Below are 243,301 nucleotides of genomic sequence, written 5' to 3' on the forward strand. Positions count from 1 at the left end.
AAAGAGCTAAGACTTTTTCTATGTACACAAAAGGCCTATTTCTCTCAAATATTGTTCACAAATATGTCTAAATCTGTGTTAGTGAGCACTTCTTTGCCGAGATAATCCATCCACCTCACAGGTGTGGCATATCAAGATGCTGATTAGACAGCATGATTATTGCACAGGTGTGCCTTAGGCTGGCCACAATAAAAGGCACACAGTTTATAAATATTTATTTTAATTATTGTATATTTAATTATTATAATATTTAAGTTTCTTTTCTTATATAGATAAGAACAAAAAATAAAATTAAATGACTAAAAATGCATCCTAGTAATTTAAATAATATAAATTTGTCACATATTGCTTTTCTTTTTTTTTTTTCTTTTTTTCAGCTGTATTGGATTTCCATATCGTTTGATGTTGAGGCCAAATAATTTAATTTTGGTCTCATCTGCTTCAGAATCTTCAGAGTGTGTTTTGGCAAAGCTCAGTCATCACGGCATGTGGCCTTTCTTGAGGAGTCTCTTTTTTTCCTGTAACCCTCCCATACAAGCCGCGTTTGTGGAGAATTTGTGATATTGTTTACTCATGACCACTCTTTGTCATAAATTCCTGCAGCTGTTTCAGAGTTTCTGTGGGCCTCTTGGTCACCTCTCTGACCAGTTTCCTTCAGATTTTTTTTATCAGTTTGAGTGACATCCTGATCCTGGTACCAAACACCTTTCACTTCTTAATTATATACTTAATTGTGCTTCTTAATTGTGCCTTTGAATTTTTTATTTACTTTTTATGTGGATGTAGTCCTTTTTTCAACTCAGAGATTCAGTTTTTTTTCTTCTTTTTTTTAAAACAAAAAAATTTGATTATTTTAAAGGGGCTGATTCTATCTATCTAGAATATATATATATATATATATATATATATATATATATATATATATATATATATATATATATATATATATATATATATATACATACACAATATAGTAATTATATATTCTAAAGATGATTCTAAATGTGTAAATATGTAAATAATAATGTATTTCTAAATGATAAAATTGTATTCTTGCTTTAGCATGATTATGCTGGTCTACCAGCTAAATTAGTAGCAGGCTAAAACCAGAGTGGAATTTTAGCAGGGTTTGTATGCTTTGGTCTGTATTTTATTTTTTTTTCTTTCTCTCATGAATATAATAGTATTTTTTGGCTGTACTGTAAATCCAGTGAATCAAATATAAAAAAGATTGCAGATTTTATTTCACAAATAGATTAAGAAGATTACGGCAGCAATTCATTCCTCTGGCCGCCATGACAGCTTTTTATGTATTTGCTTCACTTTTTACCTGTCTACATCTCTAAATAATTTAGTCACACATTGTCTGCAGTACAAACATGGATAATAAAAGCACTGATATGTTTATATGTGTGTGTTTGTGGTTTAATAGTCACATTAATAAATCTTTACATCCCTGCAGCAGCTGTCAGTATGTCATTGCAGCAGCCAGCTTTTATTACTGCTATGAGACAATGTGTGTCTTGGAACAAGTTTACTTTGTTTTTCTACAGGTTTCAGAAGAGTATTGTGTGTTTGAGTCCTCAGAAGACCCATTGAAGGCTGGTTAAATGTTACACTGTTGGCCCCCAAAAGTTTCATGTTTTTAAAGTGATTATGAAAATAAGGTGAATTTGAAATTGATATTGAGCTCCACTCAATTCCCTCTGAGATTTGCTTTTATTTATCGTTTCCATTGCAGTGGCTGAGGATGTCTGCACCTGCAGAAACTTTCAATAGGCAATGCACAGGTGTCCCAGTTTACATATAAGTTTTTAATATAATATTATATTGTTTACCAGCATTAATAAATTCATAAAAAATAGTACACAAAGTACTTGAAGGAATTTGCACATTGTATTTTAAAGTTAACATGAAAGTCTATAAAATTAATGGATAATATCATGGTGAAAAAATTACATTACAGTACTTTTTTTTCTTTTTATCGCAGAAATAATTTAGAACCTAACATATATTCAAGTAGAAAAAGGGTTATTTTAAATGTTAATCAATATTTCACAATATTACAGTCAAATAAATGCAGTGACCAGAAGAAGCTTCTTTTAGAAACATAAAAGAAATCCTGAAAATATTCCAAACCCTATTCAATTTCAAAATCCTAAATATCCTATATATATATATTTGACTGGCAGTGTATAAATCTCACATTATTTATTTATTGTTTGTTTGTTTGTTTGCTTGTTAATGTAAGATAAGAGGTCTGCCACTAGAGCCAAAACAAAAACTGCCACTAGAGTCTATCTGCATTCACTCATTCACTTATTTTCTCAATTTATCTCTGTAAGTATTTGATTTTAAATATGCCTTTTTTAAGCCAATCACCTGAGCCACAGTGTTGTGCTTGAACGCGTTCATTGAACGATAGTTCATGAACTAGTTCATGTTTTGGGCGAACGTGAACTGAACGTGCTGTATTAATGCCTGATGAACGTTACTGTGAGCTTGTCCATTCTGGTGTCTGTGAACGGCACGCTCTCTCAGGTTAACTTCGTTCAATAGGGTGCCAGATTTCTATAGAGCCTTCCAGGCGAAAATCCGGCTAAAACACACCTTAAACGGGTCTTAATATGTAGCGGAAAAACACCCAATCTGGCAACACCAGCCACCAGTGTCGCACCGCCGTCCGCCGCATGCGTGACGTGTCATAAAAAAAAAACAGCAAACGACAGCAGCATGTAGCAAGAAGGCGTATGATCATTTAAAAGAATTTTATGATGTTTATGACAAGGTCGGTGAGAATGGGAGACAAAGCATTAAAGCAACAATGGGGAAATGCTGTCCCCTCAATGCTTATGTAAACCCTGGTTGGATAAGGATTCAAAATTGGATATGAAGATGAAATCTGACGCATAGCTTCATTGTTAAAACTTATAAAATAATTGCTGTCTGTTATTCTATATGGGCTGTAGCAATAATTTTGAAAAATGATAGCTCGCAGCAACATATGGAAAAAAAGAACTATGAACTAGTTCATTTTTGGAACTGTGAACTTTAGTTCAAAATTTTGTAGTTTGAACTATGAACTGAACTAGTTCATTTTAAAATTTGTGAATTGAACTTTGAACTAGTTCATGTAGAAAGTGAACTTTCCCAACACTGCTGAGCCATACTATTTGGTGGAAAATGATGTCATAACGATGTTGATTGGATGATAGCATCAACAGAATAAAGGGTAAAAATGTGTTTTGGTTTCAAAAAATAGACAGGGGCAGACAAATTTATTCAGTCAGGACGCCTGATTTTGAGTGACGAAAGAAGATATTTGTGTCCAAATGATGTAGTTATGGTATCTGCCAACAAGGCTTAATGAGACACACTATAACCAGCCAAACCTTGACCCCTCGGGGAATCATGTTTTATAATGATCTAGCTCTCAGAAGAAGAGTAGAGAAATGTTGAGTTGACTGAGTCAATCACTGAGTTGACTGATTGTATCCAGACACTAATTGAGATTAATGATGTTTGGGAAGTGGTTTGGAGTTCTTGACTCACTTCATGCTCTAGACTCTTATTCCTTGAAAGATGTTTAGAGCTCTTCTGCCCACCTCTTCCAAACGCCTACAGTAGGAGATGATGGTGGGCCCATTGTGACAGTTATATTTTTTCTGTTAGATATTTTTTTTCTTTTCCATCAGTGAGTGAATTTGGTCCAGGTTTAGTGTTGTACTGTTGCTCAGGGTGGAGTTTAGTTTTCTACCACGGAGGCTCCCATATGACCACTATCCTCACCTTCTTGGAGGCAAATGTCAAATCATTTTATGAGTTTCATAGCATTGTGGAAAGTAGGGAGATTCAATGGCAGAAAATTCCAGTCAGCTCATAAAAACCACTGGAATTGAAATATTTTTGAAGGACATAGAGGTCCAGTTGCATTCGATTAAGCTCTGTTAGATGTTTGAGAATGACCTGGATGTTGGAAAACATGCACAAGTTTGATGTTTTTCCTTGATGTTATAAGACCAGCTGGAAGACAATGTGGCTTTTGTTCTGGTTAAAATGGTTAAAAACACAAAGTAACAACTAATTGTGCTAACTAAAGTGACCATATTTTCTATATTATTATGTGATCCTGGTCTTGTGGTGAGTGATTTATCAGTGCACTAAATGTTTTTCTTATCTTTTATGTTTTCACACTTTCTTTGAAAATCAAATGTTTCCCATCAGATAAAATCAGTTGCACATTTGTGTTTTAGATTAATATCTGCTTTTAGTTGGAAATACATTGCATTACAATATGGTCACATTTCAGCACATTTTTTGTGGGAAAAAAGGACAATTTTATGTTGTCAATAGTGAAGCTCACACGAAATTCACTTTTGAACCATTTAATTTGTGCATTTCATCTGTGCACGTTACATAGAAATGTTTGTCAATCAACCTTTTTTTCCACCAATCTCTGACCATAAACGCTGAATGTTTATTTGTATGGTGTAGTCAGAAATCCATTGCATTAAGTTGAGGTGACATTAGCTTAATTTAAAAAAAGGGTCAGTTTTATATTGTAAATAGTGTAGATCACACAGAAATCACTTGGTCAACAAAACAAATCTGCATCACTAACAATGCGTGACATTTTTTTCCACTCACATTAAACTCCCAATCAGATTTCTATTAAAATGTCAGAAATTTGCCCTTCAAAAGTTTTGCTGGACAATAGAAAATATGACCACACATTTTACCGAAGTAAAATGGATTAAGATGTGAATTATCGTTTCTCATCATTTACTGAAGTGCAATCAATTGTGATGTATTTAATAAATTAATCAGTGTATCATGCAATTCATTATCTTAAAGAATCATAACCTTTGTGTCTGAGCTTAGAATTGCTATCTAATCTAATCTAGGGATAAGTAAAAAGGGTAAGCATGAAAAATATTTCTTTGCAAAATAAGAAGGACTGAGACAGAGACAAGACGGAGCGACCGCCGGAGGTTCTGCTAATGGGCCCCTAAAATATGTTCAAGGACATAAAGATGTCTCTTGCTCAGTCACTCTAACCACTAACAAGGCTCCTATGCACCATCCCCATTGCCTCCACCATGAGTCACTAGCTTCTCTCATGTGGTGCGTCAGCACTCGACTTTTTAACGCTGCTTTACTTGTAAGCGTGTCTCATTGATAAGCAGAGACTAGTTTGATCTTTTATGTAGACTTCTTCTGCCCTTCAGAGATCCTCAGCTCATTTAAGGTCCATAGATCACTTTTTGGGAGTTAACGATGCACAGGTTTTTGTCAGTCCGCTGTTAAACAAAGCCGTGTTGTCTAGTTCCCAGGCTGTTTTGATCACTTTCGAGGAAGAACTTAGTCACTGGAGGTTTGTGTAATTGAAAAGGAATCTTTGGAGGATGTTTAAAAGGAAGTTTCACTCAAAAATGAACATCATGTAATTTTCTCATCATCATGTCGGCTTAAACCTCCATGAATTTATTTCTTGTGTTAAACACAAAGAATATATTCATTTTTGGGGTGGACTATCCCTTTAAGGGTTTGGTTTAACGCACTTGTTCACATTAAAACTTATGGATGATCATATCTGAGCAATTAAAATTTTGAGCCAATCTCAAAAATTTTATTAATATAATAAAATGTTATATTATGTTGCATTTATCTATTACTTAAAAAAAAAAGATTAATTACTATTTTGCATGCCTGTTCCTGGTGGTGTTATTTAGAATTATTTACTGTATATACAGTAATATTTATTTTGGATTAGCTTTTATTCATAGTTTTAATTTTAATTGTAGTTACTTTTTGTGATGTGATGCTTATGTCATTTTTATTAGTTTCTTCGGGTTTTAGTTTTATTAATTTTGGTGCTTAAATACATTTTTATTTCAGTTAAGTCTACATTTCTCATTTTTGTTTTTCAACTAATATTTATTTTTTATTTCAATTAATTAAGTTTTGAAAGCAACACTGGTTCAAACTCTGACCCCTTGGAAGAGTAGTTTTTATCCAGAATAAGAAGCATTGTGGCCGTTATGTTATGCCAGTAATAAATAAGACAGACTACATGAGACTAGAGATGTTGCTGCTCAGAATAACTATGTTTTGAAATCTGTTCAAGACTGAATATTACAAACCATACAGTTTACAGCTGCAGATGGTTAAGTATGACTCATATGTCTCTTAAAAACCTTTATTAATATATTATATTAAGCCTTTTCAGTTGGTTCAAACTTGGTTTTACAAAACAGCAGTCCAGCCATGTTGTCGCCAAAGAGCAAATTTACCAGATGGATTATATTCAGACTTCTGACATTCTTATATGACGTGGCTCCAGTAAATGGGTCCAGAAGGGCTGCATACTTTCTTTTGATGCTTCGTCGTTTAATTGTGAGTATTTCTGATGTGTAAATATTTAAGTCGTCATGGTGCCACTCAATCCAGGCCATAATAAGATCTCTTATTGTTCCGGGAGAATTTTGTCAAGGCTTGAATTTGGCAAAGCTGTTATTCTTAGCTTGGCTGAATTCCCAGGACTGTGTTGGCTCTAGGTGAATCTGGGGAACTATTTTGGCTTGATTTGGTCAGACCCTTTAACTTTATAAATACTCTTTCTCACCTAAAAGACAAGTATGGCAGCAGGTAACGTGTATCTTGTTTTGTCTCTCTCCGACAAAAATCTCCCATATTTTCCCTTACTCTTTCCTATTTTCTTATCCCTCCCTCTATCTCTCTTTTTTTTACCCTTCCTTTGTTCTCCTCACTGCAGTGATCATTGTCTGTGTCCAGATTGTTTAATTTGGATGTCATTTGCCCATTGAAAGCTTGGTTTTTGTCGGTTTGTTTTGTTTGTTTTTGTAATGGTGGTTCATGAGTCCCTTGTTTGTCCTGAACAGTTAAACTGCCCGCTGCCCTTCAGAAAAATTTTCCAGCAATGACTGTATGATTTTGAGATCCATCTTTTTGCACTGAGGACAACTGAGGGACTCATACACAACTATTACAAAAAGTTCAAACTCTCACTGATGCTCCAGAAGGAAACACAATGCATTAAGAGCCAGTGGGTGAAAACCTTTGGACACACACACACACAATGTATATATATTCTCTTGAGATTTCATTAAAATATATTCTGCTCCTATTTTATCTCTTCTGAAGCAGACAGACAGACAGACACAGACAGACAGACAGATAGATAGATAGCAAATGCAGTTTTCTGTGTCTGACAACCAGATCAGCAACAGGTACTGATGAATGGGGATGGCAGGCATTAAAGACCTTCTTGGTTGCACCACCCAAACAAACAGATCAATGCTGAGAGTGCCACAGAGCTAAGGTGTTTACTTTGTTCAAGGGAATCAACATACCAAACAAGTTGTCCAAACAAGTTGTTCGTTGTAGGTTTTGAGTGATTTGTGTTAAATAAAATATCTCCCTTTGAATCAGAGTTTGGAACAAGAGGAGAGAAAGAGCGAGGATTAATATCGGTGTTGCATTTTCTATATGGAGAGAGCTTTGCGACAATCTTCAACTAGAAAGAGATTCCGATCTCGCTTATGTTTTACCCAACAGTTGAGTTGTTTTGATTCATATCTTTACAGAAAACATATGCTATTATAACGATCAACAAGATTAGTATTATGGGGCATGCACGCCAAACGCGGGGCATCGCGTCTCTAGACCCGCGCGAGGACGCGTCTGATCCATAGTTTCCGTCTGACTGATGGCCGTCAGCGGTTGGGTAGAAGACAACAAATCCCATCATTCCACGCTACTTCTTAGCGTCATCAAACCATGCGATTGTTATTGTTTTGGTAGTGCGGCCTCTTGTGGTAGGTCCTACAACCTGTACCTTTAAGTATGAGACTTAATCCCCTAAACACTTCCCCTAATGAAGGGAAAGTGTTTTTCATGGCAGTGACCCAGGTTTTGCCATCAAAAAACTGTTGCCATGGTCATGGTCATTTGTTAATGCAGATAGCGGTGAAAGTTTTCACAAAAAACAATATAGCATGGATAAAGAAAACAAAAAAGAAAACCAAATATGAAAGAGAAGGACCAGATGAGACGGAAACTCAAATTGATAATCTTTGGACAACAAATAAATATCTCTCATCATTTCTGTCCATGTATATGTTTTCAGGTACTAGTGTGAATAAATATATATTTAAATGCAAAGAGAAAAGATAGTCTATGCATGATGTTTTGTTCGTATCCAAAACGGTGTGAACATTAAAGCGCTAAACTCTCATGCAGTGTGTGTTTCATTCATATTCGAAGCGGGAGGGCGCTCTCGCGCTGAAAGCCCAAATCGGATTCATAGAAGTAGCCTTTCTTTAAGCTGAATAAAAAGTAGAAACGTAAACACAATAAACTCACGATTGCAACAACATATGGTTTATGTGTGTTTTTCAAATCATCTCCAGGTAATATGTAGGAAAATACAGGAATAAAATATTATGAAATATAAATTTCACTCACGTTTGAGCTAGTTATGTGCTGTATGTAATTTGATCAATATTTTACGGAAGAGTCAAGTCAAGTCAAGTCATTTTATTTGTATAGCACATTTAACCGAACAACAGTTGACCCAAAGTGCTTTAACAGGGTTAAAACAGGGAAGGCAGAAACAATATGCCTTGACAATACATAAAAATGAGTACAAGACTCCTTGAATACACTTAAATAATTGAATAAAACATAAACATAAATTATAAGGCTATAGAATATATCATATCAAAAACTACTAAAAAAAAAAAAAAAAAAAAAAAAAAAAACTTTTTTAAAGAGAATTAAAAGCAAGAGAGTAAAACTATGTTTTCAGATTTGTCTTAAAACTGGCAATTGTATTACAGGACTTAATATGAAGTGGGAGGGAGTTCCAGAGTTTAGGAGCCATTACAGAAAAAGCTCTGTCCCCTCTGGTTTTAAGACGTGTCTTGGGGATAGCAAGTAGCTGTTGGGTTGTAGATCTGAGTGGTCGGGCGGCAGAGTAAGTAGACAAAAGCTAAGAAATATACAAAGGGGCTTGTCCTTGTAGAGCTTTAAAAACGAAAAGTAAGATTTTAAAATCGATTCTGAATTTCACTGGTAACCAGTGGAGCTCAGCCAAAACTGGGGTTATGTGCTCACACTTTTTGGTGCCTGTGAGGAGTCTTGCAGCAGCATTCTGGACTAACTGAAGTCTATTTAAATTATGTTTGGTTAGACCTGTGTACAGAGAATTACAGTAGTCTAAGCGTGAGGAAACAAAAGCATGAATTACGGTTTCAAGATCTTTCTCGGATAAAAAGTGCTTCAGCTTAGCTACTGTTCTAAGCTGATTAAAACTACCTTTAACAACAGAGCTAACTTGTTTATTAAAATTAAGAGAACTATCAAAAATGACACCTAGATTTCTGACCATATTCTGCAAGTTAGATGACCAAGGGCCAAGGGCATTACTCCAGTGTTTTGAAGTGGTGGGGGATCCAAATAAAATCATCTCTGTTTTCTTGGTGTTCAACTGGAGGAAATTTTCTGCCATCCATGATTTAATGTCTTCCAAGCAGCTAAAAATAGTTTAGATATCTGAAGTACAACCAGGGGAAATGGGTAAATACAATAATGTATCATCGGCATAGCAATGGTATCTTAAGTTGTGCTTTTCAAGAATGGAGCCAAGGGGCAGCATGTATAGGGAGAATAACAGGGGACCAAGAACTGATCCTTGAGGGACACCATATTTAATATCCACTGGATATAAGAGGATTAGGGCCAAGCACGAATAAAAAAAAATAAAACCATCTCGAGATTAAAGTCATTATATTGCGAGATTAAATTCAGAAAATTTCGAGAAAAAAGTCGAAATACAATCTTGAGAATAAACTCATTACATTTCGAGAATAAAGTCGTTGTGCTTCGAGAAAAAAAATCTTTAAATTTCGAGAAAAAAAAAGTCAAATTTATTGTGAGAATGAACTCGTTCAATTTCAAGAAAAAAGTCATTGAGTTTCTAGAAAAAAAAGTCGAAATGAAATGTAGAGAATAACGCATTCGATCAGTGTTCATTGCATAGCCTACTGATAGAGGACAAGGCAGAGTTGGACCACTTAGTCAAGCTATATTTTAGACTTTCTTTCAGTAACAAAGAAATACTATCAACTTTAGCTAATTATGACAGAATAATAATTAGCATACGAACTTTAAAGAGAATTTGTAAGCGGCTAGGTCTTTTTAGAAGAAAAAATCAGTCCAATTTACGCGATGTAGGCTACTTGCTTTTGTCCAACATGAAATGACAACCAGTGGACAAAATGCAAGGTTATCGCTGGCTTCACCCAAATGCACTCTGGCATATGGACAGCTATGATAAATTAAAACCGTACGGTATTGACATTAATGGCGTGTAATGTACTGAGTTTATTCTCAAGATTGTATTTAGTTTTTTTTTCTCTAAATTTAATGACTTTTTTTAATCGAAAAACAACGACTTTATTCTCAATATTTAATGAGTTTATTCTCAAGATTGTATTTCGACTTTTTTTCTTGAAATTTAATGAGTTTAATCTCGAAACACAACGACTTTATTCTCAATATTTAATTCATTTATTCTCAAGATTGTATTTCGACTTTTTTTCTCAAAATTTAACAAGTTTAATCTCGAAACACAACAACTTTATTCTCAATATTTAATGAGTTTATTCTCAAGATTGTATTTCGATTTTTTTTTTTCAAAATTTAATGAGTTTAATCTCGCAATATAATGACTTTAATCTCAATATGGTTTTATTTTTTTTTATTATTGCTTGGCCCTAATCCTCTTACATACAAATGCACTCTGGCATATGGACAGCTATGATAAATTAAAACCGTACAGCATTGCCATCAATGGCGTGTAATTTAATGAGTTTATTCTCAAGATTGTATTTCGACTTTTTTTCTCGAAATTTAATGAGTTTAAGCTCGAAACACAAAGACTTTATTCTCGATATTTAATTTGTTTATTCTAAAGATTGTATTTAGATTTTTTTTTTTTTATTTAACCTCGAGATTTAGTTTTATTTTTTTATTATTGCTTGGCCCTATTATTGCAAGGGTCTAGGATGTTTCAACTAAAGAAACCCTTAGGTAAAATTTAAGGAATATTTTATGCAACACGCTTAAGTGTAAGGGAAACTTAAGGGCGACCTTAAGGGAAAATTAAACTTAAGATGCTTTATGCAATCTTTTCCGTCTTTGTGATTTAAGAGAGAAAGAGAGGTTATGACAACAAAAGCTTGTGTTTTTGATTTGTACCAGATTTTCCACTCATAACAAGTCCCCATTGATAGTCAAAACCTGTGCCAGCAAACTAATTCACAACAATAAATACTTTTTGAATAATTTTTTTTCTTGTTGCATTATATTCATGCTTTGGGATTCAGACTTGGTGGTGCTTGTATCAGGCCTCCACTTTGCTCTATTAGTCAGCGAAAATCTCCTAAAAAAATTCCATTGACCTTTTATCATAAAACTGAACTGTAAAACATTCATTGCTTCATTTCTTGCAGGTTTCGAACTGCTTTACGACTCCATATTCTGCTCTTCCAGGTTTCAGGCATGTTTTTTTGTTTTGTTGTTGTTGTTTTTCTTTATTGCTTATATTCAGTTTTTATTGTCAAGCAACAAAATTACCACTGTTTTTCAAAACCCCTAAACCATTTAGTTAGTGTTATTATTTTAATTTTAGTTATAGAATTTTTATTTTTTATTTTTTTTCTGGCAACTAGCTGAAATTTTAAAGCAAAAGTTGAAGTTTCCTGTGAATAAAACCTCATCCAGCCCTAAAGTCTTTGCTTTATTCCCTATTTAAATTTAAAGCACTTAAATTTCTCCAGGGCATTTTCTCAAAAGAGTGATTTCACCTTTTCTGTGTTTTAGAGATGGCTAAGTGTTTATGACATGTTATGATTACTGCAGCTGAATTTTATCTCCACTTGCACTCAGTCAACTCTCTTGTTTTGTGTTTACAGTGTGAAGCTGTTCATCCACTGAATACATCTGGGTGTGACTGAATGATGTGAACTGTGTAAGAGAGTGAGGGTGGAGGATAACAACCAGATAACATGAGCTGAAGAAAGAGCTGATTGTGTCTTTAATCAGCACTTTCACTCACTCACTGTAATACAAAAAGAGAAACCCAAATAAACATGATCACACCGCCAAACACACATACACCGATGAACATAAAAACACATGGACACAGTCATTAACAAACACACTCCAGATGTAAAAATCCCTGTTTGTTAATGTAGTTCATCAGTTGATGTTTATGTAATGATTAGATAAAGACTGAGATTGATAGAATTAGATGTTGATATAAGAAGCAAGAGTGGCTCTGGAGTATCTGTGACCGCATCAACACTGTCAAACAATCACAGTTTTTTCACCAATATCTTGTTTTCCAATTAAAATATTTTCATTTAAACAAGAACATTTTTAAACGAGCCTCTAAAGGGACACGGTGATGAAAATGTATGTTTTAATGTTTTAACGCTCCCCGAAAAGTATTGCATTTCCCCTTTCTCTCCCAAAACGATTGTGTCCTCTCGCAAACGTCTTGCATTCACCCAGTAAACTTTCCGCCGTCTCACAAAATGTTTGCACTCTCTCACAAAATTATTGAGTTCCCTGAGAAACTTTCAGATGCAAAACATTTATTTCTCTCACAAAACTACAGGTATGCTTGTGCAGTATAAGACAAAATATGTAAATTCCACAAGTTTTAATATCTCTCAAGCATTGCTGCTTCTCAAGTAAATTTCTTGCTTTGGTTTTTATATATTTTTATTGTAAAAAGTCATAAAAGACTATAAATGTAATTTCTGAATTTATAGTCTTTTATGATATATACATAGAGAAAGAGAGAGAGATGTATGTGGATTTTATTCACATATCTTTATTTCTTATTATCTATGTGTTGTTTTTGTTGTTGTCTCTGTGTACTGGAAGCTTCTGTCACCAGAACAAATTTCTTATATGTGCAAACATACTTGGCAATTAAGCTCTGACTGATTTTGATTCTGATTCTGATGTGTTATGCTTAGTACAATGTCAAGCATCATTATCTTAACAACATGCAAAATCCATGCAAAGTCTATCAATTGAGATTATTAAACTCATTTGAACATGTCTTTCCTGAATGACGCGCATTATACAGAACCTGTTTCTCATTAGTCAAATATGTGAAAAAACAAACAAACATGATTTTAAAAATTGGAGGTTTTTTAAAGTCTTTCAGCTGTCGAATATAAAGATTAATTAACACAAATGATTCGTACCTAGAGGAAAAAAGAGGTATAAGACATTTTCTGTTTGCTATAACAGCCGTTTTTCTTGGCGTAGCGGCATAGATTTGCTAAAAAAATGTACTGCACTGATGATCTAAAAGGAAATCCAGCTATCTTTTGTGAGTAAAAATAAAAACATCCTCATATAGAAACTTCCATAACCTCTACTAATCAGTATTTTGTTGTAACCTGCCAAAATAAAGCAATACCACATCCAAGCCATCCATCTTCTTTGAACACTAAGCGGGGATGTGCTACGTCTGTTGTTTGTGGCTCGCCCAAGAAATATAAAAGCCCCTTTGTTGCATTAAAAGTCAATTTGTGTTCAGGGCTGAGTGAATTGAGTTTAAAATTCCAGCAACAATAAACCAGAATCGGCCTGAATGAAACTTATGACAGCAAACGCAGTGTGGTCACATTGACAGCACCATCACAGCTGCATCCAATAGTGTCCTATAGCTACAAGAGGATGAGAGCAGGAGATCTGCTGCGTTCTGCATAACAAGTCTGGGCTAAATAACAGCTGTCGTGAAGAGCAGGTCACCCCATTTGTCCACTCTTATGGAGCATTTTAAGGACACATTCACAACTGCAGGTCTTCATTGATGCTTCGGCCAGTCTAATCAAAACCATAACATATCCTGTCTCCTTTTCCGGCCCTTCTCATGTCCCATTCACATCTGCATGGCTTAAAATCAGTGATCAATTGCTTCGATAAACTCCAGTGACCCCCTGCGCCCACCGTGCAGACCCTGCATGCACAAACATACGATTTTATGCAGTTAATGAATCACGTGTGTTGGGACAGCTGGATGATGAGGCAATAGTGAGATGTTTACTGGTGTCAGAGATTTTGATAAACCCCAGCAGGCAACCCAAAACAACAACTTTAACCTTATTTCACCTGCAATCACGTTTAGGACTGTTTTTCTGACTATTAGTGCTAAATGCACTGATTTAATCAGTATACATTAACATTTGAGGTCAAATATTTTTTAAAGAAGCCTCATATGCTGATCATGGATAATATTGTGAAATAGCATAATAATTTTGTGAAATATTATTTCAATTTAAAAGAACTGTTTTCTATTTGAATATATTTTAAAATGTAGTTTATTTCTGTGATGCAAAGCTGAAATTTCATTATTACTCCAGTCTTCAGTGTCACATGATCCTTCAGAAATCATTCTGATATGCTGATTTGCTGCTCGGGAAATATTTCTGAATATTATTAATGTTGAAAACAGCTTTTTTTGTGGAAACTGATACATCTTTAATGAGTCTTTGAATAGAAAGAACAGAAATCTTCTGTAACATTATAAATGTCTTTATTTTCATTTTTGATCAGTTTAATTAATCTGTCAGGTGACTCCAAGCGAAGGAGCTCGATGGAGAACAATAGAGCAGGTATAGGTAAACGAAAACAGTCTTAGGTAAATAGGCAGGGCTATTTATACTGAACCAACCGATGGACTAATAATATAATAAATGAACACGTGGAAACTAATTAAATAATCAAGCAACAAAGGAAAACTAGGACATATAAAACAGAACATATACGTGAGAGCATCCTTGCTGAATAAAAATATTAATTTAATAATAAAATAAATCTTGCTGACCCCAAACTTTTTTACTTAAGTTTTAAATTGGTTATTATTTTACTGCCAGCCCACATAAATTAGGGTTCAGACATCAAAGGTTTCTATCTGTTTTGTCTTTTTGGTCATTATAATCCTTGCTCTCAAAATTCATATTTAGATTTTGGGTATTGTTTCACAGAACCTGCAAGAATAATGTTGCTTTATTTTGCATATTCTATGAGAAGAATGATTTTGTGCTCATACTGTCAGTAAAATATTAGGACGGGTTGGCAACCACTGGTATGCAAACTAAAAGACAAAATAGATTAATATTATGTTTTTATTTAATTGAGAGGTTTACTTGAGAAATATTGAAGAGATTTACCCAAAAACATTGTCATGCAGCCTTTTTTTATTCAGTGGGAAGAAAAAGGTTATGCATGGTTAAGCTGGAAGCTGCACTTTATTACACAAAATGATTGATGATTGATGGCGTGTCACCGAGCCTCCGGGACACTATAGGGCCGCTGCCTCACGATGAGTCCTGGTGGTGTCCGGATGTCGTGCTGTACCACGTTGGTCCGCCCAGGGAGGGGGGAGAACACATTGGGGAACTGACCGACCAGGTGCTGCAGCTCCGTCTTCTGGGCAGCTGACAGTTGGGGCTCCATGTCCACAACCACGGGAGAGGAGGTGGCAAGGGCGGAGAGCTGGGTCCGGGTTCCAATCCACTTTTTTAACAGGTTGATATGGTACAACTGGCTTTCCATTCTTCGCCCGGGCTGACGCACCCTGTAGGTGACCGGGCCCACCTTCTCGGTCACGGTATACGGCCCCTGCCAGGTGGCCAAGAACTTGCACACCTCTCTTGCGACATCCAAGAGGCCCCGGGGCTGCCACCCAAACAGGAGCTTGAAGGGGGTGAAACCGTTGGACGCCTGCGGGACCTCTCGGATGCCGAAGAGGACGTAGGGCAGCAACTGGTCCCAATCGCGTCTATCTTCAGCGGCCACACGTCTCAGCATTTGTTTGAGGATCTGATTAAACCGTTCGACTAAGCCGTCCTTCTGAGGGTGGTAGACCGTGGTCCGGTGCTGCTTTACCTTGAGGAGCCGACAGAGGTCCGCAATCAGCCGGGACATGAAGGGGGTCCCCTGGTCGGTCAGAATCTCAGCGGGGATGCCGACTCAGCTACAGAGGAGGAACAGCTCCTGGGCAATGGCCTTGGCGGTTGCCTTCTGTACGAGGATAGCCTCCGGGTACTGGGTGGCGTAGTCGACAATCACCAGGATGTGCTCGTGCCCCCGGGCGGACTTCGGCAGTGGCCCCAGGAGATCCATCCCGATCCGCTCGAAGGGCACCTCAATGATGGGTAGTGGAACCAGCGGGCAGAGGGGAGGGGTCCGTGGCGACGTTCGCTGGCAGGTTGGGCACGCCTGACAGAACCTCTTCATCTCGGCGTCCAGGCCGGGCCAGTGGAAGCGATCCCGGATCCGTTGGACGGTATTCTGGACCCTGAGGTGGCCGGCCATGGGATGTGAGTGGGCCAGCTCCATCACAGTCTCCGTCTTCATCCAAGGCACTACCAGCAAGGTTTTTTCCTCCCCCCTTCACGGTGTGACACAATAGAGCAGGCCTTTCCTGACGATGAAGTGTGGGACCGGGTGGGGCCCTGGCCGGACCTTCTTCCCCTTGATGACCTGGACCTGGGCCCAACAGTGCTTCAACCGGTCGTCCTCGTTCTGGGCCTTGCTGAAGTCGCCCTCTCCGGACACCTGCTGGAAGACATTAAGATATAGGTCAGGGACACTTGGGGACTCACCCTCTCTTGCACTGTCGGATGCCAGCAGCATGGGGCGACGTTGGTCCCCCTTCTTCCGGAGGGATCTTCGGCAGCTCCCACAGGGGCTGGCAGGCTGGGTGGCGGTGAGGAGGAGTCGGTCAAATCCAGGCCAGTCCCTCCCCAAGAGCATCGGCACCGGGAGGTCCGTGACGATCCCCACCTCAAGCGACCAAGATCCTTGGGCGGCCGAAATGGTGATGTGCCGTGCTGCCACCTCTTGGGTGTCCCCGTGGACACACGTGATGGCTAGGCGGGCTTTAGACTCCGGGCGGGGGGAAAGAAAGTGGGGTTGACGAGGCTGACCGCGTTCCCGGAGTCTAGGATAGCTTCCAACGGGTGGCCGTTTACCTTCACCTTGGCTCGTGGGGCCCCCCCGGGTGGGGCGTGGTGGACGATGCAGTCTGCCAGCCACATCCGCATGGAAGAGCGGGGTGGTTCGGTGGGCATGGGCTCGTCCTGGGGGGTGGGAGCCGCCGGCCTGCTCATTGGTCGTGAGGTGCCCTCCGGTGTGCGTCGCTCCTGGACCACCCCCCGGGGAAATGGCGGTGCTCGCTCCCCAGCCTCCCGTCGTTGGGCCTAATCCGCCAGTTCGACGGCTTCCACCAGCTCGCCGAGGGTAGTGGGATTCCGCATTCCTGCCGCTTGACGATGGGGCCGGGGTAGTGCACGCCAGAACCAGTCGACGACCACACGCTCCGCCACCTGGCTAGCGGTGGGATCCCCGGCCAGCAGCCAGTGCCGTGCGAGCCGGGAGAGTTCTGTCGCTTGGGCCCGGGGTGGGGACCGTGCGTTGTATTCCCAGTCAAAGAACAGTTGTGCCGCTGCGATGGGTGACAATCCTACCCGAGTCAGGATTTCCCGCTTCAGTTCCTCCTAGCTCTCAATGGCCTCGGGTGGGAGGGAGAAGTAGGTGGGCTGTGCTTCGCCGGTCAGGAGGGGTGCGAGCAGTCGTGCCCATCCCGGGCGTTCCCAACGCTCTCAGATGGCGACGTTCTCAAACATCTGCAGGAACATCTCTACGCCATCATGGGCGGTCATTTTGGGTATCAGCTGCGCGGCCTGGACACGGGGATCAGGCGGCAGAGTATGGCGGCCTGCCTGGAGGGCGGCGAGCTCGTGTTCCGTCTCCCCTTGACGGCTGGCGAGGTGTTCAGCAATTTGTTGCTGGCGGATGCTGATCTCGGTGAGGTGTTTGAGAAGCTCTTCCATGACGAGGGGAGGAGCGTCCACCTGCACGGGGAAAGGGAGAGAAGAAACAGCGGTGAGGGAACAATTTTTTATTTATTTATTTATTTTTTTACGTGAGGGCGGCTGTCGGAGACTCTTCACGCTTCTGCCCGCATTCTCCACCAGTGTCACGGGGTGAAAAATCACACGACAGCGAGGAGTACAAAGTAAGGCCCCGGAGGGTGGATTTATTAGGGTGAGAGAGTTTTTAGTGGTCGGAAGTGGGAAGTGCTGGTGCGCTGGTCGTGGTGGTGTCCCAGGTGTGGCGTGTCCATGCGTGGGGGGGGGGGGGGCGATCGTTCACGAGCTTTCTGCAAGGGAACACGGAGAACAGCGTTAGCATCCAGTCTTCTGGAGTGATCACTCACTTTTGTATAAGTGGCGGCGGCTTATGTTGTATGTGTATAATTATCCAAGTTTAAAAAAGAAAAGAAATGCACACCATGCCAGAGACTTTTATTTTTATTTTATTTATTTTTTTGTCAGTTTTTCATTTCACCACCTACATTAGTGGAGTAGTAAATATTGTTCTACAATTGTGACAAGTGACGAGATTACAAGAAATGCATGTCTGCGGCTTAACTGCAGATTTTATAGAGATTAATGGGACAGTTCAAAATTTCACTATATGTCAAAAAGATTAGCATATTCTGAATGGGGAAACTGAGAGATTGCAATTTTGTCTTGTTTTCTGGTGGTGGCCACCAGCCAATAGCAGCTGGTGAGTCATCAGCTAACAACAGAGTGTGGTTCCTGAAGCGGTCCGAGCTAGAGCGAGTTGGATCTCACATCTGGTTCTGATGTTCTCGTCTACCTCACCCTGCAGACAGAACCGAATCTGGCTCAGGGGATGACAAACAGCCCAAAGAGCTCATTATAATCCTTGCTGAACGCTTAGACTGCAGAACAATGGTCTTTGCTTTCTCCTCTCCCACATCATCTGCTCCAGAAACATGACCTATTGGATGACAAACATTCTCCAGTCCTCACCTCCAGCGCTTTGAGAGTTGGTCTAAAACCTGGTAATGTGCAGGATAAATAGCTGGTTTTCTTACTCATTCCCTCTTTTCTTCACACATCTAGTTCTGTTTTTTCTCTTCTGTCAGTTCCACTTTCTCAGTGAGAGTGTGGCAGCAGATCCAGTCCAGTTCACTAAATAAGATGCAGGGTTTACCCAGAAATATGCTAAGTTATGTAAACTATATAGTGAATTTGCTCCTAAGCATCCTACACTCTTAAGAAAATTCCATGGGAAAACATTTCATATTATATTTGCATTTATATTCTGGGTTCATCTGCTTGCCATACAAAGTATGTATCATCAATAAGGTGTGTAATGAATTTGTTTTATGAAAGTGATTCCAATGGTTCATCGCTATCAGTTAGTAGCGGCAACTTTCTTATTCTCATAGAATTAGAACGATTATTAAACATGTATCATTGTAAGACCCTGGTGGATTTTACAAGAGCGGATGTTGAACCAAATAACATCAGTCCAATTTAAAAAGAACCGTCAAAGATTTCCGATGATTACTGACAAGTGCTGATAGAATGGGTGTTCAAGGTACATACAGTAGAGCCTAACATCTTTTTCGGGAATCCTGTGGGATGGGAAACAAAATCACTATTAATCACGTGATTGTAACAAAACAGGAAAAAAATGTCAGCGGGAGTGGGTGGGACAGGGAATGGTAATAACACTATGATAACCAACTTTATACACAAATATACCTTTTATATAAATAAACTATATATTTGAATTTTGAACTCAATTCTAGTAGCCCTGTTTCTTTAAATCATGATCAAAATGTAGTCTGCAACGACTACTGTTCGGAAATCGGAAAATGATTTGTCATTTGTGCATTTCTGGGCGGTCTGAAGTAACCAAAAATGTTTTCACAAGGAATATTTTTCATAATATGTGCTTATATTTTAAGTGGTTAATTTAAATAATGGAGACTGTTTTATATAGCTTAGAATATCTGTGATGTTTGTGCATCAATGTCTGTATTAGGCCTATTGTATTAGGATAAGTGCAAAACTTTAATGAAGGAAACTTATCCAAGATGCAGATTATTGTAAAAGAACTTCAGAATCGCTTTTGAACCGTTACACTGAAATGCCTGAAAGTACCACTCTGCGGAAATGAATCAATCTTGTTTTATCATTGTAGCATATTACTGTACATTTCACCACAAAACTTTCCCAGAGTTCAACTTAATCAGATGCTATTATGGTGATATGCTTTACAAATGAAATAAATTATACTTTTTGATATAATTATTGCAAGCTAATGTCACTTTACAAAATAAATATGCCAAAATAAACATGGCTTACACTTTTTGAACTACAGACCACTGGTAACACACATACAGTGTACAGCTCACTATATTACACTGAAATGCGAACATGAAATCAACTGAATATACCTCGAAATTTGTTTCACACAATTCTACATTCCTAGTTAGTAATCCGATCAAACTGCTTCTGGTTTGACCCCAGCCCCAAAGCATGATGGGTAGCCAGCAGTGCACAATACGTATTTAAAGGTGATCTAAGAATACGCTCTCTTATGCCTGCTTAATGTGTAACCGACAACTTTATTTCAACCATTTGCAACGTGATTTCACAGAAGAATATGTGAAACAGAATTCAATTTAAACGGGATGTTTGTGCCAAAAGAACACAGACAACATGTGAAAACAAATGACGCAGTTCATTCTTTGTAAATACCCTCCCTCTCATTCCAGCTTTGACATGTATTTTATGTGGAAAGCGGGACAAATCAGAGGTCTATGCAACACTTCCTGTGTGAGCTCTAATGTCATTGGGGAGCTGTAGCAGTTCATATGAAGATGTTATATCTCAGGAGTAAAGGCCCAACACCTCTAACTGTTTATAATGTAACTGTCCAGGCTAGCTGGGTCATAAAAAAAATAAAAACACTTTTACTGAGCACAGGTTTATATGGCGAAACATGATGTTGAAACATATGTCAGCATTGTGTAAAAAAATAAATAAATAAATAAAAAACACACAAAACAGATGGCCAGCGTTTCAAACCATTTCAGTGTTTTTGAGCAAAGACAACACAAATCCCTGTGTAATTTCATCCCTTGGGTATCTTTCTAACTTGTGCAATATTGTCTAAAAAGGATACGTGACGTAAATATTTTGGTTTATAGACGTTCAAATTTTGCCCACTAGCATATATTAATAGTCTACAGACTGACATTCTGAACTTTAATTAGATTGAACCAGATTTCATCACAAATAAATCATGATTATGTAATCTATTGGGAAACCCAAACACTAAAACAACGTACAACGCTATTTGGCTGTAAAAAGACATAACAGCATGACAGACTGTTAATATGTGATGAAAGGATAAACTGTGAATCACCTTGATGAATTACTCATAGGCTCAGCAGATAAAGGATGTGCAAAAGCATCTAAGAAGGACTGAACTTAAACACACAACTCAGTGTGTCCTGAGCACATGTGCTAACCATGGGCCAAAGCATTCATCATCTTTAAATAAACATATGCCACAAAATTAAAAATTTGCCAGTAAAAAGAACCTTTTTATCCATTTATATCTACCACAAGGATTGTCTTGTTAAGCCTTCTCTTTCTACTGAATATCTGTTTATGTTATTTTATTTTATTTTATTGACTCTGTGATGCTGCTGTAAGCTGGAAAAACTTTGACAATACAAATGTACATAATTTTTCATGCCACTTAAGCAAACTAAATGGAAATTAAGAGAGAGAGAGAGAGAGAGAGAGAGAGAGAATAAATCTGCAGATGTGGACAAAACATGAAACAAACAACAAATGAGGTGTCAAATGAGGTGTAAAACAGCTGTGCAAAACACACACACACACACACACACACACACAGCTGGAAATTATAAAGATTAAAGAGAGCGATGATGTAGAATAGTATAGAAATGTACTGAAAATACTAGTAAAAAAAACAGGATTTGTTTAAAATAGAAATCATTTATAACATTTATTGTCACTTTGATCAGTTTAATGCATCAGTGCTGAAAAAAAGTATTATTTTTACCTTACTGATAGCTGCCTTATAAGAATGACTTGTTTTAGCAGAATTCTAAAGTAATATTTCATTTATCTTTCAAAGAGAAGGAAATCCCAGAATGCATTGCAGTAAACCCAGTGAGGAGGAAAATATTGATGAAATTGGAAAATGTAATATGTTCTAATATTTATTACTTTACTAAGTGTATTACACCATTATCTTAGCAGCATGCCAAGAACAAACTCTGCTGACATCAGTTGCAAGTCTAGTCTCCCGTGTTTTCAGTTGTCAACTCTTGTCTTGTGAGTGCAGTAACTGTATGATTTATACATTTTTAATGTTTCTATAGTCTGAGTCTCAGCATGGGGATGTGCTGAGGAGTGTGAAAGGCCAAATTTACTGCATCTCCTTCTGGCAAAGATGAAATGGATTAATAAGTATGTCTTCCTTCCCCAACAGCCAGGGGTGCTGCACAAGATCCCGGGCCCTATGCATGGGCAGTCCTAATGGGCCCCTCCCCCTTGAAAATATATATTCCAGACTTTTCAAGGGCCCTCTCTTCCTTTGGGGCCCTTGTAATCAGTACTGGTTTTACCCCCAGTCCGACGCCCCTGCCAACAGCTGCTTGAGGACGTGAGATTTACGGACTGAGAGAAAGAGACACAAGGAGGAAAATGGCATGAAAAGAGGGAGTCAATGGGAGATAAATAAAAAGTTCAAGTTCACAATAAGAGAAAAGTTAATTATCTCTTTCTTTATCTTCCAGTTCATACATCTTAGCCTACCTGACATCCTACTGTTTACTTTCTTAATCCACTTTTCTGGTCATATTAAGAACTATTCCAAAAAAAAAAAAAAAAAAACCTTTATATTGTGTACCTTTCTCCACTACTGAAAAGGCTTTCCTTTTCAGCCAATGTCACTTTATTCTGGCTTGAAACATCCTCTTTTTAAGGTCAGGTGCCAATCAGGTGCCAAAGAATAAAATCAAATCCCGCCCTGTAATTTTTCTGCATTTAGTTTTATTTCCTTAAGGAAATGTAAATTATATTACCGTAATTAAAATATAACTTTCATTCATATCATTAACAAATATTGTCATCAGATTATTAGTTAACCTTGTAAAGCCTATGAAATAATATTCAGTAATAATAGTTTATTGAACCTAATATTTTTTGTAAGATTATATTTAAATGCTTAGTTTTATGAACAAAGCTCTGAAGTTTTTAAACATATAATGCAATGCAATGATGATTGAGAGTTAAACAAAATTAACTTTTTCTTCTAAAGCCTGATGCATCATATTTGATTTGAATTTTAACATTATTTTTCTATAAAATTATGTATGGAGAATTAAGTAAACCTAGAGTAAGTGGTTTCAATATTACTCATTTTAAAATTTTACTAGCAACATAAAAGTTATTGTTATGTTTATTCGCTAAAAAAGTCTGAACTATCAGTCATGACAGAAGGCATGTATTTTTGAATGTATATACTAATCTGATTATCAGTATAATGTGCGTCTGAAACATTTGCGAGTTATGTCATGTACTTTACGACCCATCTGAAGCTGAACTTCACCATCACATCACTCAAATTCTCAAGGGCCGGATACTTTTTCATTTTACCTAATGGTTAAAAGCTTTACTTACCTCAGAACAGGTGTGTGTATGGGGCAAGCAGGTGTTTGCACGTTATTTTGTGGGTGTGATAAAGACTATGATTTGTGACAGTGGAGACTAGCCTCAGGAGAACAAAATGGGTGAAGAAATTGCAAGAGAAAGCAAGAAACATTGAAATCTGTTCCCATTATTGAATCTTGGGAGACGTTTATATGCATAATTACAACAGCATGTCTTTGTGCCTGTGTATGAGAGACAGATAATCATTACAAGCTTTTTAACAAACTCTATATGAAAAGTGACAAAACAATAGATCAGTTCCTTTGCAAGTGCTCATAAGTGCTTGTACATTCTGTCCTAGGATTTGATTTGTTTATGTCAGAGTTTATGAGGAAACGTTGGCCATCTCATCAGTGGTTTGCACATATGGTAAGTTTCTATTTTACAAGATGTTCTTAGATAGGACAGATCATATCAATGACTCAGAAGAACACATTGCATTTTACGACTCTGGTTACAATCTCTAAAGCTGTCGGTGAGTTTAACTTCATAACCTGCCATTTTTATGATTCGTTCGATTTAAAACAGTAATACTGTGAAAGATTATTATTATTAAATAATGGGTCTCTGTTTGAATATATTTTAAAATATTTTTTTATTTAATCGCCGAATTGTCAGCATCATTACTCCAGTCTCCATTGTCACATGATCCTTTATGAGAATTTATTTGAAATAGCTTTAAAAATTGTGAAACTTCCAGCTGTATATCTTAGTCATATCCCTTTTCCGCATTATGTGAACACACAGGGATATTTTTGACCTTGTGCACCCATTCTGGATAATTAAATAACCAACGCCTGCAGCCACACATCACAGTGATGGATAACTTCTGGGAAAAAACATGAACCTATTGAATGTCTAAGAACCATTTAAATGCTAGTTTCCTCCTTCGTTCTGGTAAGGGTCTCCTGATTTATTGCATTTCCAACTTTTATTGGTGATTTGAATGATGCTTATAGACAGTTTGGCGCTTGTAGATATTATCCACAAAGAGTTTATTATGGGATTTGTGAGAGAAGACTGGAAAAAGAGGTTTATTCCGTCTGTCCGTCCGTCCATCCATCTTTATCTATATATTGTTGCATTTGTCCATCTATATATATTTATCTATCTGTCCATCTATCAGTCATCCATCCATCTATATCTATCCATTTATCCATATATCTATCCATCCATTCATCTGCAATCTATCTATCTATCTATCTATCTATCTATCTATCTATCTATCTATCTATCTATCTATCTATCTATCTATCTATCTATCTATCTATCTATCTATCTATCTATCTATCTATCTATCTATCTATCTATCTATCTGTCCATGCATCATTCATCCATCCATGTCTATCTATTTATCTTTTCATCCATCCATGCATCAGAACTAACTAGATTTTTAGATTTTTTTTTTTACTTTTAACCAACTAATCTAATAAACTTGTTTTGTGAAATATTTTTGAAAACTGTGTTCAAACTAAATGCTTTGATATATTTCTAATGCAATGACACTCATAAACTTTACAATGCTTAAGTGCACAAATATTCTCTGGTCCACTGTGTATTCATTATCCGATTGTAGTTTCCACTGTTCTTACAGTTTTTCTCGATTGGTTTGGCTCATTTCTTGAAACCGAGATGACATTCTCAAAATAACATGGACAAATCTCCAAACCACCTTGCAATTGTTCACAACAGAATGTCATTTTTCGTTGGTTTTATCAAATTGCAAATGCTTTAGTACATGTCTCAAGTGACTCTGTGCTTTTTTTCAAATGATTATGTACAAATAGATCTTGCTGATCTAAGCTGATTAGTTGATTTTTCAGTGAAATGGTTACTCTCTCCAAAACATATCAGCATGGTTTCATTGTGTAAGTCATCATATGCACAATTGTCTGTTCAACTGTCAAAATTAGTCAAAGATATAATACCATGAAATAATTTCTTGGAACATTTGATAAATTTATGACAGTACTTGACAATCAATCAGGTGAAATTAGAACTAACGAAGGAGCAGTTTCCCACATCTCAGATGACCAATCAAACAGTTTGTTTAGTTACCTGACAGGTGTTGTCTATGATTATGACTGCTGCCAAAAGTATATAGACAGAGCTTGGCCCGGGGCCAGTTTCATTTGCAGTCTGAACATGGAAGCACCTCGCCAAGTACAACAGCAACTTCCTGCTCGAGGAAGAGGAGGAAGAAGAGGAAGAGGAGGAGTGAGAATGCGTGGAGGAATAGGGGGAAGAGGCCGAGGAGCACGGAGGCACCATGATGTCCCAGATGAAATCCGGGCCACCCTTATTGACCACGTTATAAACCATCGCCTCACAATGGCAGAGGCAGGTCGCCGAGTGCAGCCTAATGTGCCTCGGTCTACAGTCTCCTCCATCATCCAAACCTTTCGCAGGGAAAACAGGTACAGAACTATTCTATTGAACTATTCAGTGTTGGTGTGTGTGTAGGCCTAGAGTACTGTAATATCTTCATGTGATGTTATATGATACTATAAAAATGACAAAGAAAAAAAAAATGGAGAAAATACTGTGAATAGTATTCCAGTCACTGTGCAGGGCATCACACTTTTAGTACCATAAAACAGCAGTACAATTACATTGGTAACTCATTTTGTAACAAATTTACAGTGTTGACCTTTGACTTCTATGTCTAGGATTGGACGACAGCCTCAAGTGGGTGGCAGAAGAAAACTTCTAAATGAACAACAAGAACGAGAAATATGCAACATGGTCATTGCAAATAATGCCATCACACTGAGACAGATTCGTAATGCAATCCTTCTAGACAATGTAATGTTCCAAAATATAAACTCTATCAGCATCTCCACAATAGACCGGGTATTGAAGAAACATCAGATGACCATGAAACAGATTTACAGGGTACCATTTGAGAGAAACTCTGACCGAGTGAAAGAGCTGCGGTACCAGTATGTGCATGTAAGTCAACTACTGGTTGTCTATCATTGTAACACTATTACAGTAAGACATGGTTACCACTTTTTTTTGTTTTGCTTTATCCTTTTTACTTTCAGAATCCAGCTTTGTGTGACTAGAGCATTTTGCCTAGAAATTGTCTTCAGTTTTTCACTCCCTCTTTTTACAGTACTTTAGATCCTCCCTGCAGTATCTGTCTCTACTTGACTGATTAGATTTATTTTTATTCAATTGTAGAGAATAATGGCATTAGAAGGCAACGAAACCTCTCACATCCTAGTGTTCGTTGATGAAGCTGGCTTCAACCTGGCCAAAGGTCGAAGGCGTGGCCGTAACATCATTGGCCACCGAGCCACTGTGGATGTCCCAGGCCAGCGAGGAGCAAATATAACAATGTGTGCCGCTATATCAGAAAGAGGTGTGGCCACACACATTCCCAGTTTAGGGCCCTACAATACACAAAAGCTCCTCAATTTTTTGGACCACCTTTATACTGATCTGATCCCGGAAAATGAGAGAGGTGAAGAAGGACCTCAGCTACCACATTATGTCATTGTGTGGGATAATGTGAACTTCCACCGTGGCCCACGCATCAGAACCTGGTTCACCACCCATCCCCGGATGCTAATGGAGTTTCTTCCACCTTACTCTCCTTTCCTAAATCCAATTGAGGAGTTTTTTTTCAGCTTGGAGGTGGAGGGTGTATGAGCATCAGGCTCAAGACCAGAGGGCCCTGCTGAATGCAATGGATGCTGCATGTGAGGACATCACAGGGGATCAATGTAGGGGATGGTTGAGACATTCACGCCGTTTCTTCCCTCGCTGCATCGCAAGAGAAAATATCCGTTGCGATGTGGATGAGAATTTATGGCCTAACAGAGAGCAGCGCGTCGATGGCCAGGAGGATGAGGATGGTGGCCAGGAAAGAGAGGGTGACAATGGCGACCACTGAAAATATTACTGTACTATAGTTCTGAAACTTTATTTACAGTATGGTAGGCTAGAGTTTTTTTTGTTTTTTGTTTGTGTTTATAACTGTTCACATTTACAGAAACCTGTATATGTTTTCTTTTCACAGTATGTTCTCAAATGTTAACATTTCTTTGTACGAATAAAAATGTTTACAGTTTCCTTGAGTATGAGTGGTTTATTGGAGGCTGATTTTACTGTAAAATCTTTTAGTTTTATTCATAGTGGTATTCTGTTGCTAGACCTGTGCCTCAGTGACAAAACGTCTAAGCATTTTGACTTGCAGTGCTTAAACAATGCCAAAGGTATAATGCATTTTGGGGGCATTGACTATTTATATGAGAAGGATATTTAGTTTTGACACATGGATAAACTGTTTTGGGAGAGATATGAGCTTTTGCACGGGATCCATGGTGTTGTGCTAAACCATCCAGGTTATTTTGACAAAAGCACTAAATGAATGCACATGTGCCAAGGCAATTGAGAAGGATCTGTGCTATTTTGACTGTACTGACCTTTTATATGGGAAAGGAATCTGCTTTTGAAGCATGGAAGAAGAGTTTGGGGAAAGATATTTGATTTTGCTAGTGAGCTATAATGTTGAGCAGAACTGTAAGACTGTTTGGCCATAATGACCTTATGGTTTTGAGAATGTCATCTCGGTTTCAAGAAATGAGCCAAACCAATCGAGAAAAACTGTAATGTGGCATATTGTTGATTGGTCTCAGAGGAAAGGTGCACTGTAAGGCCAGATGAACGTCAGTGTAAGTCTCTCTATGAAGCTTATTTCTGACACATAATCCTTAAATAATTCAAACTTTGGGATACAAGTGAGATCTTTCTCTGAGGAGTGAGATGAAGTATCTCAGCCATTTTAGGGTGCTCTCCATATCGCTCTTTCCTGCCCAGCTGCTCCAGATGTTCCCCTCCATCAAAGGCCTGCACATCTGCAGCATGAAGAGAAAGACTCCAGCTCTTCAAACAGGCTCAGAGAAATAGTAACTGAGCAGCTGTGGCAGGAGATGTCTGTTCTGGTTATGGAGTTATGGAGACTAATATATCACCGCTGACAATGCAACTGGACAGAGTTATAGATCCATGCACACGCACAGTCAGTGAAGAATAATGCAGGTATTCAAACACTTGATTCAAAGTCAATGTCTCAGAGGGTGAAGTTAGTTTGGAGAAATGCTTGTGCACCATTTAATTGCATATCTATCTATCTATCTATCTATCTATCATTCTGTCTAGCGTTCCATCCATCCTGAAAAATACAATTTAATGATTTTTATTAATTTCAGTTAATTTCCTTTAAAATGTTAATAAAAATGAAACTGAATGCAAATGGAATGATTTTGCATTCACTTTGCAACCACAATTCAAATTTAAAACAAATTCTTACAGTAATTTGGTTATGATTTGCACACAACCACTTGGTTTTGATTTTTGAAATCTTTACGTGTGGCTTAAGTAGCCACTGAATTTGGATGCATACCTTTTGTTGGAGATTAATCAAGCGTGCTTCTTTGATAACCCTCGAGCTGACATATTCGTATCCCTCTGCAGGCTCCCATAATGACATTCTCAGAAAGCAATATGGCTGTGTGCGGAGGAGCTGTGGCTTTTGCCAGATTTGCACTTGGCTTGTCCTGTTTATCAGCAGATTTATAGATGGTGTGGAAAAGCCCCCTCATTCCTACGCAGAAGTCTGTCCAAGGACCATAATACTTTCATCTCACATTACTCCGCCATCAAGTCTACTACCACAGATGCCCACCCGCTGCATAGGCAAGTACACTCACCCGTGTTATTATTAAGCAGAAGGAAAATGACAGTCAATGTGGACACTGCATATTACTTTCAGCATGGACTAATAACTAGCTACCCAAACAGCATTTCTCACTTCCTTCTGAGGCCTTCATCAGTCTGTGTTAACACTGCCGGTCAGCATTAACATTAATGTTTCGTTGAAAATGTCTTGTTTGGCTGTCTCGCAGTGCTTTCTAATGCTACGTTTACAGCAAAATGAGTTTTGCGAACTGAGACGTGATATCAGCATTTTGAGATTTAGAATATTTACATAACTATCATGACTTTCATAACTATACTTTTGAATGACAGCAAAAGTTTTTTTGAGTTTTAAACTGTATAGTTTGCATTATTGCTGCTGGCTCGAATGTTTGCGATTCTGTGAAACCCTACTCCCCCTCGTTTTTTTTTCCTATTGCACACAGACAAACAGCGATATGCTCGTCTGGAATATTCTTCATTGGTCTAATGAGAATCCAACCGACAAGATCCGTAAAGAGTCAGAGGTCGTTGTCTCACGCAGAGAGAAATCCAAACAACAGCTCTGTTTGAAAGAGGGGGAACCGGAGGACATACGCTCAGTGTCCACAACAACAACGCCTGCATCTGTGGTTTTCATGCCTTACTGAAAGATAGTTTTTCTGAAAACATGATCTTGCTGCATAAATAAGTCTTAAAACTCAGAAATCAGTTTACATTTATGCACTTCTGGTTCCATCGTCCTGAAGTCAACGAGTTTTTGAATGGGGTTTTGGTTAAATGTCTAAAATAAGGTATTTTGTTAACATAAGCTCAACATATTTTCACATTTTATACTACAGCTAAAAAAAAATATCAGTAATATGCTAATATATATATATATTAGGGGTGTAACGATACGCGTATTCGTATTGAACCGTTCGGTACGAGGCTTTCGGTTCGGTACGCGGTACGCATTATGGACCGAACGGTTCGTTGGACTAATTAATTATATTTGGAAAATAAAAAAAATTGTGAAATATAATGATATGCGTTCAACAAGGTAGCCCAATAACCCAAACGACGTAACAGGCAACGCCCCTGACACCCCCGAAGAAGAAAAAAACACCAACTTATATGTTTATGTTAGGCTACTCAGTCAGGCGCTCGCTCACTCAGCAATACGCGTTGCAAAATGGCCAATGCGTTTAACAGGGAATCCAAAGTGCACCCAAACACCAGACCTGTTGGTTATTGGAGGATCTTCTATTTCTGGTCTGTTAAACTCATTAGCCATTTTGCAACGAGCCTTCAGCGCGTACTGAGTGAGCGAGTGCCTTACTCTGTGTAGTGGAAAACGTAGGTTTTAAGAACATGCTTAATGTAATTGAGCCCCGTTACAATATTCCTTCACGAGCTCATTTCAGACAGACCGTAATTCCTGCTTTGTTCCAAAAAACAGAAGCCCTATAGAGAACCAATTGAGTAAAAACACACTCAATATAAAGAGTTATTGTCACGGCTTACGCTGCTGGAAGGAACACGGAGCCGAGGGATAAACGAAACAAGGATTTATTAACTCAAACATAGGCTAGGTAAGTAGAAAATAACAGGTGGCAAGTGGCAAGTAACAGGTAACAAGCGGACAAGTTGACAAGTAACAAGTAGACTAGTAGACCCGACAAAACAGAACTGAAAGGACAAGACCTTTATACAAAGGATAATTGGGCAAACACAGGTGGATGGCATGACTTAATTAACAGGGACAAAAACACACAAAATGAGTCCAGGTGTGTGACAGTTATAGAGTTCCATATAAAGTTACATCTTTGTATTTGTTCATAACTAATATAACATTTTCATTTTTTTTTTATAAGGAGCTGTTTTTGTTTTATACAGTATGCTGCTAAGAAAACACCATAGAAGATGGGTAAAGAATAGCTCCATCATAATTCAATGTAAAAAAAAAAAACATACTTTGTTAGTTTTAATAAATAAAACATTTTTATAAAAATCAAGGAAATTTATCTGCTAATTTTTTCTTTTTGCTGTATCTAAAACGTACCGAACCGTACCGAACCGAACCGTGACACCAGTGTATTGTATCAAACCGAACCGTGAATTTTGTGAACCTTTACACCCCTAATATATATATATATATATATATATATATATATATATATATATATATATATATATATATATATTGAAATTGTAACAATAATTGCAAGCAAAATGCTTCTTGAGGTTGTCTGTGAAATTAAATGTCATCACACCGAGCATGAAAACTCATCTACTTATAGTCGCTTTTACGGTCTCGTTGTTTGTAATCATGCTCTTGCAAACTATTCTAATGCATATTTTCCAATTTGTGGATTTTAAATGAAGATTGAAAGAGCTGGAAGATCAGTGTTTGTATGTGACCATGTTGTCATTTGTAAATAGCCTATGTTTAGCTTTTTAGTTTTAGTGACTGCATTTTGGCTTCAAAATGCAAACAATATGTGTTCATTGGTCAATATTATTATTAAACCATGTAGGGATAATAAACATTTGACTTATTTTCTGCAGTAATCCAAAAGCTATTCAAAAGTAATCATGTGTTCTGACATAATTTTACATGTTATTATAGATAATCTAAGCCATGTAAAAATAATAATAATGAGTGTGCTATCATAGCAAATGACATTGTTTTGCTATGATATTTTTTTAAAGTCCAGAGGGCCAAAAGTGTTCATAAATGAAGGAACTATATGTATGGTTAAAGGGTTAGTTCACCCAGATAGCAAAATTATGTAATTAATAACTTACCCTCATGTTGTTTCAAACCCGTAAGACCTCCGTTTATCTTGACTAGGCTCGGTGTTCATCTTCAGTTCTCTCTTCACAGCAGTTCAGTCAGTGTACTGTTTGAGTGCATGCATTACTCCGGGACATTGGTTTGTTTGAACTCAGAGGTAGTGTCAGCCACATTAAAAAAGTTAACAGCTTAAGTCATTTGTGGATTAACGGTATTAGAGATGCGAACCGTTTAAAACGATTCAGTTCAATTTGGTGAACTGAATGATTCGTTCGTGAACCGGATATCCAGACTGCTTTGTTTTGAACTCTCTCTCACAACAGACACGGAAGAGAAGACAAAGCTGAATAAAGTCGTGGTTTTTGCTATTTTTGGACCAAAATGTATTTTCGATGCTTCAAAAAATTCTAACTGACCATCTGATGTCACATGGACTACTTTGATTATGTTTTTCTTACCTTTCTGGACATGGACTGTATACCGTACACACAGCTTCAATGGAGGGACTGAGAGCTCTAGGACTAAATCTAAAATATCATAAACTGTGTTCCAAAGATAAACGGAGGTCTTACGGGTTTGAAACAACATGAGGGTAAGTTATTAATTACATAATTTTGCTATCTGGGTGAACTAACCCTTTAAGAACCAGAGTCCATTGTGTAACAAACCTTGTGATATCTGGACCAAACCCAGGTTTTCGACAACTGGTGCAAAACCTTCTGTAATCCATTAATCAAACATCTCTGATGTGGCATGCACTAGTTTTGAAAGTACAAACCCATTAAACAGTATTCATTGGCCATCCTACAGATCAATTTATCTGTTGGAATATGGCAAAACAGCTGAAGTATTTTTCCGCAGCTCATTTAAGATGCAGTATGTCATTTTTGTCACAAGGAGGCACTCCAGATAGAACAAAGACAGACAGTAGGACTGTTGGTTTCAATTCTCTCAAAATAGCACATGAAGTGCCAGTTCATAGTCTTGGGAAGGGATTGCCTAGCATGAGGAACTGCATTCAAATGGCACAAATGAATAAGTAAAAACACACCGTCAGATTAATTAGCACGTCACATGGTTTGAGGCTGGGTCAGTGGATGACTTGTCCAAGATCGCAGCTTAGCAGAGCGAGCTTTTGTTTGCTTTGTCTTAAAGCATGAGAAGGAGGTGAACTTGAGAAGGAAAGAACTTTCAGCATACCATTTTCTTTCTGAATCATTTTTTTTTCTTTCTGTATCTTCATCTCAATAAAATTTAGGACACACTGACAAAACAATCTTAATTCGACAGTAAGGGAATGCGCTCTCACCTGGGTGAATGTGTACAATACTCATGAACCCGAGCATTTTAACTGCCCTAGACTGTTGAGCACAGGGCTATTAAGCATTTAATCAGATTAGGGGAGATGGGTTAATATCCCTCTCATGGAGTGCTAAATATAGCATATTCAAAGTGCTGCTTAACAAGAGGATAACACACAGCCCAGCCCCCTTTACGTTAGCATGCCCTCAGACCCAATTTATCAGCCAGTTGAACCCAGAGTGCAAGGTAAACTAGTGCACGTATGCCAAAGCGGGAGCTAAACTATTTAGGCTCCTATTAATGTGGGTGTTAGCTATGTTAGCTCCCTTTGCCACATAGCTAATGTAACACTCACTGTTAACTTTAATGCATTATGGCATGAACTTTTATGTGAGTTCCCTGGAAATCAAACTCCATGACCAAGTTGTTGCTTGTGTCACATTGAAGTATTTAAGGTACAATAAAACTGTTAGCAACAGTGAGTTGGGTTACACATATTGGGTCAATGTGTTGGGTTATCTTAAAATTTGTTGGGTAATTTTTTTTTCGTCGTTGGGCTATTTTTAGTTATAACCCAACTGTTGGATTAAATATGTTTCCCGCTTCACTCCTGTTCAAATTTTAATGGTCCAGTCAGAGACCCCATCAGTGGCAGTCTGCCTGATTATGAAGGGTAAGTAACTGTTAATATAATCGTATGATGTAAGTTATATAACTGTCATAACATTAAATAATGTGTCTGATACGTTAATTCTTGTTTTTTTATACGTTAAAAAAGTTTTAATTCCCTTTAGTCCGTTTGTTTCCCCCAGATAATCAGATCAATTGTAAATGAATGCTATTCCTGTTCCTTCGCCAGTATTAATACACTAAAAGATTAGCTGCAAAAAATGTTTAGACAAGTATTACTTAAAGTTTATAAAAATGTTAGAAAAGCCGCACAGACAATTTATCGGATCGGACCAGTGAAAGAAGCTGCTCGAGCTGAGCTCACACAACAGTCATGCGACAGACAGCAGACTCCGCGAGAATCTTTTGAATGAACCTGCAATTTTCTGTTATAAAAGTTCAAAACCCAGATGAAAGAAAAGCGCGCAGTCGTGAGGCAATCCGCTCTTTCAGCAGAAATTTATACCAGTGTCCCAAATTTACATAACGTTATTGTTACTCCTACAACCAACCTTTAAGAGGGGAGCGTAAAACAGAAGCCATATTCGTCTTAGCGCACCAGCACTAATTAATTGTACAGTAATAGTGTTTTTATGGTTTATTCATATTGAATAATGTTATGCATCTATCAGAATACCCTATAATTACAGCAATTTCTCTTATGAAGCCAGATTGATTGACATGTTTTTTTAAATGTGTTGTACTAAATGTGTTTATACTTATTCTTTAGACAATGGACTTTTTCGTGAAGGAAAAATTGCAACAATAGAATTTCTGCCTGTTGACTTCCGGTTGGAACATCGTCCAAGATGGTCGCATAGAGAGAGAGCTCCCGGTTGAGCCAGTGCAATTAGATAAATTCCCCAATACAAAACAAATAAATAATTTCATAGAAAACACAGACAAGGGGACAAGAACCATAACACCACTTAGAGTAATAAAAATCGTCCGAAGACAAGAGGTGAGAAAGAGGGGGCGCAGCAACATTAACGTTAGCAGTAATAGGTTTAAGCTAGCAAACAACGTGGAGAAATGGCCGACTTGGAACTGATTCTGCGAGAACTAAAGGATTTTCGCCAGGAAAATAAAGATCAATTAGAGAAAATAAAAGAAGAAATTGTGAAGGTGAATACCAGACTGGACGAGGCAGAAGGGCGAATTGAGAAAGCAGAGGAGAGGATCCAAAACACAGAGGAAGTCATCACTGCTATGCTAAAGCTACACACCAAGCTGGATGATAAGCTGCTGGATCTGGAAAGTCGCTCCAGACGTGATAACATACAGATGTATGGGGTACCGGAGGGAACAGAAAAAGAATCAACAACGATGGTCTCATTTGTGGAAAATTTACTCCAAGAAGGTCTCGAGTTAACTGATGACATGCCCGGCCTGCATATTGAAAGGGCTCATCGGTCGTTGGGACCGCAGCCACCGACGTATGCGCCGCCACGCTCCATCATAATTAAGTTTTTAAGTTACAAAACAAAGGAGTCATTACTCCGCAAGGCATGGCAGAGGAAGGGGTTTACCTGGCAAGAAAACCATATAAACCTGGACCACGACTATCCACCTCTGATACTCAAACAACGAAGAGAATATTCAGAGATCCGCAAAGTGCTGAAGGAAAATAAAGTTCAGTTCCAGACCCTCTTCCCAGCCAGGCTGCGCGTGAGACACGGCGACGGAACCAAAACCTACGATACTGTAGAGGAGGCTTCAGAGGACCTGCGGAGAAGAGGCTACACGGTAACAACAACCACCAGACCGCCGGAGACACTCATGGAACAGGTGCAACGATTATCCTGGAAAAGAGTAGACAGGCGAGCGAGGAAGGATACAATCAAAGCCGGACGCGATGCAAGCTACAGGGAGAAACTCCGAGCCTTCAGGAGATCATCACCGGCCCCCTCCGGGACCTAAAGGATTTAAGCCAAAGTTCGAGGACAACGGAGTTAATTGTGAAATTTCTTGAACTGTATTGTAAGTAGTGGAGGAGTTATGTGGCAGGATTGACTGGTTCGTTCGGGACTAACTTTTCATCCTTAGACCCCGTTTTTGTTTATTTTTTGTTTATTTTATTGACGTTATTTTTTCTCCATGCGACTGTTACAGGTAAGGGCCTCTCCCTCCGGAATGAGGAGGGGGAACTTTCCCTTCGAGCCACCTTGGGAGGCTCAACAGGGTCAAATTATCAGACCCCTACATAGGGAGTCACACGGACAAATGTTCGGTTTTATGTTTATTAATATGTTAGTCGTTCATTCCCTGCCGGTTCTTGCAGGGAGGGGGAAGCGCACTAAGTTTCTGAGTGAGATGAAGGGGGAATCACATAGATGCAAAATAGGTCTTTAAAGATAGCATCATTTAATATAGATGGGATACTCAATCCAGTTAAGAGAGGGAAAATCTTATCAAAATTAAAGAAGGATAAAATTCAGGTAGCTTTCTTGCAAGAGACACACCTTAATGATACTGAACATGCCAAATTGAATAAATCAGGATTTAAACATATTTACTTCTCTTCCCATGGATCGGGAAAGAGGAGAGGAGTGGCGACTTTGATATCCGGTGCTGTAAATTACGAACACATATCAGAACATAAGGACACCGAAGGCAGATTTGTTATGATTACGGGTAAAATTGAAGGAATTGTGATGAGTCTCCTTAACGTGTATGTTCCTCCGGGCAGTGACTGGTCCTTTTATAAACATATAGTTGATCTAATGACAACAAAAAGTCAAGGGATTTTAATAAGTGGTGGAGATTTTAATATACGATTAAATCCGAAATTTGACTCATCAAATGGGAAATCTGGCGCCAAAAACATTAACAGAAAATTAAATACGTGGTTGCGTGAAGTGGGGATTGTCGACGTGTGGAGAGAGATAAATCCGACGAGCCGAGACTACTCGCATTACTCACCTGCTCACAATGTCTACTCGCGCATAGATTACTTCTTTATGCTTAAAGGAGATCTTTGTAAGGTGAATAATTGTGAAATAAAAGCTAGCACTATTTCAGACCATGGTCCCATTTATATGTCAGTCCATCTGAACAATAAGAAGAAATCAACCCTCTGGAGACTGAACTCAAACATTCTGAATAACCCAGTTATTAAAGATAAATTGAAAAATGAAATTCAGTTGTACTTGGACATTAACGAAAATGAAGAAGTGACCCCACCTATTCTCTGGGATGCATTAAAAGCAGTGATTAGGGGCAAAATAATATCCATATCCTCATATGAGAAAAAAATTAAGGGAGTAAAACTTAAAAAATTGGAAGAGGAATTGAAGACACTACAGAAAGAACATGCAAAGTCTCTCAAAGATGAGAACAAACATAAGATTAAAAAACTAATAAAAGAAATAGATGAAATAAATACTCAAGAAATTCAAAAAAAGCTCCTTTTCACAAAGCAACAATACTATGAGGTAGGTGGGAAATCACTAAAACTTTTATCATATAGGTTAAGAAAACAACAAGCGGATAGAACTATACACAAAATAAGAAACTCTGCAACAAATGAAATAGAAACTAATCTGGAAAAAATCCAGCAGTGCTTCCTAGAATACTATAAAACATTATATTCCCAACCACAGACAAGCAATGACAATCAGATTGATACCTTTCTGGCCCAAATTAATCTCCCACAGATCACTGATGAACAAAATGAAAAATTAATATCTAAAATAACAAAAGAAGAACTTCAATCATCAATCAGGAGAATGAAAGGGGGGAAGTCTCCAGGGACCGATGGTTTTCCCACAGAATGGTACAAAACAATGCAAGATCAACTAATTCCAACATTATTAAAAACGTTTAATTGGGTTTTAGAAAATAAAAATATCCCCCCCTCATGGAGGGAGGCAATGATCTCGGTCATACCTAAAGAGGGGAAGGACCAATCGGACTGTGGGAATTACCGTCCTGTAAGTTTGTTAAATAACGACTACAAACTATTCACCTCCATATTATCTAAAAGAATAGAACTGATATTACCAATATTAATACATAAGGACCAGACTGGCTTTGTCAGACAAAGACAGACCCAAGATAACATCAGGAAAACACTGCACGTTATGAGACAAATCACACAACAAAATCTGGAGACACTGATATTAAGTTTGGATGCAGAAAAAGCTTTCGACTCAGTGAGGTGGTCATTTTTATATAAAGTACTTTCAAAATTTGGTTTCCATACGAGTATAATAGACACATTTGCAGCTCTATATAACAAACCAACGGCTAGAATCAAAATCAACGGGGATCTAACTAGTTCATTCATTCTGGAAAGAGGAACGAGACAAGGGTGTTGTGCGTCGCCGCTCCTCTTTGCCTTGTTTATAGAACCCATGAGTCAACTGATTAGGCAGAGGTCGGACATAAAGGGCGTAATAATGAAATCCGGGGAGCAAAAATTGGCCCTATTCGCTGATGATTTATTGATAAGTATAACACAACCTACTCAGACACTCCCAAAATTGATGAAATTACTAGAGGAATTTGGTTTCATTTCGGGTTATAAAATTAATATCAATAAAACTCAAATATTAAAATTTAATTATGACCCACCATCCTCAATTAAGACCATGTACAATTGGAAATGGCATGCGGAATCCATTAAATATTTGGGTGTTTTATTACCTAAGGACTACTCAAGATTGTATGACATCAATTACGGCCCATTAAATTCAAAGATAAAATCTGATATACATAGATGGAATGTTATTCCCTTTTTAAGTTTAAGCTCCCGGATAGAATCAATCAGGATGAATATTCTTCCACGGTTACTATACCTTTTTCAGTGTCTGCCAGTCAAAATACCATCTAAACAATTCTTAGAATGGGACAGATTGATAGCAAGATATGTGTGGCAAGGGAAAAGGGCCAGAATTAAATTTAAGACACTGCAATTAAGAAAAGAGAAGGGTGGAATGGGCCTTCCTTGCCTACAGGACTACTACCATGCAGCCCAACTGAGACTTTTAGTCTGCCTGTGTTCGCCAACATACACTGCAGCATGGAAAGAAATAGAAAGTACAATGTTAAACAGAATCCCAATAACAGCCCTACTAAGTGATAACAAATTATTAGAAGAACAGGAAATCCCGAACGACTCTATAATAGGCAGCTCTCTGAAGTCCTGGCAGACAATGGTCAAAACTTGCAGATTAGGAGAAGCATCAAAAATTATGAGATGGTGTGCCTATGATTCAGACTTTGCTCCAAACAGAGTCGATGGCAGATTTAAGATATGGATCTCAAAAGGTTTAACTACTTATTATTCATTTATCCACAAAGGGGCATTCCAGAGTTTTGAAACCCTACAAAAAGATTATGGACTGGGAAAAGATGATTTTTTTAGGTACCTGCAAGTGAGACATCATTTTAATGAAAATCTTAAAGGGGTGTTAGGAACAGATGAGTCAGGGTTCCTGGAAGTATTTTTATCATTAATTAAACCCAGACCAAGCAACAAAATTATCTCCAAAATATACAATATCATACAATTATCTAAAAAAGAGAATACGGAGTACATAAAGAAGAAATGGGAAAGGGAATTGAAAGTGATGATCACACAGGAGAGCTGGGGGAAAATATGTCAATTGCAGTGGTTATCAACCGGGTCAAACACATGGCGGGAGTTCTGCTGGAAAAACATTGCAAGATTCTTTATCACACCCATTCAGAAACGATATCAGGGAAGCGGAGATGCCTGTTGGAGACTTTGTGGGTCTAATGGAGCCAACCACTTCCATATATTTTGGGACTGCCAGATAATTAGACCTTATTGGGAAGAGATTCACAAACATATAAACAATGTATTTAATGTAAATATACCATTCAAATGTGAAACTGTTTATTTGGGCAATATAGGGTTCGAAACATGGAATATTAACGATAAAAAATTGCTGGCAATACTATTAGCAGCCAGTAAGAAATCTGTTACGAGGAAATGGTTAAAAGTAGATCCACCCACCATTGATGAATGGATTGGAATTGTATATGAGATTTATGTTATGGAAAAGATATCCTTTTCCCTCAAAGTTGAAAAAGATTTTTTTTTTAAGATTTGGACCAAATGGACTGAGTATGTAAAACCAATCAGATCTGATTTCATTTGACTGTACTTGTGCTTTGTGTAGACCTGCCCTCTTTGTGTTGTTTTAAGTACCTGAAGTGGTGCGCATCCCGGTTCTGTTCTGCTTTGTTATTGTTCCTAACTGAAATAAGTAATGGTCTGTAAAAGGAATACTCAGAAGGGCAATATAGACAACTCATCTAAACTTTCTGAATCCATCCCTGCCTATGTACTTGAATGCCAAAAATTGTAATTAATGTATGTGATGGGATTTTGCCTTTCCAAATAAAAAGATAATATCAAAAAAAAAAAAAAGAATTTCTGCCTGTTAACTGAAACATTTCAAGGTAAGTAACCTATTTCAATTAATGATACATAAGTTTTCAATTTTACTTAGACCTATGACTTCCAAAAATTATGAAAAAAATTAGGTGAAATAAGTGTATTGTTGCATTCCGTCCAACAAAGCTTCCTTTCATTTACAGTGTACTTTTGTTCCTCCCTACAAGTGCAAATTAGTTAAAGGGTAAAGGGTGGGAAAATGTACTCACATTAGCCACAAATATAGCCAAATTTTCTGGAAGGAGTGAAAACGTCTCTAGGTTATGAATGTAACCCTAGTTCCTCGAAGGAACGAGACGCTGCGTCAAGCGCTTTGGGGAAACGCCTTTGGTATGATCAACTCTGAATATTGTGTGCAATCTGTTCAATGGAAGGGCGTGACGTCACGGGCGGGGTGACGTAGCGACCAGAAAGCTATAAAGGCACCTGCCACGCACCTGACTTCAGCTTCGAGTAGGGAAGCAAGCACCGGCAGGAGTGCCGGGAGTATGGCTCTGCGACGCAGCGTCTCGTTCCTTCGAGGAACTAGGGTTACATTCGTAACCTAGAGACGTTCCTCTTCAGGAACTCGAGCTGCGTCAAGCGCTTTGGGGAACGATGTGCCAACGCTGCAAGACTACCAATCCCTTGCCTAGTGTGTATCCGAAGAGCACAGCTAAGGCAAGAGGACAGAAGAGCCTGGAGCGGCTCCCATATCGAGATTGTAAAATCTGGCAAATGTAGAGGGCGTGGACCATCCCACAGCGTTGCAGATGTCCAAGAGGGACACACCTGCTAGAAAGGCCTTAGAGGCAGCCATACCCCGAGTAGAGTGAGCCTTGGCTCCCAAAGGAAGGGGAAGACCAGAGGACTCATAGGAGACGTTGATAGCCTCGACTATCCAACAACTAAGGGTCTGCTTAGAGGCAGGGGAACCCTTCTTAGGAGGGCCGTAGCAAACAAGCAATTGGTCAGATTTTCTCCACAGGGCAGCTCTGTGGACGTATGCAATTTAGCTTCTCCTGGTCTGGCTCCCAAAAGGGAGGAGGGCAGAAGGCCTGCAGTACTATAGGTTGTGGCGTAACAGAGGGAACTTTAGGAACATAACCCGCTCGAGGGTATAAGAATGCTTTGGCTATACCAGGGGCAAAGTCTAAGTAGTTAGGGGCCACCGAGGGGGCCTGAAGATCTCCAACTCTCTTTAGAGAAGTAATAGCCAGTAACAGGGCAGTCTTAAGGGTCATATTTCTATCTGAGATATCTTGTATTGGCTCAAATGGAGCTTTACAAAGAGCCTCTATAACCACAACCAATACGGGACCGTATTCCCGTACCAACAACTTCCACAACTCCGGGCGAGGGTGAATTATTTTGCCCTGCGCCTGAGAGAGTAGATTTGTCCTGATCGGAATCTCCCATGGAGAGCCGTCGAGGAGAGAGATCAGATCTGCGAGCCATACTGGGTCCGGCCAGAACGGGGCTACTAATAGAAGACGGACCCTGTCCCGGCGTACTCTCGCCAGAACTCCCGGGAGCAGAGCGATAGGGGGAAAGGCGTACAGACGGAGCCTCAGCCTGGTCTGTACCATAGCGTCCAGTCCCAGAGGAGCTGGATGAACTAGAGAGAAACAGAGGGGACATTGCGATATCTCTTGAGTCGCAAAGAGGTCCAAAAACTCTCCATATCTACTTCACCACCTCGGGGTGAAGCCCCCCGGGCCTCGGCCCCTGTCTCAACAGTATGTCTGCTCCCACAGTCAATCTCCCAGTAATATACGTACACTGCTCTGAACGAGAAGAGTTTGTCCTGGGACCACAGAAGGATCTGGTGTGCCAGCTTGTACAAGGGGCGCGAATGCAGATCTCTCTGGTGACTGATATAAGAGATCGCCAATGTGTTGTCAGTGTGTCAATGTCAATGTCAATGTCACCTTTATTTATATAGCGCTTTAAACAAAATACATTGCGTCAAAGCAACTGAACAACATTCATTAGGAAAACAGTGTCAATAATGCAAAAATGATAGTTAAAGGCAGTTCATCATTGGATTCAGTTATGTCATCTCTGTTCAGTTAAATAGTGTCTGTGCATTTATTTGCAATCAAGTCAACGATATCGCTGTAGATGAAGTGTCCCCAACTAAGCAAGCCAGAGGCGACAGTGGCAAGGAACCGAAACTCCATCGGTGACAGAATGGAGAAAAAAACCTTGGGAGAAACCAGGCTCAGTTGGGGGGCCAGTTCTCCTCTGACCAGACGAAACCAGTAGTTCAATTCCAGGCTGCAGCAAAGTCAGATTGTGCAGAAGAATCATCTGTTTCCTGTGGTTTTGTCCTGGTGCTCCTCTGAGACAAGGTCTTTACAGGGGATCTGTATCTGGGGCTCTAGTTGTCCTGGTCTCCGCTGTCTTTCAGGGATGTAGAGGTCCTTTCTAGGTGCTGATCCACCATCTGGTCTGGATACGTACTGGATCCGGGTGACTGCAGTGATCCTCTGATCTGAACACAGACTGGATCTGGTGGCCACGGTGACCTCGGAACAAGAGAGAAACAGACAAATATTAGCGTAGATGCCATTCTTCTAATGATGTAGCAAGTACATAGGTTGTTATGGGAAGTGTTTCCGGTTCCGGTTTACCTAATTAATGCAGCCTAAAAATCCTTTAACGGATTTGGATAATAAAAGCATATTAGTATGTTATGTGTATGCCAGGTTAAAGAGATGGGTCTTTAATCTAGATTTAAACTGTGCACCAACACATGGTGACCTCTCAGGTCTGGGAGGAAATATGTCAATGCTCAATGCACAGCTAGCATCTCTAGACAACTGGTATGCCATGTCAGATGGCGACCGCTCCACAGACCGCGGGCAGGGTGGCCACTCATGACCGCACCCCAACCGGAGAGGTACGCGTCTGTCGCTAGCGTTACACGGCGACCAAGAGCTCCCAGCACTGGGCCCTGATTCAAGAACCAAGGTTTCTTCCACATGTCTAAGGCACGAAGGCATCGCCGCGTGACCTTGATAGTTCGTAATGAAAAACCCTTGGTCTTGAGCCACCACTGTAGGGGTCTCATGTGCAGGAGGCCAAAAGGTATCACGTTGGACATAGCTGCCATAAGCCCTAACAGTCTCTGAAACTGCTTGACAGTGAGTGAGTGGCTTTCTCTGACTCTACCTCTTGACTGAGGTAAGGATTGACTCGATCCGAGCAGGAGACATACGTGCCTGCATCGTGGTCGAATCCCACACTACGCCTAGATAGGTGGTTCTCTGAACTGGAGAAAGTACACTCTTCTTGGCGTTCAGTCTCAAACCCAGCTCCCCCATATGTGCGAGAACGACATCTCGATGTCGAACCGCAATCTGCTCTGATTGAGCTAAAATCAACCAATTGTCGATATAGTTCAGAATGCGGATGCCCTGCATATGGAGGGGAACTAGAGCCACATCTACACATTTCATGAATGTGCGGGGTGAGAGTGCAAGGCCAAAGGGAAGTACTCAATATTGGTGGGCTTTGCCCCCGAAAGCGAACCTCAGAAACTTCCTGTGTTGTGGAAGGATGGATATATGGAAGTATGCGTCTTTGAGATCTATTGTGACAAACCAGTCCTCGGATCTGATTTGAGCTACAACCTGTTTGTCAGTGAGCATTTTGAACTTCAGTGACATTACTGAGAGGTTAGATGACGTAAGTCTAAGATCGGACGCAACCCCCCATCCTTCTTTGGAACTATGAAATACCGGCTGTAAAACCCGGACTCCCTGTCTAGAGGAGGAACCACCTCGATAGCCGCCTTCCTTAATATGGTATTCACATCTTGTTCCATCACCAGAGCCTGCTGGGGGCCGACTGCTGTCGGTGTAACCCCATTGAATGTCGGCGGTGGATGGCCGACGATAACCTCTTTCTATTGTGTGCAGGACCCATTGAGATACATTTGGCAGTAGTTTCCACGCTGCTAACTAATGTACTAAGGGAATCAGTCTCTCGATACTGACCTCTGGCGTAAGAGGTCCCCGAAGGGGCGGTGAGCATCTCAGCTCCGCTACGCTCACGGGCGGAAATAACTGAGAGCAGTGCTCGCTGGAAGCCGCTGCGCCCTGAAACTCTGGCAGGGTTGGCAGACCCACCTCCTGAGGGCACTGAGGTGAGACGCGCACCGTGTAATGAGGTGGATACCGCTCTACCCCAGTAGGGGCCGCCCTCTGTAGTCATGACCGAAATGCGTCAAGATTTCTTGGCCGTGGACCTCCCAGCCTGAAGTACGGAATAGGCTGGGAAGTCGCTGACCCAGAGCGTTGCTTCAGCCTCTGGTCCCGAAGCGGGGAACACGGTCGACTATGCTCTGTTTGTTAGCGGAGGGGGCTGCTCCCGCCCAGCAGTCTCTCCAGTACATCTAACTTCACGAGTTAAATAACTGTCATTATATTCCTCAGAATTTAATGCAATCAAACGATCAGACAAGTAAACACGGTCTGGATTGTGATACAATACACATTGAAGTTATATATTGAACTTCTCGAAGTTAGATAACGGTCATTAGATTCCTCAGAATTTAAAGCAATCCAACAATTAGACAAGTAAACACGGTCTAGATTGTGATAAAGTACACATTGAAGTGATATATTGACTTTTCAAAGTCATTAAAATTCCTCAGAATTTAAAGCAATCAAACAATCAGACAAGTAAACAAGGTCTGGATTGTAAACAATACACATTGAAGTGATATATAAACTTCTCAAAGTCATTAAATTTCTCAGAATTTAATGTAGTCAAACAATCAGACAAGTAAACACAGTCTAGATTGTGATAAAGTACACACTGAAGTGATAGAACTAACTCCTCCTTATTAAATGGAGTTTAAACAACCAGACAAGCGGTCGGGTATGGAAAAATTCACATCAAAACTGAAAATGATGTAATACACACGTTGCCTCGACAGCGCGCGAATAGCTTAGTCACACAAACAATATTAATCCACTCGGAGATTAAATAGCTGCTCATTAACGCTGCCCGTGTAATGTTAGGCATAACACTGTTTGTTGTATACTGGTGCTTATGCAACTTTATGTTTGTGCAACTACAAGCTCGCCGACGCCCTCCATGTCAATCTCCTCAGAGAAAGAAAAGCAGAGCGTCAAGCCCGATGCTCGGGAGGAAGAACCGAAGCTCGGGCTTCCGAACCCAGGAATCGGCAGATCTGATGGGTAAGGTAGGAGATAAGGACGTGCCCGTCTCCATTCCCTCCATTAGATCGATCTGCGAACCCAACGAATGTCGGCGCCACTCCGCCTCAGCGAAAGCGGGACCGGTATCGAGAGGAACACTGGCGAAAGCTCCCTTCTCAAAGAGAGCCCTCCAGCATCGGCCGGGCAGCTCCCTCGAGAGCCGACTCAGCGTGCTTCGATCCCGGGCAAACCACGCATAGACTGCGTGTATCCCCACCCGTGATGTAGCGTGGGCAGGGAGGAACACACTCTATAGCGCGATCTGGAATCGCCCTTCAAATGTCGTGTCTTTGCTTTGTTTTTTTTTATTATGTTGTTTATTGGGACAGACAACAATAAATAAGACTCACAAGACAGACTTTAGACATGCACACAGAGAGCTCTTGCTGAAAGACGCGAAGCTGAAGTCAGCTGCGTGGCAGGTGCCTTTATAGCTTCTGGTCGCTACGTCACCCCGCCTGTGACGTCGCGCCCTTCCATTGAACAGATTGCACACAATATTCAGAGTTGGTCTTGCCAAAGGCGTTTCCCCAAAGCGCTTGACGCAGCTCGAGTTCCTGAAGAGGAACTGGTTTAGTCTGTCTCTTTGTGCAAATGATAGTAGATCCCCACAAAGACTGTAAAAATGTAAACTGTAAGCTTAGCTTTTTTTGTACTTGTCTGTAAAATCTCTGTACTTTTGTCATTTAAAGGCCTTCGTGCAGAAATTGTCTTTAAAACCCTTCCTGCTATCTGCACCATACCACACTAATGGAAAAATGGTGTGCACATCATACACGGAACTGAAGCGGTCCTTCATTGACATTCAGCCTGTAAGTAAAAGCAACACTTAAAATTACAGGGCCCTGTGTAATCAAGTCACCTTTATTTATTTTGTATAAGACACACGTTGTACAATACAAATAGTTCCAAGAAGATATTTTGAATAAAAAAATGATGACAGAATTTTCATTTTTGGGTGAATTAACACTTTAACCAACTTAAATTCGCTATAGCTTTTAACTCATTTAAATTCACTCATTTGTAAAGTGAGTGTATCAATGAAATATCATCACAATGCATGTTAACCGAACCTTTTTTTTTTTTTTTTTTTTTTAAGGTTGGCACTAATTAGAGCTGTACTTGAATCACGAGACAAGCCAGAATCCACATGTCCTGGTGCTTGGTGACAAGGAAAACTCCTCCCAAGATTTTATTATTTTAGAACAGAACAGAAGACGATACTACAAGCAGTCGATCTGTGTTTCAAACTTTTCTTTGTATATGACATCTACTACCCAAAGCCCTCTGCTCATATTTGAGAGTTTTTGTAACACACAGTCTTTAATAGTTTCTTCTGCACACTGTCTCCTCCTTAAAAACTTTGTATTTAGTAATCAGTAAAAAACTTTTTTATTTTATTGATCATCAGTAGGTCCAGTAGTATATTTTTTATTATTATTACTTGATTTTATGATTATTTTTTGTTTTATTATATGTTATGTTCATTTTATTTGAAAGTCGTAATATTTGCCAAGTGTGGTAACCCATATTCGGAATTCGTGCTCTGCATTTAACCCGTCCAAGTGCACACACACAGCAGTGAGAAGTGAACACACAGTGAACACACACCCGGAGCAGTGAGCAGCTATAGATCCAGCACCTGGGGAGCAACTGGGGGTTCAGTGCCTTGCTCAAGGGCACTTCAGCCATGGGTATTGAGGGTGGAGGAGAGTGCTGTTCATTCACTCCCTCCACCTACAACTCCTGCCAGCACTGAGACTCAAACCTGCGACTTTTGGGTTACAGGTCCAACTCTAACCATTAGGCCACAGCTGTGAACTGTATTAGCACATTTGTGTGTTTTGATGTGAATATGAATCGACACATTTGTACATCTTGAAAATTTCAGTTGTATTTTTACACGTTCTTGTACATTTAAATAAAATATTTTAAAATATATTTGTTAATGTGTTACTTGCATATTAAAATAAAATCTAAGTTACAACAAAGTAGTTTCAAAATATGGTTGTATTAAGTAATTTTTAATAAAAATACTGATGTTAATTAATATAAATAATTAACCCAACTGTTGGGTAACTTTTAACCCAACAGGATCTTAACCCAAGAGGTTGGGTTGAAATAACCCACAGATGGGAAGGTGCTATACCAACCCATAGTTGGGTTACAGGTTGGGTTATTTTTAACCCAACATTTTTTAGTGTGAAGGCAGAATTTTACCTTTCCAACATTAAGAGAGGGAATGTAAATTATTTGTCTGAACAAAAGTCTAAATATTAAAGTGAACCATTTAAACCAACCTAAGTTGGTCTACTGATTTCCCAAAATGCCTTTTAAATTTAAATTTGATTTCAAATTGAGGTAGCAAACAGGATGCAGAATTGCAATTTGAATGTAAAGAAGTAGACATGTAATTATTAACTAGAAAAACAACGTTCATCAGTGCCACGTTCGTTGACTTCACAGCCATGTTTTGAAAAATAACAATAAAAATTTAATTCAAATTCAAACACATTAATTCAAGGGAACTCAGTTATTTTAATCTTAATTTTGCAAAACCATATGTAAGATCAGGTGAATATAAACAAAAAAAACTTTGGCTGGTTTAACTGGTATTTCTTCCCCTAGCAGGGTTCCTGTTGGAAATATGGGCAATAGGAGGAAGATGAAAAAAGTGTGAGAGACTCAAAGGGTACCAGATCTACATATCTGAAAGTTTTATACCCAAGTCAAGGGTACTATAGTGGCAAATTCTAATGACAAATTTCAAAGAGAAGAAAGTAAATGAGGGTGAGTTGGGGACAGCTGGGGCGATATCCTGTTATATTTACATTTAGTCATTTAGCAGACGCTTTTATCTAAAACGACTTACAAATGAGGACAATGGAAGCAATCAAAATCAACAAAAGAGAAATTATATACAAGTGCTATAACAAGTCTCAGTTAGCTTAACGCAGTACACATAGCAAGGGATTTTAAAATAATATAATAAATAAATAAAAAGAAAAAAGATAGAATAGAAAAAGAATAGAGCAAGCTAGTGTTAGAGGTATTTTTGCTTTTGTTAATTGTATAATAAATAAAAGAAAACAGAATACAAAAAGATGAGAAAGCTAGTTTTTTTTTTAAGAATAAAACTAGAATAGAGAGTGCTACAGTTAAAGGGTCAAATAAAGATGGAAGAGATGTGTTTTAAACCAATTCTTGAAGATGGCTAAGGACTCAGCTGCTTAGATTGAGTTGGGTAGGTCATTCCACCAGGAGGGAACATTACATTTATAAGTCCGTAAAAGTGAGTTTGTGCTTCTTTGCGATGGCACAATAAACACAATCTTCTAGAGGGCATATAAGTCTGAAGTAATGAATTTAGGTAAAGGGGTGCAGAGCCAGTGGTGGTTTTGTAGGCAAACATCAATTCTTTGAATTTTATGCGTGCAGCTATTGGTAGCCAGTGCAAATTGATAAGCAGAGGTGTGATGTGCATTCCTTTCGGCTCATTAAAAATGAATATTGCTGCCTCATTCTGGATTAATTATAAAGGTTTGATAGAACTGGCTGGCAGACCTGCCAAGAGAGCATTGCAATAGTCCAGCCTGGACAGAACAAGAGCTTGAATAAGGAGTTGTGCAGCATGTTCCGAAAAAAAGGGTCTGATCTTCTTGATGTTGAATAAAGCAAATCTGCAGGACTGGACAGTTTTAGCAATGTTGTTTGAGAATTTCAGCTGATCATCAGTCATAACGCCATGGTTTCTGGCTGTTTTTGATGTGCCTAACTGGATGGTGAAATTGTGATGAAAAGATGGGTTTGCTGGAACCACAAGCAGTTCTGTCTTGGCAAGGTTAAGTTGAAGGTGATGGTCTTTCATCCAGCAAGAAATGTCTGTTAGACAAGCTGAGAGGCGATCAGCTATCGTTGGATCATCAGGATGGAATGAGAGGTAGAGTTGAGTGTCATCAGCATATAACAGTGGTATGTAAAGCCATGTTTGTTAATGACAGAACCTAATGATGCCATGTAGACAGAGAAGAGAAGTGGTCCAAGAACTGATCCCTGAGGCACCCCAGTAGTTAGATGTTGAGACTTGGACACCTCACTTCTCCAAGATACTTTAAAGGACCTATCTGATAGGTAAGACTCAAACCACTGGAGTGTGGTTCCTGAGATGTCCTTTGCCAATAGAGTTGACAGGAGGATCTGGTGTTTAACCATGTCAAAAGCAGTGGACAGATCAAGCAAGATAATAATTGATGATTTGGAATCCGCTCTTGCCAGTCTTAGGGCTTCAACAACTGAGAGCAAGGCCATCTCAGTTGAATGTCCACTTCTGAAGCCAGATTGGTTGCTGTCAAGGAGGTTTTTCTGTGTGAGAAAGGCAGAGACTTGGTTGAACACAGCTTGTTCAAGTGTTTTTTGCAATGAAAGGAAGAAGGGAAACTGCTCTGAAGTTCCCTAAAAGAGATGGGTTGAGGGTGGGTTTCTTGAGTACTGGGGTTATACGAGCCTGTCTAAATGTTTGTTGGGACAAAGGAGCAAGGAAAACGTTTTAAAGAGCATGTGAGAGTTAGACAAATTGTTCATTTTGTTATAGTAGTATGTCCTTTTAGCAGTTGATACATTAGCAGAGAATGAAGAAAGGAGTGACTTATACACATTAAGGTCAGTAGTATATTTGGATTTGCGCCACACCCTTTCAGCAGCTCTAAGCTTAGAACGATGTTGGTGGAGAACATCAGATAACCAAGGGGTAGAAGGTGTGGTGCAGGCTGGCCTGGAAAACAAGGGACAAGCAGTGTCTTAACAAATTGTAAGAGTGGAGCAGAAAGTATCATTAGCACTGTTAGCTTCAAAAGATGCTAACAGTTTAGGGGAAGGAAGCGAAGATGAAACCATAGCAGATAGCTTGGAGGGTGAGAAATAGCATAGGTTACAATATCGATTATTATTACGGTTTGATATCCAACATGATGCAGGCTGCAATAACTCTGCCTGCACAGTGTGCTGCTTAGCCAACAGCTACAAGTCTGTTGAGAGATGTACCATTGCCAAAGTACATTAAACACACAAGATTGTGTGTAGAAATCGTTAAACAGGTAGATTGGTGCATTGTTGAGCCTACGTGATGTACTCTAAACAGACTGACCAACTGCTACTCTAAGCATTAGAGACTAACAGATCAGTTTCTGTTGCATTGCAACAACAGATGCCATGGTAACAAAGTATTTATTTGCTACATTAAAAAAATATATGTTTTTAACACAGTTTCCTGGTGAAAAGATGATCTTGCAACGGCATGCACTTTTAGGCTAGTCAAGGCTTGTTCCTGCTAGAAAGTGCTCGTGTTGGTTTAGCATGCTTTTAACCAGTAAAACCATCCAAAACACAACAAATGCTGGTCTTATCAGCAGGGTGTGAATATCATAGTTTTGTTGGGGTTTTTTAAACTACACAACAGGAAGAGATAATCTATAGACCAACAACATGATACCAGGGTTAAATAGAGACTTGTGTGTGACATTTTGTTGCTAACAAACATTATTGAGGCAATGTATTTAAAAAAAAATCACCATTTAATGAGTCATTCATGTTTGCAAATACATGATGCATCGCAATATTGACAGCAGTGAGCTCAGAATTCCACATCTGAATTCACATACAAGTTTAATTTAGAAGATAAAACACACATAGACTGAGACATACTCACTTGTGTGGCCACCCAAATGCAATGACTCAAAATGAAAATTTACATCAACAGTTGTTGAGAATTTGCTGCACTACTGCTTGGCCGGTTCTTTCGACTCATAAAACACAACAGTACTTTTCACAGCATTAGAGTAAGGTCCTAACCTAGACCTTAGCACAAACATGTACAAAAATAAAGGTTCAGTAGAAAAATAGGAGACATGATTATTTGTGAGTGAGAATATGGGAGGAAAGTGTCTATCTCTGTATGATCAGTTAATGCAAATTTACTGGACAGACTATGCAACATTGTATCACCAGAGTGTAGGCTCATATGAGGACCGGGGATTGTGTTGCATTAATTTCCAACAGCATGTAGATGCTTTTACATCAAATATTGTCTTGAGGAATATCAAGAATATCTTTGGTATATGTTCGGCTTCCCTTAAATGAGCTTTTGCTTTTCACTGCTGTTTCTCTGTTGGCCTTAATCCCCCAGGTTATGCAGGTAAAATGTGTCAAATATTTAATCGCTGGATTTGGTGGCTGTGTGATAATTAGGTCTTCAGAAAGACGCCAGGTAACCTGGATATTACAACAACAATTTGGACATAACCTATTTTTACTAATTTTATTCCTGTTCAAAAGTGACCTGTTTTACTTCTCTGCCTTAGATGTAATGGCATTGCCCTGGACATTTTAATCTGAGCTAAACCCGCTCTGAGCCAACAGTACAATGAGGTAAATTTAGATGAGACAAGAAACTGTGGAAAACTCTCATGTTCAATCTTGCACACAGATATACAAATCTTGCCAGTTGCTCTTCAAACAGCAACCCTTTCATACGGACTCCCCAAATTAATAAATTATATAAAAATAAGTCTTACAACTATCTGTTGGAAATCCATGATCAAATGGCCTTCAAAATTCATCATCCATTTGCTATTGTACATTACCTTCACTCATATGTTTCTCCAAAAAGATGTCTTGACTAAGATACTTCAGGGTCATTCACAGAGTGACTTTAATTTTTCAGTCTAAGGCACTTAACTGATAATCTGTTTTGGGTATCTGGTATCTATGAGAATATCCTTGGCTCGAGAAAAGTGTCCATTCATTTCAGTCTGGTAGCATGAGTAATGAGCATCAAAAAATGTAACTTGCTAATCTGTCTGCCCTTTCAACACATTATGTGGTATACCTTTGATTCTTCAAGTATGTATATTACACACACATATGTTCAAAAACAGTGTTGTGCTTCTGTAGGTCTGTAGGAAAGCCTAGGTAGACCGTGCTGCCTGACTGGAACAAATCCAAGGTACCTCACCTCCCCCACACCCCCTTTCTCTCAGCCGGCGTGCTCGTAGCTTCTCCTGGCAGCAAGCAGGCAACAGCCAACTGGGAAAGTATTGGTTTTCCTCAAGTTGTAGAGCACATAAAAAACTTGTCAACTAGTCTCATTGGGCGAGTGCTCTGATTAAACATGTTGGACAAAATCGGAGTTAAAAGTTGATCAGTTGCAAGGCAACCATGGCGAGAATGTGTGGGTGGGCTGGCAGGCATAGACTGGCTGCACCTGAGCAATGTAGTAATTGCTAAAGTTGCCATCTGCAATGTATGGTGCCGGCTGGTAATAGCAAGTGACATTAGCCACATTGGGAATTACATTCTGCTCTGCCAGAACACGTACCGCCAACATGGTGATGAGGCTCAGAGTCTGTCGCCTTTCATGTCCCATCAAGCATACTGTACTTTCATTGACGACACTGTACAACGTGGTCAGGTACTCATACTTCCTGTCCTCTAATCCCACAAAGTGATTCTGCAGATAGGACTCTAACTTGCGCCTTTGTTCCGCCACATCTGAGAAGTCGATGAAGAACCGGGAACACATGTAGCGTTCGAGAAGCTTCATCTCGACTTCCGAAGCTGCACGGAAACCTCGCACCAGCAGGTGGCAGTACTTCAACAAGCCGCCGCCCCGGATCTCTTCTGGATTTCGCGTGCAGATCAGTTTCCGCTGCAGGTGGTCCAAGGCTACATTGAAGTCTCCGTAAACACTCTCTCCCACGATGGAGGGGTGGAATGTCTCAGCCATAGGGTTTTCAGAGCACCCATAGAAGAGGAGGAGGGAGTCCAGACGGATCTGAAAAGAGTCAACGCTGAACTCAAACTGACGCCGCAGGGAATCCACAAACTTTAGTTCGACATTCTTCCCACTGTTGTTGGAGAGGGAGATTAGACTCCAACGGTCTGAGTCATTACACACTTTCACCATCTTCTGCACATAAGCCTCCTGAGGAAAGAGGAAAAAGGTTTTCAATAAGTACTATGAATGACTCGTTTGGACTACAATGCATATTTTCCGGGATTTGTAATATCACAAATATCAACGAATGGGACGAGACCTGGTTGAGCTGCACTATAAGTCAGAGAAGGGAGTGACATCACTATGTCAGAGACACCCTAGATTTCCCAAGAAAGATGGACTTAGAGTGTTTACAATCATCCGAGTTTAAATCGTGCTGGAATGTATTTGATTTTGACTAAATAGTTACACTGAAGCTGGCAGTTGGCTATAGTAATGGGCATGACATTTCCAGATCAGTCGCCGAGTGGTGTCAATCACAACACACACTGGCCCAGCTAACCAATCACAGTACATTTCGTATTTCAGAAGGGGGACCATATTGGATAAAGGGAACCATTTGAGCTGTTTGTGCCAGACTGGGGAGAGAGGTGTTGTAATAATGTGAAATATGTGAAAAAAATAATGTGTTTTTCGAACAACCTATGAGATCCTGTTCTAGTACACCCCCAAAACAAAATCTTTGTAAAAGAGCAAAATACGACCATTTTAAAATATAAATATGTTAAAAGATGCACAAAAGGGTAAGTGGGTGCAATATGAAATGTTTAAGCAGAAAAATAAGTAATTATTGAAGTCATTCCCCTTGGTATTATTTAAATGTATGCAAGAAAAAAAAAAGAATATTTCTGCAATAAGCATACTCTCAATAGCAGAAGACTACAGTTGCTAATTTTGTCATTGTAAAGTGTCTTTGCATATCTAAGTAAAGGCATTCCTTCACAATGCTATTGCTTTAAATGATATTTGCCTAATTTCCATACAAGAAAAGGCTGTCTGCCTTTGCATACATTAAGTAGAGAGAGGAGAAAGCGGATCCATCGTGAATTGGTTTAGACAAATCCTATTTGTAGTAGAAACCAGAATTTTTACTGTGTCCTTATCTTATTACAGCTTAAATATAATATACGCTCTCTAGGACATGTCTAGATCCAGTCAGTGTTTTATCATAGCAGGTCGTGCACTTCCCCTTTATTAAACACATTAAACATATAAATTATATCAGTTACAGTGGTTATTTAGCTGAATCTCTCTTATCCAAACTGACAGTATAAGGACAGTCCTGATGTAGTAACCTGAGGTTAAGTGATTTGCTGGAGGTTGACGAAACAACTCCTGCGAGGTTTGAACCCACAGCTTTTCAATTACTAGCTAGGATTTTTAGTTAACTTGCTTAAAAACATCTTAAACCAGACTAAGCAGGTTTGCTGAAATTTATAGTTGATCTCCAGGCTGAAAAATAGGCAAAACCTCTTAAAACAAAAAAAAATTAATAATAACAATAAAAAAAGACCAGTTTATGTTGGTTTAAACTAAGTAGGGCGCAATTAAACAAATCAAAATAATTTTAAAATAATATGGTCACCTTTAATGTAACTGGGGTGATTTTCTCTTTATTCACTCCTTCAGGCAGGAAATCCAGGAGCGAGTCGAGAACGATATCCTTGACGGTCTTAAACTCCACTTCTCCTTTCATGTCCGCGCAAAATATGAGGTCAAGGTCCTTGTAGCCCAAACCGCTGTCCTCATGCAGAACGTGACTGGCCGCAGAACCGTTCAGCCTGACCTCCCGGACGTGAATCTTGCGTTCCTCCATGCGACTCCGCACGACTTTGACGATATCCCGAGGCTTCATCTCCAAAGTGGGGAAGTTCCATTTGCCGTGAATGGGGATGGATTCGGTAAGGATGACATCGAGACGCTTCACCTGTTCCCAGTTCAGCACGCTCAAGTTACTTAGATTCGCTTCCATGGCGAGTGGTTACAGATCGGTCTGTTATAGCCTATATAGTCCTACAATCGGGTCGTTTTGGGCCGTATCACACGAAATGAGTAGGGGATGAAAGAAGAAAATATCACAATTTCATTAAATAATTCTAGAAAAAGTATTTTTAGTCGGGCGAGAGTTTATATGCACGTCTATGCATTGCGTTTAGCCGCTGCGCCTCACCTCTGTGCGTAAAAGCTCTCCAGATGTCCAGTTTGCGCCTTTACTCAGAGAGCTGAAGTTCGTGGCGAGCGTGGTTCTCTGGGGGACCGTGATGATCAAAATGATTGCTGCATGATTGCGAAGAGTTTTAGTGTCCGAGAATAAAGGGCACGTCTTTCCAAGAATACGTAGGCTATGTCAAATAGCAGAAGACCCCGTCCCTCTCCTCAACCAAAGCGAAAGTTGGAAGCTTCGAGTTATTCATGTCATCTCGGTTGCACACAGTGAGGACGCGTAGAGATTAACCCGCAAACTAATGCAGGAGTGACAGAGACTTTGACTGATAGCTGCGCGCACCAATCCAGACAGTCCTCACCTACAGTAATATTATTCACAGTTATACCCATTTACCGACCTGTTAAAACACTACAGCAACATTTATAATGAGCAAAGTATAGTTTAGTATTTTTGTCTTATATTATTTATTCTGTTTCTATGGCACAACAAAAAAAAAAAGGAGTCAAAAATGACAAAAATTTCTAAAGGAAATTAGTGTGGAGGTACATAATTAATTAAAATCGACCTTTCTGCCTTTATAGATAACAGTGAATGTCAATGATGCCCTCTAGAGAAAGAAGTTGAATTGTACTTTTATAAATGTGAGTAAAAATGTTTCAGTCTCTGAAGCACATTAAGCAAGACATGTGACAAAAATAAAACCATGATTTATTTCAGGGGAAGTTTTGCAGAAAACTGCCCCTATAGCTACTGCATATGTGCTAAGTGGACATCCTTAAAAGAAAAATGCTTCATAAAGACTCCAGTCTCTTTATTTATTATTTCTAAAAATGCTGCAGGTTTTATTTTAGGGCTTGGATTGTGAGTTAGGGTTAGTCTATAGTAATTGAATTACTAGACTAAGGGAAAATCAACTCCCTGTTTAGATGGCTATGCAAACGTGTGTTTGTGAGGGAGTGAGACAGACGTGTGTAACTGTGTGTGTGTGTGTGTGTGTGTGTGTGTGTCTGTGTGTGTGTTTGTGTGTCTGTGTAAGGAAGACTAGTTGGTAACTGCGTGAGTATAAAAGACTGGCCGTAATGTCAGGTCAGGCTAGATGTCACCCAGAATCTATCAGGGGGAGCGGACCTGCGTCACAGTGGTAACAGCCAATAAAGCAGGATTATTCTAGATTACCCCCTACACCATGACTCTTGAACGACTTCTGAATGTGTGAGTTTGTGTGTATAAGAGAGGAAAAGAAAGGAAAATGTGTATTTATTTTGAATTTGGACTATGTAACTACATAACATGAATACATTTTATTAATTTATTAATTTGATTTATTTATAGAATTTTGACATTATAAATTATTTTTTTTTTTTTTTTGTTAAACCATTTACATAAAATTATAGAAATAATGATAAAAACAATTATTGTCATGAAATGCTATTAAAAAAATTGTAATAGTCCTTAAAATGTGCTTTGTTTTCTTTAATGCAAACAATATCATTTACTTTTAATTTCCCAGGGGACAAAACAAAACAAAGACTGATGTCTGACTTCTTCAATGAGATCAGATGTAGCTTTAGCCAATCCACCACCACAGCTATAACGGCGAGATAGTTACACTTTCTTTCACTCTCTCTTTCTAACCCTCACCACTAGCCACGTTGGGTTTTACAAAACTCACAGTATCATTATATATAATTCACAACCATGAAGCATACAGTATGTCCTTATTAAATAAAGCTATTTAAATACTTAACTTGCATTTTTACAGCACTATGTTGTAGGTGTGTCCCATTGGTTAATCAGAAGTTCTTCACAAACTTGTGGTCTTCACACCCACTTACACTTGGGCCAAATACAGGAAAAACGTCATGCGAGTAAGCATGCTGAAGTGTTATGACTGCCAGTGTGGGTACTGGGACAAATTACTACAACAGAACATGAATGACCCCAAAATATCAATTAAGCTATTTCACCGTAGTATATATATTATGTAACATACATTGCCTTAATCAAAAATGTTCATTAACTGTTACTGTAGCCTGGACCTTTGGCTGAACGTCTGATCCATTCAACACACAAAATTTGAAACACTTCAGGAGTTTCAAAGTCGTCATCGAATTGGTTGAAATATACAGGGAAAGTGTGTGTCACGCTCTTTAACATATCCTTCTGCCATCAGTCTGAAGGACTGGCTATGTGTAAATAGAGGTTATAAACAGATGAAATACTATAACATTCCAAACAGTTACATTTTATTGCTAATATTTAAATTAGAATTAAAACCGGATTTGATTACCACGATTTTGAAAAACTCACAGTAAATACTGTCCAGAATTAAGCAACTCCAGCCAGTTAGGCATATGACTGAAGACAGACCTATTTGGAAGTCCTTTGGGTTTAAATTTTTATTTTATTATTTTTAATTAAAAAAAAAAATATTGTCTGCTTATACGCGACTCAGCAGTATCTACAATTTCTCAACGTTACCTCTCTTGGTAAATATATACTTCATCCAGCGCTGTTTGGTCACTGTACTCTGTTTTGACCGCTTCAGATGATTCCAGAGAGCAAACCGGACAGATGTGAATTGATTCAAACTGTTTAGCAAACTTATCTGGCCAAATGAACAAATTATTGGCATTGATGATAAATATTAGAGGAGAGTGGGGAAGGTTGCAATACTTTTTTGCATTTCTTTTAGTTTCTCAGATATTTTTTGTATTACAAAGCAAAATATAAAATATAAAAATAAAAATATGAAAACATCCACATCTGTCAGCTACGTACCTGCACTACTGCAACGTGTGACAGTTGTCATATGTTGCAACTGACCCTACAACAGGGGATGTTTGCAATAGTCCACAGGGGCAGTTGCAACATTCATTAAAATGAAATGAAAATATATTCTTAAATATAATTTTGCAATATCTTTATTTTATTTGTGCACAGACAGGGTTTTTAATAAGTTAAATTGGCTGTATAAAACAAAAAATAGTAAATAAAAAAAACAAGTAACAACCATGTTTTAGTTAACTATTACAACACATTTGAACTTTTAATTCAATCATAATCTAGACTCTGAAAATTAATAATAGCCTACTTCTGTTAACGTCTGAGAAAGTTTACTGAACTGGGGCCAGTTACATAAACATAGCCACTATGTTAAGACTGTGTCTAGTTTAACCAACTAGCAGTTGACCAAGGGGTAATCAGTCTTACTTTACAAATTCAAATTAGACAAATAACATTTAATGTAACTGACTTTATAAGTCTGTGTGTGTGTGTTTGTGTGTGTGTGTGTGTGTGTGTGTGTGTGTGCGTGTGTGTGTGTGTGTGTGTGTGTGTGTGTGTGTGTGTGTGTGTGTGTGTGTGTGTGTGTGTGTGTGTGTGTTGCTATGTTATTCTGTATTGTTGCCAGTGGCCAGGCAAAACATAAATAAATAAATAATCAATCAATCAATCGATCAATTAATCAATCTAAAAGAGCAATCATGAGAAAATAATATGTTTACCTTCTCAAGCAACACCATTATATATGAAATTTGCAACAGTTCATAATAAATACGTATAATATTTATTATTTATTAATGCTACTACTGCACAATTAACTGCATTATTTTTCTTTTGTTCAGATGTCTGTTGCCATCAGTTGGGCAACTTTCAGAGATTTCGCTAGCTTGTTTTGTTTGTTCATGATACTAACCTCATTGGGTGCATGACTGGTTTGTGGTTAGTTGGAACTTGATGTGTACATGTTGTGTTTTCATGCCTCTGTGTGAAGTGGGAGTAAAAAAAAAAAGTGTTTGAAGAGTTTTAAAACTGATACATACAGTATGATTCATAAAGAGACCTGCCTGACTGTTGATGTTTTTTGGTGGACAGGCATTCAACCTGAACCTGCTTTGACCCATTTGACCTTCGTCCTGTTTGGGGAAGTGCGTCTTCCTCTTAGAGAGGCTGACCTTAATAATACATCAGATTTTCTTCCAAGGCACTGCCTCAAAATAAGTCTTAAGCAACCAAGCAAGATAAACATATATGAACAAGCATTTTGTAATTGAATCACATTTTATGAAGTATGTACAACATACATGTAAGCTTGAAAACGTGCAGCTATTACTGTACCTTACAAATGTCTTTGTTGGTGTAATTTCCTAATTACGTCATGTTAGATCATATTTCTGTAGAAATAAAACTTCTTAAAATTTGTATACATTACTTAACATGCACATTTTTACGGTACTGGAAACAAACATTGGACAAATATAAGATATTTTGAAAAGGTTTTGTTTATTTTTTATTTCTGTTATTATTTATATTTTGTTTAAAATAAAACATTTATATATATGAACATAAATAATAAAAACATTAATTTTCATGAAAAGCAATTCAAAAATTTAAATATGCTTGATTCTTTATGGAAAATATAAATATTTTTATTTGAAAATTAATGTAACTTAAATTAAATGAAGACCATTGTGATAATATATATATATATATATATATATATATATATATATATATATATATATATATATATATATATATATATATATATATATATACATACAAATTAATCTAATAAGCATGTTTATTTTTAAGGTAATCGCAAAAACATTTTATGAAAATGCTCTTAAAATTGAACATTGAAACTTGCTAAATGATTGATATGACTTCCATATTAATTTATATCAATTTATATTAAATGTAGTCTTGTGCAGTTTTGTTCATGGGATGAAGGCATGTCACACAATCTGTGTCATTGTCTCAGTTTGATTAGTTTCTACCAAATGACAAATGAATTACTGTGTTTTGTGGCTTAGCCTAATTTCTTTACCCTACCTATCTGTGATTACATAGTTAGTTGCAATTAGCATAGTGTTTTTCCGTTGCAACAATTTTTAAGTTATGACTTAAACTGAAACACCAGTGATCCTTACATTAATTAATTACTATTGAATTATGAATTATTATTGATCATTTAAATGAAATAGTGTTGTTTTGATACTCTTGTTTTCATGTTGTGGAATATGGACTGAATCCAGCAGAGGAGAGGTTGCTTACAGCAACATGGAGAGGAAATGAAATGGCTTTCACAGTTCTGCTGAAATCGCATGTTCACTCCGGATTCTGTTTCCTGGTGGTGTGTGGTTTCACAATCACACATATACACACACTCATGCTTTCTCTCTCACACAAAACACAATAATAACTCATTCCAGATGTGTGTTCTTAACTTAATAGTATGTTTATGGCCTTTTCATTTATATATTTGTCACAAAACCATTCACCATTCACGCAGACATGTGCACTGCACATAAATGTTTACTTATATTTTACTACTAATGTGTGAGAAGAACCACTCTGTGGAATACACCATTCCCCTATTCAAAAGACAAAAACAAAAACATTTAAAAACATTTTTTATTAAGAAATGAACACTGTGGTCATTTAATTATAATTTGCATATCTCTAAAGCTCACTTGAATTTGTTTTAGTAAACCAGTCGCTTGACTGTTAAGTCTTTCTGGGTGGCGAAACAGTGAGACAGCAGTTTGCGGTTTCACTCACAGCCTCGATCGCAATCAAGTAGGACTGATGGTTAAGATGCTCATTAGAGCCCCCTTATGGCCACTTTACTGATATTGCATATAATCATACAGTAGCCTACCTGTTTACTGAGAAATGCAATTCTGTAAAAAACTTGCTTAGTTAATGTACGCATGTATGTATGAACAGATATATAAACCGTAACCATAAATATATAAACCACTGTACGCTGTCCACCATTTTCTCTTGTTGTACACTTTATGATGCCACAATTTAAGATGACTGAACCATGGAAAAAACATGTGCAGCTTCGCTAAATCAATTAGAGAAGGACTGCGTACAAGCTTACTCCTTTTTTTGATATGACGACCTGCCAATTCTTCCTTTTATTTCTCATCACAACATAAGTTGCGTTTCTGTTACCCTTCTAACTGCACAAATTGAAAATAGGCCGAGGTGAAACATGCCCAAAAAAAGTGTGTATGCTCACATGAGGTGGTTTTTAAGGAAATTTGAGAAAGGAATATTTAGTAAAACTGCATTGGAAACAGTTTTGTCACATTTACAGGTCACCTGGTGTAAAAGTGAAAGTCACATGATCATTCTTTAGTAGATTATAAGCTCCAAGAAACACCTCAAACGTGGCTGCTCTCAAGTATAAGGGGCTTACCTTGGCATTATATATATAATATTGTGAAAATAATGACGAATGTTTGTGTGCCCCTATCTGATATACTACGTACAGACAGTACCATAAATGCAACACTTTACTGACCTAAGTAGTGCCATTAGTATCCAGAATAAATAATTTACTGAGAAAGTGATTTATTCTGAAACTGTAACATCATAATTTTCGTATCCTGCCTAAACTTCAAAGCACAAGAACTACCCAAATGAGGAGACACAAACTAAGGTCAAGTGGTATGGGAAGCAAAGTGATCTGATCTGATAATTCCCTGGGAAAATCAGACGTTCCTGCAGAGGCTAATATAGAGGTGTTATAACATGCAGGACGATTGTGCATAATAGCTATTAATTGAGGCCAGATCAAACATTTTGCAAGGTAACATTTATCATTCATATAAAGCATTTCCCACCATTAATGGTTAATTTACTCAAATGCATGTGTCCAACCCCTGATCAGAAATTAGGCAAATTGTGCAGACAGTAAATAGAGACTGGACAAATAATGTGACTGATGGTATATCATTATTGCCAAACCTAACATTTATATTTACATTACCATTAAAAAAATGTTCCTACTCTGATTATTGTTTGATGATTAAGATGTAAATTACACTTAATTTCACATTCTGATTCCTTCCTTTTATGCTTTTTGCCATTTTTGGGATGGTTTTGATGATGGAGGTTATGTGACAGTTATGAAACTCAGAATTTAATAGTTTACACACCTGCAGTGTGTCTGCGTTTTTAAAGATCTTTGGGTGTGTAAAGAAGGAGTTTTCTTGGTTTCACATCTGTAAACATTAAGAAGTCCCTGCTACTAGGCTATCGCATGTGAGGATTCTGCAGGTGGCGGATCGTTTAATTATAGCCTATTCCCACAGCAGATGGAATAATTAAATGTCAAAAAATAATTTTGAATGTGGATTATAATTAAGAAAGATTATATGAAACATATGAATTAAATTAAATTATATTCTAGTTTTAAATGTGTTTTTGATTACAGATTACGGATCTGATTACACAAGATGTGTATTTTCAAGACAACCAGTTTGAAGGGAACATAGTTTGCTTTTTGGCTTAAAAGAATTTCTGAATATAAAATTCGAATGATGTAAGAATTAGAGACTGTACAGAAATTTAAATCTACATTATAATACACACTATACTTATAGTCACACAATGCTGATGTTGTTAACATTAATAATTTGAGAAAAAAGTATAACAATAATAATAAATTGCAGGGTTTGATGTGATATGAGCTAATCGATCATTAGATTAAATCACAAGTTTTTATTGTTTGTTTGTTTTTTATAGTTTTAGTTTATGATGATAACCCTGGTTATTTCTTGTTGTTTTTATTTCACAGGGAATGTTCCATCAATTTGCAATGTCACTCTGGTGATTGTTCCATTAGTGGACGAATTCAAGAAATGTCGCTGGGAGGCCAAGATTGTCGAACGAGTACAAAACCGAATCAAACTGTGTGTGCACTCCCTTCCAACTGCTTGAACGCCAGTCAAGTATGGACAGAGCTTGGCCTTTGCTGGAGTCACCAACACACGTAAGAGTTCCTGCAGACTGGACAAGGAGAAGTTTTTATGAAAGAGATGTAATCCACTTATATTCTTCTCTTTCTCGTAGTGTTGAGGTGCTTTAGCATTCCTGCTCATCCAGTAACAAACAATGACACTGATGTGTCTATGACAGTAGACATTTATCTTGATGAGAACTATTATCTGATTGATAACCTGAACCATAATTCAATCTGATAAGGTTTTGTATAAACCTCTTTCATTATGTACAGTAACATCAGCATAGTGTCATGGGACAAGTACAAAAATAGAACAGTTTCTAAAACTGCTTATTATGAATATTTAAAAATGAATATTTTTTTTGCACAACTGTTATTAATTAATAAATTATTACTGTTTATTACTAAACAGTTTATTACTGCTTTGATGAGCACCACCTGTTGGTGAGAAAATGTATGTGCACTGAATGTATATTTTTTAGCAGTTTTGATCTAAACTATGCGGTGTTCCTGAAAAAGCATGAAGTGATGAATCTGCATTGCAACATTTTCTTGTATGCATTATTATAAAGACTTTGTGATCCTGCTTTTCACTGCATTAGATAGTTTAAGCAGATTTAAGACCTCTTCCTGCTTATATGAATTAGTTACAACTTACCGGAATATTTGCAGGCAGGTGGAAGCTATCTAATGTACAAACATAGTTTCTCTGTCTCCTCTATTTTGAATCTGTTCACAAAGATCATGCTTCTAATCTTCTTCTCTTCCATGTAGGAACTACCATGTGTGGAATGAGGCCTGGATGACTCGGTCCCTGCCATCTGGTTTTGGAGGTTGGCAGGTGGTTGATTCCACTCCTCAGGAAACCAGTCTGGGCTGTTGCTGCGATCCGCAGTGGGCAGGTCTTCCTCAAATATGACACACCCTTTATTTTTGCTGAGGTATGAAAATGATTTTTAATTTAGTCATTAAGCATATACTGTAGGTTTTGAGGCAGTTATTCATGTAACTTGGATCTTTTTCTCAAATTCTCTCTGTCTCACATACACACCACCTTGTGGTAATATATTAACTATTATTGCTCTAGGTGAACAGTGATATAGTCTTCTGGCAGCGGACAGCTTTTGGAGCATTCACTGTTGACACGTATGCAGTAGGTCACTGCATCAGCACCAAGGCTTTCGGCTCAGACAAACGTGTTGATATCACACACCACTACAAACACCCCGAAGGTGAAAAGTCACACACATCACTTAAAGACTCCTTAACTCTAAATAGTTGTAATCTTACCTCCATTTCCCACATCCATCAGGTTCAGAGGAGGAGCGTCAAGCTATTGAAACTGCCCTTCATCATGGCTGCAGGAAATACGACTGCCCTGCACTGAGGATGTAGTCTGTGATATCACCATGAAGGGTGATGGAAGGCAAGAACAAATGCAGCTCACCTCATACTGTCGCCCTCCACAGCCAGGTCTCTGTGAGCCATGAGGCCTGGATGACTGGATGTATATATATATATATATATATATATACATCCAGTCATCCAGGCCTCATTTTGTTTGTGCGCAGAACATTTTAATAATCTAAAGAACGCTTTGCTGAATGAAAAGATTGCATGGATTATAAAGTTTCTTCATGGAACCATCAATGCCAATAAAGAACCTTTCTTTTTAAGAGTGCAGAGACTCAGTATAGACTAAATTCAAATAGCATAATACCAATTGTTTTGATATGGTAGGGATGAGGATGTTAACCACTGCATTCAAAAGTATTTTGTATGTATTTAGTTTTTATCTCTTGTCCAATTTTAGCCAAAGTTCTGGATTAGGGCCCTGCGATATGAAGATTATAAGTAGCATCTTGGGGATCATTCAACAATGATGCTCACTGTCGCTGGATGAGTTGTGACAGATTGTGGCCAAAAGCTTCAATTTCAGAATGTGCATTCCAAATCTTGCTATTACTGTGAGTTTGAATAACTGGAAAGTTATACTTCCCCTGTTGATGATTTAATCCTAGTCTTGTTTTATAACTGTTCATAACCTGAATGGTGTTAATGCAGATTGTGGTTTTCCCTATTAGCCTGGTTGTAACTGTGTGGTGGGTAAAGAAGTGCCAGTAAAAATCACATTCCAGAACCCACTGCCCTGTGTGCTAAAGAATGCAGTTTTCTGTATCGTGGGACTGGGATTGAAGCACTGCAGATCGATTAACTATGGGTAGTAAATCAATGTGATTAACTCATTATTAAACTTTAAAAAATAAAGGGACATGTAACCTGCTACTGTTCATTTTGACTGGTATATAGTTAAACGTCTATTTCTCAGTGACATTGCAAGCCTGGCCACTGTGAACCTGGCCGATAGATTTATTCCTAAGTGTCCTGGCCCTTACAAACTTCTGGCTTCGCTTGATTGTCCTCAGCTGACTCAGGTGCATGGATTCACAGACGTTGCTCTCAAAGAAAAGTGAACAATCTCTCAAATAAGCGGAGGAGCAGAAAGCTTTCAGCATGCTTTTCACATGGATTGATTTGCAGAGTTAAAAAAGAGAACTTTAGATATGTAATCCATAGTAAAGGGTGAACCAAAGGGTGCATTTAATATTAGGAACTTGCTTTTATTATGATTTATGGCAGACACTGTTTTTATGGGGGTAATATTTTGGAATTATGTGATGAAATTGTAGTTGCACATAATTTAAGATAAATGATTGAACTATTCTAATCATTCACAACTTCAACTGCTTCATTTTGTTAGTCAACCTAACCAAATAACAATATGTGGTTGTGTTCAATGATTTATTTACTCCTTTTAGCTGCACTGATGAGCTGTCCTCTCTTTTGCATCAATAAAAGTTTTTTTCTTGCAGTACTATGAATTTGTGGATTAAAAGATGATCATGAAATCATACAAGAACACTATGGTTCTAATTAGGCTGTTGAGTATTACAGTATAGATAGATTCGTGTTTAAAAGGTTTGTACGTTTTTGTTTAAACAAAGTTTAAACTTAATTTAGTTAGTCAGTTCTTTGAACGTTTAACAGGTTGTTGAAAACACATCCTGACATGAATAATTACACTTCTTAACCCTGAGAAATGTGGCATAATATGGAGAGAAAACAGTAAAAATACCTAACAGATGTGGAATATAATTGCTAGGTTAGTGGCTTTGAAATGCAAAAATATTCAAAGTTTCCCATACGACAACAAACATAAAAAAGATGTATTTTAAATATGTACTAAATATATGTTGAATAACTGTGAAGCTCATAAAATATATTTTCAACTCAAATATCATATACCAATATATTTAAAAGTATATTTCAGGAATATATTTATATTTCCATTCTTTCGAGACAGGGATAGCTGCAGCCTTAAGCCATGGACGTGTAGAAAGTTGAATCAGTACAACATACAACAGAAACTACCCCTAGCCCAGACCTAATCCTACTCCCACACCCTGACAGACAGCTTTGTCGACCAATCATGACCTTTCTCCACGCCCATTGCTCCAGCCTGCAATTATCCCTACTTGGGCTCTTTCATTGGCCTACTTTAGCCTTTATTTATTATTTTGTGTAATAGGCAACAAACCTTAAAGAGACAGTACAACCAAAATGAATATGTAATGTTTATCTGCTTACCCCAAGGGCATCCAAGATGTAGGTGACTGTCACGGCAATAAGGGACGGAAGCAAATGCAAGTTCAATAAGTTTAATAAAATAAGATAACACAGAACGTCAGAGAGTAAACAAGGTCACAGAGTGAATACGGGGTAGACCTCCGGTAGCCAGCGATCAGGTCCAGAAACAGACAGCAGGAGAGCGTGACGCAGGGACTGAGATGGGCGGTCCAGAGGTGAGTATGGAGGTGAAGATCCCACGGTGATACAGGAGTGAGCGATCATTGGTATTTAGTGACACAGGAAACTATGAAGGATGAAAAGACCAGGCACGCACACGGGAGACTGCAACAACAATCTGACAAACACAAGACGAAAGACAGGGCAATAAATAGTGAGCCTAACATTCGGTCAATGTAAAGTTGACCACAGAGAAGCAATCAAGAGCAACACAACACTTCCTAACACTCTAGATAGAATTTATGGCAGAGAGGAGGTTTAAAGAAAAAATACACTCACCAAACACAGCAGATAAACACTGAACATAAATAACAGATTTGGCAGCCAGAAGTAATTATGTATACTGCACTGAAGAAGCCTGAAATTCAAAGATAGAAACTTTTAGTACTTAATTCCACATAAAAATAAATTAATTTCAGTCTCTGAGAATTGTTTCAGAATGACAACAGATCATGACATGAAAAGTCTAGTTGTTTCTGTGATGTAGCTAAGTAAAATAGAGAGGAGAAAATGCCCCAACCTTTCCAAATACATGTTTTCCTTTTCCAAGACAAATCCACTGACCATCAACACTTCATGTGTGGTTCCTACTGTCTTGGATATTTCTGTATTGATGGACTTGGTCTGCACTAGACTAGAGCATTATACTAGTTGTCTGTAATACATAATACAGATTATTTTGGAGATTATAAAATGCCTTACAGTAGACAGCCATATCAGAGCAACCCTGTTTTTCAAAAGCACAATGCTGAAAGCTCATTGAGCTCATTCTTGAGAGTTTTGCATCTCCACCATTTGGGTTTCCGTCCAACATCTTCATCAACTGTGTCACACTATCACATACCTGTATTGCATTGATTTCACTGACTGACTTATAACTAAGTAAACTATTATAGTTTGATAAACACAATGGAATGGGAGATGCACGTGTTACATTGTAATTGTAATGGTTATACTGTTTTTCAGTGACATTTCAAGGCTGACCACACTGATTATGAAATTTATTCCCATGAACAATGGCACATGAACTTGAATCGCTTGAATTTTCTTAATTTTCTCTTGAAGTTTGAGTTGCAAAAGATAATTGTCAGGAAGATATGAACTAAAAATATTTCACACAAAGACATTTTAAGTAAATCCATTTTGACATGGATTGATTTTGAACTGGATTAAAGGATGGATAGAATGATGGATGGATGGACGGTCAGACTGAATGAATACTGAATGAATGAATATTGTCCTTTTCATTGTTTTCTGTCAAGTTTGAAAAAAAATACTAGACACACTGTAGTTATGTTATATCAATTTGCTAAAGCCTTTGTAGAGTCAATATTCTTTTAATAATGTGATGAACTGTTGAATTATGCATGCATTGGTTCATTTAATTGGTCATATTAAAGGCTTTTTTTACTTATTTTCTCATACGCATTCTGGGTGGAGGATAAGGTTCAGGTTGGGGATAGTGAACAATTATATTGTCTCAGAAAAAATAAAATAAAATCATGACATACTTGAAAATGCTTTTTTTATAATATAGTTGATAAATCCAAAGGTGCATAATGATTTGAAGTTATGAAATCAGATTCCGTGCTTCCACTTGCTCTTGTCAGATAGACATCTCTTCCAACATCACTGCATGGGGACGCTGTTTTATTCACACGGCCTGAAGCAACATTTTATCTTCTGTCAGGGAAAAGGAAAAAGGAAATTAAAGAATAAAACATGAAAATTAAATAAATACATTCTCTAGCATGAGAATTTTCATACTCATTTTCTCTGCTTTCCAATTTTATGAGTCATTCTATTTAATAACTGACTAACAGTCATATATCAAAGAGTCATCCTTGTTCTGACAATCATGAGAATAAATGTAGAATTAACAGTAATGGACTCCTATCAATACTGCAATTTAATGTAATTTAATAATGCAATATTACTGTATGTATCAGACCTAATTTTGCCTTAAAATCTCTTATCTAATCTCTTCGTTGAACAGAGATTAATTCCTTCAAATGTACGTAAAAAAATTCTGCTTTGCATGAAATGCATAAATCATTGTGCTGCTCTCTGCTCTCTTAATATAAAAAGATTAACAAACAGAGTCATTAAGAAATATATAGACACATGTTGCTTATAGAATGTTTCTGATATCTAGGTCTCTGAGAGAATGTTAATGTATACAGCAATAATTACAATTCAACATACACATTAAGAATTTATTTATTTATATATACAGTACAGACCAAAAGTTTGGACACACCTTCTCATTCAAAGAGTTTTCTTTATTTTCATGACTATGAAAATTGTAGAGTCACACTGAAGGCATCAAGGGCTATTTGAGCAAGAAGGAGAGTGATGGGGTGCTGCGCCAGATGACCTGGCCTCCACAGTCACCGGACCTGAACCCAATCGAGATGGTTTAGGGGTGAGCTGGACCGCGGACTGAAGGCAAAAGGGCCAACAAGTGCTAAGCATCTCTCGGGGAACTCCTTCAAGACTGTTGGAAGACCATTTCAGGTGACTACCTCTTGAAGCTCATCAAGAGAATGCCAAGAGTGTGCAAAGCAGTAATCAAAGCAAAAGGTGGCTACTTTGAAGAACCTACAATATGACATATTTTCAGTTGTTTCACACTTTTTTGTTATGTATATAATTCCATATATAATTCTACATGTGTTAATTCATAGTTTTGATGCCTTCAGTGTGAATCTACAATTTTCATAGTCATGAAAATAAAGAAAACTCTTTGAATGAGAAGGTTTGTCCAAACCTTTGGTCTGTACTGTATATATATATATATATATACATATACATACACAAGTTTTATTACTGCAGTGTCACGCTGATTTTAATGAGTTCTATTCTCTGGTTATGTTAGTCTAAAATGAATGTTCAGAACAACTAAGATGTTAATTTGTCCCATTAATTCTACAAAAGAAACAATTAAAATGAATATGACTCAGAATCCTTTAATGGCTTTCTTAAGAGGACAACTATTCACACTTCAGCTATGAGCTGTGGATGGGGTGGAGATGGAGATGTCGTATAAATATCACGTCTGCTGTAGAAACAAACTACAGAACGAGCCACAAGCTGGTTAAAGCAGGACTTACTGTTCACTTTCTGCAGCAGTTTTCAGTTCAGTTTCTCTTGAACAGACAAGGACAACATCCATGTAAGTAATCATCTCAGACATTGTTTGAAACTTTATCAAATTATTCATTTCTATTAGAAAGCTGACATCTAGAATTCATAGGCTGTTTTGTGGATCGAGAGTTGGTTACAAAATGATTGTATTGGTATGATTGTGTAAGTTTATATAGTAAAAATTTTTGGGAACAGCCTAATGTTTCATGTAAGGATATGTTTTTTGCTGTCTAGTGATTACAGCTTAAAAAGAACTGGAGATCTGATTTCTAAGAACAAAGAGACCCAATTTATGAATTATTAACCATCTACTGACCAATTACAGATCACACTCATGACTCTCATTTCTTTCTTTTTTGCCCAGCATGCCTTTTGTATACAACCCATACAAAAACCTCTGCAGCGTTGGCCGTTTCCCAGCCATTAAACTGCAGGAGTACAACTGCAGGAAAGCAGCACACTACACACCGGTTCACACCAACCCTCGCGTTAACCCATGCACTACCCCTTATCATTACCCATATGTTAACCCTTGCATTGACCCATGCACTACCCCTTATGCCTACCCATATGTTAACCCTTGTGTTAGCCCATGCACTACTCCATATGCTACTCCTTGCGGTACTTCATATGATTATCCTTGCGCTACTTCATATGATTATCCTTGTGGTACTTCATATGATTATCCTTGCGGTACTTCATACTCTAATCCTTACGGTTTTGTCACTCCATGTCATGAGAAAAAGGATGTCATCATCAAGGAATGTGTGGATGACTGTACAAGCAAGCGAGTCTGTGGAGTCGATGGTTAGACTTTTTTTTTGTTTTCTTTATCCGTCTTGAAATAGGAAATGTGTTATTCTTTCTCATAATAACTAAATTAATGATTTTTTTTGGTAACTAATTACCTGTGTTCTGCTTTTATTTTTTCTCAGATGCTGTCCTCCGGGTGAGTAAAGTCGACCTTCTCAAATGCAGGACCGGACTGAATCGTCAGGAGCATCACACACATTGTTTCCTTGATGACCATCTCATCGTCCGCAGAGGACAGTGTTTCAACATGTGGGTTGATCTGTGCCGTCCTTTCAATCCCAGTTGTGACAAGCTTCACCTGGAGCTCAAACTAGGTTAGTTTTTAAATGATTCAAGACAACAGATGATATACTGTATCTATATATGTAGAGGAGGAACATGTGAGGAGCTGAACCAGCATTTCTACCGTCACTGGAATCTCTTGTTGTTTTGTATGTTTAACAGGTCATATCCCATCCATCCGGGATGGCACTTATGTGATCGTTCCAATTGTGGAAGAATTCAAGAAAGACTGCTGGGGGGCAAAGATTGTGGAACGAGGCCAAAACCGAATCAAACTGTGTGTGCACTCTGTTCCGACTGCTTGCGTTGGACGATACCAGCTCAGTGTCGTGACACACTGTCCAGGAGGCAGATTCACTTTACCTTATGTTCCTGAAAATGACATTTACATGCTGTTCAACCCCTGGTGTAAAGGTACGTGTTTGATTATACTTTAAAACAACAACTGAAACCTAAATATGAAAATGTAATAGAATGATACAAGAAAACAATATTAACACTCCATGAAGCTTTTCCATTTAAAGCAAATGTTCTCTTTATCAGATGACTGTGTGCACCTGAGTGATGAGGCGGAGAGAGCTGAGTATGTGCTGAATGACATGGGCAGAATCTACTACGGAACTAAGCAGCAGATTGGCTGCAAAACATGGAACTTTGGTCAAGTAAGAGCCAAACTTTCACTCATGTATTACAAAAGTGTCTACCATTAACTCGTGTGTATATCAGAGAGATGCTGTGAATCCACTGACTTCAGTGGGAGTTTGGAGTCACTGGAAAATGTTAGAAATTACAAAACTGTTCTTTTTCTAGGAAATCTTAGTTATAAGCAAGTGCGCATGTGCGACCAAAAAAATTGTAATTAAGTTCAGACCGCTCATTTGCGTACAGAAATGTTTGACAGCTGTTATTGCACAACAACCATTTTAGATCGACAAACTGTAACAATGTATATTAAACTTACGCCTCGGCAGCACTATATATTTAAAAAGGAAATATTAGTATTTAATTTTTAAGTTGAAGATAAAATAATTGTATTTTTATTTAATAGTCCTTATTTGTTTTAAAATATATTATCACATTTTTTGTCTCATTTTAAAAAACTAAATAAATAAAGGTCAGTAAGATTATTATCGCTATTATTAGTTTATTATCATTATTATTTATTTATTTTTTAATAGGTTTTGTTTAATGGGTCACACTGTGTGCATTGTGAGAACCAAACCAAATCTCCAGGTGCTCTTATGAGGACCAGACTGAATAACACTTAAGTGCACCCCTGCCTATAAGTAACAAGGGTGTACATTAAAAATGCTGGAACCTATTGCTTGAACCGATTCCATTTCTAATCACATCTGAGACATAATTCTACAGAATTTTTATGCACAATCTCTAATTTCTTTACTCTGCTGTCTGATTCTTAGTTTGAGAAGGGAATCTTGTCTGCGTGTATGTATGTGTTGGAGAAGAGCTGTACACCTTGCTCAGGGTGGGGAAGCCCCATTAACATTTCCAGAGTGGTTTCTGACATGGTGAGTCTTCATTTCCTTCTTATCAACACCCTGATTTCATGTTGGAGAGCCCTCAAAATGTTCAGATTAGGGTTAGGGTTAGGGTTATCTTCTGAATTTGGTATTTCTTCACAAAGTTTATTGCATTCAAAATAAATTAGTTTAAATCATCTCTCCTTATCAGGTTATTGCCAACAAAGGCTGTGGTGTGCTGGTGGGTAACTGGTCACACTGCTATGGAGATGGAACTGCTCCTACATCCTGGTGCAGCAGCAGTGCCATCCTGAAACAGTTCTACAAACGTGGAGGAACGCCAGTCAAGTATGGACAGAGCTTGGCCTTTGCTGGAGTCACCAACACACGTAAGAGTTCCTGGAGACTGGACAAGGAGAAGTTTTGAGAAAGTGATTACAGATGTATTTATTTTGTTGTTCTTCTCTTTCTCTTAGTGTTGAGATGTTTGGGTATTCCTGCTCGTCCAGTTTCAAACTTCTGTTCTGCTCATGACACTGATGTTCATTTGTCAACTGATGTCTACTTGGATGAGAAATTTCAGCTGATCGATCACATGAACCGTGATCCAATCTGGTAAGTATCATTACCATTTATAATGTCACCAAGAGTTCCTCTGAATGTCCATGAAGTGTTTCTAGATCTTTCTTCTTCTCTTCCATGTAGGAACTACCATGTGTGGAATGAGGCCTGGATGACTCGGCCAGACCTGCCATCTGGTTTTGGAGGTTGGCAGGTGGTTGATTCCACTCCTCAACTGACCGGCCAGGGCTTCTTCCGCTGCGGCCCCACCTCTGTTGCTGCGATCCGCAGCGGGCAGGTCTTCCTGAAGCATGATGTGCCCTTCCTTTTCGCAGAAGTGCGTTATTTCCTTTAATGTACCATTGCATACAGTTTACATAAAGTTATTATAATGACATATGACTTATGATTCCTGTTGTGTCTCTAGGTGAACAATGATAAGGTTTACTGGCAGCGGAGATGTGACGGGACCTTTGGTGTTGTTCATATTGAGAAGGATGTAGTAGGTCACTGCATCAGTACCAAGGCCGTCGGCTCAGATCAACGTGTAGACATCACAAATTTCTACAAACACCCATTTGGTAAAACCCACAAGCATTTCACTTAAAACATCTGCTTCAGCCCTCAATACTTTGAACCATGGTGCTTATGGAAATAATGAACTTTGGTATCTTTTATTGATCAGGTTCTTCTGAGAAGAGCACTGCTTTGGAAACAGCCCTTCGTCATGGCTTGAGAAGATGCACATACCCACTGCCCTGTCCTGAGGATGTTGTCTGTGAAGTCAGCCTGAAAGAGGATGGACTATGTGTGGGCAAGGATGCCTTGCTTTACATCAATCTTAAAAACAAATGCAGCTCACCTCGTAGCGTCACCCTCTACAGCCAGGCTGCAGCCACGTACTACACCGGAGTCAGGAAGACCTTCCTGAAGAGAGACCAGACATGCATTGAGCTCAAGCCCTCTGAATGTGAGAAATCATAAAGATTTAAAAGATAAAGCTGAATTTGAGAAGTGATAAAGAGTTGCCATACATGATACCACCCAGTTGGCATTATGCAGCTTATGGATAAAGAGACTTGTAATGAAAGCATGAGTATTAATTCAGTGTTTGTCATTTTTGCTATAATAGGCAAACCTCTGGAATGGACCCTGAGTTATGACGAGTATAAGGAACACCTGGTGGATCACTCCTCACTGATGCTCAACCTCTTTGGACACGTGGCTCAGACGAAGCAGGTTCTGGCCACACAGTACAACTTCAGACTGCGCACACCAGATCTTGTTATCGCTGTGAGTTTAAAGTTAGGTTTAACTGTTTAATCTTTTGATTGGTTGGAATTATTTAGTGTTAAATTGTGTCTTGTATGTGGTTCTTCTCAGCCTGTATGTGATGCTGTCTTGGGTCAAGAAGTGCCAGTCAAAATCACTTTCCAGAATCCACTGCCTTGTGTCCTGAAGAACTCTGTATTCCGCTTTGTGGGACTTGGACAGCAGCATGCCAGAGTTGTCAACTATGGGTAAAATTGATTTAATCGCTCAATAAAATAATGAATTATATTTGCACAATTCTATTTAATTTTCAATTAATTATATAAATTATGATTGCTGAACATAATGGTAAACTCAATATCTTTTGCTGAACAGTTTGTTTAATTATTTAATTAAAATAAAATAATAATAAAAAATATATAGTAATATAATCATCTTTCCTTCTTTCACAGTGACATTGCAGGGAATTCCACAGTGTGCCTGACAGAGAAGTTTATTCCCACGTGTCACGGCCCACAGAAACTTCTGGTCTCATTGGACTCTCCTCAGCTCACTCAGGTTCATGGATTCTCCAACATTGCTGTCAAACAGCATTGTTAAACCAATCAAATAAACAAAACGAAACGTCATGGCTCCAGTGAATAGAAAGCGTTCACACTGAAATGATTTGCAGAGTTAGATAACAGCTGTTAGTTTCTCTTAACTTTCAGGTTGTTAACCTTAAACGTCTCACAATGCATTTAATCATGATGTAGGACAATTGCACTACTGCTTTATGCAAGACAATATTGTCTTTTCATCTTTTCTGATTTTTTTTTTTTTGTAGTCTTTTGGAAATTGGCATTTATGAGTTCGATAGCTTATAAATGTAATTCTGAATATTCATTAACCCGTTTTTTTTTTTTTCATTTAAAAACTCAAGTAATTGTATCATGGTGTTGGTTATTCTGTCCTGTGTAGCTTCAGCTTCAAATAAAAAAAAATAAATAAATAAAAAGAATCCAGCATACTAAACTGTTTCAGTTTGTGATATTGAGATGGATCTATTAAAATGAGGTAGTACATTCTTGTCTTATATACTTTCCATAACATAGAATTTAATACACAACTATCCAAACTTTTGCAGACTGCTTGTTTCTAAAACCTCAGAATATTAATATAGACCAGTGGTCGAAAACCTGTCGATCGCAATCTCTATCACTGTCCCAGCTGCTGTTGGCAATAACAGAAAAATAAGTACAAAAAAATTATACAATTTTTCTCATTTTTGTACTGTATTTTTTTACTTATTTTACTGGGACAGTGATAAAGAAAAATACACCATGCCTTAGTAAACAGGTCATTTTAAAAGAGGCCAGAGATGCTTAAGATGAAAAACTTTAGCAGGCACTGTTTACTATAAGTGAAATATAGGAACAAACCTTAAATACTGGATTTGGGGTGAGGGGTTATATGGATGCATGAGCATAGAATACAGGGGGATATGGGGGATGAGTCCTCCCCACATTTAATAAAACAAATTCAATCCCCCACACTCCGGAGGAGAAGGAGCCCACCATGGTGGAACAGAAGAGCACCACGACGGAACAGGCTGATCGGGAACCCACAGCAGAAATTGGAGTGTAGGAAAAACTGAGACACAGAAAACAGAAACCATATACAGTCTTAAGGACTGGGGCAGGGAACACAAGAAGTTCATCAGTATTTTCCCTGGTGACTTATTTATACCTTTTAAGCACACCCCTGTTCCCATTAAGCTCACATCATGTTTTATTAAAAAATTATATATTGTTTATTTTAAGGGAACTTTTTAAAGAATAATTGTAAATTTTATATATATATATATATATATATATATATATATATATATATATATATATATATATGTATACAAAGTGAATCATCAAAAAAATAAACAAAAATATATAAAATAGAATCAGAACACTAAAAAAAAGGCATTCAAGTCAATATATTCACAGTGAAGTGTCATTTAAGCACATTTTAAAATCTATACTAGTCCACATTCAGCTCAGTAACACATATTCAAAAATCAAGTAAAACAAACCAATAAAACATTTAATTCATGGGGGTGAACAAAGAAACTAGCCTCATTATGAAACCTCTTTTTAAATGAATGTCAACTTGAAAACAAAAGAGAACTCACTGAGCTTAATTGGAGAAGCATTTTTTTAAATATAGTTTTATGTAATAGTTATTAAAATGACAGGATTTTGCTAAATAAATAGTCTATGTCATTTATTAAGTTCATATATATTTTAAAAATGAACAACAAACAATATCTATGAAATTCTACCTTTTTCTACTTAAAATAATATGAAATATTTAAAAATGACAACAGTGTAAAATGACAGACCAGCAATAAACTGTCAATTTATAATATTATGGATGTAAAACCACCAGCAAGTAATGCCTGTGAAGGATCCTTAGATCCTCACGTGCAAATTGTGTGTTGTTTTTTATTTTTATGGTTTCCTTTGTCCTTTTATAATCATTTATTCACATATCTAATAATCATTAGTAATTCATATGAGTAACTGAGGAAAAACTCATGGCTTGGGATTTCAGGCTTTTGTAGAGCACCATGAAAACCAGAATAAGCATGTTACAGATGCAGCTCAACACAAACATGAAAAAAGTGGGAATGCAATGAATCCGAATTTCACCAACTCCTCTTTGCGACACAACAGGTTACTATAGTTTTAGGCATACTTCATGTCAATTGAATTCTCATTGCTCATTTTGCTTCTGGAGTCACAAACTGGCCAGATCAGATTTGTCCAGGTTCAGTTCTTTGCTCTTTGTGCAATGGAGGGAAAATATAAAAATAAAAATTTTGAAATAATTTTCACTTAGAATTTGCTTGTAATTTTCTGAAATTACACTTTGATTTAAGCACAAAATGTGTATGTGTGTTGTTGTTGATGATGTTTTTTTAGAAAGACTTAAATAGTATTTTCTTGTCAAACATAGTAATCTTTATTATGTGAAAGGATTTTTATACAGAAAAAAAATTGAAATAATTATTACTCAGAAATTGCTTGCAAATTTGACTAACAATTACAAAGAAACGTGTGGTACAAACTGAATTAAATGTGGGAAATTCTGAAGTAGAAAAGCTGAAACTGTATTTTCTTATACTTTTTTATTTACAACTTTGAAAAATCTCAAGCTTTTTTTGGGCCATCACAGCCCATCACAGGGAATGTCTAATGCTGTTTCGTGCATTCTGATGTATTTACACTGTTAAAGAGTTGGATTCTGAGGCCATGGATTATTAAATCTTTCTCTTTTTTTTCTTTCCTGTTTTGTGGTGCAGCTGTTTGTGCTCAGTGGATACTCTCCAAAATGGTGAGAAATATATATATGTGTGTGTGTGTGTGTGTGTGTGTGTGTGTGTGTGTGTGTGTGTGTGTGTGTGTGTGTGTTTTTATATATATATTTATTTTGGTGAACTGTATCCCTTTAATTTTCTCGTGATCCTGGACATAACAAAAGCTGTTCTGTACATTACATAACTGTGCCAACAGGTGGCAATACAGAATTGAATACAACTGATGGGGTGTTGCAGTATAGGTTATCCACTTTACTGTAGGCTACTACGTGTTTGGGACAGAATCAGGGGCGTAGTTTAAGGGGGGGATGGGGGGGAGGTAACCCCCTCAATATTCAAATCCATCAGTTACAACCCCCCCAATATTTCAATATGAAAATCACAGTAGATCAAATGAAAAATATAATACGAAAAAATAGAATTCATTTATTTTGTAAAAATTATTTTGTTCCTAATCAAATATGAGTATGTCATAATAAATCAGACAAAAAATACTCCCCCTCCATTGAACCGATTGGTAACGCCCAACCAATGAGTCGCACTTTCACCAAAACAAGCGAGTGGTGTTTGAATGGGAGAGCACACGGTTAATGTTAACGCCAAAAATGAAGAGAAGCGCTGCACAGCGGACTATATTTAACTGCTGGTCAGAGAGGGATGCAAAAAAAAATAAAGCATGTACTGAGAATGAGGTATGAGAATATTGTGTAATAGTAAGTACACACCATATATATTTTAGCTAAATCCATTGCAATGTATTTAGCTATAACTATCAGTATAACAAGTTACCAAAGCAGCTGTCTGTTTTGCTAGTATATATTTTAAATAGTGTCTGTAGTTATCAACGACAAAAGTATTCATATCGGTGTTTGTTTTCTTACTAAATTAATCTGACTTTTGAACGAATTGGATGAATTAACGATTTAAGTGGCTAACTCATTAAAACAGTGAGACACTGCCGCCTACTGGCGGTTTCAATACTTAATTTCTTTCTTTTGATAATCTCTTCTACTATGTTAGAATTTTATGAATGATGATTATACAAAAATTTCATAACGTTATGAGGTGTATAATCTCTCAACATGTTTTTATAACAGATTCGAGGTAAATATAGCTGCAGGGTAGAAAAGTCAGCAGAGGGAGAGGAGGAGCAGGTGATCAGGTAAAGAAGATGCCATTCAATCAATAAAATAAAATAGGAAACAGTATAGAAAAACAGCAGCTTTGTAAAGTTAGGCTATACATTAATGCCTTTAATGTTTTAAAGATGTGTTTCCCTTTAAAAAAAATTAAAATGCATTAAGGTGGAATGTAAAAATCTTAAAATAAATGTCTAAATGTTGTCTCTTTCATATTTGTATATGTTGTAATCAGTTAAAGCATGTTGCCAGATAGATAGATAGATAGATAGATAGGAAGAAATAGATTATCCAATAACAATACTTTTGAATCCAAAAACAATTATTTTGAAAAAAATAACGGGCAGCATACAACGTTCAACCCCCCCAATGTTCTAACCAAATCTACGCCCTTGGACAGAATAACGACCTTCTTCATGTTGTGCAGTATTGTTCATTATTAATGTTTGGTGTAAACTTGCCTTAACCAAATGAATATATACATGAATTCTTGATGATACTGACCTTGTAGAGCACAGTGATGATTAGAAAAGCACATAAACTGACCAATGCAGACGACCAAATTAACTGCAGTTTCATGAACTATGTTAATAGATCAACCAACTACAATAACTGTAAGTTATACGAACGTGTCAAGTCAATGTATTAAAAAAGCATAGTGAGTGCTGTGAATAAGCAAATCATCCCTCAGACTCTTTTCACAGAGGAAGCTGAAGTGGCTTTGTGGTCTTTACACTTGACATAACTGCTCTACTTTAACTATGTTGTAATGACAGTCCAGGCACCTGTTTTCTCATGAGCAAAAATCCCAAATAACATAAATTGTGTCTGCTCTTCTCTGATTGAATTCTTCTCTGACAACACATTTGTAGGTGGGGTTCTTTCATTACGTACTTTAAGTTATTTTTTTATATGCAAAAATTAAAACTTCAGCAAACACAAAAGGAAGAAGAACACTGGTTATAATTTAGAACATGATTTTCAACTGAATGCTTTTGCTTTTAAATGTTAGTATTCTCTTCTTAGCTTCATAAGAGAGTCACTTGTGCTCACATTTTCCAGTAGGCTAAACAGCAACGAATTTTACTATCAAAATCATTGTCACTTGGTTTGTAACTTAATTAAAGTTACAAACCAAGTCAAGTTGAAGTCGACTAGTCGCTGTTGTCATCATTAATGAACAAATACGTCTGGAGCTGTGAAAAACACCAGATTGCGTGTGTGAATTATTTCTACATGGCCTAGTGTCTCTCTAGTAGAAGTGACGCTGTGGGATTTAGTTATTAACAAACATATGCTTGAACTTTTTAGTTTCTAGGCTATTTTATTGAGAAATCACAAAACAGCGTTGACAGTACATTTCCGCGCTGAATGATTCTGTGAGCGAGTGATCTGCACATGACATACGAGTTATACTGTCTGTACTCTTTGTGTGTGCGTTACAGTGCAGCACCGCATTAGATTAGAACTGCATTTAACTTACCTGTACAATAAGCTGTTTAGAATGTGTGTTCTCCCGTTCAATTTAGAGCATCCAGTAATATAACCACACGTCTTGTGGACCTTTCAGAGTATACATTTATGTGTCATTTTAACTGTTTGGAAACGGTGCGTAAATGTGGAAGTCCTTCAAACATTTATTATCCTGTTGCGCCCTCTATAAGATTTTGGAGCAAGAGCAAATGCCATTGAAGAGCGAACAAGAATTTTTTCCAAGTTTGAAGAATATTTCAATAAACTTTTTTCACTATAAAATACCTTTTATGCAATGGAAAGGTTAAAGGTTCTTCATGGAACCATAGATGCCAAAAATAACCTTTGTTTTTAAGAGGGTGTAGCTGCATAAACTGGAGTTATAACTCAGTTATATTTTTAATTACAAAATAATGAGAACTTCAACCACAAAGAGTAAGAACACTGGTTATAATTTAGAACAAAATTTTCTCACAACTGAATGTTTTTGCTGCTTGATAGAGAGAGGAATTATCCTGTAAAGTGGCACTTTATTTATTTACATTTTAATCATGCAGCTCTAACAGTTGTATATATTGGCAGAAGCTTTGCAATGGCGCAAAAAAAGTTATAACAAATAATCAGCTTCATCATATGAATAATAATTATAATAAAATAGCAGCAGCAGCATCTCTATATGATACACACTGTATTTTAAAATTAGTTCATTGCAGTTCATTGCAATCAGTAAAAGTACTTGAGTTTTCTGTTAATACATTGAACCCTGCGATTGATTTTTTGCCAATCTGGTTTGACTGGAATTGAGTTTTTTTTTTTTACATATCTTCTCCAGAATCATTTTTAGATGATTCCTGAACTTTACTCCAACAAAAACGTAAAACACAGGGTTCAAGCAACAGTGTGTAAAAGCTAACATTCGGGAACCATAATATGCATAATCTAGTCTAGTGCTCACGTCACAGTCTGTGAATGGATGGACATTCAAAGATTTTAGGAACATGACAATGTTATATGGAGCCCAACCAATAAAAAACACTAGTGCAATGCAGAATATTAGTCTAACAGTCTTGTGTCTCTTATTAGTCCGTGATTTTGTGATTGTCTGAAGCATTCTGCCATAGCAATAACCCATGATTACAAATGCAAAGAGGAAAAAAGCATTTTGAAAATAAACAATGCCATATTTCCACTTATCACTGCCATATTCACAGTACATGTTGTCAGAGTCTATCAAGACTTCGCTTTGAAGTGAACTAAGCAGTGCAACAATTCCACTCAGGATCCAAACAATAAAAGGAGAGACTGAAAGGACTCTGCATCTCTCCCAGTCAGACAGAGGATGAACCACTGCCATGTAACGCTGAACGGTCATTAGAGTCAAGAACAACACGCTGCTGTAAAAGCCGAGGTAGAACAGAAACTTCACAGCTTTACAGCCAACGTCTCCAAATGTCCAACCCCAGATGTAGTACGAGGCCCAAAATGGAAGTCCAAAAGTGAACAGAAGATCTGACAGAGCTACATTAAGGATGAAGACGTTGGTCAGGGATCTGAGGCTCTCGTACAGTGCAAGGATGACCAGAACGAGAATGTTACCGATGCAGCTCAACACAACCACTGCTGTGAAAAAGATTGGAATAACAAAGGATCCGACTTTCACCACGTCCTCTTTGTGACACATCTCATTTTCATAGACTTGGCTATATTCATATGGTGCAGTCTCATTAGTCATGTTGTTCCGCAACAGCAAACTATTTCAGTCAGAGCAGATCTGGTTTGTTTCTGTATTGCCTACTGACGTTTAATGTGGAGAATCAACTCAAACATCAATAAAATGTGCCTTTTCAGTAAGACAAAACAAGAGAGAGAGAAAAAAAAGTTAAATTAATTTATCTACATTTATTCCAGTGTAAATACACCAAATTAGTTCACTAAACATTTAGTTCTTACCTGTTGCTCTTTCCTCTGTCAGTTTGCAAGACAATAAACTCTCTTCAGAATCAAACTAGTCTGATATGAAATATATAAAGCTTTTTGAGCTGACCTTCTTGTTGAACAGACAGCTGATCCGAGATGTGGTAGAGGTGTGTGTTTTCACTATTTATATACTTGAAGAGGAGATTGTTCTTCCTCTTTTTTTTCAACACACCTACGTACATGTACACATGATGATTAACATTTGTGTTTTGTAAATCTTTTTTTGATTGATCTTTGAGAAAGTATTCAACATTTTGAGATAATGTAAATTAAAAACAAAAAAAGCACCTGTATGTATCTACTGTTTATATCAATGGTGTGTGGTGGACCAATCTGAGAGCAACTGTGAGCAAAGAAAATACCTTAACTTTTATCTTCGTTTTTTATGCTTGATTAATTCGATGTCATTGACTTTTATCTTAGTGAGGAGGCGGGGCTGACCCCGTTGCTAGCTATATAGTTTTTTGAAGATTGTGATTGGATGGTTGTCCAAGAAGGAAATAAAATAGCGCTTTAAAGAGTAGGATCTATTATAAGCCTTCACTTTGAAATTAGAGGCGTAATTTTCCTGTTTTAGTAGCTGCCATACTGAACACATTTTATAGGAAATAAACAGCGACAAAATACTACTACTACTACTACTAATAATAATTTGTTTCATTTATATAGCAGCTTTTCTGGGTACTCAGAGCTCTTTACATGAAAGGGGGGAATCTCCTGGGGAATCCCCAGCTAGTTTGTGTAGTTGCAGCAATGGCAGAGTTGCTAGGGACTATTTCCAGGGGCTGCGTAATATAACTGAGCCTGCTGCACCCATGGTACAGAAGCAAAGTTCCTTGATTATTAAGCTGGAATGAGTTCCTAGCCATATCGGCCTAAATCTTAATTTTCCATTTTCCATTAGTCTTAGTACATGATGTAGAATTGCCCTAAAGTGGGACACTGCATTATAATGTGGGACACTTAAGGTTTTGTGTTTGTAACTCTGGGTTACCAAAGCTGGGGACACATCCTGGGGTTTTTAAAATGGTATTAGTTGTGGTTTTAATGTTTTGGTTACACATCGCAATAGGTCACATGCTAATGCTAAAAATGTCCCACATTAGGGCAATACCATAACTACAGTAGAGTCAAGTTTTAAATAGGAAAAATATTGAAACCCTACGATCATTTTTGAGCAAGATGCTAACGGTCTAATCAGATTCGATGATCTTTGCTAAGCTAAACTAAGCCAAAGGTGCTATACCGCCAGACCCGGAGATCGCCTGAATGGATTCGAAAATGGTAAAGGGGGAGTTGTAAAATGAGGCTATTTCCAAAAAATAAAAAATAAAAAATGGAGTGTTCCTTTAACAAATCAATAGGGTAATGTGATTTGTCCACTGATCTATAATATAGAACTGGATTGCTCATGACGTCATTAAAGTGAAGCCGCCGCACCGCCATATTGGTAATCCCTAGTGTGCGTAAATGTTCCATTGAATTAATAGGAAATTGTATGATTTAAATGAGAAAACATCACCTAACAAGTCAGCGTTTATAAATATGAAGTATCTCTGTACATTATTACAATGCAAACACCCTAGGCATGTAAATGGTTATTTTTTTAAAGGTCGCGAATTTCCCCTACTTATTAAAAAGCTACGTTCATTACAGTAGTGAGCATCATGAACATGATAAACATCAGACAGACATGACCTCAACATAACAAACTACAAACTGCTCATTCTGAAATCTGAATTTATTCAGAGAAATAACTGACCATATACAGCACGGATTTAAAGACATAAAGCTTTATTTCCAGGATAGTACGTTAAGCTTTTCATTTATAGACCAATATTAACAACATTATTATATTATCCATTGTAATACAGGTCCTTCTCAAAAAATTAGGATATTGTGATAAAGTTCATTATTTTCCATATTGTAATGATAAAAATTAAACTTTCATATATTTTAGATTCATTGCACACCAACTGAAATATTTCAGGTCTTTTATTGTTTTAATACTGATGATTTTGGCATACAGCTCATGAAAACCCAAAATTCCTATCTCAAAAAATTAGCATATCATGAAAAGGTTCTCTAAACAAGCTATTAACCTAATCATCTGAATCAACTAATTAACTCTAAACACCTGCAAAAGATTCCTGAGGCTTTTAAAAACTCCCAGCCTGGTTCATTACTCAAAACCGCAATCATGGGTAAGACTGCTGACCAGAAGGCCATCATTGACACCCTCAAGCGAGCAACCTGTCCTCCAACCAATACGCTCGTATAGGTCGTTTGTCCAAATCCCTGAAATACGACCCATCAGAGCGTATACTACAATTGCGGCAAAAGGTCGTTTTCATATTAATGTTTTGTACTCTTTTATTTGCCCTCTGGTTTGTGTTTCGTGTAGCTCAGTTGGTAGATTATTGCGTTATACCTTAATATGTAATCATGCTATCATGGGTTTGATCCCAGGGAACGGACATGCACGAAAATGCATAATTTAATATGAAAATAAATCATAATTTAGCATGATTTCTGTGAGGGTTAGGTTTAGGGGTGGGGTTAGGTGTGGTCATTCGAACGAATAAGCCACCTAGTAAAATATGTAGGAAATACTGTGAGATCGGTGTAAAAAGCCCATGCATTTCATTTAAATAAACGTGCATTTTGATTGGTAATGACGCGATACGTCATTTCATGACGACAGACGCAACGCGATACTGTAATTATTTTTACGCCCGCTAGAGGGTGCTTAACTTTAAAACGTAAATATAGGTCGTAATAAGGTGCTTGCACAAACGACCTATATGGTCGTTTTTTGTTGGAGGACAGGCTCCAAGCGAGATGGAAAGACACAGAAAGAAATTTCTGAACGAGCAGGCTGTTCCCAGAGTGCTGTATCAAGGCACCTCAGTGGGAAGTCTGTGGGAAGGAAAAAGTGTGGCAAAAAACGCTGCACAACGAGAAGAGGTGACCGGACCCTAAGGAAGATTGTGGAGAAGGACCGATTCCAGACCTTGGGGGACCTGCGGAAGCAGTGGACTGAGTCTGGAGTAGAAACATCCAGAGCCACCATGCACAGGCGTGTGCAGGAAACGGGCTACAGGTGCCGCATTCCCCAGGTCAAGCCACTTTTGAACCAGAAACAGCGGCAGAAGCGCCTGACCTGGGCTACAGAGAAGCAGCACTGGACTTTTGGACAAATTTTGCATGTCATTCGGAAATCAAGGTGCCAGAGTCTGGAGGAAGACTGGGGAGAAGGAAATGCCAAAATACCTGAAGTCCAGTGTCAAGTACCCACAGTCAGTGATGGTCTGGGGTGCCATGTCAGCTGCTGGTGTTGGTCCACTGTGTTTTATCAAGGGCAGGGTCAATGCAGCTATCTATCAGGAGATTTTGGAGCACTTCATGCTTCCATCTGCTGAAAAGCTTTATGGAGATGAAGATTTCGTTTTTCAGCACGACCTGGCACCTGCTCACAGTGCCAAAACCACTGGTAAATGGTAAACTGACCATGGTATTACTGTGCTCAATTGGCCTGCCAACTCTCCTGACCTGAACCCCATAGAGAATCTGTGGGATATTGTGAAGAGAAAGTTGAGAGACGCAAGACCCAACACTCTGGATGAGCTTAAGGCCGCTATCGAAGCATCCTGGGCCTTCATAACACCTCAGCAGTGCCACAGGCTGATTGCCTCCATGCCACGCCGCATTGAAGCAGTCATTTCTGCAAAAGGATTCCCGACCAAGTATTGAGTGCATAACTGAACATAATTATTTGAAGGTTGACTTTTTTGTATTAAAAACACTTTTCTTTTATTGGTCGGATGAAATATGCTAATTTTTTGAGACAGGCATTTTGGGTTTTCATGAGCTGTATGCCAAAATCATCAGTATTAAAACAATAAAAGACCTGAAATATTTCAGTTGGTGTGCAATGAATCTAAAATATATGAAAGTTTAATTTTTATCATTACATTATGGAAAATAATGAACTTTATCACAATATGCTAATTTTTTGAGAAGGACCTGTATATTCAAATCCATTTCTGATACTAATAATCATGTTTAAAAATTCCTGAAAAATTATGTTCATAAAGAAATAGGCTATATTTTGTGTTGGATCAGTTACCTGTGTCGTCAGTGCGCAGCAAACATACCCACCTAAATGATTTGAATATATCGCTTATACTGCCCCAAAAGGTTAAAACCCTTTCATGTGGGCGCAGCATGTGGTAAACCTGCGCGTTTTTAAAATAGGGTGACCATATTTTAGTTTTCCAAAAAGAGGACAGAGGTGAGGAGAGGGGGTCTATAGTGTGGTTGATTTGTGGTTAAAGTAGTGCCCAAAGTAGCGCACTGGCAATATCCCAAATTTTACAACTCAAAATATGTAATTTCCATTGGCCTAACTAAGATAAATATTTTACAGTAACTGCATATTGATCATAAACGCAGCTAAAAAGCTTCCTGCCACTGGCCCTCGTTCACAAAACTTAACAGCACACTTTTGTCATAAATAATGCAAAATTAATTTATGCAACATTTCAAACCTTTAACCCACGGGGGGAAATCAACCAATGTCAACAGTTTAAGAGTCCGGTTTAATTAGATTTGATGTAGTCCTAATTTAAGCAAATGAATAAAAACATTATTTAAAAATGATTCTCATCCAGGTAACAGCTGCTGAACCGTCGTGAATGGGTGTTCCTTATTTTAGCTCACTGAAGGTGGCAACCCTATGCATTGCGCAACACATGTATTCTCCCTCTTCAAGTTTTGTCCATTTTCTCCACTGCTAAAGAGACTCATAAACGTCTTAAATGTCCTCGTCAGTACTCTTAACAATTCTGGACTTTAAAACCTCTTTTAAGGGTTAAGATGCTTTCTGAATTAGTTTTTTCTACACTAGGATATTTTCTTTAATTTTAAGAGGAAACACCCACATGTCTCAGACTTTCCTTAGAATTTTGTTAATAGGAGCAACTCGTAGCACTAAGATTTTTCATGAATACGGGCCCATAATGAGTTTCGAAGAATCAAATAATCCAAGATCATGCAAAATCGTCATCAAATCCATCTCACTGAGAACGGGCTCTTTTGTTTTCTCAGGGGCGCGGTCAAGATGACGGCGAGGTAGGAGGTGTTTCCGAAGTGTCGTCAGGAAAGTTTAAGGTTGGATGATATTACAACCAAAATAGTGTACATATTGTATATGAATGAACAAATATAAGAGATCTCTCACTTTGAGGCAAATTTATGGGCAGAAGAAAACATAAACAAGCTCCAGTTGCTACCATGTTAGTGCCTGCGCATGAGTCAAGGATGGATGTCCAAAATACATGTGAAGTTACCCTGGATGCTAACCTTACCTTTTCATCAGAGAACAAAAACGATTCGAAGATGGAAGAGACACCGAACAAATGGTTTGACTCTCAACCCAAACTTTGTGATATCCTTGCTGCTCTTCTTCTTGACACCCCCATTAAGCCAAGTTTGAAAAAGTCTAAGCGTGAGCACAATGAACGTTATGACACGTCCGCTGAAATTTTGGCGGCTATTCGCGAGTTTTGCGATGAGATGTCCCAAAAAATTTCAACATTTGACAAGACAACCACCGTTACTGCAATGCAGACTAAAAGTTTGTCTTCGACCGTACATCAGCTTGTTACTGAGGTGACTACTCACAAGGAGACGCTGAAAGTCGTGTCTGCCGAGATCCAGGATCTTAAAAAGGTGAGCACAACTTTGAAAGAAGAGGTTGGAGATTGCAAACGGTACAGTTGGAGGTGGATGCTGAAGTTGCATGGGACGCAGGAGAAAGATGGAGAGGAGACCCGACGTGTTGCACTCAATATCCTTGGCAAGGTGGTACATGGCATCAGTGAGAGGGTGGAGGGTGCTGTAGATATCGCCCATCGTCTCGGCCCGCGAAGAAATGATGGTACACACAGATCCATTATTATACTATTTGCTCTTCGTCGTTACCGGGATGCTGTCTGGCAAGCTGCCAGAGATTGTAAATTCCTCCGCGACAACAAGCTGCGTCTCACTGAGGCTTTATCCCCAGAGGACAGGATGGCAAGAGAAAAATCCTGGGATCGTTTGCTCTGATTGACGGGAAGAGATTTGACTTCGCCAATGTGAAGTAGTAGCATTGCATTCTCCCATTTTTCCGGTTTGATGTGAAATTCAGCTATTGTATTTTAGCTGGTCACGCTGGTAAATTAATGCCTCATATTCAGTCAAACTGAATTATTAATGTTTCAATATTCATTTCTAAATGTGACTTGTTAAGTCTTGTTTTGATTTTCGGTTGCACTGATTAATATTTTTGCCCAATTTGCCAGTTCATTTGGCATGAGAAGTGATTATCTAGGTTCAAGATGAGTCATTCTGTTTGTTCTATGACCTCAGTGGGTTGTTTATCATTCCTTCCTTTAAAGTAAAGTTTCCGTACAGTTTCTTCAGTCGTTGGTACATATTTTTTTTTTTTTTTTTTTTTTTTTTTTTTTTTTTTTTCTACTTGCCATGGATTTCAAGTTTAGTTCATTCTCTGTTATGTCCTTAAATGTTAGAGGTATGCGGGATGTGGTAAAGAGGAAAGCAATTTTTTTATTTAGTAAAAGCTGCGAAACTGATTTAATTTTTCTTCAGGAAACACACTTGTGTGAATCAGATGTTAAATTCTGGAAGAATCAATGGGGAAATGTTATCTTTTGTAGCCATGGTACTAATCACTCAGCTGGGGTTTCAATTCTTTTGCACAAATTTAAGGGGCAAATTCTGGAGGTATTAAATTCAAATGAAGGTAGATGGATTATTATTACGTTAAAACAAGATAATTCAACTTTTATTATTTGCTATTTATATGGCTGTAACTCCCTCTCTGCTAACAAAATTTTATTTTCTCAAATTACTTGTAAATTGACTGATTTGCTGAGTAAATACCCGGGCTCCTTTCTAATTTTAGGCGGTGACTTTAATGAATGTTTAGATAACACACTGGACAGATTTCCTCCTAGAAGCAATGAAGGTCTCAATATTAATAATAATTCTAATAATATTTTATCAATATGTTCCTCTCTCTCCCTCACAGATCCTTGGCGTTTTTTTTCATCCTGACATAAAGGACTTTACTTGTTCAAATGGTAAAATGTTTATAAAATCTAGAATTGATTTCTTTTTAGTTTCATCATCAGCCCTGCAATTTGTTAAAAGTGTATCTCATTCCTTCGCTCCCCTTTCTGATCACAAGCAAATCATTTTAAAATTAGGTTGTAATGATGAAAGTCAGAAGTTACGTGGTTACTGGAAATTTAATAACTGTCTTTTAAATGATAATATCTTCAATGACAATATAAAAAAATTAATTAACTCTATGTTCTCTGATAAAATTAATGAATCCAGAGCCAATTGGGAATTTTTTAAATGCAGAGCTAGACAAATAGCTATAAAAAGAAGTAAAGATTTAAAAACATCAAAAAATAAAAAATTTACTGAACAAAAGGAAAGAATAAATTCTTTATCGATGGGTAATTTATCTCAGGAAGAGGAGTTAGAATTAAGGCAATTACATCTACAAATTAATCAAGCATATCTAGATATTGCTAAAGGTGCCTTTGTTAGGTCCAGGGCTAAATGGCTGGAAGAAGGAGAGATGAATTCTAGTTATTTTTTCGCTTTAGAGAAGAGGAACTGCAAACGAAATTCTCTGACTGTTCTTAATATTAATGGTGTCAACTGTATAGATCCTAATTTGATATCTAATTTTGTCACAGCGTTCTATAAAAACATTTACACATCTGTGTTTGATAAACACAATTGCGATAATTTTATAAAGAAAGTGCAATCTCATGTTCCAGTTATTGATGACTTTAAAGCCTTATGTGACTCTGATTTGACTATTGAAGAAATTCGGATAGCACTTCACTCAATGAAGAGAGGAAAATCTCCAGGGAGTGATGGATTAACTGTTGAGTTTTATATTCATTTTTGGGAGTTAATCAAACATCCATTGCTTTTTATGTACAAAGAATGTATTGATTTAAAAGAAATGACGGCATCAATGAAACAAGGCATTATCTCCCTTGTTCCCAAACCAGACAAGGACCCTCTTTTAATAGATAATTGGCGTCCAATTACACTCCTGACTATTGATTATAAAATTTTAGCCTTGGTTTTTGCTAATAGACTAAAGGTAAAACTTAATCAGTTGATCGCAGAGACACAATCAGGTTTTTTAAAAGATAGGCATATCTGTAACAATATAAGACTTATTTTAGATCTTTTGGACTATACAGATTTTATACACTCTAAAGCTGTAATTCTTTTCTTAGATTTTTATAAAGCGTTTGACACCCTTGAGCATGAATTTCTTTTGCAGACTCAAGTTATTTGGTTTTGGTGACTTTTTTGTTAATATAATTGAAAAAAGGGCTCTTTTGTTCTCGTAACCAAACTAAGGCGGGGCTATTTTTGTCGGTCCAATAAAAAATGAGATTGGTTGTGAAGCCTGCCGTCTATGGAGGAAATTTCTGTCAATCAAAACATAGCCTAGCAAGGTTGTTTCGCGATGTGAACTAAAAGTGGACCTTTTCGGATCCTTACAAAAGCCAAAGTACGTCAGTTTCTTTTTTCACTTTCAATACATTTATAACACATTTAACAAACGTCCAGCTGTAATACATTCATGCCAACTTCAGTCTAAAACCGCGTTTATCCGGAATAAACATTCTGACATGTCATCCTGCGCGTGACTGGCTGTTTACCCTTATGACAAAACTTTTATATAGTTGAACGTCTACTCTGTTCGTTGTTATTCTATTTATATATATATATTTAATCTGGTTTCTATGGCAACAAAAGAACTCGTTCCAAAGAACTCGTTACAGTGAAAGACAAAGGAATGTGTGAAAGAACGCGGACACTGATGTTTGTTTACATTTCAAAACAGCTGTTTCTAGCGAACAGTACAGTACAGTAAAAATGCATGTTTATGTTTCTCTTATAGATCTTTTATCTGTTCCACTCTGAGGGTTCAGATGGCATGTGTGATAATTTTGTAATTTGATTTTTTAAATTCTGGGTAGTCATAAATCTACCTAATCAAAAAAAAAACAGTAGACGCAGTGCATTTGACTATTTAAGAAGAACTAGATAAGTTAAAATGCCTTAAATGGAAAATATGTCTATATTTTATTTATCTATACATTAAGGCCACGTATATTTAAAAAACAAAACTGTCAGCAAAATTGCAGTTATTAGTTCTTAGTATTTTTGTTTCACAGAATCTTCACCAGACCAGTTTAAACCAACTGTTAAAATAGATTAGAGAAGTAGGTTTTTCTTACCTTGTTTTAAATTATCTTTAGCTTGCGACTGGTAAAATTTTAGTAGTTCCTTTTATAGTGAAAATATTTAGCTTTTACATTACCAGATTTTGTATTTCTGCTTAACAGATGCCTAGTTTAGCAGAAACATTCAGGACAGCTGGTTCGATGTATTTCAGCAATGATCCAGATTATAGCGATACCAAAATAATCAGAAATGTAATTGATCTCTACTACTTGGAAAATAAAGCATTCATACATAGAAAGGGCAAAAAAGTATAAGCACTAGTAGTGAAGCTTTACTGCTTACTCCAAAAATTTTCTCTGGTCATCCAAGATGCAGATGAGTTTGTTTCGTTATAATACCAGATTTGAAGAAATTTGGCATTGCATCAATTGCTCACCAGTGGATCCTCTGCAGTGAATGATTGCCAACAGATTGAGAGTCCAAACAGCTGAAAAAAAACATCAATTAACATCCTGTGAAGAAGCTGCACGTTTGTAATAAACAGATCCACTGTTAAGGCGTTTTTTAACTTCCAACCATCGCTTCTGGCTAAAATACAAGCCCTCTTTCCATAACATTCCTTCCTCCAGTGGAAAAGTCGTCTCGTTTGAATCAGGATAGAAATATGCATGGATCAAGCACTGTTACATACATACACATAACCGAAAACAGTCCAAAACAATAAACAAATAGGAAACAGATATGTTGGTGGATTGTGATGTTAGAGGACAACAAGGGATACCACTCAAAATCACTAATATTACTGATATATCATGCTTCTCTATAAATAAATATAATGTGCATATCAAATGTGAGTTTTCTTTCGTCACTGTGATTCTTTCACTCAGCAGACTACGGATGACCTCTTGACCTTGTTGGCAGGAAACTAGTCAGACCATGGCCGCTGGTGCTGCAGTCGGGGAGGGTCAGATCCAACGGATTATCAGAGATCTGCGTGGTACGGATGTGCGTTGGCTTTCATGAGAGAGGCAGAGCTATTGTTTAGAGAGTGAAAAGAGACATGTGGTCCATGGTGGAGCACGTGCAGTTACAGTCCTCAGGGTGCTGGCTTTCAACATGGGGGAAAGAGAAATGCAAAATGAGAGAGACCTGCTTGTCAGAGTTCATCCCTTATGTGTGCCGTATCAGTTCCTGAGGAGAATGAAAGGCGCGTGGAAGACTTACAACTAAAAATGGGCTAAAGAAGAAGAAGAAGAAAAAAAAAAAAAATTTTTAAACCCTTGAAAAAAATGACTATAAAATTGGGGTTTTGTTGTCTGTGATCATTATTAATTGCAGTGTGTTCCTCTGTTTTAAAATGTGCCTTTACATATCTTTATGTCATCTTGATTGTCATACTTGCTTTATTCTGATGGTCTTTTCTAACAGATGCTGTTTCAGAACTGACAAAAGAGTATAAGGAGAACGGCGAGCCCATTACAGATGACAGCACCAACCTGCACAAATTCTCCTACAAACTGGAGTACCTGCTTCAGGTCAGAGACATGGACATGGAAAAAAGATGTAAACGGGCTTCCAAAAATTCTTATTTGATAGATCAAAGTAGTTAGAAATGCATATGATTTCATCGTATTTGTTGTGTAAATTGTCTTGCAGCCTGACCAACAAAACAGTATCACATTCTCACCTGCCAATCAACCATTGTGCTAAAACAAGGATTTTTAACTTTACTATTATTTAATCAAGATACACTTGAAATGCAAATATAAAATGGTGTCTTAGAAAAATTAAACAAAGCAACAAAAATAATTGGCTAATGGGCTATGAAATATGTTTTCCCTTTAAAGGAATTTGTTTTGTACAGTGGCCAAGAGAGCTCAACACACTGCGACTTAAGAAAGCACATGCTAATAGATGTTTTCAACGACATAAACAAACGATACTGTGCATGCGCGCTTTTGTGGGCCTAACTTAACTTCCGGTAGACTTCCAAATAGAATCAATAACAACAGCTAAGAAGTCCATCTAGAGTAGATTATTTTTGATAACATCCAAAATATGTTTGCTGTGTAAATCAGACTTACTGAAAATGCAAATTCATTCTCTGCCAGCAGGAGGTGCTTTAAAGCGGGAGAGTGAGATGAAATGAAAATATATATATATTAGATCCTTCAGAAATACAGTGATATAAAAACACCTGCGCCTCGTTTTGATTTTTAAATGTGCAGTATGTGCTCATGTTTATTCTATGAAGCCTTTTGGAAAATCGGTCAGTTTTGATATTGTGAGCACCACAAATAAATAAATATCCTGAGTCCTGAGCCCAACTTCAGTCTACTAATCATCTTAACTTTTAACTGTGTTTGTAAACAGCACCATGGCCAGACTGATAAACAATCACAGACCGGAAGTTAACTTCAGGCCAGACGCGTGCGCCCGATGAAACCGTCTAAGCACCAGCAAATTAAGAAAACATCTTCATCATTTTGACAACCATGTGCTACAAATTCTCACAACATGACCAAATACAAAAACACACTGCAAATACACACAAAACAACCAAATACAGAATCACACAGCATGTAGTACAGACCACAATGGAAATGTTTGGGGACCCCAACAACACTTAACCATAATTATATTATAGAAAAAAAAGTGTATTAATTATGGTTTTGGTCTTTGCAATTTTACAAGTACCATTTTCTGGGGGTTGATTTCCATTTGTGTAATTACTACACAAATACCACAGTTAAACTATGGTTAGTGTAATTTGTGATTACTATGGTTTAACTATAATAACCATGTCTGTGCACACTGTATTTGAAGCACTTTTCTGTATCTGGTTGAATCTTTGAAGCACACGTGTTGTCAAACTGATCAAGATATCTTCTTAATTTGCTGGTGTTTTTTCTGTTTGCATGTGGGTTTTTTTTTTCGTTTGGAGTGCATTGAGCTCTCTGGGCCACTGTAATCATGAACCCACTTCAAAATTTGACGTATTATTTTATGTAATTGCATTTCAAGTAAATATAACTTGATATAATATTTAAATATTTGATTTATTTTCATAATCTATTGGTTGGTAGAAGAGCTAATCATACCTTAAGGTTTTTTTTTTTTTTGTGGTTCGGTTGGAAGATTTGACGTGTTAATATTGTATTCTTTGTAGACATTGACATTTTGAGAGCATATTGACCTACAGTATTATGCCCCTTTCAATTTACTCCTGACAGTTTCTTTACTTGGTCTTTAAAAGGTCTAAAAGTTTTACATATACCTTCATAAACCTACAGAAACCATGTGAAGCATTGAAATTACACTTATACTGAGATTTGGCAGCTAATGTGGTTTATTTGTATTTCTGGTGCTTTATTTTTGTGTATTATCAACATGGAGCCACTGACCGATGTATTTAGTCACATAATGGTAAACCCTCGCTTTGATTAAACTCAACTACAACTGATCACAGGAGATGGATGTTAATATCAAGTGTAAATGACAGTTGTCTCTGCCAATCTCTTGGGATCTGATCATCCGTTTCGGATGCTAATACCAAGTGTGAAGCGTGCGGTATGGATGCACTCAAAAGCCCTAATCGTGCAAGATGAGGTCTCACGCTGTCCCAAAAGGACTTGAAACTTTTTCATCTAAACTTCTTTGAGCCTGCTTTTAAGATGTTGCTCAGTCATTTATCTGAAATGTTATGTTATTGTTATGTTGCTCAGTTCGACCAGAAGGAGAAAACAACATTTCTGGGATACAGAAAAGACTACTGGGATTATTTCAGCGACTGCCTGGCCAAAATCAGAGGAGCAAACGATGGAATCCGCTTTGTTAAATCAATTCCAGAGGTTAATATCGATCTCATTCTCATTTTTTTACAATGTTAGCAATAAAAACAAACTAATGCAAATGCATAAACATGTAATACAGGAATAAAAATTCATAAACCTGTATCATTCACATTCACTTATTATCAACATTAACAATAATAACTAACTAACAATACTAGTAATGTGACTAATATTTTATTATTAATTTATAATAGTAATAATTTATTGTTAAATGTATTATTCTTTTGCTTGTGTATGCATGAAAAAGCGGAAAAAGTCCATTTTAACCACCCTTTCTTTTGTTATTATGTGCTGTATTACTGGACATCTCTTGTCTGTAGAAACACACCTATTGTTTAAACAAACCTTCCTGTCAGATTTGTACAGTTCTCTTGTGATACTATTGTTTAGGTTGTTCCTTGTCTGCCCGCATTATACACTGATCTAAAGGCCATGGTTTTTTTTAAAGAGCCACTTCCACATGAACGCTGTTTGATATTGTTTCACGGTCAGATTTGTTTTGTACTGTCTTGACACTGAGCTCTTCTACAGTGGTGACCAACTTCCATGTTTTGTGGTGTGGTCAGTTTCGGTCTCATAGATGCTGAATTTGGGGAATTAAATTTGATTAACAATAGGTAAATTATTCAGCTTTGACTGGTTAGTGGTTGTAGTCTGTATGCATGTATAAATATGGGTTTTTTATTATGCCACACAGAAAAAGTCAAACATCCACCAGTTTAAAAGGAAAAAAATACTGTCAATTAAAAAGCTTTACTATTTAAGGTGAATTAAATTTTAAAATGTTAAGTAACCACCCCAAAAATCCTAGCAATAACTTGTAACTACCTAGAAAAATTAGAAAAACTATTTGATCTATTGTCATTCAAATTTGAATAGTGTCCGATATGTTTTTGGAACAGTGCAGATACTTGTGGCAGTAAAAGCGTTGATCTTTTTCTCTCTTAGCTGAAGACGTCTCTGGGTAAAGGCAGAGCATTTATCCGTTACTCACTTGTGCATCAGCGGCTGGCTGACACACTCCAGCAATGCCTCATGAACCACAGGGTCACCAGGTAACACTTCACTGTCACCTCACCTGTCATGCTACCCATCTTTCTTAATAAACATAGAATTTAGTATTCAGACACATAGCCAAGGCTTTTTTTGAATTCCAAATATTGCACTGAAATGTTCATGACATTATACTTTATTTTATATATACAGTATATATATATATATATATATATATATATATATATATATATATTAATACACTGAAAAGTGTGTCAGTGCAATGCTTCTACATGTATGTGTAAATAAAAAATATTATATTAATGCAGTACTTTTTAAAGGTTTGGAAATAATACAATTTTAACGTTTTTGATGAAGTCTCCTATGCTCACCAAGGCTGCATCTATGTTTTAAAAAAGACAGTAAAAACAGTAATATTGTGAAATATTACAATTTAAAGTAAATGGTTTTTATTTCAATATGATTCAAAATATATTTTTTTTTCTGCGATGCAAACTGTATTTTCAGCATCATTACTCTAGTCTTCAGTGTCACATGATCCTTAAGGAATTCTGATTTGCTGCTCAAAAAAACATTTCTTATTATTATCAATGATGAAAACAGTAGTGCTGCTTAATTATGCAGAAACCTTGATATGCAACCATTCTAATTTTTATTGTGTGTTTTGAGTGTGCTTGGTTTTTTTAAATAGAAATGAATGCTTTTATTTAGCAAACATACATCAGATTAATAAAAATGACAGTAAAAATTAGTTTTAATAATGTTACAAAAGATTCAATTTCAGATAGAATCTGTTCTCCTGAACTTTCTGTTCATCAAAGAATCCTGAAAAAAAATCTTAAAATATTATAGCAAAATAAAGTGGAAGACGAGTAATGATACTAAAAATTCAGCATTTTATCACAAAAATAATTAACATTTTAAAATCTATTCACAAAGAAAACAAATATTTAAGTTTTTACAGAAAATTTTTATCCAATAATTGCAGCCCTGCTGAGCATAAGAGACTTCATTACAAACGATTACAAATTCTAATGTTTCAAATTTTTGACAAGTACTATATACAATATGGACATTAATAATAGTTATAATGATAATAATTAACTTGTATGGTGTATGAATGTATATATGGTGTATATATATATATATTAAAGAAAAACAAAAGTTCAAATAATCAACTATTATTGCACCTTTAAAAGTACTTCTCAAACTTCAAACTAATAAAAATAATAAAACATGCAAAAAAATACATAATGTGTAGATGTGCATTGCATATATGCAGCAATGTGTGACTGCATTTTAAACATGGCAGTAAATTAAATATTTTACTTTATTAATAATTTAAAATGGAAATAAAACTTGATATTTAATCAAGTTTTTAATCAAGGTTAATCATTTCATCAAATAACTTATTGTAATCCAACATTTGTATGCCAAAGTTTAGCAAAAACACCAAATGTTTTCATGCAGCATTTCTGTGATTATGGAGAAATTACACCTGAAATATGTTGTGCCATTATGCATGATTATTCATGCTGATGTCCGTGTTCACCATCTAAACCAAAAAAGGTGAAGACTTGTGCATAAGCTGCCATTTCCGCCTCTTCTGTTTACAGTGTTTTAACAGCACACAGCTTAATTCAGTAGAAACAATACCGAGAGTGCTTCCCTTTCAGTTTTACTTCTTTAAATTGGCTTCCCTCTTTAAAGAAAACACATTTACTTTTTACTCAAGGTTTATGGGTCTGTGCTATGTATGTTTATACAAACATAATATATAATAACAATAATGTCTTACTGCAGACCTTTCTGCATGCTGAACTAAGTTATCCGAGAACTGTCACTAACTGTTACGTTAGCTTATACAGTACACTGCCGTTCAAAGGTTAGGGATCATTAAGACTTGTAATGTTTTATAAAGAAGTGTCTTATGCTCATTAAGGCTGCATTTATTTAATCAAAAATACAAAAAAACAGTAATCTTGCAAAATATCACAATATAAAGAAATGGTATCTATTTTAATATCCTTTAAAATATAATTTATTTCTGTGATGCAAACCTGAATTTCCATCATCCATTACTCCAGTATAAACTATCACATGATCCTTAAGAAATCGTTCTAATATGCTGATTTATTATTAGAATTATCAATATTGGCAACAGTTGTGCTGCCAAATATTTATTTGGAAACTGCAATACTTTTCTCAGGATTCTTTGATGAATAAAAAGTTTGATGAATAAAAATGTTTCTTTCAAAAAAATATGAGGTCTTGTTTTTTGAGAAAGAAACTAAACAAAATTAATTGATCTGAATTATCAGATCAGATGATCAGAAGGTAGTCATTTTATTCCTTAAATTTTCTTTACTTGATCTTAAAAGGTCTTACATTTACCTTCATAAAAACCTGCAGAAACCCTTAATTTAATAAGATTTGGAGTGCCATCATTTTTATTTCTTACTGAAGAACTAGACTATGTTTTTTAATGCCTTATTTTATTTTATTTTTTTACTGGTGTTTTTCTGTAGTGACTGGTATAATTCCCGGAGCCCATTTCTGAAACCCCATCTCAGTGTGGACATCATTAATTACCTCTATGAGCTCAATGATGTTCAATTTGATGTGGCATCCAGGGGTCATGACCTTGACTCAGAGTGGCCCACATTTGCAAGGTAAGCAGACTATGAATTTATAAATTTCTAATATAAATAATGAAACATCAGCCATATATTACTACAAAAACACTGGCACACATATAATGCTTCTAATTTATGGTCCATTTACCATTTACCTGGAAATAGTATGTGTGTCAGTTTGTTTGAATCAGCTGTTTAATGTTAAGTTAATATAATTTAAAGTTAATTTAAAAAATATCTCACAGTAGGACATTGGGAATGACTAGCTCCCCCAGTCACATGTGGAAACCACCGAGTCGTAGTTCCAGCATCAACAGTCTGGCCAGTACATACTCTCAGGTACCAGCACACCTTTTGAAGGTCCCTGTTCTCATGTATCATTCTAAACTTAGAAATACTTAAACTACTGCTTTATATCCAGTAGATGGCTGTGTTTGTGTCAAATCTATCTTTCTTTCATTCTATGTATATTCCCTCTAACAAAATTTATTTCAATCATTGTAGCAGGCCCATGAGTTTCCTGGGAGTCCAGACTTTGGACCTGGCCTTCTATCTGACATGTCTGTCCAAAACTCCAGTGGACTAAATGATTCTTCCATCAGTGCTATTGACGAACTCCGTCTGGAGCTGGACCAGTCTGAATTAAAGCAAAGGGAGCTTCTCGACCAGGTTCAGCAGTTTGGCAGAGAGGCAGGTGAACTCCACGGGGTTGTGGTAGAACTCCAAAGGCAGCTGGACGTCTCTTTAGCCGCCCAAGGTAACCATCAGGAGCTCCAGCGGAACCTGGAGGTGCTAGCTGAGAGTGAACAAGCACTATCCCATGAGCTGGAGGTCTTAAGGGGACGCGAGACTATCAGGGAGGCCTCCTATAAGGACCTCCAGGACATGTTGGCAGCAGCAGAACGGAAAAATGAAGAACTGATGGCAAGGCTAGACGGAGTATTGGATGAGAAAGGCCAGAGGGCGGCCAGTGACTTCAACTCTGCCCAGAAGATTCACGAGCTGTTAAATGAATTGAAAGAGGCTGAGAAGGGAAGGATAAATGCTCTGGCAGAAGGAGAAGAGAGGAGGAGGCAGGCGGAACAGCTGGCTGAGAAAATCAGAATAAAGGATGAAGCACTCAAAGAGACTGAGATGAAAATGGCAGCTTGGATGGAAAAGGGTGAGCAACTGCAAACCAGTGCAGAAGAGCACCGTAATGTTATGGACAAACTTCAAGGGGCACTTGCAGTGCGAGAGAAGGAGACCAGCAACCTGCAAAAGCAACTGCAAGATCTCCAGCACTCTCATGAAACTATGGGAAAGCATGTCAAAGTGGAGCGGAAGGAAATGCAAGAGGATAAAGAAGAGCTTGAGAAGAAGGTGAGTGGTCTGGAAGAGCAGTTGCAAACATTACGGACACAGCTGAAGACTAAGGAGTCCAGTCTTCTCTCCAGTATCAAGAGAGTCCAGCATTTGGAAAAGGAATCAGAGAAGCTTAAAAGCGATAAACAGAATCTGAGAGAAACCATATCTGCACTGGAGAACAGCACCAAAGAGCAGGCCAAGAAGATTGAGGAATACAAAGATAGCTGTGGCAAGCTAATGGAGGAAAACAGCAAGCTCCTCCAGGTGGTGAACAAAAATGAACAGACCAAGAAGGAGTTGCTTGAAAACAAATCTTCCCTGGAGAGTGAACTGGCTGGATTGAAGGCCTCAGAGAAGCAGTTGCGAGCGCAAATTGATGATGCCAAAGTGACTGTGGATGAAAGAGAGCAGCGGCTCAGAGAGGAGAACAGAAGTCTGGATGAAAGGCTGCATAAGGCCAACTTGCAATTGGAGGAATCAGAAAGTTCAGTTCGCCAAATGAAACTGGAGAACAAGGACAACATGGAGGTTCAGGTGACTCTTAGAGCATCTCTCACCGCCATGCAGGAGGAGATACGCAATATCAACAGCCAGATTGCTGAACTTGAGAAGAGTCTTGGAGCTGCGAGATGCAATGAGGCAAACCTGACGGCACGGCTTAAAGATAAGGATTCCCAAATGGAGGATCGGGAGAAGCTCTGTGAGGAGCTCCAGGGAAGGGTGGAAGAACTTGAAGGTCGGGACAGGGATTTGCAAATGGAGAAGACAAAGTCCGAAAGAGCCTTAGTTAAACAAACAGAGATGATTAAGACTCTTGAGGCCCAGAGGACAGCTGTGGAGAAGGTCCAACTTGAGCAGAGTGCATTCCATGCTAAAGAGACCCAAGAGATGGCCTCAAAAGTCACTCTCCTGGAAGATCAGCTGGGACTGAGTGTGAAAGAGGTTTCTAGGCTTCAAGAGGAGGTGCTTGATCTCAGGGCTAAACTTTACAGTGCTGTGGAGGAAAATGACAAGACCAAAGCAAAGCTGGAGGTCACAGATGCTTCCTGTGCAGAACTACGAACCTTGACTGAGCAGTTAAAGAAGCAGGCAGAGGAGCAGAATCGAATGCATGTGAAAGAGCTGCTGCAGTCAAGCCAAAGGGTAGATGCCATAGCTTTGCAACTGAATCAGGAAACGTCCACATGCAAGAAAACCACTGCTGAACTCACTTCAGTCCAAGAGGAGCTTGCAGAGCTCAAGGCCCAGAATGAAAGGTTGGTTGTGGAGAATACAGAGACCAGGGAGGGTCTCCATCGGGTCAACACAGAAATGGCAGAGTTGGGAATGACAATTTGCAAGCTCACCGCAGAGCGGGAAGAGGCCCGGGAACAATGGGCTGCCGAAACTGCTCGGATCCAGGAACTTCAACAGCAAGGAGTAAAGGAAATAGACCGACTTAATGCTAGCTTGGTGGCTCTTCACCAAGAAAACTCCAGTCTACAAGAAGAGCTCCAGCAGATGGAAAAACATTCAAAAACAGTGCTGGAACTAAAGGAACTGCTGGACAAAACCGAGGGTGAACGGGATGCTGCTCGTGAAGAGATCGCCGCAGTGAAATTTCAGATGAGCACGGAAAGTATGACTTTAAAAAAACAGATAAAGGTAAAATGATTTCAGAATCATCAGTCATTGTCACTTCAAATCTATTTTGTCAAATACTTGTGCTGTGTTCATGTCATAGTTAAATTACCATGATTACAAGTAGACAACTCTACTCTGTACAAAGTTTCTGGAATAATTTGTTTCTATGAAAACACTCATAATGCAAAATGCATTATAGAAGAAATATAAAACAAAAACATGTAGTGTGTATATATATATATATATATATATATATATATATATATGTGTGTGACATGTAAAAACATGTTACTGTATCTAATACAGTAACATGTTTTTACATGTCACACAGTTAAGTGAGAAAACCTGGTCATGATTCAAGTTCATGTGAATGCTATATAAAAGGCAGTAACTCATAATTACAGTATTTCTGTGTTGATATGAATGCAGCATCAGTAGACTTTATTGATGTTTTATTTAATTTGCTTTTTGATTAACAGAAATCCAAGTACTTTTCATGTAAAATAGTGACTATCTTAGTGTTACAAATATTTTCCTTTATTAACTACTTTATGTATTTTTTCTCGGTATAGGCCTTATTAGTATTTGTTTTTTAACCTAGAGCCTTAATGAAGAGATTAAGGGTTTGAAAACTCAGCTAGACATGGAGTTGAAGAAGACATCTGAGCTGGAGGCCAAATTATCCGAGTTAGAGGTACAGTATGCAAATGTTGAGCCAGATGAGGCCAGACTAACAGCATCACTTTTAATACTTCTATGTAATTGAGCTACATGATCATCAAATACTTTTTGAATACCAGCATGTGAATGAATATTATTCATCTCTGTTGGGTGGGTGATTACACTGGTATTCGTAGGTGATGAATGTCTGATCTCTCGCTGCTCCTTTTATTCTTGTTCATTGGAGACCCACTGTGCCAGACAGTGGAACAGAAGACAAGAGATTGGGGTTAATTGCCAGACAGTGATGCATTTGCTTCTCATTAAGTCTATAATTAGGAACAGCGCAGACTGTTACCTGCAGATTTTTATCTATTAGAGTATAAGTGCCACTGTAATTCTTTTGCTCTTTTTTTTTTACTTTATTTTATTTTGCATAACTATTGAGTCAAATATATATTTTCAATTATTTCTCTCTGAAAAACTTTATAATAGAAGCACAGTGGTAATTAAAGTGTATTTGATGGTGAAACCAAGATGCTGAATTATTGTTCATGCACCATGGTATTTAAAAGATTGTCACAAAACAAGGTATTACACGAAAAGCAGTACTGTGGAACTGTAGTGATGTTAGATGGTAATACTGTTGTGCCTTGAAATGGACTACGGTAGTGAAATGCATGTAATAAAACAAAACGAGACAAAATAACTGTACAGTTTCAGTCTATGTAAATGTTTGATGTTTCTGTGTACAGATTGTGTTCTTGCATTTGGCTGTTTGTTTGTTTTTAGGCAGTAAATATTGAATACTCTCATCTGATTGAAGAGAAAGACTCTCACATCACTGACTGTGAGACTCGAATGCGTGGGAGAGAGTGTGAGACACAGCAACTGCAAGAAAGTGTATCAAGGTGAGCGTTCAAAAACACAATAAAAGGGCTCATGAATTACAGATAATGGATCTGCATGTGTAAAAGTCATTATTAATGGATTTCCAATTGGATCTTCATAAGGATTTCTTGGACCCTGGAAGAGATTTAGTTTTAGTATAATCGGTTAGGATATATTTGTATGCATTATTATGAGCTTCTGTTTTCTTTTTCTCTCTCCATAAGTACCAAAGAGGCTCTTAGTGAGGTACAGAAAGAGAGGGAAGAACTGAAGCAGAAATTGGATCAAGTGTTGTCAGAGACTCAGAATCAGCATCTCCGGATGACTGCAGAGCTGGAGGATTTGGGCCAAACCAAAGTAAACCTGGAGGAACGGCTCATCGAACTTATCAGGTCTGTATATAGCCTTGCAATTCAGGTTTAACTTCTTTTTCCTTACCTAAAAACAAGGTTATTTCATTGTTTATAATAAGCTAGCATGTTTCATGATCATAGGTTAGGTTTTAACTTAACCCAGTTTTTCTAACATGTCTAGTCATGTTTGTAAAGCTCTGTCACACCACAAAAACAGATTTCAGTGCATTTCTATGCACTTATTTATACTGAGAATGATTCATTTCACTCTTGGTGTAAATAGATTTGATGCAAAAATAACTAGTTTTGTTCTTTTATAAGTTAAGGTGTCAAAATAATTGGATGATTTGTAGGTGATTCTTTTGGTTTATCTTTTTGTTTTTTATATATATATATATATATATATATATATATATATATATATATATACATATATATATATATATATATATATATATATATATATATATATATATATATATATATAGTTTTTGAATGAAAATGACTGGACGATTTTTTGTTTGAAAATTTTATATTTTGTTTTTAAATGTAAACTTTTTTCTCTTGATGCAAGCACCTCAATTTCTTTTACTACTTCATCTTGTATGTCATCTTGTGCTACTTGAAATAAAAAGCTCCAGTCACACTTCAGAGGAGAGAAACTTGAAAAGAAAAAAGACTAAAACCTGTTTTACAGATGAAGCTGCTTGAATTCTCAATGAGATGTTAAGAAAAACGGATAATAGCAGTATTCAGTGTCTGTATATTAAAATACAATAAGCATAAAAATTTATTATTTGCTCTTTTTAAGTGCATGGCTTATTGAGTTCTGGGTGAATAATATTATTCACATAATCAAACAGCTGCAGATGTTATAAAACTCTATCCTTGACACGAAAAGGAAATGAACCATGAAAGGTGCTTTAAGGCATTGAGGACCCCAAGAGACAAAAGAGAACCAAAGAGATTTTTTTGAGAGTCTTTTTTTCTCATATTCTCTTTTTTATCTGTGTTTCAGGGATAAGGATGCTCTGTGGCAGAAATCGGATGCTCTGGAGTTCGAGCAGAAGCTGAGAGCGGAGGAGCAGTGGTGGCTGGTTGATAAAGAGGCCACACATTGTCTGGGCTGCCAGGGCCAGTTCACATGGTGGCTGCGGCGCCATCACTGCAGGCTGGTGATCTCAATAACACCCTCTCTGATCTCAAGTTAGAAGTGAAGTGAAAGGCAAAAAACTGCAGAAAAAAAATGCATGAATATTAATGTTAATAGAAGTAGAAGTATTGTACACATCTTTTGAAGAAAGGCTCAGAAAGATTTATCAATCACATCACGGTAGTTTAGCACATTATGTGCTAAGTGTTTTTTTTGTTTTTTTTTCATGAAATTACGGTACACTTCATTTGAAAGTATGTATTGTAAAGTGCACAATGAATATTTTGTTGAATAATGCCAATATGCATACATTTTAAAGTGAGTTTTGAGCGTCCAAATCAATTTCATGTGTCTGTATGTGCGTTTGTGTATGTGGTTTAGCATTGGAGGAATTTATATTCAATCATTGTCTTTTACTGGGCAAACACAACACATTTTTGGCTGTTTGCTTTGCTACCTGATCTACATAATGACTTGAGTCAATCTGGCTGAAACAATGCAGACAAAACATGCAAATAAATACCATTACTTAAAGCATTTCATTCTTAGTCAATCCTCACCTCAGGTCTTTAGACACATCCTGAGGTTTTACTGCAATTCATTGAGTACATTAAAGGAATTGTTCACCCCAGAAATGAAAATTCACCATCAGGCAGTCCAAGATGTAGATGAGTTTTTCTTCATCAGAAGAGCAGATTTGGAGAATTGAAGCATTACATTACTTGAATACTAATGGATCCTGTGCAGTGAATGGGTGCCATCAGAATGAGAGTCTGACAGCTGATAAAAAACATTACAATAATCCACACCATTCCAGTCCATCAGTTAACCTCTGGTGAAGTGAAGTGCTTTTCACTTCACAAGACAATAATTGATGGACTAGAGTGGTGTGGATTATTGTAATGTTTTTAATCAGCTGTTTGGACTCTCATTCTGATGGCACCCATTCACTGCACAGGATCCATTGGTGAGAAAGAAATGGGGATGAAGAAACAAAATCTACATCTTGGCCTGAGGTTACATATTCAGCAAATTTTTATTTTGAGAACAGTTTTGATTACTTATTATAACATTTTTGCATTATGTATATATTTAATAGAATTCTTATTGTAAGACCTGATAAGTAATTTGCCAACAATTTCTGCAACTATTTACACTGAGTCTGAAATTTTTATCAATGGAAACAAAACATATTTGGACGCCTAAATTGACTTTAAAAGTTTTTTTTTTGTTCCAAATATGCTGACTTTTGTTATACTGTGTTCTCGGCAGGTTGTGTGGCCGTATCTTTTGTTACTACTGCAGCAATAATTTTGTGATGACAAAAAACTCAAAGAAGGAGCGCTGCTGCCGAGAGTGCTACATGCAGCACAACGCTGTGGTGGAAAGATTCACGAAAGCTGAACTCAACAGCTCATCAGAGAATCAACCTCCTCCTCTTCCAAATGCTGCCAGTCAACCACCACCACCCTATATACCCACACCAAGAGTTACAGGTACAGATGCAGCCAAAAACAGACCCTACAAATACTTATGAGTTGATTGCACATGAATGCAATCTGAAAAGTTAAAATTATGTACATGTTAATTGTGTAGTTTAGTTTGAATGCATTTTGTTTATGAAGAGTAGCCAGAAAAAACTACTCATTTAGCTGATTCATGAAGACACACCCGTGCAATTAACTTGCATTTCTCATGATGGATACTAATTGCACACCAAATTTGCATCATTACTCTTCATTGTGTTGCATTAGTGCTAAAAAGCTTTCTGCCTCCTGACAGAGGAAAAAAAGAGATATTTGAATTGTCCGTTTTATTCTTTATTATATCATATTGCAAGTAGGAACTTCCCAGGAGGTCTTGAATGTAAAATTATTCTAGTAGTTATAGAGTAGTTATTCTTTACGTTTTAAATTCAGGAAACTTTTTCCATTTAAGAGCACCTCAAAACTCCCTCAGCAAGCATCAAAGTTACTTTTCTTTATTGTAAACTATCTACATAAGTACTGATAAAAAAGGTGCAGTCACTGTTGAGTGGGTTTTTCATTGTATGTGTGAATATAGCAGCACATATTCAAAAGAGAACCTTCAAGGGCTTAAATGTATTGTTCTGCTTGGCATTCATCTTTAGTGACTGAAGATTGTCTTTAAGAATGGATTGAATGGCCGGGAAGTCCATTCCTGAATGCTAAAAGACTAGAAATTGCTGCAGAGAGCTTTGTCATCATAATTGACAGGTGGAATGTCATAGATTTGTCTTGACTGTAACAAGCAGTCCTGTCATTGATGTAATGGACAGCAAATATTGCTTCTTAATAAATATATCTGTATGTTTTTCTCAAGGAGGTGTCTGATGGTTCAAAAAGCCAGATACAATAAAAATTCGGACATTTGACGTTTGTACTAAAGAAAGGATAACTGTTCAAATCCTATTGATTTCAAGGTTTGATACCTGACATGCATATAGAAATCATCTCCAGCAATCTCTAGATATTTTCAAAAATCAATATACGTTCACTGCAGACTGTGATTGCTCAATCCTGACCAGCACTGAGAAAAGTAAAGTACCATGTGACAGCGCCATCTATGTATCATCAGTAATTCAAACCTGGATAATGATACTTGAAAACTTCAGTGTATTTAGAGCCACCTAGCGTTATTGTAATATTATTTGTATAGTGATATAATATTTTAAATATTTTAAAAGAGCTTTTATTTTCATATTTCCTTTTCATTTTAAAGTATTAGTATTTTTCTTTTGCGCATTTTCTTATTTTATTTTTTTTAAGATATAGATTTAGCTTGAATTGACTTTTACTTCAGTTTCAGTTGTAGTAATTTTAGTACTTCAATTTGTTTTATTTCAGTTAGATGATAAGGCAGCATTTTTAATTTTACATTTCTCATGGGTCAGTGTCATATTAATGCTTATAAAGTCCCGTGTCCTGACTTGCAGTTACAGATCCTGGCGACAAACCGGATGATGGGGCATTTGACATCATAACAGAGGAGGAAGTGAATGATACCTATGACAGTGACTCGCGCACCACCACCGGGTCACAGGAAGGAGGAGGAGATGGAAGACAAACTGGAGACCTGTAAGGATTTAAACATGCACACACACACAAATGATCCCTGACAACACCACCTGGAAAAACATTAATGTTCAGAAACTTGGGTTCAGTAAGATTTTTTTAAGAAATCAATACTTTTATTCAGCTAGGATTAGGGCTGGGTATTGTTCAAAATCTTTCGATCCGGTGCCAATTTCGATACCTTAGTTTCGATACCGGTTCCTAACGATACTTTTTTCGATACCATATGTTTTAAAATCCATTTCAACATCAACACAAATACATTAAACACAATAAACAAATTCTGGTAACACTTCACATTCAGGATAAAATTATTAATACAACTGGTTGTGCTTTTTGGATAGGGGTGTACCAGCAGACACTCAGGATTGTTATCAATCCTAACTTGGCCAAAATTAACAAAAACCACAACATGAACATATTATAAATAAATAGATAAACAAATGATATTGTGTACAGGCTAATATTGAACCAACTAAAATGCAAAGGAATGTAAAAAAAAAACCTTTTTAGTGCAAAATCAAACTGCATTTGTGGGTTAAAGAACATTTCATGACTTCTCAGACAACTGTACATTTGTGGCTACTGTGAGTTAATTATAAACGCTATCGTTAACTCATATTTAGCATAGTAAAAACATGGTACATTTTCTTTAGTTTATAATTAACCCACAGTAGCCACAAATGTACAGTTGTCTGAGAAGTCATGAAATGTTCTTTAACATCATGAACCATAAAATGTAGTCATCGTTCTGCTATGGTTTATTTTCATAACAGTTAAACACATGTCACAAGTTAACATGGTCACATTTCCTTGATTCAGCAGCTGTACGATGTGACGCCGAGAGTCTTGTCTTGAATCCAGAGACCTGGAGCTGATTCGGTGTAGATCGGTAGCTCGGTGGTTCATGACTGCTGTCGCGCAGCGCTCCGTCTTTTAGCGCATGTTCGAAACCCGCGCGAACACAGACGTACTTTATTTTTATTGTTTATCCTACTTACTTCAGCCGCAAAACGGGCGATCATACTAATAACTTGTAATCTTTACAAGAATATCAGAGTCATGCAATGAGCATGTCTGCGTTTATTAGACACTTAATATCACGTCAGTTGGTGCTTTCAGAATCGCTGAATCTGCTGTCGTCGTTCCTGCACATCTTACCATACCATAAAGGCATCGAAGTTCGGTACCCAGCCCTAGCAAGGATGCATTAAATTGATCAAAAGTGACTTCAAAGACATCTGTAATGTTACAAAAGATTTCTATTTCAAGTAAATTCTGTTCTTTTGAACTTTCTATTTATCAGAGAATCCAGAACAAAAGGTGTCACTTAAAAAAAAGCAGAACAACTGTTTTCATCATTGATAATAATCAGAAATGTTTCTCGAGCAGCATATTAGAATGATTTCTGAAGAATCATGTGTCACTGAAGACTGGAGTGATGATGCTTTTTTAACTGTATGTTTGATCAAACAAATATAACACACATAAGAGACAGATGGAAAAAATCTTCCAGACACCAGACTTTAAACAGCAGTGTACCTGGTGAACTATCTAACTTAAGCTTTAAACCTGGTTTTCAGATATGTTCCTTCCATTTGAATTTAGGTAAAAGTAAACAAAAAATAAAAGCTCAGTTTTATGGTATATGCTGCTTAAGGTATGTAGTTGTTGCTAATAATGATGCTTTCAGACTTATTTTTGCAATAAGGCTAGGTGAAAGCCGGCATCTTTTTATTGCAAGACATATTCCATTCTTTTAACCTTAAAAGAATCATAAATGCACTAAATAAGGAACTGCATTTATTAAATGAAATCATATAAAGAATTGTTCACTTCTGTATGAAGTGTGCACACACAAAAAGAAGAGACCAGAGACAATGGATGTGCTAAAACATTCCCATGTCCTCACAATCACACTTCGAATGTGTCAATTTGTAGCAGTTTTATCAAGATTCCCAAGGCTGCATCTCCGGGCCTCTGTTTAGAAAATTGTGATGTGATGCTTCTACAAATAAGTGTTACAGACAGACAGGAAGTCCTGCCGGGAGACTGATTGCAGGGGGGATGATGACTGTCAATTTATGCGTTTCATGCCATCTTGCGTGCATTTCCTAACATTTGTCACTCTGAGATGAGCACCTGCCTGACATATAATTCTACAGCAACCTCAAAAGATCATTTTCCTGTGGTTGAACAAGGTTTCTGTAATTCGATGCACTCCCCGATGGAAATATGTTTTTTTTTTTTATTTATTTATTTAAGTATTAAGCAGCACAACTGTTTTCAACATTGATAATAATCAAAAATGTTTTTTGAGCAACAAAACAGCATATTCGAATGATTTCTGAAGAATCATGTGACACTGAAGACTGGAAGAATGAAGCTGAAAATCCAGCTTTGCATCACAGCAATGAATTACATTTTAAAATATATGAAAATAGAAAACCGTTATCTTATATTGTAATATTATTCCACAATTACCATCTTTACTGTGTTTTTTATTAAATAAATGCAGCCTTGGTGAGTTAAAGAGACTTGTTAGAAATCTTACTAACCCCAAATTTTTGAACAGTGATGTATTTGGGAATTCAAGATTCAAATGCTGAATCAAATTATAATTCATCTGACATCATTTCAGAAGGACTAATTTTCCAGCTTATTTTTTTGTAATGGGAAGTTATGAGTTATGAAAGATATGAAATGTTTTCATAGTTCAATGAACTGTTCTTAAAAAATAAATTAAAAAAAAGACCGTTTTAGACACGGCAGATTTTTATTCATGACTTTGTCCATCAAGCGAACACATAGCAACCCGTTGACAAGTGTTCAAACCCCTTGTCATAGCAACATCCAGGCAACCATTCCAAAGATTCTAGCTTCAAACAGTGTTCCATCTGTTTATGATGATTGTCTTTTACAGTAGCATATCGAGTGACATGACACCTGATGAACAGGAAGAGATGGTCCCTGTACAGGATGCAGAAATCACCCTCCTCAAGTCTGGAGAACTCACGTTAGTATATGCCTATAGAAAACACACACACACACACAAACTCATCCGGTTATACAATTATTATTTCTGTTGATTGGGTGCATGTCTTTCTGTAGTGCCTCTGTGCCTCTGGATATAGATCAGATTCTTCATTTCGGTGATAGTTCCCGTGAACTGTTTGTCAAGTCCAGTTGCTACAGTGCCATTCCCATCACTGTGGGCGACCGAGGGCCCATCATCAGCTGGGTTTTCTCTTCTGAGCCCAAGAACATCTCCTTCACTGTGGTGTACAGAGAGACACTTGACACACCTGTTGAGCGGGCCAAGGTAACAAACACACACACACACATGGCCTTCAACACCTGTTTGGTTTGCAAAGGGTGCCACGGACAACTCACTAAAGTTGCTCACTGTAAAATAACTGCCTTGTTAGTGTGATGCTCAGTAGATAGTCTTTTAAAAACTGCAATGCATTTCTGCAGAGTCTCAGATAATTTGGTAATGGATATCTCTGTGTCTTAAAAAATTATTTCTCAGAGCTCTGATCATAACTCTAAAAATTGCCCCTCTTTTAGTGTTTGGGAGTTATGAATAAATTAGAAGAAACATTTTAATATTATAATTATCATTATTTACTTTGACTTCCTTCTGTGGAAAAAGGAGGACATTTTTTTCCATACAATGGAACGGAAAATGAGGCTTTTTATTGACCTAAAACCTTTTGCATCGTCTTATTTATATCGAAATAATATTTAGTTAAATACCATTGTTTCCTGCTAATTTTAAAATAATTTATTGAACATTCTTGGTTTTTATTATTTTATTATTTTAGTTAAATTTATTGCTATTTTATGCATGCACTTTAGATGCTTCCATTCTAATTAAGATCTCATTTTTTTATGTTAGTTAAATACTAATAAATATTAAATGATCAAATCTGCCAGAGCAAAACTGCCTGACTAAGTAGCTCTAATGTAGTTAGTGTTTGGTAACTTCTAGTCAGTGTTGTTTTAATATTTTATATTAAAACAATATAAAATATAATAATATTATACAATATAATATTTTTATTTGCTGTTTAGTATTCATTCATATTTTGAATTAGCTTTTATTTGTATATTTTCAGTTTTCACTTAAATTTCAGTTAGTATTTTGATAATTTAATGTTCGTTTGTCATTTATTATTTTGTTTATTAATTTAATTGTTTTTATGTTTATATTTCAGTTTTATTTTAGTTGTATTATTTCAACGTATTATTGTTTTTATTATTATTTTAGTTTTGGCAAGTTTTCATCAAATACTTTTTATTATTACTTTATTTAATCTTTATCCCAATTTGGTAAGTTCGACTCAACATTGACCCAGCGTTGACTGCTTTGTTATTTACAGTAACTTAGACTGTGTATGATAACTGTATGTTGAATAATAATCAGTTAGGCTTATGCAATCTGCTTCAAGTCTTCAGACGTTGCATCAGCTTGCATTGTTACGTCCCTTCTGTGTGGCAGTATCTCAAATGTATCCATCTTTATTCTCACTCCTATGATAACCATTAAGCAGCCTTTTTACCTCTTAGAGTGCTAAATCTATTTGATGTCCCTGTGGTTCAGGTTCTGATTCCTCTCACACGCTGTAACTCGCATAAGGAGACCATACAGGGCCAACTGAAAGTCCGCAATCCTGGAGTCTATACACTCATCTTTGATAACTCATTTTCCAGGTACAGTAACACACAGGTGGCATTTATACACTCCGGAGAACCTTTCAGAGCTTTTGTGCTTCACAGAAAATATCTACTCTTTTGACTGGTAGTATTTTGCTCATGATTACTATAGTAGGCTGTTTTTTGTTGTGCAGTGCATTTTACAGGCTTTCTGTGGGTCTTGAAAGTATTAATTCACCCATCCACAAATTAAGGCCTTAAAAAGGCAGAAAGTCCAAAATTCATAAACTCATGGCACTATATTATATGCACATTGTGACAAGCTCAGTAAATACTGGAAACAATATCAGTGCTTTTAGCTGCTTATGCACTATAATTATAATAACTTTTTAATTGTAAAAACGTTTTGCAGTAATCTTTGTTTTATTTACAACTTTAACATTTTTTTTATTTTTTTAACAGTGTAGTTATTAATTGGAAGGATGGAATGAAACAATCCCTGTTTCTCCTGTGTTTTCTTTTCTACAGATTTCTCTCCAAGAAGGTCAACTACCAGCTGACCATTGAGAAGCCCATCGTCTATGATGGAAGTGACTTCCCTTAAATGTGGCTTTGTGGTGTGTAGCGTCCTCGTGTGAACTTGATGTGCTTTATTTTCATCTTTATTCATCTCAGACCTGTTCCTGTGTGCCAAGAGTTTCTGTTTTAGAGTTGTATGGGTTAGAATAGTATTAGTCATGTTTTATCGCTGATAGCATTCAGGCTACTCACTGACCTGTGTTGTGAAGCAGTTTCTACAGCATATGTACTTATTGGAAAATGCTTTTTGTTCTGATCAAGAACTCATCTACATCTTAGATGACCTGAAGGCAAGTAGATTTTAAGGAAGTTTTTGAGTGATTTTTTCCTTTAAAAATGGCAATTCAGAGAAGTCATTTTAATTTCTATCTGCATATGACAGAGAATACAATTTAAGTCTGCAAACAAGACTTGGAGATATCCAAAAATGGCAGCAGTTTGCAACGATATCACACTACAGTTCCACTACGGTTGTCCAAAACGATAGTATGTGCTCTGAGTTTACCAAGTACACAGGGAAAAGAGAAAAATTTGTATTTTGGCATATTTTCTTAAAGAAATGCTACATTAGGCATTTGAGGAATATGAGGAGAATTTCATACAAGGTAAAACTGTATGCTTCACAAAAGCAACAAGCTGTGCTTACGACACTCTCCTGTTTTTTTTTTTTTTTTACTCAAAGCAGAATTCTCCAATGTGTCATGACATAGTCCTGAAAGTATAGCAGTTTTACTATCTTTTTGTAGTCTCCACCAACTGTCAAATTGTCACAGCAATATTTATCTGCTCACTATTCTTGTGTCATCTAAAGCATTAATTATTCACAATTTATATGGGTAAATATGGCACTTTTTATTTGATCTACTCCGTGCACTATTTTGTATACAATATATTGAATTAAATGGCGCATACTATGAAGTCATTTAGCACTTGCACAGTGTCTATTTTTGCAAAATATAAGGATCAGTTTTTTGATTTTATAAAATTGGTTTATTGATTCTCAAATGCATAGTATTTTTGACATGTTCAATTTTAATTAATCCTTTCTGTATATGCATTACTGAATCTTCATCCTGGTAGATGGCCAAACACTAGTAATATGAACACTAAGGCTGTTAAACGTGTCTTGTTTGGTTTTAACAACTTTGAAAAGCAAATATCCAAGACACTCATGTTTATTCAGGTGTATGTTTCACATACATTTCCAAGTGACAAAGCTGAACTAGACTGCTGCTCTTATGAAGATCTGTTTATATATTTATATTGTATCTCAAGCTCTAATTTGAATTTTGTGCAATTTTAAATATTTTCCTAAAAGGACTTGCTCTTTTACAGGAGTTTTCATATGGTATTTTAAATAAATTGATGCATTTTAAATACATTTTAATGGGTTGTTCGGGAAATTTCATGAATGTAACTGAATTTGATGATATTTGTGAATCTATGCAATCACAGCGCAGTGTTTACAAATGGCAGAACCCTTTATATGTAATAAAGTTGAATTGGTTCAACATTTATTGCAACTGCTTCGTTTGTTCAGAAACATACTCTTGTCTGTATACATGCACACGATGATAAACAAGCGTTTTAAATTTTTTTGAATAGGCCTAATTGAGTCTGTATTGGAAACAATATGTGGTGTATTGCTCACTAGATCTTCTTCTGCTGGTAACTTGGTGGTTTGCATGACATTGTTGGTCGTGATGTCAACATGAGGGGGCGACCTTCTCCAGGTAGATTAAAATAAGTTTTCATTAAATAAGTGTACATCGTTTAATATTATCCAACAAATTCATTGTGAAAGAAAGAAAATAGCAAAACAAAAATACAGTGAACACAATTTTAAATGTGTTAAAAAAATACATTAAAAAATGATGATGGAAGCCAGTAGGAAATAAAAATAAAAAGGTAGTTGTTACTTTTTATCTCACAGTTCAGACTTTTTCCTTGCAACTTTATTTATTCCATGTGTAAAAAAAAGTAACAATTTACATCAGAATTAAGAATGTTTATCTCCCAATCTTGCACACTCAAGAAAAGGTTCTATATACTGTAGAACTATTTTTAAGGGTTCAATCAAAAGAATCCTTCTTTGTAGTTAGGAAAAAAAGTTATATATAGAATCCTTTAGTGGTTCCCATCATGGGATCATTTTACGGATTAAATTTTTCTTATATTTTAATTTGTAAACTGTTCATAGATACTTAATCACTAGCAATATATCACTTTGCAATACTGCAACAGTTACAGAAATTAACACAAATCTGTGTTTATGTATGCACACTTTTATTTGAATTAATTGTGTCCTCTTAAAAACGGGTTAAACCACCTTTCTCCACTGCTAGTAAACACATTTACTTATTTCTTCCTGATAGTTTTGTTACTATAAATGAATGTATTTAGGCTGGTAAGTGATATTAAGTATTTTAGACTTCAGTAAAACCAGTTAATTTTGGATGGTGCCACCCTAGGGTTCTATATAGAGCCCCGATTGACCTTTTTCCTAGAGTGCAATTCTGAAATGTATCCTCACAATTCTGAGTTTACAGTTGGGAGTGAAAAAGTTACTAGAAAAAAAGTAGCTTCCGTAATTATAAATACTGTAGTACACCTAAATATAAAATTATCTGCGCATGAACTGAAATGAGTCTATAAATTAAGCAATTTTAATCCGAAGCTTTACAGCTTTAAAACAAATAGTGTTTGAGGAATATCATTGCAGACACTAAAAACAGGTTCATGTCTGGTTTGAGGAAAGTAAACCGAGCTGTAAAAAGTTGTAGCTGAGCTGCAGAGGATTTGAAGGCAGTACTGTGAATGATGTGCGCTCTCTCCTCTGATTGGTCAGATTCAGTCTATAAAGCGTTTGATCTAACTACAGCCGTCAGCGCGCGCTGTGGACACGGCTGGAGACATGCGCTCGTGTCGCGGGATCCTGTGGTTGACATCTCTTACAACTGTGAGTATGCACAACCTGATTTACTGAGTCACCACTGAAAATAATAGCGTGTCACATTTGTGTAAGAAGCATCTTTGTAACTACAGACTTTTGAACGGTTTTTGTGGTCTGGCAAGCTAATAAAATTATCCCACGCGCTTAGAATGACTGAGCGTTGTGTTTCATATCTTTTTTATTAGTTTAACTTTGTATTGTTTTACTAAACATTATTTTGGCTCATTGAGAATATGATGTCGATATCCTGAATATGATGGAATATCCTGTCGATGCGCTGCTTTAATAAAGGTGGAGTCGGCGATTTTTATATCACTGCAAACAGCGAGAGAGAAAAAAAAATAAAAGAAAAAGAGAGAGAGAGAGAGAGAGAGAGAGAGAGAGAGAGAGAGAGAGAGAGAGAGAGAGAGAGAGAGAGAGAGAGGCATGCGCTGTTTGACACAATTAATAGCCTACCTCGACAATCAAAAGGCTCTTTGTCTGTCAATCATTTTCTGTGAGCATGTTGTCTATAATACCTATCCTTGGAGGGCGGGGTTTTCAGCGGACTTTCTTAATAATAATTCATTATTGTGTGGATTAAAGGAATCTCTGCAATGAAGCTCATTTAGTAAATTGGTATCCCGTTATCATTGTACATTATATATATATATATATATATATATATATATATATATACACATAAAAGCGGTCTAACATTGTCAATGCCAATGACCAATCAAATCAAAGAAGGCGGGGCTTAACTATTTATAAAAACTGAACATAACATTTCAGTGCAATGCTTAATTTTTAACGGTAAAAAAGGGCGAGGTAAGCTAATATCAATTTTTATTACATTAACAAATTATCTTATTGCCGCGCCCATGTTCAAGAAGACTACAGTTTATTTAGAATTTGCTTTACCACCGTTAAAGGGGTCATTGGACATTGGTCATTAGAGGTCATTGCATTATAATTCTCATTAGTCTATAAATGGCTTATATTGAAGCCAATCTGCAAATGAATGGTTGTGGAATTTGTTGTACATCACTGTTAGACCCGATAGAGACAGACTGCACAGACTAGGACTTATAAACACAGGAGGATTACCAAACATAGGTGCACAGCATGACTAATTAACTAAACAAGGACAGGAACATGATCCGATAGGGAACACAGGAACAGAAACAGGGGCAAACCTGACACAGAACAGTCCAGAATCATGACACAGAGACAGCAGTGATTCAATTACTGCTTACACTGTCAGCTTTTATGAGGAAGATCTCAGACAGAGGTTTGATTGATTTCATGCTCATGCTTATATCCAGTCAATAGATTCCATCAATTTAAACAGCATGATACTAAACTTACAAACAAATGTCACAGTCAAATTTCTCTTAAATAATAAGAACACCTATTCTGCATACAGATTAAGAATCCTAGTTTAAGGAAGATATTGCATTGTGGGTCATGACATTATTTTCCTTTCAAATTGTATTAACATTACTTAAAAAAATAAAAAACTATTAATAATTTTGGTGCTTCAAGTTAAACACATTTCAGTTAGTAGCCAAGGCAAATTTTCTAATTTCCATTTAGTCTATAAATATTTCAAAAATTTCTAATATGAGGCCGATCTCACTCCTCAATGTAGACCTCAAAATTCTTGCAAAGGTTCTTGCACTCCGTCTTCAACGATTAATGCCCTCCATTATTTCACTAGATCAGACAGGGTTTATGCTGGGCCGGCAATCTTTTCATATCACTAGACGAATACTCGACATCATTCACTCATCAAATAATGATATCCAGGAAATCGTGGTATCCCTTGATGCCGAAAAGGCATTTGACAGGGTTCGAGTGGGGATACCTGTACGAGGCAATGGATAGGTCCGGTCTAGGTGAGAATTTCATTCTATGGGTTAGATTATTATACTCATCCCTGACAGCATCGGTTCAAACTAATGGCATGTTATCACCTCCTTTCTCACTTCAGAGAGGCACCAGAAAGGGTTTTCTCCTGTCTCCACTCATATTCGCCATAGCTATAGAACCTCTGGCCATTTGGCTCCATGCGGAAGAAGGCTTCAAGGGCATCACGCAATTTGGCGTAACCCATAAAGTTTCATTATACGCGGATGACCTGCACCTGTATATCTCTAACCCTGTCACCTCACTCCCTGTCATTTTGAATGTTTTGGATCGGTTCGGTACGTACTCCGGCTACAAGCTCAACTACCATAAAAGTGAGCTCTTGGCAATAAACTCTTTGGCTAAGCAGCTCCCACGCTCGTTATCAGGATTTAAATGGAGTAACGACGGATTTAGCTACTTGGGAGTTCATATTACAACGGCCGTATCTGACTTGTTTCACAAAAATTTCTTACCACTGGTCGCAAAAAATGCAAGTGATTTTGAACGATGGGCGGTCCTACCACTCTCCCTCGTAGTGAGGACGCCTCACCTCCTGCCTGGGTACATTTGGAGCGATCAAGCACACGCCTCCCGTTGCGGTCTGTCCTATGCTCCCAACTCCCTTTGCCTTTAGGAACTGTAGGCCCATGTCCAATTGTATGCCTCTCGCTCAAGGTCTGGAGTCAGATTAGGAAGTGCTTAGGCTTACAGGGTCCCTCCATCTTGACACCACTGCTCCAAAATCATGTCTTTACCCCCTCAAGGTCAGATTTAGCATTCAGGGCCTGTCATAGTAATGGTATTATTTGTGTTAAGGACCTGTACAAGGATGGTATATTTGCATCCTTCACAGAGCTCTCTTCTCTTCATAATTTGCCAAATTCAGACCTCTACCGCATTTTTCAGATTAGTGACTTTGTAAAGAAAACATTTCCCCACTTCCCAAATCGTACCCCCGAAACACTGACTGACTCCCTCTTGGCGACAGACCCCAATCGTAGAAAATGCATTTCTGTGTTGTACGAGTCATTAGGATCGACCTCTGCACACCCTGGTACCCTTTCAAAAGCCGTGTGGGAGGGTGACTTGAACATGGCTATTCCGGATGAACAGTGGGGCCATGCTATGGCTATGGTTCACTCTTCTTCCATATGCGCACGAGTTCACTACACAAATGCAAAATTTTCTAAAATATACCTTAATGTCATTGATGCCTGTAACAGGTGTAACCAGTCCCCTGCCAATCATACGCATATGTTCGGGTCCTGCCCTAAGCTGACAAATTTTTGGATGAACTTTTTTGACACCTTGAGTAGAGCTTACGAACACACTATCTCACCCAACCCTTTATCAGCCATTTTTGGCATCTCCCCAGACGCTGACCTCCCTGTTGCACTGGAAAGGGCCCTGGCATTTACATCATTGCTAGCTCGGAGGCTAATTTTGCTCAATTGGAAGCCCCCCCCCACACATGATCGTTGAATAAAAGAAGTGCTTGACAATCTGAGGTTGGAGAAGCTCAGATCCTCTCTGAAAGGCGCTACCTCAAAATTTTTGGGAACATGGAACCCTTTCCTGGGGCTGGTTGATTCCCTCAACCTATCCCCTGATTTGGAGGTTTGAATCCCTACTTTTTTTTTTTTCTAATTTATTTTCAATTTAATTTTACTTTTTACTGACCTAATCAAGTACTAATATTTATTTCCTTTTTCCTTTTGTGTGTGTGTGTGTGTGTGTGTGTGTGTGTGTGTGTGTCTATACTGCTGAATGTTTGTTGGTATGCATGCATCTGTATGTTTGTCCTCGTTTATGGGCCTGTGTTGGGTCTGTTCAAGGGTGGGGTGGGAAGGGAATTGGGTACAGATGCCATTTTGGTCCCACTTTGTAATGTTTTTTGTTAACTATACATTTGTTACCTGGTGTCAAATTTTTTTAAATCTACTCAATAAAAAAAGTAAAAAAAAAAAAAAAATTCTAATATGTATACAAAATAATACATTGCTACTCTATATAGCATTTTCTCTAATATTTTATATAAATATAAATATATATATTATAATTTATTTCAGCTTTATGTCTGATCAGGATGTTTTAGTTGTCTATAAAAGCCCCGCTTGTAATGTGTCGGAGCCAAATTTTTCTAAAAACACTCCACTTTCTCGTTATTTAGTATTGTTTGATTGAATAGTTTTTCTAGTTTTCCCTCCGCTTCTGTTTTCCAGCTGTGCTTTTATTTTTATTAAATTTTTTCTTAAGAGACTGAAAATGGCAAGTGATAATATCAGTCTACTGCGTCTCTAAGGTTTGAGGATTAAAAAGAAGGAGATGAAGAGAGATAAACGTAGAGAAAAACCAGTACATATGAGATGATTAAGATGAGATACTGTATGCGAGTATAGCACCTCACAGACGACTGCCTTCTCTGTAGACTTGTTTATGGTGTCGAACGGCTCAGTGCTTTTGAAGAAATCTTTTAATGAACAATACCCTGCTGCTGACCTGTGTTGTTCCTTCAATGAAAGCTCCCCCTGTAGCAGAGACGTGACCGCTTTGGAGATGATTTACCTTTAAAGACAGACTATAGCATGTACAACCAGCCTCATCGGGCGGCCAGTGAAGAGCATAGTGATGAGCTTTTACCTTCTCATGTGTAAAATAATATATATTTTTAACTTTTCAGAGTTTTATTGGCAAGAACTTGTATCAAAGTAAATGTTAAATGGGAGTTATTCTCGGCAAATGGTTGGGAATTTTTTGTCATTGGCTTACTATTGATGTGAAAACTGCTGTTTAAGTCCGGTGTTGGTTTTTGAAAGATTTAGTAAAGAATTTTGAAAAAATAATACTTTTATGCAACAAGAATTTATTAAATTGATCAAAAGTGACAGAAAAAAACAAGTTACAAAATATTTTTGTTTCAAATAAATTTTTGAACTTTCTATTCATCAAAGAACCAGAGTTCTTGGCCTCCACGCCATTCATAATAAATGTTTAATGCACAGCTAGCCGTGCATTATCCCTTTCACCAAAAGTTTGGACACACCTTCTCATTCAAAGAGTTTTCTTTATTTTCATGACTATGAAAATTGTAGAGTCACACTGAAGGTATCAAGGGCTATTTGACCAAGAAGGAGAGTGATGGGTGCTGCGCCAGATGACCTGGCCTCCACAGTCACCGGACCTGAACCCAATCGAGATGGTTTAGGGGTGAGCTGGACCGCATACAGAAGGCAAAAGGGCCAACAAGTGCTAAGCATCTCTCGGGGAACTCCTTCAAGACTGTTGGAAGACCATTTCAGGTGACTACCTCTTGAAGCTCATCAAGAGAATGCCAAGAGTGTGCAAAGCAGTAATCAAAGCAAAAGGTGGCTACTTTGAAGAACCTACAATATGACATATTTTCAGTTGTTTCACACTTTTTTGTTATGTATATAATTCCATATATAATTCTACATGTGTTAATTCATAGTTTTGATGCCTTCAGTGTGAATCTACAATTTTCATAGTCATGAAAATAAAGAAAACTCTTTGAATGAGAAGGTGTCCAAACTTTTGGTCTGTACTGTAGGCTATAAAATTATTAATACATTTATTAAGAAAGATTTTTGTGTGTACATTTTTAGTAAATTGAGTAAAAACAAAAAACAGTTATCTTTCCATTTCAGAAACTTTACTATAAATGATTTATTGAATATTATGAACTATTGGTACCACATGTTTACCACATTGGGGGTTTAATAGTTTATGAAAGGCCTTTGAAAATCTATATTTGTTAAATTGCTGTTGATTGTTGATTGTGATTGCTTTCAAAAGCTCTGAATCAGCGCTGTGATTGCATGTACATAATTAATGCATGCATATATGCGTGTGTTTGTGCATACACTACGTATGCTGAAATTGTTTTTGACAAGGGCTACTTCATTAACAGCCTTAAGAGAGGAAGCAATCATTTGAAATGTAATGGTGTATTTATTAAATTGAAGATTGATTGAAAAGAAGAAATTTCACCTTTCTGCTAATGCAGTCAGAATTCATGTTTTTCTGTGCTGTTAATACCAACCTTTTTTAGCAAATCCTCTCTCTGTTTGGAAAGTGGGTCAGGATTGCAAATGAAATTGATTGTAATGTTTTTTTTTTCCGTTTTTTTTTAGCCTGAGTGTCTAAAGATGGATCTTTAAGTGTTGTCTTATAAGGTAGACTTGCATTTTTATGCACCACTCACTCACACATTTCATTTTCTCTCTTGGCAGGTGTTGTCCAGTTTGCATCCTGAGTGTGAGTATATCTTTCAGTTGGCAAGAGATGAACAGCGGTGTCTCACAGAGATCACAGATCTTGGGAACCTCAGCAGCTCCTCAGGTAGAAATAAACCGACTCTCCTAAAGAGATTTTTAAACATAGGATGTGAGAAGCATGCTAAAGAGCGCTGAGTTTCAATTGAGAGCAAATGGAGACTTTTGTTAAGGCATAATGCTTCTCAGATTTTTCTCCTCAGAAACCGTGTCCTGCAATCAGAAGTCAGAGATCTCAATATAAACTCAAACATTTCTCAGATTTATCCAGGATTATTATATGACTATAAAAGAATTTGGGGTCATTAGAATTTTTTAATGTGTTTAAATGTGCTCACCAAGGCTGCATTTATTTGATCAAAAATGTACTAAAATATTGAAAAATATCATTACATTTTAAATGAACAGTTTTCTATTTGAATATATTTTAAAATGCATATAAACTGAATTTTCAACATCATTCCTCCAGTCTTCAGTGTCATATGATCATTCAGAAATCATTATATACTGATTTGCTGCTCAATAAATATTTCTGATATAATCATAATAATTGTGCTGATTAATGTTTTTGTGGAAACTATATTGTTTTTCATGATTCTTTGATGAATAGAAAGTTCAAAAGAACAACATTTATTTGAAACAGAAATATATCGTAACATTATAAATGTCTTTTTTTATAAATTATAAAAAAAAATGTTTAATCAATTTAACAAATTCTTGATGAATAAAAGTATAAAATCTTTCAAAAGCTGACCCCAAACTGTAAATTCAGCTACTGTAAAAGAATTTACTATATGTTTTTAATTTCTGTATTATTTCTAAAATAAATATTTTAAACCATAACATCATCAGTAATTTCTCCTGTCAACTTTTCGACTTTATTTTAAATGACATGAAAACAGGTCACAAACACTTGAGATGTCATTTAAAATAAATCACATCTGCATAGCATTTATAAGCTGTCAGTGGTGACATTCAGAGACAGAGTTTAGACTCATTGAAATGCAGCGCCTTGCGTTTGTGTTTCCCAGTGAATCCCAGAAGTGAAGTCATGTTTGGCAGCGGCTTTGCAGGGCATTCGCATGCACAGATGTACTTGTGCCAATCCAACACGACAAACTGGACATTTATATAGCAAATACAAGCTGTTACATGCCACAGATAGCCTGTCAGATGGTGCTTGAGTGCATGGGTATTTACTGTATAAACACATGCTCTTCGTGTGTGTGTGTTGTGAAGGTTGTCTGCCAGTATGGGATTCAGTAGTGTGTTGGCCCAGGGCTGCAGTGGGTGAGACGATCCACTCGCCCTGTCCTGCTGTTTTCTCTGTCATCAAGAACAACACGGGTACGACACACCACCACAGCGCAACACACTTGTGCATGATTCAAAACTGAATTTAAAAGTTCAGGACATAAATGTGAATTAGGTAAAAGTGGCAAACAGGATGCATCGTTGTAATCTGAATTTAAATTGAAATTCATAGAGAAATACGATTGAATTAAAAAGAAACTGATGTACCAGGATTATATAAGTATTTTTCATACAAAGTATTCATGCACATTAATATTTCATTAATAACGAACACTGAGATATAATAATTCATATTACATTGTTTGGTAAAAAAAAAAATATATATTTTATTTTGTGTGTGTGTGTGTGTGTGTACGTATCTTGTATAGATTTAATTATGAATAAATTAAAACATTGGATTGTATTAATAACAATCTAAGAGCAAAGAAGTTGATTCATTTTACCAATTTAATTTGATTCATTAAAATGCTAAATAAAAACAAACATGGAGTATCCATGCATGTTGTTATTATATTAATAACCAACATTTCAGATAACAATTCACACAGCAATATTTGTTTAATTAAAATATTGATTCTGAACTAAAACATTGGATTATTAATAACCAATATAATATTTTTTTCCAATGTGAATTATCCATGCACATTATTATATAGAATTACATTAAAACATTGAATTGTAACACTTGAGATGTAACAATTCATATAACAGTATTATTTGATAATAAAAAAATAAAATAATAATTATGCCTTATTCATGCTTGTTTTTAATTATACAGCATTAAATTAAAACTTAAATTAAATTTAATTTATTTATTTTTTTATTCGAGATGCTAACTAGAGAAATTTGTACATGTTCTTAATAAATTAACTTTAATTTAATGGGCCATTTTTATTTGTTGAAAATGATCAAAAGGAATGTTGTGGTCATTATGTGATGCTGTTTGGCTAAATTAAAACTTTCGTAGTAAAATAGCAGAACAGACACATCATTGGCAAATTGTTTATATAGAAATACCTTGAAATGTCTGGATCAGACATTTGGATATTGACTGTTTGGATTTCAGAAATAGAAATGTTTCTATCTATTGCAAAAAGTGCAAAACACATTGGCCGGCCAAAAATAGTCGCGGTAGGATGGCATAAATCGGTATAAAATGTGTAACACAGAACATTTCCTAAAAATGCATTCAGATATGTTTGTACATGTCTATAGTTCTATGGGGTTGCATGTATGATTGTTACTTTGACTTTTAGCTGCGTGTAGTTCAATATTTACCCGTGTTGTAAATCGGTTGTGAGAGGACGTCACTATTTGACGTCTTTTACACGTGCTTTACACGTCCATCTTGACCCTCTATGAAATCCTTGTGGAATATGCAAAAGCTGTGCTTACACCTTGATTAATACTGCAATAATTAATTTAAGTGCACCAAGTAGTTTTTAAGAGGTTTTAAAGAGGTTGTGAATAGACGTCCACTGACGTCTTTTACACGTCTCGTCATGGTTGTGAAAAGACTCCAAGCAAGACTAGCAGGAAAACAATTTTTTTTATACGAAGTAAATATATTTACTTTATCTTGTTTAAATAAATTATAATCACAAAACTTTATTCATCTTTTGTATTTGTAATGTCTATGAATTTATTTATTTTTTTAGTAGACTATCCCTTATCTACTGCCTTGCTTTACTCTGAGTGTATTGTATTATTTTTTTTATTTTTTGTGCTTGATTCTGTATCCCCTGTGGATTTTGTTAAATAAAAAAAAAGAAAAGTAAAAAAAAAAAAAGATATTACAAAATCCCGCGATAGGATAGATTATCTCGCGAGATCTCGCGGTCTTCCGGTTCCGGGACATTCAGCAGGCAACCATGAGGAGAGGACTCGAAGAGGACTCGAGGAGGGAGATGTATCGATATATATTATATAAAATCTACTGTTGGGTAAGTACATTTTGTATTATTTGATTAACGTGCTTGAGTTTTACTTGTTTGACACGAAGGAACCGAGAGAAATGATGCCCACGTTGTCAACTGAAATTCACTGAGTATGGCTAAAATTCGCTAACGTTAGTAGGCTAAAAGTTACTTATATTGATGTAATTTTTATTGGTACGCTTTAATTAATTATTCAGGGGACATCACAGCCCTCCTGTCTTATCAGAAATGTCCTGTTCACTTTCTCACAGTTACACACCCAGTTAAGAGTGTTTCTCAACGGCAACACATTAAAACACAACATCTTTTATACAATAAAAATAAAATCTAATGCATGTTGATTACCTTTTTCTAATGTTTCATTCATGATTCATTCATCTTGTTCCAAGGTTTTTTATTTATTTATTTTTAGCTGTAGACCATAAAGATATTTTGAAAATAAGTGCATGTCATTTATCTCAAATTTTTTATTTTATTTATTTTAAAAATAAATATATTCTCTTCCCTCAGCTGCTGTGAAGAGGTAGAGTCTCTGAGACTGATGCAGCGATGGCAGAACACCTGAAGCTCGCTCCAGGAAGAGCTGATGGTGGAGGTTACAAGAAATTAGCCAAACAACTGTAATGTGTTTAAGGGATAGTTCACCCAAAAATGAAAATGGTAATAATTTTCTCACCGTCATGTTACGATCATAATAATTTTTCCTACAATGGCAGTTAATGGATTGTGAGATCTGCTTGGTTACAAATATTCTTCCAAATATCTTTGTGTTTATAAGACAACTGTGTAAGTCAATGACAAGATTAATAAAGACATGATAAAAAGAAACCATCTTTTAACATTTTAGTCGAAAACACGTGAACGCATTCTCAGAAATGTAATATTTGAATTCATGTCGGTTCTATACAGTTTAACATCATTTACGCTACTTTGATTTTATAAATAGCAATGATTTCAAACATATTTTATGATGAGGGTCTTCTATGTTTTATGATTTTCTTGTCACATGACAACAATGGCTCCTGCAAGGTGGTTATGCCACGTTCAAATATAATATTCTTAATATTATTTATATGATTAAAGTATTTAAAAATACATGCAATTAATAAATACATTAATAAACAAATTCTGCGAAAATAGAAATTTTTGACAATAATAATGGACTTCAAGATTGAGTATTTCAGCACTTTTTATTCAGTGATGACCCTCATTAAATCATATTTCTGACGAAAATGGTAGGTCTGTAAACTTATTTCAGAAATCCAAAATGGATACAAAGATTACATTGAAAAACTATTTTTTTAAATAGATTTTAAACATCTTGAAGATTCTTATTTGTCATTGACCCAGTAAAGCCAAGATGAAAACAATATTGTTAGAACATAGAAAGGTATACAGGTTTGAAACATGAGGGTGAGTAAATGACAGAATTTTCATTTTTGGGTTAACCATCCCTTTATATAATAATTCAGTATTTTGTAATTGGTATTTTAGTTTGGTTAACAGATGCTAAACTGTTCAAAAACAATAAAATGTGCTAAATCAGAACATGCTTCTTTTTTGCATATGTCCACAAATAATATGTTATTGTTTGTGATGTACACTTGATTAAGATGTTTTATGGACGTTCAGGTCTGACTGGACCGATCTAGAACTTTTGTCAAGATGTGTTAAACCTCAAGACACAATTGATTGCCTTTCACGATGTTAAACAGTGGGTGTGTGATTATTTTATATGCAGGCTTATATATATATACATACACTTAAACTATGCAGCAATGCATTTAAACCTTTAAACGACGACGTCCAGAAATCGACGCATTTGGACGTCCAGAAGACGACGCATTTAGACGTCCAGGAGACATGCAGAAAAGACGTGCAGTTCACGTCCAGAAGATGTCAAAGACATCGGTTCAACTTTCATTTTGGAACTATTTTTCAACCATGACGGGACGTGTCGGACGGACGTCTTTTCAATGGTCAAAAGACGTCCAAATGTTTGCTGGGTACTGTTACAAACACGCCAGGTTTCACCTCCACACAATCACAACGCACACCCTCACCGGAGTTCTAAATCACATCCACCTGATCCTCATCACCAGCCTATCACCGCAGCACCATAAAAGCCACACACACGCACTCAAACATTGTCCAGTCACGTTCGCGACAAGATCATTCCTGTATGCTTACTATAAGGACTAACTCCTCTTCTACTCTTTCCAGCGATTCTCTCCGAAAACCCAGTTCCCCAAGTATGCATGTGTGGCTCACCGTCCCTGGCTTCGCCAATTTCTATAGACGGTTTATACGCAACTTCAGTACCATCACCAGTCCTCTTACCAATCTCCTCTGCCAGAAACTTAAGTCTCTCTCCTGGACTCCAACCGCCACAGAAGCCTTCCAAACCCTTAAACAGGCCTTTACGACCGCCCCACTCCTGGTCCATCCTAATCCCGATCGGCCCTTCGTGGTGGAAGTGGACGCCTCAACCACCGGAGGGGGAGCAGTCCTATCCCAGCAGCAGGGGAATCCCAGCCGCCTCCATCCATGCGCCTTCTTCTCCCAGAAACTCAACCCGGCAGAGGTAAACTACGACATTGGAAATTCGGGAATTGATAGCCATCAAACTAGCTCTAGAGGAAATGGAGGCATAGGCTAGAGGGAGCCAAACACCCATTTCAAGTCCTCACTGACCATAAGAACCTAGAATACCTTCGAGTAGCCAAGAGACTCAATCCCAGACAGGCCCGCTGGGCGTTATTCTTCAGCCGCTTCCAATTCACCATCTCGTACCGACCAGGGGTGAAAAACGTAAAGGCTCGATGCCCTATCCAGATGCTACGCTCTCGAAGAGAAATCTGAAACTCCAGAAACCATCCTCCCAAAAAATATCATTGTATCTCTGATTACTTGGTCTTCTGGCACTCTTCCTCCAGCCGAGCCTCCTACCAACACCCCGCTGGGTTGCCCACCGGGACACCTATACATCTCCAGGACACGGCGCACCCCACTCATCCACTCCACTCATACGTTACTTGGCACTGGTCACCCGGGGGTCAATGAAACCCTCTCGCTGCTAAGGGAACGCTTCTGGTGGCCCAACATGGCCTTGGATGTCAGGAGGTACGTGAGTGGATGTACCAGCTGCGCCATGTCCAAAAGTCCTCGCCATCTACCATCTGGCAAGCTACATCCTCTGCCTGTTCCTAATCACCTGTGGTCACACCTAGGGGTGGACTTCATTACTGACCATTATTGGCCCATTCACCATCACCCAGCAGATCAATCCGGTCACTTACAAACTCCAGCTTCCCCATGAGTACCGGATTCACCCCACATTCCATGTGTCACTCCTTAAACCTCACCATGCTTCTGTCTCTCACTCCACAGAACTTGGCGAAGCCGAAGCCCCCATCCTCTCCTAGATGACGGCGCGGCCTACACAGTCAAGGACATCCTGGACTCCCGGCGGCGAGGTGGGCAGCTGGAGAACCTAGTGGACTGGGAAGCTTACGGTCCAGAGGAGCGTTCCTGGGTCCCACGCAACGACATCCTGGATCCCACCTTACTTGATACCTTCCACTCCAATCATCCCAACCGACCAGCTCCCAGGGGAAGAGGACGCCCACCACGTCGTCTGGGTCCCCGGCCCTCAGGAGCGGGCAGTGGGGAGGGGGGTACTGTTACAAAACGCCAGGTTCCACCTCCACACAATCACAACGCATACCCTCACCGGAGTTCTAAATCACATCCACCTGATCCTCATCACCAGCCTATCACCGCAGCACCATAAAAGCCACACACACGCACTCAAACATTGTCTGGTCACGTTCGCGACAAGATCATTCCTGTATGCTTACTGTAAGGACTAACTCCTCTTCTACTTTCTCCAGCGATTCTCTCCGAAAACCCAGTTCCCCAAGTGTGCGTGTGTGTGGCTCACCGTCCCTCCAAGAAGTCTTCACCCTACCTTCACGGATCCATCCTCATTGGAATTCATCACTACATGCTCCTCTGCTTGTGTCTGTGTATTATAAACATCTTCATTCTGTTACTCCTCAGTTTCCCGAGTAATCAGTAACACATACATGATGATGTCCGGCACAATTATTTATTTAGAAGTGGCGGGGGGGCCAAAATGTTTTGCTGCATACCCCTCTAACACTGGATAGTTGCGCCCCTGATCTACTGAATAGAGAGAGATTTTTCTTAACCCTACTCCATACATGTATTTCCACATTAACAGCTTCTGCAAGCAAACCATGTTGGCTTCAGTCTGTGGGCTTTAACTGTACACACTGAGAATATTAATTGAAACCTCAAATGGTAAAATGCACTGCCTCAATATCAAGACTTTGTAAGTTTGGCCAAAAAAGGCTTTTATATTTGCTGTAACTTTTTAAAGTCTCCACAGATCCAGCAGTATAACAAAGTAAACCTGGTCTAAGCCCGACCAACCAACACTGCATTCACATCTGAAAGCTCTCAAATGAAATCTGCACTCCATCCTTGTATCTCTGTCTAGTGTAGAAAAGGAAACAGGCTTCATTTCACATTCAACTTTAGCACAAGCTAATTTTATGCATTGCAGCTCATTCTCTAGAGAAAAAGTCAATACAAACCACATGAAATGTCAACTTGTGTTTATTCATTTAATCTGAAAGTGCTGGTGACCGTATTAGCATATTTAAAAGTTGTTGTTTTTTTGACAAGCTTGCAGAGACTGCCTTGCATTATTGTCATTGACCTTTTGACCTTTCATTGATTACTCCATTTATAGTGAGTCGTAACTGCACGGCTGGCGGCTGGTCACATCCGTTCCCTCCTTACCATGAGGCCTGCAGTGTTGAGGACGAAATCCCAGAGGTCAGACATGCTCTGAAATTCATACTCATTTGTAAAGACACAGTCAAGAATCTGATTATGAACTCAAACCAAATGATCTGGCTGTGGATTTTAATTTTATGTTCTAATAAATGTAGTTAATTTACAAATATATCAATACATTAATTGTAAAGTAATTACTAAATGAATAGATATTTCATAATAGTAATAAGAATTACTAAATTTTAGTGACTGAATTTAAATCTAGTAACATTTATTTAACTCAATATTACTTGTACTACACTTTATATTATACATTTATATATACACTTTTATCGTAATATTATTAATTTCTTTGCATAATTTTTTGCAGATTTTTTCTTTTTTCTTTTCTTTTTTATAAACAGGCTTTAGGCTTTCACAATGTCTGTCTGCCATAATTCTCACTTATAGTTTATAGTTGGCTTATAGTTTTTCATTTTATGATGAAATAAGCACATGTAGTTAATATAGAAATAAATGAATACATCAATTGTAAATAAAATTACCAAATAATTTAATTGACTTCATTTTAATCTAGTTACATTCATTTAGTTATTTTTTTATATTTAATGTTTAATAATATATATATATATATACTGTATGTATATATATATATATATATATATATATATATATATATATATGTGTGTGTATATATATATATATATATATATATATATATATATATATATATATGTATTTGTGTCAGTTCAAGTCACCTTTAGTTATAAAACACTTTCTACAATACAGATTGTTTCAACGCAACTTTAAAGTAATTAAAAAAAAAAGCAAAAAGCTGCTCTAAAAAGACAATAGTAAACTCAAATTTGTAAACTTTTACTAACATTTTTGAAAAAAATATATATTTAAATTGTATTAGTTTTAAAGTTTTAAAAGTAAGTTTTAAAAAAATCTGTATAAACTGGCTTTAGGCTTTCCTAATTATGTCTGTTTGATTCAAATGATTATTCATTCATTCATCATTGGATCAAATAATGATGGATCTATTGATTCACTGATTTACCCCTTTATTTCAGAGAAATGTTTCTTGTATTTAAACAGACTCTGTGTCCTGAACATGGTCTCAGATGTAATTGATTTCTGCTTGTTTGTCCCTCAGGAGTCATATTTTGCCACTGTGAAGCTGATCTATACTGTTGGTTATGGAGCATCACTGCTGTCGCTCTCTGTTGCCATGGCAATACTGATGCTCTTCAGGTACTTTACAATGAGTTCTTATTGATGGACAAAATAGAAAAATCCAAACCTAAATACAGAATCCACTCATGTAACCAGAAAGTTATTGTAAAAATATATATCTTTAAATAATTTTCAAACGTTGGTAAAGAATTGTGTTCTTTAAAATGAAAGAAGTGACCTGTTGTTTGTATTCTGTAGGCGATTACACTGTGCTCGAAACTACATCCACATGCAGCTGTTTTTCACCTTCATCCTGAAATCGATGGCTGTGTTTATCAAAGATGCTACGCTGTTCTCCAGTGACGACACAGATCACTGCACGCTCTCTACAGTGAGTCCATCAACACCACAGTCCTCACAGCCTTTCCTCTGAAGAGAACTGTACAAAACATGACTGACTTGTGACTCAATGCATTATGGGATTGCTTTCTCCATGAAGGATGTATGTGATATTGCCTGATATTGTGTAACCAGCATTTATTTGATCAAAAATACAGTAAAAACGTTAATATTGTGAAATATTATTACAATTTAAATAACTGTTTTAATGTTTGACGCTTTTATGCTCATTAGGGATGCATTTATTTAAACAAAAAATTAAGTAAAACCTTAAATTTTGAAAAATTACTACAATTTAAAATAACTGTTTTCTATCTGAATCTATATTAAAACATAATTTATTCCTGTGATCAAAGATGTATTTTCAGCATCATTCCTCCAGTCTTCATTGTCACACGATCCTTCAGAAATCATTCTCATATGATCTGTTCCTTAAGAAACATTTCTGATTATTATCAATGTTGAAAACAGTTGTGCTGCTTAATATGTTTGTGAAAACCATGATACATTTTTTTTTTTCAGAATTCTTTGATGAATAGAAAGTAAAAGAACAGCTTTTATTGGAAATATAAATCTTAATACAGACCTTAATATATAAAAAGGTTTGAAAAATCACCTTTTTATTTAAAAAAAGAAAAGAAAAACGTAATTTAAAATGTATTAAGAGTTTATTAGACTCTATTTTGTGCCCTGTTTATGGAAAGATCCTCGATAACTTCTAGCTGCATTTATTTTTCACCTTCCTTTATTTCCTGCTGAGTTTCGGCTTTCTCCATCTGTTTATCTCTTCTTCTTTTTTTGCCGTCATGCCCTGTTTATCATTCTCAGCATCTCTCTCTCTCTCTCTCTCTCTCTGCAGGTGGCCTGTAAGGTGTCAGTGGTATTTTGTCATTATTGCGTCATGACTAATTTCTTCTGGTTGCTGGTTGAAGCCGTGTATCTGAACTTTCTGCTGGTCTCGGCCTTCCCGCGCAGCCGCCGCTGTCTCTGGAGTTTCGCTCTTCTGGGCTGGGGTGAGACGCTCATATCTGTCCCTACAGCCACCCGGCCCTGTCCTCTCCCACACACTTTACTCTGGCCATCACAAATGAGGTTCATCTACTAGTGTAGACTATGTGAGTTATTAAAGGAAGAAAAGGGGAAAAAATTAAACTTAGTTTGTTGTCCTGGTATTATTTTTGTAACTAAAGGTCTCTTCACACCAAGAATGATAGCTATAACAATGAATATAATATTTTGTTTATTGTAAGCGCATTGCAGTTTTGTCTGTCACTTTAAATGCTCAAGCTCTTTTAAAGCAGGATGGATTCTGATTGGCTGTCAGTGTATTTATTGTTTATCAGCTGGAAAAAATGGCAACAGTATCGTTCTTCTGTGTCATTATAGTTATAGTTGCAGTGTGACCAAAAATTGAGACCAAAGACCAAATGAAATAGCAAAAGTAATAACACATCCCATCCCCAACACATCCCATCTGCCATTGGTCAAATTTACACACAGTCCCACACCAAAATTATATTATTGGTTGAGTGAGTGTTGCAGTGTCAGGATAATCAAATGGTATATATATATATATATATATATATATATATATATACACAAAACTGTCTTCAACATTGATAATAATAATGATTGAATGCTTTTATTCAACAAGAATCCATAAAATTTATTACAAGTGACAATAAAGTCATTTATAATGTTAAAAATAATTCAGTTTCAAATAAATGCTGTTCTTTTCATCAAAGAATCCTGAAAAAAAGTATCATGGTTTCCACAAAAATATTAAGCAGCACAACTGTTTTCAACAATAATAATAAATGTTTGTTGAGCAGCAAATCAGCATATCAGAATGACTTCTGAAGGATCATGTGACACTGAAGACTGTAATGATGCAGAAAATAGAGCATTGATCACAGAAATAAATTACATTTTAAAATAGATTCAAATAGAAAACAGTTATTTTAAATTGTAGTAATTTTTCACAATATTACTGTTTTACTTAATTTTTTAATTTTTTGTTTAAATAAATGCGTCCTTAATGAGCATAAAAGCATAAAACATTAAAACATCTTAACCACACTAATAATTGGAATGGAAGTATATGTATGTAAAGAGTAATGTATGTGAATCACAATCAGTCTAGGGTTTTATTTTTGCAATAATAACCATTACATTACTGACTGTACATTATGATGTGTATTTTTGAAACCTATTATTTTTCTGATGTTAGCAGCTATTACAGTCTCAGTCGCTCCAATCAGTGAAATACAGCAGGATCCTTCTGTTTCTCAGTTTCCAGTTATATCTCTCTCTCTCCTCTCGAACTTGTCGATGCTCAATACAGAGATGCACGGTACATGTGCAAATCACAGTTCTTGTTCTCATACCTGTTCCCAGTTTTATTGTGAACAGTTTTATTGTCAGTGATCAGCGCATGTTACTCTAAAGAACTATTTTTAGTTTTAATCTGAGATACATTTTGGTGTATAATACTTCTAGTCAATACCTGGAGGATTAAATCAAGTGTTACATCTTTTCCCTGCTTCACATACTTTTGTATCACATTTTGGAAAGTTAAAGAGGTTACAAACTGCATTTCATGCATATATGTAAGATATTTTTTTTAGTAAGTACATGAAAATCGATGATTCCTTGTGCAAATGTTTAATACTTAATGAACACTGTCTAAATGCTGGATAATTTCCATAAACATTTAAGCTTATTTTCATAATTAAGTTATTAATTTAGAATTTTGCCAAATTTTGGTAATTGAACTAAAAGGCACTTTATGTTTCATGCAGCATAGCTCTGATTTTTTTAATGTGCTTCTGTCTGCATATCACTGAATAAAGTCTGACTTATTCTACACGCAGTGTCATTATCATGATCATCATTTAAAGTAATAGCTTCTAGGTTTATTATCTGTGCTTTTTTATTATTATGTTATTCAATCTTTTTGTCTGTCTCGTGTCTTTTCTTGCAGGTTTTCCCCTGGTCTGCATCATCCTCTGGATCTGCTCTAGACTATATTTTGAGGACACAGAGTAATTGCACGTTTTTCTTTACCTTACTTAGAGGTGCTTGCTAATACTAGGGTTATGGATTTGAACAAGTTCTTAAAGCCAAGCGAGATTCAGTCTCTTCGCCTTGGATGTTTTCAGTCGGCAGCTAGTCTGCTACAAGACTTGGGGCTAATGACCCAGAACAGAGTCAGAGTCAGAGAGGCTTTGTTATCATTTCAGCTCTATACAGTAGTACAGTAGAATGACTTGATTGACCTTCTACCTGGTCACATGATCTTTGAGAGCAGTTGAGTGATTTTATTTCTCTTTAGATCCACAGTTGGACACAGTCTTTTAGTGGATTGTGTGAGAGAAGAAAAACTATGGATTTGAATCAGCCTCTTATCCAGGCCTCTTTTTTTTCTCAGGTGTTGGGACATAAATGAAGATTCTCCTTATTGGTGGATCATCAAGGGTCCCATTGTAGTGTCCATAGGGGTGAGATAAAGCTCATATATATATATATATATATATATATATATATATATATATATATATATAAAGCTCATGAGCTCTTTTCAGCTCATATTTTCCTGTTTACCTTCCCAACCAGGTGAACTTCTTTCTCTTTGTGAACATCATCAGGATTCTGGTGCAGAAACTTAACCCTCGCTTGATCCAGTTCAACAATTCGGCTCAGTACAGGTACAGAAATCAAGGCAACACCACACACCCATGAGCAGGGATATCAAAAACGGGACAGAAACTGCATGAGTGGGTGTTTTCAATTCATTCTCTATGGGAGCTGAGCAGCAGGTCTGCGTGGAGGATTGTGGGATAGCGTGGCTCAAGTGATGGGAGCCTAACAAATTACTAGGTTCAATGCATCAACTTTAGTATTAAATGCATAGGTATTATTAACTGAAAGGTGATGCTAGTTTATTGTCCATTGTTAGTTAATTCCAGTTTATAATGCATGAGCTAATTTTAATATATTCCTTAAATATTATACTGTAGCCGTGTATACAATTAAGTGAAGTGAGTGAAGTGAAGTGAAGTGACATTCAGCCAAGTATGGTGACCCATACTCAGAATTTGTGCTCTGCATTTAACCCATCCGAAAATGCACACACACAGAGCAGTGAACACACACACACACACACACTGTGAGCACACACCCGGAGCAGTGGGCAGCCATTTATGCTGCAGCGCCCTGGGAGCAGTTGGGGGTTCGATGCCTTGCTCAAGGGCACCTAAGTCATTGTATTGAAGGTGGAGAGAGAACTGTACATGCACTCCCCCCACCCACAATTCCTGCCAGCCCCGGGACTCGAACTCACAACCTTTCGATTGGGAGTCCGACTCTCTAACCATTAGGCCACGACTTCCCTAAAGAGAGAAGGTGCTGCATTGGCCGGGAATCGGACCCGGGTCTCCCACGTGGCAGGTGAGAATTCTACCACTGAACCACCAATGCTCCAATTATAGGGTTTATTGATATTTTGAATTAGATTTTTTTTTCAGTTTTAATTTGAATTCCTTCATGTACTTTTGTCCTTTTTATATTTAATATTTCTATTTAGATTTAATTCATTTTAAGTCGTTTTAGAACTTAGAACAGCGTATTTCAGTTAGTTGCAGGGCAACAGCTCTCATATCTGTTGCTAATACAAGTTTTTCATCTAATATTTATGTTTTATTTTATTTCAAGTTCATTACCAAAAATACTTTTTAAGAGTTTGAGTTTTACTAACAACACTGTTATATGTTTGGATGTTAAAATGAACCAACATTAATAAAATCAGCAAAAATCAAAACTGACTGGTTGCATTAACGTGATATTATTATTATTATTTATTATTTATATGACTAAATCAACTGGACAACATCAGTTTACACCAATGAAAGTCATTGTAAGGTCAGATTATTTAATAATGTATTATGGTACTGAGTCTATCTGAGTAGGACAGGATGTTATACAAAATTGGTTCTCCAGGGATGTGGTAATGAAATGCATGGAGCGAAACTAAGATGCAAAGCTGAAGCAAACCTCGCATACTGACAGGAAATAGAATCGAGTTCCCAGAATGCCACTGAAGGAGATTGATGTGGACTCGACATGTGATTGTCACTGATCCCTTGATCATTGTTAGCCACTGCAGCTGATGGAAGTGTAATTTTCTTAAGTGAATTTGTTCTTTCAGCCTCTAAAGCGTTTCTACTGTACTTCCCTCCACGGAGACCTGCAGATAGCAGCACTGGTGATCATGACAACCACTGGAAATAAGATTGCTTTGCAATTTTAGGTATTTTAATAGATAACCCTCAAGCAGAGTTATTTCTGAATTATTATAGCTTGAATGAGCTTTATTTTATTTATATACACTGGTAATCAAAAGTTTTGAAGAATTATGATTTTTTTTATGTTTTTGAAAGATGTTAATTGTACTCGAACTGTAATCGATTGTTTTAATAAAAACAAAAATCACAATAAACAAATCCTCCGCCAGTTCATATAGCCAAACTGTATGCTGTTGCCAAGTAACATAGCAATCAATGTACAGTATTTCACTACTGTTTTTACATCCAGGTGTCCAAGGATGATTTCCAGTACATTTCTGCCTGGCACAGCTCATACATAATATCTGGAGAGATATTATGACTTTATGGCCTGTTAATGGTGTTATCATGAAGAGCGAGGCTCTTCGTTTTTGCCAGAAATTAATGTTTGCTGCTGTTGTCTTTATATTCATAATCATACATGTAAAGATGTAACACAGGCCTGTGAATGAAAGCTAGACTCACTAAACTGGGTTTTTAAGAGTTTCTGTCAGAATATTTGATGGTTAATATTTGCAGTGGTGCTAATATATATATATAAAAAAACACAGCGAGTTCATTGAACTGTGAAATTGAGTGAAATGTTAATATATTTAACACTGAGGGACCTTAAAGGTATAGCTCACCCAATGTGAATACAATTTTTTTTTGCCTTTACACATCAGTGAATAAACTTTCAGATAACAAAGTTAACTTTCAGAAGACTTATGTGTACAAGTTCTGTAGACTAAGCTTATGCAACAGTTCTTTATACAGATTTGTTCTCTGAAAAAGTTACTAAATCTCTGTATTCTACAAAGAAAGAAAACCATAGGTCTGGAGCGTGAGAAGATGAATGTTTTTCTTTCCCTTTAAGCCCAGAATGTTGGTTCTATAAATAATACATTTTTCATTTATGTTTTAAAATCAGCAATTATAATAATCACTGCAGAAATGTTTACATTAATACAGATTTTTATCTGGCTCACATATGAAGAACAATACAAACATAAGAAAATATATTACTGGAAGATATAAATACAACATTACAGTATTTATAATTCATTCAAGATTATTCACATCAGTGTGCAAATACAGAGGACACAAATGAATATTAAAGGAACAGTTCACACTAAAATGACACTTTATCTCTCCTCCCCTCAGACGACTGACCAAGTCCACCCTCCTCCTCATCCCTCTCTTCGGCACTCATTACATGGTCTTCAGCTTTCTCCCAGACTACTTCAACGTGAGCCTGCGGCTTTGCATCGAGCTGTGTCTGGGCTCCTTCCAGGTTATTCAGCCCACTATCAGCACAACACAACCTAAACACAAACACAGCACGCATAAACTTATTAAGGCTGGAATACAAGACACCATTGTTGACCAGATTTTCAGTCTGGGCATGTTGACGCTTTAGTTGCCAAAAATCAGAACCAGTCTGCAGTTTTCAGCACTTGGAAGATGATTTACAAACAAATGACTCTTTATGATTCTGGTTCTTTTTAGTGAATCTAAAACATGCCGCACAAACTGTAGCCTATAGTCCAATTCATGAACAAATGAATATTTTTGGTCTGTTCTTTTTATTGAATCAGAAACACACGGGACAAACAGTACAGTCTGATTCACAAACAAATGTCTTATAACATTAAGCGTAATTTAGCGTAGCAAAAACATAAAAACCAACCTGTGTATTTCATAGACAAATGACTTTTAACCACATCAACTCTGGGGACCCACCGGTGGGTCCAATATTGCATATGCCTAATTCTCAAAAAATCAAAATAACAGCTCAAGTGGTTAACCAGTTCTTTTTATTGCATAATAACAACACAAAATACAAACAGTACAGTCCGATTCACTAACAAATTACTTTTTCAAATGGTTCTTTTTAGTGAATAACATACAGTGCAACCATGGTAGTCCAAATAACTATCAAATGACTCTTGTAGTGACCAGTGTAGCCTGGTTCACCAATAAATGACTCTTTTAAACCAGTTCTTTTTATTGAATCATAAACACGCAGCACAAAAAGTACAGTCCGATTCACAAACAAATAACTCTTTTAAAATTATTCTTTTAGTCAGTCGTAAACATACAAAGCAACCAACATAGTCTGATTCACAAACTGACTCTTTTCAACCATTTCTTTTTATTGGATCAAAAACACATAGTAAACAGTATAGTCCGATTCACAAACAAAAGACTCTTTAAAAATGGTTCCATTTAGTAAAACAAAAACATACATAGCAACAAAAGTAGTTTGATTCACAAAACTTTAAAACCAGTTCTTTTTACTGAATTAAAAACATGCAGCACAAGCAATGTAGTCATATTAACTAGCAGCAAATTACTTTTTCTTTTTAATGTGTCACACACTAACAATAAGGCGCATGTTTCTGCGAGATTTTGTTGTGTTCGGTGTGCTATCCCCAGTTGTTTGGTATATGATGACCAGTTTTTCTCCGTTTTCAACCATTTACAAAATCCTAAAGTGTATGATGCCTAATGTTCTGTTGAGATTTTTAAAAGTCATGTCGTGTATTCCAGCCTTCAGATGAGCTCAGATCAAAACAACCTCAGAGCAGACCTCATACTCACCTTTGATCTGTTGAGACAGAAGATGGACACCGGGGCTTTAGAGATATTACTTAGTTAGGTAGAACCCTAATTGAGTTTCCTGAAGGGCCAGTGACTAATTTTAAAGATTAATTCCATGCAAGAGGTTGAGAAACATAACATGAAGGCTTTCTTGTAAAGGTTTTATATGATGTCCGTGATGTGTGTTTTTTTAAGCTAATTACTTTATTTGAAGGCTAACATTGAAGTAGGACTATGTTATTAATCTTGAGTAGTCAGATATGTCAGCTCACCCTGAATGTGCAAAATGACTGACAGGCAGAGAAATGCCTCAAGTTTGCAGATTGCTATTTGCTGTTTACAAAGCCTACAGTGGTTCTAGTGACAGGTTTGATATCTTAAGACATCTATTTTAGGGCTCTCAGTATATAGGCTACTGTGTGTGTGTGTATGTATGTATGTATGTATATATATATATACACATGCCTTATCGATCTGAAAGTACAGGGATAGTTCTCTTGAAAATGACTGTTGTGCCATTATTTACTCACCCTTGTGTGCTGTATGAAAACCTGTATGTTTGAAATTTGAAGAGTACAATCTGTTCCGTGGATACCATTTGTAAACTGAATTTCTTGTGTTAGACATTGACTATAATGTGCAGAATTATTCTAAAATGATAAACTTCTAATTTTGTAAATGTAAACATTTTTAAAACATCCATGAAATGTTAAAGTACGTTTTTGAGTCTTTTTGAATTGTTTATTACAGGTCTGAGTAACATTTCATTCAGTTTTCACTTTCTCTTTATTGATTTTCTTAAGGGACTTATTGTGGCGGTTCTCTACTGTTTCCTGAACCAGGAGGTGAGTGATTATTATTAAGCCCTCTCACATCATAAAAATACAAAATATACTACAAAATTTATAATAATGTGTTGAAAGCTAGATTCTTTAAGTGCAATGCCCTTATGCATTTGCAAACTGTAAAAATGCATGCATGTCAGAAATCTGGACAAATCGGTTTGTTTACTGTTGATTCTGCAAGTCAGGTTTGTTTTTGAATTTAGACGATCAGTGTTCTCAGAGGCCTAAACAACATTTGTACTCAAAATGTGGCCCAATAAAATCCTTGACAAACATGTTTGCCAGTCTTTATTAATTTGATTAAGAAACCAATTGGGAATATAACAAGATTAAAGGCCAATATGCAATTAAGGATAAATAATAATAATGCATTGTATTTCAGTCTTGCATTTAATTAAAGTCATTTTTAACAGCCAATATATTAAAGAAACAGTTCACCCAAAAATTAAAACTTGCTGAAAATCTATTTCCAAGATGTAGAGGAGTTTGTTTCTTCATTTGAAAAGATTTGGAGAAATGTAGCATTGCATCACTTGCTCGTCAATGGAGCCCAAACAGCTGATAAAAACATCACAATAATCCACAAGTAATCCACATGTAGCAAGGTTCAGTGATCAAAGAGGAAGGAGACCGGGGTCGGCTTGCTGAGGCTCGAGGAAGATTTTATTATTTTAAAAACAAAACAAAACAGAAAACAAAGTCGCGCCACATGCGCATAAACACTCCCGTTAACGTTCGTTCACTCGTCCCTAAGGATTCACTTTCAGCGCTGCTGCTGCTGCTGCGTCCTTCCCCGAGTCCTCAGATCTCTCGCCCTTCTCCGGATGTCGTGCGGCTTAAATACCGGTTCCCCACGCCAATCACTGCAACGAAATCCAGCTGTTACTTGTCTCTCACCTGAACCACTTACCACCGCTCGTCTCTTCATTCGCTCTCCCGTTGCAGACTTCGCTATACCACGCTTCCCCCGCCACACCACACCTCTCCAGTCCATCAGTTAATGTATCGTGAAGTAGAACACTGTATGTTTGTAAGAAACAAATCATGTCATGTGGTTATTAGTGGATTATTATGTTTTTATCTGCTGTTTGGACTCTCATTCTGATGGCACCCATTCTTCTTCTTTACATCTCTAACAGCACCATATATATGTGTGACTCTGGACCACAAAACCAGTCTGAAGTCGTTGGGGTATATTTTTAGCAATAGCCAAAAAAACATTGTATGGGTCAAAAAAAAAATTTTTCTTTTATGCCAAAGATCATGTTCCATGAAGATATTTGCCATAAATATATCAAAACTTAATTTTTGATTAGTAATATGCATTGCTAAGTATTCATTTGGACAACTTCAAAGGTGATTTTCTCAGTATTTAGATGTTTTTGCACCCTCTTATTCCAGATTTTTAAATAGTTGTCCTGCGGCCAAATATTGTCCTGTCCTAATAAACCATATTCCAATTCCAGTCCTCGCGCCCCTTTTTTTTTCCGATGGCAACTGCTAGAATCAAAGTTACACCTTCTTTCTTTGTGTGAACATTTGGGCGGCATTATGTTATTCTTCCCACACAGTGACGTAGACACTTGGTGAGCGTGTTTAAACGAGGCGTTTTAAGAGGACGTAGACAAGTCTTTAACTTTTATGAAAAATATCTCTTTGGGTTTGAGACTTTAGTGTTTGCAACTTTAGGAATCTTATCTATTCACGAACAGCTTGTAACTTGAAAACTTTAAATCACATCATATGACCCCTTTGACCCCGAATGTACGTTAGATTTAAATTAAATTAAAAATTAAATTTATGCATTTAGCAGAAGCTTTTATCCAAAGCGACTTACAGTGCATTCAGGCTATCAATTTTTACCTATCATGTGTTCCCAGGGAATCGAACCCCCAACCTTGCGCTTGCTTGCAAACGCAATGCTCTACCAGTTGAGCTACAGGAACACTAGGTTTGGTTTTTTTAGGTTTCGTTTTGATTGAAGTCTCTCATGGGATTTTGTGATTTATATATATGTTTGTCTGTCAGGTTCAGAGTGAAATACGCTTACGATGGATGCGAAATCAAGAGGGGAGTTACGTTGTCGTCCCTGTTGGAGCCAAAGGAAACCAGATGGACACTCCATTCTAGAGTCACTAAAACTCACCTGTGCCTCCATACAGACCTCAACACCTCCAGAAAACATGAACATCTGAATGAAACCGTTTTATTAAATGCAGATTGTATTGTTCAGTTTATATGAAAATCAATGACTTAAAGAGCCAGAACTGGGCTGCAGTATATCTGTGAATTACACACATTCAAAACAGTTACTTAGACAGTAACGCAAAATTTGTTGCACTTCAAATTCAGATATTTGATTATAATATTTATTTATTTGGAGAAATTATCAACTTTAAAAAATTACCCAATAAAAGGCAGTATGGCAGGTTTAATATTTATGTATTTATCTGTATGGAAGTACATTATTTATAATAGAGAAATATAAAGATTAATTGGAAGATTTCATGGATTTCTGAGTGAGATTCAAGTAACCGGGGGAAGTTTTTACATGTTTTATATGTTGCAATTTTGTAGAGTTTGTAAGCTACACTTTCTGTTGGCAAAAACAGAGGTTTTTATATGTCCTTATCTTTCATTTCACAAGCTGTTTTGTGTGTAATAACTATATTTCTGTTTACATTTGAAATGCCTGTAATAGGTTGTTTAATGTCAAGTTCCCATGTGTGACAACTTACCCCAAAGTAAGTCAAAGTAAACACTTGAGAGAAAAACAGATGCATTTCTGTATATTAGATGTGTGCAGGTCTTAAAGTGACAGCAGTCTAACAGTACTAAACATGCTGCCGCTTGTCATTAAAGGAAGAGTTCACCCAAAAATTATAATTCTGCCGTTATTTACACACTCTCATATTGTCCCAAACCTGCACTGATTAACACAAAAGAAGATATTTTGAAGAATGCGGGTAACCAAACAGTTGCTGGTCCCCATTGACTTAAGTAGCGAAAAAAAATAATAAGTCACTGCAGGACCAGCAACTGTTTTGTTACCCACATTCTTCAAAATAACCTTTCTGTTTAACAGAAGAAAGAAACTCATTCAGGTTTAAAACAACTTGATGAGCAAATTAAGACAGAATTTTTTTTTGTATATTATGTGTATTTAAACTTAGTTTATGTAGTTAGGCTGTACTGCTCAGACAATTTGCAAAATAGTAAAACCAACATGACAAAGAATCGTAATTTTACTGAGAAAAATTAAAATAAATGGTACTTCAATCCCATAGTGTGATAACATGCCCTGCAATTTGCTCATCATTTGTTCCTGCATCTTTTTTTCCTGCAATAACAGTATAAATGTTCAAAAGCATCTTTGTAGAAAAAACTGAAAGTAATGTATAAAGAAACTGACTTTCAAACTAAACCCCCGCTCGAAGCTGAAAGTTTGACATCTAGCCCTGGTATCTAATTTCTGCTGGTCGATTATTTCTTGGTCAAAAATGATTGATGTATTTAATTTTAATTTTAACATAGCATTTGTAACTTGAATGTGTGAGGCTTCTGGTGCCATTCACTTCCAGTTATTTTAGCTGTAGGCCTACTTAAAACATTACATTATGCTGCTTGACAAACTGGTAGACCTAGTTGTTAAGATATTATTTTAATTATTTATTCTCACCAAATGTGCATTTATATTTTGTTGCCTATAAACAGCTAGTAAAAGCATTGTAAACTTATTTTTGATATAAATATTGTATTATACTGTATATTTTTTTCAGCTGTAATACATTATTTGTTTATCTGTCTGTTTTCACATGCTCTTGGAATGGCATAAAAATGGTGTATAAAAGCATTAAATCATCAGAGCGCTTTACAGAGATGGAAATATTACCAATTTTATGATGCTCTGTCCGTGTAATGGATGTATTTATTTATTTTATTATGGAGACTGCATGGCGGAGGTGTTCCTTCCTCTCGGGTTTCGGCACCAGTGTAGCAAGGTTCAGTGATCAAAGAGGAAGGAGACCGGGGTCGGCTCGCTGAGGCTCGAGGAAGATTTTATTATTTTAAAAAGAAAACAAAACAGAAAACAAAGTCGCGCCACATGCGCATAAACACTCCCGTTAACGTTCGTTCACTCGTCCCTAAGGATTCACTTTCAGCGCTGCTGCTGCTGTGTCCTTCCCCGAGTCCTCAGGTCTCTAGCCCTTTTCCGGATGTCGTGCGGCTTAAATACCGGTTCCCCACGCCAATCACTGCAACGAGATCCAGCTGTTACTTGTCTCTCACCTGAACCACTTACCACCGCTCGTCTCTTCATTCGCTCTCCCGTTGCAGACTTCGCTAAACCACGCTTCCCCCGCCACACCACACCTCTCCAGTCCATCAGTTAATGTATCGTGAAGTAGAACACTGTATGTTTGTAAGAAACAAATCATGTCATGTGGTTATTAGTGGATTATTATGTTTTTATCTGCTGTTTGGACTCTCATTCTGATGGCACCCATTCTTCTTCTTTACATCTCTAACAGCACCATATATATGTGTGTTATTTTATACAGTTATTTTAGCTGTAGGCCTACTTAAAACATTACGTTATGCTGCTTGACAAACTGGTAGACCTAGTTGTTAAGATATTATTTTAATTATTTATTCTCACCAAATGTGCATTTATATTTTGTTGCCTATAAACAGCTAGTAAAAGCATTGTAAACTTATTTTTGATATAAATATTGTATTATACTGTATATTTTTTTCAGCTGTAATACATTATTTGTTTATCTGTCTGTTTTCACATGCTCTTGGAATGGCATAAAAATGGTGTATAAAAGCATTAAATCATCAGAGCGCTTTACAGAGATGGAAATATTACCAATTTTATGATGTTCTATCCGTGTAATGGATGTATTTATTTATTTTATTATGATTTTTTTTTGTCTATATTCTTCCCTTTAATAGTGCAGCTGAAGTTGTCATGTGCATGTGTATGTCCATAAGCAAGCTGGCGCAGTTTGATCATTGTTTTTCTGATTTTGGTTGTTGATATATCTGCTTTAATGTCTAAAATATAATTATTATTTTTTTATAGCAGGAAAAATGTACAGAATTGCCAAATGTCCAGGCTTCAGAAATCTTTTAAAGATTAGTCTGTCTGTAATAAACACTGACCTCTGCTGCTCGATACACAACACTACTACTGTATTTACTCATCATACTTATTTTAATGAGAATAAAGTCATGTTTCCTCCTTCGTTATTTATTTGTTTATTTTTATTAAAGTATTTTTTGCATGTTTTCACGAGCATTTTCATCTAATCTGCCACGAACCAGCCCAATTTTGCAATTAATTTTACGAAGTAATTTGGATTTAGCAGCTACCACTAGGACGTCCAATTCACTTTAGCGAATTGATTCTTTGATCCGTTCAGATGAATCGATTCACCGCGAGTCATCACTTAATTTTTTTTCGCTTTATTTTTATTGTTAAAATGTCTTTTAGATTAGTTTATAGCCTGCTCACCTTTAATAATATTTCTACCTTCATTGCTAAAGTTTTATTTCTACAGTCAGGTGATTCACAAATACGTTGTGAATTGTTTCGACCCTAACATTTGAATCAATCGGCTCAGCATTAGTTTGTAAAAATAACATCCCTAATTATTAGTAATATTTCCACAATATTGCTCCCTCTTCACTTTTTTACAGCGATTTGGGAATCGCTTGGTGAATCATTCAAAAGAGTCGGTTCATAAGAACGATTCGTTCGCGAGCATTACTTCAGTACTGAAGCATTCTGATGGCGAGGCGTGGCGTTTACAAACTCCTGTGTAATGACTGGCGTGCCAAAGTAAAAGACGCTTTCCTTTTTTCCGAAAAATGTTAAAGGGAAGTGTCTTGAGAAAACATGGCGGAGTAAGAGAGAGAAACTTTACCGATGCTTCTTCAAAAAGCGAGAAACTCTCCCACCACAGGACATGTAGCGCGATTACACACTTTAAAGCTGTACTAAACTTAAAGTGAGGTATGAGTTTGATTTCGTTTCTTTATTTTTTATTTTCTAAATCTAAACAGCTTCTCCTATTCTGTATGTGTCGCATAAGTTAGTACTTCCTTGTATTTTTTTTCAGAAAGTTATTGCATTTCTTTTTTAAGTTCTATGATTTCGTGAAAAAGGCTTCTTACTAGTCAAAATGATCTTTAAAGTTTATTTCAAAGACACTTCAGTGTATGATGGTCATGGGATAGTAGTAGTGACGGTGAACACAATCGGTTCTGTCAAAACGTAACGTCACTGTTAATTTCTGTTAAGTTTGTTATATTTATAAAAAAAAAAAATTTTTGTGACAAATGAGATATATACATTTGCATAAAGTAAAAAGCTGCTTTGTGGCATTATTTAACAAATTGTCACAAATTATCAACAAAAATAAATAAAAATCATATCCGTTAGTGTAGTGCGCTTAAAATAATGAGCTATTATTTAACTTAATATTAATGGATTTATACCTTCAATATAGTATAAACCAGAATTTCATTTGATCTGTATTGTATGGGACAGTTTACTTTTTTTTGCTTAAATGTCCAGAGTGATAATTATAAGTAAGAATTGCAGAAGTAAAACATCGGTTTTCATTAAAATATTTATGTTTCTGATTCTTTTGAGAATAAGTAAAAATATGAAATTGTAGACTACATTTTTATGTGAAATGTATCTCTTTTTTTTTGGCAGTGGCTGTTTGCACTGTGTAAATAGCAATTAAATGCTATTTACTCTAAATTGTATTTACACTGTAAAAATTTTACTACTTATTGCAAATAGTAGCAATTATCTGACCTTGGTATTATAGTACATTGTAAAACAGTATGCAATATTAACTCATTGAGTGTACATTTTAATTTGAATACAAATTAATAAAGGGATGCCACCTTGTTGGGACAATAAAGCCTTCCCTAAACCAACCTTAACCCTACCCTATACTTCATTTTTAACTCTTTGATTATATTCTTTATTTTCATTGAAAATAAATGCTTTTCTGATGTGATTTGAAATTTGAAAAGGGGAAAAAAAATTAGACAAAAGGTGGTTTCGAACCCAGGTCGATTGCGTCAAAATGAACATGTTGCACATTTTACCATCTGTACCACTGGAGTGGAGTTAGTGTAAACCGCCTCAGCCAACAAGGCGGGCTATTTGCGCTTGGTGATTTAGATTTTGGGGGGAATTATTATGGTACAGTATATTAGATTCTCATGAAAGGTTGTTGTCTCACTGTAAGTAGTTCCCCAAAGTTCGCTGCTTTGAAGGCCTCCTGTGGGATTTTATGAGAATGGACACAGCAGCTCATTGTGTTTGTGTGCTTGAATCTTTTCATGAATCGCAGGCGTTTACAGTGCACAGACTGTACCTTTGTGTTTTATTTTGTTGTAGACTGACTAATCTGCTCATTCATTGCTCACAAAGCTATTGTCACCCTTCTAGAACCCTTTGAATAAGTGGATCAATGGTTCTGGAACTGTTTGCATTAAGAAAACAGGAACTGAAATGATGGTGTAGTTATTTCTTTGTCATTTTGGACCAACATGTGAGAGGATAAATGATCCTGACATGCTTGTTTAGTGAAATTACGCTGGAAAGGAAGTTGATATGTCAAACAAAAATGAAAATTCATAGAGTGTGTCTTTTGTCACATGCTTGAGTAAATATATGGTTGGACATGGCCTGGGCTTTGCTGGAACAATTGGCTCAAGAGGCAGGACTGTGTTAGGCGAATGTGGTTAACAAATCATATCAAATAAACTTTTTCTGCTCAAGACATTGCAGAGATGAATATTCAGATTGTTGGTTGATCCAGTTTTGAACGTGAACAATGCTTTAAGATTTCTGCTCAATACAAGGAATTCCTGAAGTACAAACAAATATGATTTCTGCCATATTTTCCCACTGCCTGTTCAGTTTTTGATCAGGATAAAGTTAGTTCAAAGATAAAAGGTTTGTCACTCACCATCTTGTTTTCCCAAACTTAGGACTTTCTTCTGTGCAGTATTATATTAGTATTGTTATATACTATCATTGTTTATTAGCGTTTGTTTTTATATTTTTATTTTTGTTTTAAATTTTAGTAATTTTCTATTTTTTTGACAATGTTATTTTTAATTTTTTGTTTTTTTTAAATATATCCATTTAGATTTATTTATTTATTTATTAGTTTAAGTCATTTTAGTTCTTCAACTTAAATGTATTTGAAATTAGTTGCCAAGGCAATTATTTATGTTTTTTATGTTTAGGATTTTAATCCAATCATTTTATTTTATATTTATACAAAATAAAAAAATTAATATGTATTTTATTTAAACTTTATTTTAGTTAACAAAAACGAAATTGTTATTATTATTATTATTATGAACAACTAATTATTATTTATTAGATCATTTTAGTTTTAGTTAACGATGACATGGCTGCATCCGTGGAATGCAAAAGGAAATACTGTAAAGATGTAAATTGTCAAAAAAAAAGAAAAGAAAAATGATGATAAAGATCACGCACCTCAAACTCAAGTATTCTGAAGTCATATGATGAATTTGTGTGAGGAAAAACATTCAAATATAAGTAATTATTTTCTCAAAAAAATATTGCTCATAAAATAATGCATCATATAATAATTGCTGTTAATAATGTTCATCGTCTGGCTGACTACGTCTTGTATTAATTTTTCTGAAAAATCCTGTCATACGCGCAACAAACTGACAGTCACCACTTATAAGCTACTACTAAATATTGTATAAACGTAATTTTCTGTAAAGTTGCTTTGTAATAATTTGTATCGTAAAAAGTGCTATACAAATAAACTTGAATGAATTTAATTTAATTGCTCCCTTGTACCAAACTTGCATGTCTCATTTGCACAAATGCTTATTAAGACGGTTTCAACGGCAACAACATAAACAAACGTTACTGCGCATGCGCGCTTTTGTGGACCTAACTTAACTTCCGGTAGACTTCCAAATAGAATCAATAACAACAGCCAAGTCCCTCTAGAGTAGATATTTTTGATAACAAACAAAATATGTTTGCTGCGTGGATCAGGCGGACTTAATGAAAATGCAAATTCATTCTTTGCCAGCAGGAGATGTTTTAAAGCATAGACATAAAGCGCGATTAATAGAGGTTTCCCCAGTAACAGTTGTAAACAAAGCAGAGCTTGTACGCTCACACGCTGCTTTATCAGGCATATAACATGCAAGTCTTCCTTCAGAAATACAGCGATATAAAAACACCTGTGCCTCGTTTTGATATTTAAACATATAAATGTAAGGAATTATTATTATTAAACGTGCAGTACATAACGTTACTCATGTTTATTCAACGAAGCCTTTTTGAAATTCAATCAGTTTTAAAATTGTGGTGAGTCTCCAAAAATAAATAAATGTATGGGAAACACATCCCGCGGCACAACCACCTGAGCCCAACTTCAGTCTGCTCATCACCTTGACTTTAACTGCGTTTGTAGAAGGCACCGCAGCCAGACCGATATACACAACACAGACCGGAAGTTAACTTAGGTCCAGGCGCGTGCGCCCGATGAAACTGTCTATATTCAGACATTGCATGAAGAAGCATCACACTGGGTTTGACATCAGCGTTTCCCAAGTGGCATTGAATCCTTGGCTTTTTCCTCACATAAAGCTATCATATGACTTCAAAAGAATAGTATGCGAGTCATATGGACTTTTTTTATGATGCTTGTCTGTCAGCTTTGTAGCTGGACAGGTCATGGCCACATTTTTGAAAATGTCTCCGCTTGAGTTTCTTGGAAGAAATCAACTCATATGGGTGGGTCTGAAATGATGTAAGGGTGAGGAAATGGTATCGAATGTGTCACTATCCTTTCAGATGAAAGCATTCGTCAAGATTTTAAACTCTTTGTTTTTCTCATGCGCTGGTTTATCTGACACTTGTCCGGGTCACGTCAAAGAGCCACTGTAATGCAACATCTTTCCATCCAGGAAGAAAATGTCTTTTTATGATCAGATGGTTGCTCACGAGGAAGTCAAGAGACTTCCTCATGTTCACTCTTCCACATGAGATGCAACATGATACTGTACATACCAAGTCAGAATTAGCTTGTACTTTGTAGGGTGGATTAATCAGTCACTGACTTTTTTTCGTAATGAAATCACTTGCACCTCAGTGTGTGTGTGTGTGTGTGTGGTTGTGGTTGGGGTGTGGGGGGCTCATGTTTCTTAGACTCTTTCATTAGTAGCACTCACCAGTCAGATGGAGGATTGGTTGAGATATGGTGAAAACATGAACATCTTCGCTCCGTCTTTATGTTTGTTCTTTATTTTAGAGTTGTGATGACGTTTGATATTTTTCCAAGTCTCTTGCGTCTCTGCTGTTGGGTTTTTGTTTTACACTTGGACTTTTACTATGAACTTAAATGGATGTGATCTCAAAGGATGAGGATCAAGCGTTTCATGTTCGTTCCAGGTAGGAGAACAGACCTGTCTTGCCATATATTAGCTAGTTTACAGCGCATCTCTATTTTTACTTCAAATAAGCCGTTTAGCACTAGAGTTTGTCATTCTTTAGCATACGATCCACTGATGTGCTCTCGTTTTTCCATAAGATGAATGGTTTTGAAATGTAATACAGCATGTGGTGCATAGAGGCGAGTGAATGAGGTTTCAGTTTGGTCCAGAGATCTCCTGTGTGTGAATTTTTAATAGTTGTGTTTAAAAATTAAAACAGGCACAGTTTTGTTTCTTGTCTTGCTGTCGCACATCACAGGTGTCAAGTAACGAAGTACAAATACTTCGTTACATTACTTAAGTAGAAATTTGGGGTATCTATACTTTACTTGAGTAATTATTTTTCAGCCGACTTTTTACTTCTACTCCTTACATTTTCACGCAAGTATCTGTACTTTTTACTCCTTACATTTTAAAAATAGCTTCGTTACTGCTATTTCATTTCGGCTTGTTTTCATTCCTGCTAGTCATCATTCAAAAAAAAAAAAAAAACCTATCCAGATAAATTGCGCCATCCGGATGCAGTGAATTTGATTGTGGTTGGAAGAGAAGTATAAACATATACCATTCCGACACTCTATTGGTTTGTACGCGATCCATCGCACCTGCACATGACACAAATCACATCACACTCCAGCAAGGACATAGCCAGTTTTGGGTTCGTTGATAAAAAAAAATACATTTCTTAAAAGTAGGGTTGGGTATGGAACCAGTATGCATCGAACCGAATTAGAGGAAGCAGATTTCGGTGCCTTTTAAATGCCTGAGCGATCAATAGAAATTTGTCCTGGTTCTCCGAAATGTACACAAGTAGCACGGGCCTCGCTAGGCTTTTTTAGCGGGCCTGTAGCATTTAGCTCCATAAACTGTAAAGAAATTTGCGAACGCCTGAGAGTCAGTCCCCTTAAGTTTCATATGAAACCGGCGTCAGACCGGTCCTCTCCGTCTTTCAGCACGCTCTTCAATCCGCAGACCGCGGCGGAGCAGCGCAAGCGCACTTAAACACAAGCAGAGGACACAAGGTATGTGTTTATCGATAGATTGTTAGAATATCCGTATCTGTGCAGTTCTTTGTCATAAATACAGTTTACAAAAGGTCACGAGGGAGCAGTCGGTTTCTCATCTACTGTAAAGTTTTTGCTTGTCACCGCTCATCACACCACAGCCATCTCCTTCAGCGAAAATCTAGCCCTTAACACATGAACGAACACATACTTTAATTACACTTATTTAAATATACTTAATTTAATCATACGTACTTTATACATACGCTACTGTGCAAAAGTCTTAGGCACGTTAGTATTTTCACTAAAGAATGGTGTTCGGCCAGTTATTTATATATTTTGCTGTCAGTAGAAAATAGCAGTTTACATTTCCAAACATTCATTTTGCCATTGACAAACTGCTTGTGCATTCAAAATAGCACTAGATTATTATTAAAATTAATGGGAAACTGATATTTCCTACTGACACTACAGCAAAAGATATAAATAACTGGCTTAAAACCCTTTTTTGGGGTGAAAATACTAATATGCCTCAGACTTTTGCACAGTACTGTACTTTACAAATGACATTGTTGCTACTTTATAAAGAACAGTAATTCACAGGACTGATTAAAGACAGTGACAGACAGCACTCATCTTAACTAAATATCAGAGTGATTGACAGAGATACAGTAGAAACATTATGTGTGGTTTTGTATTAAATAATGACCCAGATTGTGAAATACATTTATTAGCCTTAGATTAAGGGAAGCACAACTTCCCTTAATCTAAAAACAAGAGCATCCCAGGAGCGTGTGAATGCTATGGATTTATTTGAAATATTTGTAATGTTCTTTAATGTTATCCATAGTTTTTTTTTTGTGGCTCTTTTTTTTAAGTATTGGTTCAGGCACCAGTACCATTTCAAAAGTATCGAAATTGCACTGGACCCTACTTAAAAGTTATTATTTCTCACTAATGGCTCAATTACCAAATGGGTGCTTTCTCTTCGTCCTCCACAAATTAAGCTACTGTAGGTAGTTCGGTAGCGAGAAGTTTGAATAAATTATCGTTTGCGATTGAGGACGTGATTGACAATGTTGTGATAACTAGGCTATACCAACTTTGTAACTCGTTACCCCCAACCCCCCCCCCCTCCCAAACACACACACACACTGGACATAGCAGACATATGTAGCGAATAGAGGAAGCGATCAATCAAGATGGTATCAGGATTATGAGTTATTTTTCATTTTTAGTTTTTGATTAATCACTTGGATTAATCATTCATTTTGACAGCACTACAATGTTTATACCACACAAGGGTAATTGTTACTAAGCCTGCACTGGGTACACCAATGTTCTTGTCCATTGCCCTCGCAGATTCCTGCAGCTAAGCTTGGATGTACATTTACATTCCATTAAAGGTTATTGATGCATGGCTCTGAAGTTTGACTTTTGCACTATAACAATACTTATAGGCAACTAGTAATCATATGTCTAGAGTCTAAGGGTATTTTTGGGGCCTGGAGAAGTTTTGTCATGCCCTGACATTTGTGCTTTTTTCAGTTTCTTATAAATATCTAAATGGGTAAAGTCTAATCTTACTGTAATCAGCACAAACTGGGCTATAATAATATGTGTAATGCATGTATGTACATGATTGTGTTTTTGAGAAAAAAAATGTTATGCATGGTTAGTGAAAAACTAAAAATGTTAAAACACTTGAATAAGGCAAAAAAACACATACAGAACAATGGTTCCCCGGATTTTTGAGAACTGGAGCTTGTAGCCTAGAATTTTTCTTTCACCAGCATAACCGTAATCCATACCATGCATTATATTACAAGTCTTCCAAAGCTGTACAGAGACTTTTCCATTATTTTATGGTGAAAAAGTTGTTATTCACGGAGTATTTTTCTTACTGCTGCTTCCAGATATCATTCCCCAATCTGTGTATTTGAACTTCCATGTTGCATTCAGTCATGGCCTAGTATGCAGATTTATTTTAATATTATTAGTATTATATTAATTAATTATATTATTTATATTAATATTTTTTTATATATTCTCTGTTTTAAGTTTAAGTCATTTAGTGTAAGTTTTAGTGCTTTTGTCTTTTTTATTCGTTATTTTCTTTATTTCTGGTTTAATAATTGTAGTTTACACTAGTGTTGGGCGATATGGTCATTTTTCAGATCGTCAGCCAGTGAGATCGACGATACACGATATTATCGTGGATGGGTGGAGCTAGAGAGAGACTCTTTGTCCTTGTCAAATCATAACTATTGAGTGTTTTAAACCGCGCAGGTGCGCGAGAGAGGCCTATGGAATCTCCAATAATCGAAAAAATATACTTTCAAACATACTGATAAACTAACGTTAAATATAAAAATACTGTATTTAAAACAGCTGGTTCATACATAGTCGGACGCAACTGTCATATCGCGCGTCCGTATCTGGGCACGGAAGTTATCAGTCTAAATGTTCTGCAAATGTTCTAAAGGCCATTCAGATTACTTGTTAAAGTTCAATGAAATACCTTTTATCTGCAGACCATGTACGTCTGTTTGTGGATGGAGACTTTGTAACGGCCGAAACTATGTATTTTGCATGCATCACATTATAGTGCGGAGTGCATGAAAATAATAACTAGGCGGCAGATTGAATTTATTATCCATAGTGGTTCTCACGTACTCCTAAGTAATCACCACATAGTGCGTGTTATAAGTGATCAGTCTTTAAGAGAAGGACTACGTGAGAACCACTATGGATGATAAATTCGCTCTGCCGCCTTGTTAATTATTTTGTCTTTACTTTATTTGTGACGCCAAGAAAGAGTTAATCTCTCATGTTTGAGAAGAGCGTGTTGCAGTGTAGCAGCCATTAAATGTGTAAGACACCAACTCCTCGTTTTCTATCTCTTTCATTTCATGGATTTATGAGTTATCCGAGTCAAAGCGGACAATTTCAGTGAGGCTCTAATCCTCCTGCGCTCGCGCGCGCTGTGTGTGTGTGTGTGTGTGTGTGTGTGTGAAATGCGGTGCTGAAGTGAAATAACTGGGCAGTTTGATTTATAATAAGCAGCCTAATAAAAATTAAAATAATAGTTATTATTATTATAATCTAATACATTAATAGGAAAATGAGCCTAATATCATCTTGATTATCGACAGAGAAATCTGCTTATGTCGATATCTCTGACGATCGTCGATACACGATACTATCGCCTATCGGCGCAACCCTAGTTTACACTTCTGTTTTTTAAAAGTTTTTCATTTAACAATATTTTATTTAATCTCTTTTTTTAATCACAGAAAATGTAATTTCTAGTTTTAGTAAACCGTAACGTCACTTTTACAGCAATTATATGATGTTTTAGTTTCACTTATTAATATTCTATTTTATTATAATGTATGTTAATATTTTAAATGAGCATTTATTTGTTTATTTAAATTTTCATTTAAGTTTTAGTAATATTATGTGTAGGACTGCCTGATTATGACAAAAATCATAATTGTCGATTATTCCACTGAAATTGTAAATGCGATTATTAATTATGATTATCACAAATACAGTGAATGATGCTTATACCATTGTTTGATGCAATGTCGTAATTTTGGTATTATAATATGAATGGTATTATAATGTTATTCTAAAACTAAAACAATGGAAAAACCCTTAAGATAACCCTTAAGACTTTGAATGATTAATTGCCACTTTGAATGATTACATAATTGTGGCGTCCATAATTGTAATCATGATTAGAAATTGTATTAATTGTGCAGCCCTCTGTCACTTTTATTATTATTATTATTATTTTTATATTTAACTTTATTTTAGTTTGACTTAAGTCTTACAACTTAAACTTAATTATTTAAGTTAGTTTTCAAGGCAGCTTTTCCAATTTTCTTAAATTTTTTCATGTAATTATATTTTATTTTGTTTAGTTTTTAATTATGATTATTGACAACATTTTTTAACAGTTTTGATCAATAATAACAACAACACTGAAAGCAGCTTAATTTACAACTTGTTCCTCTCATAGTTCTCTTGTTTGGATTCAGAAGCTTCTGGTTCAAATGGGATACTTTTATAATACTTTGTTGTTGATGTTGTCATTTTTGGTCACAACTTATTTTATTTAGATGGAAACGATATTGTGCAAAATTTTCTCATTTTGAGTTCTACAGATCACATGGAAAGACATGAGGATGAATAATTAATGACAGAAGTTTAATTTTACAGTTGGAGTTTTAGAAATGAACAGAAATAATGAGCAACATATGCCTGGTGTTTCAGTAAGTATCAGTGAAGTTCATGACATCATGCGAAGTATGAGTTGGTGTGAATTAGTCATTTGCATCGGTCAGTGGAGAAATCACGTCAGCCGCTCGGCGCTCATCCTACCTCGCTGAGGATAAAGAAATGAGAACATGTGAACTCTGACTTGGTTTAATGGATTTTCCCAGCGTGGCCTTGGTAACCTGACAGTTTCTCTGGCTGGAGTCGATTCGTTCTTCACGATAACATCTTACTCTACTTCAGCAGATTAATCAATTCTGGCAGGTTTTCTTGGATTGCTTTATTCCTCCACAGCTCTAAAGCCTTCTTACCTTCTCTTTCTCTTGCTAATTGTGGATTCTAAGGTGTTCTTAATGATTGCCAAGGTGTTTAGGTGCTTACCTCCCAGGTTCCTAAAAAAGGTTACAAATTGTTTGTTGTCAGTTAGATTAAAAAAAAAAAAAAAAAAAAAAAGAAATATATATATATATTGCTGAGTTTTGTACAGTGATGCCACAAAAGAACAATTTTTGGTTCCCCAAAACCAGTTCAGTGAACTGTTCTTTTAAGAAAAAAGTTTTGTTTCTTAGTTTGAAGAGCTATTTAAAAAGCTAAAGAAGCTTTTGTATAATGGAAAGATTCCACAATTATTCTAGTATCTTCATGGAAACATTGATGCCATTTAAGTTTTTGTTTTTATTAAGAGTGCAAAAATAAAGGTTCCAAAAGTCCACAGCAATGCCATAGAACAACCATTTTTGGTTCCCCAAAGAATCTTTCGGTGAACAGTTTTGAAAAGAGCCATTTTCTTTTCTTTTTTGTTAACGGAGAAACCGGATTTTTTTAGATTTTTTTTTTTTGTAAAAAAAATCTAAAGAATCCTTTTTTACATTATAAAGAACCTTTTGGAACCACGGAACCATCTATGACTATAAAGAACCTTTATTTTTTTAAGAGTGTAAGTGGAAAAAAATCAGAAGCTGCATGGCATTTTTTTTTTTTTCTAAGGTTGACCCATCCAACTGGAATAGCGGGTTTAGAAGCTGTTCGAAGCACATTAGAGTTACTCTGGTTCCTCTTTTACGCGTGATAATCTCCATGTGTCGTCTCACTCATAATTGGAATTGACGTTTGCCATCGGGTGTCCGTAGATAACACTGGCATGTCACACTGATGCATCTGTTATCAGCAGGCTTGCTGTGCTGACCCTCCATTTATTTGTGCAAGACCCAGTGTAACCTGTTACCACGTGTCAACAACAAAACATTTTACATGCTAAAGCCCAGTTTGGTTGCGCAGAGGCTTCTCACTGGAGTAGAGGGTTTGGGAAAGGTCTCACAGAGGGGGTTATCCTGGAATTCAGTGTCTTTTGGAAGAAGTCAACCTGTTTCAGGATGTGTCTGAGAGGGTTGAAGCCGTGGGTCTCATGCTGCACCCCATGGAGAATTAAATGTGTCTATCACACCAGAGGAGAGAAAGTCATGCAGAAGATTGAGATGTTTAGACTGTTCACAGAATGTTTCAAAAAGAAAAAGGAAAAAAGGTGAGGTTTGTTTTGGTTTGTGAGTTTTCCTGCACACAGTTGACAAGTGTGGTTGCTAGGGTATTGCTATGTGGTTGCTAAGGTGTTGCCAGGGTGTTGGAAGTGATTGCTTATTGGTTTGAAAAGCCATTCAAAGGTTTGGAGTAACTTACATTGTTTTTGATAGAAATTAATATTTTTGTTCAGCAAGGATACATCAAATTGATGAAAAGTGAGAGCAAAAACATACATTATAATGTTTCAAAATAATATATGCTTCAAATAAATCCTACAGTATATATCACGGTTTCCACAAAAATATTAAGCTAAGCAGCATAACTGTTTTCGTCATTGATAATAATAATAATACTAAGTGTTTCTTGAGCAGCTAATCAGCATATTAGAAGGATCATGTGACACTGAAGACTGGAGTAATGATGCTGAAAATACAGCTTTGAACGCATGAATAAATTACGATTTAGAAGATATTTGTAAAGAGAACAGTTATGTATAAAATATGCTTTTTTGACAAAAAATAGCCCCTTATGACATGAAAACACACCTAAATAACAAATAAAAAGTCCTTTTATGCAAATACAACATATGTGTTTATATATTGAATATATTTTTTCATAATTTAGACCGTTTCCAAGCATTCAAGTCAGTCTTGTGGTTGCTGGTTCATGAAAGCATTTTAGCTGAGATTCTTAGTCATTCTATGACACTATTTGTAAGGGAGTCATCAAGTTTTTAGTGCATGTCAGCCAACAAGATATGTTTAAGAACTTGTGTAGACAAAGACCTAATGATGTTGGTGTTGTAATAATTCTCTCTAGATTTTGCCTCCATATGGAATCAGTGTTGGTCACAAATTATAATGTCACAGTTACTTTGCTGAGTTACAAATTACTTCTCCCAAAATGTAACTGAGTTAGTAACTCAGTTACCACACTGTAAAAGTGATTAGTTACTCAGCAAAGTAACTGTGACCACGATTTTTAATGTTCTATAACGCTATTATTAGGGGTGTGCACGGATAGTCGAACATTCGAATATTCGTTCTGTTCTAATTATTCGATAAGTAAAAATGATATTCGAATTTCGCAAAAAAAAAAAAAAAAAGTTCACAATAAAACCTAATTTGGTCACTTTCTGCGATTCTCCACGGCATATTTGAAGATGTATGCAAGCAAAAAATAATTAATGAATAAGGGGCTGTTCACATATCGCGCCTAAAAACGCATGGAAAACGCTAGGCGCGCAGCTTTCTTCTTCTTTCCAAGGCGCTCGGGCAGAAGCGCTCCTGGGGCGTCTGCCAATGACGTGCTCTCTCCATGAAGACGCAGAAATTTCAGAAAAGGATAAATGGATTTGCAGCACAAAAAATCGCTTTTAGTAGCTCTGCTACTAAATTTATTTCAAAATGGCAATCCATATACAGCTATGATCAGCTGTTCCTTCATCTTGGCTGAGCTTTCAACGTTGTTACAGGAAAGGATGAAGCTGAATGTTTAGTTCTTGTCACATGACTTGCGGTGCGCTTGCGCAATTCAGAAAAGTTTAGATGTTTTTAACTCGATGCAGTGCGTACGCGCCTGGAAAAAACAGGTGCGTCGATGCGACCGTGTCGCTTCTATTATGAGCGCACATACCGCGCGCCTACATTGTAAATAACGAACTTGAGCGTGCAAAAGACGCGATAAGTGAATGGCCCCTAAGAACTGCGGTCTTCTACAGTACTTCAAATATGCCGTGGAGAATCATAGAAAGTTACCGAATTCAAGAACATTGTTGCGGCATCTCTCAAGCAACGAATAAACACCGCTAACTTGGAGAATGCAGTGAAAACTCCTCTTCTCGCGTCTGCCCTAGACCCTCAGCACAAACATCTCAGGTTCCTCGACGAAAACATGAGAGAAGTAAGAAAAAAACTTTTTGAACATTATCAGAACATTTTCAGCCTAATTGCTGCAGGCTGCTTTACGTTTTTTCTTTGTTCACTTTTTTTTTCCTTGTTCACTTTTTTTTTTTGTTGCTTTTAATCTACTTTTGTTTGTTTGCACGCATTGTTAAAGGTTTTTTGTTAAAAGCTTATTGTGTGTAAGCTTGTTCAAAATGACGGAAACAATAAATGTTGCTGAAAAATAACGTCTGTCTCATTAAACTTCATTTAAATAAACAAATATTCGAATATTCGTTTTTTGTGAGCTCAAATATTCGAATGTGATATTTGCGGAAAACGCCCATCCCTAGCTATTATGTCCTATAAAATCTTATATATAAAATATATAAGATTTTTATATTAACTGATTGAAGAATAAAAAACTATAAGTATTTTAGAAAATGTTGTATTTATTTGAACTCAATAGATTGCAGCCTGCCATATATGCATAGAAATAAAAACATATACAAAAAATAAATATTGAATATAAAATTCAAGTACAAAATTAAGACAAACAAATTTAAACTTGAGTAAAAAGAAACAAAGGGAAACCTGGCCATTAGCGCAAATCTCTGTAACTGTATATTAGGCCTAAAGTTACTGCACAATAAACAGAACACTATCCAACTCTTATTGGTGCGTTCACACCAGACACAAATAGAGCGTCTGACGCGAGTGATTTCAATTTTAAGTCAATGCAAAGATGCGAATAGACAACCTCCGAAAATTAAATTTTTAAATAAACCGCATATTTGAGTTTTAAACAACTACATTCTCGAATGAAATACTTTTAAAACTACATTTCATGACACGTTAACAGTAATATTTAGAAAATTATCTGAATAAAAATGCTGGTTGAAAATGCTGCGTGAACTCAACTGGCAGAAGCCCCCCCATGACGCGAATTCGCATCTGTTGTGAAGTTAATTTTACGCGCGAATGAAGCGTATGAACTCAAAATGTTAAAGCATCCAACTACGCACGAATAGCGAGAGTTATTCGCGCAAGTCGTGTCTGGATTGAACACAGCATTAAATATTCAGTACAGTAACATGTTAGCATGTGTTGATGTGAGGTGGTTCATAAGATTTGAGTTTTCTGGACATACTGTGCATGTTACAGAAACATTCTCGCCTTTAATTTCCGGTACTTCCAGTTCGAGAACGCCATTATCGCTGACGCCGTCTTGTGATTAGTGGTTGTCAGAGCGAGAGCGTGCAGCCAGAATGAGCAGGGCACCGCCCATCCAGTCAATCATCATCGGATTTGCAACGGTGTCAGGCAGCTGATATGTAGCCACTAGCCAAAGCATGACACCTCGCGCTTTATTCAACCAAATTGTAGTAACGCGACACTTTACATTCTCAGTAAAGATAACGGCGTTGCAACAATGGGAAAAGTAATTAATTAGATTACTCCGTTAATGAAAATTAAACTCCATTAGTAACGGCGTTATACTTAAACGTCGTTACTCCCAACACTGTATGGAATGCAGTTCGACATAAACATTTTAACTTAATGTCCCTTTTAATGTGCAAGAATTGGAAATGTATTTACAGTAGAGCTGAGCAAATAATTAGAGTTGTTCCGATTCCGATAGTTCTAAACTGCCAACAGACAGTGAAGCCGCTTCTATATTATAGATCAGTGGTTAGCAGTATGTCCGCTGTTTAGCAGTATTTCAGACTGGACCAACCAGACAGTAAAACACTGACTAGGGATGCCACAAGTACTGCCACTTCACTACCAAGTCGGTGCTGAAAATGTAAAAATGTGACGATACCAGCGTCTCTGTAGCACCGGTAGAAAGTTCGAGTATATTCGGTACCCGCAGCTGCGTTCAGTCGCTTCCAAGTGCAGGGCTCCAGACTGTAGCCCAATGTATACTAGTGTCTGTGAATATTAAACTGCAAAATACTATTTAAATATTACTCCTGCAAATTCTACATCTCTGTGGGTGACGGGCGCAGATGCGCGGGAGCTCGCTGTTTTGTAGTCTCTGCCGTGTGTCGCTATATGAGGACACGAACACATAAACTGTCACTTCATGAGAATTTACCCTTTCATTTGAGAAAACTGTCATATCATAAAAACAGACACTCAAAGAACTTCATGGCAACCCATCAAAATAAATGTAGCTTTAGCTATGTCTCTATGTAGTAATAATAATACGTCTCTATTAATAATAATAATTATGCCTAGACGGATGCTTGTTTTTTACTTGTTTTGTTGTAAAGAGATTATCTGATTAATATATCATTTTTTATATTCCTAGACTTATTTATTGCAGTTTTTAATACAGTTATAATGTAAAACTAAAATACCTTTTTTAGTTTGCGGTGTTAGATTTTTGGCTGCATCTGAAGTTCTTTTTCGCTTAAGAAAATAAATAATATTACTGTCAAATTCATGTCAGATAATAAAAATACTGTAATAAATACAGTAATTCACCATGTATTTGTTCATGTTTTATTAAGGGATAAGACTGAAGCACACCATAAAATAATTCTAGCAATTTACACAGGGCTAGTAGTATATAAAGCTGTATATACAGATACACACCCAGGTATCGGATCAGTACTCTGTATCGGCCGATTCCCTGAGCCCAGGTATCGGAATCGGTATCGGGAAGAGAAAAGGGGTATCAGAACATCTCTACAAATAATCTCATTCGATTGTCATGCACAACTTGTCAGTAAAGCCGATCCCGTGATTAGTAGTAAATCACCATCACCTGCTTTCAGATTGAGCGGCATTCACTACTCCGAGCTGTAGTTCACTGACAAGCTAGGCGTAATCGAAATCAAATGTGATTAATATGCGATCATGAATGTGATATTGCCTAATTGTCAGTGAACTAAAGCTATATATAATTTATATAATTTATATAATTTTTTCCAGGATGGAAGCCTCATGTCTGGAACTGGCTCTGGAAGGTGAGCGTCTGTGTAAAGTGGGAGATTACCGTGCTGGTGTCTCCTTTTTAGAATCAGCCATCCAGGTGGGCACTGAAGACCTGCAGATTTTGAGCGCTATCTACAGTCAGCTGGGCAATGCCTGCTTCCACCTGCACGACTACAACAAGGCGCTGGAATACCATCGGCATGACCTCACGCTCACCAGGTCTGAATCTGGACGCTTATGCCACGGTTTCAAAGCTAGTAGGATAATGTCCTTATCTAAAATCGCATGTCTTGTTATTCTGACTCTTTCAGATCTATCGGAGATCAATTGGGAGAAGCTAAAGCCAGTGGTAACCTTGGAAACACATTGAAGGTTTTGGGTCGCTATGATGAAGCAGCAGTTTGTTGCCAAAGACACTTGGACATTTCCAGGATGCTCCATGATAAAGTGAGGTTTTAACACAACCAAGGGGCCTTTTAATGCAATAGCTGAACCCCAAAATGACGTTTCGGTCATCATTTATCATCTGTAATGCAGAATAAGATATTTTAAAGAAACTACAGTATGATTCTCACTAACCAATGGCATTCTTTACTGATGTCAAACCTGGCGTGTCAAGGCACATTGTACATATGTGCGATGTGTACGTGTGAATAAGATCCAGCTATCATATGGCATCATCAGACTGGAAACATCACATATTGAATGGCATTGACTATTTTTATGGCACTTTTTTGTCCTTTTTTGGAGCTTGACAGCTCCTGGTCACAATATGATTTGCAGAACCATAGAGAAAGTTCAAGTAAAACGAAACAAGAAACTAGACTCATTACTCAAAAAAAAAAAAAAACTATATATATATATATATATATATATATATATGATGAGGAGATATAATAAAAACACTTTAAATACAATTATGGACTGATTTTATTTATTGATTGATGTAAGAAATACTATTTATTTTTTATTTTATTTATTTATTGATAAACTGATAAAATAACCTGTTTAAAAAAATAAATAAAAGGGTATGTATTTACAGTATTTTTGATAATAATAAAAAAGTTAATTAAAGACTTTAAATAAATAAAATAAAACAATGATTTATTAATTGATCAAATAAAACTGACTGTTCAATTAAATAAATACTAAAAGAATTGTAAGTAATATGACTTTTCATTTTTTATTTTTGTTTAATATATGTATATTAAATATGTATATATAATAATATATATAAAATAGGTATAATAAATATATGTATATAAATGATAAACTAAAATGTTTAAGAATATTGTGACATAAAATGTTCACCTAAAAAGAAATAAGCCTCATCGCTTGGAAAAAAAAGAAGCCAAACAGATGTAATAAAAAGCAAAAATTGTCAGTGTATTTGTTGACTGGTAATATTTATTTAGTAATGTAAATAATAAGTAAATGAAATGTAAATAAATAATATTTGTTTGTTGAAAAAATACAAATAAAACTAACTGTTCAAATAAAATTGTCTTTTTGGTATCATTATCAACCAAAATGTAAGATTATTATGGTCTAATTTTTTTATATCTACCACGTTATTCCTTTAAACTCTGTTTGACTAGTTCATGGCCAAGTTTGCCTCTGATGTTTTTGGAAGCCCTGTTATCCCGAAACACCACTTGATCTATTTTAACAGACCATAAACATATTTATGTTTAAATGCAAGCCTTCGATCCTATTTAGGTGTGTAATGAGAGTTTCTTGTGGACTGACTGTTGTGTGTGTGTCTGTGTGTGGTTTGTTAGGTGGGGCAGGCCAGAGCGCTCTATAATTATGGGAATGTGTACCACGCCAAGGGGAAGAACATATGTTGGAGCGGTATGGACCCTGGAGACTTTCCCGAGGAGGCACACATCGCTCTAAAGAAAGCAACTGAGTACTACGAGTGAGCCAGCCAGCATTTGTTTTCATTCTTTTAAACACCCAAACCAGTGTGTAGACGACACACATGTGCCAAAAGACAAAATATTTCATTTCTGAAAGAACATAGCAGAGATTGCAATACAAAGTTTTCCAAAGGCATGCTTTAGCTTCTTTTGCGTTATCCCTTCTACTGTATCTAATAGTGCACCTCTCTGTTTGAAGAGCGAATCTGGCCATCGTGAAAGAGTTGGGGGACAGAGCGGCTCAGGGCAGGACCTACGGTAATCTTGGCAACTCGCACTATTTGCTCGGAAACTTCCAGGATGCTGTTTTGGCTCACGAACAGGTATTTCATACAGAGGGTTTCTTAAATTAATCAACTTGTGTTTTTTGTTATGGATGGGAATCACCAGAGGCGCCATGATACAATATTATCACGATACTTGTGTCACGATACCATATTATTATTGATATTCTGTGATATATTAAAATGTATTACCTTTTTCCAACTTCAAATTATGTTCCTAAACTTAAACTTTGGCAACATCTGTTTCAACTAAAAAGAAGTATTTCTCAGTTTGTTTATCTCACTTCAGTGTTATTGCTGCAGTGCAAAATGGGTTTATCGTGTAGACTTTCATGAAAATCTGTCATAAGTGTTGTATGCACCTGGCAAACTATTTGTATTACAGTCTAGTCTAGTCCACCTTAATTACATGAATTTTACTTTAATTTATTCCATGGACTGTCTCAATTCTTGATTCTGATTGGCTGGCAGAACTAAAACTGTTTAATGCACAGGTAGTTCCAAGTCAGTTTAATAACCGTTCTATATTAATGCACTGCTTTAACTGACACACACAAACACCACTGACACAGAGAGAGATCTGAGATCCTGCTGCGCACACAGAAACGTTCAGGAGTTGGCCAATATAAACTTATTGTCAATGCTGCACTGCTACTTTTATCAATATAACCGCTTAGATACTGTATCACTGCATTATATTCCTCAGCAACGAGGAGGTAAAATCTCTGTTTGAGTAACTAAACTCACAATTTCATTGTTTGTAGAAAAAGATGCACAGACGCAGGTAATTCACACACACAACTGTCATCTTTCTCTACAACAAACAATCAATGATAAATTCATATAAATGTTCTAATTCTGTAATTCTATAATTCTGTAACTTACGACATTAACGGTAATTTTTTACCCTTTTGTCAAATATTGCACTGCAAAGAGCGGTACTACTTTTAACTTGTCAATAACTTGGCAAATGACCATGGAATAAGTGCGATAATCAATGGTTTATAAGGTTGCATTAAAAGATTTTAGAAAAAACTAAACACCACCTTGTGGACTGTAAAAAAAATTGATTTAATTATTTTACCAAATAGTATAATAAAAGATTGATACTTGGCATCCGTGTATCGATTATTGTATCTATGTATTATCGAGTATTGTTGCGGAAAATATCGCAATACTATGCTGTATCGATTTTTCCCCCATCACCAGTTTCTATTAAAATGCACAAACTGATAAAGGTTGGATTACTGTACAGAAAAAGTCTGCTATTATGTGCACAATAATATATATTAGTGCTGTCAAAATTTGTGAAATAATGGATGCAGTTAATTTTTTTCAGTTTAATGCATTACAGACATTTAATGCAATAAATGCAGGGGAAGAGCAAGGGTTGGCCTACCCACTCACAAATGCTGCTTCTGTCTCTTTTTCATGACAAGAATTGCATTTATTTAGATGCAGAATGTCTTTATGACCACATCAAATGGGAGATTTTCAGACACGCACTCTTACTTCACCTCAGCACCAGGCGCTAGTCAAAGAGCCCAAAATAAAAGCATTTCATTTGTATGTGATTTCCATGTGATTCTGCCTATATTTTTATAACAATACAGTGCACATAAAGTATGCTGCATGCTTATTGGCTCACTGACATGGTGAGATTAACCCCTTAGGTATCTACATTTTTCAAAACTCCGGGGTATCAAGTCAATTCAGCCAGTGCTTAAAAAGGATCAAACTTGATACCCAGCCCTATGCACAAATGCGCCGGTGCAATGTATATAATTTCATATTAAAGCGCAAAATAAACCACTAGCATGCAATGTTATAGTTATGTCATCAGTTAAGTAATGAAGTTACCAAAAAGGCAATTAAAGCTGCATTAAAACTGTGCATGTGAGTATTTGTTACCATATGAGTCACGTTTAAGAGTATGTCTCTGAAACAGCTCAGCGCTGTCTCCCTCATCTAACACACCCGATTCAACTCATCAGCTCATTAGTAGAGACTTTAAGACCTGCAGTGGGACAGAAAAGCTAAAGAGTTGTGAGATGATGCTATGCGTATCAGATCCACGTCATATTCAGCAGTCAAAATAACCTCATAAAAGCTGCTCCGATGTCTGTTCAACAAAGAACAAGAAGAAAAAAGAGAAATCAATACGTTTTTTTTACTTCATCTATATTTAATTTAGAATTTAGTGTTTGACAACTTTATTCAATTTCTGTATATTCCTACTAATATGACATTTATAATGGGTTTATGTGAAGATTGTTTTAAGTTCAATTAAATTAGAAGTTGTTGTTTTAAAGTTTACTAAATATTAAAATTGATAGCTCTCAGTTATAATAATGGTTAAATATTGGGGGGACAAAAATTCCTAGATACATCATTAAAATTGCTATCAGTGATACTTGCCTTCAGTCATGAAAAGATTCCATTAAACAAAAATGTAAAATATACAGTCGATGTTTTTGCTGCATTAATTAAAAGATCGAATGTGAAATTATTGCTGTATATAATATTTTATATATACATAAAATGTTACTAGATTACAATAATAATGCCGAATCTTGTGCAGTGTTGTACTCTATGCATCTGTAGTGCAGAACTTACTCATGATGTACAAATCAGGCTAATGTTTCATGAATCAGCAGAGTTTATAATTTCTTTTCTTCATTTTTTTTACAGCGTCTCCTTATTGCGAAGGAGTTTGGAGACAGAGCTGCAGAGCGGAGAGCGTATTGCAACCTTGGAAATGCATACATATTCCTCGGACAGTTTGAAGCTGCAGTTGAACATTACAAGTCAGTTTTATTTTATTTTAACATAATATACAAAGCAATGAATACAAATAAAGCAACAACGGCAACTGAATATTTTTATCTTATTTATTTTTGATAAATATTTTAGTCTAAGTTTCACTTCATATCCAAATAAGGAAAATGAACAAATCAATAGTGATTTTTTTTTATTCATTATATTATTTTAATTTATTTGAATTATTTTAACCTTATAATGAATTTACTTTCCTATTACATTTATATTATTAAAGACATTATATTATAGTCCTTATAAGTAATGTTTATTAATTTTTGTCCTTGCAAAAGAAGAGAGAGAAAAAACAACAACTGGGATGATTTTTTTTATTATTGTATTATAATTTCCAAATTATAACTCATTTACTTTCCACTTTCCTTTATTTATCTAATTTCCATTAATATAGACATTATTGATCATAGCCATTAAAAGCCATGTTTATATATATATTTCTTTTCCTTGGGAAACCATCCGTTTATTAATTTGGCTCAACATTTCATGCCTTAAGGGTTTTACCATGGTACTTGTCCAAAAAACATGTACTTCTGTATTTGACTTTGAGATGAGCTGGAGTGATATGATGAGCTGGTTTTGGTGTTTTTTCTGCAGGCGGACGCTGCAGTTGGCGAGGCAGCTGAGGGACAGGGCTGTGGAGGCTCAGGCTTGCTACAGTCTGGGCAACACATACACACTACTGCAGGACTACGAGAGAGCCATAGACTCTCACCTCAAACATCACATCATAGCTCAGGACCTCAAGGACAGGTACACTGTCACTCACACTTCCTGTTTGGGCTGCTGCTCTTCCTGACGTCTAACGCCGTTTCTGTCTCTGTGTGTGAAGGATTGGAGAAGGGAGGGCATGCTGGAGTTTAGGGAATGCCTACACCGCACTGGGAAAGCACGAGCAGGCCATGAGCTTTGCTGAAAAACATCTGGAGATCTCCAAAGAGGTGTGTGTGTGTGTGTGTGTGTGTGTGCGCGTGTGTGTGTGCGCGTGCGTGTGAAACCTGAGATAACAAAACACTTATTTAAAACACATTCAATTCATCATCAAAATTGAACAGATTTATTTTCTTAATGCACATTCCTGTTCTTATTGTGAATGATTTGTCACTGTCATTCCACTAAAATCTCTAAATAATTTCCTCTGAAAGCATTTTTTGCTTATGTGGCATTGTTTTTTTTTCTTCTCCATTTCAGTATTGAGAATTAGGGAAAATGTGTTTACATTAATCATTAGCAGATGTTTTCTCCATAGTTAGTTACAACAGAGGAACATGAAGGATACAAAGTCACCTTTATTGGAACACTAGATTAGATTAGGAAACAAAGGTGAAAAGCAAGAAAGAGGATAAAAATAATGTGTGAGCAAAGCAAATAAAAATTCTTATTTCTTTCTTTTGATTATGAGGGAAAATATGATTTAAACAGGCTTTGCGTGATTGCCAGGGTTTCCGCGGGGCCATAAAAAGTCATAAATTTAACAATAAGAATATAAGGCCATAAAAAGTCATAAAACATACAGATTTTCCATACAAGGTCATAAAAAACATTTAGCCACGTCTTAAATTGATATGCTAGTCCATTAATTTGTTCTTCCATCAAAATGCGCTTTCAGCGGCAATGGCATTAATTTGTTTCGCCTGTTGTAGTTCTGTATGAGGAATCTGGGTGGTATCACACTGGTATCACAGCGTTCCAGAACTACAAGGTCCATGCGGCAGCATACAGACTTGTCAGAAGGACTTTCACAGCAACCCGCGCGAACTCCGAACATACTGTATCATACTGAGTCACTGCTTAGCTTAATTGAAATCATCCTGGCTATCACAATGGGAAAATGTACCTTTAACGATCTATGGCTCGAAGACGGTGCGTTTAGTAGCTGGCTCAAGCCCGTCGCTAACAATCAGTATTTAGCATCCAAACACAAGACGCGGAAAAGCTGAACTGAGTAGCTGGTTACTCGCGCACTGTGTTCGGTGCGGAGAGAGAGAGAGACGCGACGGACAGTCCCTCCTGCACATTTGCTTCTTTTTGCTCTTGTGCCGACAAATACATACAAAATATGTCAAAATACCCGCCTTGGAAAGTATGCTCGAAAAAACTTTTTTTGTCAGTTATTTGCCAGTTATTTCTTAAGTGAAAGTAAACAGTTGAGGAAAAAGATGCGTTCATCGTCTCTTAAAGTGACCGCGCCTAATTTAGCTGCTGTAATGTTAATCCAAGAAAATGAAAGAAAAATCACTCACTGCTCTTGACTGCATTACTTTGTAGTTTTAACAAGAATTTATGCACAGTCAAAACAAAAATTATCCAGACTCCAGATATAATTTTTGATATACATATTTTACTAGTAGGTACAGGACACTAATACATTTATGTAAGTGAGTATAAGCAAACTGTGACATATTATACCCAAAGAATCTTCATACAGTGAACTACTAGTGAAATAGATAGATATAAATGTTTTATCTATCTATATATAAAATTGGGAACAAAAATTATTCAGCACCTTATAAAGCATGTGTTTTTTTTCTGAATTGCTAATGCAACCTTTTCACACCACAGACTGAACAAAATGAAGCATTGCTTGATAATTGGTCAACAAAGTATTGATAGTTGTGTAAATATTGTCATAATAACAGTTGTCTGTAGTTTTGGTTGATTGTAATCCATTACGTACATTTCTATCAAAGTTATGACATTATCAAGATGATTTTGTTCTGACACAGTTTAACTCTAAATTCTTGTCATATTTTATAACCATTTTACAAGCGATAGCAAATAAAACTGTAATAATGTGAGAAATGTTCAAGGTGTCTGAATAAATTTCGATTTGATTGTATATTTCATTTTTACATAGAAGACTATCCAGTGCTATTTTACATTTAATTATTCGGTTTCTGTACCTGGACACCTACAAACTTGAAAAAAACTTAAATATTGTGTAAATAGCACAAATAAAAAAAACGAACATACAAATTAAACAATTTCAAACAGGGCCCACTGGTACAACCTTCAGCGGGGCCCCGCTGACCCCAGCTATGGCCCTGCCTGTGGGTGTTGAATTCTGTGACCAAACACCAATAACACTTGTTATTTTGGAAAGTAATGCCATAAAATAATTGTTAATTTACAATGTTACTTTACAATGTTACAATTGTTAAGTGTTCCTGTGTTCTTGATACTCAAGAAAAAGAAGGCGAATGCTTCAGTTTCTTAATCTTAAGAAATAATAGAATATTTTAATGACTGAAGTTATTTATCGTAATTCGTGTAGGTCATAAATTCAAATCCTAATAGTCATAAAAAGGTCTTAAAAAGTCTTAAATTTGACTGATTAAACCCTGCAGAAACCCTGGATTGCTTTCTAATGTTTTTTCCTTCCTGTGTGTGTGCTGCTCAGATTGGAGACCGTAGTGGGGAGCTGACAGCTCGAATGAATCTCTCTGATCTTCAGTTAGTTCTGGGTCTGAAGCAGAACAGCTCAAACACGAATAGCTCTGCCTTCATCGAGAGTCCGCCAGGTGACAGCAGTCTGACTGGTAACAGCACACACAACTTTCCTCAGACTTTAAAACCACACATGGTAGATGCTGTTGAATGTAAAGATGAACAAGAATCCTTAAAGGTGCACAAAGTTTGGTTACACTTTATTTTTTGGTGTCCTTGTTACAGTGTAATTATATATTTAAGTACTTTGAAAAATGTGTTATTTAACAACATGTGCTTACTAGGGTTATTTTTATTTATTTATAGGGTTATTGCAAGTCATTTTGTCTAATTACTCTTCTCTTATTACTTTCTTTTATTATATGTAATGTGTAACAAGGAAATTGTAAAATTAAGTGTTACACAAACTTCATTATTATTATTATTTATGATGTATTTATATTTGTATGATACAGAGAGGGCTGGAGAAACAACCACAATATAATAAATAATTTTAAAAAATATCAAATTAAATTTAGATAAGGTAAATTATTATGAAAATAAATATAGGAACTATAAATAATCAAAGTTAGTAAAATAAAGCACAAAAAAATTTACATTGTTTACAAAATTTAAATTTGATAAGTACAAACCACAAAGTATTTTTTGACCAAAAATAGGACTTTAATATTAATATTGAGAAATTGAATAAATTGAAAACAAAATCTCATTTAAGCCATATTGAAGTAATATTAAGAATATTAACTATCATCCAATAACTTAACAAATCTTAATCAAAACTTAAGATCTAATCATTTTAAAAATAAGATTTTAAAACATATTTTATTTTCAAATAACTAAAATCAGATTAAAAAACTTGTAATGCAAACAACTGCAATACATGTATTGAAATGACATGGAGCTCTCCTGTATTTTGGCATATTTGGCAAATAAAAGTTTAATTTGAGAGTACCGTAGGTTTGGTGTTAGGAGTTTGCTGATAGCGCCACCTACTGGATGAAAACTGTACATTTTGTTTAAACTTCAATTCAATTATATGGCTTGAATATCTTTTTTTGATCATATAAACAAATACATACATTTAAAATGTACAAAATTAGTTTGTGCATAATTAATATGCTTGGCAGCAAACAATACTAGTAAATCGACATATCAGGATATAACCAATAACTGCTCTTAGCACAACTGATCTAAAGAATGAGAGTCACAGTACCTGCTTCTTTCTGGTTTTATAGATGGAAGATCCAGAGGAAGCCGGAGACTCAGCATGGAGAACATGGAGCTCATGAAACTCAGCTCTGACAAAAATACGGTGAGACAAGACTTTCACCGCAGTGCTTTTATTAGTATTAGACTCCAAAGATCTTGGATAATTAGACTTTTCTCTGTCAGGACTCTGTCAGTGACTTGAGACTAGGTCTTCATAATGTTGCATATTAAATCATTTGCATAACAAACATTTTCAATTCTTCATCTGTCCAGGGCCAGACCTGTGAGGAGACTACAACTCCTCAGGAAACCAAATCGCCAATCAAATCATCCATAGCTAAGACGTCTTCTAAGCTTTTCTTCATCAGTCACTTCAGGAGCAAAAAACACAGGATAAATGACTCAAACTCCAGTCCACCAGCTGAGAACCACAGCAGCAGCAGCAGCAGCCCACCTTCAGCCCGTCTGGACAAACAGGTCAAATACTAATCTTTTCTAAATGACACATGACAAATAGCATAGTTGTCAGTTTAAATATTATAAAAGATTTATTACTTATTAATATTCTAATTTCCCTGAATGGCTTTTCCCACAGAAGACCCCAGACACTCTGGGTGACGACAGCTTTTTTGATCTTCTGAGCCGTTTTCAAGCAAACCGCATGGATGACCAGAGGTGCTCAATACTAGACAGCCTAAGCCGTGTTCCCGCCCCTTCCGTTCCCTGTGAAACCCCACCTGTAGCCTTGAAGAAATGTGAGACGTCCTTCCTCCCTCACTGCACTGACCTGTGCAAACTATACTTATATATGAAGGTGCAAAATCATTGAAGGTGCATTCACACTGACAGCGATTCAAAGCAGAAAAGTAGGAGCAGTTGATTTGAATTTACAAGTGAAACAATGTGAGCAGAATTTAACTTTATGATAATAAGAAACACCCACTAGCAACTAACAGACAGTGACAGTGTGAACGCACCTTTAGTTTGTAATAATTATACCAGTGTATAGAAGTGCACACAGGGACAGTTGTCAACACTGAACACTAGAGTATTGTGTCGCATGACAAAATCCCAGCCAATTATAAGATACTTGAAGTTTCAAATAGACACAGTGTAGAAAACATGTCTTCAAACAAACCTATAAAATATCATACACACATATGTGCATGTGTGTTAAGTTTTTTCTACACTGGAGGGGACTTAAACCTGAATGCACTCCAACTCATGGGGACTTGTGTCACCGTGGGGACCTAAATTAAGGCCCCCATGGGTACAAAAGCTTATAAATCATACAGAATGAGATTTTTTTTGAGATTGTATAAATGCAGAAAGTTTCCTGTGAGGAGTAGGTTTAGGTGTAGGTGTAAATACAGTTTGTACAGTATAAAAACCATTACGCCTATGGGCAGTCCCTACAATGATAGTGAACCAGACGTGTGTGTGCGTGTGATTTTATTTTATTATTATTTATTTTTTCATTTGTTTTAATAAAGTCTGGTAAAAAAAAAATAAGAAAGAAGTCTCTTATACTCTCCAAGGCTGCATTTATTTGATCAAAAGTACAGTAAAAACAGTAACTGTTTTTTAAAAATGAATACATTGAAAATGATAAATTTATTCCTGTGACCAAAGTTGTATTTTCAGCATCATTACTCCAGTCTTCAGTGTCACATGATCCTTCAGAGATCATTTTAATATGCTAATTTGCTGCTCAAGAAACATTTCTGATTATCAATATTGAAAACCGTTGTGCTGCTTAATATTTTTGCTGAGTAATTTTTTTTCAGGATTCTTTGATGAATAGTTAAAAAAGAACATTTGTTTGAAATATAATTTCTGGTTATGTTATTTACTTGACCGTCAATGTTATTGGCTTTTGACCATTTGACCAATTTCTTGTTTCCTTTCTGAATAAAAGTATTTATTTCTGTAAAAAAAAGAAAAAAATCTTACCTACCCCAAGCTTTTGGACAGTGTTTAAATGGTCCACATTGTGCTGTTTTTAACCTTGTTCAGCTATTTCCGCATCCGGAGTGGAGGCCTCGGCACAGCCTGGCCATTTCCTAGACCTGCTGGCCAGCTCACAGAGCCGTCGGCTGGACGAGCAGCGGGCCAGTGTGGACCGTCTCCCAGGTCTCCGACTGGACCAGCGCCACAGCCAGGACGTTCTCAGCAAACTCATGGCCTCGGCCGATAACAAAGCAGCAGATGAGGACTTCTTCGACATGCTGATTAAGAGCCAGGTTAATGTTGTTTATTATCAATCTCTCGTTTTGAAATTGTATGTTTAATAGCTGTTTTTGGCTTGTACAGGGATCCAGACTGGATGATCAGAGATGTGCTCCTCCACCTCCTCCCACCAGAGGCCCTACCGTCCCCGACGAAGACTTCTTTAGCCTCATCCTTCGCTCCCAGGCCAAACGGATAGATGAGCAGAGAGTCATCTTGTCGTCAGACACAAGACCACTTCAGACCAATCCTGAATGACCTGTTCTGTATGAAGCCAGAATACTATTTTAGGACTTTGCACTGAAGTCTTACTCATGAATCAATGCCTTGTTGAAAAAGAGGTCCTACAAGATGATATCTGTTCTCATTTAACAAGATTTTTGAATCTTGAGATACATGAAGTTCTTTCATGCTTCCTACTACCGTGATCTGAACTGGATTCAGACATTACTGTACAGGAAAGACCAAGACTGCAGTGTCTTTCTCAGGGATTCAGTACAATGCACTGAATGCATTTCATTCACCTGGATAACTGGATGGACTTAATCAGCGGTAGATTAGGATGTTTGACCATTTGATATATATTTTTAACACTAAATGTAGCATCAGTTCTATTTTGATTCTGTCTTTGACTTGTAATGTTTGATGTCATCTTTTAATACCAGCAAAGCAATGCTTTATATTAATGTTCTGAGGTTTCAGAAACAAGCAGTCTGCAAAAGTTCGGATTTATGTGAATATAAAGTTCTGTTCTGGAAATTATATAAGTGAAGAATGTATTACTAATTTTAAATAAGACGAATAAAGCCTCATTTTAATAGATCCTGCTCAATAACACATTACAAACGGACACAGTTTAATATGCTGGAAACATTTTATTTGAAGCTGAGGCTACACAGGACAGAGTAACCAACACCGTGATACAATTACTTGAGTTTTCAAATGAGGAAAAACTGGTTCATGACTATTCAGAATTACATTTATAATCTCTCAAACTCTCATGAATGCCAGATCCCAAAAGAATATAAAGAAAATCTGAAAAGATGAAAACACATTGTCTTGCATAAAGCATTAGTGCAATTGTCCTACATCATGATTAAATGCATTGTGAGAAGTTTAATGTTTACAACCTGAAAGTTAAGAGAAACTAACAGCTGTTATCTAACTCTGCAAATCAATTCAGTGTGAACACTTTCTATTCAGTGGACCCATGACGTTTCTTCTGTTTTGTTTATTTGATTGGTTTAACAATGCTGTTTGACAGCAATGTTGGAGAATCCATGAACCTGAGTGAGCTGAGGAGAGTCCAATGAGACCAGAAGTTTCTGTGGGCCGTGACACGTGGGAATAAACTTCTCTGTCAGGCACACTGTGGAATTCCCTGCAATGTCACTGTGAAAGAAAGATGATTTTATACTACTGTGATTATTATATTTTACTCTTCTTCTTTTTTTTGATTAAATAATCACTGTTTAGCAACAGTTTTAATATAATGCAAAATTAATTTACTGTTTAAATAATTAAATCAATTTTACCCATAGTTGACAACTCTGGCATGCTGCTGTCCAAGTCCCACAAAGCGGAATACAGAGTTCTTCAGGACACAAGGCAGTGGATTCTGGAAAGTGATTTTGACTGGCACTTCTTGACCCAAGACAGCATCACATACAGGCTGAGAAGAACCACATACAAGACACAATTTAACACTAAATAATTCCAACCAATCAAAAGATTAAACAGTTAAACCTAACTTTAAACTCACAGCGATAACAAGATCTGGTGTGCGCAGTCTGAAGTTGTACTGTGTGGCCAGAACCTGCTTCGTCTGAGCCACGTGTCCAAAGAGGTTGAGCATCAGTGAGGTGTGATCCACCAGGTGTTCCTTATACTCGTCATAACTCAGGGTCCATTCCAGAGGTCTGCCTATTATAGCAAAAATGACAAACACTGAATTAATACTCATGCTTTTATTACAAGTCTCTTTACCCATAAGCTGCATAAGGCCAACTGGGTGGTATCATGTATTGCAGCTCTTTATCACTTCTCACATTCAGCTTTATCTTTTAAATCTTTATGATTTCTCACATTCAGAGGGCTTGAGCTCGATGCATGTCTGGTCTCTCTTCAGGAAGGTCTTCCTGACTCCGGTGTAGTACGTGGCTGCAGCCTGACTGTAGAGGGTGACGCTACGAGGTGAGCTGCATTTGTTTTTAAGATTGATGTAAAGCAAGGCATCCTTGCCCACACATAGTCCATCCTCTTTCAGGCTGACTTCACAGACAACATCCTCAGGACAGGGCAGTGGGTATGTGCATCTTCTCAAGCCATGACGAAGGGCTGTTTCCAAAGCAGTGCTCTTCTCAGAAGATCCTGATCAATAAAAGATAGAGTAAAATGCACATATGATTGAATCGCAGGAGAGATACCAAAGTTAATAATTTCTATAAGCACCATGGTTCAAAGTATTGAGGGCTGAAGCAGATGTTTTAAGTGAAATGCTTGTGGGTTTTACCAAATGGGTGTTTGTAGAAATTTGTGATGTCTACACGTTGATCTGAGCCGACGGCCTTGGTACTGATGCAGTGACCTACTACATCCTTCTCAATATGAACAACACCAAAGGTCCCGTCACATCTCCGCTGCCAGTAAACCTTATCATTGTTTACCTAGAGACACAATAGGAATCATAAGTCATATGTCATTATAATCGCTGTATGTAAACTGTATGCAATGGCAAATTAAAGGAAATAACGCACTTCTGCGAAAAGGAAGGGCACATCATGCTTCAGGAAGACCTGCCCGCTGCGGATCGCAGCAACAGAGGTGGGGCCGCAGCGGAAGAAGCCCTGGCCGGTCAGTTGAGGAGTGGAATCAACCACCTGCCAACCTCCAAAACCAGATGGCAGGTCTGGCCGAGTCATCCAGGCCTCATTCCACACATGGTAGTTCCTACATGGAAGAGAAGAAAGATCTAGAAACACTTCATGGACATTTAGAGGAACTCTTGGTGACATTATAAATGGTAATGATACTTACCAGATTGGATCACGGTTCATGTGATCGATCAGCTGAAATTTCTCATCCAAGTAGACATCAGTTGACAAATGAACATCAGTGTCATGAGCAGAACAGAAGTTTGAAACTGGACGAGCAGGAATACCCAAACATCTCAACACTACAAGAAAGAGAAGAAGAATATGAGTTAATTACAATCAGGATTTCAAAAATGTTTTCTTCTTCATCCAGTCTGCAGGAACTCTTACGTGTGTTGGTGACTCCAGCAAAGGCCAAGCTCTGTCCATACTTGACTGGCGTTCCTCCACGTTTGTAGAACTGTTTCAGGATAGCACTGCTGCTGCACCAGGATGTAGGAGCAGTTCCATCTCCATAGCAGTGTGACCAGTTACCCACCAGCACACCACAGCCTTTGTTGGCAATAACCTGTTAAGGAGAGACAACTGAAAATGTTATAGAAATACTGAATAAAAAAAAAGAACAAATTGTGACTATTGTATCAGGCTTTCCAAATGAAATCAGGGTGTTGATAAGAAGGAAATGAAGACTCACCATGTCAGAAACCACTCTGGAAATGTTAATGGGGCTTCCCCACCCTGAGCAAGGTGTACAGCTCTTCTCCAACACATACATACACGCAGACAAGATTCCCTTCTCAAACTAAGAATCAGACAGCAGAGTAAAGAAATTAGAGATTGTGCATAAAAATTCTGTAGAATTATATCTCAGATGGGATTAGAAATGGGATCGGTTCAAGCAATAGGTTCCAGCATTTTTAATTTGCACCCTTGTTACTTATAGGCAGGGGTGCACTTAAGTGTTATTCAGTCTGGTCCTCATAAGAGCACCTGGAGATTTGGTTTGGTTCTCACAATGCACACAGTGTGACCCATTAAACAAAACCTATATTATATATATATACACACACACATTTTCAACTTAAAATCAGCTATATTTTATTTTGTGCGTGCTGCCGAGGCGTAAGTTTTATATACATTGTTACAGTTTGTGGATCTAAAATGGTTGTTGTGCAATAACAGCTGTCAAACATTTCTGTACGCAAATGAGCGGTCTGAACTTAATTACACAGCACAATTTTTTTTTTTTTTTTTTGGTGTCACATGCGCACTTGCTTATAACTAAGATTACTTACTAGAAAAAGAACAGTTTTGTAATTTCTAACATTTTCCAGTGACTCCAAACTCCCACTGAAGTCAGTGGATTCACAGCATCTCTCTGATATACACACGAGTTATTGGTAGACACTTTTGTAATACATGAGTGAAAGTTTGGCTCTTACTTGACCAAAGTTCCATGTTTTGCAGCCAATCTGCTGCTTAGTTCCGTAGTAGATTCTGCCCATGTCATTCAACACATACTCAGCTCTCTCCGCCTCATCACTCAGGTGCACACAGTCATCTGATAAAGAGAACATTGGACCTTTAAGTTTTAACGGTTTCTTTCTTTCCTCATTCTGTTTCATTTTCATATGTTCAGGTTTAAAGTATAATCAAACACGTACCTTTACACCAGGGGTTGAACAGCATGTAAATGTCATTTTCAGGAACATAAGGTAAAGTGAATCTGCCTCCTGGACAGTGTGTCACGACACTGAGCTGGTATCGTCCAACGCAAGCAGTCGGAACAGAGTGCACACACAGTTTGATTCGGTTTTGGTCTCGTTCCACAATCTTTGCCCCCCAGCAGTCTTTCTTGAATTCTTCCACAATTGGAACGATCACATAAGTGCCGTCCCGGATGGATGGGATATGACCTGTTAAACATACAAAACAACAAGAGATTCCAGTGACGGTAGAAATGCTGGTTCAGCTCCTCACATGTTCCTCCTCTACATATATAGATACAGTATATCATCTGTTGTCTTGAATCATTTAAAAACTAACCTAGTTTGAGCTCCAGGTGAAGCTTGTCACAACTGGGATTGAAAGGACGGCACAGATCAACCCACATGTTGAAACACTGTCCTCTGCGGACGATGAGATGGTCATCAAGGAAACAATGTGTGTGATGCTCCTGACGATTCAGTCCGGTCCTGCATTTGAGAAGGTCGACTTTACTCACCCGGAGGACAGCATCTGAGAAAACATAAAAGCAGAACACAGGTAATTAGTTACCAAAAAAAATTATTAATTTAGTTATTATGAGAAAGAATAACACATTTCCCATCATACACTGCAGGACAAAGATAAAGAAAATGTGAAGACTCTTACTCTCTGCTCCACAGACTTGCGTGCTTGTACAGTCATCCACATAATTCTTGACGACGACTTCCTTTGTGTCATAATCATGACATTGAATGACAAAACCGTAAGGATTAGAGTATGAAGTACCGCAAGGATAATCATATGAAGTAGCGCAAGGAGTAGCATATGGAGTAGTGCAAGGGTTAACATATGGGTAGGCATAAGGGGTAGTGCATGGGTCAGTGCAAGGGTTAACATATGGGTAATGATAAGGGGTAGTGCATGGGTTAACGCGAGGGTTGGTGTGAACCGGTGTGTAGTGTGCTGCTTTCCTGCAGTTGTACTCCTGCAGTTTAATGGCTGGGAAACGGCCAACGCTGCAGAGGTTTTTGTATGGGTTGTATACAAAAGGCATGCTGGGCAAAAAAGAAAGAAATGAGAGTCATGAGTGTGATCTGTAATTGGTCAGTAGATGGTTAATAATTCATAAATTGGGTCTCTTTGTTCTTAGAAATCAGATCTCCAGTTCTTTTTAAGCTGTAATCACTAGACAGCAAAAACATATCCTTACATGAAACATTAGGCTGTTCCCAAAAATTTTAACTATATAAAGTTCATACCAGTACAAGAGTTTTTAACCAACTTTTGATCCACAAAACTATGAATTCTAGATGTCAGCTTTCTAATAGAAATACATAATTTAATAAAGTTTCAAACAATGTCTGAGATGATTACTTACATGGATGTTGTCCTTGTCTGTTCAAGAGAAACTGAACTGAAAACTGCTGCAGAAAGTGAACAGTAAGTCCTCCTTTAACCAGCTTGTGGCTCGTTCTGTAGTTTGTCTCTACAGCAGACGGGATATTTATACTACATCTCCATCTCCACCCCATCCACAGCTCATAGCTGAAGTGTGAATAGTTGTCCTCTTAAGAAAGCTATTAAAGGATTTTGAGTCATATTCATTTTAATGGTCTCTTTTAGAGAATTAATGGGTCAAATTAACATTTAAGTTTAATTAATCTGAACCTTTGAACATCAGACAGAGTAATTTTCTAGTAATTTCCCAGGCTAATGCCTTATCTACAACAGACTCTATCAACACTAATAAAACATATAGTTTTATTACTATTGTCTACGTGTGTGTGTATGTATATATATATCTATATATATATAAATATAGATAGATGGATGGATGGATGGATGGATGGACGGACGGACGGACGGACGGACAGACAGACAGACAGACAGATAGATAGATAGATAGATAGATAGATAGATAGATAGATAGAAACATTCTCTAAGCAAAGTGTCGGAATCATTTTATCAGTTGTTGACCCTGTTTTTTTTTCTTGTTATATCGAGAGAGCAGGGAGTAGTACAATGCCTTGTGGATTTTATGTAATGCAGAAAATCTTATTTATTTGCAATATTAGCTCTGATACATATAGTTTATGGTTATATTGAATTAAATAGCAGTATAGTTAAGAGTGCAATACTCTTACATTTAGTCTGTCAGAACAAGGATGACTATTTGATATATAACTGGTTAGTCAGTTATTAAATAGAATGACTCGTAAAATTGAAAAGCAGAGAAAGCAGAGTAATAGAAATTCTCATGCAAGAGAATTTACATTTCTTTCATTTCTTTTTTCCTTTTCCCTGACAGAAGATAAAATGTTGCTTCAGGCCCTGTGAATAACCACAGCGTCCACATGCAGTGATGTTGGAAGAGATGTCTATCTGACAAGAGCAAGTAAGGAATATGATGTTTATATAATGGTATATAATTGGATTGGATTTATCAACTATATTATAGAAGGCATTGTCAAGCATGTCATGATTTTTTGAATGTAGTATTATTATTATTATTTATTTATTTTGGATAACAGAATTGCTGATCATCCCTGACCTGAACCTCATGCTCCACCCAGAAGGCGTATGAGAAAATAAGGAGAAATAGCCTATAATAGGACCATTTAAATCAAAATCACCCAAAATCGTCCGTCATCAGTCCAGTCATTCGTTCTGCACATTTTTTTACAAACAATGACTCTACAAGGGCTTTAGCAAATTGATATGACATAACTATAGTGTGTTTAGTCACTATATTCTGGTCTGACTAGACAGAAAACACTGAAAGTGCTATCTAGACCACAGTCTAGTACAATTCAGTACAATTCTCTGAATGCATTTCATTCACCTGGATAACTGGATGGACATATCAACATTATGTCAGACCATTTTATATGTAAAGTCATGAATCATGCACACCCAAGGTGGTGATCTTACCTGTCAACATTCCCGTTTTTCCCGGGAGTCTCCCGTATTTCACACCCATCTCCTTCCCCCCCCTCTCATTTTGTTATTTCTCCCAGGAAACTCCCGCAATTTGTATGGACCAAATCTTATTATATTAATAATCACATCAATATATTATTCCAAGGATGTCCAGTTGCCAAATCCTGTATGAAACACATACATCATACATTTGTGACTTTAACCTGACAACCTACCACCAGGGTTGGGTAGTATTTCAGATACATTTATTTTAAAATATGTATTTGAAACACAAAATAATAATATTTTGTATTATAAAGCCTTTGAAAAAATCTAATGTAATTTGAGTTTAAGTTTAGTATTTTTGTATTTTCATTCAGCGTGTCAGATTTTCTGTATCAACTGCTGTTCAGTCCCTCAAACCCAACTGTCAGCTGAAGATATCAGAGAACATAGCTCCATCCAGCCTTGGTGTAAATATTCTATTCCTGCATGGAAATATGGAATGGGGCTGGGGCTCAATTTGAGACAGCCTTTCACCTTTCACTTTGATGACACATTTTCTATCCAGCCTATTCTTACAGCCGGGTGTATGTCCAGCTAGTGCAACCGGCCCTAGGGAAACAAGCGTTTTTTCACATCTTGCTCTAATAAAATACAGCAGCAAATCTGCACTGACTGAATATAGGCATAGCAGCTTCTACAGTTAAATATAAAACTTAAAAAAAAAAATGTTTATAAAATAAATCAAAAAATGTTTCAAAATATTTTAATATCATTAATAATTAACTTAATTAATTTGTAGTTAACTAATATTTAAACAATTAGCCTTTCTAGGCTATTGGTGTCTAGGATTATTTCTTTTTTAAATGACATGAGACTTTGTGACTTCCTGCACTTGCTATACTTTATACTTCAGTACAGTAAAAGTAGTAAAACTATTTTATTATAGTCATTTGATCAAAAATCCAAAAGCAAAGCAAAGCTAGTTGAAATGGCAGCAGAGCTAATGAGTGATACTCTCCTGCTATGTACTGGTTATAATACTATTTTCATGTCAATTTTAATCAGTCTTTTTGGCACATTTTTCATGTCATCTTTATGAATGAAAGGTGAAATTTACTGCACAGCTCTTGAGTTAGAAATAATAATGGCTTTAAAATATTATAAGTGTTTTAAAAACGTGTTCATGATTATGAAGTAAGTTATTTATTATCAAAAATACCATTATGATGTCGTTTACGAGATATCATCAGTACCTAGCTAACGTTAGCCTAAACAGTTACCATAGTGTTTAGTTGTCAGCATTTAAATGTACAAATACGTGTACTCTCCTGGGATTACCAGGCCCGGCATTTAAAATTATACGTGACCCTGGACCACAAAACCATTTTTCAATTCCATTTTTTCAAAATTGAGATTTATACATCATCTGAATAAATAAGCTTTCCATTGATGTATAATTTGTTATGATAGGACAATATTTGGCTGAGATACAACTATTTGAAAATCTGGAATCTTTAAAGTTGTCCAAATGAAGTTCTTAGCAATGCATATTACTAATCAAAAATTAAGTGGATATATTTACAATAGGAAATTTACAAAATATTTTCATGGAACATGATCTTAATGTCCCGATGATTTTTTGTCATAAAAAAAAATCTATAATTTGACTCATATAATGTATTTTTGGCTATTGCTACAAATATACCCCAGCGACTTAAGACTGGTTTTGTGCTCCAGGGTCACACAGGTTGTTAAACAACATGAATCTGTATGTTAATGATTCTATCATAATTTACGGTGTCGATGTGATTGTGGTCCAGTGCTGGTGGTGTCGGCTCAGTTTCAGTACCCAGACTCGGGCCAGTACTGGCTAAGAGTACCATTTTGGTTGGCGTGAGATAGATATAGGTATAGATATAGATATATACACACACACACACACACACACACACACACACACACACTTACTCATACAGAATTCCAACTTCTAAAATATGCTTATTAAAGACTCCTTCCAGTTTTGATATGAAACCAGAGCTTTGAATAATTAGCTTATCCTCAAAATGACATTTTTACCTTAAAATCCTTAAGATGGCATCTACTTCCAACCAAAATAAAATACATTTTACAGTGTCCTTGTTAAGTCTACATTTACTTATGCATGTCATCTAAAGTTCACCTTATCAAAGATTAAGGGTTTCTTTTCATGGCATCCCCCGACCCCATGATTTACCCCATAACGTCCAAATATGCTTCTTTTCCCCAAGTACAGAAATGAGTGATGTAACATATATATATACAGTACAGACCAAAAGTTTGGACACACCTTCTCATTCAAAGAGTTTTCTTTATTTTCATGACTATGAAAATTGTAGAGTCACAATGAAGGTATCAAGGACTATTTGACCAAGAAGGAGAGTGATGGGGTGCTGCGCCAGATGACCTGGCCTCCACAGTCACCGGACCTGAACCCAATCGAGATGGTTTAGTGGTGAGCTGGACCGCAGACTGAAGGCAAAAGGGCCAACAAGTGCTAAGCATCTCTCGGGGAACTCCTTCAAGACTGTTGGAAGACCATTTCAGGTGACTACCTCTTGAAGCTCATCAAGAGAATGCCAAGAGTGTGCAAAGCAGTAATCAAAGCAAAAGGTGGCTACTTTGAAGAACCTAGAATATGACATATTTTCAGTTGTTTCACACTTTTTTGTTATGTATATAATTCCATGTGTGTTAATTCATAGTTTTGATGCCTTCAGTGTGAATCTACAATTTTCATAATCATGAAAATAAAGAAAACTCTTTGAATGAGAAGGTGTCCAAACCTTTGGTCTGTACTGTATATATATATATACCAGATGAATGTTAACATGAATGGTAACTCTGGTAAATGTTAACATTTGGAATATACGTTTGGAAGAATGTTGCATTCAGACCTGCTCTTTTCTTCCCCATCTCTAAAAAAGAGCAGCAGCCAACTTTTGATGATCTTTTAAATCTCTCCATCTGATGGACTGCTTGTACTTGCAATTCTTTGTACTAATTATTTTTTAAAAAGACCAGTCGCAATACAGTGGTGTCAAACTCAATTCCTTGAGGGCCACAGTTTAGCTCCAACCAACTCCAACTCACACCTGCTTGTAAGTTTCAAGTAATCCTGAAGACCTTGCTAAATCAGGGTTTGTTTAATTATGGTTAGAGCTCAACTCTGGCGAGACTTAGGTCTCTCAAGGACTGAGGACCTTGTGGGTGTTTTCAAACTGCTGGGTGTTTCTAAATCATGCAATCTAAATGATCCCCCTTACCCAACCCCACCCCTAAACCTAACATCACTATGATGTCAACCAATCAGGTATCATGGTGTAAAAACACCCTGATCTGGTAACTCCCATTAATTTCCTGCAACTGCAATATGAAAAACGTGTGAGTTCTAAGCAACCCCTATCCATGCCTCAAAGACCTATTCCCAACCGCCCGGCAGAGAAGCCTTTAGTGCAATGCTGGCGATGTAAAGGCCATCACTCACCTGGCAGCTGTCCTCACTTTGTCTCTTCTCAGTCCCAGTCACCTCAGTCCACCAGCCAACACCCTTCCTCCAATAACAAGCGGACAACATTTCCATCTTCTAAAGGTACTGGTCCATCTGGCAATCGCTCTGTGTCTGCCACCTTTCCCCACAATTCATCAACAACTGGTAAGAAACCACCACCTGCTGCAATTGTTCCACAACAATTAGTGATACCACTTTGCATTGGTACCTGGAAGGGAAAAGCCATTGTTGATACTGGGGCTAGCTACACCCTTCTACATGAGAATCTCTGGAAGGAGCTCACTTCACAAAAACTCCATCCATGGACCCAGGGTCCGCTCTACCTAGCAAATGGGGAAGCAGAAATTCCTTTAGGTTGGATAAACATGCCAATCACCCTACATCAAAAAGTATTCACCATACCTGCTGTTGTTCTATCAGCCAAAGCCCTGGCCTATGCAGTCGTATTAGGACTGGACTTCATCTTCTCCAGTGGGCTGCAGATCAATGTGGCAGATCAAAAGTATTCATTTCAGTCCAATCCTAAAGAGTATTATCCTTTCCAGCCAACAAATGCCAGTGTACCAGTTATCAGTTCCCAACATCCAAGGGGAAAGATGGGAAATAAAAATCCCAACAGCCTCTCCTTACTATCTTCTGTTCCTCCTCCTCAACTTAACATGTTTCAACCAGCCTGCCTGGATGAGAAGACACTAATTAACACTGCTGTACAGGATGCCCACTTACCTCCGGAAGGCAAGCAACAGTTACGGCAGATCCTCGAGTCAAACCCTCAAGTTTGTACCCTTCGTCCAGGACGTACTGAAGTTACACAGCATCACATATATACTACCCACCAAGTACCTATAAAACAAAGACCGTACCGCACAACACCTGCCAAACAAGCTGTCATTACAGAGCAACTGGAAGAGATGTTGACTGCCGGCATCGTAGAACCATCACACTCTGGATGGGCCTCACCTGTCGTCTTGGTCCCTAAAAAAGACGGAAGCCTTAGGTTTTGTGTGGACTACAGAAAAGTTAATGCCATTACAGAGAATGATGCTTACCCATTACCCAACATCACTGAGATCTTGGAGTCACTATCTGGAGCGGCCATCTTTTCCACCATTGACCTTAACAGTGGCTACTGGCAGGTAAACATGGATCAAGAAAGTAAACCAAAGACAGCTTTCACAACTTCATCAGGACTGTTTCAGTTTAATGTTATGCCATTTGGGTTAAAAAATGCCCCAGCAACCTTCCAAAGACTAATGGAGAACGTTCTAGGAGAATTGCGTGGAAACATCTGCTTTGTCTACATTGACGACATCATTATTTACTCACCATCTGTAGCCCAGCACTTCTCCGACCTCCAAGCTGTTTTTTATAAACTGCAAATGGCTGGCCTCACCATTAATTTAAAAAAGAGCAAGTTCTGTCTTCAGAAAATAACTTTTCTGGGACATGTTGTCAGCGTCCAAGGCATAGCTGCAGACCCAAGTAAAGTGGAGGCTATACGTGAATACCCTGTGCCCACCAGCATCAAGGAGGTCCAGCGCTTCCTGGGGTTAGCCGGGTGGTACCACCGGTTTGTACCAAACTTCTCCAGGATCGCTGAACCCATCAATGCACTGAAAAAAAAAAGGATGTTCATTCCTCTGGTCACAACAATGTCAACAAGCCTTTGAACATTTAAAATGCTGTCTTACCTCTCCTCCCATTCTTGGCCATCCTGACCTTCAACTGCCTTTTACTGTCTATACGGATGCCAGTAACACTGGTCTGGGTGCTGTGCTGACCCAGCGCAAGGAACAGGGATTGGAACAAGTTATTGCTTATGCCAGCAGAACCCTGAACAAAGCAGAGACCAATTACACAGCCACTGAAAAAGAGTGTTTGGCTGTAATTTGGGCCCTGGAAAAATGGCAGCACTACCTAGAGCACAAACTGTTCACTGTCATCACAGACCACTCAGCGTTACAATGGGTAATGTCTTCCACAAAAACCACGAGTCGCCTCATCCGGTGGGCCTTGCGACTACAGAGATTTGATTTTATCATTGAATATCGCAAAGGAAAACTAAATATGGCACCTGATGCTCTGTCTCGGATTCACACCAGTTGTAACCTGTACACCAACCAACACCAACAGGAGAATGCTGAGTTTCCGATATCTCCAGCCACAATCTGGGAGGAACAGCACAAAGACCCTGTCATCACCAACACACTTAAAGCACTTGCAGAAAATGATTCCTCTTTTAAAGATCAGTATGAGATAGTGGAAGATAAACTCTATCACAAAACTCACCTGCCGAACAATCAAGTTCATTACAGAGTCTACATTCCTACCAGCCTTGTGTCGTCCATTCTACACCACTACCACTCTAATCCCTGGAGCGGTCATGTAGGTATTTATAAGACCTACAAGCGTATCCATGATGTTGCATTCTGGCCTGGAATGTGGACTGACATAAAACACCACGTCAAAAAATGTGTCAAATGCCAGACTCTTAAGGGAGAAAATCAGAAACCTGTGGGCAAACTACAGCAAGTCACCACCACCCGTCCCAATGAGATGCTTGGAGTGGACATTATGGGGCCAATGCCACGCAGCACACAGCAAAATGAGTACCTCTTAGTCTTTGTAGATTACTACTCCCGGTGGGTGGAATTTTTCCCCATGCGCAATGCTAAAGCTGAGACTGTTGCGTTACTTCTTCGGAAGGAAATTCTAACCCGTTGGGGGGTGCCAGACTTCATTCTGTCGGATAGAGGTACACAATTTGTGTCATCACTGTTCAGAGAACTCTGTCAAAAGTGGAGTATCAAACCTAAATTGACAACATCATACCATCCACAAACAAATATGACCGAGAGGGTTAACCGTACGCTCAAATGCATGATTTCTGCCTATGTGGACAACAATCACAGAAAATGGGACCAATACTTACCGGAACTCCGTTTCGCTATTAATTCAGCTGTCCAGGAAACGATTGGGATGACCCCTGCAGAGCTTCATTTGGGGAGGAAACTGCAAAGTCCCATGGACAAGGTGTTACATGGCAAGAATCTAACTCCAGACTGCACATCTTACGATACAGTCCACCACCTAACTGAGCTTCAGACCAAGGCCATGGAATGCTGTAAAAAAGCACAAAAGAGACAGCTTCGGAATTATAATAAAAGAAGACGAGATGTCACATACAAGGAAAATGATCGTGTGTGGATGAGAACCTTTCCCCAGTCTAGTGCACAACATCACTTCACTGCAAAATTGGCTCAAAAATGGAAAGGCCCTTACCGTGTCATAAAACAGGTGGGTCCATTGAACTATCGAATAGCGCTAGAGTCCACTGGCGAAGATGTTCGCATAGTGCATGTGTGCAACCTGAAACCATGCTTTCCCACGGCTGAAGAGCTGGAATGCCAGGAGAAGAAAAGGCTCTGCCAGATATTCAATGAATCTTCTGATGAAGAGGAATTCATTGGATTTTAATTATGATTCACATTTCCACAACCATAGGTTGTCTTCTCCAGGGAGGGAGAGTGTAGCGATATGGAAGAAATCCATATCAGCTTTTCATTTTTTTCTGATGGGCGGAAACCAATGAGGAAATTTAGAATAAAAGAGCGCTAGAAACGGAAGTTGGGCGCGAGTAAAAAAACAAAACACACCTGTAGGTTATTATTGGAGTGGGACACACGCTACCTGAAGCTGAAGGTCGTACTATTCTTTGCTGGAATCTCTGTGCATGCGCTGACTGGGTGCGATCGCCAAAGTGACGGAGAAATTGCTCTACTGCGTCTGCATGGTTCGTTCGCCTGCCTGGTGCAACATAATCCAGCCTGGTTCGTTCGCCTGCCTCAGGTACTAGTGGTGATGTCCATCATCTTTTAACCTCACGCCAAGAGTTTCTAAACTCACGCCAAACTCTCGCCAAGTCTCCAAACTCTTTCTCCGGCCCAGGATTTGCGGCCGCTACACAGACTGCTTCACGCAGCCACCACCACACACACACACATACACGCTCATTGTACACGCACACACCCATACACAAACACTCGTTTGAAGGGTTTTTTTTGTGTGTGTTTTTTTTTCTCTTTCATTTCTTTATTTTGGCTGAAAATTGAACACAAACTGAGTTTGAAAAAAAGAACTGTTTGCCTTAAATATTTTGTTATTTGTCATGTGAGGTAAAGAAAAAAAAAACTCTGTGAAAATTTAACTTTGTGTAGTTTATTTTATTTTATTTCTTTGCAAAAATGTTTTCTTAAAATATACATATTTTTGACCAAACCCTTCAACTTCTGACTGTGTGTCATTTAAGCCCTATTCTACATTATTGTGGGTATTTGAAGGAATTTATTTTCGTTTTTTGTGTAACGGTGGTTTGAGTTATCTTCGGGGAAATTGAACTTCATTACATATATATATATTTTTTTCTTTACTTGACAAGTTTTACTTGTCTGGCGCCCGAACAATTTAAATTTTATTAAGTCAAATTTGATTTGGGGCAGCCACCGTTACAACAGACCTATACTTGGACTCTGGCACTATGTCAGCAAACTCACAATTATAGCTTCATTATAAATAAATATTAGCCTACTTTGATATAATCTGTTGTATAACGGTTTGTAAAAATTATATGTTAGATTATCAGATGTTTACTTACCAGGGTAACGAGTTCTTCTGGTCTTCTGGTAATTAGCAACAAAACAAGCCTGTCAGGTTTTGTCATTAGATGTCAAATCAAGTGTGCATGTCTTGAAACTCATATAGCAAAAATAATGTTAAAGTAACCTTAACCACTTTAAGCTTGTTTCATTTTACGAATTAAATTATTCAGAAAAGTAGAAGAGTGATCGCAAACATTATCAACTTCAGAGACTCTATAGACGGTTAAGATATCTACGTATCCATTTTATTTGTTGGTGGAAATTTTGAAATGCTAAAATGCAAAGGTTTGAGTGATTTATTGCAACAATGTAAAATGTAATGTTTGCAACGAATAGTACTTCACCAGACTGAATTACAGTTCATGTGACCAATCAAAATTTGTTAATTCTTTTCTTTTTGTATAATTGCTCTGGTGCAGAGCTGTCATTTAAAAATGTAAAAGCAGGTTTTTATTCAATATAGTCACAAAAATGAGTACAGGTAAAGCAGGATGTTGTTTTGTCACTGGCGTTGTTTTGTGTAATATACAAAACATTTATATATTTTATATAATGTCATATAAAATTACATTTGTAAAGGATGTGAAATAAAATGTAAATTATGATAACCTATATGGTTATGACATATCATGCTTGCCTAACATTCAGTCAATGTAAAGTTGACCACATAGAAGCAATCCAGAGCAACATAATATTTCCTAACACTCTAGATAGAACTTATGGTAGAGATGAGGTTTAAAAAAAATACACACACCAAACACAGCAGAAAACACTGAACATAACAGATTTGGCAGCCAGAAGTAATTATGTATACTGCACTGAAGAAGCCTGAAATTGAAAGAAACTTTAAGTACTTAATTCCACATAAATATGAAGAGATTTCAGTCTCTGAGAAGTGTTTCAGAATGACAACAGATCATGACATGAAAAGTCTAGTAGTTTCTGTGATGTAGCTAAGTAAAATCGAGAGGAGAAAATGCCCCAACCTTTCCAAATACATGTTTTCCTTTTCCAAGACAAATCCACTGACCATCAACACTTCATGTGTGGTTCCTACTGTCTTGGATATTTCTGTATTGATGGACTTGGTCTGCAGCATGTCAGATTAATTATGGGTAAGACTGACTAGAGCATTATAATAGTGGTCTGTAATACATAATAGAAATTAAAATTATAAAATGCCTTACAGTAGACAGCCGTATCAGAGCAACCCTGTTTTTCAAAAGTACAGTGCTAAAAGCTCATTGAGCACGTCTTGAGAGTTTAGCATCTCCAAAATTTTGGTTTCCATCCAACATCTTCATCAACTGTGTCACACTATCACATATTGCACTGATTTCACTGACTAAACTAGTATAGTTTGATAAACACAATGGAATGGGAGATGCACGTGTTACATTGTAATTGTAATGGTTATACTGTTTTTCAGTGACATTTCAAGGCTGACCGCACGGAGCCTGACATTTATTCCCATGAAAAATAGCACATGAACTTGAATCGGTTGACTTTTCTTAATTTTCTCTTGAAGTTTGAGTTGCCAAGATAATTGTAAGGAAAAAATTAACGAAAATGATTTCACACAAAGACATTTTAAGTAAATCCATTTTGACATGGATTGATTTTGAACTGGATTAAGAATGGATAGAATGATATACAGTATGGATGGATGGATGAATAGACAGAATTGGTCATATTAAAGGCTTTTTCTACTTGTTTTCTCATACGCCGCCTGGGTGGAGGTAAGGATAAGGTTCAAGTTGGGGATGGTGAACAATTATATTGTCTCAAAAAAAAAAATCATGACTTACTTAACAATGCTTTTATAAATATAGTTGATGAATCAAAAGGTGCATAATGATTTGAAGTCAATGCATGGGGATGCTGTTTTTATTCACAGGGCCTGAATCAACATTTTATATTCTGTCAGGGAAAAGGAAAAAGTTAAAAGGATAAAACATGAAAATTAAACAGGGATTTTTTTTCATAAATTCTCTAGCATGATAATTTTCATACTCATTTCCTCTGCTTTCCAATTTTATGATTCATTCTATTTAATAACTGACTAACAGTCATATATCAAAGAGTCATCGTTGTTCTGACAATCATGAGAATAAATGTAAGAGTAATGGACTCTTAACAATACTGCAATTTAATTTAATAATACACTATTACTGTATGTATCAGAGCAAATTTTGCCAAAAAAAATCTTATCTAATCTCTTTGTTGAACAGAGATTAATTCCTTCAAATGTATGTACAATATTTTTTATGCTACTCACTTCTCTCTTAATATAACAAGATTAACAAACAGGGTCATTAAGAAATATATAGACACGTTGCTTATAGAATGTTTCTAATATCTCAATATCTGAGAAAAGTTTTAATATATACAGCAATAAGTATAATTCAACATACACATTAATACTATATATAGAGTGCCCTCCATAAGTATTGGAACAGTAAAGACAAAATTATTATGTTTGCTGTGGTGTCAAGAAATCAGTAAATATGATGAATATGAGACAAAACTACAGAATGTCACATTTTATTATTGGGTGATTCAACACAAATATGGTTTCCCAGCTAAGCAGATCAGCACTTATAGAGTTTCATCTCCCTATCTGAAGTGAGCATATGTATTGGAACAGTTGCCTAACAGGTCTTTCTCAGCTATGTGCTGTTGCATTAATTCTTCAGCTATTAAAAGTTAATGCTTTTGCATTCTACATCTTGCATTCGACGATGACACACACAAACCAAGATAAAGATGAGGGAGCTGACTCTGAAAGAAAAGCAAGCAATTTGGATGCTAAAAGAAAAGAGGAAGTCAATTAAAAACTATAGGAAAAACAAAGGGCATGGAGAAATCAAGAGTTTGGAAACTACCGGGGATCAGCATCCAACAACGACCTGATCGGCTGAGAAAAACAACAGTAGTTGATGACAGACAAATCATAAATGCTGTGAAAATGAACCCTAAAATACATGTCTGTAAAATCATCAACAACCTCCAGAAAGCTGGGGTGATGCTCTGTCAATCTACAGTGCACAGGAGAATTTGACACAGAATTACAGAAGCTACACAGCAAGATGCAAAGCTCTGATCAGCACCAAAAAATAGAAAGGCAAGATTCTTCACAAATGTGAGCCAGTAGAGTTGATGGACCGATGAGACAAAGATTAACCTTTATCTAAGTGATTGGAAAGCAAAAAATGTGTGGAGAAAATAGGGAACTGCAAATGATACTAAGCATATAACCTCATCTGTAAAGCTCGGTGGAGGTGGTGTCAAGGCATAGGCATGCATGGCTGTCTCTAGAACAGGATCTCTTCATTTTAATGATGATTTAATGTATGATGGCAATAGCAGAATGAATTTGGAAGGGTGCAAAATCATCTTGGCTACCAATATTCAAGAAAATGAATTCAAGAATTCCTATTCCTAAACTTGAGCAACTTGTCTCCTCAGTCCCCAGACGTTTGCAGACTGTTATAAAAAGAAGAGGGGATGCCACACAGTGGTAAACATGGCCTTGTCCCAACTTTTTTGAGATGTGTTGATGCCACGAAATTTAAAATCAACTTATTTTTCCCTTTCAATGATACATTTTCTCAGTTTAAACATTTGATATGTCATCTTTGTTTGAAATTTGAAACTTCCACAACATTTCATTCTGTTTTTATTCACAATTTGTACAATGTCTCAACTTTTTTGGAATCGGGTTTGTAGATTGCCCAAATCAATCTCCAGATTTAAATCCGATTGAACATTAATTTCACCAGCTGAAGAGGAGACTAAAGACAGAAACTCCCCAAAACAAGCAACAGTTGGAATTGGCTGCATTAAAGGTTGGGGAAAAGCATTTCAAAGCATAAGACCAAGAGTCTGGTGATGTCTATGGATTGCAGACTCATTGCTCTGATTGAATGCAAGAGATCTGCAACTAAATATTAGCTTTTGATCTTTTACATCGGCCTTAAATTCAACTGTTCCAATACTTATGCTCATATCAAATAGTGGGATGAACTCTAAAAGTGCTGTCATTTTTATTTGGTAAAACGTGTGTCGAAAGACTAAATAATATGTGGCATTCTGTAGTTTTGTCACATATATTAATTTTTTAATCATATGTGAAAATGTTTTGATTCCACAGCAGAGAAAGCAATTTTGTCTTTACTGTTGCAATACTTTTGGAGGGCACTGTATATATATGTGTGTGTGTGTGTGTGTGTATTTATGTATATATATATATATATATATATATATATATATATATATATATATATATGTATATATATATATATATATATATATATATATATGTATATATATATATATGTATATATATATATATATATGTATATATATATATGTATATATATATATATGTATATATATATATATATGTATATATATATGTATATATATATGTATATATGTGTATATATATATACATACATACACACACACACATATATATACAGTGCCCTATATATATATACACATACACACACACACACACACACACACACACAAGTTTTATAACTGTTGTCAATATCTTGGTGTATCCAGCGTAGACAGTATCACACTGATTTTATTGGGTTCTATTCTCTGGTATAGATGTTTGAAGGTTCAGAACAATTCAACTAAGATGTTAATTTGTCCCATTAATTCTCTAAAAGAAACAATTAAAATGAATATGACTCAAAATCCTTTAATAGCTTTCTTAAGAGAACAACTATTCACACTTCAGCTATGAGCTGTGGATGGGGTGGAGATGGAGATGTAGTATAAATATCCCGTCTGCTGTAGAGACAAACTACAGAACGAGCCACAAGCTGGTTAAAGCAGGACTTACTGTTCACTTTCTGCAGCAGTTTTCAGTTCAGTTTCTCTTGAACAGACAAGGACAACATCCATGTAAGTAATCATCTCAGACATTGTTTGAAACTTTATCAAATTATTCATTTCTATTAGAAAGCTGACATCTAGAATGCATAGGTTGTTTTGTGGATCAAGAGTTGGTTAAAAACTCTTGTATTGGTATGAACTTTATATAGTTAAAATTTTTGGGAACAGCCTAATGTTTCATGTAAGGATATGTTTTTGCTGTCTAGTAATTACAGCTTAAAAAGAAACTGGAGATCTGATTTCTAAGAACAAAGAGACCCAATTTATGAATTATTAACCATCTACTGACCAATTACAGATCACACTCATGACTCTCATTTCTTTCTTTTTTGCCCAGCATGCCTTTTGTATACAACCCATACAAAAACCTCTGCAGCGTTGGCCGTTTCCCAGCCATTAAACTGCAGGAGTACAACTGCAGGAAAGCAGCACACTACACACCGGTTCACACCAACCCTCGCGTTAACCCATGCACTACCCCTTATCATTACCCATATGTTAACCCTTGCATTGACCCATGCACTACCCCTTATGCCTACCCATATGTTAACCCTTGCACTACTCCATATGCTACTCCTTGCGCTACTTCATATGATTATCCTTGCGGTACTTCATACTCTAATCCTTACGGTTTTGTCACTCAATGTCATGATTATGACACAAAGGAAGTCGTCGTCAAGAATTATGTGGATGACTGTACAAGCACGCAAGTCTGTGGAGCAGAGAGTAAGAGTCTTCACATTTTCTTTATCTTTGTCCTGCAGTGTATGATGGGAAATGTGTTATTCTTAATCATAAGAACTAAATTAATTGTCTTTATGATAATGAATTACCTGTTCTCTGCTTTTTGATGTTCTCAGATGCTGTCCTCCGGGTGAGTAAAGTCGACCTTCTCAAATGCAGGACCGGACTGAATCGTCAGGAGCATCACACACATTGTTTCCTTGATGACCATCTCATCGTCCGCAGAGGACAGTGTTTCAACATGTGGGTTGATCTGTGCCGTCCTTTCAATCCCAGTTGTGACAAGCTTCACCTGGAGCTCAAACTAGGTTAGTTTTTAAATGATTCAAGACAACAGATGATATACTGTATCTACATATGTAGAGGAGGAACATGTGAGGAGCTGAACCAGCCTTTCTACCGTCACTGGAATCTCTTGTTGTTTTGTATGTTTAACAGGTCATATCCCATCCATCCGGGACGGCACTTATGTGATCGTTCCAATTGTGGAAGAATTCAAGAAAGACTGCTGGGGGGCAAAGATTGTGGAACGAGGCCAAAACCGAATCAAACTGTGTGTGCACTCTGTTCCGACTGCTTGCGTTGGACGATACCAGCTCAGTGTCGTGACACACTGTCCAGGAGGCAGATTCACTTTACCTTATGTTCCTGAAAATGACATTTACATGCTGTTCAACCCCTGGTGTAAAGGTATGTGTTTGATTATATTTTAATATAACAACTGAAACATAAATATGAAAATGTAATAGAGTGAGGAAAGAAAACAAATGCTTTTCCATTTAAAGCAAATGTTCTCTTTATCAGATGACTGTGTGCACCTGAGTGATGAGGCGGAGAGAGCTGAGTATGTGCTGAATGACATGGGCAGAATCTACTACGGAACTAAGCAGCAGATTGGCTGCAAAACATGGAACTTTGGTCAAGTAAGAGCCAAACTTTCACTCATGTATTACAAAAGTGTCTACCAATAACTCGTGTGTATGTCAGTGAGATGCTGTGAATCCACTGACTTCAGTGGGAGTTTGGAGTCACTGGAAAATGTTAGAAATGACAAAACAGTTATTTTTCTAGTAGGTAATCTTAGTTAATCTTAGACCAAAAATAAAAAAAAAGTGCTGTGTAATTAAGTTCAGACCGCTCATTTGCGTACAGACATGTTTGACAGCTGTTATTGCACAACAACCATTTTAGATCGACAAACTGTAACAACGTATATAAAACTTACGTGTCGGCAGCATGCCAAAATAAAAGCTTGCTGATTTTAAGTTTGAAAATGCTGAAAATTCATATAAAAAAATATTAGCATTTTATTTTGTTTACTACAAAACATATATATATATTTTTTAATAGTCCTTGTTTTTGTTTTAAAATGTATTATCACAGTTTTTTGTCTTATTTTAAAAAACGAAATAAATTTCAGTAATATTATTATCGCTTTTATTATATATATATATATATATATATATATATATATATATATATATATGTATATATATATATATATATATATATATATATATATATATATATATACTGTGTATATAATGGGTCACACTGTGTGCATTGTGAGAACCAAACCAAATCTCCAGGTGCTCTTATGAGGACCAGACTGAATAACACTTAAGTGCACCCCTGCCTATAAGTAACAAGGGTGTACATTAAAAATGCTGGAACCTATTGCTTGAACCGATCCCATTTCTAATCACATCTGAGACATAATTCTACAGAATTTTTATGCACAATCTTTAATTTCTTTACTCTGCTGTCTGATTCTTAGTTTGAGAAGGGAATCTTGTCTGCGTGTATGTATGTGTTGGAGAAGAGCTGTACACCTTGCTCAGGGTGGGGAAGCCCCATTAACATTTCCAGAGTGGTTTCTGACATGGTGAGTCTTCATTTCCTTCTTATCAACACCCTGAATTCATTTGGAAATCCTTCAAAATGGTCAGATTTGTTCTTTTCTGAATGTGGTATTTCTTCACAAAGTTTATTGCATTCAAAATAAATTAGTTTAAATCATCTCTCCTTATCAGGTTATTGCCAACAAAGGCTGTGGTGTGCTGGTGGGTAACTGGTCACACTGCTATGGAGATGGAACTGCTCCTACATCCTGGTGCAGCAGCAGTGCCATCCTGAAACAGTTCTACAAACGTGGAGGAACGCCAGTCAAGTATGGACAGAGCTTGGCCTTTGCTGGAGTCACCAACACACGTAAGAGTTCCTGCAGACTGGATGAAGAAGAAAACATTTTTGAAATCCTGATTGTAATTAACTCATATTCTTCTTCTCTTTCTTGTAGTGTTGAGATGTTTGGGTATTCCTGCTCGTCCAGTTTCAAACTTCTGTTCTGCTCATGACACTGATGTTCATTTGTCAACTGATGTCTACTTGGATGAGAAATTTCAGCTGATCGATCACATGAACCGTGATCCAATCTGGTAAGTATCATTACCATTTATAATGTCACCAAGAGTTCCTCTAAATGTCCATGAAGTGTTTCTAGATCTTTCTTCTTCTCTTCCATGTAGGAACTACCATGTGTGGAATGAGGCCTGGATGACTCGGCCAGACCTGCCATCTGGTTTTGGAGGTTGGCAGGTGGTTGATTCCACTCCTCAACTGACCGGCCAGGGCTTCTTCCGCTGCGGCCCCACCTCTGTTGCTGCGATCCGCAGCGGGCAGGTCTTCCTGAAGCATGATGTGCCCTTCCTTTTCGCAGAAGTGCGTTATTTCCTTTAATGTACCATTGCATACAGTTTACATAAAGTTATTATAATGACATATGACTTATGATTCCTGTTGTGTCCCTAGGTGAACAATGATAAGGTTTACTGGCAGCGGAGATGTGACGGGACCTTTGGTGTTGTTCATATTGAGAAGGATGTAGTAGGTCACTGCATCAGTACCAAGGCCGTCGGCTCAGATCAACGTGTAGACATCACAAATTTCTACAAACACCCATTTGGTAAAACCCACAAGCATTTCACTTAAAACATCTGCTTCAGCCCGCAATACTTTGAACCATGGTGCTTATGGAAATTATGAAGTATGGTGTATCTCCTGCAATTCAATCATATGTGCATTTTACTCTATCTTTTATTGATCAGGATCTTCTGAGAAGAGCACTGCTTTGGAAACAGCCCTTCGTCATGGCTTGAGAAGATGCACATACCCACTGCCCTGTCCTGAGGATGTTGTCTGTGAAGTCAGCCTGAAAGAGGATGGACTATGTGTGGGCAAGGATGCCTTGCTTTACATCAATCTTAAAAACAAATGCAGCTCACCTCGTAGCGTCACCCTCTACAGCCAGGCTGCAGCCACGTACTACACCGGAGTCAGGAAGACCTTCCTGAAGAGAGACCAGACATGCATCGAGCTCAAGCCCTCTGAATGTGAGAAGTGATAAAGATTTAAAAGATAAAGCTGAATGTGAGAAGTGATAAAGAGTTGCCATACATGATACCACCCAGTTAACATTATGCAGCTTATGGGTAAAGAGACTTGTAATGAAAGCATGAGTATTAATTCAGTGTTTGTCATTTTTGCTATAATAGGCAAACCTCTGGAATGGACCCTGAGTTATGACGAGTATAAGGAACACCTGGTGGATCACACCTCACTGATGCTCAACCTCTTTGGACACGTGGCTCAGACGAAGCAGGTTCTGGCCACACAGTACAACTTCAGACTGCGCACACCAGATCTTGTTATCGCTGTGAGTTTAAAGTTAGAGTTTAACTGTTGAATCTTTTGATTGGTTGGAATTATTTAGTGTTAAATTGTGTCTTGTATGTGGTTCTTCTCAGCCTGTATGTGATGCTGTCTTGGGTCAAGAAGTGCCAGTCAAAATCACTTTCCAGAATCCACTGCCTTGTGTCCTGAAGAACTCTGTATTCCGCTTTGTGGGACTTGGACAGCAGCATGCCAGAGTTGTCAACTATGGGTAAAATTGATTTAATCGCTCAATAAAATAATGAATTATTTTTGCATTATTCTATTTAATTTCCAATTAATTATATAAATTATGATTGCTGAACATAATGGTAAACTCAATATCTTTTGCTGTACAGTTTGTTTAATTATTTAATTAAAATAAAATAATAATAAAAAAAATATAGTAATATAATCATCTTTCTTTCTTTCACAGTGACATTGCAGGGAATTCCACAGTGTGCCTGACAGAGAAGTTTATTCCCACGTGTCACGGCCCACAGAAACTTCTGGTCTCATTGGACTCTCCTCAGCTCACTCAGGTTCATGGATTCTCCAACATTGCTGTCAAACAGCATTGTTAAACCAATCAAATAAACAAAACGAAACGTCATGGCTCCATTGAATAGAAAGTGTTTACACTGAAATGATTTGCAGAGTTAGATAACAGCTGTTAGTTTCTCTTAACTTTCAGGTTGTTAACCTTAAACTTTTCACAATGCATTTAATCATGATGTAGGACAATTGCACTACTGCTTTATGCAAGACAATGTTGTCTTTTCATCTTTCTGATTTTTTAGTAGTCTTTCTGAATAGTTATTAACCAGTTTTTCCTCATTTGAAAACTCAAGTAATTGTATCATGGTGTTGGTTATTCTGTCCTGTGTAGCTTCAGCTTCAAATAAAAAAATAAATAAATAAAAAATCCAGCATACTAAACTGTTTCAGTTTGTGATATTGAGAGGGATCTATTAAAATGAGGTAGTACATTCTTGTCTTATATACTTTCCATAACATAGAATTTTATATACACTTTTATCCAAACATTTGCAGACTGCTTGTTTCTAAAACCTCAGAATATTAATATAGACCAGTGATTGCCAACCCGTCGATCGCAATCTCTATCAGTGTCCCAGCTGCTGCTGGCAATAACAGAAAAAAAGGGGGGAAAAAATGTATTACATTTTTTCCCGTTTTTGTACTGTATTTTTTGTATTTATTTTACTTGTTATTTGGGGGAGTTACTGGGACAGTGATAAATAAAAATACACCATGCCTTAGTAAACAGGTCATTTTAAAAGAGGCCAGAGATGTTAAAAGACGAAAAACTTCAGAAGGCACTGTTTACTGTAGGTGAAATTTAGGAACAAACCTTAAATACTGAATTTGGGGTGAGGGGTTATATGGATGCATGAGCGCAAAGTACATGGGGGTTACAGGGGACATGTTTTCCACACTTTTAATAAAACGTAAATTCGTCCCCAATACTTTTTTCCGGGCAAGTCTGTTCACATAGAGATTTTCAGGGGCCAGTGTGAAAAAATCTAGATTTAAATTTAAAGAGAAAATTTGTAACAATATTTAATGCATGACTTGGCATTTTATTCATATCCAAAATAATGAGATTACAGAGTGCTAAATACTCTCATGCAGTTTAAATTTCATTCATACTAGATGCCAGAGGGTGCTCTTGAGCAGAAAGTCCAAAACGAGTTCATAGAAGCAATAGCTGTCCCAGTGCATTGTGATTGGTGAACAGCTTATGTAGAGTTCACACTGCATGATTTCAGCCCGATTTTACACTCGTTGACAGCTTTTGATAAATCGCCGACAAATGCCCCAAATCAGAGGCAAATTGGTGCTCATTCATGCGAGTGTTTTGGCAAAAGTTTTGGCATGCTAAATATCTGCAACATATCTGGAGTAGAGCTGTAATTGGGCCTTAAAAGTTAGGCCCGACAGGACCCGAGCCCGACAAGTACATTTTGATTGATAGCTTTTTAAAAGCCAAACCCATTTAAAGCCCGACTTTATTCAAATGTGCGCACACACACAGCTCTTTTGCTTTTGTCAAAAATGAGTCATTTATTCATGTTTTAACATAATTTATTCATAACTAACGTAGACTAGACCACTTGGAAGTTGGAATAAAGAAATAAAATAAGTCCTCTGTAACATCTCAGCACTCTAAATAGACATAGGCTCATTTAGCCTATAAATAGACCAATGCACCAATAAAAACGAGTATTTTTTAACAAATTAAATTAAGATAAATTTTAAATTAAGATCCGGATTTGCTTCACCACTAGCAGCTGACATTTAATAAAAGAATAATGCCAACATTAGCGTATATACTCTGTCCACATTATGCATTTAAGACTCAATGAATATTTAGTTTTCATTTTAAAAAACTTTATTACTCACAGAGATTAGGCTAAGCTTACATGTTTTTGGAAATTATTGAATCCACTGTAGATGGCTTCAGCGCGTTCCTCCGCTCACTGATGGTGCATCATTATTCACTCAGTATTCTCATTATAAACATGGTCAAAACTTTTCCAAATCTCAGACTTTGCTTTAGTTGCTGGTGCAACCAAAACGTAATCGTTAGAGGCAAGCCTCCGTTACCTACTCAGCATCCATTTTCGCATCTTTCTCACGCTAATCGAAACACATCACATGACCGCTCATTTACCTCGCAAACCGGAGCGCAAACCCGAGCCCGCGTAAGATGATATAAATTAAGACCGAACCCGACAAAAGATCTTAAGCTCTAATCTGGAGCTGTCGGCGATTCACAATTGTTGTGTGCAATGATTTCTGACTGAAAACTACATCAGCGATGACCTACAGCCAATGAGAGACCAAGATACAGGGCAAATGGAAGTTCAGGGAGGAGATATAGACCAGGATATCAGTATTGTAATAGATATATGTAGAAACAAGCACAAACATTTGTTTGACCAGCTACAACATCATCATAACATTTACTGCAAAATTATTATTTACCTCCAACTCTTTTTCAAAGTTCCGGAACTTTCGGGGGCGGGACTTGAGCGCTAAACATGCTGATTGGTTGAGTTCACGCAGCATTGGTTGAGTTCAACCACCATTTATTCGGGTCATTTTCAAAATATTACTGTTACTGTGTCATGAAATGTAATTTTAAAAGTATTTCAAGCGAGAATGTAGTTGTTTAAAACTCAAATATGTGGTTTATTTAAAAGAGAGCGCCTATTTAAAAATGTGTTTGGCCGATCTCGGAGACGGTCAGCTCCACGTGATCAGCGGGAGCGCAGTAATCATGTATACGCCAAGAGCAGCCTCACCTCGGCTAGACCTTCTGATATGTGCCGCTGGCTTTGATGTCTCTTTAGTGGTTAAACATAACATATAATTCGTTTTGGGTAAATCTAACAGGTTATCTTTGGTCTGTATTCAATTTATTTATATGTTAAAATTAAAATAAAAAAGGCAAATTTATATAATATTTAGTTTCATTGTAATGACTGTATATACACATTTCCCTTAACTAAGTACATTTCTGCAGCTGTTATTATGTTTAAATGAAAATGAAAGGAGGCAGTGGTATTTGATATGAATGTAGTTGTTTTAAACTAAAATCTGTGGTTTATTTATAAAGACAGGTCCTATTTAAAAATGTGTTGTTTTGCCGATTTTGGAGACGGTCAGCTCCACGTGATCAGCGGGAGCTCAGTGATCCTCTATCCGCTGAGAAGCAGCCTCACCTCGGCTAGACCTTCTGACTGGCTTTGATGTCTCTTTAGTGGTTAAACATAACATATAATTCGTTTTGGGTAAATCTAACAGGTTATCTTTGGTCTGTATTCAATTTATCTATATGTTAAAATGAAAATAAAAAAGGCAAATTTATGTAATATTTTGTTTCATTGTAATGGCTGTATATATACACATATCCCTGAACTAAGTACATTTCTGCAGCTGTTATTATGTTTAAATGAAAACAAAAGGAGGCAGTGGTATTTGATATCCTATTTCGTTTTATTGTAAATATACAGAGAGGAAAATTGCAGTAGCCAAGACGAGCTGAATGAAGTTATCAAGTAGCTACGGTGCTGTTTGCAGATTTACCGGACTTGCGTCATCGCGGACATCACACTCCCGAGACGAATGCGCAAAGTCTGAACCAGGGGTTGGCAACCTACGGCACGCGTGCCAACAGTGGCACGCAGAGGGATAATCGCTGGCACGCAAGCAATAAGGAAAACTGTATAATGACGTACAGTTTGATGTAATAACTTCTCATAATCACACAGCCTGTTAGGAGCTACAAATACTATTAAAGTGTGAGAATTAACTTGCATGGATGCACGTGCAAACACTGCACATACTAGGTGCTTCAGATCAAAGCCTCGGTCTAACAGCACTCGTCAATGTCAAAATGACTGAGATGGCCAATCAGATCAAAGTAGGCGGGGTTTACTGTTCACAGAAGCAGAGCACGAAGCGTCAGTTTAACATTAAAGAGAGTGAGGTAAGATGAAGCTGCAAATCAATTAACATTAGTCAACTTTTAATAATACGTTTTACCATAGAAATGTTAAATGACCTAAAGCTATATCCAGTGATGAAAAATTTTCTGAAATATGGCCATGTTGAGAGAAAGAAAGTGGGGGGGGGGGGGTAAATTGTCTCTCTCTGCAGACAATGAAGCGATTTTGCCCCTTTGTTGTCGAGAAATATAATGTAGCGATTTAGTATCGATTAATAAAAGTAGCGTGACAACACTCATAGGTTTATGAGCTTCTGAATGCTACTTTTTGCACAGCACGATCTCAGATCTCTGTGTGCGAGTGGAGCGTGTTGTGTGTGTGTGTGTGTGTCTGTGTGTGCACGTTCATCAATTAAAGCAGTGCATTAACGTTGATTAAACGTTAAAAAAACTTTTTTTATCGTATAATAAAAAATTGTGTATGTACCGTTTAAATACAGAATTATATCGGGGTGTGGGGGGGGGGGCTGTGCACACTTGGCACAGTGGTTAACCATAAAAATAAAAAATGGCACGTTATGCCGAAAAGGTTGCTGATCCCTGGTCTGAACTATCGAGAATGCACGTCCAAAATCAGCTTACTTTGTATTGAGAAACGCGCGCAAACCTACGTCACCAGTCTATTTGCCTAATCTTCCCAGTACTTTACACCGCGGTTGAAACACAGAAAGCAACAGGTCTGGGGGGGAAAAAGTTCCTGGTACAAATATTCCGCGTAATTTCGGTGGAAACGCGGCATTGGTTGCTTCATGGTTGGCCACACCTTCTTATGTTATTTTTCTCATGGCCATTAGTTAAATATAAACAAACCTGCATTACCATAGCAAACCAGCATTATCTGAGATGGATTCATTAATGTTTTATTTTGAATTTAGACCTTGGCTATCAGACTGTATTGAATGCAATAATTGTAATTTTATTAATAAGATTCGGGAGGAGCGCGTCAGATACTTAGCCTAACCAACACAGGTGGACCATAATCAAGTAATCAGTCCCATAGTATAAATATCGCTGACTTACCTCTATCCTTTGACGGTTTATCAGCATCCCTCCTCCACCCCATCTCCTCACTTCACTTTATAAATAGACGGGGAAGGGGGGGTACTCTAGGTTCGGGCCATTCCCGAGCTCGGAGCCCTTCCCCGGACAGCACGCCAAATACGCATTCCATACCTCAGCTAATTATATGTAAGCGTGAACTATTGAATCAGCATTCAAATTGATCATGAATAGATGTTACATAAAGTGCATAATATAAAATAGGCCTACAAGAAAACCTTTTTATCCATCCTACAGTCTTGTCTGTTCATTAACTGATAGTCCTTTTCCCATATTATTTGTATATTATTATTATTATTAGCCTATTATTATTGGTTATATTTTTATATTTGTTTACATTTCCCCCTTCATTTCAATCTCTTTACCTAACGTTCTGAATACCTTTGTAAATAATAGCCTACTGTAAATGCTGTACATTCCAATAAAGCTTTGATTATGCTGAATGGAATTTTTGCTGGAATGCAGTTTAAATTGAACATATATTATTTACAAAATATATGGTAGGCTAGCAAATACTAACATAATTATACAAAACGTTAACTAGGTAAAGCAAGGAAATAAGCATATAAAACAATACATACAAAAATATAGCTCTAATAAGTTAATGTAATAATAATAATAATAATAATAATTATATATAAATATTAAATTAAATGTTTAATGTTAATAAAAATGTTTTGATAATTCTATGGTCACGCAGGTTTGTTTATGCATTAAGCTTATGGCCATGATAAAAATATGTCATTCCCTCAACGTAAGAAGCCGTGGCCACTACATAAGGTTGTCCTTACGTTAACAAAATGATCTCGTGGCCACGACATAATATCACGTTCCCAAGAGTTAATATGATGTTCCCTCAAATTAATATCTCGTGGCCATGATATATTATCAGGATCCCATGAGTTATGTTGTGAACATGACAAAACTAAGTGAACCGGTCATGTCTCCTTAGGGGCACCGTACCCTACTGCATAATCTGTTTTTCTTTTTCTCCTTGTAGCTGGAAATCAGTGCACAGACAATTTGCGGGCTATAATAAAAAATAAAAATAAAATTCCAGCTGGAGAACTCCGGTCTGACGCATTCAGGCTCTCACGTTATTTCCTTCTCACTTCTAGCGTGTGTTGTGAAATGAAGTTTGCAGTCCAGAGTTCTCAGCGATTCTTCCTATTGTGAAGTCATGCAATGCAAAAACAACGGTGATCCGACTAGATTGAAAACCATGCAGTGTGAAGTTGGCATAAATAAATAAATAAATAACGTTTCTCTTATAAAAATGTGTGTCTGTAAATCTTTTGCCAACTCTGTTACCATAGTATACTTTGCCTTTAAATTAAATTTGCCTTATCTCACACAACTATGTAAGATACAGGAAGTTATGTCACTTTCCCTCACTGTTAACAGAATTGACAGTCCATTGGACAATTCTGTCAATGTTATGATTTATTGTTATTTCTACACCGTGGTTAATTTGTCAGGCTACGTATTGAACTTGTCAAAACATTAAATATTGCATGTGATTTATCGTGCAGCCCTACAAATAGGTACATTTTCCTGAGGGGTCAGGTTGAATAAATTTTACCCACAGCTAACAATTCTGGCATGCTTCAGTCCCAGTCTCGTTTTTCACCTCGTGAATGTGTGCAGAGGTGTGTGATAAAATGTTTGTCTGAGCTGACATCTGTGGTGCTGATGCAGTGACCTATGGAAGCATATGGGTAGCAATATTCAATTTGGAATGTAATATGCAAAATGACAATGCAATATGTAAAATGGCAATGCATTTCTGTATTTACATTTACATCTTCCAATACATTTGTGCAACGTTTGGTGCAAAATAAAAATGAAAATTAAATTACATAATTTTCATTTGCCATTTCATACACTACTTTTAATATGTAAAATGAATACTAATTTTAACGCTTTATAAGTAGCAAAATTAAAATGAAAATGTATTACAGAAATGATTAGATATGTGTAACATGTTCAAGCAACGTTTTGATCATTTCGGTTCATGGCTTCAATATTTCATTCGCACTTGTGGGCGGAGCTGAAACGCTGCTTTGATCTGATTGGTCGAATCGCTCCACCTTCATCTCATTCTTTTCATTCTTTCAGACAGAATAAGAGTCAGTGCGAGTTACACTGTAATGTCTGAAACAACCGCTCACTGTTTATTAGCATAATATTTGAATCAGATGTAGCTGGGCACATAATTGGGCTGCTGCAACTTGCAAGAGACCCTGTTAAATTATTTAGGTTATAGTATTGTATAAATATTGTCCCACTGACAAAAACAGTGCAAATAGTTCTGTCTCCTTGGATAACAGTGAAGTGGAAATAAATATAGTTCAATTTATTAAATAAAATTAAATAGGATTTTTTGGGGAAGGTAAGTCTGGCCAGTTATACAGCAACGCGAGTCAGACGAGTCTGAAGATCTGAGCTGAATTTGGTGAAACATTAAAGTTCTAGTCTGTGTCAATTACTCTCATAATAAATAATAATAATAATGTTACCCATATTTTTCGTACTATAGGTCGCACCTAAGTATAAGTTGCATCAGTCCAAAAATACGTCATGACGAGGAAAAATCATATATAAGTCGCATTTATTCAGAACCAAGAGAAAACATTACCGTCTACAGCTGCGAGAGGGCGCTCTATGTTTTCAGGGGTAGACTACAGGAGAACTAAGCAGCATAGAGCGCCCTCTCGTGGCTGTAGACGGTAATGTTTTCTCTTGGTTCATTTCTCTTGGTTCATGTCAAATTAATTTTGATAAATAAGTCGCACCTGACTGTAATTCGCAGGACCAGCCAAACTATGAAAAGAACGATTTATAAAAGTGCGACTTATAGTCCGGAAAAACTGTAAATATATGTTGTCTTTCTCAAGCCCAACAAAGAAGACTAAAAAGAGAAACATCATTCAATTTAATAAGTAATAAAACTAATATTACTAATTTATTTAAGAAATGTAACTATATTAATTTTCACAATTATTTATTAATGTCACACACACATACCTAATGCCTTATGACTTAAAAGATGAGAGTGGTAAATGTTACAGACATGGAACTGTTCAGTCTATTATTGATTTTTATTTCCACTTCACTTTTATCCAAAGGGACAGGACTATTTGCACTGTATTTATCAGTGGGACAATATTCATACAATTCTACAACCTAGAAATAGTTTGCAGGTCGCAGCAGCATGAATTATGTGCCCAGCTACATCTGATTCAAATATTATGCTAATTAACAGTGAGCGGTGGTTTCAGACATTACAGTGCCGCACTCGCACTGATTCTTATTCTGTCTGAAAGAATGAAAAGACCGAGCTGAAGGTGGAGCGATTCAACCAATCAGATAAAAAGCAGAGTTTCAGCTCCGCCCACAAGTGCGAATGAAATATTAAAGCCATAAACCGAAATGATCAAAACGTACACGGACCAACTGTCTTGTCCATGTTCTCTCACTTGAATCCTCTTCTTGAGTTTTGAGTCTCTTGACCTTCTGCAAGTCCCGCCTTGTTCACGCAGTGATTGACATGTCCACCACACATGATCGGAATGCATTTTCAATGTGCACATTGAATTTTGCTACATTATTATATGTTATGCGGAGTACACTGACAAAGACTATACAGTGAGAATAATGGTCCGCAGAACCGCTTTCCGCTAGAAGGCTTCGGCCTGGGAGTGCCACTCTGACTCTAGACTCTGCGGAGTACGAGAAGTGACGCCCCCAGAATGAGGAGCAGGAACATGATAGGTTGGGACTGCTCCGCCCAGCAGCCCCTGCTGACTGCCTCAACCTCCTCAGAGGAAGAGAGGTAAACATGTGCTCTTACCCAATAAATGTTTATCCCAAGAGCTCCTGTAAATCAAACTTCTCAAAGTGAGATATAGTATAAATATGTCATTATATTCTTCAGAATTAAGTGCAATAAAACAACCAGATGAGTTGACATGTTCTGGTGTGATTCAATTCATATCAAAAACCAAAAGTGATATATGCAACTTCTCACAGTCAGATAAATACTTAATTTAATTCCTCAGAATGAAATGCAGCTAAACAACAAGATGAGTATACACAGTCTGGCATGGTAAGATTCATATTAAAAATCAAAAATGATATATCTAAGTTCTCATAGTCAAATAAATGCCTAATTTAATTCCTCATTATTAAATAGAGTCAAACAACCAAACAAATAAACACGGTCTGGTGTGGTAAGATTCACATCAAAAACTGAAAATGATGCAATACATAAGTTGCCTCGGCAGCGCGTGAGCTGCTTGGTCACACAAATCAATCTCCTCAGAGATAAATAGCTGCAGCAGTGAGTTCACACAAGAAACCCGCAGTGGGCTTCCGAGGCTCGAAAACGAGCTTTAAGCGTTAAGATGTCTAAACATTTTATTTTTTGGTGGGAATTTTGAAATGCTAAAATGCAAAGACTTGAGTGATTTATTGCAACAATGTAAAACGTAATGTTTGCAACAAATAGTACTTCACCAGACTGAATTACAGCTCATGTGATCAATCATCTCAAATTTCTCACCAAAATAAAGAAACTAATTTATTTATTTATTTACTTAGCTCTTAAAATGTAAAAATGTAAAACCAGGTATTTATGCAATATTGTCACACAAAAATGAATACAGGCAAAGCAGGACGCCGTGGATGTGATGTGAAAGGATGTGAAATAAAATGAACTTGAATAATATAATGAATACAAATAATATAATGAACACTTTTATGTCTGTCTGTACATGCATTCAGCTATTTAGAGATTATGTTCTTGAAAGAATTAAACTGTGTGCCAATAAATATTCATAAAAACAAAATAAACAAAAGTAAATAAAATAATAATAATAATTGACACGATAACCAATATGTTTATAACATATCATGGTTGACTAATGTCAATGTAAAGTTCACAGCGAAGCATCCAGAGCAAAACAACATTTCCTAGTACTCTAGATCAGTGGTTCCCAATATTTTTCAACTCGCCGGCCCACACAACCAAACACATATGTTTGCTCGGCCCACTGCAAAAAAATTAACTGACCCCGCTATTGTTGGGCTAATAACTTAGTACTCAGAAGCTAGATTGTTAACTGTATTTATTGAATGAACTAGGGCTGTGCAATATGAAAAAAAAAAAAAAATATTGCGATTTCTTTGATCAATTTTGCGATTTCGATTTTAATCACAATTTTGACACACAGATATGCTTTACAGTCATAAATGCATTCAGGATAAATTTGAAATATTTTAAAAATAAAACCAATTAGAGCTTTATCAAAAAGTTGTAACGTCTCTAGAACAGTCAAAATAATCACATAAATCAAAATAATCAAAACAATCACTATTATACAGGTTCACATGTAGGCCTACTCCGTTTGCAGTGCACATACAGAATGTGTATGTGGTGCAGAAGCAGCAGCGAGAGCACATTAATGTAACGTGAAAGTATATTAAAATAATGCGTGAGCACGAATCTATCTGTTCGCACGCAGATTTCCTTTGCTCTGTCACAAAACCAGATGCGCGTGCTCAGATACACGCTGCTCTCGCCCGGAGAGAGTGTGCGCACTTAAAACGTGTCTCCTCTCACTTAAACTGCATCCTGTGCACTCACAACTCTCTCTATGTTCATGTGCACAATATTAATTATTTTTGCAAGTTTTTATTTCTAGCCTTTTACCGCGACAGCCATTTATGCATGTTTGAATTTGTTGTTCTGTAGCCAGAGACGGACTGGGACTAAAAAACAGCCCTGGACTTTGACTAGGCCCGGCCAAAGCAATCGGCGCGCGTAAACTCGACAACAACAACAATAACGCCTGGCATGAATGTCACAAGACTTTAATTGTGGCTCATGATACCATACCATCCAAATTATAGCAATAACACTGATGTTGACTAGATGTTGAGCTGGAGTGGGTGTCTTTCTCTGCTCTTTGTCTAAGATCAACCTAAATAAACAACGATGGAATGGATTTTTTTTTTTTTCAACAGGTTTTATTCCAAGATAGCATGGAATAGTTTATATAATATGCTGTTATAACAGCCATGTTATATGTTCCATGTTGTCTTAAAATAAATGTATTGCTTAATAATCTTAATTTATGCAGTAATTAATTAATTTATCTTACTGCACAGATAATAATACCACATCTAAATGAAAATACACCATTACAAATGTAACTTCTCTATTCAAAATCTTCAAAGTTTGTAAGCATTAACTGTAATGTTACCAACATTTTTAAAGTAAAAGCACAACATATTTCTTAATATTAGCTACTGCATGTGACATTTTACAGCTAAAATGTTGAAGTATAGCTGTTTTAACTACTGGAATCATTAAAAATGTAGCAACTTGAATATCACTTCCTAACATCATCCCTAGCAAGTAACTTTCTTTTTCCTCTCATGTTCCATACTTGGATCTGGATCTGCCTGTGGAACCAGCTCATCTTTCTGTCCCTCATCATCATCACTGATGGCATGTTGCTACATATTTGTCTGGCTCACTTCACTGCTGCTAATATTTAACTGCGAGGTGATGCTTCTGGAAAATATTGCTATATATTTCAGTTAGTTTGGGAAATTTAGCAGCTTCAGTATCTAAATTCCGCTTTTTTTTCTCTCGCCTTCTCAGCCCCACGCTTTTCTTTCCGTTTTTTTACCCGCAGCCACGTTATGCATATTGTTTGTTTGTTTCTATGCTTCTTCTATCTAACGTTAATGTCTTTGCTGTTAATTTCTTCCTACTCTTCCACTTCTTATTCTTCTTACTTGGCGGCCACGGCCAGTTCAGCTGGCATCCAATTTAAAGGTGCATTGCTGCCACCTACAGTACTGGAGTGTAAAACAGATTAGCGGGGGGGGGAGGGTGGGGGGGGGGGGGGGGGAACAGGTGATGACTGCAGGCGTGGCGGGTGGTGGGCCGTCCTGGAGTACCGGCCATTCTGTGAATCTCCAGATCACACAGATGGCCAGTCCGCCCCTGTCTGTAGCAAATGCAGCAAAAATATAAATTGGTGGTTCATTCTTAAACCAATCAACGAGCTCGAATAGTGGAAGCATAGTTACACTTTAATATATATATTTTTTATTATATATATGAAATGATGTTATTATGTTATGACTTAGACATTTTTACATATATTAAAAATATTATTATTTATTTTAATAGTAATTGGTGGTCTACCTGCAATACCATCGCCCACAGGCCCACAGGTTGAAAACCGCTGCTCTAGATAGAACTTATGGCAGAGAGAAGGTTTAAAGGTGCCATGTGCAAAAATTTAGCTAAAAATATTTAAAAAATTGATGATGTCATTAAAAAAATGTAAAGTTATAGTGCTGCAGAGATATCAACCTTAATTAGCAGTAGCATTACTAGCCCCGGCCCGACAGGTGTCGTAATACCAGTTTCGGCCATGGGAGGCGGTATGCGGGCAACATAACCACCAGCCAACCTGCAATACACGAATAACTCGCACGGCTTGTGGGCGTAATCTAACCTGATGTCAATCAAGCGGAAGGATGGTTGAAGCCCTTGGCAAGAGACCACCACCCGCTACAGGGAAACAACCGCGCTCGGAAACACAAATCAAATCCGATAAGAAAAGGAGCCGAACCAGAGTAAACATCGGCACTGCTTTCAATCGCTGGAGACAACTGATGGACCTGAAAGAAATGAGGTTTGACACCGAACTTGCAACATTTCTTTTGGATTGGTAAGTTAGATGCTGTTAGTATTTCGCTAGAAGTTTGTTTTATATGTTTGTGTATTTTTTTTCGGGAAGATATAACATAGAAATGTATCGAAGGCTGTTCTATAAACGTGCTAATGTTAGCGATGGCTAACCGTAGCTGCGTTTGATAATTAGCTAGCTATAACTTACCCATATTTTTATATCATAAGTAACCTGCTCTGTCTAGTCTGTTGGTCTCCGTGTCCTCTTTGCTTCGTGGTTTTTCTGTACGTGAGAATGTGTGGCGTGAAAGCGTGTGAAAAGAGTCAATTGCGTGTGTCTCACGGTGAATGCTTGAGAGTTGCCAGCTCTGGTTACGTTGGTTGGCGCTAGCTTGGTCAACATCAGCTGTCTGATGTTGACCAATGATGTTGACAGAATGCTGTCTGTCAAATTAATTTAATTCCAATAATGTGTATATACAACTCAATGTAATATGAACAAAATGAATATGAACATATTCACTGGTAAAGGTGAAGGGGAGTAGCTTGAAGATGTCATGTTTCAAAATCACTTGACATCACCCAACGTTCCTCTGGAGGCAAAACGTCCTCTTATAGCAGCGGTTCTCATTTACAGTCCTCGCACCCCACTGCTCTGCATATTTTGCACGTTTCTCTTTGTTAACACACCTGATTCAGATAATCAGCTCGTTAGAAATTAACTCCATGCATGAACTGTGTTCTAATTGTTCATTGCTCCCTACTCCCTGAGCAGGGAAAATCTGTTGAAGTTTACCTCACATCGAAACATTCATTCACTGACGTCTTTAAACATGTACAACTGTGACAACATATACCTCTGTAAATCAATACAATTTAAATTCACGTCTTGCACACTTCAATGCACTTTGATTGGAACATATAGCTACGTTCACTTCGAACTGGAATCATGGCTGAATATCCTGTGATGACCACTTTGCAGGGCACTTATGTTTGAATAGAACAAATGTCTGAAGCTCTAAGAGAAACGTTCAAAATGTGCAGAGCAGTGGGGCGCGAAGACTGCAATTGAGAACCGCTGTCTTATAGGCTTCGGCTATGCTCTAGTGTTGTTGTGAAGGTAGGGGCGGAGCATAGAGACTATGCTGTTTCTCGTTTGTTACTCTAGAGTAGACCAATTCACTTTATTAAGGCATACTGCCCCCATCTGGTATGGAATGTGGAGTATGACTTGATTTTTTGCCAGATATGACAGATGGCACCTTTAAAAAAAATACACACACCAAACACAGCAGATAAACACTGAAAATAAATAACAGATTTGGCAGTCAGAAGTAATTATGTATACTGCACTGAAGAAGCCTGACAACAGATCATGACATGAAAAGTCTAGTAGTTTCTGTGATGTAGCTAAGTAAAATAGAGAGGAGAAAATGCCCCAACCTTTCCAAACACATGATTTTCTTTTCCAAGACAAATCCAGTGACCATCAACACTTCATGTGTGGTTCCTACTGTCTTGGATATTTCTGTATTGATGGACTTAATTATGATTAATTATGGGTAAGACTGACTAGAGCATTATAATAGTGGTCTGTAATACATAATAGAAATTATAAAATGCCTTACAGTAGTATCAGCCGTATCAGAGCAACCCTGTTTTTCAAAAGTACAGTGCTGAAAGCTCATTGAGCTCATTCTTGAGAGTTTTGCATCTCCAAAATTTTGGTTTCCATCCAACATCTTCATCAACTGTGCCACACTATCACATATTGCACTGATTTCACTGACTAAACTAAATTATTATCATTTTATAAACACAATGGCATTTTAAGTAAATCCATTTTGACATGGAATGAATTCGAATTGAATAAAAGGATGGATGGAATAATATATGGATGGATGAATAAATGGACAGAATGATGGATGGATGGGTGGTCAGACTGAATGAATACTGAATAAATGAATAATGTGCTTTTCATTGTTTTCTGTCAATTTTGTACAAAAATAATAGACACACTGTAGTTGTTATATCAATTTGCTAAAGCCTTTGTAGAGTCATTATTAATTTAATAATGTGCTGAACAGTTGATTTATGGATGTATTTGGGTCATTTTAATTTAATTGGTCACATTAAAGGCTTTTTTTACTTATTTTCTCATACACCTTCTGGGTGGAGGACAAGGTTCGGGATAGTGAACAATTATATTGTCTCAGAAAAGAAAATCATGACATACTTGAAAATGCCTTTTATAATATAGTTGATAAATCCAAAGGTGCATAATGTTTTGAAGTTATGAAATCAGATTCCGTGCTTCCACTTGCTCTTGTCAGATAGACATCTCTTCCAACATCACTGCATGGGGACGCTGTTTTATTCACACGCCCTGAAGCAACATTTTATCTTCTGTCAGGGAAAAGGAAATTAAAAATCTAATTAAAGAATAAAACATGAAAATTAAACATGTCATTTTTAAAATAAATTCTCTAGCATGAGAATTTTCATACTCATTTTCTCTGCTTTCCAATTTTATGAGTCATTCTATTTAATAACTGACTAACAGTCATATATCAAAGAGTCATCCTTGTTCTGACAATTATGAGAATAAATGTAGAAATAACAGTAATGGACTCCTATCAATACTGCAATTTAATTTAATTTAATAAAGCAATATTACTGTATCTACCAGAGCAAATTTTGCCTTAAAATCTATTATCTATGTTGAACAGAGATTAATTCCTTCAAATATATGTAAAAAAAAAAAAAAAAAAATTCTGCTTTGCATGAAATAAATCATTGTGCTGCTCTCTTAATATAAAAAGATTAACAAACAGGGTCATTATGAAATATATAGACACATGTTGCTTATAGAATGTTTCTGATATCTAGGTCTCTGAGAGAATGTTAATGTATACAGCAATAAGTACAATTCAACATACACATTAAGAAAAAAAAATACACTGCCTATGCTGGATAAACCAATATATTGGCAACAGAAATAAAACACATATATATATATATATATATATATATATATATATATATATATATATATATATATATATATATATATATATATATATAGTTTTATGAAGTTTTATTTCTGTTGTCAATATCTTGGTGTATCCAACATAGGCAGTGTCACGCTGATTTTAATGAGTTCTATTCTCTGGTATAGATGTTAGTCTAAAATGAAAGTTCAGAACAAATCAACTAAGATGTTAATTTCTCCCATTAAATGTAATTTTATTAATAAGATTCGGGAGGAGCGCGTCAGATACTTAGCCTAACCAACACAGGTGGACCATAATCAAGTAATCAATCCCATAGTATAAATATCGCTGACTTACCTCTATCCACTGACGGTTTATCAGCATGATGGTTCGCTTCGTCCGTCATCTTACCACAGACCCAATTTTCGTACCAACGAAGTGAGCTACACAGGGGATTTATAAGACCTGCTGCTGCTTTTCTCGGACCCGAGATCATTTCTACCCAGCCAAACACGGCCGTTGAGCAGCATTAAGCGTCATCGTGACAGCTGCTCTCCTCGCCAAGCCACACGTCGTGGCCAATAGACCGTGCAAGCTCCGAGCTCGCCTTGCTCGACACAACAATCGTGCCGCCCGAGACCGAGCCCTCCCCGAGCGCTGGATTGCAGCAGAAAGAACCCAACCAGCACGGGTCGAACCCCAGTTCTCACCGCGGCTCAGCCTTTCACCCCGGCGTACCGGCCGAGTGGCAGTTTGAGGCCGCTTCCTCTAGCAGCGCAGACCGCGCGACGTTAACCAATACATTTTCAGGCGAAGACGCTAAAAACAGGTTCTTCTTTTTCTTCATTGGATTTTTACGGCAGTTGGCATCCAAAGTGTTGCATCTAAAAGCAGGTTCGCGGCAAAAGTTTGTTAAACGACGTCATGACGCAGTTCCGTCTTCTGCTAGTGGCGGTTTTGGCAAACCAGCGTAAAGGTGCATTACCACCACCTGCTGATCTGGAGTGTGGATTGCGCATAGATTTGGACTACAGATACAAACGTTCCGTCGGACGAAGGTGCCACTTAACCACGAAGCAAAGGCATTACATTCGCCTTACCGCGCACGTTTAAACCTCACGGAAATGATACAGACATAAGTTCCATGAAGGAGAAAGGAAAAAAAAAAAAAAAAAAAAAAAAAAAGCTCGTAAGTCTCTGGATAAAAGAGTCTCTGCTAAATGCTTAATTTAATTTTAAATTTTAATTTCTATGCAAGTTTTCTGGTAGGACCAAATCATTTAGGGACCTATTTCACCATTCACAGGTGTGATCACTCAAAATTCATCTAAAACGCATCCGCTATAGTGTTTCAACGCAGGATAGCAAGTGTGAGTAAAATAACTGTCGCCTTTTAAGTCCACATGAAATCAAAAATTGACTATATTTACTTTGTTTGCCTAAATCGATCGTTTTGTGCTGAACAATTCATCCATGCGAGCCAATCCACACAAAAAAAAAAAAAAAAAAAAAAAAAATTCTGCTTTAATCAAAATCTGAAAATGCCCCCCCCCCTCTGCATTGGAGGACCTTCACTGATGATGTAGGCTTGAGGAATTTGGTGTCTGCTTAATCCATAACCACGCCCCTCAAACTGACACTGACAGGCTGCCTGTGTGTAGCGAGCATTGACAGCGTGTGAAAGGAGAGATGGCAAGGAGGTGCATTTTTGTAAATGATCCTCGGCGTGTTCCTGTTCTCATCTTCCTTTTCCTGCTGAAACTAAATTGTGGTGATTCAGGTGGCGAGTAATCCTCAATAACCGATTGTAAACTTGCATTTAGATCTGTCTCTATTTTTCGAATTAAACACCTACTTATCTAGATCCAATCAGGTGCTAGTTGGAAAATAAGCCACGCCCACTACTTTCCTCATTTATTATTCCGTTTCTCTCGGAAATACGTCACAACACTGGAGAAAAGTCGTTTGCAACTTCCGTTTCACGGGGACTTTAAGGACCGTAATACGAAAAAACTGGCAAGTAAACATCTTTAGAAACCACTTGGAAGCGAATAGCACATAACTGCCATTAACCCATTTGCTTGCAAGCATCGCCAACCGCCCCAGTTTATTATCGTTCATTTTCACAGCACGTTAAACATCACTCCCTTACTTGATCCGGCATCAATTGAAAGCCAATTGACCAATATTTCGATAAAACATCATTTCAGTGACAGTTATTAAGTAATTATGTCAGGAAAACGATTCCTATTCCTGAACGGTAAACGTCGAAGTGTTAGCTCGTGGACAAATGTTGATCATGGATCTAGTCAGAAAGAATCATGAGCAGAAACATCTTTATTTTGGGTATGTAATTTCTGTCTCCATGTCAAAAATGGGGGGTGACTGGTAAGGGGTTAATGTTATTGCTGTAATCATGTCTTTCGGTACAACGTCTTACAAGACTAAACATGCTTCATCGTTTCCAAAAGCCTCTGTTTCCACAGTCCATACTACAACGTGAAAACAGCGTTCCAAACGTATCCGCTCAGGAAACCGTCTAAAGAGCCTGGAGGCCAAACGAGAGGAAAGATGCTTTTCCAACAGGAACCTAATAATGTGGACAAGGCTCGAGGAATTGTCAAATCAGGCAACCAATTGCTGAGCTGGTTACACAGTAGGCTACCCATTCATTTTTAGTTTGCCCCATCAAATGTTACTAACCTTTTTTTTTTTTTACTCTTCCCACAGCCAACATCTACAGCAGCCGAAGCAAGTAGCCTTGCACGTACCTCCTCACTGCCGCAGCAGTGTCTGCTCCCGCAGGGGCCTTTCCTATACCTCCTCACTGCCGCAGCAGTTACTGCTCCCGCAGGAGCCTTACCTGTACCTCATCACTGCCGCAGCAGCGTCTGCTCCCGCAGGAGACTTTCCCGTATCTCCCCACTGCCGCAGCAATGTCTGCTCCCGCAGGAGCCTTTCCTATACCTCCTCACTGCTGCAGCAGTGTCTGCTCCCGCAGGAGCCTTTCCCGTATCTCTCCACTGCCGCAGCAGTGTCTGCTCCCACAGGAGCCTTTCCTATACCTCCTCACTGCCGCAGCAGTGTCTGCTCCCGCAGAAGCCTTCCCTATACCTCCCCACTGCCGCAGCAGCGTCTGCTCCCGCAGGAGCCTTTCCCGTATCTCCCCACTGCCGCAGCAGTGTCTGCTCCCGCAGGAGCCTTTCCTATACCTCCTCACTGCCGCAGTAGTGTCTGCTCCCGCAGGAGCCTTTCCTATACCTCCTCACTGCTGCAGCAGTGTCTGCTCCCGCAGGAGCCTTTCCTATACCTCCCCACTGCCGCAGCAGTGTCTGCTCCCGCAGGAGCCTTTCCTATACCTCCCCACTGCCGCAGCAGTGTCTGCTCCCGCAGGAGCCTTTCCTATACCTCCTCACTGCCGCAGCAGTATCTGCTCCTGCAGGAGCCTTTCCTGTATCTCCCCACTGCCACAGCAGCGTCTGTTCACACGCAAAAAAAAAAAAAAAAAAAAAAATAATACTAATAATAATTTCCGCTTCTAGGTATGCCAGGCATCCTAGGTTGCGGTGACAGCATCATGTATCGACAATAGCCAAGACTATATTAGGCCCATTCTCCAATCAACGTTTTTTATTATTTTTTTTAATTATAATTATCAGGCGGCCTACCATAATTCGGCTATCAAACCGCTCCGTTATCCCATCTCAGCACTGCACTTCACGCTCGCCCGTGCTCTCAAAGGATGACGTGAGCCTGCAGGTGGCAAAGAAGTCTCCATCCACATACAGACATGCATCGTTTGCAGATATAAGGTATTCCATCGTACTTTAACAGGTAAATCCGATACGTGCCACATTTTAAAGGAGCTCTCACTAACGGAGTTTAATGCCACAGTTACATTAGAATGCATCTCATTCTGGTCTCAGGGGCGGCGCGTCGGTCCCATCATGAGGCATGTGGTCCGGAGCGCGTATGACCAAGGCATCATTTCAACCGAACTCACTCCAAATATATGAACTTACCGGTTTTTGAATACCTTACATTTAAGGCAGTTGTTTACGTCCATATTAGGGTTAAATCGTCGGACTTTAAATAAAATCTACTATAGTTTAAAAAATAAATAAATAAATAAATAAAAATAAAAAATAAAATAAATACTTATGAAAAATAATTTCACTGGACAAGCGAGATGACAATAGTGCCGACTACATGAACTAGCAGTTTTAAATATAGTATTTTATATTTAATGCCAGTTTATCAGTACGTCCAAAAAATATATATTTTTTTTTTTCGATTATTGGTGATTCCATAGGCTTTTTCGTGCACCTGCATGGTTAAAATGGCAAATAGTAAGCTCAGACAAGTATAAAGAATCTTTTTCTTACTCCACCCATGCACGATTACATCGTCGATATGTACCATCGATCTCATGTGCTGACAATATGACAATACGACAACGACCACATCGCCGATACACGGCACCTATTTGGGGTACACTGGCACAGGAAATCCTATTTATTTTTGCACGCTTAATTTCGAATACAATGACTACAACAAGATTTTTCGGACTCATTATCGGAAGCAGCTTATTGGATTTGCTAAACAATTATTCAAGTAAGCCTCACAGCGTCTACCCTCGTAGACAACCAAATCCTCCTCAGTATCGAACTCCCTGTCAGGCGCTGCAAGAGTGCTCCCGGTTGAGCCAACCTTTGCCTTCTTCGTTCAACTATCAGCAAAGCTTACTCGTATGACATCGTGAGTATTAAACTCCTGTCAGACGCTTTCCCGCTTAAGCAATCTTGGACTTTCCATCCGACCACCAGCGAAGTTTACCCGATTAAAAAGCTAGATTAACCCCCCCAAAAAAAAAAAAAAATTTAAATCTATCATTCATAATCAATACCGCCGATGCTAGCCAACCTTACCTTTTCAATCTTATGACCAGCGAGGCTTCTCTCTTCGATGACAGGAGCTTGAGCTCCCATCGGATGCCGACGAGAGCCTCCCGGCCAGACAACCTCACCTTTTCCATTCTGCGGCCAACAAGGCTTACCCGTTCGTTGCCTGGAGCTCACACTCCCTTCGGACGTAGGTAAAAGCCCCTGGCTACCTGTTTTGCCATTCTGTCTTACGTACGGAGAGGTTTACCCATCCAATGCATGGAGTCAAGGCTCCCATTGGATGTAGGTGAGAGCTTCCCGGCTAGACAACCTTACCTTTTCCGTCCTTTGGCCAGCGAGGCTTAACCGTTCGATTCCGGGAGCTAAGCTCCTGTCGGCCGAAGGTAAGAGCCTCCCGGCCGGACAACCTTTTCCGTCCTTCAGCCAGAGAGGTTTACCCGTTCGATTCCTGGAGCTAAGCTCCTATCGGACGTCGGTCAGAGCCTCCTGGCTAGACAACCTGACCTTTTCCATCCTTGGCCAGCGAGGCTCACCCGTTCGATGAGAGTGCTCCCATCGGACGCCGGCGAGAGCCTCCTGGCCAGCCAATCACGACCATTCCGCATGGTCTAGGTTACAAAACCTACAAGCAAGCCGTTCGATGCCGCACGCACCGAACACACAATAAACCCTCCCTCCTTCCTACGGTCGCCAAGGCTTACCCGTCTCTTGCCGTGAGTAGCAAACTCCCATAAGACGCTGACAACAGCCTAACGACCACACAAACTTACCTTTTCCACCCTACGGCCTGCGAGGCTCACCCAGTTGTTTTTGGGGAACTGGAAGTCCCCGTTGGATGCGGGCAAATGCCTCCTGGCCACCTATCGTTACCTTTTCTGTCACACATCCGGAGAGGCTTACCCGTTCGATGCGTGTGCTCCCTTCGGACGCCGGCGAGAGCCTCCCGGTTAGACAACCTTACCTTTTCCTTTTCTATGGTCAGCGAGGCTTACCCGTTCGATGCGCGTGCTCCCTTCGGACGCTGGCGAGAGCCTCCTGGACAGACTGGCTTTACGTTTCCACTCTACGGTCGGCGAGGCTTACCCGTTCGATGCGTGTGCTCCCTTCGGACGTCGGTAACAGTCTCTCGGCCACGCAACTTCTTTTTCCATTTGACGGTAGGCGAGGCTTAACCGTCCGATGCTACGAGTCTCGTCCTCTCGCCAAATCCTGCAAAAAAAAAAAAAAAAAAATTATAATAACTCAGCTACCCTCAGCTACCCTCACATCTTTTAACCCCGCCTGGCGAGGCTTACCCGTTCGATGTTCTGAGCCTAATGCCCCATCGGATGCTGCGAGAGACCTCCCCAGTCGGGTTTTCCTTTCCACTCTCCCCGTCCGGCGAGGCTTACCCGTCTGTTGCGTGCGCTCCCTTCAGACGTCTGGCGAGAGTTCTCCCGGGCGGGCCTATGCTTGCCGGCCGCAAGTGAGTCTCATCCATCTAATGCCGTGAGTCGGGATCTCCCATCAGATGTCGCCAGAGTCCTCCTTGTCGGCCAGCCCAAAGCTTTTTATCTGCCAAACCGAGAGGACCCAGACGTCCGTCATTCTGAGTCTCAATCTCCTGTCGGAGGCTTCATGGGCCCTCTCGGTCAGCACTAGGCCCTTCACCCACTGAATAGCAGGGGCTATCAGCCAGTAGGGCCCGTACGCCGACACCATGACCTATTCCGGTCGAGGCAACTCGGGTCCTCCCGGTCGGGCACCACAACCACGCTGCTCCTCCTCATCGGCCGGTAGGGCTCACCGTTCCAACGCCAAAAAGCTTCAGTTGAGCATCGGCCCGAGCCCTACCGACCGGGCGCCAACAACCACGTAGTTCACTAGCTAAAGCCGGTAGGGCCTACTCTCCCAATGCCCAAGTCGCTCTCTCGGAGTATGTAGGCCCTTCCAACCTGCCAACGAGACGAATCCTCAGACACCAAATCAGCCCCCGCCAGTACTCTATGCTTTTGGGGGGGCATTCTCTAAACTGGCGGCTGTCCTCATGTACATTTGCTTTTTGGGGGGTACTCTAGGTTCGGGCCATTCCCGAGCTCGGAGCCCTTCCCCGGACAGCACGCCAAATACGCATTCCATACCTCAGCTAATTATATGTAAGCGTGAACTATTGAATTCTCTAAAAGAAACAATTAAAATGAATATGACTCAAAATCCTTTAATCTCTTTCTTAAGAGAACAACTATTCACACTTCAGCTATGAGCTGTGGATGGGGTGGAGATGGAGATGTAGTATAAATATCCCGTCTGCTGTAGAGACAAACTACAGAACGAGCCACAAGCTGGTTAAAGCAGGACTTACTGTTCACTTTCTGCAGCAGTTTTCAGTTCAGTTTCTCTTGAACAGACAAGGACAACATCCATGTAAGTAATCATCTCAGACATTGTTTGAAACTTTATCAAATTATTCATTTCTATTAGAAAGCTGACATCTAGAATTCATAGGCTGTTTTGTGGTTCGAGAGTTGGTTAAAAACTCTTGTACTGGTATGAACTTTATATAGCTAAAATATTTGGGAACAGCCTAATGTTTCATGTAAGGATATGTTTTTGCTGTCTAGTAATTACAGCTTAAAAAGAAACTGGAGATCTGATTTCTAAGAACGAAGAGACCCAATTTATGAATTATTAACCATCTACTGACCAATTACAGATCACACTCATGACTCTCATTTCTTTTTTGCCCAGCATGCCTTTTGTATACAACCCATACAAAAACCTCTGCAGCGTTGGCCGTTTCCCAGCCATTAAACTGCAGGAGTACAACTGCAGGAAAGCAGCACACTACACACCGGTTCACACCAACCCTCGCGTTAACCCATGCACTACCCCTTATCATTACCCATATGTTAACCCTTGCATTGACCCATGCACTACCCCTTATGCCTACCCATATGTTAACCCTTGTGTTAACCCATGCACTACTCCATATGCTACTCCTTGCGCTACTTCATATGATTATCCTTGCGGTACTTCATACTCTAATCCTTATGGTTTTGTTACACAATGTCATGATTATGACACAAAGGAAGTCGTCGTCAAGAATTATGTGGATGACTGTACAAGCACGCAAGTCTGTGGAGCAGAGAGTAAGAGTCTTCACATTTTCTTTATCTTTGTCCTGAAGTGTATGATGGGAAATGTGTTATTCTTAATCATAACTCAATGAATTATTTGCTTGAAAACTAATTACCTGTGTTTTGCTTTACAATTTTCTCAGATGCTGTCCTCCGGGTGAGTAAAGTCGACCTTCTCAAATGCAGGACCGGACTGAATCGTCAGGAGCATCACACACATTGTTTCCTTGATGACCATCTCATCGTCCGCAGAGGACAGTGTTTCAACATGTGGGTTGATCTGTGCCGTCCTTTCAATCCCAGTTGTGACAAGCTTCACCTGGAGCTCAAACTAGGTTAGTTTTTAAATGATTCAAGACAACAGATGATATACTGTATCTACATATGTAGAGGAGGAACATGTGAGGAGCTGAACCAGCCTTTCTACCGTCACTGGAATCTCTTGTTGTTTTGTATGTTTAACAGGTCATATCCCATCCATCCGGGACGGCACTTATGTGATCGTTCCAATTGTGGAAGAATTCAAGAAAGACTGCTGGGGGGCAAAGATTGTGGAACGAGGCCAAAACCGAATCAAACTGTGTGTGCACTCTGTTCCGACTGCTTGCGTTGGACGATACCAGCTCAGTGTCGTGACACACTGTCCAGGAGGCAGATTCACTTTACCTTATGTTCCTGAAAATGACATTTACATGCTGTTCAACCCCTGGTGTAAAGGTACGTGTTTGATTATACTTTAAAAACTGAACATATGAAAATGAAACAGAATGAGGAAAGAAAGAAACCGTTAAAACTTAATGGAGCTTCTCAGTTTCAAAGTCCAATGTTCTCTTTATCAGATGACTGTGTGCACCTGAGTGATGAGGCGGAGAGAGCTGAGTATGTGCTGAATGACATGGGCAGAATCTACTACGGAACTAAGCAGCAGATTGGCTGCAAAACATGGAACTTTGGTCAAGTAAGAGCCAAACTTTCACTCATGTATTACAAAAGTGTCTACCAATAACTCGTGTGTATATCAGAGAGATGCTGTGAATCCACTGACTTCAGTGGGAGTTTGGAGTCACTGGAAAATGTTAGAAATGACAAAACTGTTTTTTTTGCTAGTAAGTAATCTTAGTTATAAGCAAGTGCGCATGTGCGACCAAAAGAAAAAATGCACTGTGTAATTAAGTTCAGACCGCTCATTTGCGTACAGACATGTTTGACAGCTGTTATTGCACAACAACCATTTTAGATCGACAAACTGTAACAACGTATATACTGTAAAACTCACGTCTAGGCAGCCCACCAAAATAAAAGCTTGCTAAATTTAGGTTTGAAAATGGATGAAATTTCATATTAAAAAAATTTATTTTTGTTTACAATAAAATAATTGTATTTTTATTTAATAGTCCTTGTTTTTGTTTTAAAATGTATTATCACACTTTAGTTTTTTGTCATTTTAAAAAACTAAATAAAGTTCAGTAATATTATTATCGCTTTTATTAGTTACATACATACATATATATAGGTTTTGTTTAATGGGTCACACTGTGTGCATTGTGAGAACCAAACCAAATCTCCAGGTGCTCTTATGAGGACCAGACTGAATAACACTTATGTGCACCCCTGCCTATAAGTAACAAGGGTGTACATTAAAAATGCTGGAACCTATTGGGGTTGCTGCTGGAAATGTTTTTCACATCCCATTTCTAATCCCATCTGAGACATAATTCTACAGAATTTAATGCACAATCTCTAATTTCTTTACTCTGCTGTCTGATTCTTAGTTTGAGAAGGGAATCTTGTCTGCGTGTATGTATGTGTTGGAGAAGAGCTGTACACCTTGCTCAGGGTGGGGAAGCCCCATTAACATTTCCAGAGTGGTTTCTGACATGGTGAGTCTTCATTTCCTTCTTATCAACACCCTGATTTCATGTTGGAAATCCTTCAAAATGGTCAGATTTGTTCTTTTCTGAATGGTATTTCTTCACGAAGTTTACTGCATTTAAAATAAATTAGTTTAAATCATCTCTCCTTAACAGGTTATTGCCAACAAAGGCTGTGGTGTGCTGGTGGGTAACTGGTCACACTGCTATGGAGATGGAACTGCTCCTACATCCTGGTGCAGCAGCAGTGCCATCCTGAAACAGTTCTACAAATGTGGAGGAACGCCAGTCAAGTATGGACAGAGCTTGGCCTTTGCTGGAGTCACCAACACACGTAAGAGTTCCTGGAGACTGGACAAGGAGAAGTTTTGAGAAAGTGATTACAGATGTATTTATTTTGTTGTTCTTCTCTTTCTCTTAGTGTTGAGATGTTTGGGTATTCCTGCTCGTCCAGTTTCAAACTTCTGTTCTGCTCATGACACTGATGTTCATTTGTCAACTGATGTCTACTTGGATGAGAAATTTCAGCTGATCGATCACATGAACCGTGATCCAATCTGGTAAGTATCATTACCATTTATAATGTCACCAAGAGTTCCTCTGAATGTCCATGAAGTGTTTCTAGATCTTTCTTCTTCTCTTCCATGTAGGAACTACCATGTGTGGAATGAGGCCTGGATGACTCGGCCAGACCTGCCATCTGGTTTTGGAGGTTGGCAGGTGGTTGATTCCACTCCTCAACTGACCGGCCAGGGCTTCTTCCGCTGCGGCCCCACCTCTGTTGCTGCGATCCGCAGCGGGCAGGTCTTCCTGAAGCATGATGTGCCCTTCCTTTTCGCAGAAGTGCGTTATTTCCTTTAATTTGCCATTGCATACAATTTACATACAGCGATTATATTGACATATGACTTATGATTCCTATTGTGTCTCTAGGTAAACAATGATAAGGTTTACTGGCAGCGGAGATGTGACGGGACCTTTGGTGTTGTTCATATTGAGAAGGATGTAGTAGGTCACTGCATCAGTACCAAGGCCGTTGGCTCAGATCAACGTGTAGACATCACAAATTTCTACAAACACCCATTTGGTAAAACCCACAACCATTTCACTTAAAACATCTGCTTCAGCCCTCAATACTTTGAACCATGGTGCTTACTGAAATTATGAAGTATGGTGTATCTCCTTGGATTCAATCATATGTGTGTTTTACTCTATCTTTTATTGATCAGGTTCTTCTGAGAAGAGCACTGCTTTGGAAACAGCCCTTCGTCATGGCTTGAGAAGATGCACATACCCACTGCCCTGTCCTGAGGATGTTGTCTGTGAAGTCAGCCTGAAAGAGGATGGACTATGTGTGGGCAAGGATGCCTTGCTTTACATCAATCTTAAAAACAAATGCAGCTCACCTCGTAGCGTCACCCTCTACAGCCAGGCTGCAGCCACGTACTACACCGGAGTCAGGAAGACCTTCCTGAAGAGAGACCAGACATGCATCGAGCTCAAGCCCTCTGAATGTGAGAAATCATAAAGATTTAAAAGATAAAGCTGAATTTGAGAAGTGATAAAGAGTTGCCATACATGATACCACCCAGTTGGCCTTATGCAGCTTATGGATAAAGAGACTTGTAATGAAAGCATGAGTATTAATTCAGTGTTTGTCATTTTTGCTATAATAGGCAGACCTCTGGAATGGACCCTGAGTTATGACGAGTATAAGGAACACCTGGTGGATCACTCCTCACTGATGCTCAACCTCTTTGGACACGTGGCTCAGACGAAGCAGGTTCTGGCCACACAGTACAACTTCAGACTGCGCACACCAGATCTTGTTATCGCTGTGAGTTTAAAGTTAGGTTTAACTGTTTTATCTTTTGATTGGTTGGAATTATTTAGTGTTAAATTGTGTCTTGTATGTGGTTCTTCTCAGCCTGTATGTGATGCTGTCTTGGGTCAAGAAGTGCCAGTCAAAATCACTTTCCAGAATCCACTGCCTTGTGTCCTGAAGAACTCTGTATTCCGCTTTGTGGGACTTGGACAGCAGCATGCCAGAGTTGTCAACTATGGGTAAAATTGATTTAATCGCTCAATAAAATAATGAATTATTTTTGAATTTTTCTATTTAATTTCCAATTAATTATATAAATTATGATTGCTGAACATAATGGTAAACTCAATATCTTTTGCTAAACAGTTTGTTTAATTTAATTAAAATAAAATAATAATAAAAAAAATATATATAGCAATATAATCGTCTTTCCTTCTTTCACAGTGACATTGCAGGGAATTCCACAGTGTGCCTGACAGAGAAGTTTATTCCCACGTGTCACGGCCCACAGAAACTTCTGGTCTCATTGGACTCTCCTCAGCTCACTCAGGTTCATGGATTCTCCAACATTGCTGTCAAACAGCATTGTTAAACCAATCAAATAACCAAAACAGAAGAAATGTCATGGCTCCATTGAATAGAAAGCGTTCACACTGAAATGATTTGCAGAGTTAGATAACAGCTGTTAGTTTCTCTAAACTTTCAGGTTGTAAACCTTAAACTTCTCTAATGCATTTAATCATGATGTAGGACAATTGCACTACTTCTTTATGCAAGACATTATTGTCTTTTCATCTTTTCAGATTTTTTAGTAGTCTTTCTGAAATTGCCATTTAGTTTGCAAGCTTATAAATGTATTTCTGAATAGTTATTAACAATTTTTTCCTAATTTGAAAGCTCAAGTAATAATATCATGGTGTTGGTTGTCCTGTGTAGCTTCAGCTTCAAATAAAATAAAAGAAATCCAGCATACTAAACTGTGTCAGTTTGTGATATTGAGAGGGATCTATTAAAATGAGGCTTTATTCATCTTGTCATTTAAAATTTGGTAGTACATTCTTGTCTTATATACTTTCCATAACATTGAATTTTATATCCAAACTTTTGCTTGTTTCTCAGAACATTAATATAGACCAGTGATCGCCAACCTGTCGATCGCAATCTCTATCACTGTTCCTGTTGCTGGCGGCAATAACAGAAAAAAAGGGATTTTTTTTTTTTTTTTTTTTTACATTTTTTCCCGTTTTTGTACTGGATTTTTTGTATTTATTTTACTTGTTATTTGGGGGAGTTACTGGGACAGTGATAAAGAAAAATACACCATGCCTTAGTAAACAGGTCATTTTAAAAGAGGCCAGAGATGCTTAAGATGAAAAACTTTAGCAGGCACTGTTTACTATAAGTGAAATATAGGAACAAACCTTAAATACTGAATTTGGGGTGAGGGGTTATATGGATGCATGAGCGCAAAGTACATGGGGGTTACAGGGGACATGTTTTCCACACTTTTAATAAAACGTAAATTCGTCCCCAATACTTTTTTCCGGGCAAGTCTGTTCACGTAGAGGTTTTCAGGGGCCAGTGTGAAAAAATCTAGATTTAAATTTAAAGAAAAAATTTGTAACAATATTTAATGCATGACTTGGCATTTTATTCATATCCAAAATAATGAGATTACAGAGTGCTAAATACTCTCATGCAGGTTAAATTTCATTCATACTAGATGTCAGAGGGTGCTCTTGAGCAGAAAGTCCAAAACGAATTCATAGAAGCAATAGCTATCCCAGTGCATTGTGATCAGGCGGGAAGGAAGTCGACCGGAAGTTGAAGTCGGTCGCGTGCCGCCATCTTGTAGCAGAACTTCACTTGCGTTAGCATCCCATTGGCTCCCATTCATTTTGGCGTCACTTTGACAGCGAATAACTTTACATCTGAGGCGTTTAAAGACTCCATTTGTCCATTATTTATTTCTAAAGATACACAACAATGTATAAAGGGCTCCATTACCTTCTATGTTACATTATGGCCCCGTAGAAAGAGTTTTTGTAAAAATAGGCTAACGATTGCGTCATAACCACTCGACTCTCTGTCGCACAGTAGAGAAATTACCGTACAGACAGGAGGAGAATCTCGCAGGCAATCGGGGAAGATTTCAAGAGGGAAGCCCATAGATACAAGCCCTGGCGTTACATTTTAAAATACTATACAAAATAATTAATCAGAATACTTACTCCTGCTCACTCACGCCAAAGAACTCCCCGCTCAAGCTCACCGTCACTGCAAGATTAATGATGGCAGTTTGCACGCACAGCTACTAGAAGATTTACATCTGTCAGACAGGTTGCTGACGTCATCAAGCTTAGTTTGAGTCTGCGCGTCAGAAACGGAAGTGCTAAAAATGGCCCCACTTGTCTCAATTGAGTTCCAATGGGGTCGCTGTGACTTGTTGACAGCTTTTGATAAATGGCCGACAAATGCCCCAAATCAGAGGCAAATTGGTGCTCATCCACCAGTGTTTGGCAAAAGTTTTGGCATGCTAAATATCTGCAACATATCTGGAGCTGTCGGCGATTCACAATTGAGTTGTGTGCAATGATTTCTGACTGAAAACTACATCAGCGATGACCTACAGCCAATGAGAAACCAAGATACAAGGCAGAGAGAAGTTCAGAAGGAGCTATAGACCAGAATATCCGTCTTGTATTAGATATATGTAGAAACAAGCACAAACATTTGTTTATTTTTTTCATGGCCATGACATAACTCTTGGGATCCTGATAAAATGTCATGACCATAAGATATTAATAGGGAACGTCATATTAACTTATGTGAATGTGATATTATGTCGTGAACCAAGTTGAGGGAAAGACTTCCATTTCTCGTGACCACAACTTCTTATGTTATTTTTCTTGTGGCCATTAGTTAAATATAAACAAACCTTCCTTACCATAACAACCCGGCATTATCTGAGATGGATTCATATTTTATTTTGAATTTAGAAATTATTATATTATTTATTATAGAAATTATTACATTATTAAATTATTATATTAACAATAGGCCTTGGCTATCAGACTGTATTGAATGCAATAATCAGCATTTAAATTTATCATGAATAGATGTTACATAAAGTGCATAATATAAAATAGGCCTACAAGAAAACCTTTTTATCCATACAGTCTTGTCTGTTCATTAACTGATAGTCCTTTTATTTATTTGTATATTATTATTATTATTAGCCTATTATTATTGGTTATATTTTTATATTTGTTTATATTTCCCCCTTCATTTCGATCTCTTTACCTAACGTTCTGAATACTTTTGTAAATAATAGCCTACAGTAAATGCTGTACATTCCAATAAAGCTTTGATTATGCTGAATGGAATTTTTTGCTGGAATGCAGTTTAAATTGAACATATATTATTTACAAAATATATGGTAGGCTAGCAAATACTAACATAATTATACAAAACTTAAACTAGGTCAAGCAAGGAAATAAGCACATATCACAATACAAAAATATGGCCTTAATAAGTTAATGTAATAATAATAATAATAATCATAATAATATACAAATATTAAATCAAATGTTTAATGTTAATAAAAATGTTTTGATAATTCTATGGTCACGCAGGTTTGTTTACACATTAAACTCATGGCCATGAGAAAAATATGTCATTCCATCAACGTAAGAAGTCGTGGCCACTACATAAGGTTGTCCTTACATTAACAAAATGATCTCGTGGCCACGACATAATATCACGTTCCCAAGAGTTAATATGACGTTCCCTCAAATTAATATCTCGTGGCCATGATATATTATCAGGATCCAATGAGTTATGTTGTGAACATGACAAAACTAAGTGAACCGGTCATGTCTCCTTAGGGGCACCGTACCCTACTGCATAATCTGTTTTTCTTTTTAGGGCCCGAGCACTGCAGTGCGAGGACCCTATTGGAATTGCTCCGCTTCTTCTTCTTCTTCTTCTTCTTCTTTTTCTTCTTCTTCTTCTTCTTCTTCTTCTTCTTCTTCTTCTTCTTCGTAATGAAGCGCATTTTTGAGGGCCTAAACATGCTCCAAAACTCACGAAACTTTGCACACGCATCAGGACCGGCGAAAATTTACATCTGATATAGGTTTCAGAAGTGGGTGTGGCAAAATGGCTCGATAGCGCCACCTGGTGAATTTCAACGGAGTGTCCCTCGAGCTATGTTTCACGTACATGCATGAAAATCGGTACGCACGTGTAACACACCAATACCTACAAAAAAGTCTCTTGGTACAAAATCCAAAACCCAACAGGAAGTAAGTTATTTTGAATTTCCTGTACGATTTTTGTGCAGTTTTTGCCGTTTCCATGCCTCGTACTTTGACAAACTCCTCCTACAGTTTTAATCGGATTATCTTCAAATTTGGTGAGGGTCATCATAAGACCTTTGTGACATTAAATTGCGAAGCTTTTGAGTTTTCGTCAAGGGGTGTGTCCCTGGCGGCCTGACGAAGTTTGATGTTTCGCTGTGAAACAGGAAGTTGCTGTAACTCAGGCAAGCAATGTCCGATCTGCCCCAAACTTCACACGTGTGATGGGTGTTCTGTCCTGAACAAACACCCATGACCAAATTCAGTTATAGTCATAGCGCCACCTGCTGGTAACAGGAAGTGACATGGTTAACACCGTTATGGACTCCTTGCAAAATAATAAAAGGCATCAACAAGGGTTAAATAGGCTGGCAACATGCTAGAAACATACCAATACATGCTAGCAACACTTAGCTAAATGCTAAAGCATGCTAGTGATGCAGTGAAAAAGGAATTTGCTGTAACTAATGCAAGCAATGTCCGATCTGCCTCAAACTTCAAACGTTTGACAAGAATCCTGTCATGAACACATCAACATGCCCATATTTGATTATATTCATAGTGCCACCTGCTGGCAACAGGAAGTGGCATGTTTAACACTGTTATGGACTCCTTGCAAAATAATAAAAGGCATCAACAAGGGTTAAATAGGCTGGCAACATGCTAGTAACCTATTAATACATGCTAGCAACAATTAGCTAAGTGCTAAAGCATCATATTATTGCAGTGAAACAGGAAGTTGCTGTAAATCAGGCAAGCAATGTCCGATCTGCCCCAAACTTCACACGTGTGATGGGTGTTCTGTCCTGAACAAACACCCATGACCAAATTCAGTTATAGTCATAGCGCCACCTGCTGGTAACAGGAAGTGACATGGTTAATACAGTTATGGACTCCTTGCAAAATAATAAAAGGCATCAACAAGGGTTAAATACAGAGGTGGGTAGAGTACCCAAAAACTGTACTCAAGTAAAAGTAAAAGTACTTCTAGAAATATTTACTCAAGTAAAAGTAAAAGTACTAGTCTTGAATAGTTACTTGAGTAAGAGTAAAAGAGTATCGGGAAAAAAATCTACTCCAGTAGGTAGTTACTAGTTACTTTGGGTCATATATACTGAGCCTATTTTTATTTAGATATATAGATAAAATGTATGTAATGTATGTGTGTGTGTATAAATGTATATATTTCATCAGCCTTTACTCCAATTTATGTAATTTATTATAAAAGCTTGTCTGTTTACTTAAGTAACAGATATAGGTGTCATGCCATAACATATTTTTAATACAACTGACTTTATATTAAATGTGTATTTAACATTGAAAGTTAATGTGATATAAATATTGCTACTAATCTTTCATTGTTCAGAAAGAGAGCAAATAACATTTACATTATTAAAGATCATTTTCACTCACAGTCTAGAGTTCAATCACTCTCAGAAACTCCCATTAAAATCACTGAAACTGTTAACACTGTGAAATCAATATCTTAATTAAAGATTCGTACACACATCTGCACTTTGTTGTTTCTGACGAGAGAATTCGCCAGAAAGAGGTATTCAGTCAGTGAGCGAGTGAAGGAAGCACTGGCATTTTAGCGATGACTCATCGGAACACCTCTGATTGGCCAATGCTTTAATAAGCTCAAAAGAGTCATGTGTGATTGGTTATAATGCGCAGTGCTGTAAAAACACATATATCCCTTGACTCCCCTCTGTTATAAGCCACACACGTACAACAAACTAATGTCACAGTGGTATGGTGTACTGTAATCGAATGTAGCCCAAGTTACAGAGGTGTCAAGTAACGAAGTACAAATACTTCGTTACATTACTTAAGTAGAAATTTGGGGTATCTATACTTTACTTGAGTAATTATTTTTTAGCCGACTTTTTACTTCTACTCCTTACATTTTCACGCAAGTATCTGTACTTTCTACTCCTTACATTTTTAAAATAGCTTCGTTACTGCCATTTCATTTCGGCTTGTTTTCATTCCGGCTTGTCATCATTCAAAAAAAAAAACTATCCAGACAAATCGCGCCATCCGGATGGAGTGAATTTGATTGTGGTTGGATGAGAAGTATAAACAGATACAATTCCGACACTCTCTATTGGTTTGTACGCGATCCATCACACAAGACACAAATCCCAGTTTTGGGTTCGTTTATCAAAAAATATATTTCTTAAAAGTAAGGTTGGGTATGGAACCGGTATGCACCTAACTGAATAAGAGGAAGCAGATTTCGGTGCCTTTTAAATGCCTGAGCGATCGATTGAAATGTTTGTCCTGATTCTCCGAAATGTACACAAGAATCACGGGCATCGCTAGGCTTTTTTAGCGGGGCTGTAGCATTTAGCTCCATAAACTGTACACAAATTTGTGATCGCCTCAGAGTCATTCCCCTTAAGTTTCATATGAAACCGGCGTCAGACCGGTCTCTTCTCCGTCTTTCAGCGCGCTCTTCAATCCGCAGACCGCGGCGGAGCAGCGCGAGCGGAAACAAAGGAATGTGTTTATCGAAAGATTGTTAGAATATCCGTATCTGTGCAGTTCTTTGTCATAAATGCAGTTTACAAAAGGTCACGAGGGAGCAGTCGGTTTCTCATCTTCTGTAAAGTTTTCGCTGCGTTCACCGCTCATCACTAAACAGCTGTTTCCTCCAGCGAAAATCTAGCCCTTAACACATATGAACGAACACTTAACACTTATTTAAATATACTTAATTTAATCGTACGTACTTCATACATACACCAGCTACTGTGCAAAAGTCTTGGGCACGTTAGTATTTTCACTAAAGAATGGTGTTCGGCCAGTTATTTATATACTTTGCTGTTTCAGTATAAAATATCAGTTTACATTTCCAAACATTCATTTCGCCGTTGTCAGACTGCTTGTGCATTCAAAATCTCACTAGATTATTAATAAAATTAATGGCAAACTGATATTTCCTACTGACACACTACAGCAAAAGATATAAATAACTGGCTTAAAACCCTTTTTTGGGGTGAAAATACTAATGTGCCTTAGACTTTTGCACAGTAGGCCTACCCTACTTTACAAACGACTGTTGCTACTTTATAAAGAATAATCCATTCTGTGAATGACTGTATGCTCAAAGACAGTGACAGACAGCACTCTTCTTAACTAAATATCAGAGTGAGTGACAGAGATACAGTCGAAACATTATGTGTGGTTTTTGTATTAAGTAATGACCCAGATTATGAAATACATTTATTAGCCTTAGGCCTTAGATTGAGCACAACTTGGGAAAGTAGAGCATCCAAGGTGAAAGCTATGTATTTATTTTAAATATTTGTAATATTCTTTAATGTTATCCATAGTTTGTTTGTGGGTTTTTTTTTTTAAGTATCGGTTCAGGCACCGTTTAGGCGCCGGTACCGTTTTAAAAGTATCGAAATGGCACTGGATTATTTCTCACTGGCTCATTTACCAAATGGGTGCTTTCTCTTCGTCCTCCACAAATTAAGCTACTGTAGGTAGTTCGGTAGCGAGACGTTTTAATAAATTATCGTTTGCGATTGACGACGCGATTGACAATGTTGTGATAAGTAGGCTATACCAACTTTGTAACTCGTTACCCCCCCCCCCCCCCCACACACACACACTGGACATAGCAAATACAGGAAGCTATCAATCAAGAAGGTATCAGGATTATGAGTTATTTTTCATTTTTAGTTTTTGATTAATCACTTGGATTAATCATTAATTTTGACAGCACTATAATCTTTATTGTATATAGACAACCATACAAGGCTAATTGTTTTTTAGCCTCCACCAATGTTCTTGTCCATTGCCCTTGCAGATTCCTGCAGCTAAACTTGGATGTACATTTACATTCCATTAAAGGTTATTGATGACATGCCTCTGAAGTTTGACTTTTTGCACCATAACAATACTTATAGGCAACTATAGGGTGACCATATGAGCCATTTTCCCAGGACACGTCCTTACCAGGATTTTTATATTGCCTAAAATATCCAGATTTTGGCTGTTTGTGCTTTGCAGATCGATCATTGTATGGCATTCATAAGAGCTATAGAGAGCAGAGCAGACGGCTCCTTATGCATTAAAACCACTCTCTTGGTACTTTGGTGTCATACAATGATTGGTGCGCAGCGATGCTTCAAGTTGAATGAACGAACAAACACCTAACATGTACGTGTATTTGCGTTACTCTGATCGTTCTCTGTAGATCTCACCTTATCACACGCCACGATTGGTTGATTATGTAACATACCTGCATGTTATTGGTCAAACTACTTTGGATGTTTTAGGCAATATAGAAATTCTGGCAAGGAAGCGTCCTGGGAAAATGGCTCATATGGTCACCCTAGGCAACTAGTCATCATATCTCTAGTTCTTTAATGTATTTGCATTGTACTAAAGTACATTCATTTTCAATGGGCATATATGTGGCTGAAACAGGTAGCCTAGTGCATCCCAAATTTTTCAACATGAACATTTTAATATAACATTATAGTCATTATGGCCTATGGCTTTTAGAATAATGTTTTTTTGAGGAGGTGGGGTAGTGCACAATAGGCCCCTGTGGCGCGGACTAAGCTTTTGTTCTTAATGGCATTTTTTTCCCTTACATTACTTTTACTTTTATACTTTAAGTAGTTTTTTAAACCAGTACTTTTACACTTTTACTTGAGTAAAAAGCTTGAGTTGATACTTCAACTTCTACAAAAGTCTTTTTAAACCCTAGTATCTATACTTCTACTCAAGTAATGAATGTCAATACTTTTGACACCACTGCCAAGTTATTACATGTTAAACAGTAGACAGCACACGCGGTGTTCATCTAATAAGGATCTCCATCGCAAGCAATAGCCTTTGCAGATTTGCTTTCAATTCAATGCAGTTCCATAGCCACGTTTTCAACGCTGCTGATGTTCTTAAACGTTACAACTCTGAGTGAACCACTTCAGATGCTCAGCGCGTGCGGCAGGGAACTGAACGACTCATTCAAACTGATTCATGAACCAATTCACTCGTTTGCCAATTGGTTTGATCAAGCCTTTGAACAGAATTGACTCAAAAGAATGAATCATTTGCGAATGGGCATCGCTCATTGCCCAGAGAAAAGTAGACGGCGCGTTTGGAATAAACTGAAGCATTTATAACATTTATTGCATTAAGATAAAGTAACGAGAGGAGCGTCGCCCACAGTAACGAAGTAAAAGTACAGATTTTTCCCCAAAAATTTACTCAAGTAAGAGTATAAAGTACCCATCTTTAAATATACTCCGAAAAGTATTAGTTACCCCAAAAAATTACTCAAGTAAATGTAACGAAGTAAATGTAACTCGTTACTACCCACCTCTGGTTAAATAGGCTGGCAAAATTTTATAAGCATGCTAATACATGCTAGCAACATTTAGCTAAGTGCTAAAGCATGCTACTAATGCAGTGAAACAGGAAGTTGCTGGAACTCAGGCAAGCAATGTCTGATCTGCCCCAAACTTCACACGTGTTATGGGTGTTCTGTCCTGAACAAACACCCATGACCAAATGCAGTTATAGTCATAGCGCCACCTGCTGGTAACAGGAAGTGACATGGTTAACACAGTTATGGACTCCTAGGAACATATTAAAAAGTGCCAACAAGTGTTAAATAAGCTGGTAACATGCTAGTAACCTTCTAATACATGCTAGCAACAATTAGCTAAGTGCTAAAGCATCATATTATTGCAGTGAAACAGGAAGTTGCTGTAAATTAGGCAAGCAATGTCCAATCTGTCCCCAAACTTCACACGTGTGATGGGTGTTCTGTCCTGAACAAACACCCATGACCAAATTCAGTAATAGTCATAGCGCCACCTGCTGGTAACAGGAAGTTACATGGTTAACATTGTTATGGACTCCTAGGAACATATTAAAAAGTGTCAACAAGTGTTAAAAAGGCTGGCAACATGCTAGAAACATAGCAATACATGCTAGCAACACATAGCTAAATGCTAAAGCATGCTAGTGATGCAGTGAAAAGGGAATTTGCTGTAACTAATGCAAGCAATGTCCGATCTGCCTCAAACTTCAAACGTTTGACAAGAGTCCTGTCCTGAACACATCAACATGCCCATATGTAATTATATTCATAGTACCACCTGCTGGCAACAGGAAGTGGCATGTTTAACACTGTTATGGACTCCTTGCAAAATAATAAAAGGCATCAACAAGGGGTAAATAGGCTGGCAAAATTTTATAAGCATGCTAATACATGCTAGCAACATTTAGCTAAGTGCTAAAGCATGATACTAATGCAGTGAAACAGGAAGTTGCTGTAACTCAGGCAAGCAATGTCCGATCTTTCCCAAACTTCACACGTGTTATGGGTGTTCTGAACAAACACCCATGACCAAATGCAGTTATAGTCATAGCGCCACCTGCTGGTAACAGGAAGTGACATGGTTAACACAGTTATGGACTCCTAGGAACATATTAAAAAGTGCCAACAAGTGTTAAATAAGCTGACAACATGCTAGTAACCTACTAATACATGCTAGCAACAATTAGCTAAGTGCTAAAGCATCATATTATTGCAGTGAAACAGGAAGTTGCTGTAAATCAGGCAAGCAATGTCCAATCTGTCCCCAAACTTCACACGTGTGATGGGTGTTCTGTCCTGAACAAACACCCATGACCAAATTCAGTAATAGTCATAGCGCCACCTGCTGGTAACAGGAAGTTACATGTTATGGACTCCTAGGAACATATTAAAAAGTGTCAACAAGTGTTAAAAAGGCTGGCAACATGCTAGAAACATTCCAATACATGATAGCAACACTTAGCTAAATTCTAAAGTATGCTAGTGATGCAGTGAAAAAGGAATTTGCTGTAACTAATGCAAGCAATGTCCGATCTGCCTCGAACTTCAAACGTTTGACAAGAGTCCTGTCCTGAAAACATCATCATGCCCATATTTGATTATATTCATAGTGCCACCTGCTGGCAACAGGAAGTGGCATGTTTAACACTGTTATGGACTCCTTGCAAAATAATAAAAGGCATCAACAAGGGTTAAATAGGCTGGCAAAATTTTATAAGCATGCTAATACATGCTAGCAACATTTAGCTAAGTGTTAAAGAATTCTACTAAGGCAGTGAAAAAGGAAGTTGCTGTAAATCAGGCAAGCAATGTCCAATCTGTCCCCAAACTTCACACGAGTGATAGGTGTTCTGTCCTGAACAAACACCCATGGCCAAATTCAGTTATAGTCATAGCGCCACCTGCTGGTAACAGGAAGTGACAAGGTTAATACTGTTATGGACTCCTAGGAACATATTAAAAAGCATCAACAAGTGTTAAATAGGCTGGCAACATGCTAGATACATACTAATACATCCTAGCAACACTTAGCTAAGGGCTAAAGCTGTCACAGTGTCTGGGTTGTGTTCCCTGGGTTTCCACTAGGTGTCCTCCGTTCCCACGGTGTTTATCATATTATCACTTCCTGTCTCCTTATTTGGTCACCTTCCTCCTTGTTTAGTTAATTGATTGTTCCCCACCTGTCTCCTGTTTCCCCATTATCCTTTTGTGTATTTATACCTGGTCTGTCTGAGTCTTAGTCACGGAGTCCTTGTTGTTTGTGAGATACAGTTCGTAGTCTTGCCCTTGCCGTGTGTTCTGTTCTGTTTTCTTGTTGGTTTGGATTCTCTGGTTTTGACCCTGCCTGGACTGTTTACCCTTTGGATTTGCCCTTTAATAAAGTCACATACCTGCACTTGGATCTCTCCTCGTTTTCTGTATCACCAGACGTGACGGAAGGACTCCGTCACACTGAGATCCAGCGGTATGTCTTTTTCCCGTTCCCCAGCCAAGATGGCGGAGCGGAGAGCTAAGTATCTCCGGCTGATCGCCCTCCGCCAAGAGGGCAATGAGGTGGGTGCCCTGGCACAGGGGTTCTGGTCCCTGGCCGAGGGTATGGGATACAACGATGCGGCCCTGAAGGATTATTTCAACAGCGGGCTGGATGATCCAGTTTCTCAGGAGGAGATGGGGCATTTAGAGACACTGGAATTCTGGGAATTCGTGTACTTCTTGCAGCATAGGCTTCCGTGGGATGCCCCAGCCACTCCTGTCTCTTCCGCCAAGATGGCCGCTAACCCAGCGCCAATGCCCAAGTCAGTCACTGATCCAGATTCATGGCCCAAGATGGCCGCCAGCCCAGCGCCACAGCACAAGATGGCCGCCAGCCCAGCACCACAGCACAAGATGGCCGACTCAACGCCTGAGTCTCCAGACAAGGTGCCACCGACTCGCCATCCTAGAGGGCGGAGGAGGAGACAGGCGTCTACCGTTCCTCAAAGCCCGGAGAATGTTCCCGAGCGGACCGCTGCCGTCCAGGAGGACATTCCCGAGGCGGTGCCCGAGACTGTTCCGGAGGCCGAGGCGGTGCCCGATGCTGTTCCGGAGGCCGAGGCGGTGCCCGATGCTGTTCCGGAGGCCGAGGCGGTGCCCGATGCCGAGGCGGTGCCCGATGCTGTTCCGGAGGCCGAGGCGGTGCCCGATGCCGTTCCGGAGGCCGAGGCGGTGCCCGATGCTGTTCCGGAGGCCGAGGCGGTGCCTAATGCCGAGGCGGTGCCCGATGCCGTTCCGCAGGCCGAGGCGGTGCCCGATGCCGTTCCGGAGGCCGAGGCGGTGCCCGATGCCGTTCCGGAGGCCGAGGAGGTGCCTGATGCTGTTCCGGAGGCCGAGGCGGTGCCCGATGCCGAGGCGGTGCCCGATGCTGTTCCGGAGGCCGAGGCGGTGCCCGATGCTGTTCCGGAGGCCGAGGCGGTGCCCGATGCTGTTCCGGAGGCCGAGGCGGTGCCTGATGCTGTTCCGGAGGCCGAGGCGGTGCCCGATGCCGAGGCGGTGCCCGATGCTGTTCCGGAGGCCGAGGCGGTGCCCGATGCCGAGGCGGTGCCCGATGCTGTTCCGGAGGCCGAGGCGGTGCCCGATGCCGAAGCGGTGCCCGATGCTGTTCCGGAGGCCGAGGCGGTGCCCGATGCCAAGGCGGTGCCCGATGCTGTTCCAGAGGCCGAGGCGGTGCCCGATGCCGCTCCCAATGCGGTGCCCGAGACCGGTCTAGAGTCAGGGCTAGTTCCTGTTGACCTTCCAGAGTCGAGTAAGGTTCCAGTTGACCCTCCAGAGTCGAGTCAGATGTTTGTGGACCCTCCAGAGTCAGGGTTAGTTACCATTTACCCTCTAGAGTTAGGGCTAGCTCCTGTTGATCATCCAGAATCGAGTGATGTTCCAGTTGTTACTCTTGAATCAAGTCGTGTTCCTGTTGACCCTCCAAGGTCGAGTCAAGTTCCTGTTGACCTTCCAGAGTCGAGTCAGGTGACTGTTGAATTTTCAGAGTTGAGTGAGGTTCCGGTTGACCTTCCAGAGGCTAGTCAGTTGCTTGTGGACCCTCCAGATTCAGGGTTAGTCACCGTTGACCTCCCAGAGTCAGGGCTAGTCACCGATGACCTCCCAGAGTCAGGGCTAGTCACCGATGACCTCCCAGAGTCAGAACTAGTCACCGATGACCTCCCAGAGTCAGGGCCAATAACCGATGACCATCCAGAGTCAGGGCTAGGTACCATGAACTTTCAAGAGACAAGGCTAGTCATCGTGGACCTTTCAGAGTCAGGTCAAGTCACTGGGTGGCCTTCTGCTCCGCCCTGTTGGACTCCGGCAACGAACACGGGGCGTGGTGGTCATCTGCTCCGCCCTGGGGGGCGCTTGCCCTTACTACACGGTTGTGGTGGTCTTCTGCTCCGCCCTGGGGGGCGCTTGCCCTTACTACACGGTTGTGGTGGTCCTCTGCTCCGCCCTGGGGGGCTTCCGCTCTGACCACGCGGATGTGGTGGTCCTCTGCTCCGCCCTGGGGGGCTTCCGCTCTGACCACACGGACGTGGTGGTCTTCTGCTCCGCCCTGGGGGGCTTCCGCTCTGACCACACGGACATGGTGGTCTTCTGCTCCGCCATGGGGGGCACTTGCCCTGACTACACGGTTGTGGAGGTCTTCCACTCCGCCCTGGAGGACTCTGGCCTTGACCACAAGGGTGTGGTGGTCTTCTGCTCCGCCCTGGGGGGCTTCATGTTGTTTTTTCCTTTTGTTTTTGTGT

General features: G+C 37.6%; 9 protein-coding genes, 1 long non-coding RNA gene and 1 other non-coding gene across 15 annotated transcripts; 6 read left to right on the forward strand and 5 right to left on the reverse strand.

The window, feature by feature from the left end:
• Positions 1-51,820: 51,820 nt before the first annotated feature.
• On the reverse strand, positions 51,821-56,025 carry LOC132129355 (terminal nucleotidyltransferase 5A-like). Of its 2 annotated transcripts, XM_059540913.1 has the most exons (3): positions 55,791-56,025; positions 55,206-55,633; positions 51,821-53,767 (listed from the first exon to the last, which is right to left on the reverse strand). In XM_059540913.1, exons 2-3 carry the CDS (start codon positions 55,590-55,592, stop codon positions 52,985-52,987), a joined length of 1,170 nt encoding a protein of 389 aa, XP_059396896.1. In that variant the 5' UTR covers positions 55,593-55,633; positions 55,791-56,025; the 3' UTR covers positions 51,821-52,984. The 2 variants fall into 2 exon arrangements, with proteins under 2 accessions (XP_059396896.1, XP_059396895.1); XM_059540912.1 differs by having other exon boundaries at positions 55,206-56,025.
• A 12,991-nt stretch (positions 56,026-69,016) lies between these two features.
• Positions 69,017-197,129, reverse strand: LOC132129665 (uncharacterized). The gene is made up of 3 exons (XR_009428558.1): positions 196,977-197,129; positions 196,295-196,330; positions 69,017-69,099 (listed from the first exon to the last, which is right to left on the reverse strand). It is a non-coding gene; the product is annotated as an uncharacterized LOC132129665 (long non-coding RNA).
• Positions 71,468-75,585, forward strand: LOC132128963 (protein-glutamine gamma-glutamyltransferase K-like; the record flags this gene model as incomplete). The annotated part of the gene is made up of 12 exons (XM_059540376.1): positions 71,468-71,690; positions 71,821-72,072; positions 72,202-72,320; positions 73,080-73,187; positions 73,351-73,528; positions 73,616-73,754; positions 73,845-74,037; positions 74,128-74,281; positions 74,386-74,670; positions 74,833-74,993; positions 75,084-75,220; positions 75,425-75,585. Coding segments are annotated over 12 exons (2,097 nt in total), but the record flags the coding sequence as incomplete, so codon positions are not given.
• LOC132129271 (chemokine XC receptor 1-like) lies at positions 81,330-82,777 on the reverse strand. Its single transcript, XM_059540799.1, has one exon. It carries the CDS (start codon positions 82,666-82,668, stop codon positions 81,685-81,687), a length of 984 nt encoding a protein of 327 aa, XP_059396782.1. The 5' UTR covers positions 82,669-82,777; the 3' UTR covers positions 81,330-81,684.
• LOC132129672 (FYVE and coiled-coil domain-containing protein 1-like) lies at positions 91,430-115,587 on the forward strand. 3 transcript variants are annotated; one of them, XM_059541323.1, is made up of 18 exons: positions 91,430-91,530; positions 93,101-93,207; positions 93,639-93,745; positions 95,936-96,061; positions 97,013-97,119; positions 99,607-99,750; positions 99,960-100,053; positions 100,219-102,705; positions 103,286-103,378; positions 104,137-104,255; positions 104,460-104,627; positions 105,607-105,759; positions 107,014-107,237; positions 108,698-108,839; positions 111,760-111,852; positions 111,948-112,158; positions 113,443-113,552; positions 114,024-115,587. In XM_059541323.1, exons 2-18 carry the CDS (start codon positions 93,147-93,149, stop codon positions 114,097-114,099), a joined length of 4,515 nt encoding a protein of 1,504 aa, XP_059397306.1. In that variant the 5' UTR covers positions 91,430-91,530; positions 93,101-93,146; the 3' UTR covers positions 114,100-115,587. The 3 variants fall into 3 exon arrangements, with proteins under 3 accessions (XP_059397306.1, XP_059397305.1, XP_059397307.1); XM_059541322.1 differs by having other exon boundaries at positions 91,433-91,530; positions 93,098-93,207; XM_059541324.1 differs by having other exon boundaries at positions 91,433-91,530; positions 93,098-93,207; positions 111,763-111,852.
• Positions 116,979-143,939, forward strand: LOC132129272 (growth hormone-releasing hormone receptor-like). Its single transcript, XM_059540800.1, has 13 exons — positions 116,979-117,033; positions 123,171-123,279; positions 124,452-124,560; positions 131,239-131,329; positions 132,450-132,547; positions 132,728-132,860; positions 133,728-133,881; positions 135,852-135,912; positions 136,299-136,368; positions 136,484-136,575; positions 139,354-139,483; positions 141,597-141,638; positions 143,667-143,939. The coding sequence occupies exons 1-13, from the start codon at positions 116,989-116,991 to the stop codon at positions 143,766-143,768; spliced, it is 1,236 nt and encodes a 411-aa protein (XP_059396783.1). The 5' UTR covers positions 116,979-116,988; the 3' UTR covers positions 143,769-143,939.
• Positions 137,277-137,347, reverse strand: trnag-gcc (transfer RNA glycine (anticodon GCC)). The gene has a single exon. It is a non-coding gene; the product is annotated as a tRNA-Gly (tRNA).
• On the forward strand, positions 147,435-176,546 carry LOC132129107 (G-protein-signaling modulator 2-like). 2 transcript variants are annotated; one of them, XM_059540566.1, is made up of 14 exons: positions 147,435-147,660; positions 163,801-164,022; positions 164,115-164,250; positions 165,594-165,724; positions 165,925-166,048; positions 168,701-168,816; positions 169,439-169,594; positions 169,674-169,782; positions 172,242-172,380; positions 173,524-173,600; positions 173,771-173,974; positions 174,093-174,252; positions 175,514-175,740; positions 175,811-176,546. In XM_059540566.1, exons 2-14 carry the CDS (start codon positions 163,802-163,804, stop codon positions 175,982-175,984), a joined length of 1,974 nt encoding a protein of 657 aa, XP_059396549.1. In that variant the 5' UTR covers positions 147,435-147,660; position 163,801; the 3' UTR covers positions 175,985-176,546. The 2 variants fall into 2 exon arrangements, with proteins under 2 accessions (XP_059396549.1, XP_059396548.1); XM_059540565.1 differs by having other exon boundaries at positions 147,436-147,660; positions 165,585-165,724.
• On the reverse strand, positions 176,659-181,078 carry LOC132129108 (protein-glutamine gamma-glutamyltransferase K-like; the record flags this gene model as incomplete). Its single annotated transcript, XM_059540567.1, has 13 exons — positions 176,659-177,118; positions 177,262-177,398; positions 177,489-177,649; positions 177,812-178,096; positions 178,239-178,392; positions 178,483-178,675; positions 178,763-178,901; positions 178,990-179,167; positions 179,294-179,401; positions 180,042-180,160; positions 180,264-180,515; positions 180,646-180,837; positions 180,973-181,078. Coding segments are annotated over 13 exons (2,172 nt in total), but the record flags the coding sequence as incomplete, so codon positions are not given.
• Positions 196,225-201,399, forward strand: LOC132129664 (protein-glutamine gamma-glutamyltransferase K-like). Its single transcript, XM_059541306.1, has 14 exons — positions 196,225-196,356; positions 196,685-197,073; positions 197,208-197,399; positions 197,530-197,781; positions 197,896-198,014; positions 198,869-198,976; positions 199,125-199,302; positions 199,391-199,529; positions 199,620-199,812; positions 199,903-200,056; positions 200,199-200,483; positions 200,646-200,806; positions 200,898-201,034; positions 201,239-201,399. The coding sequence occupies exons 2-14, from the start codon at positions 196,686-196,688 to the stop codon at positions 201,384-201,386; spliced, it is 2,454 nt and encodes an 817-aa protein (XP_059397289.1). The 5' UTR covers positions 196,225-196,356; position 196,685; the 3' UTR covers positions 201,387-201,399.
• Positions 201,400-224,295: 22,896 nt separating this feature from the next.
• Positions 224,296-229,737, forward strand: LOC132129644 (protein-glutamine gamma-glutamyltransferase K-like). The gene is made up of 14 exons (XM_059541284.1): positions 224,296-224,409; positions 224,734-225,134; positions 225,266-225,457; positions 225,588-225,839; positions 225,962-226,080; positions 226,895-227,002; positions 227,150-227,327; positions 227,415-227,553; positions 227,644-227,836; positions 227,927-228,080; positions 228,223-228,507; positions 228,670-228,830; positions 228,921-229,057; positions 229,263-229,737. Exons 2-14 carry the CDS (start codon positions 224,735-224,737, stop codon positions 229,408-229,410), a joined length of 2,466 nt encoding a protein of 821 aa, XP_059397267.1. The 5' UTR covers positions 224,296-224,409; position 224,734; the 3' UTR covers positions 229,411-229,737.
• The last annotated feature ends 13,564 nt before the right edge of the window (positions 229,738-243,301 follow it).

This window comes from Carassius carassius, chromosome 46 (genome assembly GCF_963082965.1).
Source record: "Carassius carassius chromosome 46, fCarCar2.1, whole genome shotgun sequence".
Classification (NCBI taxonomy): Eukaryota; Metazoa; Chordata; class Actinopteri; order Cypriniformes; family Cyprinidae; genus Carassius; species Carassius carassius.

Excerpts from the sequence above, each read along its gene's own strand:
- LOC132129271 (XM_059540799.1), bottom strand. The coding sequence starts at position 82,668 with ATGACTAATGAGACTGCACCATATGAATATAGCCAAGTCTATGAAAAT.
- LOC132129355 (XM_059540913.1), bottom strand. The coding sequence starts at position 55,592 with ATGGAAGCGAATCTAAGTAACTTGAGCGTGCTGAACTGGGAACAGGTG. Across the intron at positions 53,768-55,205 it reads TCACCCCAGTTACATTAAAG|GAGGCTTATGTGCAGAAGAT; the intron begins GTGACCATATTA and ends CTCTTTCCTCAG.
- LOC132129107 (XM_059540565.1), top strand. The coding sequence starts at position 163,802 with ATGGAAGCCTCATGTCTGGAACTGGCTCTGGAAGGTGAGCGTCTGTGT. Across the intron at positions 169,595-169,673 it reads GCTCAGGACCTCAAGGACAG|GATTGGAGAAGGGAGGGCAT; the intron begins GTACACTGTCAC and ends CTGTGTGTGAAG. Across the intron at positions 169,783-172,241 it reads ATCTGGAGATCTCCAAAGAG|ATTGGAGACCGTAGTGGGGA; the intron begins GTGTGTGTGTGT and ends TGTGCTGCTCAG.
- LOC132129272 (XM_059540800.1), top strand. The coding sequence starts at position 116,989 with ATGCGCTCGTGTCGCGGGATCCTGTGGTTGACATCTCTTACAACT. Across the intron at positions 124,561-131,238 it reads GTCATCAAGAACAACACGGG|TATAGTGAGTCGTAACTGCA; the intron begins TACGACACACCA and ends GATTACTCCATT. Across the intron at positions 141,639-143,666 it reads ACTGTTTCCTGAACCAGGAG|GTTCAGAGTGAAATACGCTT; the intron begins GTGAGTGATTAT and ends TTTGTCTGTCAG.
- LOC132129672 (XM_059541323.1), top strand. The coding sequence starts at position 93,147 with ATGGCCGCTGGTGCTGCAGTCGGGGAGGGTCAGATCCAACGGATTATC. Across the intron at positions 93,208-93,638 it reads GATTATCAGAGATCTGCGTG|ATGCTGTTTCAGAACTGACA; the intron begins GTACGGATGTGC and ends CTTTTCTAACAG. Across the intron at positions 105,760-107,013 it reads CTGCGGCGCCATCACTGCAG|GTTGTGTGGCCGTATCTTTT; the intron begins GCTGGTGATCTC and ends TGTTCTCGGCAG.
- LOC132129664 (XM_059541306.1), top strand. The coding sequence starts at position 196,686 with ATGCCTTTTGTATACAACCCATACAAAAACCTCTGCAGCGTTGGCCGT. Across the intron at positions 199,303-199,390 it reads TGCTGGAGTCACCAACACAC|TGTTGAGATGTTTGGGTATT; the intron begins GTAAGAGTTCCT and ends TCTTTCTTGTAG. Across the intron at positions 201,035-201,238 it reads GCCAGAGTTGTCAACTATGG|TGACATTGCAGGGAATTCCA; the intron begins GTAAAATTGATT and ends TTTCTTTCACAG.
- LOC132129644 (XM_059541284.1), top strand. The coding sequence starts at position 224,735 with ATGCCTTTTGTATACAACCCATACAAAAACCTCTGCAGCGTTGGCCGT. Across the intron at positions 226,081-226,894 it reads AAACATGGAACTTTGGTCAA|TTTGAGAAGGGAATCTTGTC; the intron begins GTAAGAGCCAAA and ends TCTGATTCTTAG. Across the intron at positions 228,831-228,920 it reads CACCAGATCTTGTTATCGCT|CCTGTATGTGATGCTGTCTT; the intron begins GTGAGTTTAAAG and ends GGTTCTTCTCAG.